The sequence below is a fragment of the Nyctereutes procyonoides genome, unplaced genomic scaffold (assembly GCF_905146905.1).
Source record: "Nyctereutes procyonoides isolate TBG_1078 unplaced genomic scaffold, NYPRO_anot_genome, whole genome shotgun sequence".
In the NCBI taxonomy this organism is placed as follows: Eukaryota; Metazoa; Chordata; class Mammalia; order Carnivora; family Canidae; genus Nyctereutes; species Nyctereutes procyonoides.
In genome coordinates, this window is record NW_026575030.1 from 4,251,910 (window position 1) to 4,513,038 (window position 261,129).

The 261,129-nt window shown below is 37.0% G+C and overlaps 1 pseudogene; it reads left to right on the top strand.

The window, feature by feature from the left end:
* The first annotated feature begins 51,948 nt into the window (after positions 1-51,948).
* On the top strand, positions 51,949-243,487 carry LOC129503999 (nucleophosmin-like; annotated as a pseudogene).
* The last annotated feature ends 17,642 nt before the right edge of the window (positions 243,488-261,129 follow it).

Sequence of the window (261,129 nt, forward strand, 5' to 3'; positions counted from 1 at the left end):
TTTTGGCATGAACCTGTTTTCAGCTCTTTTTCCATGAGAAGGTACTGGTATTAAATATATATGCATATCTATATAAATATATGGGTATGGGGGAATGGATGGAGAATATATTTGAAGATGATTTAATACACCTACTATAGACCTTAAAAATAATTTCAGTCTGGCAAACCAATATATAGAATAGTTGTCTTCTGGTGGCACAATTTTCAAACAAAATTTACTAAAGGAGTTATAAGAATGCATTCTGGAATGTTGATGCATTAGCCAGATACTCCTCTTCTTCTAATTTTGTCTAATTAGACAGGATAATTAGTTTCTTACTCACTAGATACCTTAGCCCAGATGAGAAACACGCCAATATCTCTGAGGCCCTACAGATCTAAATAGTTGGGAATACCACTTTTCTTTTAACTCCGTAAGCATTTATGAAGTACCAACTGGGTATCAAATGACTACTGAAGACCTGATGATGATTCAGATATGATCCTAAGAAGGAAGATATAAAAGAGGCAGAGTCATCATACAGGCAGGCCATGCTGGTCCCATTATAGCTGTACCCTCAATAGTGATGTTGATCCTTGTATTTGTCTTTGTGTGCAGCCCCACTTTGTGTATGTGTGTGTCTGATTCAAATTTGATTCTCTCCTCAGCAAATCCCAGATTCAATCCCAAACAATTAAGAGGCCAGAAAATAAACAAAATGTTCTCCTCTCTTGGCAGAGGTAGGTACATGAGGTGCGGGAACCAATGAATATTTGAGAACCAGCTTCCTGGGGGGGAAATATGAATGCATACATGCACATAAGCCTATTATAAATATTACTGATATGAAGAAAGTGTTGCACACAATTTAAATCCTTTATTATAAATTTTATGTAGCTCATTGCTCTTCCAAGAATGCCCACAGTGGTTTTTTGCTGAACTCTTATATCTATGGCCAAGTAACTATTGCAACTGACAAAAAAAGTGTAGTTCCTACCTGAAGAGCAACTAATGTTTTGTCCATGTTGATATGTAAAATGAAGGAAAAACAAAGATGTATGTCAGGCTTTTCCTTATTCATCATGATAGAACATCTTTGCTCAGCTGGATAATAATCTTCAATTTTTTTTCAAATCTCTATTTTTTTTTTTTGTATCATTCATAATGCAACATTTAGAAACCATGTATTTTAAGTTTAATCTATATTACTAACATTTTCTCAACCATTGTCTTAAGTCTAGATGATCATTGAGACATCAAGAAAGCCATGATTTGTGGTGTTTGTCAGTTTCCAGTGTGTAACTATTTCTATCCTGCTTGGTTTCAAGCTACAAACAGGATATCAGCGAACATAGAGATGGGAGGAGATTCACAGTAGTACATTACTTTTTCTATTTTGACCTTACATATGAAATAAACATAAAGAAATTCAAAGATATATATATATTTATATTTATTTATCTTATCTTTGTAAAATGTAATAAAATAACTAGGAAGTGATAAACTTGAAACATTTATTGATTGTGTTTAATATAATTTAGTAGTAATTTTATAAAAGTTACCTTTTTAATAATAACTAGGTTTAACAATTGGCTCTCAAAACTCCTTGAAATTTAAGGATCAGCTCTTATGAGCCTGTATGGGCCAGCTCTAGCACACCACTGTGCCTCTGTGCATGTGACCACTGCTAACGGTAGAGTGAACCATAAAGAAAAAAGTAGTCATTTCTATTGAAGTCATCAGTAAATAAGTCCTGAAGGATGAATGAGTGTCAGGCAACATGGGGACATGCAGTGAGGAGTGTCCCAGGCAGAGAAGCAGAATGCCAGTGGTGGGAGGCATACATCAGGACCTGCCCTAGCCTCTTCTGATTAGTATGAGGTGAGGTCTACAGAGGCCAGATCTGAGTAGTCTGAATTTCCTTCTGTTGTGATTGACAGCCTTTAAGGAGCTTTACAGACAGTATGATGTTTTAGATTTACATTTTGGAGTAGCTGTCACAGTGGAAGTGTGGAAGATGGAATAGAGGCAGAGTCATCATGCAGGAAGGCCATGCTGGTCCCATTATAGCTGCACCCTCAATGCTGATGTTGATCCTTGTACTTGTCTTTGGTCAGCAGCCCCACCTTTGTGTGTGTGCATGTCTGACTCAAATTTGATTCTCTCTTCAGCAAATCCCAGGTTCAATCCCAAACAATTAAGAGATTTTTTAAAAAGATTTTATTTATTCATGAGATACAGAGACAGAGGCAGAGACACAGGCAGAGGGAGAAGCAGGCTCCATCGGGCAGGGAGCCTGATGTGGGACTCAATCCTGGGTCTCCAGGATCATGCCCCAGGCTAAAGGCTGGCACCCAACTGCTGAGCCACTGAGGCTGCCCCAATTAAGAGATTTTTTTTTTTTTTTTACCCACCTATCCATACTGTGGAGGCTCAAAATGCTCCCAACCTCTCCCTTATTTATCTGTGTTAACTTTATGGAGTGATGACCAAAGACGGGTTGGTAACTGGAACTTCACCATATTTATAAATTAGGAGGAGAATTCAAATCAGGCTGTCATTAGGAAAACTGATACTCGAGTCTTTAAACATATTTGCCTCAGTGATGATAGTAATGTAGGCAGGCAGTGTTAAGAAACTTGGAAATTTTAGGTTTTTAAAATTATTTAAGATGTATGTAGCATAAATGTATACTAATCTTTTATAATTGGATGGATTTTCTTTTCAAAGAATGCCAGCCCCTGCAATTTTTGAAAATTTGTTTTTAATTTACTTTTAGAAAGTTGAAATTAGAGATGAAAGACTTGTGACTTTGTGTGACAAAAAGGAGTGTAAGGGGCTCTGCCTCTGGGGTGCTTTCCAGATTATGACTTGAGGCTGCTGGGTCCTTACTTGTGTTCTAGACATCTGCCCTTTCTTGTTTGCCTCTTGTTTTCCCTTTAGTTTATGAAGGAATATATGACATTGGCATGTGGGGAAACTGGTTGGACACCTAAATTTATTTGAGGGAAGCCAACATTTCTATACAGTTTTGGTGCCTAGGTAATAGAATGAAAGCAAGAAGATAAAGATTGAGCTTTTTATTTGAAAATGACTGAATCTAGTCTTCAGTCTTAATAAAGCTCTGCTTCCCAATTGCAGGATTTTATGAGGAATATGGTTATAGAGCTGCAGCCATCATGTTCAGAGTTCAGACAAACAAACCTTACCAAAAAGCTGTCAACAAAAGGAAGGAAAATAGCAACCCCCCCATCAACAAAAACACAAAAACACACCAAAAAATTTGGCTACATATTCATGCTGAAAAATAAAAAAAAAAACATTGAAATTAGGACAACAGTGAGATGTCTTATATGCTGTTTAATATATGAAATTGATGGTTCAGTAAAATATACATTCTCCTACCCTGCTTTTGTGGTAAACTTTTGTACAAAACAAATCAATGGTTTAAAATGCTTATGCATGTTGGAAATGTATGGGATTCTAGATTCTGTGTTCAAAATTACTATATAATATTGCTCCTTTGGCAAATTACTAAATATTTTTGGTCTTATTTTTCTGATTGGTTTATTTATAATTTTATTTTTCCAATATGCTAGTGATAAGGCTCTTCCAGATGATACGAAATGAAAATGACCCTTTTTTTGTAATGTTGCTTTTAGTAATGAAAATTTCATCAGCACTTAAACATTTATTCACCCTTTGGATTCCTAAAACCATTTGAGGCAGCTTAGAACAAAACCAAGGATACTTAAACAGTAAATGTAAGGGTAAAAAATCAGGAACAACAAAAATTAAATTTTAGTAAGTATAGATCATGAGAGGAATATTAGAACACTGATACAGAAACTATGAGGAGCTCTATAGATGGAACAGTAGAACTACAAAATTTGTCCACTTGGGCTTGAAAATCAAAAGGCAGAAGCCTTGACCCGTTTCAGCTAGTTGAGTTGCCTTTCACAAGAGACACTATGTGGGGCTGTAATATATGATGCACACGTGATGACTCACAAGCCACAGCAGCTTGAGTTACATACACTGAGTTTCTGGGGCTGATTTTCTTGGAGCGTCCATCTCTTGGGGTCAAAGGAACTTGTTTTAGTCCTTCTCAGCCAAGTCTTTCTCTGAATTCCAGTGCTCATCATACTCATTGTCTTTTGCTGTAGCCTAGGAAACAAGGGGAACTAGTTTTGCAGCTACAGGGAGACTGGAGCAAAGGGCCAGTGAGAGAAGCAGTTGTCTCCTTTCCTAGCTGCCTCCCTCCCTGACTTTGTTGCATGCCCGCTTGTAACAGAGTTCTGCTGGGGTACCAAATGCCTTTGCCTCACCACCCTGTCAAGATCTTCTTCTCACTGCAGTAGTGAATAAGCAGAAAGTTGCTGTGTTTTGAGTGTATTAGGAGGAGCTGGAGCTACCCAAAAGCTTATCTTAGCACAGACACCTGGAATAGGTGCAGAGGCAGGGCTTACAAATCTACTGCAGAAGGATAAAAGGAACACGTAGTTTGTTGCTGAAAGTCTTTGGAGGACACAGAGTACTAGATTAATCTGTTCATCCTTCAGCCAAATATCTAAAATGTCCTTATAGCCGTCTCCCATTTTCCAGTAATCTGCTGTCACCACTTGGACCCTCTCTGTCTCTTTGGGTTGCACTCAGTCTCTCTCTCTGCTTTAGTGTTTCGGCTCTGTGGTACTTTATCTCTCGTTTTTTCTCCACCAGTATCTTTTGCCAGTCTGACTGACTCTCTCTTTCTCCTATCCCCCAGCTGATCTCCTCTTTGCCATCTCTTTCCAGATCATTCCCTCTTTGTATCTTCTCTATGCTTTCTTAGGCAAATCTGGCCACTCTGGGCTTTCATAATCTGGTTAGGGAGAGAAAGAATGATTACAAACATTACTCTTTTTTTCCCCTTTTACACATCAAATTTCATTTTTCAGTCTACCTAAAATCAAACTTCCAGATGAATTCTCCACTTCTATCCTTCTGGTGATTGAATAAACAACAGATAGTATATGTATAGACCAAATATTGAGGAAGGAGAAGAGTCTATTTGAAATGTCAATTTTTTAAAAAAAGTATCCATAAAAGTTTTCCTATGGGACATATCAACTGCCCTCACCCCCACTCCAGTTGGGAGCCTGACATTTATTTCTAGTCATCAGAAAACTGACAAAAAGCCCATTGTCAGTTGTACTTTCTGAGGACAGATGTCTCCAGACTTATGCAAAATGGCCCAGAAATTGTAGAAAAGAAAGGTTCACGGAGCCTATGAAAAGGTCGCTGAAATAATTGGTACCTCAAGAAAAGTATTTTTTACCTAAGTATATTCTGTCCTGATTAATCTTGGTTATTTTAATGATAAATGGCTTTGATTTTTGATAATATTTTTTTGTCATCACCAGAGGGTGAAAAGCCAACCCATGTGCTCTGAGGTAGAGGATGGGGAGGAGTAAGCTATTTACTTAGTGACCTTTCAGTAGTCACAGATGAGGCAGCTTCTAGATGCTGGGGCATGCATCCCAAATGAGTCTCAAGCAAAGTAGTTCTGTGTAGAGCAGAGACCGTAGCCTCAATAAATAGCTTTTCTCTGACCCAGGAAGAGTCAAATATGCTACCACACAGACCTAGAGAGATGGATGACCTGCATGTCCCCCCACATGATTCTCGATCATTATCTTACTTTCAACTAGATTGTGATAAGAGGAGATATAATCAGTGATTCGTAGGCCCAGAATGTTTGCCAAGGGTTGCTATTAGTAGGAAATCAATTTAGAAATGTCATTTGAGGATGAAGCTCCTTGGTATTCACAAAGCCAAAAGGCAAAGCACTATGAGCCCTTCAGAAAAAGCTCCTGAGTCACCCAATTTCACCTGAATTTGGGGGGCATACATCCAAAAATCACTCGTGAATCAAATCCAACTGAAAATATGCAGCCTTTTTTTAGCTACTGCTTTCTCACGGAGCTATTTCTTGAAAACTGTGGAGAAATTTGTACTTTTTATTGGACCCATTTACATGAATTATGTACATTTTTATATATATTTCATATTTATCCTCTATCCTACAAGCTGTTTCATAGTTCAACCCTTCATCCTTGTGTATAGTCGTGGTGGCATTGTATCAGTTTTCACTTTTTGGTTGTCTAAAAGAAATGAGAATTTCCAGGGTCTTTGAAAAGAAAAAAACTAGATACCCTTTAGTCTATATTTTTAGAGCCTTGGATGGTGGCTAAATCTACTATATCAACCACAAGTAAACATAAGTATTTATGCATTGATAGTTCAGTGATAAAAACACATGGATTTCTTTGCCTGTAGGTGTATCATGGACCCTTTCAGTATTTTCCTTGTATTTTTTTTTTGTGTGTTAATTTTGTAGCAATACAAATAATAAGGGCTGTAACTTATTGAATGTTCAGTACCTGACAGGAACTATGTTATACATTTTCACAAATAATTTCATTTCTTTACAATTATCTACAAAGAAGTATTATTTTCAGTTACCTTTTCTCTTTTAAAATTAAAAAAAATGTGATTGAGAGATGTTAAATAACTTTCTAAAGTCACAAAATCAGGAAGTCATGATTTGATGCGGGTTTGCCAAACTACTAATTTGGGCCTGTTAGCCATTTTTTTCTGCTATTGTTACACTATACTTTTCTTAAATCTGCTAATTGGGGGTACCTAGGTGGCTCAATCAGTTAAGCATGACTTCAGCTCAGGCCATGTTCCCACACAAGGTCCTGGCATTGAGTCCCACATCCTGCTCCTTACTCAGCAGGGAGCCTGCTTTTCCTTCTCCCTCTGCCTACAGCTCCCCCTGCTTGTGCCCTCTCTCTCTTTCTGTCAAATAAATAAAATAAATATTTTTTAAAAATCTGTTAATCATATTAGTTCAATGAAGTGAACATTTGCTGCAGGCAGTCATTGTTCTGATCACTGTGGTTACAAGATGAATATAACCCAAATGAGTCTGCATTTGGGATTACTTAGGGCCCTAAATACACAGAGCTCATATTCTAGGAGGCAGGTCAGAAGAGCAAACAAATGAATTTAATACAGAGTAGCACAGGTAATAACACAAGTGGTAATAGCACAGTAGCACAGGTAATAACACACACCACTAGTTAACTAGAGAAGGCTCAGATCAAGGAAAGATTGACTACATTATGGTGTTCCAGAATGTTCAGTGGGTTGGCCTGGCAAAGAGTGAGGGCAGTGGCATTCTGGAGAGAGGGAAAAGCATGTGCAGTGGCATCTAGTGGTGAAATAGCATAGAGCAAAAACCAAGAATAATGGTTTTGTTTGATTGTAATGAGTGTGTAGGGGGGAATGAGGCTAGAAGGTGACTGGGTAACAAAAAAGATAGAAGCTTATAATCCAATCTTACAAGTGTGCATTTGTTCCTTTAGGTCATAGAGACCCATGAGAGGAATTTTAAGCAGAGAAATGATGAGAACAAGTCATATTTAGAGTAATTATAGGGCAGCTATATTTTTTTCCCCAAGAAAATAATTCAGTAGTTTGTTTTGTTTTACGGGTGAGAACATTTGCAGTAGAGTTTTCTTTTATCTCACTTGATGGCTCATCAGATGTTAGGAATAAAAAGTTCTGGCTGGATTAAAAATTATGGTGAAGGTCTTCTGTCTATCACATAGATAAGTTTTGTGTTCAACATTCTAATTACAGAAATTTGCCCCCCTCCTCCAAGAACACCACTTCCCTTGAGGCTGTCTTGGCTCAGTCTCCATCCTCTGGCACTACAGTTATTTTCAACCCAGAGGAAAAGATTCATATTCTCCAGGAAACCATATATTTTATCTTCTCTCTTTTTTTTTTTTTTAACTTTTTTTTTTTTGTTTTAAATTTTTATTTATTTATGATAGTCACACAGAGAGAAAGAGGCAGAGACACAGGCAGAGGGAGAAACAGGCTCCATGCACCGGGAGCCCGATGTGGGATTTGATCCCGGGTCTCCAGGATCGCGCGGTGGGCCAAAGGCAGGCGCCAAACCGCCGCGCCACCCAGGGATCCCATATTTTATCTTCTCTTGATAAGATTTGTGACACTCATGTTAATCTACTTTTCTCTCCAGTGTCTCTGTGACCTGTTTCTCAGTTACTATGCCATGGTTGCAGAAACTTTCATGGTTTGGAAGTTGTCCTGTCACCCTCCTTTTCACCCGAGTGCCCCCCATGATTTTCAGCCACTTCAATATCTTTGTGGTCAACCCAAATGATACAATATTATGAGAGTTTATAGAATAAAAAGTATGCTTCTGACTTTGGAAATAAGGGAAAAGTTTCAATAAAGACATGTCATGTTACTCTGCTTTTCCATATGTAAATGAAACTGTAATGTTCAAACATTGGGGTCTAGGGAGATTTTCTGGATGGAAGAAACAGCATCAGCAGTAACACAAGGTGAAATTAATGACAGAGGCACAGAACCCTATGTTACTGGATCATAAATGATGTAAAAAGGGGCAGTGTGATATTGGGCTAAGAGAGCTAACTTGTTTCTTCACTGTTGAAGACCTTGTGTTGGTATCAGGAAGAGGAGCCTGAGTTTCATTTGGTTGGCAGTAGGGGGAGGTGAAGATGTTTGAGAAGTAATAAAAGATCAAACTATACTTTAAGAAATGATTAAGTCATTGTTCTTTAGGACAGGAAAGGTATGGAGAGAGGGAGAAGATAGATTGCAAACTGCTCTTAATCCTTTTGTTTATAGACCAGTGTATGAATAAGATTTTCCCGGCATAGGGAGCATATGGTACAAGGAGTACAGTATCTATAAACACATCTTGAGGAAGGCTAACACTTTACTCCCAAATGGCCTGGGATGAGTACTCCAATGAACTTGAGAAGGAGTGGCTGGAGAAGAAAGAGGGAAATGAGAATACTTTGTATGTGAAAAGGAGCAAATGAGATCAGTTTTAGGTAGAAAAAAGTGTTAAATACGGAAGGTTAATTAAGATCTGGGCTAGAACATAACCATTCACATTAGTAACACAGGAGCCATTAATGTTGTTAGGTACTTACTTGCTTATTTGTTTGCACTTTGGTTGAGGGCAGCTTCAGGTTAAATTTAGTTGAAGGTAGCGTTGCAAAGTGGGGCAGGCGTGAGAAGAATTTTGTAATAAGAACTGGTAAATAGTTGAAGGTAGATATATGTTTAATACTGATTGTCAACTAATTATGAGTTGACTTCTCTGAACCTTAGTTTCTTTACAATGGGCAAGGAAATCAAAACCAATGAGTTTGTAGGTAGTATAAATTAGATTGTAAGTGAATTATTGTATGAAAAGAACTTCACCTGTTCTTGACCCAAGTACTCAAACATGGTGATAATTGCAGTATTTGAATTTGGAAAATGACAAAATATTGGAGGAAGGAGTAACAGCTGTAAAAATAACTTTATAGTTTTGATTGAGGATAAAGGTATCAGTAAGAGAAATGGGAAGTCGAAAGACGATATGGCTTAAAAGAGAAAAGAATGAGTTAGATTGGTGATTTTTCCCTTTTTAAAAATTGAGATAAAATACGCCTGCATTAAATGCACAGACATTTTTTTAAAGACTTTATTTATTTATTTATTTATTTATTTATTTATTTATTATTTATGGAACAGAGAGAGAAAAGCAGAGACATAGGCAGAGGGAGAACCAGGCTTCCCACAAGAAGCCCGATGTGGGACTCGATCCTGGATCCTGGGATCATGCCCTGAGCCAAAGGCAAATGCTCAACTGCTGAGCCACTCAGGTATCCCAATGCACAGATGTTTTGAAGTTTAATGAATTTTGACAAATGCTTACATCTATGTAATTCAAAGCCCTTTAAATATATAGATTAATTCTACTAAAGAAAATTTCCTCATTATTTCTTTGCAGCCAGTCCTCCTTTAACCAAGCCCAAAAGCAGCAACTGTGTGATTTCTATAACCACAGATTAGTTTTTCCTATTCTAAAATGTCGTGTATTCTTTTTTTTTATTTATTTTTAGAGAGTGGGGGATGGGTCAGAGAGAGAGGGAGGGAGAGAATATCAATCTCAGGACCCTGAGATCATAACCTGAGCTGAAACTGAGAGTTGGACACTCAACTCACTGAGTCACCCAAGTATCCCTTTATTCTAAAATTTATGAAGTCAGACAGTATATCATTTTTCTGTCTCTGGCTTCTTTCCAAATAATGTTTTTGGCCTTTATTTATGTGGTTATATGTGCTGGTAGTTTGGATTTTTTAATTGTTAGATTTGAGTATGTTGAATATGCTAGTTTTTTGTTTTAAATTCTATATGTGTTCATGAACACTTTTTTTGGGTTCCCAGTTTCAGACTATTATAAATAAAGCTTCTATAAACATTTTTAAAGATTAATTAATTTATTTTAGAGAGAGAGAGTATCTGTGATTGGGAGAGGAGCAGAGGAGGAATCGGAAGCTGATTCCCTGCTGAGCATGGCACCTGTTGTGGATCTCAGAGTCCTGAGATCATGACAGAGCTGAAATCAAGTGTTGGATTCTTAACTGACTGAGCCACCCAGGCACCCCTCCATAAACATTTTTGTACAGATCATGCTATGTAAGAAATATTTACATACCCAAGTCATGTAGAAACTTCCTTATGCTTTTTTTTTTCCTAGAAGTTTATAGTTTAGTTTTTATGTTTAGGTCTGTAATTCATTTAGATTTAACTATTTTGTGCAGTTACAGTTGAGTGTAGAAGTTTTTTTTTTTTCTATAATGATAGAATGTGTTTTGGTGTAGTAGTATCTGAAAAGACTGTTCTTTCGCAATTGAATTGTTCTAAGAATTCTCTTTCTCTCTCTTTTTGTCTCTTTTAAGGAAGCTGACGATGGTGCATTGAGGTGTGGTTTTCTTTACCCTTTTAGGGTAAAAGCTTCCTTTTATTGAGCTTCCTTTAATGAATGACTTTTATTTTATTTATTTTTTAAGATAGATTATTTATTTATTTATTTATTTATTTATTTATTTATTTATTTATTTATGAGAGGGAGAGAGAGAGAGAGAGAGAGAGAGAGAGAGAGAGAGAGAGGCAGAGACACAGGCAGAGGGAGAAGCAGGCTCCACCCCGGGAGCCCAACGTGGGACGTGATTCTGGGACTCCAGGATCGCGCCCTGGGCTGAAGGGGGCGCCAAACCGCGGAGCCACCCAGGGATCCCCTAATGAGTGATTTTTAAAGAAAAATTTAGGAAAACTTCTACCATTTCCTCAAATTTTTGTTTCTTTGTCAATTTCTTTCTCCATCTTCTGAGATTTCAATCACACATTTGTTAGACTCTGCAAGGTTGTCCCACTGGTTACTTAGCTTCTGTCCATTTTTAAAACCTTTTTCCTGTCTTTGTATCAATTTATAATTTTTAGTTCTCTTTCTTAAAGTTTATTGATAGTTTCTTCTCCAGTATCTAGTCATGTTAAGCCAATAAGATATTTTTACATCTTAGATATTATGCTTTTATTTCTAGAATTTACATCAGATTCATTTATGTAGATTCCATTAATTTTCTGAGAACTCCTATCTGTTCTTTTATTATGTTTACCTTTTCCAAAATCCTTGAACATATTCATAATAGCTATTTCAATCCCCTACTAATTCCAGTCTGTGTGATTTCTTTGGACCTATTGTCATTGGGTAGTTATCTGTTGGTTATGAAAAATTAAATATATTCTTCTAAAACATCCCTACTTCCATTATTCTAAATGTAAATTAAATCTAAAGGATTTAATTGTCATAGGAATTATGACATAAATATTGTCATAATTTGACTTGAAATAATCCAAAGTAAATTTGCTATTCCTCAGAATTATTAATTTATTCCAGTTTAGTGTTTAATATAACAGTAATCTTTATAGACTATATTAGTATAGAATAGAAACTTCAGCTATTATGCAGGGGAATGGAAAAATATGATTACACAATAATAAAAAGCAAAGATTTCTGATTATTTGGATTTGAACTCTGTTTTAGCATCTTATTAAACTGATAGTGCTAAAATTAAAAGAGTGGTACTACATTGACTAAATGTTACTTTGACAGAATTTGTTGCACTTATATGCTCAGAAGTGGAATAATAGAAGGGTATGTGAGTGGCTCAGTTGGTTAAGCATCCAACACTTGATTTCAGCTCAGATCATGATCTCGGGTTGTGAGATAGACTTGTATTAGCCTCTCTGATGGGCATGGAGCCTGCCTAAGATTCTCTCTCTTCCTCTCCCTCTGCTCTTCCACACCCTGCTTACACACTCTTCCTTTCTCTCTCTTGCTCAAATAAATAAATAATTTCAAAAATTTTTTTAAATTACAAATTTTTTAAAAAGTAGAATAATGGAAGTAGGAATGTTTTAGAAGAATGTATACAGGGATAGACACCTAAGCAAAGAAGATGAAATACTCTTCTCTGTTCTCTTTGTCTTCCAATTTACCTTTTTGACATTAGAAGACTTTGTTTTGCAGTAAAGAACTCAGATTTTCTTTATAGAACCTGTTGGGAACTTTTTCAGAGCAATTAATCACCATGGAGGAACCTAGCCATTCTTATTCTAGCATTTATTTATTAATTCATTCGTATTTGCTAGATAGTTGGTATGTGCTTGCCATTCTAATAGACATTGTGATAGATAGAGACAGATATGATTCCTACCCTTCTGGAGTTTAGAGATTAACTAATATACACTTTCATGCTGTTAATTTGACAGTTACGTAGCTGCCACCAAGTACCCTAATGAATCACCTTTGGTTCCCGATTCCTAGACCAGAGGTCCTGACAGATGCACCTATCTCTTATACTTTATATTCTGTAACTTTGCAATCCACAGTTTTGTTTTTTGTTTTTACAGTAGAGAATGAGGATGGAAATAGGATTCTGTCGATATCATAGTACTCTGGATGTAGCATTACAATTGTTTTATCTTTCTGTTTTAAAATGATTGGGGAGAAGGGTGGCTCTTATCAGTGTATGATATTCCATACATATAATACTGTAGATTCCATTTCAAGTTTTAATGATAGTATAAGCAGTATATTGAAAGACAGCCAATAACATCCATCTCTTTAAATAAGTATGCTGCAGGGCTGAAATAACTTTGACTTTATTGCTTTTAAACTTCATGAAGCCCGGGTTAAGCTCTTGGCTATGTTACATCTGAGAAATACAGACCTCATTTCACCTGTTCCACACTACAGCTGCAGTTTTATTTGGAAAATTGATGAGGGCATTAAATTCTGAACTCATGTTGATTCTAATGTAAATAAATGACATCATTACTTCATAGTTGGGAGTGCCACTAATCCAGACCTTAAAATTAAGGGTTATCCTGTTGATTGGGGGAAAATTAAGGCAATCAACTTTCAAGGCTTTAATAAATGAGATTGAGCACTTAAAAATCATTTTCAGCTTGGCTTTAAAAGTAGATGACTAGAAAATCAATAGCAATAATACATGCTTATGGAGTATGGGCTACATTTATATATATTTATAGTATGGGCTATATTTATTTTTAAGGATGTATTTTCTGTGGTTTGAGCTGAGTGTATTAATATGGGGCTTAAGAGTATATTTTAATAGACATTGTATGTTTTGGTCATAGTTTTAAGTAGAGACCTGAAAAGTTGAATTAAAAAAAAAAAAGATGATACAGGCTCAGTACACCTAATGTAAATTCATGAAATTAAGGCTCTTCTAGGAAGCTTGAGGTATAGAGGACTCAGTGCTATGCCTATATATAATACATATGTGTGTGTTTATCTGTGTGTGTGAGTATGTGGTGTTAGTGGATGTATGTGTATGTGTGGTATGTATGTGTACGTGTGGTGTGTGTGTATACATGTGATGTGTGTATGAGAGACTGCATGTGTATTTATGTGAGTATATGTATATATATGTATGTGGTGTGTGTGTGTGCATGTAGTGTATGAGCACATGGTTTATGTATGTATATGATGTGTAAGGGTTATTAAATTTAAAATACTAATGGATTGATGTCAGAAACTAAGCTCCTGTTCAGACAGGATACACATTATTTCTCTACTTACCCCCTCCACTACCACCACCATTATCATTCCAGATCATATTTTTGAGTCTTATTCTGTACCAGAGAGATGCTGTGTTGAGTGCTATGTAGCATGATGTAGGCTCTCAGTAAATGTTTGGGAACTAAGCTTTGTGTTATTACATACTGTGCGTCTAGTAGTGATCTGAACAAAATCAGTACTTGGGATGTGTTCTGAATTGTTAACAACGAAAGGCAAATGTATACTCTCATACACATTTGAGGAAATTTATTGCTCAATTCATAGATATATAGAGTCATGTATGGAAAAATAATTTGTAAAGTCATTTTATGGGGCACCTGGGTAGCTCAGTTGATGAAGCGTTCAACTCTTGGTTTTGGTTCAAGTCGTGAGATTGAGTCTCAAGTCAGGTTCTGAGCTCAGCATAAAGTCTGCTTGAGATCCTCTCCCTCTCCCTCTGCCCCTCTCCTCCACTGCATGTGTTCCTTCTCTAGAATAAAAAATAAATAAAATCCTTAAAGTCATTTTATATATCAGTATATGCTCAGGAACACAAACCTGGCCACTCCAAGACGATGGTTTTGGTTGTTTTTATTGTTGTTGCTATTACATTTGGGACATATTTGTAAGGTACTTCAGAAACAATAGAAGAAATTTAGATTTGCATACATATGAGTTTGGAGTTGATTCAAATAAAACTTTCAACACTAATCTGATGCATATTTAATGAGTTACATAATTATTAGAGCATTTCATTATAAACATAAAAAAAGTGTCAGAATACTATGTCCTAGATAATCCTCATTGTCTGTCTTGCCATCCCTACTATTGGGGCCTCAGAGCAGCCACAGGAGTCCTCCTGAGCCAGACAAATCTCTGCTGTAAGTATAACCATAAGCCATACTCCTAATAAAAATGATTCCCATATGTTTCAAGTTTATTGCATACTAGATCCTATACCACATACTTAACATTCATATCTCATTTTATTTTAATAAAAACCCGGGGAGATAGCTGTGATTTCAGATGACCAATCATTGAGACTGAAGACCTGAAAATGAAGGCTATTTAATAGAATGGAAAGAACATGTGATTTGGAATCAGATACACTCACTTTCAAGACATGATTCAACACTTACTGTGTGATCTTGGGAAAATTAGTTAACCTTTCTGCATCTCAGGTCCTTAAACCATACTAAAAGATTACTATGGCTCTCTGTTACGATTATTTTTTAAACTGTATGTGTAAAGCCCCAAACATAATACTTAGGACATAGAAGAGCTTTTGCAGGTATTGGTCCCTTCCTTCCTCTATTCTTGGGACCCACTTCTGTAAATGCAATTACTGTTAATCTAAGCAGTATTTGTTCTGGCTTCAGTGAGGAAAAGGGGACCCAGGACCAATGATTTTCCATATTAGCTAGAGGACATAGGTGGGAGCAGGGGCCCGTGCATTTTCCTTATCCTCCTGTCCTCCCAGCAGAACCTCAATTGTCCTTATGGCTTCATAGGAGTAGGGGAAAGCTCTCCAGGTAGACACAGCCCTGTTGGACACAGGATACTGAGCAAATGACCTCCAAATATGAAGAAAAAAGTGTGTTGGAGGTCCTAAAGACCACCTCCAGGTTTGATGATTCACTAGAAGGATATGAAGCAATTAACAAAGGGAAAGGCACAAGGAGCCAAGTCCAGAGAAAATTAGGCATGAGCTTCCTCGAGTTCTCCCTCAGTGGAGTCAGGCAGGATGTGCTAAATTAACCTCAGCAAGTTGTGATGACACGTGAGATATGTCTTCAAGGGAGGCTCATTAGAGACTAAATGCAGAGGGAATTTATTTGGAGCTGTTCACACAAGCACCCTCTGCCTGGACTGTATCAGAACTGCAGTAATTTTAAAGAAAAGCAGGTGTTGAACACAAACCATGTTATTTGCATAAAGTCTAGATGCAGTTAGACATTCTTGTCAGGAAATGGTGGTGACCCTCTGGCCATTCAGATTCCTAGACTACAGCTAAGGGCAACTTTGCAGGTAAGCGCTTGTAAAGATAGCACATTCGAGCCTGCTCAGGTTATATTAACTCTTGCTAGCATAGTTTCAGGCTATTGTTAATTCTTACGTGCATCAAAAGGCACTCTTTACTTTAAGACACGATATTATGCCAAGACATAGTAATTGGAGAGCAGGGTATGGATGGGTTTTTGTTCCTACCTATCTCTCTGGTTGTATGCTTTTGTGTAATGAACAACTTGCTCAAGCTAACATGGCTGCCCTGCCTTCTAGGAGAGTCTTACATTGAAGAGCATACTATGTGACTTATGCTATAGTGGATACTAATTCTTTCTTCACTCTCTAATCCTTTAAATATTGATTGATTTAGCTTTTCTCACAACCAAATTTGCCTTCTTCGGAGTAGTTCTTTGCACATATAGGTTTGATGCATGTTTTACAGAAGCTTTGGATGAGTTCTGCATTAGTTTCTGTCCATTTGGTGCTGATTAGAAAACTTAAATAAGATACCTAATTTATCTTATACTTGAAATTCTGTAGCCTTTCAGTGACTATTATTTGTGTGTGTCTCTCTATTTTTGTTTTGTTTTACTTCGGTAAGCAGCTCTATGAGGTAATTAGGACTGTGTCTAGGTATTTGAGACTCAGTGTAGTTAAGTAATCATATAATGGAAATTTGCTGGAAAGACTTGGACCCAAACATGATTTTCTATTTCTCGAATGAGCATCCTTCTTGTACAATCAACTTAAAGTCATAAAAGTCAGTTCATGGAAAGAGTCATAATAGTTAGGGAGTCTCGGTCCAATTACAGACAGTCCTTGCATTTATGACCCCTGTAGCAATAGCAAGCCCAAAGGGGTTATAATCAAGGGGGTCATTGCCATGGCAGGGTTTCAGAGGCCTGAGCTAGATTAGTCAGGATGGCCAACTACCCTAGGGTGATTGGAAACTAACCACTTCTAATGACAATTGCAAGCCAGTAAAATGATCAAGACCCAAGAAAATGTATCTACTCATCAAATCAAAATTCATGAATAAGGAGAGATGTAAAATAACTCAAGGGATGATGGGGTGGACATATTCAGCAATGAAGCAGCAAAGCAGGGACAGAGTCAAACACAAGACAGAAGTCCAATTATTTTGCCAAGAACTGGGCTTGAATCTGCACTTTTCATATCTAAGTGTAGCCTATTATACCGCAAATTTTCCTCTTGTTTAGGTATAAGTTGCCTAGTAAGTGGGTGTCTTGTATGTTTTGAAGCAACTGTTAAGAATAAGGCTTAACTCATTTAGTTCATTCACTCTCTCCCAAATGTTGAAATAACCATTTGGGCAGCAGAGTTAGTTTTATAGAGACATCCCACTATAAAAGATATTTAGTATTCGATAAAGCTTGCAGTCCTTTACTTTAATGTTGTGTCTTAATATATTGATTCAGGTCTCATTGGATATTTGAGACATAGGTTCCATGATATATGCACTTAATAAACCTTTAAATAATGAAACAGGGTATACTTGAAGAGCCAACTGTCATTGGTTCTGTTTTATGCCTGTACTTTTATAAGTTTGATGACTAGGACCCAGACTGGATGCTGGCAACATTGTGGAGTTAGCAAAGGTCTTTCTAGCCCTCTCATGAATTCACTTTTTCACCACCCTTGCCACATGTAAATTCTTTCTTTAGCTGCCTGAGGCTGTCATGGTAGGAGAGGCCAGCAAAGATAGGTATAAAAGAGAGGGTTAGAGGAGGCAGTGGGGATGACAAATAACTTATAGCTTGAGAAATAAAAATTAGGACTTATGATGATGACAATTTAACATTTATTGAATTCCATGTGTAACACATTTCTATGAAATATCCATTTTATCTCCACATTAACGCTAAGATATAAATATTATGTGTGTTAGCTTAAGGTTATCCAGAATGTAGAGTTTGGGAGATTTTATGGACCATTACTTTAATTCAGAAGACAACTCTAGGGATATGAGTGAGGGTACAAGAAAATGAAGTAGAGAAGGAGGAAGAGACAAGATGAAGATGCTTTATCAAGGTGGCCATGGCCAAACATTACAGACTGCTTGATCAACAGTATAGTATCTCTAAGAAGCTAATTTGCATACAGAACTCTTGCTAGGGGGTGCAAAGGAGGTGAATTCATCCACAGCTTGTGTCTCCCTTGGCCCAAAATTATTCTCATAGCCTTAATGTTATCCCCCTGTGATCACCACAGGTGCCCATGCATGGGAGCCATGACAGTCATAGGAGGCCTCATGATGGAAGAAAGGTGAGAGGGGAGGCACTATTATCCTGTGCCCATATGAAGTTGGCCTGATCCCAGGTATGAGTGATCTAAGACAGGAGAAGCCAAGGGGACTTGAAGTGATGCAAAAGTGGTATCTAGTTCCTTGCTGTTTTCCCCATTTTTACAGGTGAAAAAAGACCTGAGGCTCAGAAAGAAAGCTACTCTGTCCATTTAAAAAAAAGTCAAAATCTAGTTAGTGACAGGAAGAAAAAATTAACACAGAATCTCAATTACTCTATCCAAAGATTCAATTTACTAATTACTGATATACTCACCTGGAACACTTTCAGAGATTAGCCCACAAGGTAACATAGACTAAAATTTTAGAGGTCAAAAAGGATTTTAGAAAAGCTTTGAATGAGAAACCTTTAACTAAGGTATTACAGGACAACAGAAAGTAAGAGGCATGTTCTTTTGCCTTTTTTTTTAAGAATTTATTTATTTATTCACAAGAGACAGAAAAAGAGAGAGAGAGAGAGACAGACAGACAGACATAGGCAGAAGGAGAAGCAGGCTCATTGGGAGAGCCTGAAGTAAGACTTGATCCCAGATTCAGGAATTTTGGCCCTGAGCCAAAGCAGACAACCACTGAGCCACCGAGGAGTCCCTAAGAGACATCTTCTTAAACTGGAAAACATTCAACCTGGACAACCACATTCTTTTATCCTGAATGCCTTTGCTGTCTTTGCCAGTCACACAGAATAGAGATTTGAGCCTCAGCTGGCATTCTTAAGTGTACTTGACCATATTCCTGAATAAAGGGAACGTGTGCTCACATTTGCTTGGTATCTGATTTGTGCCAGAAACTAGTATGTATTTTATTTGAACCACATTGTAAGGTAGATAATAGTATCTCCATTTTACAGATGATAAAACAGATTCAGATAGGGAAAAGAGGTACTCTTTTCCCACATTGGCCCTACCTTTTATATAACAGCTGTATATTTTGATTTTGGTTTATATTTGCCAGGTGGTAGACCCTGATTTGGCATTACAATAATTTAAGAAGCTTGTTAAAATTATACATCCCTGAGCCCCACCTTAAACCTGCTGCATTAGACTTTCTCTAGCTAGGAAAACAGCTATCTGTAATGTGACCTTTTTTTTCACAAGGGATCAGATTGGAAGCCGAGGTTAACAATCAAAAGGGCAGTCTGAGAACAGTGGATATGGCTTTAAACTGCAAGAAATAAAAATGTAATATTCAAAACAAGGGTTGGGACAGAGATTGTCCTACTCTTCTTCGTAAAAATCATATCAAAGTGTTTTACATTTGGAGCTCCTTAAGGGCCCAGTTAGGGAAGAATGACTGTGCTGGGGATTAAGGGCTGTGTCCGGGTTGACTCAGGCAAGTCAGACACAGCCCAAGAGCTGGCAGTTGGGAAAGCCTGGTAAGGGCAGTTTTCTCATTCTCTTTCAACCAATCAACCAACATGCAAACAAGTAAACAGCTTCTCCCAGCTGGGGCTCTGTGTTTTTGGCAGCAGAGAGTCAGCATAGGTTGTAGAACAGTCTGATCTTCCTGCCCTGCCGTGTCCCTGCCCAACCTCGCCAGCATACCTGTCTAGATCTGGGCTTTGCCTCTCCCTCCACTGCTGACTCTTAGCTCCCCGCAGCTGCCCATCCTCTCCCCTTCATACTCCCCTCCACAGGCTGTTTTTCAGCAGGGCAGCTATTTTCTGACATTTGGTGCTGAGCGATCATAATCAGATATAATTTCCCAACCCCACAATTGCACTCCCCGTGCGGCCTCAGGTACAATTATGAAGGCTGTCCCAGCACCCGCTGCCTACACTGTACTTAATGGGGAGGGATGGCTTCGCATTCTCCATTAAATGTTTTGAAAGGAAACCTGTAGGCATGACAAGGTTCAGACACCAAGACAAAATGGGAACTGGAGTGTCCTTGCTTTGATAGGCATGTACAAGTTTTAATTATCTACTCATCCATGCTTTAATTTTTTTCATTTTTCTATAAAAAGCAAAGAATGGTGACAACCTGATTTCATGTGCACACAGGGAATAAAACTGGTTGACAACATTGTCCATACTTCGGTCACTGGCACTTTTTCTTTCTTTCTTTTTCTTTCTTTCTTTCTTTTTTTCTTTCTTTTCTTTCTTTCTTTCTTTCTTTCTTTCTTTCTTTCTTTCTTTTCTTTTCTTCTTCCTTTCTTTCTTTTTTTCTTTCTTTTTTTCTTTCTTCCTTTCTTCCTCTTTCTTTTTTTTCCTTTTTCTTTTTATAGTGGTAGGAGGAAGGTTTTCTAGTAGGTTTTCTAGCTAGAAAACCTCTTAAGGAGGCTCCATGCCCAGTGCCAAGCAGACACAGGGCTTGATCTCACAACCCTGAGATCATAACCTGAGTTGAAATCAAGAGTCAGATACTTCACCAACTGAGCCATCCGGGTGCCCCTATTTTTTTCCTTTTTTTAAAAAATTTTTTTATTTATTTATGATAGTCACACAGGGAGAGAGAGGCAGAGACATAGGCAGAGGGAGAAGCAGGCTCCATGCACCGGGAGCCCGACATGGGATTCGATCCCGGGTCTCCAGGATCGCACCCTGGGCCAAAGGCAGGTGCCAAACCGCTGTGCCACCCAGGGATCCCCTATTTTTTTCCTTTTTAACATTGTTTTTCTCATTCTATGAAAAATAAATACAGATACAGAAATACATAGATAATCTAGGGCCCTATGGTTCAGATAAAAGTTCTGTTAATATTTTTATGTATTTTCATCTAATCTCTTATTCACATATGTACACAAGATAACAAATAAGGTCATATTATAGTAGTTTTATATTCTTATTTTTTGTTTTATATTACATTATGAAAAAATGCCATTGAATACACTTAGAAACAACTTTTCTGAAAGTTCTATAATATTTTATGGTCATATTCTCTTTTATGTCACTTTTTTTAACCATTGTTTGATATTTCAATCTCTCCTTATAAATCAATAACTCACCCAGGGTATTGATCATGTTCATCCTGTGTGTGGACACCCTTCATGACAGCACTGTGTAAGAAAATTTGCATAGGATTTGGGGACAGAAAACATCAGTTGAATCCTGGTTTTAGTTCTTAGCACTGAGAGTTTTCTCATCTTGTAAAATGGAGCACTTGTTACCTGCCTGGCTTATTTTTCTACCTTTTTTGCCTCTGCTTTCTAGTAAATACCAGTTGTGTCTCCTACTCTTTTCTTTTACATCCTTCTTTATGCTGCTTCTCTGATCTTCCAGTTGCATAGGTACTCACACATGGGTACTCACTCCTTTTTAGACTTTCTTTAATTGTCAAGGTGAAATCTGAACACTGTATCATTTCTCCCTCCACATGTTCTGCTTTTTCTTTGGCCCTTCCTTTGCCAGGCCTGGCATGAACTTTGCATCAGGGTACATTAATTGGCTGTGGTTCTTTAACCAATACTTCTCATGCTCTGCCTTTATGCTCTCCTCTTTTCTGGGGATCTTCTCCTCACATTCTCACCTCTCTTTTGTCCAGCTCTTCTGCATGCCTGAGAAGCCATCCCCAGCTTCAGCTCCCCTGGTGGGGGCAGGGCTAAGCCACCCTCCTTGATGATGCTAGAGCCTGAAACCATGTCACTCTAAGTGAGAGAGATGTTCTACTCAAACTTTTTGATTTTGGTAAATTTGGAATCATACATCATCATTTTCTTTCCTTTTTCATCACTATGCCTTTAGATATTTTTTCCAGCCATGCAGGTCACATGATTGGAGTTTTATTATGTGTCCATCTATCCTAAACCTGGTTAGTCTACAGTATCTATTGAGAGAGTATGAAGGAGTCTATGAAACCTATTCCCTAATGTTAGAAAAATGAAAAACAAAAAACTTGTACCACATGTCTCCAATAGGCAAAGTAGTTGTAGTTAAAAAAAAAAAAAAGCTAAATTCAATTCCTGGTTCAGTCTCTTATAAACTGGGTAGCCCTCAGTGAGGTCCTAAAATGTACAATCTATATCAGTTTACATAGAAATAATATTTGCTCTTAGAGTTGTGATGGTTAAATAAATGGCATATAGTTATCACTTAATAAATAGCTTTGATCATTAGAATATTCTTGGCTGTTATTTTTACAGAAGAATCACTTAAAAAGGTTCTGTTGAAATCTGGTTGGCACATGTTCAGCTCCCAGAAATAAAAATGAATGAAGTTTATAGTGGAGTAAATTTTTAGAGGCTTTGACATACCATTTTTTAAGCATTGAATCTATTCTATACATACATATTAACTTTTTTACATGACAGTGAAAATATTGGGAAAAGAGACTTATTAGATTAGAGGCATTAAATTAATGGAGGAGGCATAAATTTCTTTTTCTTTCTTTCTTTCTTTCTTTCTTTCTTTCTTTCTTTCTTTCTTTCTTTCTTTCTTTCTTTTTTCTTTTTCTTTCTTTCTTCTTTCTTTCTTTCTTCTTTCTTTCTTTCTTTCTTTCTTTCTTTCTTTCTTTCTTTCTTTATCTTTCTTTCAAATAAGATTATATTTCAACTTTTAGAAGGAGAAATTGAGGACTAAAGATGTTCTATTCATTGCCAGACCAGATTTGAGAGGCACAGGATTGGGATTAGAACCAATAGTCAAATTTTGCATCCCATACCTCACAAATTCCCTTGATCAGAATGCCTACACTGATCACTGGAACTTTCTGGATCTTTCAAAATTTTATTAATGTATCTAGAGTAAAAACAAATTTAAATTTAAATTCGTGTTACATATTGATCAAATTTGCCAAGAGTCTTCAAGTATTTCATTGTTATTATTAAATTATTGCTGTTCCTCCTAACCTACCCCCACACTACCACAGTTTCTAAAACTTGGTTTTATTCAAATAATTTTTTTTCACTGAAATGATTCCCAGGTGAATTTTTAAGCTATATGTCAAGCTCCCTTATGAATCTGTCTAAAATATCTAAGGAATAAATCCCAGAGCAGGAGGAACTTGTATTCATGCATCTAATTAACCTTTAATTGTCTATGTGACTGCCTTGCAGTTCAATAGTTGCTTGATTTTTTATTATCCATCTAATTAGTGTGGTTTAAGTGGCTTTTTATGTCAGATTTTATTATATCAGTTTGCCTACAGAATTTCAGGACACTCTGGGGAGTTCCAATATCATGGTAATGCTTAAGTACTATATATCTATTTTTTGTTTGTTAGATTTTTCTCTTCAGAAAAAAAGTGCTTTGACCAATTTTTCCCACTAGGGTGTATAAGTAGTCTATGAAATTTAAAAATGATGGCAAAAGCTTTTCTATTAATTGTGCATAAATTATCAACACAGCCAGTCAGCTCTAATTAATTGTTTTTCTACCCAATAAACCTGCAAAGTGACAGACTTGATATTCTGAAACAAAGGGGGATAGTGAAAGAAATCTCCCAAAATACTTCAATTCAGGGCAAGCTAACAAATATGCACATATTTATAGATCAGGCTCTATAGTCATGCAAATATAATTTGTTACTGAAATCTGTGGATTGCTGTTAATTGCATCTCTATAACGGGATAGCTAAGATTTAAAATAATCAATCACATGTATAAATCTATTCCCTACCACTGATCTTTTTTTTATTTTTGCATGTCATTTTAATTTCCAAATGAAGAGTAACCTTACCTTCAATCATATGATTTACATTTTCATTTGTTAGTGTTCTTATTCTACAAACATAGGAATTATTGAAAATTAACATGAATGCAATTTAATTCTGCCCATGTGGGGTAGGATGATTGTCTCTACTATTGACTATGATTATAGTTTCCCTTAGCCTCCCTAAAGTCTTGCTTTATTTTCTTGTCTCTTTGGCTTTAAAATAGAATAGGCAGTTTGACTTATTTCTAGATCTCTTTCTCTCTCTCTCTCTCTGTTTTAGAGAAGTATATAAGATATTTTTAACCATGTCTTCAATTTATCACTAATAGTGAAAATGTTTGGTGGTAATTGCCTTATGTACAGGAACAATGGTATGGGAAAGAATGAAAGCACTGGGGCATATTGTCCCATGTACAAAGTGTTGGGTTTTATTCCCGACTCTATCTTTGACTTATAGCTTAGCCTTGGGCAGTCCATGCTTCCTACCTTCTCATTGTCTTATTCTTTCCATCTGGGAAACAAAGATGATTGTTCTTATGGGCAGAAAAAAAGGGAGGATATGCCATAACTTTCTCTGAATGGAAATTATTTGCAAAATTCAGGGATTAATCTAAATAATTTAGCTCACATTTGTTGAGCATCTTCCATGCTGTAATAATTGTACTGGGTACCAGAGATACAAAGATAACTTTGACATTACATTGGTGCTCATCATCTGACAGAGGGTAGAAGAGGGGACTGAATTCAAACGTGTTTGAAACACTATCTGGAATCTCATGATAAATCCAAGTGAATTACATTTTAAGGGTAGTTTGTCTATTAAACTGAAAAATACAGTGAATAAAGAATTAGAAGTTCACCATTTGCAATGTTTTAATCCCTATGTGGAAGAACAGTACATTAATTTTCTTTGCCATGTGACTTTGTAGTGCCTCCCTTTAAAGTTGGCGGAGTGCACGTCTCTCTTCCATTGACCTGTTTTGGTGAGGTGATGTGCTTTACCCAATAGAATAAGGAGAGAAAAGTTGTGCTAGTTCTGAGCTGAGCCTTGTAGAGTCATGGGAAATTTCTGCCAGCCTGCTTAGATTTCCTACTCCTTGCCACAGAATGACTGTTTCTCAAGTGGCTGTTGCTCTTTAGCCATGTTAGAAACAAACAAATATGGAGCAGACTGAACTCCACCCAAAGCCTGGATTCCAGTCCAACCCAGGTGACCCCACTCAAGCCCAGGTGAATCTCAGACACTTAAAAGCACAGAGTAAATCTTAATATAAGCCTCAGAGATTTTGGAGTCATTTGTTATACAACATTCTCATGGTTAAGCAAAAAAAAAAATCTATTTAATAAACACCTTTTTGAAGCCCAAATGAAATTACTGACTGAAGAAATGGCCATTGATAAATGATAAAACTATCTGATGGAATATAAATGGAGAATTGAGTATTTACATGACTCTGTAGATCTACATGAATGTAGATTCAGTGAAGAAATCAAGCTTTCACTACCTTAACCTGTTGTTGATGGGACAATGGACACCATAATGCATCATATCAGGTTACACATAAACTTCTCAGCATGATCTATGAAGTATTTTTGCCAAAGTGATTAACTTGATTTAGTAAATCCTAGATCCAACTTTCCTTTTTGCAGTAAATACAGAGTATAGAGGTAAAAGTTCAACAGTACCTTGAGTTAACATCAGAATTCAGCACAGTGTATTCTACAGGACATTTGATTGGTGTTTTCAACACCTAATGTCTCAAAAAGAAAAAAAATAAGGCAGAAAAAATATAACAATTAAATATAGGGTGTGGTTCTAAATTGTATCCTGGTTTGAAAAATCCAGCTGTGGGGATCCCTGGGTGGCTCAGCAGTTTAGCGCCTGCCTTCAGCCTAGGGTGTGATCCTGGAGTCCCAGGATCAAATCCCTCGTCAGGCTCCCCGCATGGAGCCTGCTTCTCCCTCTGCCTGTATCTCTGCCTCTCTCTCCCTCTCTCTGTGTATCTCATGATAAATAAATAAAATCTTAAGGAAAAAAAAAAGAGAAAAATCCAGCTGTAAAAGACAATTGAGGCAGTTAGGGAAATTTAAATATGGACTGGCTATTAGATCTCATTCAGAAATTATTAATTTTGTTTTTATAATGGTACTTTAGTTAGGCAGAAAAATATTTCAACTTTTAGAGATGTATATTGAACTATTCAGAACTTGTAGCTCATTTGTAAATGATTTGAAATTACTTAAAAAACAGACGTACAATTATGGCAAAATGTCAACCTATCAAATTTGGTGGAAAAGATATAAGATGATTATGATTTTATTCTTTCTAAATTTCTGTATGTTTGATTTTTTTTCCTTTAATAAAAAGCTCATTGACAATGTACTTAGGACCCAGAGTAAAATCATTTAAGATGTCAGTCTATTCAATCTGGTCCTCAATTTACTGTTGTTTTAGTGTCCTCCATTTATTTTACTTGTTTAAAATCTGTTTGCAGAAGATATCAGTACCAAGTTTCATACTTGTTTTCACTTTGCCCAAGCAGTCAGTGGACATTTGTGTTTAAATACATTAGCACCCAATTAAAGATAATATAAAGAACTTTTAAAATTATTATTGGTTATTACATTAGCGAGTGTATATTGATCTTCTTTGTCCTTATTAGTGGAAGCATAGTCTATGTTTATGTGGCTTTTCATCCTACGAATTAGTTGGTCAAGCGGTGCCCACTAGAACCACTGGTGAAGCCAGTCAACCAGATGGTTTGAACTGTGCAATATCAGCCGCTACACCTGTTTGAGATTGCTTTGTGTCATATAACACAGAGAGCAAGGTAACAGGTTGTGCGTTTAAGTGCCTAATGGGTCTATACAATTTCTCTAGGTTTTGTTATGGGACAAATATGTTTTGATTGGGGTGCTTGGGTGGCTCAGTGAGTTGATGGGGAACTTGTTTTTGGCTAAGGTCATGATCTCATGGGTAGTGGTATCAAACCCTGCCTCTTCCCTTTCTTCAGGGCTCCATGCTCAGCAGGGAGTCTGCTGGAGCTTCTCTCCCTCTGTTCCTCCCCCCACTTGCATGTATGCACACACACTCCCTCTCAAATAAATAAATCTTAAAAAAGGAGAATTATGATGTAAATAGATATCAAGATACTCATAAATTTTGTTTCAGTAATAATAAGGTGACCATCACATTAATATCAACAAATCACTTATACCACTTTTTAAAATACTCTAATCAAGTATCTCATAATTAACAAGGTACTGGAATTGATTGACAAATATTGCAAATTCCTCAAATATAATTTCATAAAAAGGGAGTACATAGTAATTTTAATATAGTGATACATATTCAATCATTAATATCCAGTATACAGGTTTCTCTTTTCTTATAGCAACAGAAAGCTCAGAAAAGTGAGGCTTTCTTTAAAAAGATGAAAAGTAGTAGTTACTATCATATGGATATAATCCCTTTCAAAATATTAATAATGAAAATGGTGATGCAGTCATTCATTTTGATTGGCTGGGTCCCAGGAAACACCAGATACTCAGATTAGATTATTTATAATCTTCTCATTAATACCCTGCCACATCAATAAACTATTTCCTGTTCCTTTTTCACAGATGAGAAAACTAAAGTAGCCTGGAAAATACATTCTGAATGATTATTCATTAATACAAACCTAAGTGAAAATTTGAATTCAAGTCTCCTTGAATGTAAATGACACATTCTTTCCCTTACCCTTTCTTAAAAATATTTTTAAAAGGTAATGGGGAGGGGAGAGTTTCAAAAAAGTCTACATGATTGCATTATTATTATTTTAATTATCAATAGTCCTGGTGGGGATTAAAATATAATGAAACAAAATAACAGATCTTTAAGTTGGTGCCCTGTGGACAGAAGCTTTATATGGAAGGTTCCACTTTTTTTTTTAATTTATATTTATTTATGATAGTCACAGAGAGAGAGAGAGGGAGAGAGGCAGAGACATAGGCAGAGGGAGAAGCAGGCTCCATGCACCGGGAGCCCGACGTGGGACTCGATCCTGGATCTCCAGGATCACGCCCTGGGCCAAAGGCAGGCGCCAAACCACTGCGCCACCCAGGGATCCCGGAAGGTTCCACTTTTTATTTTTTGGTGACATTTGTAAATTTAACACCAGATAAATATAATCACTATAAAATAAAGTGATATATTAAATCAAATATCCTAAAAATTAAAGCCAAAAATAGCAGTCTTTATAAGTAGAACAAAAAGACAGGAGGTGTTTTTTTTTTCATGGCCTTGATAAAAGCCATAATTTCAAAATTATTTTGATGTATAGATTCAAGCTTGAGAACTCAAGATTAAGCATTATCAGGAATCATTGATACTGATTAGAAAGAAAATGTAACATGGAAGTATGGATCAGCACATTAGAAAGGAAATATTGGAATATTGGCAGGGATTTATTCCTTGTCAATAAGGCTGGATGAATGATTGAGACCTTGTAATTAGGAATGAGATAACCTAACAGCAGTTGTGAACAGTATGGATTATGATGAATAACCATAAGAAGGATTGGAGAACATGTGTAATGAGGGCAAAATTTAAGAAAAATGAAAGGAAGTAAAATCTTTTGTTGTGGTTTAGAAACATTTGAAAACATACAAGTATAGTTAACAGTAAGCACGGAAATATTTGACAGAAAGTCCAATGTTGTTTAAACAGTCTAAAAACAATAGTATAATTTCCAAAAGCCAGGTGAAAATGCAAACCTCAGAGTATTAACATTTTTCAAACATTAAATATTTGAATAATTTTGCTTCATCCATTGAAAATAATTCTATTTTATCTCTCCTCATTCCAACCTGCTTCCCTGAATAAATTGATCTACCAAAGAATGCTTTTATCAGGTTACTGCTAAGCTACAAGAAAAAAAAATGACAGTAGTTTCTCTATAGCACATCAGGTCTTTGCAAGAGAGGAATCTATTCTGATGTGCTTGTCAGTGTAAGATTCTCTTAAACCCCTTGTGAATACATTTTCTTCAGTTTCTACTTGCAGCCCCTCTGCATGGGGCTCTGATTAAAAGATCTACAGAGCAATTTCTATAAATATTATCTTTATCACTACATCCTCATCAACACCCTATCATTACTAGTGCTCTCTCTATTCCTCTTGCTACTAATACATGGCTATTGCTTACTTCTTCTATTTAAACCAGCTTTCTTCTTTCTTTTTCCATGTTAGCCCCAAAATTTTAGGACTATGCACCTGTTATTTTTAAAAGGTCCTAAAAATCTGTTTATGCTCAAGCCACAACTTCTACGGTATCATGTCGTATTAAATTTAGTGGTTGATATGCTCATCTTTTCCTATTAGACTATGAACTTTCAATGGTAGAAATTATGTTTTGTTAATTTTCCCTCCTTAATGCCCAGCCAATATTTAGGAAAGTGTGTTATATAAATGGACATGTCATCAACAATCATGTATAGGAAAAAATCCTGAAAATATGTGTTAGAAAGTAATCTCAAGTGCTCTCAAAGGTTTTTGGTGTGGTGAATAGAAAGCAACATTTATATATGGAGTATATGAGCAGGACTCATCCCCTAGATTTATGGGACCTTAGGTGGCATAGGGAGGAGGATCCACTTTGCAGGAACATTTGAAAATTAGTTACAACAAGAAATAAGGAAGAAACTTGAGGCAAAGAAAATAAAGGGTGGGGTTATATCATTTTCAGGGGATAACAGTGAGTGGACAGGATTATCTAAAGAGAAAGGGAGTTGAGGTGGCTGTTGGGATGATGTTTATGGGTTAATTATTGCCTTATTTAAAATAATCATTTTTCCTATTCAGAACATTAATTTAAGTGATTAGAATGGATGGACACTCTGATGGTTTAATTAAGGTTAAACAGGGAAATCTAGTATTTAAATGAGGGTGAAAAAATAAATTATTATAGAGTATTCTAAAAACCCTGTGCCTTCCACCTTCGCCCCAAGAACTACCTAGAAGTTATTTTTCCAATTGCTAATGCAAAAATCATTTGTTCTATCTGGTTTTATATGTCTGTGTTTTAAAGATTATATTCAGAAGGCTTCAGAGGAAAATACTAGACCAATTAATGGGCAAACTGAAACCTTCAGATTGTGCCCTGACCCTCATATCCACTGCAAAAGACCTCCTTTATCTATTCGTATGATGGACTCTTCACCCAGATGAACAAATATTCAGCACCTTTTTGACTTAGGTGATTTTCTCTTTCCTCTTTCTATAGCAGTCCACATGGTATCAACTTACTCATCTGTTATTGTGTTCCTATAGGTATTTCTGAATATCTTGGTCTGCTTTTGGCAGTAATTACATGATGTTTCCAAATATGGTGGTTTTGATAAAATGACAATCAGCAACTGAATTTTATTTTTAAGTCATTATTAAAATCCAAATTCCAGCCAAAACTTGAGTACATATAAGATACCCTTGTGGAGTTCTAAGAAAAGAAGTGAACCTGGTCCCAACTGTCATCTGACTTTCTCTCCACTGAGAATGAAACCAATGGAAATAAGATTGAAAATTAAACAAGAACCAGCATTGAATTCCCCCCCTGGATATTAAGCAAATGCCTTAATGTGTAGTATTCACTTTTCCCAAAATTAAGGTGACAGTTGTAATGCTTAAATTTTGAATTTCTCTAAATAAAACCTAATCCCATTTATACCTTATATATTCCCCAAATCACATAACAATAAATCTTATCTTTGCTAATGTTTATTGCTTTCCCAACTAAGTGGGAAGAGGCTCTTTATTTGCACCATCTTATTTAATATTCACATTCCCATTTGGGTCCCTCACTACAAATTCTATAAGGCTTAAAAAATTAAAAACTTAATTTGAGTAACTTCATACAGATTCTAAATGATGGAAATTGGGCTCAAATCCAGTTCTGTCTCCAAAGTCTAACCTCTTAATGTCTGTTTTATATATTAATGGATCATTAAGTATACATATTCTATTTTTTTCCAGATGCAGCTAATTCTACTGCATATGATAAAATTTATAGGAATTAGAAGAGATCTTCAAAAGGCTTTCACACCATCCTTAAAGTTTCAATAGGGTGGTACTAACTCTTCCTGTACTTCCTAAACTTTCCTCCACTCCCTACATACCTACATACATAAATACACAGAGGCCCATTCATTTCTTTTCTCAGTTAATCATCTTTTTTCTTTTCTTTTCTTTCTTTCTTTTCTTCTCTTTTCTTTTTTTCTTTTCTTTTCTTTCTAGAGGAGTGGGAGGGGGCATAGGGAGAGGGAGATACAGAATCTTTAGCAGGCTCCATGCCAAGGACAAAGCCTGACGCAGGGCTCAATCTCATGACTCTGAGATCATGACTAGAGCCAAAATCATGAGTTGGTCACTTAACCAACTGAGCCACACAGGCTCCGCCCTCATTTATTTATTGAATCTTGGGCAGCCTGGGTGGCTCAGTGATTTAGCACCGTCTTCAGCTCAGGGCCGGATCCTGGAGTCCTGGGATGGAGTCCTATGTCAGGCTCCCTGCGTGGAGCCTGATTCTCCCTGTACCTGTGTCTCTGACTCTCTCCCTCTCTCTCTTTCTGTCTCTGTGTGTCTCATGAATAAATAAATAAAATATTTAAAAAAAATAAATAAATCTTTCACTCGTACATCCTTTTATATGTGTAATCCAATATTCTCAGAATGTGATTTGATCCCACCATCAGTCCAAGGATGCAAAGGGCCTCTGTTCAGAGTTAGTGGTTAGGCCTGGGCTGGGTGCTAGGGCAGGGCACAAAGAAACGTTCTCAACCCATAAGGAGCTTAAAAACTAGTTGATAATACATTTGCACATTCAGCATATGGAGGCTATAGTTACTGTGTGCAATTAAGAGCTAAAGTGTGTAATGGACTCTAATACCAGTAGGACTTTAGCAAATACAGATGAAAAGACAGGAGTAGTGGAAGATGATTTCCTATATGAGATGAACCTATGCTTAGTCTTGAAGAACACTAGCTTTTATTGAATGCCTACTATTTGGTAAGCAATTTAGTAAATGGCAGATATTTGACTTATGCTTACTACTCATTTGATTTTCATAACGTAGGTATTATTGTCATTTCACATTTTACAGAGAAGGAGCCTGAAGTTGAAAAGGGAATTAATTGCCTGGATAAAATCACACTGTAAGTTTTTGAATTGGATATTGTGCCCATGTAATCTAAGTCTGTATTTACTGTTTTTTTTTTCTTTATCATACAATTGTCTCAAGGATTACTCTAGCTTCAGTAGGTTATATTTACTATTTCTTCCCCAGAACCCATTGCCTTTTAGTGACAGCTCTTCTATTTTTGATTTGAGAGATTATCCCACCCCCACTCTCAGTATGTGTCCTGGTAGTGCTGACATCTTTTCATTAATTCTAGGGCAGGGCATGTGACATAGGTCTGGACAATCAACAAAATCAGTTTCCAAGATCACAGTAATTAGTTCAGGTGGTATAAATGGCCATCTTTTTTCTTAAGAATTTAAGTTCTGAAAAAAAAAAAAAAAAAAAAAAAAGAATTTAAGTTCTGATGATAGAAGTTCATCATTTTTAGTTGCCATCTTGCTGCCAAAAGTGGAAAGTGTTTGAGAAGGATATTGTTAGAAATGAAAGCAAGGATCAAGCAAAGAGAAGAGAAAAATTTGGCCACCAGAATTTGCTTGCTTGGGCAGGTGTGGATTAACTTTTAATTCTTTCAACCAGTTGAGTTTTAAGTTATGCTGTATAAAACCAAATGAACCCAGACATTCATGGAAGGTGTTATGAGAATGGGACAGTTTGGATGTGGCAAGATGAAACAAGGTTTTAATAAGTAAAGTGGCATGTTTTAAGTAAAGGCATTCAGAATGTAAGTCTAAAATGAAGTAGAGGTGTTGAATAGGAGACTATAGGAGTCAAAACTGTTTCCATTAGCTTTCACATCTCACAGAAAAGGAGAATTTGACTGATCCAGGCTGCTGGCATACTGACATTTAAAAGAACACGGCAAAAATACATGAATATTAAAATGTACGGTAGAAGTAATATGCATCATATTAATAAATAGATAATAATAATAGAAATAATAAAATAATAATAATAAAATATAATAATAAAAAGAAAGACATAATTGTAGTCATATTATCACAAGTAGGAAATCTCTTGTGAAATATACTTACAGAAACAGCCAATATTTTGGGCACATTAAAACCTTCTCCAAAATGGTAGCTTCCAACAGCACCATAGTTCACTTTAAAAGACAAATATATTCTAAAAATAAAATAGATGAACTAGAAAACGTGTTATTTGTTTACATTGTATTCTGAGGTCAACACCAAGGTACATACCTAATTTCCTGCAATTTGAGGTATTTTTATAAAACTTATTTTCAATTGAGAGTTTGAGAAATACCAAATCTGGTCAGAATCTTTAATGACTTTATTCAATCAAAAAATGGCAGTGATTTTTTTTAATCTTTTGTAAAAAGCTTTACAGGAGCCAAAATAACCAAGCAAATAGTTCAAAGAAAGAGCTCCATAGCGCAAATAATTACTTGTGTTTTCTTCTGAGAAAGGTCAAAGTATCTGTCTATTCTAGTAGATGGATCTACATCACAGGAGTTAATTCAATCCAAACATTTTTGTTGCATTATCTAAAAACTGCTGTTGAGAAATAGCTTTTCTTTAAATAAATTATTTAAATTAGTGATTAAAATATCCAAACAGTCCAGCAGTTGCTGAGCAATTACTAGGTGCCTTATACATCATATTTAAAATATAAAAGCAAAATGGATTTAATCCATCAAGGAAGGAACTGGGTTTCCCCAGTTGTCAAATTTTGATGGTACTAATACTTACTGATTGTGGGATGAATAAGTTAGTTTAATATAGTTAAAAACACTTGAAATACTGACTGGTGCTTGATAAATATTCTATAAATGGTAGTTATTGTTACACTGTGAATAGATATATTCACAGAACTGGGAAAGCATTGAAAATGGAATGACTAATTCTATTTTGAGACTAGAAAAGTCTCCATAAGAAAGTATAATTTTAGGAGGATCATTTAGGATGAGTGGAAGTTTATTAAATGGAAAAATTGCCTCTCCAGGGAAAGACTGATGGGTCAAAATCCTGGAGCCATAGAAATGCTTGGTAAGTTCATGGAATGATGAGCAGATAATTGGGTATGAAGGGGTGCTTAAATTTTATCCTCTGGGGCATAGGAGGTAATTGATTTTTACAATTTTAATTGTTTACAAACTAGTGGTATAATATGGCTTGGTTTCAGAAATGCCTCTCGTTGTCATGTGAATAATAAACTGTAAGATACCTTCATTACGCTTAAAAATAATGATAATTTCTTAATACTTCCAAATATCCAATCTTTGATATTCAATGATTTTCAATTGGTTTGTTAGAATCATGATTTAAATAAGACATATTCTTCTTTATTGATCTCTAATGTCTTTATCTACTTATCTCTTTTTGTGTCTTTGCAATCGTTATTTTATTTTTGGATTTTTTAAGATACCAAGCGGTGTGTCCTGTAGTTTTTCACCTTATAGATTTTGCTTACTGTATCTTTCAGGTAGTCTGAAAGTCTTTCAGATCTTCTGGCCCCAATATTATCTTTCAGTTTTTGGTTAGATCAAGGAGTTGGATCAGATTTACAGATGCCTTTTTAGACAAGATTGTTTTATAGGCAGTGTTGTGTATGTTTATCAGGAGTTACATTTTGTTTCATCTTTTACTTTCTGATGTTATCAGTCATTGGTGACCACTATTTAAGACTTGCAAAATGGCAGTGGTATAATCCTATCATTCTTTATTTAAGCTGAGATACTGGTTGCCTTGAGATACAATAAGATGCTCAAAGCTTTTTATTTACCAGCTTTCAAAACCATGAGTAGATACCCTGATCATCTCCAAAGATAATCAATGAATTTTTAGAAAATATTATGAACGAATGGATTGAGAAACATTTGATGTGTTTCAAATCATTGTGCTTCCTAACCTTACTGAGGCTCAGATTTTCCCATCTTTGGGCATGGAGGCTAATTCATGTTAGCACTTGAATGTTTTTAGAAGTTTCTATACTGATGTATAAGGTACTGCAGGCTCTCTCATGTATGTCCTGCTGCAGCCCTGGAATTAGCCAGTTCTCCAAGAATTCCTGGTTCCTTTCAGTGGAAAATAGAATTTCTCTAGAGAGTAAGAGCTAGAAATTAAAAATGCTTATTGTTATTGGATTAGTCATTATTTTTATGTATTTTCGCTGACATAGCATAAGAGATTTTCTAAAAAGTTAAAAATGAGTTGGTCTTGATGACCAATTCATATTCAGGGCTATAGAATTTTAATGTGTTCTTACCAACTATTTTCTTACTCCCATGTCAAAAATCCTGGTTTTCAACAACACAAATATAATTACTCATTTGCTTTAACCCATTCTATGTATAAAATACACGCTAGAAAACTACTGCCAACAATATGATTACCCAACACAGTTTATAACTTATGATTTTCAAAGTTCATTTTGCCCTTAGGGTATATCTCATTATAGATGTACAGTGAAAACACACTGTGTTTTATTATCATTTAGAGTAATTCCCTCTCTATAACAGTGTGGCAAATTAGATAATAAGATAGGTTTTCCTTTTACTTTTAAAATTTATGGATTTCTTTTTAAATTTAAATTATGCTTTATAATTATGCAAACTGTGTATATGGCTTCAAAGTTAAATCTACAAAGTTTATTCAAAACACAGGCTACTGAGACATAAGATCTATTGTTTGAGCTGCCTCCTTTCACCAGGAGAATTTTGAGGGCAGTTGCTAGATGTGTATTTCTTTGAAATTTCTAGTTTAAGGAAGGGCTCAGGGGTCACTCATCTAGAAAACCAGATCTTATCTAGGAATGAAAGGAATTGGCTGGCACAACGAACCAGGGAAGAGGAGCAATGTAAAAACACTTCTGAGATTGCTTAGATCTCTCTGCTTATAGAAAAAGTACACTAAGTGTCAAGTAATGTTATGAAAAATTGGGAAATTAAATAAAATATCAGTCACAATTCCTTCTACCATTGTGATATTTTATGTATCTATTTTACAGAGTTGATGTTAAAAGATTGCCTTTAACTTGAGAGTCTGCGCTTCTATTTGACATTCTGTCATAAACATTTTCCATGTTGCAGTACATTCTTCCTATTATTTTAATGGCTACACACCATTCCATCTAGTAGATGGACCCTGATTTAATTAGGTGCTATATTGTTTTAAGACGTTTAGGCAGGTTCCAGGGGTTTTGCTGTTGTAATAATCTTGCAACGAATACATGATCATTTAAAAAAATAATCTAGGCCTTGCCTTCAGCTGTGACAGCAGTAGCAAGTAGTATTTTTGATTATATGCATGCATAATACTTTACCAGGTCTTGTTCATCAATTAGATGAAATATTTGCCAATTAGAATGCAAGGCAGAGCAAAAACATTATTATTTTCTATCAGCAGCCAAGAGAGCAGATGGAATCCAGTAGTATCTGAAACATTTGACCTGAAATTCCCCTCTGTGACCAAATCCCTCTTTTCAAGATAAACTTTCTATATATTTCTTTGCTCCATAGAAAATACGCTTTCATCATTCTCTCCTCTTAGAGATTATACTGTGTGCTACCTCACTAAAGCACCCATGTCAGACCAGTATGACTGACTCAATCCTGCTACAGATGTAGGTTTCCTTAACGGTGAACCAAACCTGGCAAATATGCTGCTAAAATCATCAGCCCCAGTGCTCAACGCCAAGGGAGATACATGGTCTTATGTAAAAAATTGTACAGCAGTCAAGAAGGAAAATAGATGGAATAAGCTGGGGCTCTTCTGGAGATGGCTGTAAGAGCACATGAAGAAGAAAATATGCAGTAATAGGGCTAGGAGGAGAGAAACTAGGAGACCCCAAGGTCCCTGGGTACAAGAGATGGAGTGTTGCAGGTTCTTTGATTAATCAGGCACTGCAATCTTTCTGGGTACCATCCTTAATTTAATTGAAGTCAGAGTCAGGAATTTGTGCAAACTTAGTGCTGTTAGGGTACAGGACTAGGAGTATCTTGGGAAAGGGGTTAGTGAACCATATGCAGAGCTTTGATGTAGAATGCCTATTAGATGATGAGCCGTGATGGTTTCAGAGAGTTCATTTTTAGATGGTTTCAAGGAGGTAGGGAACATCTTTACAGATGTTGCCATAGTTGGTTGAAGACCCCCTAGTGAAGAGAATTTTTTGGAAATATAAGTGAGTAGAGGCAGAGTATTAAACTTATTCATTAAACTTGTTAGCCATGTTTGTCCTTTAAACTCCAAATGTCATTTTTTAGAATTATAGGGAGTTATAATGCAAGTCTATGACAGGTGATGTGAATTTTTTTACAATGGGTCTTGAACTAGATTAAAGAAATATGATTTGAGGGGCACCTGCATGGCTCATTCGGTTGAACATCTGACTCTTGATTTCAGCTCAGGTCATGATCTCAGGGTCCTGGGAAAGACCCCTGAGTTGGGCTCCTAGCTCAGCAGGGAGTCTGATGGAGATGCCCTCTCTCCTTCTTTATCTACTCCTCCTCTCTTATTCTCACACAGACTCTCTCTCTCAAAGAAATCTTTTTTAAAAAAGAAATATGATTTGAGATAAGGTGAGGCCAATTTTTTCTGAATAGTGAAATTGTGGGTTTTGAGTGTTTTCTGCTTAATTCTCCCCAGATTAATTTCTTTGCAAACCAGAAAAGATGCCTACATTTTGAACTAGACATTCATATTATACAGGAGGCAATTTTTCAATAAAGATGATTCCTGCTGATATTTAAATGGGTAGGACCCTAGTCATATGAGTCATGAGACATGTCTAATTGTCTCATCATTTTATTGGAATATTATTTCATTTGAAATTTTACCAACTTCATTAAGACATGAAAACTAAGAGAGGAAGAGTAATTCAGCTAAAATAATTAGCTAGAATTTTTCATTTGTGAGGTCTTTTGCCAGCCTTAATCATTAACCTGGCCTTTAAGAACTTGTGCATTCTTATTGACAGCCTGACTCTCACCCTGAACTCTTAAATCTAACTGAAATTCTCCTTCCTTGATATAATATGTGCACTGCCTTTTCAACCATCTGAGCTGCTGGGGGAAATCGTTGTCCAAGAGGGTGGTAGTGACACTGAAATGTGTTAAGAAGTGTGTAAAGGACTACCCTTGACTAATCCGGGATGCTTAGGAAGAAATTTTGTCCTTCTCTGGAACCATCTCTTAACATCACATTTTGAAATACATGGAAAAATTTGAGAGACAAAGGGTGACGATTTGAGGTCTAATTTTCTTGTTTTTGTGTCAATTACAAAATTTCCTTTTTTTCCCAAGACCCCTAAGAAGGCCAAGTAAGAGGAAACCCAGGGTTTTTTTTAGGATCATGGTTTACAATTCTTTTATCATGACACAAGACAGATGGTAGCTCAAGTGCTGCCTCCTCCTGTGGGTTATTTTAAATAGCTCCTCAGGTGTTTTGGATGTGCAGCCAAATTTGAGAACAACTGGCTGGTGGAGAGATGACACAAGGGTCATAAGTCCTGACTCTGGAAATAGCAAACTATGTAAACTGAGACCTGAGTTTTAAACTTTAACAATTCTGAATAAATATATCCTCATTTCTAAGATAAAAGCTTTAGAATAAAAGATTGCTAATGTTTTTATTTCTTTCCCCCCTTTTTTTTTTTTTTACTAAAAATTCCTCTATTCTTGCCTTTACAATCAACTGTCAGCCTGCTTCTCTGCTTTTGCTGAATTATGTAACACTTTGTCCATGGCTCACTGGGCCAGATTAATTACATAAGAACTTTAAGATCTTCAGAATCCAAATGATAACATAACTGAAAGAAATGCTTATTGTAGGGACGCCTGGGTGGCTCAGTGGTTTAGAGCCTGCCTTCAGCCCAGAGCGTGATCTTGGAGTTTTGGGATTGAGTCCCACATCGGGCTCCCTGCACGGAGCCTGCTTCTCCCTCTGCCTGTGTCTTTGCCTCTCTCTCTCTCTGTCTCTCATGAATAAATGAATAAAAAATCTTTTAAAAATGCTTATTGTATAATTTTAATAATGGCTTTTAACAAAAGGTTCGTTAGGTTTTCAGCTAAAGGATTCTTATTAACCACTATGAAAATGGGCTTGGGTCACAAATAAATAATGTATAAAGAAATAACAATTGGTAATAACATTTGAAAAGAGGTCTAACCCAATTAATAAAACAAATATAATTGAAATAATAACAGTTTAGCTTTCTGTGTTGGATCTCATTGCATTGGCGAAAGTAAAAGAATGAAGATGCCCAAGGGTAGTGAGACAATGAAAATGTTGCATTGCAGGGCTGGTATCACCTGGCATAACCATACTGAAGCAAGTTTGGACAACATAAACCTAAATTCTTAAAAATGGACATATGCTGTGACACAGCATTTCTAGGAATTAGAATCAGAAAATAATCAAGTATTCAAAGATATTTATACAAGGGTGTTTATAGTAATATATATATTTTTAATATTCAAAATATAAAAACAACCCCAGTAGCCACCAATTAATAAATTTTGGAATATCCTTTCAAAAACTATGACATAGCCAGAAAAATAACAATGTGCATGTTACTTATATAAATATATGTTTGATATATAAGAAAGATTAAGTAAAACAATGCTCTAAATCATATATATATATATACACATACATACATATACATCTAAACATAGATAATTAGTAAAATTTGGAAGACTACAAATGAACACTTTAGCCAGAATTCTGTCAGAGATGATGCTACTTTCCCTCTTTTTTTCCCCTATAATTTATAATTGGGTTCTCAAATTTTAAAGCACATTATTAATTAAATTTTTAATAATTTAAAATTGCTCTAATTTAGACAAACATCATAGGAAAGTATACTGTTTCCAAATGTGCTTGGTGACCTCTTATGGGTTTATTTCCAACTCTTTGAAAGCCTCTAAAGGATGACTGGAAATACTAAGGCAGCATTTTCTAGTCTGTCCATTGTCCAGACCAATATGAACAAACCTGAAATAATTTCAAAGTTATAGGGCAAGCAGATCTGACCTGGAAAGGTCAGTTTATTAAGTGAAAGTATCCCTGCTCCTGCCCCGTCATCCCATTCCATTTTAATTTCATCATTTAAAATTAAATGGTAGGACAAATCCATTACTATGAAAAAAACATTATTAGGAATCTCTCTGTCTTGGGAATGGTTTAAACCCCAAGAGAATAGCTGCCAACCGTGCCCAGATACCAAAGAGAGGCACATGGTGACATCATCAAAGCAGGATTTGTCAATGAGGTGGCCCAACAACGGGTTTTGTAACCTTTAGGTTATCAACTACCTCTACTCTATTAAAAAAGATTTGAGGGGGATCCCTGGGTGGTGCAGCGGTTTGGCGCCTGCCTTTGGCCCAGGGTGGGATCGAATCCCACGTCGGGCTCCCGGTGCATGGAGCCTGCTTCTCCCTCTGCCTGTGTCTCTGCCTCTCTCTCTCTGTGTGACTATCATAAATAAATAAAAATTAAAAAAAAAAAAGATTTGAGGGACTGAGAGAATTTGCTATAGGTTAGAAGAGGGCTTTAGGAAAGTTTGATCAGATTACTGTGTGCTTTCCCCAACCTGTGCATGTGCCTCCCCTTCATGATATGAAGTCTAAAGAAAGATACTATACGTGGGACTATTCTGAATGCTTGATTTATGTTCCCTAGAGCTGGAATGCTGGTGCATTCATGTCCAGTTGATGCCTGAGAGAAAAGCTAAAAATTTTTGTGGCTGGCTAGTTGCTCTCATGCAGAGCAAAGATTTCCCACAGTGAAAACAAACTGCTAGACTGTCCCAAGTTTATCAGGACTTGATATATGTTCTCTGAGCATCAAATATGAGCAGGTTATAAGGGATGGAGACAGAGAAAAGGAGAACAGAGAAAAGAGAGGAAAGGAAAGGAGGTGGAGAGGGAAGGAGAGGTTGATTCTGGAATTATTTTAGAGGGGTTGAGAAAATTCCAATAGAAAGAGGGAGATATGTTGAATGACTAGTGCTGAGGGAAGAATGAAGAACCAGAGAGGTGCACTTGCCTGCAAGGAGAGGATTATAAGCAAGATAGTTGGGTTTCTGACAAGCCCGCACATGTTCCCCCTTGATAGTTAACTTTAAAAACTTGCCATGCTTAAAGATAACATCACACACACACATTGAAAGGGGATCTGTCCTCCATTGTCTCACCATAATCCTCTGTCTTGCCCCTTATCTCCATCCCGGATAGGACCATGAATGAGAGGGTTTGACCTGGGGAAATTAAACAGTAAGTATCTCCTCAGACTCTGCTTTTCCATGCATGAGCCTGGTCTGAGCTAGGGGAGGGGAGATGATTTCACATTAAAATGTGTTTGAAGTTTTGATTATCTCCAAGTGTTCCTGAACTGAGAGTACTCTTTGGGGCTAATGTTGCTGGAGGATTTTTATTACTTGACAATGACCAGAAAACTCAGAAAACAGGGTCTGCCTGAGTCCTCATACAGTGTCAGGAAAAAGACTAATGTTTTGCTGTATTTTTCCCTGTGTCTTCTCTCTCTTATTTCTCTTTTTCATTTTAAACTTTTTTAAACATTTTAAACTACTTTAAATTGCAGACATTCAAGGCACTTCACCTCTAAACACTTAACATGCTTTTCCTAAGAACAGGGACAATTGCTTCTAGGACCACATGACCATTATGAGGGCTAAGAAAATTATCAAATAATTTCATATCATCTGATATCCAGTACACATGCAGAATTTCCCAGATGTCCCACTAATATCTTCAGCTGCTAATTGATTATTTATTTAACTAGTACCCTACTTGGCATTACACATTTGTGGCCATTCTTCTTTAGTCTCATTTAGTCTTAATATTTCCTCTATTGCTTTTTGCAATACTGATTTTTTTGAAGGATCTAATACTATTTTCATTGGATATCTCACAGTCTGGATTTGGTTGATTGTTTCACCTTGCTTCATTCAACAGTTTCCTCTTTTCCTCTATTTCCTATAAGCTTAACTAAATTATCTTCAGGTTAAATGTTTCATCTCTCTCTCAAGGATAGTTCACAGATGATGCTGCTTATTTCCTATTATGTTATATAAGATTGTCCTTCTATTAGAGATTTTGAATTTAATCACTTGTCTAATATTGTGACTGCTCCATTGTGATGTTCTACTTTTATGTTTGTGATTATTAAGCAATTTTTGAATCCTGTTTCCCAACAATCACTTCTCAACTAATGGTGATACATTTTTTAACCAATTATAGTATCAAAGGTTTGCAAAACTGTAGATATCTTTTTCCTTTTACATTTTTTAACTTTTTTTTTGTTTAAAAAAGACTTCCTTTTCATTCTCTTTTTTTTCTTTTGTTTGAGCATTACTAAGGCCTTAGAAATTTTAATTTAAATTAATGGATAACAGTTAATTACTGTCATTATTTTTGCTGTTACATTTATTGAAAAATGACGGAGTGGGTGCTCCTTCAAGCTGTGTTCTCAATTTGTGACATGACTGCAGTAGCTACTTAATTGCTTCCTGTTCCAAGATCCCCTCATACTTTCCAAACCATTGGAATCAGTCATTTGAGTAAATAGCTCTGGTTCTTTTCCATGGGAAATGATCATTAGAAAGCAAAATCTAGGTTCTAGGTGTGCTTGTTGCTATTCAGATGCCATTGCTTATGGATCTTTTTGGTGGACAGAGGCAAGTGATACTTGAAAAAGAAATGAAGTACTTGGCATTGATATTTCCATTGCAAATGTAATGTTACAGATTTTTATTTATTTATTTAATTTAAATTCTTTTTATTGCACTGAAAATCTTGGCTCAACTTTTTTTGTGGATTTTAATTTATATTAATTGGTTATAATTTACTTCATCCAAATTGTGTGTGTTTTTATGTGTGTGTGTTTATTTAGTTTACTGACTGAAATTCAGTTATAACTTCTTGGCAATATCCCACTAAGAAAATACAGAAGTAGTACTGTGCTCAGCAGTTATTTGAAGCAATTCTTTAATCTGCATGACTTTGTTAACAATTAAATTCATTTGTTTCTGTGTTAAATTATAGGATCTGATATTTTTTATTTTTGACATGATTTCATTTTTTTTAAATATGCAAAATCTTCGCATGGCCCAAAGTTAAAACAACATAAGATGCATATTCAGAGAAAGCTTACTCTAATCCCTCTCATTCTCACCCTATTACCCATAGGGAGCCATTTCCTTTAGTTCCTTATTTGTCCATGCCTACTACCCCATCATGAATTGGTCACTGTGGCAGAGAAATTATTTGCACAAATATGATAGCCAAATAGTGACAGAGCCACGAATCAAACCAAGACAGTCAGCCTGCAGAGGTAGAGCATTGTGGTCCTTTGCAGCAGCCATGGTAAAGTAACACTGGAAAAAACAGGCTTTAAAATCAATAAGTTGTCAGTTACTGTCTGTTTGACTTTGGGCAAGTTCTTTAACTTCCTTGAACTTCATTTTTACAAGTTATGAATTAGAGATAATAATTCCAGCTTTGCAGAAATGTAACAAAGTTTAGAACTAATTTATGGAAAATTGTTATCGGGTTGCTGGGCACAGAGTAATTATTCAGTGTATGTTGTCCATTATAGCTAGCAAAATTACAGTGATACCAGTCATACAGAAGAGCAATGAAACATTTTACCGTTGAGTTGTCAATGAAATATTTTGTGATCTAATTGCATGTCAATTCCATTTAATAGAATTAAAGTTTCCTAAGAATTGGTGAATTTGGATTATTGGGCCAAAAACAAAACAAAGCAGAACAAAAAGCAAGCAGCCTGGATTTAGTAATTCATGATTTCAAAAAAGGTTAAAAGAATCTCAGAAGGTTGTGCTGATAAGGCTTCATTTTAAAAATCAAGGTTTTAATATGTTAGAGGAAAAGAAGGTTCACTATTACTAGAAGGACTATGGAAACAAAAACGTAATTTCTGGCTGAAGTGAATCTTATTTAAATTTTGGGTTAATTTTCTCATTGTTTTCCTTCTCTGTCTGTAATAGAAGATATTTTTATGTTTCCTATATTTTAAAGAACTTGCATCCTGTGTTTAACACAAAGAAAGTTTGAACCATGCAGAGGTGGAATTTAATTTGTATAAAATCCTCTTAATAGCATAGTCTAATTAAGATACCCATTAAATTCATGTAATGCTAATTTAATTTGGAGGCAAATGTAATTGAGCACTATTGGATTTCTTTTAACATGAAATTAACACAGTGGACATAAAATGGATGGGCTAATTGGATATTGTTATCAGAAATATTACATGAATGAACAATTATGACTGCCATCTTGATGGTAATCATTGATTTACAGAATGAAACATACTGAGCTTACTTGGTTTACTAGCATAATTTTTATAAGGCTAAATGAAAAAAAAAATGTCCGTGACTATTCTTTGTTTTTCTGAAGACAAAGGTCACCTAACAGGTTTTTTTTTTTTTTTTTTTTGATATTAGTAAATGTCTTGACCCTGCCTTAGAGAGTTTGTTATATTGCTGAACTTTATAACAGTAGATTGGCCATATTGATTTGCAATAAGGCAGCAAATTTAAAATTTTTTTACCTCAAGACTCTTTTATGTCCTTAAAAATTATCCAGGACCTCAAAGAACTTTCATTGATATGGATTTATATCTATGATGTTTATCATATGAGGAATTAAAATAAAAAAAAATTAAAATATTCTTTTGCTTTTTAAAAAATAACAAAGCCTAAGGTGCCTGGGTGACTCAGTTGGTTAAGCATCTGACCTGTGATTTCAGCTTAGGTCATGATCTTGGGGTCCTCCACATCCAACATGGGGTCTGCTTGGGACTCTCTCTCTCTCCTTCTCCCTCTGTCTCTCCCCACTTACACACTCTTCTTCTCTCTCAAAAAATAAATAAAAATAAAATAACAAAACCATTATATATTAATAAATAGCATATTTTAGCAAAACATAACTATATTTCTCAAAAAATACTGAAAAAAATGACATTACTTTATGTTTTTGCAAACTTCATAAAGGCTACCTTTCAGAGAGGACAACCAGTTTCTCCTAATTTTCTTGGCATGAAATATGTTGTGATATGTTGCCTTGGCTGAGGTATATATACAAAGAAAATACTGCCTCACATAGCTATGTAGTTGGAAAAGTGAGGAGTATGCCACTAGCCTTTTCCAATCATTTGTAGGTATTCTTCTGTAATGCAACACCCAAACTCTACAGGTGCTTGTTTCCTAAACAGCAGCTGCCATGTAGTATGTGAAACCCTATCAGGGAACTTTTCACACTTGTTACAGTTGGAAGGGGGTCTTTATACACACATGATTGTGTAAAATTATGTATCAGTCATGAAAAACATTGGTTCGTTGAGTTATGTAGAGCTTCCAAATGTTGACATATTTTATTATAAAATATAAGAAAATTACACTTGTTAATATCAGAGTTTTTTCATCAGAAAAGTCTGTAAGTATTTGGGAAGCTTGGATGCTTGGTTGGCTCAGTGGTTTGGTGCCTGTCTTTGGCCCAGGGCATGATCCTGGAGTCCCGGGATTGAGTCCCATGTCAGACTCCCTGCATGGAGCCTGCTTCTCCCTCTCCTTGCATCTCTGCCTCTCTCTCTCTATCTCTCTCTCTTACTGCATGTGTGTCTCTCATGAATAAATAAATAAATAAAATCTTTAAAAAATATTTGGGAAGCTGTCAGTATTGGGGTGGGAGATGCACATTTTCCTGAATTTGATTTTTTACTTCAAAACTGTTTTTTTCTTGAAGTGACAGATGCACTAATTTTTGAGAAAGTGCTAAATACTCAAGTATGAATAACTATAGTTTTTGATAATTCTTTCAAATAAGAATCATGTCAAATAATTTTAAAAAAAGGAGCCAGTTAATGTCGCGGCTCAAACGACTACACGTGTTTTTCCTTGAAATAACCACTGTGCTTCCGTATGCAGAATTGTGCCTACAAACTCCCTACCTCACTGACTATATTAAGAAGATAACTAAAGGAAAGGTTGTAAATAAATTTTAATAATTTTTACAGCTTCAACAAGCATTTTCAAATAAAACTAGCATTTCCCCCCTGCAAGTGAGTGGTCTTGAAAAATACAGTGGCGACTAGTACAGTGTGGTGCGCTGCTTTGAATCCTGCTAAGGCACCGGTAGTTTTACTCATGATTGTTTTTGCATCATTAGTACAAATGTCAATGCAGTGAAAAGGCTAAATGTCTTACAATTACTATGGAAATAGTTTTGACTATGAGGATTACTGAAAAATGTCTGTGGACTCCCCAGGGATCTATAAACCATGCTTTGAGAGCACAATGGTTTGGTCTCTGTCAGTCAAGATGTGCTGGAATCAGGGCACAGGTGACATTTACAAAGAAAGGTAGGCTCACTACTGTGAGGCTGTCTACACAGTGAGACTGTGGGCAGTCTAGGAATGTCCTTCTTGGCCCAGCCCATGTCATTTTCCTTCTCTTCACGCTAACTACAGATCAACTACTACCAAACAGATGAACAGATACAATAGAGAATATCTGAATGAAATATTTTTACCAGATCCTTTGGGGGAGGAGGGTGGATAAACTGCAACAGATTGCAAAATTTTAAAAATTTTAGAATAAATGAATGTTCCTGTGAGTTAATATTCAGATAAAGTCTGATCCAGTGTGTTAGCCTCAGCTCTTGGCTCTTGAGGACTGGTGGACCCTGGGGCTTCAAACTTTAAAACTTAGCACAGATGTTATAAATGTGGAGGTCCATCAACTTTGTTTCAAAGAGCTGTCTTGAGAAATGATATTGCTATTGATAATTATTTCCAGTTCCAGTATTCTAGGTGTCCAGGCCAGGATAGTGCAGTTGGGGATTTGTGTGAGAACACATCAAATGGTCTGGCTGCCTCTTAAGGACTGACTCTTCCATTCAAGGCAGAAGCAAAGTATTCTGGAGACATTAAAATGTATACCTCATTCAGACTTCTATTTCTATTTTCAAAATACTATTTAAATTACATATTGCCTAGGAACACCTGGGTGGCTTGGTCAGCTAAGCATGGGACTCTTGGTTTCAGCTCAGGTCATGATCTCAGGATCATGGGATCCAGCCCAGTCTGGGTATGGAGTCTGCTTGAGATTCTCTCTTTCACTATCCCTCTGCCCCTTCCCACTGCCTCATGTGTGCTCTATCAATAACTAACTAACTAACTCATTAACTAACTAACTAACTAACTAACTAACTAACTAACTACGTATTGCCTAGAAAGAACACAGATTTCTTGCCATATCTTTGAGAATTCGGGGATTAATATGAACTTTAGTAGAAAGAACAAAAACTTTTCTGGCCCAAAATACATACAAGGTTTCCTTGTGTTGCTTTTTTATACAATATTTGGGTTATAAAAGTCCACAAAGAGGACTTCACTTCAACTATTTGGAGCATGAGGGAAGTGAGAGTGAATAGAAAAATTTGGGAGGTTCAAATCATGCAGTGGTGGAACTTTTGCTATTGCTCATGCTTGCAAAGAAAACTAGAGATAAATATCTGGGAAGAACCATTAGTAAATTAATGTATATGATGTACTTTGCTTAAGTTCATTTTTTTAAAGAATATTATTTTTCTTTGACTAGTTTGGAAAGGACATTTGCTAAGACAGGGGTAAAATTGTGATTTCTTCTATCTTAAGATCCTCAAGCAAGCAGGTTTTATTTAAAATATTTAGCTTTGAAATAGAGGGCTAACCAAATGCATAATATTGATAATCATGTTTTTAAAATACTTTTTGTCACATAAGTGACAATTACTGGGTGAAAGGGAATTTTTATTTAGGGCAAGTTTCTTATACCATTGAAGGCTTCAAGAAGATCACCTGATCTGAGGCATCTGGGTGGCCCAGTTGGCTAAGCAGCTGACTCTTGATTTCTGCTTAGGTCATGATCTCAGGGACATGGGATCAAGCCCCATGTTGGGCTCTGCACTGGATGTGGAGCCCACTTAAGATTCTCTCTTCTCACTCTGGACTTCCCCCCTGCTCACTCTGTCAAAACAAAACAAAACAAAACAAAACAAAACAAAACAAAACACAATAGAAAAACCACCTCATCTGATCTATTACTTTTACTACTTCCTTCAACCCACAAAGGACTTAGTTTAGTATAATGCAGAACAGGCTGCTCAGTGAAATACCAGTGCCCAACAGCTCATAGAAACTGCACCAAATATTTTACTTCATAAAACAAGTCATTGGTTAACTTGTAAAAACATATTATAGGTTTAAGGCTTTTATTCTGTCTTGGGTTCTTCTAAAGATATCAGGTGAGTTTTTTCTTTCTTTTTTCAAATTATTACCCTATCATAGATTGTTTTCTTACTTGCAACATAATTATAAATCCCACATATTTCTCCTTGGGGGAAAATGAAATTTCAAATGTATTTCTACTGAAATCAGCTAACATCTGGAATGAAAACTTGCTGAAGGTACTATGTAATTCAGTCTGCCAAAGATTCCGAAATATTTTGGAAAGTCATGTCTTTCACTGTTCCTGAAGAAATTATGGAACTAATGAGATGACAGAGAAAAAATAGGACAAATAGACTATAGTCATCAGAACATTGATTTGTATAGAATGGTACACAAATTCTGCTGTTGTCTCTGCCATTAGCACATTGTGATCTTAAATGGATTTTGAAAAAGTAATGGACAAATGATTTCCTAAGTCAAGATTCTCTGAGGAGATGTGGAAGATTGGCAACTGGGCCTGATAGTGGCTCAGATGGCTGGGGGACTCATTCACTGAAACATGCTTTGGTGGGCTTTGGGAAGCTGGCTAGCGTCTGAAGTTCCAGGGAATGTCACATCCTATTTGACATTCTCTCTGACCTCAGAATGCCTTCTCTCATTCTAATATCTTATTTTCCTTGCCCATTTTATTAGATGCCAAGCTGATCTGTTTTTTTTTTACTTCTATTTTGTATGACTCAGAAGTAAATTACTTCAATCCTAGTGTATGCAACACTATCTCTGATTCTTGTGTAGTATAAATATACACAAGAGAAGAGGACACACCCAACCATGCCTTAATTCAGCAATCCAGCCTCATCTAAAGCCCTGATTGTAACTGTTATTTGCTGGACTCTCCTATCTCTATCCTTCCTATTTGTCACCATCAGGGGACCTCTTGCTCCCCTAGGGGACACCTAGGATAACTCCAGCTTGAAAATATTTCTACCAGTCAACCATATAGAGAATAAGGAGAAGAAGTGTCTTTGGGAATCCCTTGGCTCTATAAACTGGGTGTCTCTTTTCTTCCTCTTTTCTTCTTGGTGTGCCACAGGGAAGGGGAGCAGAAGACAAAGTATCAAGTCAACTTGGTCTTAGAATGAAGAGGAGTGAGGTGCCCCTCTGTCCTAATAATACTCCAGAAGAGCTAAGCATTGTAGGAGCCTCAAAGTGCAAGGATCTGTTTGACACTTTCTGTACCTCTGTCAGGGTTTCTTTCATTCTTTGGTTTTAATTTTCTGTCTGTCTTGGAGAGGTGAAAGACAGAAGAGATTAAGTACATTGTAAACCTCCACTACATTTTATGTAAGTCAACTCATTCAATTCTCTCAGGAAGCCGGGATGATGATTACTATTATCTCTATTTAACAATAACAAAATGGGGATGCCTGGGTGGCTCAGCAGTTGAGCATCTGCCTTTGGCTCAGGGCATGATCCTGGGGTCCTGGGATCAAGTCCTGCATTAGGCTCCTCTCAGGGAGCCTGCTTCTCCCTCTGCCTATGTCTCTGCCTCTCTCTGTCTCTGTCTCTCATGAATAAATAAATAAAATCTTTAAAAACAAAACAAACAATAACAAAATTGTGGCTCAGGGAAGGTAAGTCATATTCCCAAGATGTATTCCTAGTAAGTCTGTCTAAATTCAAATTTTGTTTTCATTTTTGTGTCCACATCATGTTGTTACCCAGTTATTATATTCATTTCTCATTCTCTTTTCAACTCAGACCTTCCTTTTTTTTTTTCCTGATAGGTCACTTTGTTCCTGTCACTGCTTTCAATATTCATGACCAGCAGTGTCCTTCCCAGCTATGTAAGGCAATGAAGATACTTTTCTTATGGGATTTTCCAGTAGAGAGATCGAGCATGAATGGCATTGCTCACAGAAGCTACCTCCAAAGGATCCAAATTTATGTTAATGGCAGATGAAATGACCTGGTGGGTGTTGCCAAAGTGGGTGCTACTTAAAATTGTTCTTAAAAATATTATTTTAAATTTTAAAATGATCTCAAGGTCTTGCTTTTTAACTTGAAGTCAATGCCATTTATATATTTTATAAGGTTCTGGCCACAACTAAAACCTATTTTAAACTGTTAGTATTCTCTAATGAGGAACTTTATAAAGTCCCAATAAAAGCCCACAATTCAGGAGTTAGAATAACTCAGTGAAATTAACCATGTAAATGCTCAATGAAGCAAATGATTAAAAAAGAATGGTTACAAACTAAAGATTAAAGTGGGTAAAATTATATTTTGTCTCTTTTGGTACTGCTTATAGGTCATAATTAAATCATAGTGGCTCAAAGGCACAAAACCAACTTCATCACTCACCAGGTATGGAAAATGTGGAAACAGATCCTATTTTTTTTTTTTTTTGCTTAAAAAATGCCTCAGTGCTTCATTCTTTAATATTTAGTTTCTTTGTTAAAAAAATTATTTATTTATTTGAGAGACAAAGAGAGAGGGAAGGGAGAGGGGCAGAGAGAGGGAGAATAGCAAGCAGCCTCCACACTGAATGTGGATCCAGATGCAGGGCTCTATCTTACAACCCCGAGATCATAACCTGAGCTGAAATCAAGAGTTGGATGCTTAACCAACTGAGCCACTCAAGTATCACTTTAATATTTACTTTCTTAATGACCACTGAATGTAGCTAATCTTTTTTATTTGGGGTAATTTTAAGCCTTTGCTTTGCTGACAATCACATACATAGGCCTGCACCCAGAACTGAAATACATTTGGAGTTGAAAGTCTTGCTATCAGGACACCTGGGTGGCTCAGCAGTTGAGCATCTCAGCCTTCGTCTCAGGATCCAATCCCAGGGTCCTGGGATCAAGTCCCACGTCAGGCTCCCTGCATGGAGCCTGCTTCTCCCCCTGCCTGTGTCTCTGCCTCTCTCTCAGTGTATCTCATGAGTAAATAAATAAAATATATATAAAAAGAAAATCCTGCTACCTTCTCCAATGAGGACAGTATTGGGGTATATAAGAAATAATCATATGTATGGCTTGAGATAAAAAAAAAATGCCTTCCAAATGTTTTTAGTTTACTGAGCTCCTTAACATGTAAGACCTCTTTTTTTCGTTGTTGTTGTTTTAATCATTCTCTGGTGTGAAAGGAAGCTAGGGAGAACCATCCCTGTTTTACTGGAGAGGATACTCAAAAAAGTGAAGTGACTTTCCCAAGTTCCTCAACTATAGATTTTTTTTTAATTTATGATAGTCACGAGAGAGAGAGGGAGAGAGAGAGAGAGAGAGAGAGAGAGAGAGAGAGAGAGAGGCGCAGAGACACAGGCAGAGGGAGAAGCAGGCTCCATGCACTGGGAGCCCGATGTGGGATTCGATCCCGGGTCTCCAGGATCGCGCCCTGGGCCAAAGGCAGGCGCCAAACCACTGCGCCCCCCAGGGATCCCTCAACTATAGATTTTGAAAGAACTGAGATTCAGATCCAGATGGGTTGACTTTAAAGACTAAGTTTTGTTTATCGAGATTGCAGTTCCCTCCCAGCTGAATTAAACAAGCAAAACTTAAACGAAGAACTAAGTAGGATTGTGTTTTCAAACACATCCTCTTTACATCATTAAGCAGCTACTAGATGCCAGCGTTGTTCCTGGCAGGCACTGCAGAGGCGGGAGTACAGACAGAGCACGTGCCCTCAGGCTGTAGGCATGTCATTGGCTCTGGAAGCCGCAGGAAAGGAAATGACTGCCTTGAGAGCAGCAGGAACAAATCACCAGGAGAGCACAGTGAGGAAGTAAAAGCCTCACTGTCAGGAATTCACCTAACCTAGAAAAACACCCTTCCTCACTTCCAGTGTGTTTCTTAACTAAACACCTGCTTAACGCAGATTGAAACCATCACACCTTTGTTGGACAGGTTGGTTTGTATGTGTGAAGCTGGAAACACCCCCAGGCTCATTGGATCACATATGGAAACACTTGCAATGAGGTCACCACGTTTTCATGTTCCCTGTTATCTCTCTCCCTTTCAGTGATGTCCTTGGACGTACAGATCACTGGCAGCCTCACGGGGGGATAGCACAATTCTTCCCGGAGTGTGAAGACAGAAGTTGCAGTATAAACTCAAGAGATTTCAGTCTAACCACACTCATTTGTGCAAACACCAACCTGCTTCTGGGACCCATGAAACCCATGGAATGTGCTTCTATAGTGTTCTAGTCACATTGTTGCTGAGTTGCCTGATGCACAGGGTCAAAGAAAGAAATGGGCAGTTGCCCTAAGGTGACAGACACGTGAGGAGAGGGGGCACCAGATGAGCACCCTGAAGGAAATGCTGCAACTCAGAATCTGATCGTCTAGTAGATTCTCTTGGGTCAGTCGAACCCTAGTTTCAATCCTGACTTCCTGCTCATCTTTATGAAGGGTTTTCCAGACTCCTTGGTGGTAGCCAGAGGCAAGAGGTCGCTCCAGGAAGCAAGCACACAGTCCCGAATTGACAAAAGCTATTAATTATCCTCTCTCCCATAAAGCAGCATCACCTAGTAGAACAAATGGGACGGCGTAGTTGCACACTTAGCTCATTCACTCTGGCCATATGTCAGTGTAGGAGAGGGTAGGATGCTCCCATTCTCATGGCTCTCTTGAGAAGCTTTTTTCTTAGTTGTGACCCAAGGTTTAGCTCCTGTGAGCTTCTTTCTTTATCTTCTGACTAAGCCTTCCAAAGGCCCGTGGCAAACCCTCCTCTAAGGCGAAGTAGACGAGACCATATGTTTATTCCTAACCTGATTACTATTTCCTTCATGGACCTGTGACTCTTCTCAGATAATATTATTACTTTGAGCAAGATTTACTGTAGTGAGAACAACCAGTAGTGGTTTCTGTAGTGCTGAGTAATAGGCAGATCCTCTGTTCTTCTTGGTTAAATTCCATCTGTCTGGTTTATTTTCCTTTTTTGTGGATGATCCATACTCTTTGCCTTTCTTCTCACTATTTTGCTTATATTTTACTAACCAAAGCCAGCTCTTCTAAACTTACTCATATAGTATGCTCTACTTATATCAGATACAGAATTTTTCACAGAATACATATGCACGTGATCATGTCTGTATATAGTTTTTAAGCAAATGTGCGTGTGTGTGATTTGCCACCAACTATACGTGTCTTTCTAAATATCTCCCTATAAAAGAGATTATTTTCTGCTGATTGTCACACTTCATAACTTGGAATCTCAAGTTCCCTGAAATGGGACTGGAGATTAATTCTCATTGCTGATAGGGCTAAGTCAGTGAATTACTATTTCTTGGCCACATCAAGGTTTCTGGGTGAAGGGCTCTGAAATTGGTATTTCCCAAAAGCTGTGGGGGTGGTTTTAATGTGAAGGCAGATTCTCAGTTTCAGCCTTCTAGAAGGGCTGTTGGTTTGACTCAGAGAAAGCTAGGCTCAAAAAACTGCCTGTCTTCCTCATTTAGTCAGTCAATATTTGTTGGCAACAATTATTCAGTAAGGAACTCAAATTAAATTCCCTGCCTAGTGTAGGGTGACAGTGGTAGCTTTGAAGGTAGAGGACATGCTACTGATTTTCATAATTTTAGATCTCCCTGATTGAGTGAATGGAAAAACAGGACAAGTGATTTCTGATTCTTAAGTATAAGCATACAAAGATACAAAGCTCCCCTCTCACTTTCTGTTTTCTCTTGGTGAAATGTACTTATCATAAATGCAAATTAAGGCCCTAACATGTGCAAACTCTTGTGGTAAAGTAGTCAAAACGAGATGCGGACTCTTCCTTGCTAAATTAAGAGGTATTAAAATTTTTTAAAAAAGATTTTATGTATTTGTTCATGAGAGACAGAGAGAGAGAGGCAGAGACACAGGTAGAGGGAGAAGCAGGCTCCATGCAGGCAGCCTGATGTGGGACTCGATCCCAGGACTCCAGGACCATGCCCTGGGCTGAAGGCAGGAGCTAAACCGCTGAGCCACCCAGGGATCCCCAAGAGGTATTGTAATTGTGATAAGTGACATGAAGGAGAAGTCCAGGACACTCATTTCATTTAAGAGGTGTACTAACCTGGCCTTGAATGTAGTAGTGTACATTCTTTTTTTCTTCTAAGTGAATTATTCCAAACTGTTTTTATTAAAAGCGCTACCCAGAGAGCTTATTTTTCCCTATATGATATACTTTTATTTGCTATCTACTTATTATTTTTATAGCTAAATCAAGTCTCCTGAGGTAAGCCCTAAAAAAAATGAATTAGCCTAATCCACAAGCCAAGATAGCTGAAGATCATATAAGGTGACAGGATGTGGATTTTTGAGGAATTTTTCATGGAAATCTATTTCTTGGGACTTTTGCTTTGCATCACTGGTTTTTGTTCAGGTTATATCATGATAACTGACAATATATCCTACCTCTCTTATAAGATGAATAACATATTTTGGGTCAATTTTTTCTCTCTGTAAAAGCCAATTAGGATGTTTCCAGGTTGATTTTGAGGTTGTCTTTGACTTTTGGGACACAGTGCTACAACTTTTTGGGTCTGAGTTCTATGTCTATGGCATAGGGACAGAAGGTTCTACCCTGTTGTGTGACTTTCTTGTTTATACACTGGTCTTCTTAATAAAGTTCACTGGGCCACCGCTCTTAATATAGATATTCCTTCCGTAACAGAATCTTTACTATTTCTAGCTTTTATGGCATCTGTGAAACAAATCAAAATTTCTTCTTAATTTTAAATCCAGGCCTTTTTAGAAAAACTGAAAAAAGAATTAAAGATTTTATTTATTTATTCATGAGAGAGGCAGAGACACAGGCAGAGGGTGAAGCAGGCTCCATGCAGGGAGCCTGATGTGGGACTCGATCCCGGTTCTCCAGGATCAGGCCCTGGGCTGAAGGCGGTGCTAAACCGCTGAGCCACCCAGGTGCCCTGAAAAAAAGAACTAAATGAGAATAAAAACATTAGTTTTGTATCCATTCAGAGTCAGTGGCATATCAAGCCAGCCCTTAGTGGCACATGACTCTCTAGTCACACCAAATGGGTTTCCCATCCTCCCTTCTTTTTGCAAATGGATGAGAAAAATTGGATGGAGAAAGCATTTACTTAAAATGAGAATCTAGAACTGAAGAGGGGGTCAAAATGGTGGGAATACATAAATGTTGAGAGACATTTCACCTGCTTTGCCTTAGTGATGGACCTCCTGAAGGCAAGCCATATGTGCAGGAGTCTTGGGTACTCCTGTCCTTGGATTCTCTCATCTGTCTCAGTGCTCCTGTAATTTGAAAGAGCCCCTCAAGAGTAAAGTAATCTAATGGGCTCTGCCTTAGACATGGCTCTATCTCCACATTATCAATCCCTAAATTCTCTTCCTAAGAGATAAATGAAGAAGGAGACAGCCCTAAAATACTATTCATTTCCAATTAAAATCTATCTATTTTTCAGGAGGTGTCAGGGAGATTCCCTTTCAGGGTTATGAGTCTGAATCTCTGAATGAGTCTTGCTGGGTCACCGAGGGAGTTTTCCTTTGTTATATGAAACTAAACTCTGACTCTCTGAAGACTTATGGCCCCTAGTTGTGTATGTATATGTGTGGTTGTTGGTTTTCCACTAGGGGGAAATTTCACAAAACTGATAGATGGTTAATGATAGAAGAGACCAGAGAGATTTTTATTCCAGTGTTTATTAAATTCATTTTGTCAGAGGACCCTGATCTAAAATTAAGTTTTAAGGTATATTAAACATGTAAAATAGATACCACCTGAGCTGGTCGAAGGGAAAGGTGAGATCTGGTTTCTTGATCTTTCTCTTTAACCTGTTCTCCTACCCTTTACTAAGTTATCCTTTCAGGTTTTTCCTTGAAATTGTCCCACCTTCCAGAAAGACATTTTAAATACCAGAGATTTAGTGAATGACTCATTTTATCAAGGAGAAAAGTGATATTTGAAGGAGGAGGGATCCTTGTCTATGGTCCTCTAGCCAGTTAGTTGCAGCTTGTGTTCTGCTACACTGTGTTCCTTGGCATGACATCATCTTTTAGTTTTTTTTAATTTTTTTATTTATTTATGATAGTCAGAGAGAGAGAGAGAGAGAGAGAGAGAGAGAGGCAGAGACACAGGCAGGCTCCATGCACCGGGAGCCCAACGTGGGATTCGATCCCGGGTCTCCAGGATCGCGCCGTGGGCCAAAGGCAGGCACTAAACTGCTGCGCCACCCAGGGATCCCACATCATCTTTTAATTATCTGTGGTTATTGCCTCACAATATATTCAATAGCATTCTGGGGCTCGCAAACTGAACATTATTTCCCCATCAGCAAGGGTAGCTGTGAATGAGAGGAAAGTTCATGGGAAGCTTATGGAATGGCTCCAGGTATCCATATTTCTATTTTTCCTCTGTTACAGCTTGACCTGTCTCAGGAGGCCCGTTTCCCATTGGCTGTCCCTCCAAGTAAGCAGAAGTTGAGTGTGTTTAATTTAGATTTTCTTCAGGTTCCTTGACTTGCAATCAGCACATCCTTGTACCCTCACTTCTCCAGCTGTTCTCTGTGCTGACCTAACCAAGACTGGAAAGTGCCAGAGCCATTTAGTGCCAGGGAATTTCCCCAATGTTCTTAAAGTGACTAATTTAATTAGAATTGTAAGGCATCAGATAATAACGATATCCTTTGGCTATGTTCTTAGTGGGTTGTACATCTGTAATGAAATCCATAAAGGACAATTGAAGTATATTTGGGAAGCAAATCTATCGAATTTCCTGTGCAGCAGGTAAAAATGTATAATGCTTTACCTTTTTTCTACCTTTAGAGACTTATGATGAGTCTGGTTGTAGGGTAAGGACATTAATAGGAAATTCCTGTTGCATCCTAAACTCACACAGTACTTCTCTAAGTAGAAACCCAATTCATTAGTCATCAGTCTTGTAAAACTGAGATATAATGTGGGCTGCTAATTGTATTAACTAAGATTAAATTTTTGTCTCTTTTCTTGTATTCTTGTTTTATTCTGGTGTCCTATCTGCTATCTCCCTGTTCTTCAATCTGGGAGTAATTTCCATGGTATCTATTTATTTTTTTATGGGGGGGGTGGGAACAAGAAGGCGGTTAATTTATTATAACTTCTCTTTCTCTAGTACATGCACAGTAAGCCTGGGTGCTAAGTGTTCCTGCTGATGTACACACATATATACACACACACAGTTGCTTTCCAGTGATGGCTGGGCTCCACAGAGAAGAAGACAGGCAGGGACATCAAATGCTATTCCCCTGCTCACAGATCCACTTCTCCAAACACAGTATCTCAGACACCTATGATGGCAGCAACATCTGCCAACATGTGTCCTTTGGACATCTTGTCCAAAACAGCCAGGTGGGCAAAAGCAAGAGCCTTAACTTTGCATTGATAAGGGCAACTGCTGCCATCAGACACCAGGCACACCCCAAACCCTCCCTTAGGATGCCATGGTTTTTCTGCATTGCCTTTCTGGTATTTCCTTATACTATCTTTCTAAGAATGTTTGTATAGCAGATAACCTTGGAAAATAGAAGTATTCTCCCCTCCAGGGCAGAGGGCAATATAATAATGGTAATGCACCCCTCAGGGTAAAAGTTGGACAGGTTTGTTTGTGGTACCCTTCATAGATTGGGTGTTTTATAATCTGAAGGCTCCTCAGCTCTGGCACAAATCTACTGTGTGCACAGCATCCCCTAGGCCCACCTCCACATGATCCCTACCCACTCTCCCCGTGGCAGCTGAGGGACAAGGGCAATTGATATGAGCACAAACCTCATGCTCCCTCCTGTGCTCTCATCAAGAGAGTCCTTTGTCTCTGATCCAGGAGTCTCATATTTTCTTTGAACACCTATGAAACTAGCAGGCTAATTTTGTGAATATGACTGGTAAATGTCAGACTCTTCACAGTTCTTGATACCTGGTTTCTTCCTTCTGGAATCTTGGTCTTAGATGTAGATCATCAATTCCTGAAGTACCATCTTCACCCCAGTATCTTTCCCCAGTTTCAGGGGTTCAGCCCATATTTCTAGTATCCCTTCCCGCTGGATTAACCCTTACAGTGTGGCTCCTTCCCTGTGTCACAATGAAACAGAAAATTCCTGTGAGTGTATTTCAATTTATATGCCAGTTCTAATTTCTTGATAGTGACAGCCTGGAGCTTATAACAGAAAGATTCAGATGTTATGTCTAAACTCAGGGCGAAAGGATTACATGATCTACAGGGCTAGGAAGGAGAAATGGTCGATATGTTTCAAGTCCAAAACCTGTGCATTAAGGCTCTGGTTTCAGGCATACCCAGTGCTAAATGATACAGAAAATTGATAACTAGACCGGTATGTCTACACTGATGAAATTAACTGTTTTTGATGATGGTGTAGCCACTGTTCATCCAAATAGATAACTCAGGTTGTGTATAGAAGATAAATTGGATCTGTTTACAGAGGATCTATCTATCATCCTGGTCCTGACTAGTCCATGGCCAAGCAATTAGGAACCTTTTAACTAGTGTTAAGGGTGGAAAAGCACAACTTGCAAAGGTATTAGTTTTATAAAGCCATTTCAATGTAATAAGTTTATAGAATGAGCTATTAATTTATGAAGTTTTCTTTAAAAGATTTTATTTATTCATGAGAGACACAGAGACACAGGCAGGAGAAGCAGGCCCCCTGTGGGGAGCTTGATGCAGGACTCGATCCCAGGCCCCGGGATCATGATCTGAGCCAAAGGCAGACGCTCAACCACTGAGCCACCCAGGTGCCCCAATTTATGAAGTTTTTTAAAAACTTTATTTACGAGAAACACAGAGAGGCAGCGACACAGGCAGAGAGAGAAGCAGGCTCTCTGCGGGGAGCCCAATGTAGGGCTCAGTTCCACAACCTCAGGATCACGCCCTGAGCCAAAGGCAGGTGCTTAACCACTGTCCCACGCAGGCATCCTTAATTTATGAAGTTTTAAAGTGATGATATTTCTCCCTATATTTCAACACCAGGAAAACTGGTAAATTTCCTGAACATTTGGCTTTTTTTTTTTTGAGATTTTATTTTTAAGTGATTTCCAGATCCAACCTGAGGCTTGAACTTAAAACTTCGAGATTAAGAGTCACACGCTCTACTGACTGAGCCAGCCATGACCCATGTGGCCTTTTTTTTTTTTTTAATGAAACTTTGTCAGTTACTATTAACCTATTTTTTGCTTTGACTGTTAGAAAGACCAGGAGGATATTTCTTTATTAACCAGTAGTGGTTCTCAAACTTGTTATACATTGGAAACCAGAGAAGCTTTAAAATTACTGATGTTTGGGTCCCACCCTCACAGATACTTACTTGGTAATGTAATGGATCCTGGGATTTTTTTTGTAAAGGTTACCAGATGATTATAATAGGCAGCAAAAATTTAAAAGAGACTATTTTATAAGATTTTGTGTTTAGCATTTTAGACTATCCAAAATTTAATTTTGGACTGCTATATTGTGGGGTTCTTACTGTAATTTTCCAACATTATTTATAAAATCCTTCATTTTTCTAAAACTGGTTCTGCTTTCCTTACTGATTTTTCAAGGATATTCTTACATATATAAATTCCACATGTGTGATTCTGTTTCTGAATTCTCTTTGCTATTCCATTGATTTTTTTTGACTATTGCTTAACCAATATCATTCTATTTTAATTGCTATATATCGGATATTATGATAGCTAGGAGGTTAAGTTCTGCCTCTTTGCACCACTTTTAAAAAAATGCTGTCAAGTTATTTTTCTTTTTCATAAAAAAATTAGAATAAGTTCATCATGTTCCACAATCTAGTATTTTAGGGCCATTCAGAATAAGACCCTATGAGCAAGGAAGTATGGCATTCTGATTGTCCAGGCCTGAGTTCGAAGCTCTAATCTTGAATTATCATCTAAGAATACATTACCTGAGATCCAGAAAGAGGGTTTTGGTAGGTAGCATGTGCTGTCAGGACTGTAGGGTAGGGAAAATTTGGAGTTCTGTTACTTAGAAGGGCAAAGATGGCTGTGAAGGATCAAAAAGGCATCAAGTGCCTACTACATTTTATTTTCTTTTTTATGGCATTGGGAATGAGCCCAGGATGTGATACTAAAAGGAAACTATAGTTGCAAATGAAGAATGCCATGCAGCCATCATTAAATTTGTTTTTCAACACTTCACTACTGTGGCAACCTTCGAGGTTGTGTTGTATCACAAAAATTTCCCTACTTTCAACTTTTTAGTTATTCAGAGCATCCCCTTAATTTACATTTAAACAAAGAAATTAGATGGATGAGGAATAAAGGAGGCCCTAAGAGTTGGGAGAATTCTATTAATTATAATCAGGACAGGAGTCTCTTAGAATTCAATTGCATTTTCAAGGTCATAATTCCTATCAGTCTGTCCTCTACAAAATCAGCTTCCCAGGTGAGCTCTGACCTTGCATTTTAAATGACTGCTTCGTGATCTCGGATTTGAGATTCTATTGAAGATGCCATGGCTTTTCCTGTCTCAGGGCCTTTGTACATGCTCTTTTCAATGCCTGAATATTTCTGTCCTCTTCCTTCCCTTTATTGAGCTAACTGCAACTCATTAAATAGTTTTCTGATATTTTTTTAGAGACACCTTAATTACTTAGACTGACATTCAAGTTTCTCTGTAGTCTGACTACTACCTGTTTATTTGTTTGGCCTATCTCCTAATAAACCAACCTAGACCTAAATGCCCTTTTCCCTTCTATTGTTTATGTCGTGTCACCTGCATAAATTTCCTCTTTCTACAGAAATCCTTCCACTTGGGAGTAATAGGTTAATTTGTTTTTGTGTTTGCTTTTGTGTTTTTGTTTTTTCTATTCACATGCACTTTGCTTGTGTTTAGTTACATTCTGACTAGAATTACAGGGCTCAGAAAGTATATGTCATGTTTTCATCTGTCTATAGTTCCAAGTGTTTTCTCCAAGTAAATTTTTGTTATTCCAGGGTAAAGACCAGATTTTATTTGTTTTCATGCCTTCCATAGAACTTTGAGCAAGTGGCAAGAGATATTTGATGGCAATGTTTCTCAAACTTTAAATCTCATCACAGTCACTTGGAAGGCTTGTAAAAACAGCTTGCTGGGCCCACCTCCAGAATTTCTGGTTTAGAAAACCAGGGATGGAGGCAGAGAATTTGCATTTCCAGCAAGTTTGGGTGATGCTGATGCTGCTAACTCAGGAACCACACTTTAAACTATTATCCTGTGACAGTGTTTTCAAATGTGGTTGATATGGTGTATATTAGAGTTTCCTTCTGACAGTTAAACAATGAATAAAAAAAAAAAGACTGTGCCTGAGCTTAATCCCAGACAAATTAGATTCAGGTTTCTGAGGAGTGGGGCTTTTCTAATAATAATAAAAAATCAACAACAGCCACAACTCAGGTGATTTTAATGTGCAGCTAGGGTTAAAATCCATTGCTCTACACAAATAGTGGATGAATAAGTGGAATTTAGAACAAGAAAACTTGCTTGCTATGAGGCCAGACCAAAGCAAGCATCATAACTTAATAAGCAGGTGTGAGTTAGAGAGTGCATCCATACCATACTGTGCTTACAGTTAAGATGCAGATAGTGAATGTGGGGTGGTATCTGAGGTGCTGCTAGTCTTACAGGTGTTTACAATCCAGGAAGCATAGCTATTAGGGAAGAATTTGGGCATCTGTGAACAAACATGGTCGAGGAAAGTGAAGGATGAGAAAGACAGGTAGACAGATGAGTCCCAGATGAGACTGGGAAAGTGAAACAAGACTAAAGGACACACATCCAATAATGCTTTCAGGATTCCAAAGTAGAAAGGAAGAGGGAGTGCTGAGAGATTCCCATGCATACGAAATTACTTGGAAGCCATAGGTTTAAGATTATAAGTGATTTTATGGAGAAAGCATCCAATTTCTCCAGACTGGACCAGACTAAGTATGTAATTTCTACCTCATTAAATAAGCAGGTTTGTTAGCAAAAAAGCAAATGAAGCTTCTAGAGACACATTGTAAGAGAGCCTTATTTATTCATAAGAGACACACACACACACACACAGAGAGAGAGAGAGAGAGAGAGAGAGAGAGAGAGAGGCAGAGACACAGGCAAAGGGAGAAGCAGGCTCCATGCAGGGAGCCCGACGTGGGACTCTATCCCAGGTCTCCAGGATCACACCCTGGGCTGCAAGCGGCGCTAAACCACTGCACCACTGGGGCTGCCCCAAAGGGATTTTCTTAAAGCCCATGAGCTTTCTCCAACTCCTTATTTGCCTTAGTTGAGAAGGTTATTTCCATTGCAAAGATAAGATTTTGCTTTATTCCCAGTAGTTGGCATTAAATTAGTCCCATAGAATGTGTTTGGAGACCAAGCTGATGAGCAGAGATTGTCTAAGTAGCAGGTGCATTAGATTCATTTAATCATTTAAACCACATGGCCTGCACATATTTCAGCTTCCTTAGTTGGGTTGACTTTTATTTGCCAAACACCTATTTGAAGGTGTGCTAAAGTGGATGTCTAATTGATGATACCTGTCAGATTTTATGTTCTATAAATGCCAAGTGCATTTTCCCCAAATATACTCTGCCCTGATCCATTTTTCCAAAGTAAGCATTTGAAAGAAATTTAATTCTTTAGAGATTCTAAGGAGGACCCACTTTCTCATAGATATTAGGGTGAAAAGGAGAATTACAATCTCCAGATTCAGCCTAAATCCATTGTATTCTGAAATCTTGTGAATACAGAGTACAAGGGAGGAAACCTCTGTGTCACCAGCCTAGAGCTCAGGCTGCTGCCTCTGGGTGTCTTCTCTCTTCTCTCTCATTAGAAGAGTGTGTGTGTGTGTGTGTGTGTGTGTGTGTGTGTGTGTGTGTGTGTATGTTGGTGCATTCTCTACCTGTGATGGCTTGCATGATGACCTCCCAAAAAATATGTCCACATTTGGAACCCATGAATATGACCTTATTTGGAAAGACTGCAGATGTAGTTTATTTAGGGACCGTGAGATGAGATCATCCTAGATTATGTTGTACATACTAAATCTAATACAAATTGCCCTTATAAGAGACAGAAGAGGAGAAGCCACAGAAGAGAAGGCCATGTGAAGATAGAGGCAGAGACTAGAGTGATACAGTCAAAGCCAAAGAATGACTGGCACCAAAAGCTGGAAGAGGCAAAGACCAGAATCTCCATAGAGCCTCTGGCAGAAGTTGGCCCTGTGGACACCTTGATTTAGGACTTCTGCTCTTCCCAATTGTGGCAATACCTTTCTATTGTTTTTAAGTCAACCAGTTTGTGGTAATCTGTCACAGAAGCCCTGGAAACTAATATACTTCCTAATAGCAGGGGTGTGAATCAGGGAAGGAAAGGGTAAAAAGAGAAACAAGTTCACTGGCCCTATGAAAGGTCATTTTGTTTTAACATTGTTTCCTCGCATCTGTCCTATACTCCAAAGGGGACTTCTGCTGACAACAGATTGTCAACAATGCTTCAATAAGACAGAGCCTTTCTTTATCTCTATCCTAACCTTAAAGCCAAATACAGCTTAGTAGGGCCTGAAGCCAAGGGGATTCTCTGTCATTGGTCAGTAGGGAGTTTTGAGTTTGTGTGTAGGGTTTAGCCAGTCTTCAGACCTCTGTGGACTAAATAAAGTGCTTGTGATTTAAAAGAACATTCTCTGTGGGGATGCCTGTATACCAGCTTCTCTGTGTAGTGAATAGTTACTTTTTCTATCATAAAATAGTCAGCTAGAAAGATGCTAAATCTCCTGGAGGAATCTATAGACTTCCAAGTCTATTTCCCATAGTCTGGTTGATGTTATTAGTGGTGACATAGTACCTCTTCTCACTGTTGTTCAGTCTCACTGTGGAATAATCAATATTTATCTCTCAAATATTTTTAGGGAATTAAAAAATAAATAAATGATTCTGATCTGGTCCATTTTTAACCTGCCCTTACCATCCCAACTGTCATTCCAACAAAGACTTACCACTTTTCTACATACAAATAAACTGTGTTTGATTAAAAATTTTAAATGTTCATGTGCCCACTTGGGTCCCCAGGTAGGTAAGCAGCCTAACTAGATTACAGATGAGCCACATGTGGTTAAATGACTCACCTAGTTATATAACATTTGACTCCTTTTATTGTCTTGAATATTCAGTGCTAAGATTTGGAATGTAGCTGCCACTGTGAATGATTTGTGATCACTTAAAAGTGAAGAGAGAAGCAAAGAGCAGGGATAAATTCTGTAAAGTGATGAAAACAGTCTGTGGAACCAGGAGCCCAAACTGTAGAGAGGACAATTCAGAAATCACGTCGCCTGCAAGTGTTGTAGCAGAATTTAAAGCAGACTATATATATTGATAGCCTCTGGGCCAGGTCTGACCTGCACATGTGCCTTTGAAAAATTTAACCAATATTTAAAAAATCAGGATTCATAAGAAAATGAATTTTTCTCTTGAAAAGTTGTGGATGCTATAGCAGTACTGAATTGCCAGGAACTGGGTTATGGAGGCCCTGAATTTGCTTGGCCAATCCTACTAAAGTCAGACGTAGTTAGAAGGGGAAAGGCTTATGGACTGCAGTGATTGGGTGAGACTTTGAACCAGTTCATAAGTGAAAACATCTTAAGGGGAGGGGATAATAGTGTGAGTCCTATTTTCTAAGGAGTGGATGTGGAATTAAAAAATTAATGTTAATTTTGGTTCCTTTTTCCCCAACTTCCCCGCTCTCTGAGCCATCCTCTAGTCACAAACTTGATGTTAGATGTTAGATAAGTGATTAATACTCTTGGATCTCTAGTGCCACATACACAAAGCAGGAATAATAATACCTACCTCGGGATGCCTGGGTGGCTCAATGGTTGAGCACCTGCCTTTGGCTCAGGTCCTGGGATTGAGTCCCACTTTGGGCTTCCCACGGGGAGCCTACTCCCTCTACCTATGCCTCTGCCTCTCTCTCTCTCTCTCTCTCTCTCTCTCTGTCTCTGTTTCATGAATAAATAAATAAAATCTTAAAGAAAAAAATACCTACCTCATAGGGTTTTTGTAAAGACTGAATAAGAGAATGTATGGTAAGCATATAACATGAATAGAACATAATCAGTACTTATATAGTAACCATTATTGTGCTGGTTATTATTCACAAAGTGATATTACTTGCCATTAATGGCTTTGGAAATGGAGGCTTCAAACAAAGAACAAGATGTTGAATGGCATAGGCAACCAGTACCTTTAGAAATAATAGGAAAGTTAGTTACTGCTATACTGCACTAGCCCTTGAAAAAAATGTGTAGTGTTTAAAGAAATTGCCTGCTAAACTTCTGTATGGCTTCAGTAAAAAAAATTATGTTCCATTTTCACAGCATGAAAGAAGCAGTTAAAGCAAGAAAAGTGCATTTAGAAGTTTGAAGAGTGCAAGTGTCTGATGGGTTGAGAAATGAGATTAACCCTTCATTGACTAGTGCTCCATTTTCTGTCAGAGTAAATTCTTTAGGAAAAAAGTGTTATGATGGTTCATGGGAGCAAAATAGTGACAGTGTCCTCTTGGTTGTTTTATTTCTCCCTGAGGTCCATTGTTTCGTCAAAAGAAGCTACCTTTCCTAGTCAATCTGCTTTTTGGTAAGATTTTTCTTAAAGTATGCAGTTGACATAATTAAGTGTGGTTTTGAGGTTACCTTGTATATTCCAAGGTGAGACCTCCATAGGATCTAATTATTTTTTTTTTCATTGAAAAGATGTTTCACAGACAGAAGCTATAGATCAAGACTCATTACAAAGGCATCTCATTATTTTTAATGAGCAATTCCATTATTTCTGACTCTGCTGAGAGCGGGACATAATTCTGTTAAGGAGAGAATCTTGTTAAAATTTCTTAGTCAGAAACATAGAGCTTCCAGTCAAATTCTGCAGTCCCAAATACTAAGTTTAAAGACATAATACTATATGTTTATGTGGGCTTCACAAAGGTGTGATGATATAGGGAGCATACTTCCTTTGAAGGAATAATTGGATATTGTGTGATTCAGTGTTATTTATAGGTCTTTGAAATTCTAAAAATGAGCAATTTTTAGCAAACATTCTTAGTATTTAAATTCATTGAACTAGTCAAAAATTAATCATCTGATAACTCAAAGATTTTGTCTGGAGTCTTAGAAATCCTTATTTTCTTCCTGACTTTTGGGATCTATCTCTTGTTAAAATTTAGATATGTAATAAGTTCCTCTAAAAATTTATGGAACAAGATCAGAAAGAAAGGGGGTCATATATTTTTTTAGGGCAGGGGAAAGAATGATTTACAAAAGAGAAGAAGATAAAACTGAACAGAGAAGGGAAAAATAATGTTCACATAAATTGCTTATCACTGATGCCCTGAAAGCGAACCATCTTGTAGTAAATACCTCCAATCTATTGTTCCCATAGCCTACAAAAGGAGAAAGGAACCCAAGTGTAATTCAACACTTGTTATGGTATTGTGCTTAGTGATAAGGGTATGTGGGAAATAAGCAAATATTTCTGTTTAAAATTATAGAGTGTGTTTGTACATGGATGTGAGTGGTGTGGGATGTGTGTGGTGCAGGAGACTCTATGAAGAAGAATAGTAGGAATGAGTAGATGAGAATGTAGTAATTAATTATAATTATAATAGAGAAGAAAGGCATACAAGCTGTCTCATGATAGCTTAATTCCATTTGTATTTTGCAAACAGAATGATGTCCTCCAAAGGTAAAGGTTTTAAAGACTTAAGTACAAAGGGTTATTCAGCCTAAGAGGTCAAACCAAGTTAAGAGAAAATAAAAACAAAAGCAAACCGAACAAAAAGAGCAAACAACAACAGAAACAAAGATAAAATCAAGTATATAAACATTGTTTTTACCTCAAACTCTTTGTGGAAAAACTTGGGAAACAAGACTCTGCTTATGGGAAGATTGTAAACCTGGACCTTTCAGGGATCCGAAGGGCCCATGGAGTTGGTACCAGGTCTCCAAACCAGGAAGGTTAATGTATAATTTCAGTTTCCTGGTAATTCTTCATAGGCCCAGACTTACACCTGTTAAGATCCAAAGATATAATAAAAATTTTATCAGAAAATTTGTAATATACACAATTCTATTTGTATTTCCAAGATCTTTCTTTATTTCCCTGTGGTCATTAATAGGCACTAGTGTTTTTTTGTTTTGTTTTGTTTTTTGTTTTTTTTCTTAAAGGATTTCTGTCAGCTTTAAACTTAACGTTGACCAGAAATTGGCATTTCCCCCCAAATGTTTTAAATCGAAACATTTCAGTGCACTTTTTCCTAACTGGTCATAATTTAATTTGATAACTTACACTATGGCCACATAAGTTATTAGTTGCTATTATTGGAGTTTTGTACACTTACTCAAATCAGCTTGCCAGACCTATATACACATTATTTTCAATGTTTTTTCTTTTCTCTATAATTTAAAGTCATAAACTAAAAATAATTGTTTCTTTAAACATAGTTTAAGAATAACCCATTGTGAGAAGAAAGGTATAATTATTATTCAACATATTATTTTTACCAAATAGCATGTTACTAAATTTGATAAATTTTTTTGTGCATGATAATGTGAGACCAACTCATTAAGTAATGCCTTGATCAGATGTATTAGCATGTGAAAAGTTTGTTCAGCTTGTTGGTGTTTTATGAAATTCAAGTACAATTTGATTCATGTGTAATCAGTTTGGGCTTAAAAACTCATACATTTATTTACTCTGTAAATATTATTTAAAGCTATGTTATGTGCAAGATGTTATATCATTGCTAAAGTTTACCAAGATGTATCAGGTTTCTTCCCCTAAAGAAATTACAGTCTATCATATTCATACATATACCCATACATGATGGCATTCAAAAATCACTCACAAAAAGTGGAAAAGATAAGCAGACTTTTACAACAAGAATAAAGGATGTATTGAACATCAATCTCCAGATGTATCCCATAGCTTGTCATGTATACCTTGTTTTTTTAAACCTGATATTGAGTGAAATTATTAAGCCTTCTAGAATATGGACAGTGATTTGTGTCAGACCTCTTGAAATGCCTCTGACCAGGGAATGTGTGTAGCTGGAGGGTCTCAGTGTCCCTTTCAGATAAACAGATATAAGAGATTATGGATAGTTCAAAACTCTCTAGTAAAGAAATATGTAAAACACAAAATTTAGCAGTGAATGACCCAATGAATCGTACTAAGGGTGATGGAAAGACCCACTTAACTGAAACTAGTGTCTGCTCTCTGCCATGGTTTGACATATTAGGGATGGTGCCTCATTTCTGAGTTTTAAAAATTCCCGGTCCAAATTGGGTTTGGTATCAGATCCGGATATTCTATTTTTCTTTTTTATGAGTTGGCTAAACATTGATGATTGGTTCAAAAACCAGTTATCCAAGAGCCCATCCACTGTCTCCTATAGCAGTGTTCCATTTATGAAAAGTAAAAGTCATATATTAGGAGCTCTGGCAGATTAAGTTTGGCCCCCAGCAAAGATATGCTGAAGTCCTAATCTCCAGTACTATAAATGCCTCTCTATTTGGAAACAGGAACTTTCCCGAGGCAATTAAGCAAAAATGAGATTACATTGGATTAGGGTGGACCCTAAATCTAATGATTAGTATCCTTATACGGAGAGAAAAACTTAGAGACACCTAAGTACACATATCCACAGGGAAGGAGTCCATGTGCAAATGGAAAAATGGAAGCAGTACAGCCAAAAGCCAAGCAACACCCAGGGCTGCCAGTGACCACTAGAGGTAGCTGGGAAAGAGCATGGAACAGATTTCTCCCTCAGAGCCTTCAGGAAAACATGACCTACCAATATCTTGGCTTCAAATTTCTAGAACCATGAGAGAGTAAGTTTCTCTTTTAGGTCACTCAGTTAGTGGTACTTTGTTACAGCAACTCTAGGTAACTGATACAGGAGTGAAGAAAAAGGAGAAGGACATGAGTAGGTTATGCCATGTTTCTTGCCTGACCACTATCTTCAGGAGATGGACATTTATGCTAAGAGGTTTCAAATCAAATGTGCTTAATATTAACATCTACATGTGTTCTCTGGAGAAAATCATGATACTGTATTTTATTTTATTTTATTTTATTTTATTTTATTATTTTATTTTATTTTATTATTTTGTTGTTATTTATTTATTTATTTGTTTGTTTATTTATTTAAATAATTATATTTTTTTCACTGACCTCTGCTTAGATACTCTGGAAAGGGAGATTTGTGTGAATACTGTCTTACTAAAAATCAAGGACCCTGCAGTGACCCACTGTCACCTGCAACTCTGATCCTGGGTTTGAGACAAGGTACCTTGGCTAGATCTTGGACATGAGATCTAGAAAGATTTACTCAATATCTATTGTGGCTTGGCCAAGTGTTTCTTAGTGCAAAGGACTTGGAGACAGTAGACTCTAATTTTATTCCTAACTTTGTAACTTTTTGGAAAGTGCCCTTGTTCTTGCTGAGGAAACTTTCCAGACCGCATCAGTAACAGGAGGGTTTATGTAGGAGGTCCCTTTCAGTTTTCTGATTCAATGACTTAGTAGGTGAATAATTTCCTTAAAGTCACTCGTAAAGAATCTGAGATATGCAACTAGAATTTACAGTTTACTCACCTACAAGTTTAGGCTTTCAAATAATTTTAATTAGCTCTTGTTGAATTATGAAGTTTATTTTATTTCTGTTTTGTTATAAATGAACTGCAACTCTCACTCTTAGATGATTTTGCTAAGAATAAAGGGAAAGGCAGTAATTTGAATTTCAGATTTCTATCCCATCAAATATGAAATGAATATTTAAAGATGAACAATAAAATTAGGCCACATTTTTGAAAAATATTTCTGCTTGCTAAAGTCAGAATTATACAGCCACGACCTTTAAATAAAATACAGAGTTTCAGATAAATGCAATACTTGTAGATTATAGTTTCTGGAGAATTCTGCCCAAAGTGATATATGCCCATTCATCTTTCCTTTCAAAGAAAAAAAAATCTTTAAGTCAGATGAGTGTTCTAGAATGCTAAAATAATATGAGTGGCTCCACTCTTCCATGTTAATATGGATTTCCCCCAAAGGTTTATAATCTTTGATGTCCAGTCATGCTTGACTTGGCATTTAAAAATTCTCCAGTAGATTTGCATCAGAATATGATTAACTGCTAGGCACTCTGGAAAGAACATGGGGCTGCTTGTTTTTGCTTTCTCTTTAGATCAGATGCTATACTGAGTGATGTATTACTGACAGTATCAAGGTAAATGGAGTTTCCCATGGAAAATTTGATTTTGTTTGAGATATCATAATGTATTATAATATGTTAGTTGACAAATCGGGGCATACGTGTTAATGTCATGAAAGCATCAGTGAAAAATAAACCAAATTTTATAACATGATTGTATGGGGTGATTATCACATGATTTGATGGTAAAAGAGAGAGGCAGTGTCCCTGGAAGGATTCAGACAATATAAGTCAACACATAGCATTTCTCCATCTTTAGTTATCTTCTCACATCTCACCTCACCCACATTCTTTAGCTAAATAACTCATGGCTCCCTGTTTCTTTCTCTTTTTTTTAAAGATTTATTTATTTATTTATGATAGACAGAGAGAGAGAGAGAGGCAGAGAACAGGAGGAGGGAGAAGCAGGCTCCATGCCGGGAGTCTGACGTGGGACTCGATCCTGGGACTCCAGGATCGCGCCCTGGGCCAAAGGCAGGTGCCAAACCGTTGAGCCACCCAGGGATCCCTTCCCTGTTTCTTTTATGCATATATTTTATTCTGCTGCCCAAATGTAGTGCAAATCCATCTTTAACTGATACAATAAAAGCACAAGAGAGATACAGGGCATTTTTAACTCAGTATGGACTCCTTGGCATTTGGATGCTCAATAGTGTCATGTACTTTACAAAAATGTAGACAATGGTAAGATTTTTGCTATGTGTGTTCCAGCAACACTGTGAAAACATCTCTTTCTCAATGAAATAATGACACAGTAATGAAGATTCTTGCTGCATAATGAGCCCAGGGGCTAACAAAGGAGCTTAGTCATTAAAAGCTTGGGCTCTCCAGAACCACACTACCTGGATTTACTCAGCGCTGCTACTTACTAGCTGTGTGACCTTGAACAGTTTACTTAATCTCTCTGCAGATTGCACACCATAAAAAGTAGAATGGGAACGATAAAAGGATCTTCCTCTGAGGACTGAGTTAATACATGTAAAGCCCTTAGAAGAATATCCTTAACATTATAAGTACTTGATAAATCATAGTTGTTATTATTAATGAGTTTAAATATAGGTAAGAGAAGTAATCCGGGGGAATGAGCATAAGTGTGTATCATCTGCAAACATCCCAAGGAGCAATTACATAAAATTCTACAGTTCAATCTTTCAGTTTGGTTATTTTAAACTTAGGGTACCAACTTTGAGATTCTCATTGTGTTTGGCCAACCCAGAGCATGTTAAACTGAATTTTGATTCTCTATATTCTTTGCATCCATAGCTAGCTCTTTCAGAGCTGGTCTGTGGAACTCAGGCAGCACATGGAAGTGAAATTCTAAACTTCTTTACTTCCCTCTCACTGAAGAAGCACAAGAAGCACATGGATAAATGTAAAGCTAGCAGAAGGGTCAAAACAGCTCTGACAGACTCAAAAGTATAACTGAGTAGGGACTGATCATCTTATTGGCAGCATTTGTCATCCCAGCTACAATCAGAAGAATGAAAAGGAACAGCAGCTCAGGGCGGACAAAGGATGCTATAGAGGGGGTCTGGACTCCCCTGACGTAGAGACTTCCTCCAAATTTATAAGAATATATTTCATGACATAGTAGTCAAGAGAAAACACAGGCTGAATAATGTGTCTGAATGCTGTGACATATTTTGCCCTGTTGGATGTAGACTTATAAGTAGGCTCCACAGACGAGAGAAACCAGTACAAAGTTAAGAAGGTGGATGTCCTGCTGTTTGAGATAGGACAAAGGTCTGTCTTTCATGAGCCCCCACTTAACCGCCTCACCAAGTGCAGCTTCTCTATATCCCCGTCCTTCCACCCCTTCCACCCACAGTATCTCAGCCAAAAGGGATATGAGCTATTATATTCCTGTATACGTTTTCTTCTCCATCATTTTTTTTTTTTTTGCTTATGATGCTGCCCACAAGTGCTATAAGAGATATAATGCAAGACTCTTCCTTAAATGCAAAATGCTGTCAGTTAACACTTCCTTGCTTCTAAGCAAAGGTAGAAGGACCCCATGGCTTCTTCACATTTATCAAAGATAGAAAGGCAGATGTCTTTTGGAATGCCAGGACTAAACTTGTGTAAGACAGTCCTTACACAAAATTTTTATCACCTTATCACCTGATGAGGGAAATTCATTTGGAATCTGTACGGATACCAGGGACACTGGCATTCTTAGTGTGCTGCAATTCCTAGAAATACAAGCTTTGTGAGGCCAAGAACATGTGCTTATTCCAGTGGACTTGAACAGACTAATATACTGGAGAAGCAGTGGAATTCAGCTGCCCTCACTCACATCAGTATTGCATTCTGTTCATTCAGTAATATATTTTTAAACTTGGGGGCAAGTGGAGTATGGGGGAGTTATTTTTGCTTTAGCAGCCCAAGTAGAATAGTAAACTCATGGTTCTGGCCTTCTGAGACTCTACATATCCCTAAACTTGAACAGAATTGGAGTTCGTAATATATAGCTGATCAGGTCAGAACCAGTATTACATTTAAATGAAAACTCAGCATTTGTAGGCTTGTACAACACTAAGTTTTAGTATAAATATGATACTAGTTTTTGTGACTTATCTTCAGGATTTAGAGTTTAACTCATCACCAAGCACTTCGTCTGTATTATAACTATCTCACTTGTGTTTCTGTCTCCAATGCATAGCCTAATTGTAGACACCTATTAGGCATTTAGCTTTTTTTTTTTTACAGGGGAATGAATGAATATATGAATATAAAATTAATATTCTATTTTATATAAACATTCCAGTGAGCAGATTACAAGTGTAAAAAGCAGAAAAAGCTAAATACATTGTAATTTTCTATCATATTCTATTTCTAAAGTGGGCATAATTTGGCTGTTTTGAAAAAGAACACCAGGGAAGAAAATGAGATGTCATTTCCTTTTAGCAGAGGTGGCAACTGCTTTTTTTTTATTTTATTTTATTTTATTTTATTTTATTTTATTTTATTTTATTTATTTTATTACTTTTTAAAAAGATTTTATGTATTTATTCATGAGAGACACAGAGAGAGGAGAAGCAGAGACACAGGCAGAGGGAGAAGCAGACTCCATGCAGGGAGCCCGATGTGGGACTCGATCCGGGTCTCCAGGATCACACCCTGGTCTGAAGGCAGAGCTAAACCGCTGAGCCACCTGGGCCGCCCATATTTATTACTTTTGAGTATAAAAACATGAATATCTAAACCTACTAGTAGGAACTATATGGTGAGTGTTCATCAAAGACCCAGAGTCTTCTAGTTTTGACTATAAGAGGAGAATTTAGTGTCTAGTCTCTCTGCTGCACTCAGATATATTAGAATTAAGTAAGTGAGCATGTTTTTAATGTTGAAAGCTACATTGTACAGCTGTGGAAGGGAGACAGAACTAGAGAGAGCCAGATATGAAAGTACCTTGTAGTTTATGTGGGAGTCTCCTTATCCCCCAACCATGAAACTGTAGCTAGGGAGAGATGGCTATATAACATATATTTAGAGAGATATATAACATATCTATGCAACTAACTTGGCCTCATCATGGAAAATAGGTATATGATATAGTAAATAAAAAGTAAAAGACTAAATTTTGTATGTGCTTTCATTATAACTACAAAAAATTTTACTCATGACTAGTGATTTTTTTTTCATTTTTTCAAGCACCGTCCTACACAGACATTAGAAAACATTTTTATAAAGAGCCAGAGAGCAATCTGTTTTGAGGACAAGAAGCCTTGTAGCATGAAAGTAGCCATAGACATTATATCAGTACATGAACATGTTCAGGGACTGCACAAAATAAGAAAAGGCTATATTTGGTCTAATGGCCACAGTTAGACCACCCATGTTTTCCTCTTTTGACAGATGTTTACTTATCAGACAAATGTTACATACCAGGTGTTGTGTTACATACTGGGATACAAAGGCAAATAAAATCTGATCCTTATGTTCAACTGTATCCAAGTCCAACCTTATAGTCCATTGCCTTATTTTTAAAGTCATCCATGAATTAATTTTCTCTGTATCTTGTTGACATCCTTCTAGCTGATATAACCTGAAGGATAGGCTGGCTCCTTCTTTCAACATGCTTTGAGAGTCTAGGGAAGGAACAAATGCAAATGAGTAAGGAAATTTTGAGCCTATGTGAATAATAATTCTTCACTGAATATAAATTACCTTCAAAGTATGTGGTTACTACTATTGCTCAGCTCTGCAAAGGAAGAACAGAACTCAGTGTTAATGTTGAAATTTGCCTTCAAAGACAATGGAGTCAGTGAACTACAGAATCCTTGCTATCCTTATGGAATATTCATGCTTGGCAAATCCCACTCTGTGTACTATTATTGCTCATAGAGTGCTCAGGGAATATTGAGTAAATGCTGCTAGAGAGGAGATAAGACTTCAGAAAAGAAGAGTGCAAATAGAAACGTACATTTTTACAAAGGACTAAATTGTATGAGTGCTAATAAGAATGCAATCTAAGTTTAATCAGGAGTACCTTGTAGAAGTGGGATAAGTACAAATCTAAAACATTCTGATGGCTTTGCCAGAGGATGTTCTACATGCTAAACTTGGGCAAAAATTCTTATCAAATAATGTTGTGAGTTTTTAAAATATTGAATAAGTATACACTGATTATCTTTTGTGCCCAGTAGTCAGTGACTTCTTGAGGTTTGAGGGAATGAAATATTACTTTTTGCCCGATGGGAGGTGGTCCAGTCGGGATTTAACATTCTCACATAGAATGTTGGTCATGAGCTTGCTTTTCACCACATGGAGATTTTGTTAGCTTTCCAGGTCAGATGAGTCTAAGTAGCAGAAGAAAAACCACCCCAAAATCCTTTCCATCCCACATGAAATCATGCCTTAAAACTGAACAGTATATTATAGAGACATTTGCACTCAGAGACACAGCTTGTTCTCAGAAGGCAAATTAAGTTTAAAGTTCTTTCAAAGTGATAAAGAGCAGGTTAAGCCTGCTGGTCCCATGATGTTTTAAAGCTATGCACATTTTTCTCCTGCTTAAGGATTTACAAAGTGTTCACCATCTTGTATCCTTATAACATTGATAAGTTTATCTTTGGCAAAAGACTCTATGCATTCAGTGCTCATCACTCTGTTGCATTATTTTGAAGGACCATTAGAGAGAATGCACATCTGGGCTGCATCACAACTTCCCAGGCTTGTGACCATGGGATTGCTGCCAGCCTCTTATTTTCTTTATTTCTAATAGTGGATAAAAGTAGTATTTACTTGGATCCTGGGTGGCACAGTCAGTTAAGCATCAGATTCTTGATTTCAGCTCAGGATATAATCTTGGGGTCAAAAGATCAAGCCCTGGTTAGGGCTCCCTGCTCAGCAGGAAGTCTGCTTGAGATCCTCTCCTCTCCCTCTGCCCCTCCCCCCCCCCACTGGCTCTCTCTCTCAAATAAATCTTTTTTTTTTTTTTAAGGTAGCATATACTTTATTGGGCTGCTAGAGTAAAGGTAGGTAAAACACTTGAAGTACCTGACAGATAACATCTTTTCATAGAAATTAGGAACTATTACTTAGAATACCAATAAAAATATATTTATGATTAGCAAAAGTTCAAGCAACAATTCAGTCCTTGTGCTTATTATTCTGAAATTGATTTCTAAACTTTTCCTGAATTATCAGCATGCTAATAAGACATTGGACATAACTAACAGTCCTGGAGGAAAAACTTGGACATTTTTCTTCTTTTAAAACTTATTTTGTCATTTGGCATGGTCTGACACTAATGATTTTTAGGTTGGAGGGAGAATTCTTCACATAGTATGTAGCCATATCATTCATCAACCAAATAGAGTCATTTGTAAAAGTAAAAAGGTTATTAAAACAATTAAATTCCATAATTTTTAGAATATTTATTGACTAATACAATGGATTTATTGATTTTGTAGATCTATCTGATAATTATATTCAAAAACTATTTTCATAAATAAAATTCTTTCTAAAAATAAAATGCAGATGCTTAACTGACTGAGCTCCTCAGAGCTCCCATTTTCAAACTTTAATCAAATTCTTATTTATATCTGTTTCATACCATATTGCTAGTATGTTTCTGAAGAATGTATATTCATTCGCACTATGGTCTTATTTAACTTATTTTTTCAAGGGCACCTGGGTGGCTCAGTCAGTTAAGCATGTGCCTTCAGCTCAGGTCATGATCTCAGGGTTCTGGGATTGAGCCCCACATCTGGCCCTCTGTTCAGGGGCAAGTCTGCTTCTTCTTCCCCTGTTTCTGTGATCTTTCTTGCTCTCTCAAATAAATAAATAAAATCTTAAATAAATTACGTTTCATAAAAATATGAAATCTTCAAAAATATATAATTTTCAAAGTTGCATTTTGTGGCTAATACATTTGAAATTATTAATATCTTCTATTGACTATCTTTGTAGACCATAATATATTTAATTAAGAATGTACTTTTTTTTTACATATGCTAAACTCACTCCTAGTTGTGAATCAGTTTTTTAAGATAGATCTCTCTGTGTATGTATTCTTTTTGGTTCTATTTCTCTAGAAAATCCTACTACAAACATAACAAACTTTTTAAAGCTCTATTTTTTAAAAGATTCTATTTATTCATGAGAGACACACAGAGAGGCAGAGACATAGGCAGAGGGAGAAGCAGGCTCCCTGTGGGGAGCCCAATGAGGGACTCGATCCCAGGACCCACAGATCACAACCTAAGCTGAAGGCTGACACTCAATCACTGAGCTGCCCAGGTGCCCCTAAAGCTCTACTTTATTTTATTTTTGGAAAAAGATTTTATTATTTTTTTAAATTATTTATTCATGAGAGACACAGAAAGAGAGAGAGAGAGAGAGAGAGAGAGAGAGAGAGAGAGAGAGAGAGACTAACAGGCAGAGGGAGAAGCAGGCTCCATGCAAGGAGCCTGATGTGGGACTCGATTCTGGGACTCCAGGATCACACCCTGGGCCAAAGGCAGGCACTAAATCACTGAGCCACTCAGGGATTCCCTAAAGCCCTACTTTAATTCTATGAATTGAAAGAAGAAAAATGGAACCATTATAGGAATTAATTTTCTGTGTGATGAGTCTAGCAATACTGATATAAAATTAGACTCATTTAATTATTCAGAGTTCTTCTGTTATTCAGGTCAATAAATTAATAGCTATCATTTTATATTTTATTCTTGCGCATGAAAAGTTGTAATTAAAAGTGAGCAAGGCTAATTTAGAAGAATAGTAATTTGATCTAAATAAAAAGTCATGTTGCATAGAATGTTATATAAATATGTCTTTTGTTGCTACATGTATTAAATCCTTATTTTTCTAGTATAGTCGTCTTAAATTATAACATTTGGAGGCCATGGAAGTGCTTTTGAAAAAGACTTGAGTCCTCCAGTTTTAATATGATCAGTGATGTTGCTACAATTCCTGTGATTGAAGTGAATAATGACATTTTGTTAGTGTTACATTATCAACTTTCTTGAGAAGCAGAAATCTGATTTTTATTTTTTACTTTGCAATAAACCATTTTAGGGGCAATAAGTGAAAAAAGGTACACATTTAATGAAGATTTAAAGATAAGATTTCTGCTTCTCAAGAAAGTTGCTAATGTAACACTAACAAAGTAAGTTATAATTTTATTCCACAAAACAAGGAAACAACCGTTGTGGAAAGAGACATCAGAATACTCTCTCACTTGCTAAGGCAGGGCTTCTTGGCTTCTATTCTCCACTCAAATTTTACATGTGCATGTCCAGTATTTGCCCATGGCCTTCCTGACTAACATCTTAGTGGCTTGAACTTCTCGAGACCATAGAACTGTCTATGGCCATGAGGAAAGTAGATGGTGCACCAAGTGAGTCCTCAGAGGACAGCATCAAATTCTTCTCCGCACTCCACAAGAGATTTGAAGCATCTCCCAGTGTGCTTCATTTTATCAGCAAGAACCTAGTAACTATGCCTTATTTAAAGCATTAAGCTTAAGTTATATTGCATTTGAAAAGCTTTGGGAAAAGAAGTACAAATTGATGTTTGTCTGTAAAATTAACCACCAGTTGAAGCAAGAACTCTATTCCGTGAACCTAAATCTCTCATGCACCAAGAGAGAACACAGCAGAAACTCACAGTACAAAATGGAGAACTCCCAATCCTAAACCAGCTCATTTGAATTCAAACTATTTAATAAATAGCACTGTTTAAAAATTCTGGAACAAATGTCAAATCAGACATTAAGGCAACACATGTAAATTGGACCTGTCCAAACCAAGACACATAGTTAGCCTGTGTATGTGTCACCACTGTCAGACCATCTGAATTACTGCCACTCATAGATGATTTATCGGATTCACATGTAAAATATTTGTCAATTTGACTACTTTCCAATTTAATTATCTCAACTTTCATTTCCATAATAATTATGCTCATCATATATGTTCTTGAAATATCCTTAATGCTTTTATAGTTGTTAGATAGCATAAGAATAACAACATGAGTTAAATACTTCAAAATTAAACCCATATTCAACAAAATGTGATGCTTGCTCATAATTCCTACCACCTATTGTTGGTATGGACAGACCTAATGTATTTTCCTATGGAGGATACCTTTTTCCCACATGTGTGAAAGTAAATAAGAGGTCACTAGAAGAGAAGCTTCTAGTTTTAATGCTACTGAGTAAATTATCCAAAAAATTCAACCCATATGAAATGACATAAGAGGAAGATTGAAAAAATTTGACCCATCAGAGTAATGCCCAATTATAAATCCATGCCCCAAAGCTGAAATCCAGAGCCTTTAATAGTAGGAAAAATATTTGCTGACCTTTTGTTTTTGTATTGAATGACCATTCCTCTCTTCTCTGATAGAAATCCTATTATGTTTCAAGTTTCAGAAGTCATGCCTTTTCGTTACCTTACTCTCTCCTCTGTGTTTTTATTCCAGCTTGTAGCTACATTTCCTGAATCATCATCATGTTTTCTTTTAAATACTTGCTTATTTTTCTATATTGTATAAGGCTCTGTCTAGGACAAAGCTAAGTCTTATTCCTTGTATTTAAACATCCACTTAGTGTGATTTAAAACAGAGTAAATAGCTCAAGACATGTTTGTTGAAAGTCATCAAGATTGCATCCATTTTCTGGTCATAACTGTCCTACTACTCACCTAAATGATTACCATTTAAAAATTCAGGTTGATTTATAATACTGAAAATTTTGTGGACTCCAGTATGACAGTTGGATTTCTAATAACTATACTTGAGACAAAAATGGCATCAAAATCTATTCTGATTGCCGTAATGCTTTTAAATAAACATAGAGGGAAGCAGAATTTGTGTAATTTCTCAAAACCAGCAATACACATATGTTTATGACCAGTTGTTCAGCCTATAGAAATTGGTGTGCATATGTATTTCTAACAGCCTGATAATAAATATGTTACTCCTGAAGAGGGCTTTGGTATTGTGGATGGGAAGATGATTTTATATAAATACATAAGTTACATCTTTCTGTAGAAACTTTGTCTCATATTACAGTGTCAGATTCAGTGTTGAGCTGTTGGCACTATAATAATGAATAACAATTTTCACATGAAAGATTTTATAAAAATCCTTTCATTCTTCAGCTTACTACCCACACAAGAGAACAATTTGGTTCAAGTACTTAAAATGACATATCTAGTGGCACCTGGGTGGTTCAGTCAGTTGAGGGACTGACTCTTGTTTTTGGCTCAGGTCATGATCTCAGGGTCTGGGGATCGAGCCCCATGTCGTTCTCTGCACTCAGTGGGGGTCTACTGAAGATTCTTTCTCTCTTCCTCTGCTTCTCTCCCCCCTCACACACATTCTGTCTCTGTCCCTCTCAATCAATCAAATCTTAAAAAATAACATATTTAAAAATAGTAATTTGTCATGAGGCTTTCTTTAAGCCATCGATGTTTTTGGCTCATGAAACTGGCTTTCTCACATAAAAAGGACCATTTTTTTAAAATTATGAAGAACATAGTGTGTTTCAGGGAGAAACCATGTTTAAAGCATCTCCTTTTGTCAATGTCATTAGGCTTACCTAATCAGAGCTTTCATTCAATGTCTGCAAAATTTAGAGTGTCTCTAAGCACAAAATCTATGTATGCCAATATACAGAACACGTGGTGTTTCTATTTCAAGGAAAAAATTGTGTTTACCCTATTACCTGTCATCATAATACCCGTCGGAATTGTTGTTGTAAGTCATTCATCATCTTAGAAGTAAATAATTTTCTTGATGTGTTGTAGGAAAAATACATCAATACAGAGAATGATGATGGTGTGATTATAGTAATTATCACATGTAACATGGGTAGTTACTACTATTTACTTCTGTTCTAATTCATTATAGAGCTAGTAAAAGTCACACTAAGGAGGATATCCAAGGTGAAATAACATTAAGGAATTTTTGTTCACTGGAATGAAATGAATAAAAGGCTTTGAAGTAGATTTGATTTACAGTTTTTTTCTGGCTAAACTCTAGGGCAAATTTTAATTAGCTATATTATGATTTTGAGAGGAATTAAAATAACTTTCAACTGGAAACAGTATTATTATACATAGTCATCTAAAAGATGAGAAAGTCAAGAAGATAATAGATATTAAAATGTTCTATTATTCCAAAAGTTAACATTTGTGTTGTTGATTATAGTTTTCTTTACTAGATCCTGTATTATCCACAGGCAGAAATCACTTTATTATTATTTTTCTTGTAATGCCAAACAAAGTGGTATATGGAATATATTGGCATATGGGAAGTGATCATGTGTGCTGAGTCTCATACTGGTGTGAGAGATCTGATTGTTAGATTTTCAGGAATTGTACAGACTGGTGTTGTCTTGGTAGCTTGACATCAGGCATGGTGGGAATATTTATAACATAGAATTAGTCAAGAAGAAGGCTTTTCCTCAGAGAGCAGATTATTAAACATTTACTGGCATACCACCAGAAAGCTTTCAATAAATGGTAAATGAACAAAGAATGAGTGATTGGTTTTAAAAATAGTGATGATCTACAATAATACAAAGAAATACAAACTACTCATGAAATAAACACACAGCATTAAATAAGATAAAATATTTGGAATTTGGTGTCATATAGGCTTCCCATTCTAATGTGGACTCTAGCGCTGACTAGTTGTATATTCTTGTGCAAGAAATTTAGACTCTTTGAGGTGGAAGTCTCTTCCACCATGTGAGGATACAAGGAAAAGTCTGCAACCTGGAGTAGGGTCCTCACTCAACCATGTGGCACCTCAATCTTGGACTTCCAGCCCAAAGAACTGTTTTGAACTAAAAGCCAACAAAGATTAAGTGGATAATGATAAAAATGAACACCCATTTTTTTTAACACCCATTTTCTTTAAAAACAATTAGATTAGGAGTTTGTACAAAGGCTGAATTGCATATTTTTGACGCAGAGGCACTGAATTATGAAGGCAATCCTAGTTACATACCACTGGCAACTTTGAAAATGTCTGTACAGCTTGTGGTTTCCCTCAGGCTTTGAAGTAATACCCTGTGTTCTTATGTATGGTTTGGGGTCTGTGCATATTAGTGGACAGTGCTTAGTGACTGTAGGCGAAGATACAAAGTAATGTGAAATCCCTAAGTATATATGGAAAGTGATCTGCTCCTGGAAGTGGTAGCAAGTTTCCACGGGGAAAAAAATAAAACTTGCAGCTGATAAAGATGATGATGATGATGATGATGGTGATGATGAAGAAGAAGAAAAAGAAAGAAGAAGAAAGAAGAAGAAAGAAAAAAGAAGAAAGAAGTAGTAGTAGTAGTAGTAGTAGTAGTAGTAGTAGGGGCAGCCTAGGTGGCTCAGCGGTTTAGCGCCTCTTCAGCCTGATCCTGGAGGGCCTGATCCTGGAGACCCGGGATTGAGTCCCACATCCGGCTCCCTGAATGGAGCCTGCTTCTCCCTCTGCCTATGTCTCTGCCTTTCTCTCTCTCTCTCTCTCTCTCTCTCTCTCCCTCTCAAATAAATAAATAAATAAACAAATAAATAAATAAATAAATCTTAAAAAAAAAGAAGAAGGAAGAGGAGGAAGAGAAGGAGAAGAAGAAGATAATAATGATGATGGTGATTTTGATGATGAGGAAGCAAAAGAAAAGCTTCAGTAAGTAAATGTAAGTGTAATACTCCAGCCAAAAATAGACAAAAGTCAAACCAGAATGCAAAAGACTCAAAACCATTAACAGTAAGATCAAAAGGTAAGGAATCCCTCAAAAAAAAAAAAAAAAAAAAAAAAAAAAACAAAAAAAAACAGAAAAAATCTCCTAAGACACCAAAAGAACCTAGTTCTGTTGAAGACATTAAAGCGAAAATGCAAGTAAATATAGAAAAAAGGTGGCTCTCTTCCTAACTTGGAAGCCAAATTCATCAATTATGTGAAGAGCCGCTTCTGGATGACTGACCCAGGAGGCTATCCAAGATCGCTGGCAGTGAAGGAAGTCTCTTAAAGGCAATATTTTAAATAGTTTGCTAAAATTTTCCATCTTATTTCATTTCTGTAATGGATAATATATGGCTGTCCTTTTTATAATACAGAGTGTGAACTTTCCCTACTATGTCTGATAAATATTGTCCAGGTCCCATTGCTAAAAATGTGTTGTCCAAAATGTCTGTTTAATTTTTAAGAATGGAATTTTACCTTTAACTGGTTTTAAATATATGTGGAATGTCATAAGAGCAATGGTGGTCAGATAAACGGAAATGGTAGGGAGACAAAAAAATATATATGTGAAATAAACTCAGTATTCTAATGAAATAAAAAAAAACTCTTTGAAGTAACTTGCTCAATGGTGTGTATGAGAGAGAGAGAGAGAGAGAGAGAGAGAGAGAGAAATGGAGGTAATAATGTTCACCATATAGGAATATAATGGAGACTACTTACAATTTATGAGATTGAATCATAGGGAATATATTTTGTTATACGTCACAAACATGTCACTTATTTGACATGGCTTGACTTTTATAGTAGATGTGCAATAAATGTTGGAAGAGAGACAAAAGGGAAGAGAAATAAAGGAGTTTAGGAAGAAAGAAACAAGAATATAGAAGCTTCAGAATTTTATTCAAGAATTTTTTCCACTGGGATCCCTGGGTGGCGCAGCGGTTTGGCGCCTGCCTTTGGCCCAGGGCGCGATCCTGGAGACCCGGGATCGAATCCCACGTCGGGCTCCCGGTGCATGGAGCCTGCTTCTCTCTCTGCCTGTGTCTCTGCCTCTCTCTCTCTCTCTCTCTCTCTGTGACTATCATAAATAAATAAAAAAAAAATTAAAAAAAAAAAAGAATTTTTTCCACTATGTCCATACACATCCTGCCCAACCATCCAGTTCAGTAATATAATCAGAGACTTACACAATCAGACTGTGATGTTCTCACAGTCTGGCTTAAGGTATTGAAGCCCCTGGAGCTTCCTTCTGCACTGGGCAATATACGTCTAAATATGTGATGTGTATTAGTATATTGTAATCTTTTGATAATGGTAGTCAATTTAGACTATATTTTGGGGACTAAGTTAAGAAACACTATGTAGCTAGCTAACTCATTTTAAAAAGTAATATATGTCTTTTTTTGATGAAAAAATTCCTATCCGTACTGAATTTTAAAATAGCTGTATATCTAGAAAACACATGTAAATATTAATTAGAACATAAATCAGATCATGCTGTGCATCCTGTTCTGCAGAATGTGTTTCAAACTAACAAATATGCCATGGCTATCTTTCCACTGAATGCAGAGAGAACTTTTTTATCTTTTATTTTTATATGATGTTCCATGGTATGGATGATTCAAAGAAGACTAAATTTGGCTTTCATGAACAATGCAGCAATAAGCATTTGTATATGCATGTATATATGTTTTTACATGTTATTTTCATACATGGGTAGTTATTAATATATGATGAAGCCTTAGAGTTGGAAGTGCTTCAAATTTGGCTAAATATGACTAAATTGTTCTCCGAGGAGGTTGTGCTAATTTATATTTTCTCGAAAATGGCATTTTTTCTCCATATATTAAAAAACATAAATCATCTCTGGAATATTTTCAGGAGTTGAAAGAACCCTTTAAATTGGTATTAATTGGTTATTACTAAGGCTGATCACCTCCATGTGTATTTATTTCTTTTTAATTTTTTCTGCCCACTTTCTCTTCATATTTTTGGCTTATCTTTCTGTTGGATTGTAAGGCATCTTTTTAAAAAATATATTTGTCTGTCAGTATGTTCCAAATAATGTTTACATTTTTGTTTTTCCTTAACTTTCTCTGTGGTACTTTTTACTATGTCAACATTTTAAAATTTTATGTCATGAAGTCTGACAGTATTTTTTTTAAAGATTTATGTCACACACACATCCCTATCAATCCTTCCATTTTCCAATAGTTTATACATATTTTTATACTTAAATCTTAGATCTCTAGGGAATTTATTTTCATGAAATGATTAAGCATCGGTTGGTTCCTTATTACCTAATGACTATAAGTTATCCCAAGGACACTTATTGAATTATCCACTTTTCCTTGTCCATTTGAATTACTTGTTTTCCAAGGGAGAGAGGTAAGACAGCAGAGGAGTAGGGTGACCAGAAACTTGCCTCCTCCCTCAAATAACAACTAGATAAATATCAAATCATTCTGAAGACCCAAGAAATCAGTTGAAATACTTCCTTTCCTATATTTGGATTGTCAATGTATCTTGGGTATAGACTTCCAAAAATTATTTTCCAGTGGTTATTCTAGTCTAGCAACTACAATATCCTATTGTAATTTTGTTTGTTTTATTATATATTTTAATATTATCTAGGACAAATTCCTTTTCATCACTTTGTGTGTGTGTGTGTATGTGTGTGTAATTTACCTGGCTAGACCTGACATTTTCTTTTTCTAGATAAATTTTTAAATATTTTGACACATTGCAAATTGAAAGACACAGATGCACACACATTGGAATTTTCATTGAGCTTATGCCTAATGTGATATAACATGAATTTCTGTATTTCTCTATTTATTTAAGCTTTTCTTCTTGCTTTTGCAGGTATTTTTGCAAAAGTATTTTCAAGATTTTTTTTTTTTGCTCTTGTTATTGGGAATGGGATTTTTTAAAATTTAAATTCAATTGGCCAACATATAGTAAGTACATCATTAGTTTCAGATATAGAGCTCAATAATTCATCATTTGCATATAACACCCAGTGCTCATTACATCAGGTTCCCTCCTAAATGACCATCACCCAGTTACCCCATACCCCCCACCTCCCCTCCAGCAATCCTCAGCTTGTTTCCTGTAGATAAGAGTCTCTCAGGGTTTGTTCCCTCTCTCTTTCTTTCCATTCTGTTTTCCCTCCTTTCCCCTATGATCCTCTGCAATGTTTCTTATATTCCACATATGAGTGAAACTAATACAGGAGAGCTAGTTTCTTGTCTAATGGAGTTGAAGAATGAATCTCATGGATAAAGGAGAGTGAGTAAAGTGATAGAAGTTTATTAAAGATACAGAGAAAACTCTCAGAAGTGAGAGAGGTCCCAACAGGGTTGCAACTGAGGGCTTTTTGGCTGTCCTTTTATTGAGAACCTAGCGAGGGACCCCACGGCCTTGAGATTCTGGTGCAGTCTTGGTTTGAGCAGGGACTATTGATAATACCCTCAATGACTTATTTCTTTGTGGTCTGGTGAATTTCTGTGATTACTTGGTAGCCATTAAAGGAAGGTACTCCCTAACATTTTGGAGCTAAGGAGCCAGGTTTATTTATTTTTTTCCTGTTTTTGCTGTCTTATCTCTGTTTCCTTGGGATGGGTAGGAGCCTGAATCTTGGCCTTTTGGTTTCCTTCAGGTTTAGGGGAATCCACGGATCTACGGGAGCCAACTTTGGGCCTTTCCCTTATCTTTCCCTGCCTAGCCCCACCTGCCTCTAACTCATTCCTACATAAAAACCATATGATAATTGTCTTTCTTTGATGGACTTATTTCACTCAGCATAATACCCTCTAGTTCTATCCATGTCAATGTAAATGGTAAGTATTCATCCTTTCTGATGGCTGAGTAATATCCACTGTATATATATATATATATATGTATGTGTGTGTGTGTATATATATATATATATACACACACACACATACCACATCTTCTTCTTTCTCCATTCATGTGTTGATGGAAATCCTGGCTCCTTCCATAGTTTGACTATCCATGTGGGATATTTTTTTAAATTGCATTTTCTAAACTGTTATTTGTGCACAATAAAGGTAGGGGATTTTGTATATTTGCTTTTAGCTTTGGCACTATTTTGAAATTCTTCACCATTTCTAATGCCTTTTTTTGGTAGTTTCTCCTGGGTTTTCTATTTTTTCTACGGTTTTCCATATATTACATATTGAGTACTGACCCTCTGTTTTTAGTCTAATGTCATTGGCAAGCAATTCCAAAAAATGACAAGAAAAGAAAGTATTTTTTACCTTAAACCTGACTTTGTTGGCAAGGCTTTTAGAATTTCACCAGTTAACAGGATTTGTATGGGCTGGTGAGATGTGTTACACGTGTTTATCAAGGTACATGCTCCATCAGCTCCTTGTTTCTTACAGTATTTTAAAAAAATTATTACACATTTATTACAACTTCCCATGTGCTTTTCCCCCTACTATTTTTATTATTTATTTATTTTTAAAGATTTTATTTATTTATTCATGAGACACACACACAGAGAGGCAGAGACACAGGCAGAGGGAGAAGCAGGCTCCCTGTGAGGAGCTCAGTGTGGGACTCAATCCCAGGACCCTGGGATCAGGACCTGAGCTGAAGGCAGACACTCAACCACTGAGCCACCCAGATGACCCACTCCCACTATTTTTAGAGAGCAGTAACCATATTTCTAATCAAATTCAGAATGTAACTGTGTTACATTTCACTGATAATTTAATAGACTAGTAAAATTGATTTGGTATCTTATTTAGAATTTTTGTTTAGATACTCATAAGTAGGAGATATTTGTAATTTTCTTTCTCAGTCCTATCTTTTTTCCTAATAGTACTATTATGATTATGTAAGAAAGGACTGGAAATATTTCTCTCAGTTTATATCAGTGGTTCCCAACCCTGGCTGTACATTAGAATTTTAAAAACCATAAAGATTAAAAAATTACTGGGGTCGGGGCCCCACCCCAGATCACTTGCATGGACTGGAGTATCAGAATTTCAGTGTAATGTAGTCTCAGATTTCTTCTCTTTTTATCTTTTGTTAAATATGCGTGCCACATTACTCATTCTTTCCAGCTGAGCAGAATAAGGGAGTCAGCATGCATCTGTCATCAAACCAAGCATTCATCCATTTTTCTCTGGAGCAAAACTAGAAGTTTCTCAGGGTATTGGCCATTTGAAACTTTCACTAGGTGTTCATGACCCTTCTGTAAATAGAACAGCTAATGACATTAAAGTATTAAGTCTTCAGTGTGATAGCAGGTTATGCTTAGTATCTGATTTTGAACCTATTATTTTCCCCACCACCTCTTTGTCCATCACAACTCACTTTTCCTATGTTCCTCTACCAACTTCTCTCTTCCTTAGAGTGAAATTGGTCTTCCATGCTTTAGATTCATTCTCCCCTCTCCATAATAATAAATTTGTCCTCCAAGAGTCTCTTTCTCCCTGTCCTTACATTCTATTTCTCTATTTATATTGCAAACGTCCCTCTTCTGCCAACTGTGACTGTACCATGTTGTTCACTATGCCTCAGAATTCATCTCTTGAAGGCAACCTCCCCACCCAATCTTAACTTGCTCTTTTGCTCCCAAGTTAAGCTTCAGGTTCTGTATGGATGCCCCCCCCCCTTTTATTTTGGATAGTTACAGGGAAACCAATCTCTTTGATAACTTTCACAATATTTTTCATTCTTGAATAAGTCTATCATCTGCTTAAGAACTGACTTCCAGGGCAGCCCAGGTGGCTCAGCAGTTTGGCGCCGCCTTCAGCCCAGGGCGTGATCCTGGAGACCCGGGATCAAGTCCCACATCAGCCTCCCTGCATGGAGCCTGCTTCTCCCTTTGCCTGTGTCTCTGCCTCTCTCTGTCTCTGTGTCTCTCATGAATAAATAAATAAAATCTTAAAAAAAAAATAACTTCCAATCAGTAGAGGGTAGGGGGGTGGGGGGGACAGGGTAAATGGATGATGAATATTAAGGAAGGTATGTGATGTAATGAGTACTAGGTATTAAGACTGATGAATCACTGACCTCTACCACTGAAACAAATAATACATTATATGTTAATTAATCAGATTTAAATAAAAATATTCTCTTGGAAAAATCGTAACCAAATAAACTGACCGTTCTTAACATCCCTCTGCAAGATTATAAATCTCTAGGACCATTCATTAATTTGTGTGTTCACATACCCACGCATTCTAACATTCTCCACCAAACTCACATCCTGTTTTTCTCATTCTAAATTTGGTTACTATTTGCCTCTAAGAGACCAATGTTGTATTCTCAGTCACTTTACTGGCAATGTGATTTCTCTCTGGCCTGACACACTTTCTCTGTGCTTTCTCACACTGAGAGATTCCTGATTTCCTAACCCTATGTATCTTGTGTAAGGATTTGAATAAAACACTCCCCATTCCTACACGTAATTCATCCGTCAACTTTATATTAAAAAATTCTGTTCATCTGGGACTTTTATCATCTGCTTACAACTCCTTACCTCTCCTCTCTATACTGCCACCTACCAAACTCCCAGGCATCTCTCCCCTCAATTCATTAAATATTTTAGCTTCCAGATGATTACCCTCATTCACACCAAGCCCTGCCACCACCCTGTTTGATACCTTATCACTGAACCCACCCACTCAGTCTGACCTCTGAAACAATGATCTCCGCTTTATTTCAGACAAATCACCCTCATCAATGACTCCACATTCAAATCTTCTTTCTGGTGTAACAGATACATAATTCTAAAATTTTACATTTAGACATTCTACTTCTTATCCTCTCATCTCTCTACTGAATTATGTATTTGTCTCTGTTATTTGTTTTGCTTTTTCATATCAGTTGCATAAGTCCTACAGCTTCTGTTTCCAAAACTTGTCCTGCATCCAGTTATGTCTTGCCCCCTTGGCCACGATCATAGCCATTCTGGCCACCATTTTACCTCACCTCAACTTCTGCAGTAGTCTCCGACTTGTCTCCCAGCTTGATTTTTGCTCCTCTGCTTTCGTTAGATACTACATCAGATCCTATCACAACCTTTTTATAACCCTCCATGGGCTACCTGTTGCAAATAGGATAATATCTGCACTCTTCAAAAGCTCTATACAATCTGTTCCCTACCGACCTCTTAGATCCTATTTCCTATCACTCCCCTTTAATCACTGTACTCTGGTAACAGGGATCTTTCTCTCTTCTTCCTTTGAAGGGGCCAAGCTTAGTCCTGCCTCAGGCTTTTGTACTTTTTTTTTCCTCCTGCCTGAAACATTTCTCTCAGATCTTTGCTTTGCTGCCTCTTCTGCATTATTTAGATTTTAGCTCAGATGCATCCTTCTCAGAGGATTCTGTTAAAGTACTCATCAACTACTCTCTTTCCAGTAGTTTTTGTTTTCCTGCATAGTTTTAGTCTTATGAAAACGTATGTTTTTCTCTCACTTACATATTTAGTTTACATATTTATCTCTCTGCCTTCCATCAGAACATAAGGTCAATAAGAATAGAAATCTTTTCTCTGTCTCTTTTGTCACTGCATCCTCAGCCTTAGAAGAATGCCCAGATTGTAGAAAATTCCCATTAAATGTCTGCTTAAAAAATGCATGAGAGAAAAACACTTCTTTCACCCCACCTGTTGCCCCTCTCTACTGCGCTCCCTTATTCATTTTGGACTTTGGGGCTCTTTGTTTTATTCCTGTCCTAGATAGGATTCTCTCAACTATGACTACATTTGTACCCATCTGCCAAATCTGCAAGATCAGTCTAGGATTTTGTTATCTCCTGCCTGCATCTACCCTGCAAAGCACTGTTGGGGAAAGTCACATGGCCGTACACCTACTGCTCTGTGTTCCTGACCTTACATTGTCATCATTGCCTTGCATCTCCATCTCCTTCCTGTTATTCTTTCCACCTGCGATGAGGGAAGACATGTCCTCTCTTTTTACGTAAGGATGATACCTTCACTCCTTTCTGAATCTCATTTCCCCAGACTCCTCAGAGCCCTGCACCATTAGGTATCTCCTTTCTTGGGATCAGTTGCTCCCTCTCTACTTGCTACTCTTCATAAGCACTTGAACTTGTTTAGATCTCTGTCATCACTCGTCCTTATATTTTCAGGAATGAATTGCTGTCCACTTTCATTTTCTCCCCATGCTTCCCTATCGTGCACACAGTAGGTGCCCCACAGCACAATGTTGATAATATAGTTCCCCTGTGTAGAGAAACCTTTGGTGTGCCATCTATTGCAGGAGGTCCACACCCTTTGTCCTGGCCTCCACTTACTACACACATACATCCTTCCTTCCTTCTATTCTTTCTCCTTTCACTACCTAACATTCCCTTACCTTCTATTCACTTACTCAACAAAGGCTACTTAAGTGCCTGTCATGAAGTTAATACTCAAATTGGAAATTAACTATCTTCTAATATATACATTCTCTTGGCAAAAAAAAAAAAAGTCAAACACTATAATTATGACATATCCTTTCGGGTCCCTACCTCTAGGCTATCCTCTTAAGAGGTATTACTTAGGGCAGCCTGGGTGGCTCAGCAGTTTAGCGCCGCCTTCGGCCTAGTGCCTGATCCTGGAGATCTGGGGTCCAGTCCCACATCGGGCTCCCTGCATGGAGCCTGCTTCTCCCTCTGCCTGTGTCTCTGCTACTCTCTGTGTGTCTCTCATGAATAAATCAATAAAAAATTTTTTTAAAGGTATTACTTATTATCAATTAGTGTGAATCTTTTCAAATACCTACTCACAGAAATTACATAGTATGATTTGTGTTTTTGTTTTCCTCTTACTTTGTTTTAATTTTTGCATAAATTGAATTATTATGCAAGAATTTCAGCACCTTGTCTCTTTCACTATGTAGTAAATCTTGGAGAATCTGTAATATTAGTATACATATAAATCTAATCATTTCAACAGCTACAAAGCATTCAACAATATAATATTTAGTTCATTAGCTTAGCTTATTTAGCTACTCCATTAGTGGGCATTCAAGTTATTTTTCTTTATTACTTATTTATTTATTTTGCTATGTAGTTTGCTGACAAAGTGAACATTGCCACTTCTAGCTCTTGGACATATGTCCTATGATTTTCTAGGGTGGATATGTAGAAATATAATTTCAGTGATGAAGGGTATATAGAATTTAAAATTTGCAGGTGCTACCAAATTGCCTTCCATATTGTCTATATTAATTTGTATTTTCACCATCACAATATGAGAATTGACTATTCTTGTACATTCTTACTTGCCAAAATTTGTTTTAATAAATTTGTAAATTCACCATTCTGGTAAGTAAAAACAAATAAAAGAAAGGTGTCTTTTTTAAAGTTTCGCATGTTAAGGTTACTGGAAAAGTTGAATATCTTTGCATATTTTATTGGTGATTTTTATTTCATATACTATAATAAAACTATATCCTTTGCCTTTTGAAATTGAACAATTTTGCTCATAAAAATTTTACTTTTTAAGATAATCTTATTATAGATGCTGATACTTTCAGCTATCTCTCAGTTTAATTTTAGCATTATTGTTTTGTCAGTCACATTTATCTATATTTTCTAATATGGAAAATGCTTCTGAATTTTAAGTCTTTGTCTATTTTTAAAGGTATACATATATAAATTTTTTGTTATTTTATACTCATAATTATTTTAATCCTCACAACAGTATTGTGAGGCGGGCACTTTTATTATTTGCAGGATCATATGGTAGTTCTGTTTTTAATTTTTTGAGGAATCTCCATAGTGTTTTTTTTCATTGCAGCTGTGAAATTTACATTCCCTTCAACATGAACAAGAGTTCTCTTTCTCTACATCCTTACCAACACTTAACATATCTCTTTTTATATGTCATTCTAACAGATATGAGGTGACATCTCCTTGTGGTTTTGATTTGCATTTCCCTGGGGATTAGGGATATTGAGAATCTTTTTATGTGCCTTTTGACCATCTGTGTGTCTTCTTTGGAAAATGTCAATTCAGATCCTCTGCCTCTTTTTAATGGGATTATTAGTCATTTTGCTGTTGAATTATATGAGTTCTTTATATGTTTTAGATATTAACTCCATATCTGATACATGATTTACAAATATTTTCTTTCACTCCAAAGACTGTCTCTTAATTTTATTGATTGTTTCTTTTGCTGTACAGAAGCTTCTTAGTTTTGCATGGTCCCATTTGTTTAATTCTGCTTTTGTCATCTGTGCTTTTGGTGCCATATCCAAACCATTATCAAGGAGATTTTCTCTATGTTTTCTCTAATTGTACATTTAAATCTTTAATCTATTTCTTTTTTTAAAAAAATATTTTACTTGATTATTCATGAGAGACATAGAGAGAGGCAGAGACACAAGCAGAGGGAGAAGCAGGCTCCTTGTGTGGAACCCGATGTGGGACTCGATCCCAGGACCCTGGGATCATACCCTGAGCCGAAGGCAGACACTTAAGCACTGAGCCACCCCGGCATCCGTCTTTAATCTTTTTCAAGTTAATTTTTTTGAGTGGTTTAAGAGAGGAGTCCAGTTTTTTTTTCTTTTGTATGGGGATATCCAGTGTCCCAACACCATTTATTGAAAAAGACTATCATTTCCTCATTGAGTGTTCTTGACTTTCTTGTCAAATATTAGTTTACCATATGTATGTGGATATATTACTGGTGTCTTGATTCTGTTCTATTGTACCGTGTGTCTCTTTTCATGCCAATTACTGTACTGTTTCTATTAGTATAGTTTTGTAATATATCTTGAAATCAGAAATTGTGGTGTTCCCTGCTTTGTTCTTCTTTATCCAGATTTCTTGGCTACTTAGGGTCTTTTGCAATTCCATGCAGAATTTAGGATTTTTTTCTGTGAAAAATGCTATTGGGATTTTAATAGGAATTGCACTGAATCTGTTGATCACTTTGAGTAGCATGTAAAATTTATACATTTTAATTCTTCTGATCCATGGTGTGGGATGGCTCTTCATTTATCTATGTCTTCTTTATGTCCTTTTTTTAAAGGTTTTTATTTATTCATGAGCCTGATGTGGGACTCGATCCCAGGACTCTGAGATCACAACCTGAGCCAAAGGCAAGTGCTCATCCACTGAGCCACTCAGGCATCCCTTCTTTATGTTTTAAATGCCTTATAGTTTCAGGATACAGATCTTTCACTTCCTTGGTTAAATACATTCCTTAGTATTTTACAGTTTTTGACTATTGTATTTTTTTCTCTCTCTTTTTCAGATAGTTTGTTGTTAGTGGTAATCATGAAACTGGTATTTGTATAAAGGTTTTGTATCTTGAAAATTTAATGAATTCATCTATTCTAACAGATATATGACAGTTTTTTTTTAAGATTTATTCATTTATTTTAGAGAGAGCAAGGGGAGTGACAAAAGAAGAGAGGGAGAGAGAATCTCAAGCAGACTTCCGACTGAGCACAGAGCCCTATGCAGGGCTCAATTTCATGACCCTGGGATCATGGCTGGAGCTAAAACCAAGAGTGGGATGCTCAACCAACTGAGCCACCCAGGCTCCCCTATGATGGAGTCTTTAGTGTTATCTTTATATAAGATCATATTATATGCAAACAGAGACAATTTTGCTCTCTTTTTCCTATTTAGATGTCTTTTATTTCTTTTTCCTGTCCAGTTGCTCTGGTTAGAACTTCTAGAACTATGTTGAATAGGAGAGATGAGAGTGGTTACCCTTGTCTTGTCCCTGATTTTAGAGGAAAACTTCCAATGTTTTACTGTTAAGTACATTGCTATGTGTGGGTTTGTCATTTATGAGGTATGTTCCTCCTTTTTATGAATTTAAATTCAGTTAATTCACATATAGCGTATTATTAGTTTCAGAGGTAGAGTTCAGTGATTCATCAGTGCTCATTATATCCCATGCCTTCTTTAATATACATCACCCAGTAACTCTGTCCCTCCCACCTCCCTTCCCTCCAGCAACCCTCAGTTTGTTTGTTTCCTATGATTAAGAGTCTCTTATGGTTTGTCTCATTCCCTGCTTGCTTCTTGTTTTATTTTTATCCTTCTCCTATGGTCATCTGTTTTGTTTCTTAAATTCTACATATGAATGAAATCATATGATAATTGTCTTTCTATAATTACCTTATTTTACTTAGCAGAATACCCCCTAGTTCCATCCACATCATTGCAACTGGCAAGATTTCTTTTTTTTTTTTTTTGATGGCCGTATTCCATACGGAATGGAATTGTGTATATATATATATATATATATATATATATATATATATACACACACATCTTTATCCATTCATCTGGACTCTTTCCATAGTTTGTCTGTTGTGGACATTGCTGCCATAAAAATTGGGGTACAGGTGTTCCCTTTGGATCGCTACATTTGTATCTTTGGGGTAAATACCTAGTAGAGTAGTGTAATTGCTGGGTTGTAACATAGCGCTATTTTCAACTTTTTGAGGAGCCTCCATACTATTTTCCAGAATGGCTGCACCACCTTACATTCCCACCAACAGTGTAAAAGTGTTCCTTTCTCTGCACATCCTCACCAACATCTGTCGTTTACTGACTTATTAATTTTAGCTTTTCTGACTGATTTGAGGTGATATCTCATTGTGGTTTTAATTTTTATTTCCCTAATGCCAAATGATGTTAAGCATTTTTTCATGTGTCTGTTGGTGAAATGTCTGTTCATGTCTTCTGCCCATTTCCTCATTGGATTATTTGTTCTTTGGGTATTAATTTGGTAAGCTCCTTATAGATTTTGGATACTAGCCCTTTATCTGATAAGACATTTGCGAATGGGGTATGTTCCTTCTAAATTCAATGTGTTGAGAGCTTTTATCATGATAGGATATTAAATATTGTCAAATTTTTTTCTACATCTACTGAGGAGCTCAAATGATTTTTATCACTCATTCTATTAACGTGTTATGTCATGTTTATTTATTGGTGTATATTGAATGATTTTTGAATCTCAGTAATAAATCACACTTGGTTATGGTTTATGATCTTAGTAATGTGTTGTTGAATTCGGATTACTAGTATTTCCTGAGAATATTTGAGTCTATAGTCATCAAGGATATTGGCCTGTAGTTTTCTTCGCTTGTAGATCCTTACCTGGCTTTGGTATTAGGGTAATGTTGGCCCTATAAAATGAAGTTAGAAGTGCTCTATCCTCTTCAATACTTTGGAGGAGTTGAAGAAAGTTGGGCATGAGTTTAAGTACTTGGTAGAATCCATTGGTGAAACTATCCGGTCCTGACTTTCTTTTTGGGAAGTTTTTGTAAACTGCTTCAATCTCCTTAGTTATCATTGATCTGTTCATATTTTATATTTCTTCAAGATTCAGTCTTAGAGGTTGTATATTTCTAGGAATTTATCCATTTCTTTTTTTTTTTAGATTTTTATTTATTCATGAGACAGAGAAAGAGAGAGAGAGAGAGGAGAGAGAGAGAGAGAGAGAGAGAGAGAGAGAGAGAGAGAGAGGCAGAGACATGGGCAGAGGGAGAAGCAGGCTCCATGCAGGGAGCCTGACGTGGGACTCCATCCCGAGTCTCCAGGATCGGGCCCTGGGCTGAATGGGGCGCTAAGCCGCTGAGCCACCTGAGCTGCCCTATCGATTTCTTTTAGGTTTATTTTTCATAATTGCTCGTTGTAACATCTCATAATTCTTTGTATTTCAGTAGTGTTAGTTATAGCTCCTCCTTCATTTCTGATTTTATTTACCTGAATCCTCTCTTTTCTTTTCTTGGTTGGTCCAGCCAAAGATTAGTCAATTTTGTTTGCTTTCCCTAAAACAAAAACAAAAATCCAACTCTTTGTTTCATTGATTTTTTTTTCTGTTGTCTTTTTAGTCTCTACTTCATTTGTTTTGGCTCTAATCTCTATTATTTCCTCTCTTGTGCTGCCTTGGGACTTAGATTATTATTTTTTCCTATATTTTAAGGTGTAAAGTTAGGTTATTTTTTCAGCTCTTCTTCTTTTTTTTTTTTTCTAAATGTACGTGCTTATCATTATAAGTAATTGTGATAAATGATGGCTGGGGGAGCTTGAGTTAAGTATAGGGCCCTTCAGGATCTCTGGTGTTGCAGATGGGATTGTCTCCTGCTGAGCCCTGGGTTAGCAGGTCTACTGTCAGACTTTGGCTTTGAGGGGGCTAGGGACAAGTATAGGATGCTTTCAGGATCTCCAGTGTCACAGGTGGGAGTATTGCCTATCAAGTTTCTGTACTCATAGGGCTGTTCACTGACTGGCTGAGATAGTCTGGAACTCAGTTATAGGTCCCTTTCAGAATCTGTGATCTGGCTGTATTTGACAGCCTAACCTCTAGAGGCTCCCAGGCTGTGGCAAAGAGAGGACCTGAAGCTGGTTCATGGACCACTTCAGCACCTATAGTTGGGACCAAGTTTTGCATGCCTATTACCTAACACACACATGCGTGGGTAACTCCTCCCAGGTCCCTTGGCATATAGTGCTAGTGACAGGACAAAGACAAATGGGGCTGTAGCCAAGTTCTTATGGGTATAGAACTGTTTCTGGGTATGGAGCTGGGACTTCTGTTGGCATGTCAGCCACCTGGGGGCAAGCCTGCCTTCTCAAAATGTCTCTCTTCAGTCTTGAAATTCACTGAGTTTTCACAGTCTCCTACCAGGCTCCCCAAACCCCAGGAAGGCATTTGTATCTGTGGATAAATGCCACATTATTGTTGTTTACAGGCTATGAAAAAGGGGGACATCTTACTTGGTCACTTGCCTGACATCACTCTACCTTTGGTATTTTTGGGTGTGGTAAGTGAAAAGCATTCAAAATTAAATTTATTTTCCAAAGAGATATGTTATCATTTCAATACATTTATAGAAAATTACATCTGTGCATTTTCTTTTATTGGGATTGTGAGTAATGTTTAAAAACAGATGAAAAAAAGGGCTTGGAAGAAAAACAAGGTTAATGGAAATGATATGATTATCATATTTTCTTTCTGGAACACAAGTTTCCTCTATGTGTCTTTTTCTTCCTTCCTAACTCTCTCTCCCACTCTGCCTACAAAGAAGTGTTTGATAGATAAATTAGGTAACTGTTCTTTGCATGACTGAATTGTTTGTGTTGATATTCAGCAATTGCATATTTATGTCAACACTTTCCGATTATGTTCCATTTGTAAAATTTGAAATCACAAGCTCCATCCCAGCTTCAGTAGATAACAGATGAAATATGAGGCAAAGAAATGGGGAGGATGTCATGCTGATTGCTTTCTGGAAGACTCAATTTGTAAGCTAGTGAGAACCTATATCTTTCCCAGTTGACCTCTCTTGTTACACTTTTTGAACTCTTTTTCTTCTAACACAAAAATTATCATGGGGGTTTGTGGGAGGTTGTTTGATTCTTGGAACTGCATATGTTACTTTGTGTCATTTATAGCAGCCCTCTGCAAATAATTTATTAGTTCTTATTGCTAAATGTCCCATGAAATACTTACCAGTCCATACTCATAAAAATATTGAGACCTTTCCTCCACATGCAGATTCTTTCTTAATTACATTTATTTCTGGTACTGGGATATTCCCAACAGTGATGTCAAAAAGAATGTTATCAGCCCTTCCCTGTGTTCTAAGGTCCTCCCAGCTCCAACAACATCTTTCTATTGTATTACCTGCTGTTCAGTGAATTATTAGCCATCTGCTACCAGCTTAGTACTGTGATTTAAGTATTGTATCAGGCGGGTACAAAGGGTAAGAAGATAGATGTAACACTCTCTTTCTCAGTAGGCCACTTAATTTGCTTGACATATTACACCTTGTAAGTTCCTATGTCTGTCAACAGACCCTCTCTACCTCCAACCCAGCCTGCAAGTCTGAGGTGTGTTGTTGATTTTAAATCTTTCCCCCTTCCATAGCTCCACAGTATCTAGGATGGGCAAAAAGTTTCTAATTCACATATTCAGATCCTTAGGTAATGGTAACTGACAGTGGTAGGGAGAACCTAAGACCATGCATTTGCTACTCAGAACTCATCCAACAGGGAAGATTTAATGACTGATTTGGTTTCTGTTTTTTTTTTTTGTTATTTTTTCCTAGTGCCATATAAAAAACATTGCTTCACATACATACATTTTCCTAATCTGTGGAATAAAATCATTTAGTTATAGCAGATTTTGATCATATTTTTAAAATCTGCATTAAAAACAAGTTCATTAGTGGATTTATTGCATAACCATACTAGAATCTATGAGTACTCAAATTTGAATTTCTTAAATCACAGTTATATTCCACTGTAACATGTCAAGAAACAAGGGATCTCGATGAATTAATTAGACTTGTAAGCTGAGAACAGGTGTCTTGCTTGAGTTTGAACTTGAACTTGGAAGTCTTTTATTTTATTTTGCTAATAATTGAAGTTTTTCATGGAATATGTTAAGAAATCTGAAAAGTATGGAAGGAAATTTTAAATGGAAGTAAAATAACTTTCATAATCCTATTTGACTCACTACATTATTGACATTATTCCATACATTGTTATATTTTTGTCACATATATGTTTTATAGTACAATTAAAATCATACTGAATAAGTAGTGTATAGTCTATTCATTTTACCTATCATAACATAGGAATTCTCTGATATTTGTAAACTCTTCATAACATTATTTTTTATGGATTCAGAATATTCAATTAACTGAATGTGTTTACTTCACTGAAGCATTCCTAATACAGTACATTTTTGTTGATTTCCCATTTTTACCACAATCAACAATGAGCCAGTGAATGACATAATATATTTTAGATTATTTTATTTTACTGCAAGTTAAAGTTCAGAGCAAAGGAAAAAGTATTTTAAGATATTACTAAAAAACTTCTTTTAAAATAAACAAATGAATGTTACAAGATACATCTTGTACAGTCTAGCTTGTCAACTTTGTTATTTTCTTAAATAAACCAGTCATGTGGGTGTTGGCAACAAAGATTCCATCCTAGCAGGTGATAGATTTTTAAATGGCTTTGTGCTGACAATGATTCCGGGCTTTGGATATCTCTTGTTGTGATAGGTACTATGGAGGAGATAAAAATACAGAAAAGTTTTCATTTTCGAGGAAAGTAAAATGCATCAGATCTCAGACCACAAGTTGCATAGTGTGCTTATTGAAGTTTTCATCTAGAAAAGATGGAGCTAAAAATTTTGAAAACAATTAATTTTACTTTATATACTATAAACTTTAGATTGTTATAGCAACTATGTATGCTTATTGGAAACCAGCAAAAAATAAATTCATCCTATCAGCATATTTTTCTGAATTTAAAGTAGGTGTAACACTTCACTCTGGACAACTCTCACAGCATATTCATTAGAAGGATCCCTTTTATTTTTTTAATAAATTAATTTTTATTGGTGTTCAATTTACCAACATACAGAATAACACCCAGTGCTCATCCCATCAAGTGTCCCCCTCAGTGCCCATCACCCATTCACCCCCACCCCCCGCCCTCCTCCCCTTCCACCACCCCTAGTTCGTTTCCCAGAGTTAGAAGTCTTTATGTTCTGTGTCCCTCTCTGATATTTCCCACTCATTTCTTCTCCCTTCCCTTATATTCCCTTTCACTATTATTCATATTCCCCAAATGAATGAGAACATACACTGTTTGTCCTTCTCCGATTGACTTACTTCACTCAGCATAATACCCTCCAGTTCCATCCACGTTGAAGCAAATGGTGGGTATTTGTCCTTTCTAATGGCTGAGTAATATTCCATTGTATACATAAACCACATCTTCCTTATCCATTCATCTTTCGATGGACACCGAGGCTCCTTCCACAGTTTGGCTATTGTGGACATGGCTGCTAGAAACATCGGGGTGCAGGTGTCCCGGCGTTTCATTGCATCTGAATCTTTGGGGTAAATCCCTAACAGTGCAATTGCTGGGTCGAAGGGCAGGTCTATTTTTAACTCTTTGAGGAACCTCCACACAGTTTTCCAGAGTGGCTGCACCAGTTCACATTCCCACCAACAGTGTAAGAGGGTTCCCTTTTCTCCGCATCCTCTCCAACATTTGTTGTTTCCTGCCTTGTTAATTTTCCCCATTCTCACTGGTGTGAGGTGGTATCTCATTGTGGTTTTGATTTGTATTTCCTGATGGCAAGTGATGCAGAGCATTTTCTCATGTGCATGTTGGCCATGTCTATGTCTTCCTCTGTGAGATTTCTCTTCATGTCCTTTGCCCATTTCATGATTGGATTGTTTGTTTCTTTGCTGTTGAGTTTAATAACTTCTTTATAGATTTTGGAAACTAGCCCTTTATCTGATATGTTATTTGCAAATATCTTCTCCCATTCTGTAGGTTGTCTTTGAGTTTTGTTGACTGTATCCTTTGCTGTGCAAAAGCTTCTTATCTTGATGAAGTCCCAATAGTTCATTTTTGCTTTTGTTTCTTTTGCTTTCGTGGATGTATCTTGCAAGAAGTTACTGTGGCCAAGTTCAAAAAGGGTGTTGCCTGTGTTCTCCTCTAGGATTTTGATGGAATCTTGTCTCACATTTAGATCTTTCATCCATTTTGAGTTTATCTTTGTGTATGGTGCAAGAGAGTGGTCTAGTTTCATTCTTCTGCATGTGGATGTCCAATTTTCCCAGCACCATTTATTGAAGAGACTGTCTTTCTTCCAGTGGATCGTCTTTCCTCCTTTATCGAATATTAGTTGACCATAAAGTTCAGGGTCCATTTCTGGGTTCTCTATTCTGTTCCATTGATCTATGTGTCTGTTTTTGTGCCAGTACCACACTGTCTTGATGACCACAGCTTTGTAGTACAACCTGAAATCTGGCATTGTGATGCCCCCAGCTATGGTTTTCTTTTTTAAAATTCCCCTGGCTATTCGGGGTCTTTTCTGATTCCACACAAATCTTAAAATAATTTGTTCTAACTCTCTGAAGAAAGTCCATGGTATTTTGATAGGGATTGCATTAAACGTGTAAATTGCCCTGGGTAACATTGACATTTTCACAATATTAATTCTGCCAATCCATGAGCATGGAATATTTTTCCATCTCTTTGTGTCTTCCTCAATTTCTTTCAGAAGTGTTCTATAGTTTTTAGGGTATAGATCCTTTACCTCTTTGGTTAGGTTTATTCCTAGGTATCTTATGCTTTTGGGTGCAATTGTAAATGGGATTGACTCCTTAATTTCTCTTTCTTCAGTCTCATTGTTAGTGTATAGAAATGCCATTGATTTCTGGGCATTGATTTTGTATCCTGCCACGCTACCAAATTGCTGTATGAGTTCTAGCAATCTTGGGGTGGAGGCTTTTGGGTTTTCTATGTAGAGTATCATGTCATCGGCGAAGAGGGAGAGTTTGACTTCTTCTTTGCCAATTTGAATGCCTTTAATGTCTTTTTGTTGTCTGATTGCTGAGGCTAGGACTTCCAATACTATGTTGAATAGCAGTGGTGAGAGTGGACATCCCTGTCTTGTTCCTGATCTTAGGGGAAAGGCTCCCAGTGCTTCCCCATTGAGAATGATATTTGCTGTGGGCTTTTCATAGATGGCTTTTAAGATGTCGAGGAAAGTTCCCTCTATCCCTACACTCTGAAGAGTTTTGATCAGGAATGGATGCTGTATTTTGTCAAATGCTTTCTCTGCATCTAATGAGAGGATCATATGGTTCTTGGTTTTTCTCTTGCTGATATGATGAATCACATTGATTGTTTTACGAGTGTTGAACCAGCCTTGTGTCCCGGGGATAAATCCTACTTGGTCATGGTGAATAATTTTCTTAATGTGTTGTTGGATCCTATTGGCTAGTATCTTGTTGAGAATTTTTGCATCCATGTTCATCAGGGATATTGGTCTGTAATTCTCCTTTTTGGTGGGGTCTTTGTCTGGTTTTGGAATTAAGGTGATGCTGGCCTCATAGAATGAATTTGGAAGTACTCCATCTCTTTCTATCTTTCCAAACAGCTTTAGTAGAATAGGTATGATTTCTTCTTTAAACGTTTGATAGAATTCCCCTGGGAAGCCATCTGGCCCTGGACTCTTGTGTCTTGGGAGGTTTTTGATGACTTCTTCAATTTCCTCCCTGGTTATTGGCCTGTTCAGGTTTTCTATTTCTTCCTGTTCCAGTTTTGGTAGTTTGTGGCTTTCCAGGAATGCGTCCATTTCTTCTAGATTGCCTAATTTATTGGCGTAGAGCTGTTCATAATATGTTTTTAAAATCGTTTGTATTTCCTTGGTGTTGGTAGTGATCTCTCCTTTCTCATTCATGATTTTATTAATTTGAGTCTTCTCTCTCTTCTTTTTAATAAGGTTGGCTAATGGTTTATCTATCTTATTAATTCTTTCAAAGAACCAACTCCTGGTTCTATTGATCTGTTCCACAGTTCTTCTGGTCTCAATTTCGTTGAGTTCTGCTCGAATTTTAATTAACTCTCTTCTTCTGCTGGGCGTCGGGTCGATTTGCTGCTTCTTCTCTAGCTCCTTTATGTGTAAGGTTAGCTTTTGTATTTGAGTTCTTTCCAGTTTTTGAATGGATGCTTGTATTGCGATGTATTTCCCCCTCAGGACTGCTTTTGCTGCATCCCAAAGATTTTGAACGTTGTATCTTCATTCTCATTAGTTTCCATGAATCTTTTTAATTCTTCCTTAATTTCCTGGTTGACCCTTTTATCTTTTAGCAGGATGGTCCTTAACCTCCACGTGTTTGAGGTCCTTCCAAACTTCTTCTTGTGATTGAGTTCTAATTTCAAGGCGTTATGGTCTGAGAATATGCAGGGGACGATCCCAATCTTTTGGTATCGGTTCAGACCCGATTTGTGACCCAGTATGTGGTCTATTCTGGAGAAAGTTCCATGTGCACTTGAGAAGAATGTGTATTCAGTTGAGTTTGGATGTAAAGTTCTGTAGATATCTGTGAAATCCATCTGGTCCAGTGTATCATTTAAAGCTCTCGTTTCTTTGGAGATGTTGTGCTTAGAAGACCTATCGAGGTCTGTAGAGAAGAGCTAGATTGAAGTCACCAAGTATAAGTGTATTATTATCTAAGTATTTCTTCACTTTGGTTAATAATTCGTTTAAGTATTTGGCAGCTCCCACATTCGGGGCATATATATTGAGGATTGTTAAGTCCTCTTGTTGGATAGATCCTTTAAGTATGAGATAGTGTCCCTCTTCGTCTCTCACTACAGTCTTCAGGGTAAATTTTAGTTTATCTGATATAAGGATGGCTACCCCTGCTTTCTTTTGAGAACCATTTGAATGGTAAATGGTTCTCCAACCTTTTATTTTCAGGTTGTAGGTGTCCTTCTGTCTAAAATGAGTCTCTTGTAGACAGCAAATAGATGGGTCCTGCTTTTTTATCCAGTCTGAAACCCTGCGCCTTTTGATGGGGTCATTGAGCCCGTTCACGTTCAGAGTTACTATTGACAGATATGAGTTTAGTGTCATCATGATATCTATTTAGTCCTTGTTTTTGTGGATTGTTCCACTGAACTTCTTCTTAAAGGGGAGTTTTAAGAGTCCCCCTTAAAATTTCTTGCAGAGCTGGTTTGGAGGTCACATATTCTTTCAGTTCCTGCCTGTCTTGGAAGCTCTTTATCTCTCCTTCCATTTTGAATGAGAGCCTTGCTGGATAAAGTATTCTTGGTTGCATGTTCTTCTCATTTAGGACCCTGAATATATCCTGCCAGCCCTTTCTGGCCTGCCAGGTCTCTGTGGAGAGGTCTGCTGTTACCCTAATATTCCTCCCCATGAAATCAGGGACTTCTTGTCTCTTGCTGCTTTAAGGATCTTCTCTTTATCTTTGGAATTTGCAAGCTTCACTATTAGATGTCGAGGTGTTGAACGGTTTTTATTGATTTTAGGGGGGGATCTCTCTATTTCCTGGATCTGAATGCCTGTTTCCCTTCCCAGATTGGGAAAGTTTTCAGCTAGGATTTGTTCAAATACATATTCTGGCCCTCTGGCCCTTTCGGCGCCCTCAGGAATCCCAATTAAACGTAGGTTTTTCTTCCTTAGGCTGTCATTTATTTCCCTTAATCTGTCTTCATGGTCTTTTAATTGTCTGTCTCTTTTTTCCTCAGTTTCCCTCTTTGCCATTAACTTGTCTTCTATGTCACTCACTCGTTCTTCCACCTCGTTAACCCTCGTCGTTAGGACTTCTAGTTTGGATTGCATCTCATTCAATTGATTTTTAATTTCTGCCTGATTGGATCTAAATTCTGCAGTCATGAAGTCTCGTGAGTCCTTAATGCTTTTTTCTAGAGCCACCAGTAGCTGTATAATAGTGCTTCTGAATTGGCTTTCTGACATTGAAGTGTAATCCAGATTTTGTAACTCTGTGGGAGAGAGGGCTGTTTCTGATTCTTTCTTTTGAGGTGAGGTTTTCCTTCTAGTCATTTTGCTCAGTGCAGAGTGGCCAAAAACAAGTTGTATTGGAACACGGGGGAGTATCACTGGTCCGTCCAGCTGGTCTTCTGGGGGAGGGGCCTGCTGTGCTGATTTCAGGTGTTAGCACTTGGGGGAGCTGCTCTGCCCCTGCCTGCTGCAGGGCTCAGCGGGGGTTGTTTACCCCGTGAGGCCCCAGGAGGAACAGCCGCAGTTGCTATGGCAACTCTGGAAGCCTGGATTCAGCCTCCGCAGGAACTACGGGGCTCGGGCTCTCGGTCTCCGTCCGCAGGGCCTGGAGGCTCCGGGGCGGGGCCGCTGATCTGCTCAGCTCGGGGCAGGAGCGTCCTTGCTGTCCTGGGCCCTCCCGGCCTCTGCCTGTCCCGGGGGAGGCCGGATCCTGGGCTGTGTCCCGGCGCCCTGTGCTCCGGGGCCTGCGCTGGTGGATTCGCGCTCCCGCCCCGCAGCCCCCTCCGCGGAGCCGCCGCCCGAGCCCCTCCGAGCTGCTCCGGCCCCGCCGTGCGCGCTGCAGCCCTTAGGGAGCTCGGCGCACTCTCCCGGGGCGCAGGTGTCTGTTAGTGTCCCCGGGAGCCCGAGGGCATCCCCGCCCTCCTGGGTCCTGCTCCACCTCCCTGCGGGCCCCTTTCCGCCCGGGAAGGTTGGTGCAGCTCCTGCTCCTCCGGGACGGGGCTCTCCTGTCCTGGGGACACTCGCCCCGGCCTCAGCCCGGCTCCTCGCGGGGCCCCTCCCCCTCGGAGGCCTTTTGTTCCTTTATTTCTTTTTCCCCGTCTTCCTACCTTGATAGAAGCGCGAACTCTTCTCACTGTAGCGTTCCAGCTGGTCTCTCTTTACATCTCAGGCCGAATTCGTAGATTTTCAGGGTGATTTGAAGGTTATTTAGGTAATTTGGTGGGGACAGGTGACTTGGGGACCCTACTCTTCCGCCATCTTGCCCCTCCTCCCAGAAGGATCCCTTTTAGGGCAGCCCGGGTGGCTCAGCAGTTTAGCTCCTGCCTTCGGCCAAGGGCCTGATCCTGGAGTCCTGAGATCGAGTCCCACGTTGGGCTCTCGGCATGGAGCCTGCTCCTCCCTCTGCCTGTCTCTGCCACTCTCTGTGTGTCTGTCATGGATAAATAAAATAAAATCTTTACAAAAAAAATAAAAAGAAGCGTCCTTTTTTAGAATGTTTTTAGTACATCAGTTTTCCCAAGCATCTCACCTAATCTTTTGAAATTCAAAAAATTCTCTTCTGAACTGTCTTTTTATGACCCTCCCACATCAATTTCCTGATCTCTTCCTATTAAATCATCTAGCTCTGTTGGAAAGTCATTTGCCAATGGCTTTGCATGTGGTTCTTCATAATCACTTTTCTGAAATTCTGGATCATTTGCAGAAGTGAGGTTCCATAATTTGACCCAATTTCTCTTGTATTTTTAAACATTTGATATATTTTTTGAATACAAAATGGAAAGAGATAACTGTCAGTGGTAAGGAGAACTGTTTGGGGATTGATTTGATAAATTGTCACTTATTTAGCAAATGTTTTAGTATTATGAGTCCTAACCAGTATCATAACTTTAGGCTTGAGACTAATGTATGTTTGAATATAAAGAGCCACATGTGGGGATCCCTGGGTGGCTCAGTGGTTTAGCGCCTGCCTTTGGCCCAGGGAGTGATCCTGGAGACCTGGGATTGAGTCCCACATCCGGCTCCCTGCATGGAGCCTGCTTCTCCCTCTGCCTGTGTCTCTGCCTCTCTCTCTCTCTATGTCTTTCATGAATAAATAAATAGAAAGAAAGAAAGAAAGAAAGAAAGAAAGAAAGAAAGAAAGAAAAAGAAATATATATATATATGTATATATATATATATATATATATATATATATATATATATATATGAGCCACATGCGTGTGATCCTAAGGCACAGTCTGTCTTTCTAACCTAGTGTCAAAGTTTACAATTCACCATCAGGGGTGGACAACTTGATGGAGATATTCTTCATACTAACCATGAGGCTTAGCTCTATTGAAAACAATATCCTCACTTAGTTCCCCTCCTTTCCCTTATGATCTCTTTCATTATTTCATATATTCCACATATGAGTGAAATCATATGATGATTGTCCTCCGATTGACTTATTTTATTCAGCATAATACCCTTCAGTTCCTTCCACATCAAAGCAAATGGTGGGTATTCATCTTTTCTGATAGCTGAGTAATATTAGAGAGGGAGACAAACCATGAGAGACACTTAACTCTGGGAAACAAAAGGTTACTGAAGGGGAGGTGAGTGGGGGTGGGGGTTGGGGTAACTGGGTGATGGGAACTGAGGAGGGCACGTGATAGGATGAGCACTGTGTGTTATACTATATGTTGGCAAATTGAATTTAAATTTTAAAAATGTAATAAAATAAAAATCTTAAAAGAAATGCACATTAGAACAATATGAATATGATACCATTTTCAACTATTAAAAATAAAATAAAATATCAACAAACAAAAAAGAAGAAAAGAAAACGATATTCTTAACCTTGACTTTACATTAGAATTGCCTGGGGAGCTTTTAAAAAATGCCAATGCTCAACCCACACTCAAATAAATTAACTTAGAAGTTTTGAGGGTAGGAACAAGCCATTAATATTTTTTAAGCATCTTTTTAAGAGAGAAAACATGAGTATGTATTTCCTATCTTCTGATTCTTAATCCCTAAGAATTCTGATTAACCATATTTGGGGAATTTGGTACCAGAGAATTTGCACTTTTAATTGATCCCTGTGTGACTGTGATATAGGTTGTCTTGGAGAATTCTTTGAAACAATACTGATCTGCACAGACAAGGGATGGTACATAAAGAGGTAGATTAATCTTATCCTATGGAATGGCAATACTCTATAATTTCAATTTTTACTTTTATTTTCCAGTTAGTATCATCAAACATTTTTAACTCTTCATAAGACATTGGCTGCTTCTGCAGATAACAACTAAAGCTATTTAACATGCCAACTTTACCGTTTTTTTTAAAGAGTTTTATTTATTCATTTTTTTAAATTTTATTTGCTTATGATAGTCACAGAGAGAGAGAGAGAGAGAGAGAGGCAGAGACACAGGCAGAGGGAGAAGCAGGCTCCATGCACCGGGAGCCCGACGTGGGATTCGATCCCGGGTCTCCAGGATCGCGCCCTGGGCCAAAGGCAGGCGCTAAACCGCTGCGCCATCCAGGGATCCCGAGTTTTATTTATTCATGAGAGAGGCAGAGACATAGGCAGTGAGAGAAGCAGGCCCCTGTGGGGAGCCTAATACAGGACTCGATCCCAGGACCCTGGGAATATGCCCTGAGCCTAAGGCAGACGCTCAAATACTGAGGTACCCAGGTGCCCTGCAACTTTATGTTTTATGGCAAGCACTACTGATTATAAAAGATTTCAGTTCAACTAGTCAAATATTGGTGTACTGACATTTTATATATAATTATGCACATACACACCATTATAATCATAACTCATGAAACAATTACCATTAAAAGCATCTCTATGTCAGGCACTCTATAAGTTCATTGTGTATCCAAAGGATCTAAGGATCTTACTGAAATTCCTGTTAAATTTCTAATTCATATGATGAAATGAAGCCTAAGATTTGGCATTCCCAGCAAGCTTGCAGGTTTTGCCAATGCTGTTAAATCGGACCAAAATTTGAGTAAGGCTCCAGGCTATCTATATGTATATATCTCTTTCATGGAAATAGATCCTCCAGGATGGATCATTCTCTTGAAATTGATGCATCATAATCTTCCCTTTAATTAAAAAAATTGAAAAATGTATTTCACTACTACGTACTCAGGACCTTCCATGGACAGAACATTTTAAATATCAAACATTAAACATATGACTTTGTTTATTATACCCATTTAACTGAGGCTCAGAGAGAAAAAGTACTTTCCCCAAGGCTACACAGTTTGAATTAGCAGGACCAGATTTTATACACATCTTCCCCTGGTCCCAGTCTGAAGCTTAGAATCTTAGAGTCTGTTATCTAACTAAATAGTGTTATCTTGTTCTGAATTATCTGCCCCTACCACCTCCTTAGCCTGACTTTTCAACTTGTATTTTTTGTAATGATCAAAGATGAGTGTTTGACTTTATCCTATGCTAAATATTGCACATCGAAGATAACTGTCTAGGCAAGATTATTAATTATTACCATCATTCTGGAATATATAAGCAAAAAACAAAATATGGAGTTGTTATTGCACATTTGGATTGGACTTCCCTTCTGTATTTAAGTCCTTTTATAGTTACTGGATTTGAACTTCTTGCAGAGAAAATGACAATTAAGGTCTGTCTTTATTTTTGGATGAATAAGGTCAAGGAAATAAATGATCAATTATTTGAGGGTTGAAATGGATCTTATAGTGTAATTTCTAATGGGAAAAAAACTAACATTTATTGATCTCCTATTCTGCACTGAGTATTATGCTGGTGACCACATGTTTAGATTATTCCAATGAATCATCACAAACCATTAAGATAGTGTCTGCATTGTACAGATGAAGAAACTGAAAATCAAGGGTTAAAAACCTGCCTGCAGTTAAGAGCTGCTAAATGATGATGTCGATGTTTGTCTCCTTAGTGAATCAATACAGTTAAAGGAGTATAGTGTTTGTTTCTATATAAACTGCAGATAACAGTCTGGAATACATTAGATGATTTGTAATATATTGTGCTAAAATAGATCTGTTTTCATTTCGGAGCAAATGAAAGCATGTTTAATCTGATGATCACTGCAATAACTCCAGCCTGATTGAGATTCATGAGAGTGGTTATTTATGTGAGGAAGATAAAGTAACATCTTGCAAAAGGCACACCCAAACACCAATATTTTTACATGTGATTTATAAAGTGAAAGCTTCCTCAAATAAAAGATATGGAGTGTTTCACTTCTTGTATTTTAGCATTTGTAATAAACTTTACCATGATAAATGAATCACATTATATTGAGTAGGTTTTTGTTGTAGTCAGTTATCATTTTACTTTGTAAGCCCTTATGCTTTAGAGTGAGAATTAAACAAATGGGTTAATTACAATGATAGGGAATACTTTTTCACTTCCAACTAGGAGCTATGAAGATTTAAAAGAAAAAAAAAAACTAGACATTGTTTTCACACTAACCCTTTATTACGATAGGAGTTACTTGTACAGCTATGGGAAAAGTTTGGAACTATACTATCCCTGGATTCCCCTACTTCACCACCTAAAGATGTGGTGGTTAACCAACGTCTGGACGTGTGCTGGCGAATGGTTCCTTCTCCTCATTTCTCTTCCCCCTGCTTTTATTTCATTTCTGCTCATGGATTGTGATTATTATTTACAGAAGTTCTCTACTGTATAAGCCCTGAGGGCAGCATCTTTTTTTATTATTTGAAACTTCAGGCATCACACAATGATGCACGCTAATATGCTCAGTAAATATTGGTGGAATTAATAACTACTAAATAACCATGCATAAAATTGATTAAACATTACTAGCAAACTTTCTATAATTTGGACTAGACAGTGGTAACATGGTAATTCCTTTTTCTCATCCACTTTTGCTCTCAAATTTATCATCATGATGATATGATTCCTGAGGGAATTAACTCTGCAGGATAAAAGTAGTCACTTAGGCAGTTCCTTACATTTTAATTTGGATTAGGCACGTAGATGCATCTCTTTAAAAGAAGTCTTTTCCCAGCAGGTTATTTCTGACTAGAAACTCATTTGTGTCCTCAATTTGAGACCTTCATTTCACTTTAGAGCACAGGTTTTCTGAGTAGCAGTGGTCATAGTAATATTGTACACAGGGCTGGAATGTGGTTTCCAACAAGATCTGATTACACCCCAATGGTTCATGAAACTCTAATGAAGGGCAGTTGTTTCAAAGCATTTTATTTGTGAACGCTTCAAATGAGAATTGTAAATTTTATTTGTTTGGAGCAGAGATTGAAATACAGAGAGGCGGAGCTGAGATCTGTTGTTGCAATGTGAAAAAAACATCTTGGCTGTCAGTGCAGAGAACACTTCCAGAGAGAACCATAAATGGTCTGTGGAATTACTCCTTTCTACCTGGTATGATAGAGTAATTGTTCTCTAAAAAGCCCTGTTGTTATTGTAATGGCACTAGGTGCTCTTCTTTAGACTTTTCTTGTTTATATTATAGTATTTATTTAGAACTAAATATTAGAGAACTCATGGGCAATGAGGCAATCCAGGATGTGAGTTGCCTATGCATTTTGCCCAATTAATTCTCTAGAAAGCTGAAAAAAATTAAAATTAAAAAACAAAAAAGTTCTGTTATGTACTGGGAAGAACTTGGATTTTGAAGCTAGAGATCTGTAATCAAATCATAGCTTACCAACATACTAGTTGTATGTCAGTTGGTAATTTTTATAAACCATATGAACCTCTTTTTGCTTATCTGTAAATTGGAAATAATAGTTTACTAAGTGGTTGTGACTATATACATACATATACATACGCACTCCAAAAGGAACCTACCCATACCTGACACATTGAAATATTAGTAAATATGACTTACTCTTCTATGGCAAAGCACTGTATGTCATTGGTGGTAATAGTATTAAGGAGTATTTACTGCAACTCTGTTAAAATTAGATTGGAAATAAAACTCTAGGTGTTCCTACTTAGGAAATCGTTTTGCATCGTTTTAATGAAGATATACTCAATTTTGACAGCTATAAGTGATTAGGAATTCCTGATGCATTATGGCACTTAGACTATAGGTTAGGGTCAACAAACTATAAAGGACACAATAATAAGTATTTTAGACTTTGTGAATCATATGTTCTTGTTTGCAACTGCTCAATTCTGCTGTTACACTAGCATGAAAGTAACCACAGACAATATATAAATAAATGAGCATAGCTTTACTCCAATGACAGTTTATTTACAAAAGACAGGTGGTTGACCTTATCTGGCACATGACCCCTGCAATATATCATAGGTGGTATAATTTGTGACTGTAGATTATTAGGTAGTATTGCAGACATGAAAACACTACTTAATACTGGATTGATGAAGGGATGTGTGTGCAAGTGTATGTATGTATATGTATATTTTATTTCTAAGTTTTTGAAAGTCTTCCAATGATTAGGACAACAGGAGGAATTTAGATAATGCATCATAAATTACTTCTTGGAGATGCATCTGCAAGAATATATTTTTAAAAATTTTACCTTAGTACTCTCCAGCTGATAGTAAGAATGCTTCACACTCTAATATTGTGCAGTCCGAATTTTTTTTTAAGAACTAAAAAGGTACATCTCTTTCTGTTATCATGTTTGTCATGGAGCAAGAGATGGAGTCTCAGTGTAGATAACCCCTAGCCAAGTAAGCTCAACATACTGAAATATGTTGACAAAGTGTAGGATATAGGAAATGATTCCGCAGGTCATGACAGGATTCTCCACAGGTATTTTTGAAAAATAAACACCTGTCCTATTTAAAATAAAATGCAGTTGATGGAAATCAATTTGCCCACTCAACTAGGACACATCTCTCGGTACATCTGTACTTTATATTTTCACAGAACTGTCTCCTGAGGTTTATATCTTCTAGGACATCTTCTAAATACTGTAACATCAGGGTCCAGGCAGCAAAAGCATCTACATATAAAATAGAGGATATATACATTTGTATATTTATATATATACATATGTGTATACATATATATATACACACACACACACACATAAAACATGCACGTTTTAATAAGAACTTTCAATATTTCTGCCATTGATGTCTCTTCTGGGAAATTCATGCAACATTTTTTCATAGTTTTCATAATTTCATGATCACTCCAGCCCATGGTTACTTTTCTGACCTTTTGGATCTCCTGTGTGTTAACCATCAAAACCATCTCATCCAGTTTTATACACCTGGGTCCTGTGTTATAAAAGCTTTGTGAGAAGATTGCAATAATGGGTTCTCTCACCACTCTGGTTCCACATTATCCACTCTGTCTTAGAAATATAATTTTATTCTTTAAATCCTTACTTTTTAAGAACTCAGTATTTTGCCTTTCTTTCTAAAAAGCTAATTATGTATTTCTTCAGTCCTTACAATAAGTGGTCAATTGGATAAAAATGTGTGTCCAAACATTAGCGCAAACCTGTAGTTTACAGGTCATATAAATACAGTGAAACAATTCTTCTAAAGCATAGAGTACAAAATCATGAAGTACCAATACATATTGTCCTAAAAAATTAAGCAGATTGACTTTTAAAAAGATTTTATTTATTTATTTGAGAGAACATAAGCATGGGGGAGAGGGAAAAGCAGACTGCCACTGAGCAGGGATCCCAACCTGGAATTCGATCCCGGGTCTTTGACCTAAACCAAAGATAGACACTCAACCGACTGAGCTGCTCAGCTACCCACAAATTGATTTTTTTTTTAAATCTGTTAAATCCATTCTTTTAAAAGCTATTTACATAGGCAATTCAAACTTACATTTGGAAGCCATTTGGTGTACAACATTTTCCTTAAACTAAATTATACAGTAGACACTGTACTGGATTCCAGAGAAGCAAATATGACTACAACAGGGCCCAGCATGAGAGGAACTTTCTTGGAGAGCAGATGAATTTTGACTGCTACATGGTAGAGTCTCCTCATATAAGAAGCCATTCCATGGTTTCCAAATCTAAGACTCCATCTCTTTCTATATTATTCTGTGCTTACATCATAATATTTGTCTTGAATTAAGCTGTTTTTCTCCCCAATGCCCATCCATATTGTGCCCCAATTATTCTAATCTTATCCATTTTGTTAGCCCTAGCTTAAATCTTACTTTTTCTCAGGAGTCTTTTTCTATTGTTCAGTCATATCAGCCAACCGCGTTGAATTCTTTGAATTGGCCTAATGCAGCTTTGTAGAAAACACGATCCGACTGCCTAGTGCATAGTCCATTACAGTTCAATGTATGGATCAGTCCCTGTTCCCAATGGTTCTCTTGATTCATTTTGATTCCTATACACCAAAAGTCTGGCACGTAGTAAGAACTCTTTCATTCTATAATCACTTTCAGATCTCATTTGCTTTCTTTTTTATGAACATGATAAAATCTTCTCCTCTGGATCTTGATATTTTCTGCTCTTAAAGCAGTACTTATGTATTTCATAGGGACCAGATAGACTCATCAGGTGACACAAGGAACAGAAGAACAATTGTTTTTCATTAGTTCCCCCAGTAAGATATAGTTCAGAGATGCTTATTGCTTTAACTGCATTCCTGATTTCTGAAATGCCCTTTAAAAGAATCACCTCCAGTGGCAAAATGGAGGCTCTGTGTGGGCCTCTCTCTTCTGCAACAGCAGGGGATATGTGTGCATTAACAACAACAACAAATGCTCTGAAAGAATATATTTTATGAAGCCTGTGCTAGATCAGAGTAGACTGAGCATGACTCAGTGTTAGGGTTTTAAAATTGCTTTGGAAAGAAGATAGCCTGTTTTTATTTCTTTGTCATCTAACATTGTTATCATGAGAAACAATTAATTTGCTTTATTTTATGTTCCTGTTATAATCTCTGTTGTGAGACAGAGCTGTGGCATTTTGCCATAATCATAAGAACAGATAAACAGCACTACAGTGCCTAGGGAAGATTACATTATTTCCAACTATAGGCAGCCTGAGAAATGTAGCAATGAGTTGACCTGGTTTTTGGCCAGTGACAGAGTTTGGGAGAGATGATTTAAAACATTTATCCATCACCCAGTCCAATTTCTTCAGTGGAAGTGCTGAAAACTAAGGCGCAAGTCCTAGGCCCTGTTGTACTCATTTCCAGGATGGCATAATTGACATTTCCTAGAAGAGTCAGCAGGACACTTAGGTTATTAGTTCCTTCTCCCTTTGTCTTTCTCTCTCTTGCTCTCTCCCCTTTTCTTTCTCTAAAGAGTAAGACACCTTTAGACCTATTCTCCATCTAGCCAAATCTAAATCATCCAGCAAGACTTCAGATTGGCATTCATCTCCCCAGGATTCAGTGCCAGTGGGAGTTTGGAAACATGGTTTTAGAGACTCATTCAACCCTGAGATTCTGTGGTTCATGATATTTTAGTTAACCTTGGATCTCTCCAATTTTTTCTTTTAAAATTTCATAAAACTTCCAGGATGCAGTAGCCTCTCTCAACTATTTTGCTCTAAAATACTGTTTTCTTGTACTTTGGATAAGCCCATAGTTCCAGGTGTTTACCCAGCAGTCAATTCTAAATTACAATGGTCAGTTTGTTGTCATTGTTATTTATTGTTATTATTATCGTTCTGCTTTTGAAAGAATTGGATATGCCCTTAAAATTAGGAATACTACCCCCCCCCACACACACACACTTTAAAGTAAAAGTCTATATAAAATTTAAGTTTTAAGGGAAATTTTAGCTTTCCTTATAATACCATGTTCCCAGGAAGTATTTGTACTACTTGTGGAACCTCATGAAGTATGAAGAATATGCACACATCATGCCCTACCCCTGTTTAACCTGTGTCAAAACCACCTTTGGATTACATACACCTAATATTCTGGTTCTTTAACTGGGGTTTCCTTTGGGACCTACAGGGTCCTGTATGTCTAAAGATTTGTTTATCAGTATAATAGCTAGCATTTACCAAATATGTTTAAGGACTAAACATGTTGATAAGCACACATATATATTCTTTCTCCTTGAACCCTTTAGACACTCCTTCCTGAGGTACAGTAGTTTTTTTTTTCCATTTGGCAGAAGAAGAAACTGAGATTAGGAGCTGTGAAGCAACTTCCTCAGTGTAAGATAAATTCTTCCTGCTTTATGTTCTTTTTATTTATTTTCTTGAGTTTATTCGACAAATATTTATTTAGCACCTATTTTGTAGCGGGTACTGCGCTTAACCCTAGGCATATAGGGGTAGGCAAGAACAGAAGTGATCTCTGTTGTTGTGGAGCTATTTCATAAGTAGGTGATGGAAATAGAATCCTTATCCAGGTCCATCCTACTCTAAGGATGAACTCTTCAACATTCAGTGTGTCTTTTAAAAAGCATTTTTGTTTCTTCCTGCATCACAATTAAGAATGTAATAGGGCAGTGAGTATGAGTGAACTTCTAACGTGATCTCTGGTTGATGGACTCCTTCCTACTCTTTGATGAGAATGAAGCTCTTCTATCTTAGGCTCGCTGCCTCTGCTACCTTGGCCTGCAGAAAGGCCCGAATACTGGCCCATTGGAGTGGTGACATCCTGCCTTTGAATATTTATGCTCCTGGACCTCACAGATTTTTTCACTTCCTGAAGTCCTCCCTTACTATGTTCACACCTGCTGCCTAGGTAAGAGCTGACCAGTGCGACTATTTCTACACCACACCCCAGACCTCCTCTGGACTCCCTGGGGAAGGAGAATCCTTATCTCAGCACCCTGGAAACTATTAAGAACATTTGAAGCAGGGAAGATTTTTCTTAGACTATTTCTAGTTTGTGTTGGCTTTAATGCATTTTATTTTTCAGGTGACCCTAAGCAGGGTCCTGCAGGAGTTAAAAGTCAAGTGGGCCTTCCTGACAGTTACAGAGAGAGAGAGAGAGAGAGAGAGAGAGAGAGAGAGAGAGATCTGTGAGGAGCTTTCTCTTTCACCCTCTGACCATTTTATGAGAAATGGAGGTTCAAGGAATTGATTTTACTCTACCACTACTTCACTGTGGCTTTCAATGTGACATATTCATATGGTGTTCAAAGGTTGGAAAGAAGTGGATCCTGGAGTACAGAGAGAAATATAAAAGACAGAGGCAAAAGCAAAGACAAAAGGGGAAAAACAGGATGAGGTCAGCACATGAAAGTGTTTTCTTTCTCCCCTCCTGGGCTGCTTTCACAATGCTGCCACACCAGGGTGGCTGTCTTCCTTAGTACTTTGCTAAAGGGCTCTGATTGGGTAGGAAACTTGACTGCACTAGAGGACATCAAACATCCAGGAATCCTTTGGTCTTACCCAGGTGCCAGCAGCTGGTTCTTGTGCTTCTGTTCTCCTGTTCGCCACATTTTGCTGGTGGAGTCCAGTTTGCTTTAGATACTCAGTTACCTCTTTCACAAAGGAAAGAGGGTGTTGGATAGAAAATGACCATCCTTTTCAGTAGGTGAAACAAAGAGGAACTGCCCTGTCTTCCATCATGAGAAACTTGTGCCGGCATATTGGATTCATGTGCATAAGTCTAGTTTTTTATTGATTTCTGTTATGTTATTAGCATACTTGATGTGCTTGTAAAATTGAGCAGGCTCAGGAAGCCCATAGAGACCCATTAAGTGATCATGGCTGATTGTGTTTGAATTCTTAACTGGTGAACATCTCCTAACAAAGTAGTGTACCTATCAAGGTGAGCAAGAGTTTCCCACTGACTGAATCAAATGGACATACTTTGTTTCTGTTTTTACATGAATTCTCTGCATTGTCTGACTCAGGTCATTAATTTCTCTTCTCAGATACCCTATTTTCCTTCTTCTGAATCTCTGGTTATACTTTCTCTGACTCTTGGATTCCTCATCCTCTGTTTACTTTTGAAATATTATTATTTGTCAGATTCCTTCTTCGCTTCACCTGGTTGATCTCCTCACTCTGCCTACTTGCCTGTTGATTTCCCTACTCCCATAATTCATATGATAATAGCAAGATTTGCATGTTAAGTCATTCACCGTGCTGCAGTAGCTTTACTTATTTGGCTCCTGACTCGAGAATCACCACCTGGTCTCTGCTCCTCTTTTGTCTCAGTTTTGACAACAATTAAATAATTAACTTTTGGCTATAGGAAAACATAGACCTAAGACCTGCTTTTACCAGAAAGGAGACTTCTCTTTTTTGACTGTAACTAATGGCCTTCATTTCTCTGGTTGGACCATGAACCAACTCCCCTGAACTCCAGAACTGACTATCAGCTTGTTAGGATTTCCCATTTGGTATTCTATTGTCAAAGACACAAAACTGAACTTGCCTTTTCTTTACCCAATGCCAGCCATCATTCCTAGATACCTGTGTTCAGTGAGTATTACCATTATCTACATGGTTGCTCAAAGAAATGTATTGAAGTCTTTTCTGACTTGTTTCTTCTTCTTAGACTTCTTACATCCAATTATTCTGTCTAATTGGTTTACTGACTATGGCTCTGTCCTCTCCATCAATCACTTAAATTTAGACTCCACCATTCTTTGTCTATATAACCATAGAAGTCAAATATATATCTGGTCTTCTTGTTTATACTGTTGCCTTCTTCCAGTGCATTATTCCCACTGCTGCCAAATTTGTTTTTCTAAAGTGTAAATGTAGCCTGGTTCTCCCTTACTTGTGTTCTCTCCTATTGTACCCCTTCTTGACTCTTGTTGCCACCCAGTTCACTCCATCTTCTTCCTTAGTGCTATTTGCAGTTTCCAGGAAAGGACATGGATATATGTCTCTCCCACTTAGAATAAATATGCCCTGCTCTTCTTTATTTCAACATCCCCTTCTCATTTTCAGAAGACACGATGTGCAGGGAAAAGACATGCCCTCTAAGCATAGTCTCAGACCTTACTTCTCGAAGAAGAAATAATTTAAAAAGTACATGAAAGCAAAAGAAAATGAGAACACAACAAATGGTCCAAAATCTGTGAGACACAGTGAAAGCCATTCTAAGAGGGAAATATACAGTGATACAGGTCTACCTCAAGAAACAAGAGAAAACTCAAATTACAATCTAACTTTACACCTAAAGGAATTAGAAAAAAAAAAAATAAAACAAAGCCTAAGGTGAGTAGAAGGAAAGAGAAGTGCAGAGCAGAAATAAATGACATAGGGACTTAAAAAAATCAGATACCAAGAGCTCTTTCTTTGAAAAGATAAACAAAATTGGTAAGCCCTTAGCCAGACTCATCAAGAAAAAAAAAGAAAAAAGAACCTAAATAAATAAAATCAGAAATGAGAGAGAAGTAACAACTGATACCACAGAAATACATAGGATTATAAAAGTTACTTATCAGTTCTAAAACTGCTGAGCCAAGTGACTTTGGAAAATAACCTAGTTTTCCTGAGTATCAATGTCCTTATCTGTTTTGCAGACAAAAATAGTGAAAGTTACTCTAAAAGGCCATAAGGATTGAGATACACTTGTAATGTACTTTATTGCTTAGACTTCTTTAAGCCTCAACAACTAGCAGACCAAAACAAGAAATGGTAATTTATTAGTCACACTCAATGGTACCTCACAAAATCAAAGAAAAGAATGCCAACAGGAGGATAGACCTATAGATTTAAAGAGCTAAAAATTAGAGCATCATAACCCCAGGATTTACTTGGGTAAATCCTTCCATGTTTATCTCTGTTTCTAAGTTGCTTTTAGGGCTGAATTTAATTCACTCTCTTATTCATATCAGGAATCATTTATTGTATAAATATTATTGGCCTATTACTATGATAGGGTGTTGTGATAGAAATATTAAAAACACAATACTCAGACTCAAGGTGCTTATAATTTAGTGGGTGGGACAGAGTGAAATGAACAAATGGAGTAAACAGATAATGTATAGTGATGGCTGTACACACAGGCACTAGTAGAGTCCTGAGAAATCTATGTCGCCAAGCAAAAGGAGATCTTAGAAGTCTTCATGTTAGAGGTTATAATTGATCCATAATGTGAAAATCTAGTAGGAATTAGTCAAGTGGATAAGAAAGTGGATACAGCACAGGAAAAGTTGCAGAGTCATAGTACATTAAAAGAACTACATGTGATTCTACAGAATCAGAGCAATGATTCTTTATTTTTACTACCTAGATGCACCTAAGGATTAGAACATATTCCTTTATTCCTTTTTGCTGTCCTGTGCAATGACTCAGACAGTGATGATTCATCCAAAGAGGTGAAGGCCATACCCTCTTGCAGGGAATGTGACAAAAACATCAAGCCTGTGCTTGGTTGGAAAAATCTTCTGGAAGATTCTTTGTGCTAAGAAATAGTTTTTTCCCCTTCTGCTTGAGAATCACTAGGCTAAATGGTTGGATTAGTGTAGAAATCTGGTAGAAAAGGGAGACTATGATGAGCTTCTCTTGTATTCTGGACATACAGGGGTAAACAAGCTCTAGTCTGTGTGGAATCCACAATCCAGGTGAACTGGTAAGCACATATTAGAATATATGATTCATGACAGAGAAGGGCACAGGGTTCTGTGGGTCAGAAAGAAAGAATTAGGTAGACTTCATAAGAGAAATAATGTCTGAGCTTTTTAATAAAGGATGCTATATTAATAGTTACCATTATCAATAAAAGTAAATAAATAGAATTATAGGAGTACATATATTTGTATGTATTCTTAGCTACCTCAGAAACCTGGATGGTAGTACTGGTTCACCAAGGACATATTTTGTGGGGTGCCTGCATGGCTCAGTGGTTAAGCATCTGCCTTTAGCTCAGGTCATGATCCTGGGGTCCCTGGATTGAGTCCCACATCAAGCTCCGCTCAGGGAGCCTGCTTCTCCCTCTGCCTACGTCTCTGCCTTTCTCTCTCTGTGTCTCTCAGGAATAAGCAAATAAGATCTTTTTAAAAAGAACATATTTTGGTAAATTAAACCCAGAGTATCCTTGCTGAAAAAGCTGTAGGCATCTACTCAATTGTTGTCTTATCCAGGTTGGTTTGCTAAAATATGTAGGTATAAGAGATTCAGGTTTGAAAAAATTCTAGGGATGATAAGAAAGTTATTTAGGAGTCTGATGAGAAGGAAAAGGGAAAAGGAGGTTCTACTAGGAATAAAGGGTCAGGTCTAGGATTTTTGGAAGTTTCTAAGATTAAATTTGTTTTCCTTATAACCTTGACTTGAGACAACTTTATCCTTGGCTAAAAATGAAAGCAGTGACTGAAAGGAAATTTTATTGAAATATTATCAGCTCAGAGTGTCTATGTTTGAGTTAGATCATCTAATTATCTCTAGTAGAGAGCAGCTGTGAGAGATTCTGAATAAATCAATTATATAATGGCGATGGGGTAGAAAGCAAGCTTGGACTGGGTGGAGGAACAAGGAAGTCCTGGTTGGCTTCATATAGCAAAGTAACATCAAATATCTGGGGACCTTGATAAAGACAAATAAATTGGACAAAATTTACCTTCATCTGTAGTTTTCCAGAGAATTGACACTAAGGCATGGATATCGGTAATTGGATGTGGAAAATATGTGCATGTGTGTGCATGTATAGCTATGTGTGTGTATGTTTATAGAGAAATGGGGAACAGTGAGCAATCAGAAAGGACAAAAATGTTTCAGGTATCCATTTTTTTTCTAATGCTGGAGGTTATGGATCACATTGGAAGCCCTTAATAACAAGCGGGAAGAGTTAAATTAGATTCATAATCCATGATATTGATTTTAACACCTTATGGGTTCAATTATCCTGCAGCATGGTGAAATTTAGAATTTTATTTTGATTTTTGTTTTGCATTATTTACACCTCAGTATTTGGGTAGACTTATTTGGGGGGGGGGAGATAGACTTATTTTCTATTGTCTTCTTAAAATGTAAAATATTCCTATAACATTTTTGTAATAAGATGACCTTTGTGTGGAGGCATCTGCTTTTAAGTGTGGGATGTCATTAACAGTCCAGGGAACTACTCATTCCTGGTTCAACCCGGTGTTTGTTTGTTTGGTTGGTTTTGTCTTTTAAATTCCTGAGTTGTGGGCAACCCCGGGTGGCTCAGTGGTTTAGCACTGCCTTTGGCCCAGGGCATGATCCTGGAGACCCGGGATCGAGTCCCACGTCGGGCTCCCTGCATGGAGCCTGCTTCTCCCTCTGCCTCTCTCTTTCTCTCTCTTTCTCTCTCTCTCTGTCCTTCATGAATAAAAATAAATAAAATAAATAAAATAAAATATATTCCTGAGTTGTCTATTTTTTTCAGAAGGCATATTATAATTTACATGAAAAACTGATTTTTTTTGCATAATAGATAACATATAAAGAAAGATATTGTCCACATTATTTAGAGATTCTCTGTGTATTTGTGTTTCTCTGTGTGTGTCTGTATATGATGGATCAAGGAAAAGCATATTCTAGAATAAGAGTTTAGTAATATGTGGTATATATTTTATTTTATATATATATAATATATATATATATATATTATCTTCCTCTTAGTGCCGAATCCAATAAAGAAATATCAAGAATATTTCAGATGGTAGAACATACATTTTAGAGTAAGATAGAGACTCAAATCTTAGCATTGCCACTTACAATCTTTGTAACCTTGGAAAAATTACCTAAATTTCTTTGAACTCAGCTTTTTATTTTTTAAAATTAAAAAAATAAAAGTGTCCTCCTCATAGGAATGTTGTGAGGATTAAAGAAATTATGAGTGTAAAATACGGCATAGGGTCAAGCACATGGAAACACCTCAAGAGATTTTATTTCACTGATTTAAGATACATGTTCTCCCCATCCCCCACATTTTAATATCTTTATGAAGAAAATATGTCTTACCATTTATGGTATCTTATACTTAATCTTATAGTTGATGAAACAGAGATTATTAAATATATGATTAATAGTTGAAACATAGCATTTAGTTTAAAAATGTTAGAAATCAACATTATGGAATCAGATACCAACTATCCGATGATATAGTTTGCATGAAGAATAAAAATGAGAAATTTGCAAATTAGGTTGGAATTAATATACATTCTATTTTGAGATTATTCAATTATTTATTCCATAAATATTCCTTTGTTGAATTGACAACCATGTACCAGATTCAGTGTAGGTAAAAAAATCTAAAAATGATATTCATCTTTAAAGGTCTAACAGATGTCTCATGAAAGACAGCATAGTAAGTACATTATCAGACATAAGTACCTAAGGTGAGGGGTACCTAGGCTTAGTTGGTTAAGTGTCTGCCTTTGGCTCAGCTCATGATCCCAGGGTGCTGGGATTGAGCCCTGAGTTTAGCTCCCTGCTCAGAGGGGAGCCTGCTTATCTCTCTCCCTCTGCCACTTCCCCTGCTTGTGCTCTCTCTTTCTCTCTCTCTCTCTGTCAAATAGATAAATAAAATCTTAAAAAAAAAAAGTACCTAAGCTAAGAGTTTATACATAAAAAGGATCTAGGGGTGCCTGGGTATCTCAGTCAGTTAAGCATCCAACTCTTGGTTTCAGCTCAGGTTATGATCTCATGGGTCATGAGATAGAGCTCTGCATCAGGCTCCATACTCAAGCAGGGAGTCTGCTTGAAATTCTCTCCCTCCCTCTATTTGTGTTTTCTCTTTCCCTCTCTCTAAAATAAATAAATAAATAAATCTTAAAACCAAACCAAAACAAAACAGGGGACCTAATCCATAGGAGAGGAGAGGGCAAGAAAAGGCACAATGGGAGATATAATTCCTGAACTGTCTCAACAGGCTAGTAGAGTGAGCCAGACAACAGTTGAAAGAATTTGTGTTCTAGGAAGAGGAAACATTAAAAGCGGCTTGGGACACAGAGAGAGAATGGTCTTTCTGGCTCAGGAAATGACATAATGCTTAATTTGGATGAAATATTTGAGGAAGGAATGAAAACTCCTAGCTAGAAAGATAAGAAGGGTGGGCTCATAGAGGACCATGCATTGTCATGGTGATGGGCTTGGACTTTCTCATGAGTAAAATGTAAATACTCTGTAATAGTTAGATGTGCAGGGAAGGTATCATTACAGCACTATTCTATATTTCCAAAATATTCCTCAGAATGAATTACAGTGGACTAGATGGAGACTTGTAGTTAGGAATTTACTTTGATAGTTCTCAATAATGATACTAGAGATGTTCTAGAATGGGTGGATTTGAGAGATCACTAAGGTGGTAAAATCTATGAGACTAAGTGATTGATTAGATGTGAAACAGAGATAGAAACTAATTTTGAATGAGCAGTTCTCAGTTCTTTGGACTGGTTCACACACCATTTGTATAACCCACAGTGCCTAATACAGTGCTGGATCCATGACTAGTGCTTGGTAAATAATCATAGGTTGTCGATCACCTATCCCTCTGGAAACTCTTAGTGTATTTCATAGACAGCTGACCATAGTGAATTAATATGTAATTATCAAGAGGAAAAAAAATATATCCCTGAGTCAACATTTTAGAAATGTTCAATTGCTTTAAGTGGATTTTCACATTGTCTTTCTCCATAACAACATGGTGACTTGGAATATAACATGACACCAAGAAATAGCAAAATAAAAAGGATCTCTGAAGCAGTTCCTTTTATCTTGCCTTATTCTTAACAGCGTTTCTCTGGTCTAATTCTTTTATGGTTCCAGGGAGAATTACATTTCAAATTCTATAATTGCACAGGAGAATTGGAGTCTTGTAAAAATTTAGAGTACTCTGTTCAAAGGCAATTTTTATTATCAACTGAACCTATGCAGCAGCCAGAGACATTGTTTAGAGCATCATTAAAAGAACCCTTTTTAATATGACTGCTTTCTCTTGAAAAAATGTAGCACACTCTTATTTAATATTACTATAATACTACAATTGACTATATATTTGTTGAAAGTCTCATAGTATGGTATTTAGGGTATTGAACCAGCACAAAATATACATGAACTTTATCAGTTTTCATTTTCCCTTTACAAACCAAGAACAATATTAAATGACATTTTATGACATTTGATAGGTATTTAAAATTTGTTATTGCGGCTGTTCAGTGAACCATAAAATACAAGTGTAACAGGCTGGCTGTGCTTCCATTAGGAGAAATGCGAGCAAGAATCACTGAAATCAGCATCCTACAATATGTGCCCATTTTCCATCAACGTCTTGCTCCTGACCCTCTGCCAAATTCATTATCTCCTCTGTGGCCAAATTTGTCCATATGAAAAATTAGGAGAGAAAAAAGAATAAATTAATGCTTGCCTCTCAAATGATCTGAAACCCAGGAATGGAAAATCTTAGGTGATTTTAAAAGACCCGTTTTTAAACTGGTTGCCCTTATTTGTTTGAACATACTACGGTGTTCTGTGGAAGAGTAGCTGAGAGACTGATGTAATAGTCCTTTTCACACCTTCCATCCATAAAGATAGTTCTTTTATTTGCAGCTGAAGCTATTATACCTAGAGCCTATGGTTGTTTGGTGCTTTTAACGATGGAAATTTTAAAACAGAAACAGCGAGTAAAATGTGAATATGTCCTCTGGGATATTATTTTATTACTGCATGTCCCTTATCATTTAGCAAACTAGATACAGTATGAAAAATTCAGTCAAACAGTTTTGTGGTTGGTTGGCAAAAAATCAAATAACAGGTACTAAAAAAAATAATGCTTAGCTAACTAATAAGCAGTGTGTGTGTGTGTGTGTGTGTGTGTGTGTGTGTGTTTGCGCATGTGTGCATGCATGTACCATAAGCCAAGTTGGAGAGGTGAGCCAAAAAAGTCAGCAGAGAAGAGGCAAAAAGCTTTGGTTTGAAAAAGAAACATGCTGTCATGAAGGAACAATGAACTTTGAGAATGTCAAACTTGGGTTTGGATTATGGTATTTTTAGCATGTTATTAATTCATGAACATTAATTTCTTCAGGGAAAAATACATGGTCATACTAATACCTCACAGAGTTTTAAGGATCAAGTAATATAATGAAAGTCAAGCACATGTAAAGATACTTGTCATATTGTTGGAACTCAGAAAACAACATTCATATTATCTTTTAATTATGGGAGCTGATTACAAAATAAAAGCTACCTAGAATACAGTATGAAGATATTATGTCCCGTCTTTCCCAACCACCTCTTCAGGTAATGGGTCAGATCCTTGGTTATGTGTCTTTAAAGTGAATATATTTGAACTGCCTTTGCCTAGATAGAACCTCTGGGTTATAACTGATGTGTAGAAAAGCCACCAGAGATGACCCTTCCAAGCTGCCTTATTGGGCCTAAACTAGTCAACCCTTGTAGAGACTCAGGCACATTATCAGTAACTGCTCAACTGAGTGGTGTTGAGTTGAAGATATTGATCAGAAAAGGAATCTAATGCATCAGAAAAAGGAAAGATAATAAGATTAGTAGAAATAAAACAAAGTGAGTTTATGGTAAGTTATGCAGGTAGAAGAGCTCACATTCTAATTAAGACTTCAAAGAGACTAGTAGAAGTGAATCAGCAGCTATTTTACTGGAAGTCCAACGTCAATATATACCTCTTTGCTCTCTATCAACTGGAAATCACATTCTTGCCCCCTCAGGAGAGGCAGTGGTAGATCTCTTCAAAATATACTTCTATCTTAATAGAAATATAGTACCATCTTACAGATTTTGGCTTGATTTTTACGTTGCCACTATTGTTCAGATATTTATAATTTCACTGTGACTTGTTTCACCATTTATGGAGTTGATTTCTTTCATATACTATGTGTTTTATGTCCTGTCTGTCATATTTCAGATTCTTATAAATGTCCTCTTCTGGAAGATCATATCCTAGGTGAGGACATCTGAATTTCATGCTGAAATTGAAAGCAGGGCATTTTTAAAATGAGGATAGGTGTATTGTGTTTCTAAAGTACTCAATTACAGCCTAGCAGAGTGAGGTAAACTTTGTGACTCTGCTCTTAATCGTTAACATAATCATCATAAGCCTAATGATCAGATATAAAACACTGATAGTTACCATTTGGCTTTACCAGTTCTGATGGTGCCCAGGAGCCCACCAAATCTTTCTCTGGCAAAATTGGATGTTTTTCCTGAAAAATGAAAGTAAGCAGGTGAGCAACAGCCATAGACAATTATCTTATTCTGTGCAAAGTTCTGAATGTTGTAGGTTCTAAATTCAGTCAAAATCTCTCACCTTAGCCTGGATGTGGGCCCTCAGTCCACATTTGAGCCTTGTTTCTTTTCCCTGAAGATTTTATCACTATTCCTTTTGAGTTCAGTCTACCATGATGGTCTTAAGCATCTTATCAAAGCTTCATCATTAATGGTTTCACAAAGCCTTAGTCTGTTTGAGTATTTAACTTAATTGATGTCAAACTGTCCCCTCTTTCGGTTAATGCACACTTCTGGGATTCTCTGCTTTCTTTTCTGAATAACCAATTAACCGATTTTTTAAAATGTCTTTCAAAAAAAATAAAAATAAAATGTCTTTCATAATTTAGCTTTAAGTTTCCATTATTTTTTAAAAGCTATTACACTTCACTATTCCTTTTTTTTCCCCTGTTTATTTTACAGTTAGGAATTCTCAATGCTAGAGAATTTTTTTAGAATATAGGCCTAATGATAGTATATTTATAGTTCAAACAAAGCCCCTTTATACGCTGTCTTTTATTTATATTTATTTAATTTGATCACAAAAATGTAATAAAATACAAAGTTGGAAAATACAAAATACCAAAATAGAGAAAGAAAGAATTTAGTCATTCTTTATTTCATATCTCAAGAACAGATCACTTCACATTTTTAACTGCATTTGAGATATGCCATTTGTATTATAATTTAGATGACTTCGTAATTACAACTCTGCTTTTTATTGACTACTTTGGCACAATTGAAAGTTCACAATTATGCATCTTGTGAAGATTGATTTTTTTACTCCACCATGGTTTTCAGAAAATACGGACACATCCTTCATGTGTATTTTGATATGTTTGGAAGAAAAACATCTGCTAGAGATTTCCATTTCCCCTTCTATCACAGGGTCATGGGAATTGGGCCAGGGATGCATGGGCCTATGTAGTAGGACTTCTGAACCCATTGAGAGTATATGGTTGTTACACTTCTAGAAGGCACTTGGTTATCCCCACTTTCTAGTGACCATATTTCCATATATTCCCCTCTCTATTATTACATTAAATCTGTCTCTCTCTAGGAGAAGCCAGCTATTATATCATAAAAAGAAGCCCTAAGGTAAAGGACTAAGGTCTTGTGCCAAGAGCTATCTGAATGAACTATCCTGGAAGTAGATCCTTCAGGATCTGAAATGAATTAAAGCAAGAGGATCATAGCATGTTGTATAAGCGAGGGATGTCTTCCAGAGTGATAATTCTCCCTCCTATGATAAATTTTCTGATTTTTTCTTATGTTTATGATTTAATGTTATACTACCTTAAAATATAAGTTCCATTGGTCAGGAATAGGGAATTCCTATATTTAAATGCTCTCATGATGTGGTCAGTAATCCTAACTCTTACTTGCCAGATACTGTACTTTTTTGTAGACAAGTAGCTTATCATTTTTTAAATAAGTGGATAAGCTGGACCTTATTATTCACTTTAATAATATGATCCTATTATTCCTCTAAGTAGGAGGAGGTGAAAGTACAAACCATTAAGTGGTGATAATTTCTAAAAGAGCCTACAAAATTGTCTCATAGATGTACTCATACCCAGAAGATCCTTCTATATGCATGTTGGTGGTACTATGAAGGAATGGCTCATGGTATAGGAAGATGGAAGGAGGGAGGAAGGGAGGGAGGGGAGGAGGGAAGGAAGGAAGATAAATATTTCACAAGAACAAATAATGATAAGTTAATTCCCAGACACAAGAATAAAATGTCAGATTTTGGAGATTTCTACTTGATCATTTCTAGATGATCATAAGTTGATCATCTACTTGATCAACTTAGCAAAGTTCTTCCATTGTGATCTTTGAAAAACACAAATATGACTGTTATATATCTCCTTAAACTGCTTCAGTAGCTCCCCAACATGTAATGAAAGTATTTCTAGTTTGAACTTATGAATTCTTACAAGTTTCATGGCATTTTTTGGATTCTGTGTAACATTAAAAACACTATTATGGTAGAATGTTTTTCTCCCTATCCCCATATCCCTATGAGAGAATTTTTTGCCTTCCTCTGGGATTCTTGGTTCATATATAAGTATGAAGAAGAAAACTTTTAGTATTTGGTGGGTGAGCAAATAGGCAGAGATTAACAACATTGTAAACCCTAGGGTTGTAGATTTTTTTAATTGAGATATAATGGACATATAAAATTGTGTAGATTCAAGGTATGCAATGTGTTGGTTTGATACATTTCCATATTACAATATGATTACTATAGTAGTGTTAGCTAATACTTTTATCATGTTACATAATTATCATTTGTGTTTTGAGAACAATTAAGATCTAGTCTCTTAGCAACTTTGAGGTTTATAATGCAGTATTGTTGACTATAATCACTATGTCGTGAATAGATCTCTAGTGCTTACTTACTAGTTGCAAGTTTACAGGGTTGTGTTTTAAAAGGATGTTAGTATTAGCAGGAGGAAGGTTTGTTTATTAAGGTAAACAAGTGAAACAACTGAGTAAAGACAGGACATAAAGGCCTCCTAATATTTTCCCAATTCCATCAAGGCAAATATGATTAAGTGCTGAGAATTGAGATCATGCAGTGTGGGCAGAATGGACTGACCAAGAGAGAGAATGACAAGGAAGAATACAAAATAAGTACAGTGTTGAGTTCTGTATGGACAAATAGGAGACTATATATCTTTTTTTTTTTTTTTTTTTGCAGTGTATGGTTTAGGAAACTGTTGGATACAACCAATCAAAATCTAATTCAGTTTCATTTAACCACATAAGAGACTTAATGGCTACCATGAAAAGGGCCCAGTGATGGGTGGGCATCAGGAATGTATTGATTCTGTGGCTCAAAAGTATCAGTAAAAGCTGTGTTTCTTTCCACCTCCTCATTTTGCCTCCCATGGTACTAGCTTAATTCTAAAGCCTGGCTCCCCATCACGGTCACAGTATATGCCAGGCATTTACCCCTGGAGATACTATGTCCTTAACCATAAATGAAAAGAGAGAAATTGTGCAATTTGCTTCTGGAAGCCCTCCCAGAAAAACAAGGATGCTTATTTCCCAGAAGCCTTCAGCAAACCTTTTCAGTAAATCACTTGGTCAAACATGTCTCATGCCCTCCCCTGAATCAATAACTGTGGCTAAAGTGTAGGATTTTGATTTTTATCTTAAGGTGGAGCCACATGTCTTACCCCTAGATCCTAAAGATTCAGTCACTTTCTCTCAAAGTATTTTTATGTTATATGGAGGAGTTGGAGCTATTGGAATGAAAACTGGGCAACTCTCCCAGAAAAAAGAAACAAATAAAAACCAATTAGTATTGAAGAACTAGTCACCACACCCATTACTATTTCATCCTGTTGAGATTCCATGTGCTTATCTAATAGACTAATTTGTTTTTCATGGCTGTAGACTCTACTTCCCACTTTTTCCAGTGCTAAGGATATTTTATAGAAAATGTGTGTGTGTGTTTCCCCAAAGAGAGGGTGCCTAACATCCACTGAAATTTGAAATAAACTTGTAAGTCCAAAATATCATGGATCACTAAAATTTAGGTGAAGTCCCTAGATAAGGTGGTTATTTCTTCTCTTGTAGTGTCTCCTCAACTTATTTCTGTACCTCCAAAACAAAAAGAATTCCAACCTTCTCCTTGGCCTTAAAGGTGGGCCATTTCATGGCCTCAGGTTCTGTAAACACGTCATTTCCTCTTCCACCTCTTCTGGCTGGTAAACCTTCACTCTGCCTTCAAGACTAACTTCAAGGGACATCCGGTGGCTCCGTGGTTGAGCATCTGACTTTGGTTCAGGGCGTGATCCTGGGGTCTTGGGATTGAGTCCCACGTTGGGCTCCCCATGGGGGGGCTGCTTCTCCCTCTGCCTGTGTCTCTGCCTTTTTTGTCTCTCATGTATAAATAAACAAAATCTTAAAAAAAAAAAAGACTAACTTCAAGTACAACCTCTCTAGTTGAGCTTTTCTTTATTGCTCTCTGTTTGTGAACAGAGTTGATTCATCTCTTCTGTACCCTAAATGCCCTGTAACAATAAGTGCTTACTTTACTGCATCGGTGTTCTGTTTGTATGCCTCACTCCTTAGACCATGAGGAATTAAAACCCAGATTTTTGTCTTTCCTAATGTCTTTTACATTAGCCTTCTTATCTGTTAAACCCTGTTTAGTGAACACACAACCATTAGTAGGTTTAGTTGTCAGTGAAGCAACAGTCAAGAATGTATGAGAACTTTGTTATGATGCAATATTGTCAACTTGAGAGAGCTTTTTCTCACTCTTCAGTTACAATTTAGGTGCCTCCAGGGCAATGTGGCAAAAATAGGTCTTTAGATAAATGATGTGATTCTGTTTAGGATTTTGGGAATTCATATATTATGCCCCTTAATCTAGATAACAGATAAGAATCTTAAAAGTTATTTGTTGAGTGCTTTTAAATATTGGGCACTTTGCTAAGTGCCCTATAAACATTATTTCACTTTATCTTTACAAAAACCTCAGGAGGTGGATTTTATCATTATTGTTTCCATTTTATCAGCGAGAATGTTTAGGTTTACAAAGAGCATGTAATTTACCCACTATCATACTCTCTATAGCTAGAGGAGACAGGATTTTAATTCAGGTCTCTCTAATTAAGTTAAATCCTTGAGATCAGTTCCAGATCATGCTTTAAGGCTCTCTGTGTAACAGGCAGAGCACTAGATATTTTATTATGAAATTAAAAAAAAATTCTTACCACAATCCTGAAATGTAGGAATTACTATCCTCATTTTAAATGTGAGAAATTCAGATTTGGAAAAGATTTAAAAATTTGCCAAAAAGACATAATCTGTAATTGTTAGAGCCACTCTTGAATGGTTAGTGTGTTCTCTACTCCTGTGTGCAGGCATGCATTTTTAAGTAAAAACCCAGGGAAACAGAGTGCTAGCTACATCATAGGAATTGTTTCTGTTGTGTGTGTCTGGAAAGTTGAGGCAGTTATGGAAAGAAGTCCATGCCTTGTAGTAATTCATAGCACTGCCAAGATGGTGAAATCTAGTATTTTAAAATCTAAAAGTTGGAATGACTCTTTGAGGTTATCTAAGAAAATAATGTGAAAAGTTAAATAGCAATGAACATTTTAAATAGCAATTCGGCAAAAGCCTAGAGGGATATCTTGGGTTAGAAGGTGATTAATGTTTCTATTGTACAAATAGCTATAAAGACAGGCACCTGGGGGAGGGGGATTTGATTCTAAGCCTCACTTCCTTTTAGGAGGCCCTTCCTCCGAAAGTCTATGAGTGACTTGACTGTGGTGTAATATAACCATCAACTTCTTTGTCAGTCAACCCCACTCATCTTTAAGTTACTTGAGGGTAAGTAAGAATCATATATTGTAGTTTGTTCCCAGAACTTGACCCCATTTGTGGTCCTTGGTAGTTTGTCAGTGAAAATTTATTGCACCAGTCAAGTATCATTCCAACTGTAGGAGCAAAGTCAGAGAAACCATCACGGAGGACACAGGTTTTGAAGTGAGGAAAGGATTTTGATAGGTTAGGATGATGTGGGAGGGTCCTTCAACAGGGGGAAATGATGTGAGCCATGTCATGGTGTCAGGAAAGAATCACAGTGAATACTCTCTCTTCCCAGCATCTTCCTGGTCCAGAGGCAGTGAGAAGTCATCGCTACCTGTGGATAGAGCATTAGCACCAGAGGTATCACAAATGAGAGAGAAAACTGTAGATTCTAGAAGATCTCATCACAGCTCAAAGGTTGTGATACAGGAGTGCTAGGTTCTTTTCTCACTGAGACAAAGAATGAATCTTGCGGACAAAGGAGAGTGAGTAAAGTGATAGACGTTTATTAAGAGGATACAGAGAAAGCTCTCAGAAGTAAGAGTGGTCCCGACAGGGTTGCCACTGAGGGCTTGCAGTGGCAGTCTTTCATTGAGAACTGACTGGGAAACTTGTAGCCTTGAGATTCTTAGGCTGTCTTGATTTGAGTAGTAACTGGTGATAACATCTTTAACGGCTTACTTCTTCTTTGGGGTCTGGTTATTCTTTGTTGGCCATAGATGACATAGTGTCATAAAAAGACGCCCTCCCTGCTGACACCTAAGGCAGGGTGGTCTGGCTTATTCCTTTATCTCTGGTTTAGTTACATCTTGGCATTTTTGAGATCTCTGTGAGCCTGGTTACATGCCCCCACCCCTCTAATCTATCCCTCCCTACCTAACCCCACCTGTCCTTTACTCAGTTGCTATGAGGCACCCTGGAGGTACCCTGCAGGAATAATCAAGACTTGTGCTCTTTTCTGAGATGACAATTATTTTATTTTGTGATAGTAGAGAAGTTATTTTGCTTCTCTGAGCTTCCGCGTAGAAAATAGTAAAGTAGGTATTGTTAACTAGTTCAAGATGTTTGACCTTGATCTTGAAATGATTAACTCCTACTCTGTTTCCTCATATGCTTGCCTCCTTCTCCCTGGCCCATGAGGCCACTTAAAGACAAATGTCCATTTTATTTGTTTTTTTTTTTTTTAAAGACATTTTCTTTTTTTTTTAATTTTTTTTTAATTTGTTTATGATAGTTACAGAGAGAGAGAGAGAGGCAGAGACACAGGCAGAGGGAGAAGCAGACTCCATGCACCGGGAGCCCGACGTGGGATTCGATCCCGGGTCTCCAGGATTGCGCCCTGGGCCAAAGGCAGGCGCCAAACCGCTGTGCCACCCAGGGATCCCTGTCCATTTTATTTGTAGCTGGAGCCATGACCTTACATTTCCTTGTCATATTAAACATTGATGGTGTGGCCTGCTCATGTGTGAGTCACAGGACCTCCTCTGGCATATAAGAGGCCTAAGCAGACTGCCTCATCCCTTAGTTCCTTGATCCCAATCTGAAATTTTCCTCCTTCTTAATAGCAGGATGTAGCTCCAAGATGGGTGGCAGCCCCAGATCAACTAGGTGCACCAGAGCTTGAACCTCCTTGTGTCCTGCAAGCCTTGTTGGGACTCTTACCACTCTAAATGGGCAGGCAGATGGCCTGCCAGGGAGGATGTGTTTGTGGCGGTGTGGTACTCTTGCACCATGTAATGAGCCTTACAATGACAGACCACCTCCAAGATGTGATACAAGTTGTGGAGACAAGTCACCAGGGTTGGGGTCAAGTCTTGATCCCTATGGGAGGTGACAAACTTTTCATACAACCAGGTGCATGGTCAGAAAGGAAAGAAGTAAATACAAAGGAAGCCCCTGATAGATATTGTGCCAAGAAGACAAAGTCTTTCTCTTTGTGTTCTTGTCACCATAATCTCTACTCCTTTTGTTCCTTGAGCAATGTGGGGTTCATCTTGTCTTTGAGCTAATTCAGGTCTCTCTACACAGGGGCAAGTACAGTGAGTAAGGTGGGAAAGGTAGGTGGCAGAGAGATGAGCTTATTCTGGAGGTTGGATGTATCATCTATGTGAAATCACTTTTAAAAAATGCTAAGTAGTAAGATGATTATTGGAGTTAGAGGATTTTGTTGATATGGAGGTTTTACATTAAATAATTATCCTTTCCCCCCTCCACCACCAAAAGCATATCTAAATTTCTTTCTTCTTAAGAGCTATGTTCCTAATTCTGGAGAATCAAACAAACAAACCATTAAAAAATAAAATCGATAAAACAAACAAAAAAAACAGAAAATCATAAATAGGTACACAGAGCTATTAAACACACATTAGATCACAATTGTGATTTTACAATACATCTTAATAAAAAAAAGGTAAATTACTTTTCATTTTCACAGACATAAGTTTGCCTCTAGGCTTGCCCAAGCTGATTGATATACTTGTTTGAATATGATTTCCATTTACCTTTATATTAAAATGAATGGAAGTGAAAAGGTCAAGTTTATTTAGAAAATTGTTAGCTATCCTTGGGAAAAAAATAATTCAGCATGTGTGATTTTAATCAATTTTCATTCGTTGTTAAAGTTCACACAAAGTTTAGCTTGATGTCCATGGGAAATGAAAATGGTGACTGGTTTTATAAGTATAATAAATATACCTGAATCTAAAGTCCTCTAGACAATATTGCTAATAAAGCGTATTTGTCTGGTTCCATAAAATAGAAATGTTTAAATTAGAAGAGCTGCTTGCTTAGATGCTAGGTTAATAGGAGCATTTTCAATTCTCAATCTTTATTATTTACAATGCCAAGAGGGAAAATTGACCTGAAAACGGTGTCTGGGCTATAAATCAGAGTAGTTACGCAGTGTCTAGGGAACAGCCACAGGGGGAAGGACCTGGAGGTGGGAGACCCCAAAGCAGGAATTTGGACCTTGTGTCTGTTACTATCCCAGAGTGGGGTTACAACCCAAGTTTTTCAAGCCCCCCCCAACAGTGCTTGGGGCCATGGGGGCAGCTGGAGATGGTGTGATGAGGTTTAGGAATAGGGTAACCCTCAGAATGATGTATTAGAGTAAGCAATTCAGGCCCATAAATACAAGACAGACAAAGATGGATTAGATACTGAACTGTAATTGTGCAGGTATAAGGTGCCAAGGATGGAGAGGATCAGTGTGGCCTGGAACAGTAGAAGGGTTAGGGGAGGAAGTAAATCTCAATGTGAGTTGTACAGTAAAAGGAAGATTTGGACCGGCTCTTATAGCTGGAAAAATCATTCAATGCCTGGAAAACATGGCCTTAAGTAGAGAGGTGTAGGGATAAACATGTGGTGTAATGGAGCTCTGTAGATACTAGCTTAATCTGCAATGGGCAGCGTGTTTGTATGTGTTGGGTAGTTTGATTGGCTGGGGCAAACTGTACCTGAATAAATAAGCCAAACAAATAGGGACTATCTCAAAGCAGGATGCTGATTGACTTCAACTTTTGGCAGGGTCAATATGACTAAATCTTTTGGAGTATTATTGTCTGTGTTTGTCAGTAAATGGTAATATTCTTTTATAAATAAGTTTTAAAATCCCCTCTTTCCCTTTTAGGTAAGTGGATGGGGGTGCATATGGTGGATTATAAACATAATATGGCTGCAAGATGAAGAAGTATAGTAAAAAAAAAAAAAAAGCAGGAGGAGGGGTGTTACATGCTGAAGTATATCCTTCTCCAAATCCATATGTTGAAACACTAAGCATCACTGTGAATGGACTTGGAGATAGAGTCTGTAAGGAGGTAATTAGGATTCATGAGCTCAGAATGGTGGAGTCTTAATCCAATAGGACTGGTGCCCTTAGAAGAAGAAGCAGAGACAGCAGTAGTACACATAGTAAGAGAAAAGGCCATGTAAAGACAGAGAAGGTCTTCACAGCCAAGAAGAGGAAGGAAAAAAACCAGGAAACAGGAAACAGGAACAAAACCCTGCCACCACCTTGATCTTAGACCTCCAGAATTATGAGATAATAAGTTTCTGTTTAAACCACCTAGTCTGTGGTATTTTGCCAAAGCAGCCCAAACACGCAAATATGAGGGGTTATAGTCAAATAGCAATTACAAAATGACAGAAAATCAAAAGGCAAATTGAGCCACATCCCTTTGAAGACTGTGGCTTTATCAGCAGAACAGGAAATATTTAAATCCTGACCTAGTCTTTCTTCCCAGTACCTTTTAAATAGCTTTGTTATGTTTAGTGCACTATAAACATATGTTAAATTCATCATGTTGGGGAGGATATTCTAAACCTCATTTTGTTATGACTTTCTGAGAATAAAGTACCAGAATAAATACGGAAGAATTTTGTTCTGGCTTAACTTTCCTATAAACAATTCATAACTCAATTCTCTCTTTTCATTTTACTTTCCTTGATCATCATAAAGGCTATCATTTGGCAAAAGGAAATGGAAAACGACATATCTTGTTATGTTTATAATAAGAAAATTCTGGCTAACTCTGAGAATGACACACTTAAAAAAACCCAGGAATCATAAAGGCCTACAATTCAACAATGACTTAGTAACTACTGTATTTTAAGCAGAAAAGAAAAAAAAGAAAAAGAAAAAGAGATGACAAGAGAGAGATAAGAGGGAACACTAGGTAGGATACTTGTAGTGGCAAGCGATAAAATATCTAATACAAACAGACTTAAGTAATAAAGGTTCTTATGCTCGAAGAGCATATGCCAACTCTATTTCTGTTATTCTCTTCAGTCCACGTATGACTTTTATCCTTAGCCTGGCTTCTCTCATGGTAGCAAAGTATCTATATCGGTTCCAAGGCTGCACATGAATATCCTATGCAAAGAGGAAGGAGAGAGACCTTACCTAATCTCTGTTAGGTCAGTTTATGGACTGGTCCACTGACACACAGGTTATGTTTTAAACTTTGAGAAGATTAGCCTCATAAGATTCCTAGCATCTTAACTGTCAGTGAAAGTTCTAGGTCACTGAAAGAGATGCCTGACCATAGCTTTGGAGGCTAGAGTTTTTTAAGAAAAAATCTGGACACAGTGCTCAATTTGGTTTGGAAATATACAGGAGTGTGTGTACTGGAGGGTGTGTCCTCCAAGGCATTAAATTGTAAAGGGAGACAGTAGGATCTTGTGTTAGTTCCTAAGGCTGCTGTAACTAATTACCATAAACTTGATGGCTTAAAATATCAGAAATTGTTTCGCTCACAGTTCCATAGACCATGATTTAAAAGTCAAGGTGTTGGCAGGGTTGGTTCCTTCTGGATGTTCTGAGGGTAAATCTTTTCCGTGTCTTTCTTGTAGCATTTGGTAGCTGTTGGTAACCCAGATTCACTTGGCATTCTGCTTTGGGTCTCTGGGTCTTCCCCTTTTCTGTCTTTTATTCAAACACTTACTGTTGGATTTAGGACCCATTTTCAATCTGAGATAATATCATTTAAAGCTCCTTTAACCTAATTATATCTGCAAAGACCCTATTTCTATCAGGTTACATTCACAGATGTAATGGAGGTTAGTACTTGTATATATATCTCCGTCCACTATTCAAATCACTATACACATCTTGAAGGAAATCATCATCAGCTTGATAGTTGAGGTGGTAGGTGAGCAGAGATTCTGGGCACATCCTGACACTATGCCTAATATTCTAGAAAGGAGAGGATATGGTTTATAGTAGTGGTCTCCCAAGTGGGGAGAAGTGAGAATATCTTGGAACTCCTATTTATAACTTTGTTCATCTAAGGAAATTAGAAAGGAATGGAGATTTTCTCATACTGAATATATAGATTGGTACCATGACCTGCCCCAGTTCTATTGATCACATGGTTATGTGCCTGGCATGGTATAGGTGGCACCCTGAATAGGAAGGGGGGACGCTGATAGTCATGTTTTAATTCATCTACCTCTTTTCCATGTACTGTAACCCATTGCTGTTTACAGGAGCCCCATTAAGTAGAGTTGTTAATATTTTTTACTTTTAACTAAGATGACCCTCACCTAATGAATAAGTACCTTAAAATATTGCCACTACTTGAAGATAGTACTAATAATGCTTGAGTAAATAGAATAAATAAGAAGAGCTTATTCTTCTACTCTTAGCATGGACTCAACACCCAAAAAGGAGATAAAATTATGGTAATCTAATCAGATCTAAAAAGCAATTAGCTAATAAAATTCTAAATCTTTAGGCAGGAACTATTTGTATCATGTATTTATATCCACTGCTGCTAGTTGTGACCCTCATTTTAGGTCTATGATGTGTCTTAAGACAATAGTTATGTAAATGTACGTATTTTGAGACTGTGAGCTCAATGTTTCATTGCTAAAACAATACAATTTATATAGTTTGGTTGCTACTCATTTAACAAAAATAATGCACTGCTTGAGATCCAGTAGTTCTTCTTGAGAACCTCTCTGAAAAAGAATGGGTCATGAAGGCATGGTGAGTCTTTTGGTTGGCCGGAAGACAGAACCATAGGTCGGCAGCCCAGGGAGGTCAGAAATTAAATGCTCAGCTTAATGCACTCTGTGTTGCCTAAGGCCAAACAGAGCCAAGGCCAAAGCAGTGGATTCATAGACCCTGCTTGTGATAATTCCCTGTGTCCACCTCGAACATTTCTCTTTCCCCATTGTTTCTTTTTTTTTAAATTTTTATTTATTTATGATAGTCACACAGAAAGAGAGACAGAGAAAGAGAGAGAGAGAGAGAGAGAGAGAGAGGCAGAGACACAGGCAGAGGGAGAAGCAGGCTCCATGCACCGAGAGCCCGATGTGGGATTCGATCCCGGGTCTCCAGGATCGCGCCCTGGGCCAAAGGCAGGCGCTAAACCGCTGCGCCACCCAGGGATCCCTTCTATCCCCATTGTCGACACTTAAAGACCCTCTTGCTGCAGAAAACTGAGAATCTCACTCTTCAAGGAAGCAGTGTCCCTGAGGACCAATATCTTTAGTTGCATTGCAAGTATGGCTCAGTTGAATAGCTGTGCAGTTGTGGTGAAAGAAGGGAGAGGGGGAATGAAAGGCAAGAAAATAGAAGAGGGAGATTTGAAACTAATGCTGTATTGGGTGAGAATTCTAAGCAGCATTCCTCTCTAACTCATTTAGTGAGCAAATATTTGCTGAGTGGCCCCTGTGTGTAGGTCTAGGGAGATGTATATAAACAAGAAGCATGTGGTTTCCCAAGCCTCATGGAGCTTATAGTCATTGTCGCTGTATTTCTTTTTAGTTACCCCCTCGCCTTTTCTTTTTTCTGGTCCAGACATGTTACCCTTAGGTTCATTTTTTCCTCTTTGTCTGCTCTGCCCCGTATCATAAGAAGGGCTATTCCCCAGATGGTTTTGTCAGTTTCTTTACAACGGGGTCAACCAAGATGAGGCATTGGTGGGAAACAGAAATGGAGAAACCAGGGTACTTTCTCTTCTCTAAGCTTTAGTGGCAGCTCAGCACTGGCTGCTTCTCCTCTCATGATCCACCTTTTGTATCAGGACCATCCTAATTCTTTATGCTCTACTAACATGGCCTTTTTTCTCTTTAGCTTGTCAGGTTTTTTTAAAAAGATGTATTTATTTATTTTAGAGAAAGAGAGAACAAGCAGGCAGAGAGGCAGAGAGAGAGGAAGATCAGCAGATTCCCTACTGAGCACAGAGCCCAACATGGGGCTTGATCCCAGGAGACTGAAATCATGACCTGAGCCAAAATCAAGATTCGGGCACTTAACAGACTGAGCCACCCAGGTGCCCCTTGTCAATTTCTTAATTATCTACGAAAACAATATCCTGCCTTGAATTTCTTCATTTAAATACAAGTACTAGTTTCTATTTCTCTGGTTGGGCCCTGATTAATACACTAAATGAGAAGTAAAGAGGTGATCATTATTGAAATATTATACTTTACCACTTAGTTGCATAGTGCTTTGCTTCTGCCTATGATTTTAGTTTCAGTCAAGATTTTTTTTTCTATACACTTTTTCCTTTTTGCCTTAGGAAATTGCCAAGAACAAATTTTATTTTCAATATCCTAAAGGGATATTATAAGAAAAGAGATGGAGTTGATTGATAAAGCAAAATCCAGATTTATAATTGGTGAATCACAGATCAATCTATAAGATGGCATCAGGTCCTAATAAGAATTTTTTCCCTCATTTCCTCTTTGCAGAGAGATCCCTGCAAGCACATTATCCTTAATAGGAAATTTTTATTTATTATCTTTTAAAGGTTTGGAAAGATGAAGAGTTTTAAGGGAAAATTGAGAAGATGAGATTAGGAAAGGATTTCATGCAGGGAAAGATATATAAAGTAAACCCTAGTACGGTCTTTGCATATGCAAATGAAGCATCTGACCTATTTTCAGGAGGCCACATTCTCTTGAGGTTTTCCAGTAATGGAGAAGGTTTTATAGATAAATTCATTCTCTCTCCTGTCTAATCTACCCTTTGGTATGTAGCAATAACGAAAAGAGAAGACTACAGTGTGGGGCTTAGTAAAGAACAGGAGTTGTCAAACTGTTATGGCCTGTGGGCCAAATCTAGACCATATCTTGTTCTTGTAAATAAAATTTTATTAGCACATAGCCACACTCATTCGTTTGCTTATTGTCTATAGCTGCTTTCATGCTACAAAGGTAGAGTTAAGTAGTTACAATATAGGCAGTGTGGCCTGCAAAGCCAGAATGTCTGTTTATGAAAAGTTTGCCAGTCTTTTCTGTAGAATACATTGCTCGTTCTTATGAAGGTCATTTTCGCCTTTTGTCTTTTGAGATAAAATACTCATGAAATACCAACTAGTGCCACATAATGTCTAGGTGTTATGCTGAATAAAAGCATAGATAACAAATAGTGTACTGAAACATACCTCGCCCAGCTCCTTCCCATAAGACGTCCAAGTCATCCCAGCAACGAACGCCCCAGGCTGGTTCAGTCCTTCCTACTTCATAACTCAGCTTTTTTCTCTCTTCCTTTTTATAAATTATTTTTAAATTTTCCTTTTTAAGTATAGTTGACAGGCAGTGTTATATTAGTTTCAGGTGTACAACATAGTGATTTGACATGTTTATACATTATGCTATGTTCATTGGTCTCTCCGAGGTACCTTGATGGCCTCACTGCTGGTTTGTCTATCTCTCTTCTTCATATTTCATTTCAGTCTCTGAGGCCCCTCTTTTTCCAAACAAGATTTTAACTTAATAAAGAGACCTTAGATATTGAAGAAGAAGGAGGAGAAGGTTAGGAGAGAAGGGGAGGGAGGAGAAGGAAGAGAAATAATGTAGTTAAGGAATTCAATACGTAGTAGAGATACACACAACGACTGTTCCATAAGATAAAGAAATTGCTTCCAGGGATGTCTCAGTGGTTGAATGTCTGCCTTTGGCTCAGGTGGTGATCCTGGGGTCCTGAGATTGAGTCCCGCATCAGGCTTCCCTCAGAGAGCCTGCTTCTCCCTCTGCCTTATGTCTCTGTCTCTCTATATGCGTCTCTCATGAATAAATAAATAAAATCTTAAAAAAAATTGCTTCCAACCAAGGTGGAGCCCACATATCAGGGATATGGATTTTACTTTCTTTTTAAATGAGGAAGGCTCAAGGCCTCTTAGGCATATAGAGAAAAAAAAGGACTGGACACTGTTATTTGTGCTTTCAGTTCACCTTATTGGACCTCACATACTTCCAAGGAAAGCAGGGTGTAAAACAAAGATTAAAATTAGGTGAAAACATTTTTGTATTATTATCAATTCATTTTGTCATTTACTCATCAAGTTTTGAATGTCCTCTCTTCCAGGCATTGTACTATGTGCTGGAAAAAGACAATAATAAACATGGCAGGAAATAGTCCTGCCCCCAGGAGATTATATTGTAGTGGGTAGGTATTATATACACCCCGCTTCAGCACCCTGGCAAAGAATTCCATAGGAATCCATTGGAAGCTTTAGGGGAATCTTCAAATCAAGACACAAGGATATGCACAGTAGTGTTGATTCAGGAGAGTTGGAAAGCATGGATTCAGGATTCAAACTGCCTGGATTGCATTAGGTTGCTCTTTATCAGCTGTGTGACTTTGAGGAAGTTACTGAGCACCTCTGTGTCTTAGATTCCACATATCTAATGTGGGGATGATGATAGTATCTAGCATAAGAATGTCATAAGGGTAAAATAAAGGGTGGTTTGAAAAGTGTTTAGATTGGTGGGTGCCTGGCACATAATTAGTGCCTTGTGGTATTTATTAATAGAAGAACCAGACTGATCTCTGCTTTTACCTTAAAAGTGCCCACATTTAAAAAAAAAAATCTTTTGGGATATCTCTGATTGGATTAGTGAACAAGTCTGAGAAGAGTGAAATGTTTTGCTTTTTTTTTTTATATTTTTCAAAAAAAGCACCTGAGGGCTAGAAAATCAAGCTAGCATAAAGTTATAATTTAATTAGCATGCTATGCTTTCTTGACTTGATTTTGAATAATTCACTCCATATATGCAGGACTGCTTTTTTTTTCAAGGTCCCAAAATGTTTTCTTTGAAAATACACAGTTTTCCATTGAGTCATGAAGAATAGCAAAACCGAATTATAATCATCATTGTCATCTAACATTTACTGAATGGCTCCTGCATACTAGTTTTACAAATTGATCTAACATATTTACTAACTGTTTTTATTACTCAGAAAAATTCCATAAAGCTAAAAGTTGTGTCCCCATTTATCAAGTGAGTAAGCTCATGTGGGCAGATAGCTAAGGTGATACTCCCAAGTCACATGGAGGAATGAGACAATGTAAGGACTCTGTCCCAGGAAAACTTGTCTCCAAAATACATGGTCTTTCCTCCCTGTTATGTGGTATGGTCTCAAGGGTACAGGAACCTGTAGGTTAACATTTAAAATACTTGCATCTTTTAATAATAGGATATTGTAAGTCAACTTATTTTTTTCTGTCATTTATCAATCATAAAAACATTACATATTTATGAGAGAAGTTTTGAGAAATTTAGAAAACCATGAGGAAGATGTATATCAACCATAATCCCACACATTAGAAATATCTGATATTAATATTTTTTTATTCTTTTAAGCTTTTCTCTTTTTTTTCAGTTTTTTAAATAATAAATTTATTTTTTATTGGTGTTCAATTTGCCAACATACAGAATAACACCCAGTGCTCATCCCATCAAGTGCCCCCCCTCAGTGCCTGTCACCCAGTCACCCCCACCCCCCCGCCCTCCTCCCCTTCCACCACCCCTAGTTCATTTCCCAGAGTTAGGAGTCTTCATGTTCTGTCTCCCTTTCTGATATTTCCTACCCATTTCTTCTCCCTTCCCTTCTATTCCCTTTCACTTTTATTTATATTCCCCAAATGAATGAGACCATATAATGTTTGTCCTTCTCCCATTGACTTATTTCACTCAGCATAATACCCTCCAGTTCCATCCACGTTGAAACAAATGGTGGGTATTTGTCGTTTCTAATAGCTGAGTAATATTCCATTGTATACATAACACGTTTCTAAATGTTTCCTTACTACATCTTAATTCAGATTTTTTATTAGACATGTCATTAAGAGTTTTTGTGCCGTTTTTAATCTAAAAACATTATTTCAATATTTGCATTGTGTATTTTTATATCTATACCAAAATAACATTTAACTAGATATTTTGAGTGCTCTCATTTTTTATAATTATGAATAGTTTTGTAATAAAATGTTGATGCATTTTTGACCCTCTTATTATTTATAAGATAAATTCTTATAAGTAGAATGGCTGCATTGAAGGGTTAAATTATTTTAAGACTATTGGTATGTATAGACAAATTGCATTCCAGAAAGACCATAATTAAGTCCATGCTAATTCATCTAGTGCCCTATTTGAACATAGAAGCATCTATATAGTTTTCCCACATTAGTCATCAGGAACTTTATATTTTCAGGCTATACTTGGCACTAGACTGAACAATACAAAATTCTTTAAGACACATAATGCTACCCCGCTTCTAAAGATGAATAATGCAAGACAAAATCATTCAAAATATCATCCCTTTGCTCAGTATTTGTTGAGTGCCCATCATTTTCAAGAAGAAAAATAATAAGGTTAGATGCTAAATGTACAAACTGTAAGTTTTGTGTGTTTCTGATTGTGTGTGTGTGTGTGTGTGTGTGTGTGTGTGTGTTGAGGAGAGGTGCTGATGTGGAGCATTCCTAGGAATTTCCTAAAATCTTCTAAAATCTATGGATGTGACAACCATTCCTAGTATAATAATAGTCACCAGCAGTAAAGTAGTAGCTAAGTTTCTTTTGGGGGAAAAATAATCTAATTACAAAATACAGAAATTAATTTTAAAGCAATATTTCACTTATATGCTCTATTAAATTACTACTTATACTGGGGAAGTAGATGATCGATTTCTGGATCATGTAGCCTTGATACCCTAGTCGGAGCTGATGATACCAGAGATGGACCTTTGACTTCATGATGCCCAAAGTAGGCACAGAGGGAAGCAGAGAAGACCAGAGAGTAATTCAGGCATATTGATGGTTGAGCATCAGAGCAAGGCCAAAACAATGCCCTTGAGAATAAAGTAAGGAGCTTTCTGTGCCCAGAGGCCTTAGTTGGCTCCTTGAAGTTTCCCAAACTATGTAATAGCTTCTGTAAAGCTCAAGTCTATTTGGGGTTTGGTTCTTTTTCTGAGGATATTTTTAAGGTTTTCTTTGGGTTTCTGTGAGACCTAGATTATGGTAAATCTCTATTATTTGCAGAAGGTATTATCTCTATTATTTGATGCAACCCGAGTAAGCCTCTATTTCTTATTATAAAGCTTAAACTAATAAAGCAAAATGAATTCTGAGGGTCCTGAAATATTAAGCTTTTCCATACTCCATGTGCCATCAGCAATCATTAGGAAGACAGAACTAAGAAAGATAGAAAAAAAGTACAGCAACCAAGAATAAAAAAGAGAAAAATATTGATCTTATTCCATAATGGGAATGGTCTCCCCGGACAGATAAAAGTCATCTGTAAGACAGCCTTTCGATTTAAAAAATTATGAGTGTATTAATATTATAGTACATCTTCTAGCTTTTACCTATCTGAGTGTCTGAGAACCACGTAGAGATCTGACAACAGAAAAAAGGATATAGACTGTAAATCTTTCTCTTATCTGTGAGCAAAAAATATGGGCTCTGTAAAAGATACTGATCCCACTTGAAATTAAGAGAGTAATTAAGCAACCAAAATAATGGTACAATTGAAAAGAAAATGCCCTCTGGTGCAAAATTCTCAGTAATTCAATTTTTATTGACATAAATAATCTTCCCCAACTCTCTTTTGAAGTGATGTATAATGTCTTAATGGCCATGTTGTCAGTGGGAGGAAAATTAAAGCTTTATTCATTGAAAAGGTTAGAATAAGAAAGGATCTTCCTCCTTGGTTGAAAGTGCAAAATAAAATTTCAGTATCGATATAAGATATTCTTTTCCATATTTCTTTGAAATAACGTTGAATGTTTCATGAAAGACAAATATCTTATTCTGCCAACAAAATTTTTAAGACCTTTATGAATAATCTGAAAAATGTTAAAACGTAGGTATTAGTAGCTTTATATTGAAACTACTAATATAAAAAATGCATGTTAAAAATTAAAATGAAAGTTGATTATTAGAGCAAGGCTATTGTCATTAAGAATGCAACTAATCAGAATTATTTATTCAGCAATTGCTTTATTGTGATGTAAAAGCATTGAACACACAGAGACACAGGTTGGTATGTATATATGTATGTGTATATATGTATGTGTGTATACATTTATATAAGGCTGGTATATTCATTGATGCATGATTATTAACATATCACTAAGTATCCATATATATCACTAAGTGCTCAATACATACAATGAATTTAAGAGAGTATTCCATCTTACAGTATGATCATAGATATGATAAATATGAATGATAAAAATAGAAAATAATGCAAGATGCTACAGAGTAGCCAAATCAATGTGGTAGATGTCTGATTTTCATACTAGACTGAAGATATCAAAAACAGTGTGCTAATATTAGCAAAATTTCTAGTGAAAGTATCTTTTTAAAAAGATATAAAAGCACTTAAGGCTCTAAGTTAAAATTTGCTCTTATCACTCAGTTGATCTCCAAAAAGCTTAAGGAAAGAAATCGGAGTTACAACTAGCTTGCTTAGAATTTTACACCAAAGTGTGTTTGACACAAGAACCAATGTTTTGGTTGTGTGTCATTTGGTGAATGAAATTTGGTGCTCTTTTCTATAAACAGCAGGTATGGTCAACAGAGACATGGGGCTAGAACATGCTCTGGTAACACATTCGATCATTTCCTTCTTAACCTTCTATTCTAAACCCCAAACCAAGGATCATGAAATCCTAGGTTGTCTTTTCTTATTCACCTAAGCTTTATCCTTACACCAAACTCTATATGGGAAATACGACTCACTAAAATACATAATATATACAGCGATAGATATGGACCACACCTCAGTTATGTAGCAATTTCAGCTACCTGGGACATCCCTCTTCTTGAACATTCTGGTTGAGCAATGTCTTTCTTTATAAAAATAAAACTGTCATCTTGATTACATCCTAAGCTAGTTTATCTTTCTTATTTCAAATATAATGGGTTGAAGAGGATGATTCAGAAGGTCTCTAAAAATCATAGTATTTTAGAAGTATAAAGATCTACTCTTTGGAGAAGAGTAGTAACTGGCCTCATTTATCCCATTTTATGAGTGACTCAACTAAAGAAACCTGTCTAAAATAATGACTATGATATTTATTAAAATATAAGACAAACACACATTTGAAAACACAACAACCACTAGCCATGTGAGAAGTCAAGAAGAGATTTGGGACGGAGTCCTGCCTGCTAGGTCTCTATGACCGTGCTTGGAAGCTCATCCAATCACCCACACTGTTAATTTTCCTGGCAGCACCACAAGCAATTACATCTTAACTTATTTTTATATTCTTAGCTTACTAAGATTTCTTTAAAAATTTTCATTAAGAGACCATTTGCAATGAGAAGCTATTGTATATGAGGTAGACAGCATGCCGCGTACTGCGGGAAGCCCTCAAAGGCAATAGAAAGTGCTTAATCTTTCAGAGTAAATCTGAGAAATTTCAAAGACTATTTTGTGATTGATCTATGCGTCATAAAAGACTATCACTTAGGCAGAGAACATCTGTCAAAAGTGTCTTGCGGTATTCCAGAAAGGCTATTTAACTTAATTTTTAGAAACACATAATTTAATCAAAGAAAAATAAATAAGAGTAAGAGTTGCAGCAAATAGGAAATAAAGATGAAACCTTGCTATTGTTTAATTATACCATCAGTTCTAAAGGGGCTGAAGAAATTAAGATCCTAAGTTTGGAGAATAAAAAACGACTTTCCTTGAAGAAGCTTTACAGACCCACAAAGGACAAAATCATTTATGAGATTTGTTAGATTGTATATGTGGAGATGTTTTAGACTTTTAAATGTTGCTACTGAAATTTAAGTAATAACCTATTTAATTAATTGTGTCATTATTTAGCTCAGAAATCCCATGTTTTTCCTCTACTACTACCTTCCTTCTCCAAAAGCTGTTATTATATTGATGGTGAATTTTATATTAAATGGTAATATCGCATTACAGAAAATAGTCATTGATGATAAAGATGAAACTAGAAATTCAGTGTTCCAAATTTCAAATCCAATAAATTGCTGAAGACTTATATGTCTACTCTTTTGTCGTGCTCCTGTCTTTTGCAAAATACCTTATGTAAATATCTTAAATCTCTGATGAGACACATTGTAAGAGACCATTGGTATTTTCTTTTCGGGAAAATGTTGATATTTATCTAAGTGAATGAGTCCCTATTCTGACACACAGAGCTAGAGCTTGAGAAATCATCAATCTCTTTCCCTGCTTCTGAAAAGGACAACATCATCTCAGAATATATTGTTACCTAAAATCTAAAAAAAATGAAAGCCAGGGGTTTTCAAATATTAATTTATGCACCAAAATTGTATCATTACTTCTTGATTTCCCTTTTGTCATTCACATCGTATACCTCTCTTCTACACTGTTCAATACGGTATCCACTAGCCACATGTGGCTGTTTGCTTTTAATTTAAATGAAAATAAAAATTCAGTTTTTCTGTTGCACTGGCTGCATTTGAACTGCTCAATAGTCACACGTGGCCAGAGGCCACTTTATTAGACAGATATTGACTCTATCACCACAGAAAGTTCTACTGGACAGTGCTGCAGTTTCATGAAAAAAGAAACTCTATTCGAGGATTCTTGGATGTTATTTAAAATGAACATGGAGGAAAATGATCTTGTCTCTGGTTGTAATTAGAAGATGTAGACATTTGCATGTTAAATTTGTAAGGTGAACTAGTCATAGAATTTTATAGCTGTAAGGACCCTAGGAGGTTATTTAATACAGTTACTTTTATTTTACTGTTGTGGAAACTGAGGTGCAGAGAGGTTAAGTGTTTTGTATAATGTCACATAGGATTTTGTGACAAAGTTTAATCCTCAGTATTGATAGTGACGCACATTTGCGACTTTTAAAATAAGGATATAAGAGTAATCCTTGCATTGAAACCAGATAGGGTTCTCACTTGAGAAGATTTAAACTGCTCAATGTGTTCCAAGAGATCAAATTCAAAGTTCCAATATGAGAACTTATTATTTTTATCCAGTCACTCTAACTTCTAGTTTTTGGTCCACTCAATCAGGAATATCTCTAAATGTGCCCTAAAACACTTTATTCAGCTTTGGCAAAAACACTTTACTTTTGTGGGGTGTCTATTTAGCTCATCATGTAGCTGGTTGAGGGTTGAGGGTCTAGACTAAAAGGTAATGAGGAGAGGCTCAGTTCCAGCCTACTCATTATGCCTATACTTTCCTCATTCGGCTTGATCCTGAGGTGGCAGGCAATTTTTCATTTAAATCTCACATTGACATTTACTGGCATTGTGACTCAGGCCATTTGGTCTACTATAACAAAATACCACAGGGTGGGTGTCTTATAAACAACAGAAATTTATTGCTCACAGTTCTGGAGGCTGGAAGATCCAAGATCAGCATGTAAGCATTGTTGGGTTAGGGCTCTCTTCTCCGTCACAGACTTCTCCTTGTATCCTCAGGGATAAAGGGGATTAGAGAACTATTTGAGATCTCTTTTATAAGACCACTGATTCCATTCTTGGGGACTCCACAATTATTCATACCATCACTTCTGGGGGGGGGGTAGGATTTTAACATGGGAATTTGGTGGTAGTAGGGGGAAACATTTAGACCACAATACTGACTGGCACAATATTAAGCCATATCCATTGCAATCTGCCTGCACACCCCACTTTCTGCAGAAAGCTTCCCTGCCCTTGCTCCTGCTGAGTCTGAGTGCCCATGTCCACTGCTTCTCAACTTCTTTAACCAGGACACAGGTGCATAGGTTTGTCCATAGTTGGGAGCAGCTGATCCATATATGGTCTGGTGACATGGGACTTACAAGGCCTGGTTCATTAAAATTAGCCAGATATCCAGTATTTTGAAATTTGCATCTAGGATGTTTAGAGACAAAGCCAGTTAGTAGTGAGGGGAATGGCTGTAACTTAAGGTTGCCAAGATGCACAGAGGACTGGTGAATGATTCTGAGATATTTGCAAGCAGAAATGATAAAGAGTTCAGAAACTAAAAGCAGAAAACAGTGGGCAGTGGCAGAAGGTGGAGGACAGGCATATAGAAAGAGAAATAGAAGTTGAACGTTGCTCGCAGAAGACAGGGTGGCCCTTGAGTGAGTGCCAACAAATTCTGAATCAGGCCCAATTCCAGTCTGTCAAAAGTGTTGTTTCCTGATGACATTTCCTATCCTAGTCTCCATTAGCCCTGAGTCTCTTTGGTATAATTTCTCTCTTTAGTTTTTATTTTTTTCACTTGAGGTGATCTATTAACTCTGTAATTTGCAACCAAAATGTACTTATCTAAACTGGGGCTGATAATACCAATCTCAGTAACTTGTTGCAAGGATTAAAAGGGAAAGTAACGATGACATCTCCTGGAAACTCAGTAATTCTTTTTTTTTTTTTTAAGATAGTCAATTATATTTGGAAGGAACAAAGTTCAGTCAAACAGGTTATTTTCTTAAAATTGAGGAAAAAATTGTTTAGAGTCCAGATAATATTAGAGTTTTCTGAAATTTTCAATTAGCCTTCCCCAATTTCCAGCATCTATTGAAGTGAGAGATAGTTCCCAGAAGCCATGTACTATTAGAAAGAGGCCATCAGGAAGCCTGAGTTTTGGACTACTGCTATGGTAGAGATTAATGATACCCATCCATATCTGATTCTTCTCTACTTTCTGGAAACATGAAATACTGCATTTTCCAGACCTTTGCACAAGACCATGTTACTAGTTCTCACAATAGACTATGAGCAGAATTTACAAATGCTATTTCTGAGCTAGGGGCATGACTACCCCTGGCAACCCATCAGCTCTCTCTTCATCTAGCCCAGTGATTCTAGAAGGATACATATAGGGAGGATGAACTCACAAGATGGGAACTGCAGAAGTCTATAAAATGATGTCTTAGAAGAAAGTCATGTCTTAAAAGAGCACTGCCCTGGTGAGCTGCCCAAATGACAACAGTTTGTATAAGTAAGAAATATTTGCAAAGGTTAAGCCACTGAGATGTTGGGGTTTGTATGTTATACAGCATAACCTGTCCTGTCCTGATTATGCTAATTCTCAATGCCTGGAGGAAGAAGTCACTGCTTTTCCCTATGTTCCAAAATCATGCATATAATAGAAGTTAGACTAGATTGCCTCCAATGGCTCTTCTAGGGCATACTTTCATTCTCTAGTTCTTCTCTAAGGTCTGCCCTACTTTTCTTGCAGATTTACTGAGAAGATGCTTTGAAAAGTAGCAAGGGCCTTACCAATACATTCTTATAAACAAAAGATGTTGCTGTCAAAGCTGACAGCTTCCAAAAGAAATCTTGCTATTTCTGAATTAAGCATTTGGAATGACATCAATTTTAATTTTTAATTTGGCTATGTGCAAGTTTTTATCTTTTTCAGTGGGAAGGTTTGAATAGACTTTTTCGTCTTGTTTTGCCAGTATTTGAAAGCACAGTTTTGAGAGTGCAGACAACCATAACTGACTGAACGAGTATGTTAGCTCTTTTGTGGCTCTTCTTTACTTGCTTTTCCCTATCACTCAGTTGTGAACCTTACCTCTGGTGTCCTTGGCTAGTACTCTGATTCTGTAGGTCAACCCTGACCAAAGCAGGAGCTGTAGAATAGCCTCCTATTTGATCTTCCTGCCTCTAGGCCTGCCTCGCTTAGATCCATCTTCCACATAATCTCCGTGATTCAAAGGCCACATCTAATGATGCAACTGCTCCTTCCATTGCTCTACATCTTCTGCAGAAGAAAGTCTGAGCTCTTCCCCATGGCTTCTAAAGTATTTGATGTGATGGTGAGGTTGATAAAGGTGGCTAATATTTCCTGAGCATTACCATGTGCTAGATCCACCGCACTCGAAGTAAATTATTTAATCCCTTAAGATAGTCTTCTGGAATAGATATTATTATCATCCCTCTTTTAAGGAAAAAGAAAATGCTTTCAAGATTTGTTTGCTTGGTTAGTAAGTGTTAGGGAATAAATTTGATCAGGGTCAATCATTCCCCAGAGCACTCGCTCATAACCTCTAAAATACACTTCCTTGACTCCTCTAGACCAAAATGACAGGTAAGAATAAAAGCTTCTTTTTATCTTGTAAGAGGTCCAGTGCATAATCAAACAGAAGTGGCTTCAGCAAAAGTCTTGCAATTCATTTGAGAAAAACTAAAGTAGTCAGCCAAGCGTCTCAGATGAACCAGTGATTCCTTAAATCAATGTTAGGTCCCAAGGCAAGTGGTAGTGGGGGGTGGTTTGTGCTTTGAAATACTCACTTCCTCAACATTTCATACAATTCACACTTTGATCTGTTATAGGATGACACTTTCAATGCCTCTTTTATAATAGGCCAAATACAAGTTTCCAAAAGCCACTAGGGAATAAACTTTTTAAATTAGACTTGACAAAGGTGGCCTTCTAATTAGTTCTTCTGTTTCATGTTTTTCTCCATTTTTGTCTATACTGAAATATTTTTTGTGACTATTGGATATTTTTACTTTGCTTTAATTTTTGTGCTAAATAATAGAAATACAAAATAAATGTACTGAATATATATATATTCCAATCACAGAAATCATCAGATTTGTCAGTAGCAATGCTTTAGCTCCAACTGGACACCTTTTAAGATTGAAGCAGGTCAGCTGGCTTTTGAATTGTGTAGGAAAAAGGAAAACTCGAGAATATCCTTGTTTCTGGAAATGTTTTATGAACAGATGTGATTAAAAACCGAAGTGTGATTGGGATTCTCTAATATTATTAACCCCTGGGAATGGAAAACTTTCTTTCAATATACACATAAATGGTTTGAATCACACAGTCAATATCTTCACGTGTGTTTTCATAAAGATGTTATTTCTTAGAGCTGAGGACATATATGGTTTTCTAGGTTTTCTGCATGGAAAAGGAAGGGATTCAAATGCTTGAACCCTTGTTTTTCTAGCATCGTTTTTTTTTTTTTTTTTTTTTTTTTTTTTTTACTTAACAGTCTCATTCAGAGGAACTATTTTTCTTTTTTGACAGCAACACTGCACTGTTGGCCTGGTGCTTGATTTCTAGGGAGCCAGTAGGCAGAGGCCACTCTGGGGGAGACTGAGCAAGAATTTGAGGAGCAGGTGGATGGCTGGGAGAGCTGGTGGAAGGGAGCCTGTGAGGAATGCTATGGCAGCAAATAGAAGTTTAGTCTGCCTCTGGTGACAAGGTCTTCAGAGACTCTTCCTCCAGGCTGGGTTTGCAGCTGGGAACATCAATCTCCCTCCTGACTACTAGGGCTTATTAGCATTCTAAGTATCGCTTTCAATTAAATTTCTCGAATGCTCATTTAGTTTCTAGTTAATAAGGCAGGATTGGATGTCATGTATGATCCAGCAGGTTATTTTTAAAGGATAAAAATAAAAGGAGCCCTGTGATATGTTAAATGGCAGGACTGGCTCCTCTGTAAACATGGTACCCAAACCACTGGCCACTGTTGGCCTTGCAAATGGACACAGGGCATTTTGAAAGTTATTTTTCCCTAATGGCTGATTTCAAATATTCACTCCTAGGAAAACCAACACATTGTTCCCTGATGGCTGCACAAATCCAATCAGCTTTTTTAGCCCAAATTATTCAAGGTTTGTATAGTAAAGGAGTCCTACAAGTAGGGAACAGAGGTAGTTCTAAAGTGGTGCTGCAGATAGGATCTGTCAGGCCCTGAACACCTTTTTTTTTTTTTGAGGTGATAATGATAATAATGCAAACAATTGCAGTGAGAGAGACTATTTACTAAGTGTCTTCTATCTCTCTGTTAGTGTAGTCAGCATTCACTTAATTTTCATATAATCCTGTGAGGCAGGACTCATATCCAATGTCAGATGGTAAAACTGAGGCACAGAGCTTAATTTGCTCATGATCAAGAACTATTTTGTACTAATAGAGAAAAGGCAATTGTACAAATGAGAGTCAGGCTTTTAACATTGGTCTTGTCCTTTTACTCTTCTCCATCTTCTTAAAGTCTGAAAACATAGTGTGGAACAGTCTTTCCATAGACTTACTGGCTGACAGTCTACTCAGGAGGAAGGATGATTGAGTGTGAGGCAGAGAAAAGGATCATGGTGCCCTCATCGTGTCAGAAGAGTTGTGAGGAGAAGATGTAGAAAATCATCACTTTCCCCTCAAGACCATGTGTGTATGTCCTACCTGTACTCCGAACTCAGGGCAGTGGAGGATTGAATGCTCTAGGGCTCTGTAATCAAAACCTACTCTGAGCTCCAACTGTGCCTTTTTTCTAGTTTTGTGAATCCAGAAGAGTGGCCTTATTCTGAACTCAGGCTGTTTTCAAAGGCATGGCTTTCTGCCATCAGGTTAGAAACCTTGAACCTTGGTCACAGGGGTAGAAACATGAACTGGGCTTGGTCATTCCCAACCTTGGATTCCTTTGGACAAAGAAATGGCCCAGAGGTGGTGTTTGTACTTCTGTGAGCCAGGCCTGTCCAGATTGTATTTGGAACGAATCCCAGTTCTGGCACTAAATACTCATGACCTTGAGGGAACATTGACCTTTCTCTATGAGGCAAAAATCATGGGATTTGATTATATTAATTCTCTACTTCCAACAAGTTCTAGTAATTTATTATTCCCTAAAAGGAAAATAAACTGAGAGCTTTCCGTTCAATATTTTTGGGTCCTATAAAATATCAGAGATAGAGATAGGGGGTGTTTTGAGGAAAAATCTGTTAGGTAGCTATGAATAGCTAAAATAAAGGTATTTTTTAAAGTGAGTTTTATAAAAAGACTGTACACTGGGGTTTGATGCCTCTTTTGAAATAGTCTTTGAAAACCAACCCACTCACAAGAAACTTTGTAATCTTTGGTATGTTTTTTGGCACATGACTCCAGACCCATGTAGGGAAGGAGGTTTCACTGGAACAGAGTTTATAAAAGGCTAAGAGGCTATGATTATAGCACAAGAGCTTTGTATAGAAATGTGTAAACAGGAAACAATAAGTGGCATTTGAAATAAGAGACCCAAGGGAGAAAAAGAATTCATGAAGAAAAGATGTTAAAATAAATACTTGCTGAGTACGTAATACATTCAACAAAAAGCTAAACTTTTAAATTTACATTTTCAATAGAAAATCAGAAGGTGGCAGTACTGCTTACTGAATAGACTCATATGACAGCTCCATGGAAACCTATAGAGAGAATAAGCCATTTTGTAGATTATGAGCAGCAGCTAGAAGTTTATCACTAAGAATGAAATGATTCTCAGTAAAATTCATCCCTAAAACTTCTGAGTTTTACCTGTGGGTGGGGCACACTAACCCAGTTATGGATGGCTTTCACTTCCAGGATGCAATGAACCCAGGACGCACTGAAGCTTACCAGAACTAAGAGTGAGACTGGCCCTTTTCTGGTCTTTGGCCACATTTATTGCCATGAGAACTAAAAGGTAATGGCCTAATGTGGGTCAGTCCCCAGAACTGCAGCATCAGAGTTACCTGGGATTTTTTTTTTTAAGAAATGTTGGTTCCAGAAAAAAAGAAAAAGAAAGAAAGAAAAAGAAAGAAAAGAAAAAAAGAAATGTTGGTCCCAGCCCTACCTCAGAATTACTGGTCAGAAGTTCTAGGCGAGGGTCAATAAATCTGGGTATTCCAAGCTTTTCAGGTAATTGTGGTACACACTCATCTTTGAGAACTAGAGGTATAGGTGTTGAGACAGCTATTGTTATCTACACTTCAAAATGTGGAACAAATCTTCAAATAATACCCTGTAGGAGGATTTACCAATTCCATGGTCTTCTTTATAGCTTAAAGCTATAAAAGTACTTGAGGAGCCAGGGTGAACAAAGAAGGGGAACATGAAAGAAAGCAATCCCTTAAATATGGACCAGAATAATCAGTGAGAAATAAAGTAGTATTTCCCCCCCATCATCATTTGAATTTCTGCCTTCTTGCCAATACCATAGAAATCTTCAGGAAAATAGCTTTATTTTAAAGTAATTTCTCTTTCAGCAAGGTTTACAACTTATACAAAGAGAAAGGAAGCTTTGCAAATGATTTTTAATTGTTCTCAGATAGAATAGATGCATAATAAAAATATAATGGAGGCTAACTGTTCCAATGGGAAAAGAAAGGAAGGAAACAAAAGCTGGAGGTGAAAAGTCAATCACACTTAAAAAGCATAAAGACTTGAAAGAAGTAATTTTGCCACTTTATTGGGCATTGACTAAAGTCTAGTCCAGAAAAATTTCTGTTTTATTAATTAATTGTGCGGTTTTACAGTGGATGGTAGATAATGGGACCATTATTCCATGGAATAAAATAACATGACCACAAAGAGCAAAACCGCAGACAAACACTGACCCTTCTCAGAGCACCTCAAGGAAAGGGAGTCCCTTGGTGTGGCCACACATTTTGAATTCCATCTTAATTTAGTGGATTTGTAAAGTTCATTTTGGCATGGCATCCAGACTTGATCAGTACCTCAGAGATGATCTTTTTATATTTTATTTATTTCTTTTTTAAAAAGATTTTTATTTATTTATCAATGAGAGACACAGAAAGAGAGGCAGAGACATAGGCAGAGGGAGAAGCAGGCTCCCCGCAGGGAGCCCCATGTGGGACTCAATACCAGAAGCCTAGGATCACAACTTGAGCCAAAGGCAGATGCTCATCTACTGAGCCACCCAGGTGCCCCTATTTATTTCTATTCTTACTTGTAGAATTTTTAAAGTAAACTCTGTGCCCAACGTGGGGTTCAGACTCATGACCCCAAGATCAAGAGTCACATGTTCTACTGATTGAGCCAGTCAGGTGTCCTTTTTCTTTTTTCTTTCTTTTTTTAGATTTAGAGATGACTTCTTTTTAACCAAGCCACGAGAGACTCCTCTCAATATTTCTTACCATGTCAGGGTTTTTGGTTTCTGGTTTTTGGTTTTTCAGTTTGCTATGAGCAGCAGAGGTAAAGGGCCAGCCTGAGAGTCTGTTAGCTGATGCACACATAGTCTTTTTGGTGAATCTAAATGGAGAGTCAAATTAAAATTAGAAATGTGTTTGATGAACATAATATTAGATCACAAGAAATTAAAGGAGGATTTTAATATCCTTAATGCATCCATCTCTGCTGTGAGCATAGACTTGTCAAACGAACCTGCTATTTAGGTTCATAAGTCATGGCATCATTACCCCTGGACAGTATAATTACCCATATCTCTCTGACTGATTTGTCCATATTGTGTCCTAAACTCCCCTCTCCTACCCAATTAACATTTTCTTTTTTGAGGTTTGCTAAAATTATTTATTAGGATTTAGTTAAGTGCCATCGAATTTCCAAGAATGCATTGGTCCTGAGCAATATATTTTGTCCCGATGAGCAGTTCTGTAGTGCTACTCTTCCTCAGTTACAGCTATCATGGTTGAGTGGCCCTCAGTACTAGAACCTTGGAATGCCGGAAGGCTTAGTTCTAGAACTTCTGAGTTTATACTCCAATTGAGAAAACAGACCATGTAACAGGCAGCTGTTGGTCAGTAGCATGGGACATGCACTGAGAAGGGAAGTAGTGGGTAATGGTTCATAGGAGGGACAGTTGACCTTAGTACTGAAGTCAAGGAATACTCCCTTCAAGAAGCAGTGTTTAAGCTGAGTCCAAGGCTCAGGAAATTGGAGAAAGAGGGGGCATTCTAGTCCAAGTCAGTGACAGATGAGAGCGGAGAATCCCCAAAGGAAACAGAATGCAACAAATTTGATGGATCAGATAAATTAATATGGCTCCAGAACCAAGTAGAGGGAATGAGGAGAGTAAAATGGCAGAAGATTGTGTTGGAGATGTAAGCTGGGGCCAAATCAAGAAGGAGTTTGTTAATGTTGCTAAGGAGTGTGTTATTTATGTTAATATGATGATGAACCGATTAATGGCTTTTCAGCAGAAAAGTGACTCAATATAATTTGCATTTTAGAAGGTCCATTCTGGCTACAGAATATACTGTGGATTGAACAGGGCAATGCTTGAGGGAAGAACACCTTAACTTTTCTTGTTTTGTTTGTTTTTCTATATAATTTTATATGATAGCTAATAATGACAGCTAATAGTTTACTCTTAGTATATGCCAAGCATTTTACACAAATTTCATTTAGTCTTTATAATAATGTTCTAATGTAGGCTATATTAATATCATATTAATACATTGATTGCAGAGGTAAGAAAAATTTCTGTTAGGAAGTTTAAATAACTTGCTCAGGTCCACAACCAGTAAGTGTTACAGTCAAGATATGAAGTCTATCCACTGTATCACTGCCTCTATGAAAGAGGAGAAGACAATGTGAATTAAGCAGAGGCAGAAGGAAAAGCAGAGACCACACATTTGACAGGCACTAGAAAGGGCAGGTCTTAGTGATTGTTTGAAGACAGAGATTGTAGGGTGGAGTAAGGGAAATGGTATGGAGTCTTAAGGTTGGCTAGGAGTCACTACAAATTTTGCTCTTGATTTCAGTTGCACACTCTATATCTTTGGACAGATTTTCCACATGTTTTCTGGACCCATCTCTTCACAGCAAACCTCTCCAGCATTCGCCATTCTTCTTCAGACACTGTGTTATTCCATCTCTCCTCATCAGTCAGTAGTTGATTACATTTCCTACTTGTTTTGGTGTCTTTGGTTAAGACTGGTGAAGGCATTCTCATTTTTTTCCAAGTCCAAATAAATTAACCGGTTCTTTACCAAAATAGTTAGGACATAATGTAAAGAACTGGAAATCAATGAAAACAAGATCTCTTCCTTTCCTACTCATAACGTCAAACAATGGCTCCTATTTCCAGCCCTGGTTTCTCAGCCTTTTGCTAGAGAAGTTTTGGGTTTTTGTTTCAAATGCCTGAGCTGATAAGACTTCCGGCTTCAGGAGGTACAGATAAGGAGAAAAAAAGTTCATCCACAGTAGAGCCTTGTAGATATGACTCAGTCAGTCTTTTCTCCAGAAATGGCAGGAGGCTCTCTGACCCTCTTCTTTATATTTTAGATGTTGGTAGTGATGCCATCCACTATCAACTTTTATTTTCTCATTCAGGGCCAGAAAGGCTAGATTTTGCTGTATTCAACTAGAATTACCCTAGAGAAGCAAACATAATCATTCCAAAGAAAGATTCAGTTGCTTTCATTTCCTTCCAAAGAAAGAATTTAACATAAATCATGTCTTGAGATAAAATGGACAAGGCCTTGGTACCACACTTTAGTAACATTGGTTTGTTAAGCCAATTGCTTCCCGGAGGCAGGAAGAATTATCATAGGAAAATGTCTAAGAAGGTCTCCTAAAATACTATACCTCTGAATTCTTGCTCTTACTTGGAACAGGTGGAAATACTTATCTTTGGGGCATGGTATATACATTACTTACTTTGCAACACCTATCATAACAAATTACCACAGGATGGGTGGCTTAAGCTGCAGAAATTTATGGTCTCACAGTTCTGGAGACTGGAAGATCAAGGTCAATGGATCAGCAGGTCTGGTTTCTTCTGGACTCCTCTCCTTGGCCAGCAGGTGGCGATCTTCTCCCGGTGTCCTCACCTGGCATTCTCTGTACATGCCCATCCCTGGTATCTCCTCTTTTTATAGACACCAGTCGGATTGAATTAGGGTATTCTATTAACACCCCATTTTAACTTAATTGCCTCTTTCAAGGCCCAAGATCTATACAGAGTCATATTTGGGGATCCTAGGGGCCCGGGCTTCGACAGAGGAATTTTGGAGGAGACACAATTCTGTCCATAAAAGCACATCCTTGTATTTACTTTTACTGTTATCCAAAAATAACAACAACAAAAGAAAGAGAGTTCTGGCCCAGAAAAATATAGAACTATTATAATAATGGCACCCAGTTTTTATAGCGTTTCCCTGCTTAGACCAGAGAGTTTTCAGTGCTTACAAAAAGGCAGAAGTGAATATTTTCTGCTGGGTTAGTCCTATTTTGGTTTCCTTAAAATAAGCGAGGGTTCAGAAGTTTCAAGAGTCCAGGTAATATAAAAATCTTTCAACAGTTTCACTCTCCTTTCTCTATTTTAAGAGATAGTAAACATACTGATTGTTATCCAGATTGGTTCCATCCCTCTCCTTTTGAGATTTTTTTTTTTAATGTGCAAGCAAATCGACTTTTCATAAGAGTGACAGAGGATTTTGCTTATAACCAGGCATCACCATCAATGGGGGGAAATACCCTGGCCTTTTCATAAGCTTCCAAGGTAACTTCCTAGAGGAACTCTGCAGGCAGTTGAGGTACCAAACAAAAACCTGAATTTGTGAGAAAAAAGCACACAATTCTTGCTTATAAATTTACAGTTGTTAATTAATTTTTTCTAAGATAGATACACAGTCATTGACTAGCACAATTATTAGGAGCCTTTGGAACTTCAAAGGATAATTTCTCAAGGTTCACTCTAAATCTATAGCCACCTCCCAAAATCTCTCTAGGTCTTCTGATATTCATATTTTCTCCCTATTTGAGTTGGAAGGTGGATTTCAGGTCCTATCCAAACCTATTTTAACTATTCTCAGGACTCACCTTCTTCTATTTCCTCTGGATTTTGCATTTTCATCTGCCCCATTTTAGGCACTATCACACAGCTCCCTCTATCCTGATTTCCTCCTCCTAAACTGCAAGCATGCTCATGCCTCCTCACAATTACATAATATGAAGATAAATTGACTTATATGTCTGGTTAAAGTCTAAATTTCTCACGTACAAAATTTGTCATTTGTCCTGTCTCCCCACTGCCTAGCACGATTCCTAGCTTACGCTTTCTTTTTGGTAAACAATTGATGAATGAATGAATAAATCAGTGAACATCTATGCAGGGCAAACCCAGGCAAACGTTTGCAGAGTTAGTTGAAGATATTTTAATGATGCCAAGTAATTGGATGCCATTTAGAAAAAATAACATTAAATGTTTTATTTCATGAAAGACAAAGTTCATTAAAATCAGAAAATTTTAATTATTTAGATGATTCAAATTCTGAAAAGAGCCAGTACTGATAACTTGGGTCAAGATTATTTTTCCCTTCATTTTACTTGGTCAGAATCAAGGACTTAAATTACTTGCAAAAAATGACCTAACTTACTGTTTGCTTTTGGCTATGTGCTACATGGTACAAACTGAGAAAATAAAGCCTAAACATTTTAGTGCAATATATCTGTATTTCTGATCACTTAGATTTTTGTCACGGTTTAGAAACAGGCCATGAGAGACTCTCCCAGAATTTTCAGGATTATTTTTAACGATAACCCTAGGGTGGATAACTATCTACTGAGTCAATCCTTCGATCAATAAGTGTTTGCTGAGCTCTTGCTAAATGCACACTGTGTTAAGCATTACAAAGAACGTGGTAACTTGTATGAATGTACCTTCCATAACTGTCAGCATCTACATGGATTAACAAAAACAACAGATGTGGAATAAATAGGAAACAGTAGAAAAGATATAGTTATGGTCTTTAGGAATTGCTACGACCTTAAAAAATAAAGCAAGAGACTTTTGTGATTTTCTGCTTGTAGCAGGACTAGGTTAGGTGTCTGTACTATGCTTCAATTTAGTTGTTACCAACTTATTTAATTCAACTTATCGGAACTTAATAGTACAAGTCTCCATAAAGCAGGAAAAATTCACTAAGACTCTGTCTTCACCTGAGCTCAATGGAGGGTCTTGAGCTGTGGCCTGAACTTGTGTCTGCCTGAAGGTGTCTCCTCCATCAGTCTGGTCCCAGAAGACATCTTTCAGTTTACTACACAGTTTAAAAGCAGGAGGCAGTGGACTGTGAAAAGGCTAACATTTCTGCAGGAGAGAAATCTGCCTGACAGATAAACATCCCTCTAGCCTTTCCTAAGCCCTATTTGTAAAGAAAGCTTGATGGAAAGGGAAATCTGTAAAACGTCAAGGAGAAACAGTAGAGCGTTAGAATCAATAGGAGGCATCCTTATTCCCATCTTAGGAAATCCAGAGATCTGTGTGTTCTTATTTCAGAAGGCTGGCATCCAAGAATGTCACATGGTGACTTGTAATTACCAGAGCCCCGAAGGACAGCATAGGGCATTGCGAAAAGCATGAGACTGGGAATCAAGTGACGTGGGTTATATTCTCAGCCCTGTCAAGGACTAGCGATGTGACCTTGGGCAAGACACTTAAGCCGTGACTGTGTGATGCAGATCGTTTTACCCACCTGACTAAACTTTTGTAAGAATAGAATGAGATCAAGTATGTAAAAGCGCTCCACACAGTGCTTGGCACAAGCACATACTTAAGAATTGAAACTATAGTTAAAGCTAAAGACCTCTTCCATGCATGAGCATGCTGCCTGGGTGGGTGGTTGCAGGAAGACTAGGAAGTTCTTCCCAGCAGCTCCCCCTCTCATTGCTATGGTACACTCCCTGGTACGCTCCCAGGGCATAGAAGTTCTCAGCTGATTCTTAAATATTTTAAGAAGGGACCTACTGTTTCACCCCACATGGAGAAGATTAAGAATAGGAAACAGTGTGGCCATACAGCACAAGGTTAAAAGGTAAAACTCCAACTACAGGTTCTGTGCTAGAATCTAGAATCCCTGTTCAGCTACTGCTTAGCTGTATGGATTTACAACTGAGTTTTTTTTTTTTAACCTCAGTTTCCCTATCTGTAAAATGAAAAAGGATAGAAATGTGGGGTAGAACATGAAAACTGGACTAAGGTGGAAAAGGAGAAGGAAAGGTAACTGCGTACTGAGCCTGCCTGGCTCAGTGGATGTTCTCTCTGCCCATGAGACACACAGCCTTGAATTGACCTCAACAATTCAATTGACCTTGAAGGTCCTGGGATGCACAGACTCATTAGTGCTTGTGATAATTGTCCTGGAATCTCTCCGCTCTTCCTTTCCCTCTCTTCTTCTAAGTCTGTTCTTCCTTCTATATATATGAGGTGCTCAGGGTGCCTTATAGAAGCCCAGGAGCTCACCCCTGCATCTCTCACTTATCCTAATACAAGACAGGGATCTCCCAGAGTACCCATCGTTGGAAGCACAGCCTCCCCTCCTACCCATCTCCAGTTTATCTTCCCTCTTTCCTAGTGTGAGGTGATGCTATCTCAGGTGGCCAGCAGGGTGGAAACACCAAAGTAACAATCCTTCATCAGCATCTGACAAATGGTTGCCACGATAGAAGGTTCTCACATGTTAGGAAAATAAACATTAATCAAAATGAAGGATTTTTTTTCACAGAAAAAATTCTTTGAAGGAATTTTTTCACAGAAAAAATTCTTTGGAAGATTTTGGTGAAGGAGTCTTTCTTTCCCAACATCGCTTTCACTACCTTGTCCGTTTGTTTCTAAGTCCTTTTAGGAATGGGGCAAGTCATCATTCATTCAACCGATGCATTTGATTAATCCTATGAATGACAATTGAAAGTCAAGGCAAATCTCTTCTTAAGATGATAACACAGTAGACATCCGTCAGTTTTGCCTGCCAGAAATTTAAATTTATCTAGTGACGACTTTAGGTTGTCCTTTGGGGAACTTCTTCCAGTGCATTAGGTCCTGTTAAGACTGTCAAACTGAGGGCCCTGCATTCCTGGGATAGATGGTGGGAAGTGCAAGCTCAAACAGAGCATCTCTTCTCAAAAATATAGCCCAAATGGCACCAGGTTATTCATTCATCATGAATGTTTAAATGCATATCTGTTCTTGCTGCCTGCCTTTTCAGAGATACCATGTTACTATCTTTTCTATGATTAGGTTGTTCAACAGTTCTTCTGATTCTATGGGCTACCTCTTGCCTTCTCATAAATCTATTTTTCCTTCTAAGAGAGAGTGCATTTATACTGCCTACAGCCAAGTAAAGGAAAATACAGCATATACTGAAAGCATGATATTAGAGGAAGAGACAGACTATGGCAAAGGTCCTGCCATAAATTACTTAGAACCTTTATCAAAGGAGTGATCAGATTGTCTTCCAAAATTTTGTACTAGATCAGTTGTTTAAATGTGGGATCCATTTCCTTCATGGACTGGTTCAGCACATACTATACTTGCACTATAGACTTCATGACACTATAGAATCTAATTATCTTGCATAATTTGAATTTGGGAAATTTGTTGAGTTCCAAATTAAAAAGTTAATTTGACAAAGAACACTTGGATACAAGTTACTTTATATATCATTGCATTTCTATCATTACAATAATTCTATAGGATAATTTTACCTTCATTTTATGTTATAAAGAACTTGAAACTCAAATGGGCAAGAATTATTGAGCTTATAAATAAAGGATTTGGATAAGAATCTAGTTTTCCTAGACTGTAAAGCCTGTACTCCTCTATACCACAGAAGCTACTTCCCAGGCATCAGTAACCTTTCCCCCTCCCCAATCCTAGCACAATAGAGTAGTATCTGGTTATCAGAAGGAATAAGAATAACCTTCATGTTTTTCCCATAATTATTCTTCTCATCCAAGGTGATTTCTGGGCTGTAGCAAAGGCTAGGAGAGACATAAAACATAAAGGTAGAGAGCAGGATTGGTATTGAAGGCAGTAAGAGAGAGTGTTAAGGGGGAAGGAGTTATAAAAACTAGAGTTTCTTAAGATTCCTAGGGGATAGTCTACCCTCTTTCTGTCTCTCATGTTGGCCTATAGGGGCAGGAAGAAAGGGAGGAAAGGAGTCTAACCTCTTGTTATATGTTAGATTGTATCCCCCCACACACAAACACACTCGCCTCCTGCCAAAAAAAAAAAAAAGGTATGTTGAAATACCCATTCCCCCTATGTGTGACTGAGATCCTGCAGATGAAGACAAGTTCAGGTAAGGTCATTAGGGTATGCCCTAATCAAAGCCTAGCACTCTTATGGGAGGAGGGGGAACATCACTGAAAAAAGACATAGGATGGAGATAGTCATGTGAAGACAGAGATGGTAGTGATGCTGCCACAAGCCAAGGGACACCTGGAGCCACCAGGAAGTGGAAGAGGCAAAGAAGATCATCCCTGAGAGGCTTGAGAGAGGACATTGTCTTGCCAACATGTTGATTTTGACATCTATATACCACAATTTTGAGAGAATAAAAAGTTCTTGTTCCTGTTGTTGTTTTTAGCCCACCGGTCTGTGCTCCTTTGTTATAGCAACCCTAGGAAACTGATAATACGCTTCTCATCAGCATCCCATTCTTACCCACTTTTCATTTTGGACTCTTCTCTGCACCTGATGAAGAGTTAAGGGAGAGTCTGAGACATAAGCAGCCCAAGGCCAAAGGAAAAGAAAGAAAAGAGATTTGGCCACCACCAAAAGGAAAGATTATTTTAGCCACAGAAGGAATATTTGGAATCCACTTACCCAGTCCAATGTGCACAAATCAAGGCCAAGGGGATTTTTTAAGGTTTTTTATTTATTTATTCATGAGAGACACAGAGAGAGAGGCAGAAACACAGGCAGAGGGAGAAGCAGGCTCCTCACAGGGAGCCTGATGTGGGACTCGATCCCAGATCCTGGGATCACACCCTGAGTGGAAGGCAGATGCTTAACTGCTGAGCCACCCAGGTGTTCCATGGGATTTTTTTTAACTTGCTCTTGGGGTCTCTATGCCAAGTCATGATACATCATATATAGGTAAATTAATATTGCCCAAAAAACTTAGCAGATTTAGAAACACGGCAAAACCTAACTTATGCTTGTAGATGGCTTCTAGGATACTTATGAGGGATTTCCCATCCCTCTCCCAGAAGTGAACAATACTATATCTGAGTATATATTCTCTCTCTCTCTCTCTCTCTCTCTCTCTCTATATATATATATATATATATATATATATATATATATATATAGTATATACATATATATGTACACTATGTACACATATTATACTATATATACACATACTATACTATATATAATACTATACTATATTAGATGAATAGGGAGGACTTTTGCTTTAATATAAAGTACTTTAACATTAAAAAATTCATATCCAAACCTGCAGATTAGAAGAAAATGGAAAAAAATCATTTAACTTATAAAGTTAATAGAAGTAAAGGCAGGTAAGATGAGGTTTTTAATCTTGAAAAAAAGTATTTTTTTCATAGATGTTTATTGTTAAGCTGCAACATACATTTTTTAATACAACAAAAAATTAAACAAGTGAAAAATAATAAACTGAACAATAAATAAACCCTCAAAACAAAATATATTCTATTGGAAATATGTTAAGATGAATACAGGGTTTCATTACCATCTTATTGCTATTTTCTTATGTGTTACTGGCCTATATACCCCATATTTTCTGTAGTCATGCAGGTGTGAATGGGAGCTACTTTAGTAATAAGGAGAACATTGTAGAACAGATTACATTTCAAGAAAAATTCTATTCCTTCGGGGTTTTGTTTTTGAACAAATGTATCCAATATCAGATACATTATAATTCTGACCAAGGAGAGGTCATTAAGGCATAGATACATTTATTCCAGATACTTTAGGTGAAAAAAAAACAAGATATATTTCAAAGTACATAAAATGTATATCCTATAAAAATGCATTGAGAGATGGTCCAGTGAAGAACCTAAGGGCTCAGGTTCCCAAGCCAAGCTGTTGAGTTTGGATATTAGTTCTATAATCTAGTAGCTGTGTGAACTCTCTGTGCCTGCTTCCTCATCCATAAAATAAACATTATACAATCCACTTGGTTTGCTCAACTGGAAAATATGTGGTTGTAAGGATTAAATGATTTAATATTTATCAATATGTAAACCATGACATTTTATAGTGCTATATAGAAGGTGCTTGGTAAGTATTAGCTTTTGATGTCTTCTCTGAGTAGGGTTGCTGGTCCATGTCTTGTTTCTTGTGGTGATGGGTTCTTGTTCTTGTCCTCGTGTAGTTTAAGAAGAAATATGTATTCTAAGTAAGACACAAGGTTTTAGATTATAGATGCTAGAAAGGATACGTCTGACTGAGGAAAACCTAAGATACTTCCTGGAGTCAGTGGCATTTGAATTCATCTTGCAGCAAACTGAGATTTATCCAAGTTGAGGATCCATGGCGGGATTAGCATAACCAAAGCACAGAACAGTGTAAAGATTCTGGGTTGGCTGGGTGCAGGATATATAGGATCATTGACTGGATATGCAATAGCTAGAAAGGTCTGATGGCAGTCATGCCTTGCTAAGGAGCCTGAACATTATTTGAGGAGCAACGGGGATTCATAGATGATGCCTGAACAAAGAGTGACAAGATTATAGCTTCAATTGTGAAAAAAAAAAGAAAGAAAGAAATGAAAAAATCAGTATATCTAAGTAGACTAGACTGGAGGCATGGTAGGTTACGGAAGGAAAGACCAATTTAGAAGCTATTTCCAACAATCAAATAAGAGACAAAATCAGTGAAAACTGAAATATAGTTGAACTTGTCACTGGAAGGAGTCATGATTTGCAGGTATCAGAGGTAGGAATGACCTAAGACTGGTACATGATAATCAGAAAGGGGCTAATTCTAAGCAGGAGCAGGAGAATATGTAAAATGAAGAGAACGATTGTTACTAAAAAATTAATTTGAAATAGAAGCAATTATCCAGAGAATGCATGCTAAGAAAAGATTTTTCATATAGAGGAGGGTGGGCAAAAGATTTTTCATATAGAGGAGGGTGGGCCTTACTGGCCAAATCCTGCCTGCTGCCTGTTTCTGTAAAATTATACTGCAACAGTTACTCTCATCAGTTTATATTTTGTCTAATGGCTGCTCTTGTGCTGCAAGGGCAGACTTGAGTAGCTCAATCCTAGGCCCACAAAAAAACTAAAATACTCACTTTCTGGACCTTTACAGAAAACATATTCTGGACCCCTGATCAGGAATATGATATTAAGGTAAATTTCAGAAATTGAATTAGTTCACGGAATCAAATTGCTATCCCTTTTTAGGCTATATTGGAAATCGCTTTTGAAATTTCAGAGACTTTAATTAGGAGCTTGGGAACTCGCATTTTTAAAAGAAATACTTGGAGGGAGGCTATGTCTGCTTCACACCATCATTTTGTACTTTGTTGATGACAAGTGGACACATAAACCTATGTAATGACAGATTTTTTTGTTCCACTACACTAGAGAGAAAAATAAAAGGAATGCATTACCAGATTATTTTAATTCAGTTTAAAATTTTTAAAGGAAGTTTTTAATCAAACCTGAACTCTAGTCTATGTAGGTAAATGCATATGGAGCATAAGGAAATTAATGGCATGGTGACTGCCCTTTAGGAATTTCTTAATCTCCATAAGCAAATGTCCATGTATGAAAAACATGAATATAGTATAAGGCAATATTGACTATGTCAAGGGTGAGGTAATGTGAGAGTTAATTTTCATTTCTTGACTTCTTTTCTTTGTTCCTTAGAATTAGAGACAAAGACAAGTGTCCACAGCAACTAGAGAATGTTTAGAAAATCAGGACATTTTATTATTTTATTTTATTTTATTTTTAAGATTTTATTTATCTATTTGAGATAGATCAAGAACAAGAGAGCATAAGTAGGGGGAGCTGCAGAGAGAGAGGGAGAAGGAGACTCCCTGCTGAACATGGAGCCTGATGTGGGGCTCACTCCCAGGACCCTGAGATCATGACCTGATCTGAAAGCAGACACTTCACCAACCGAGCTACCCAGGTGCCCCTAAAAATAGGGCACTTTAAATACAAGTCCTGATGTGTGGTTTCTCTTGAAATACCAGAAGAGCTGGCAACACTAGGCTTACTGATGGACCAATTTAGGAGCCCCCTAGAGCTCAGTGATAGCACCCCTTCATGTGGGAAATAGGCTCTCTGTTCACACAATTCCTATCATTCCTTCTTGTGTCATGCTGTGCCAACTTTATTTATTTATACAGTAGCCCGCTTACCCCTTACCTGTAGGATATGTACTCTAAGACTCACAGTGGATGCCTGAAACCACAAATAGTACCAAACCCTATATATGTATACTATTTTTCCCCTCTATATACATACCTAGGATAAAGTTTACTTTATAAATTAGGCACAGAAAGAGATTAGCAACAGTAATAAAACTGATCAATTGTAACAATAAACTCTAATAAAAGTTATGTGAAAGTGGTCTGTCAAAATCTTGTACCATATTCACCCTTCTTGTGATGCTGTGAGGTGATAAAATGCCTACGTGAAGAGACGGAGTTAAGGGAATGACATGGGCATTCCATCGTGACATAGCCTTAGGCTACTATCAACTTCCTGATGATACACCCGGAGGATCACCTGCTTCTAGACTGTGGTTGATGGATATAAGTGAAAGCCCAGAAAGTGAAGTTGCGGATAAGGGGGAATTAACAATAAGCCATTGGACTTTCAAAGCACTTGACTTGCAACCCTCAATTTCGAAGCACTGTAGGCTTCATATTGGTGACCAACAGGAGAGAAGAGAGACCCTGATGACGTGCCTGCTGTCAGTTCTTTGACTACTTCTGTGTCATCTTGCTTGCATTTTCATTTTATTGTTTCTTTATCTGGCCCTTGTTTTCCAACAGCAGGAAACTGACCAAAGAAAATTGGAGAACTGCCTCTCTTCCCCACACTCCATTTCTTTTCTCTTTCCCTCTCTCTCATCCTATTTTCTCTTATTCTGATCCTTTACCCAAATGTCTGTGAAATGCCAATAAAAATAACTATAGTGACACATAGCTCAATAGATGTCCCAGGGGTTCAAAGAGCAGAGTCCTCTTTGGCTTCCTCCACTGGCTTCTATTTCTGCTGAGCCAATTGCATTTAATTCACTCATTCATTTGCTCTGACCCCATTATCAGTCTTTTTTTTCCCTTCCTGCCTCTGCTCCTAGGGCAGAAAAATCAATATATATTTTAACAATTTTAAAAGGGAATTTAAAAATAAGTCAAAGAAATGAGGGAACTAAGCCCCAAATGGGTAAGTGACCTTTCCATAGCTACCAAATTTAGGCATGAACAATTTCTCCTCAGGAGAAAGCAGTCTGCAGGATGGGACTTGATGTGTCTGGAGCCAAGGCTGGTTGCAGAGAAGAGGAGAAGGGGTTCCAGAGGGCTGTGAGGAGGTGGGCTGGAGAAAAAATACTAGAGAAAGTGTCCAGAGCATCTGCCCTCCTTTGTATTTGATGAGCAAATCTCAAGGGAGCCAAGAGAGCCATTGTGGTTTAGAATTTTGGATAAGGAATCACAGAAAATTATTACAGGCATTTTCTGGGGACATAATGAAAATGAAAATGGGAATAAATATCATAAGGACCAAGGTGCAGTTATCCTTCTCCAGCTCCCTCATGTTCCTTCATCATTTAAGCATAAAATGGGTAAAAATCAGAAAAGCAAAGCTTAACTCACCAATGGAACATTGTCCCTGCAACTCAAGTTGAAACATAAAGGGGACTTCCTAGGCTCATCGCAACATATACCTGTTTATATACATACCCGTGTCTAATATTCTCAGTGAGGCTACACTGTTACATCACAGGGTTCTGAGTGATTTGCTGTGCCATCTGGGAGTGAAGGTTAAGTGAAGGACTGTTGCCTCTTTCTCTCAAGCACCCAAAATATAAATAACAGAGGGATGGAGGGAGAGTGGTTAAAACCATCCTTTCTCATCCCCAGTCCTGGGCATTTAGATGTTAGTCACGCACAGTATTATTCTTTTAGGATGAATCTTACCTGATAACTTTTCTTTCTTTTTTTTTAAGATTTATTTATTTATGATGGACATAGAGAAAGAGAGAGAGGCAGAGACACAGGAGGAGGGAGAAGCAGGCTTCATGCAGGGAGCCCGACGCGGGACTCGATCCCGGGACTCCAGGATCACGCCCTGGGCCAAAGGCAGGCACCAAACCGTTGAGCCACCCAGGGATCCCCATTACCTGGTAACTTTTCTTTAAGAATAATGAACTGGGGCACTTGGGTGGCTCAGTGGTTGAGCAACTGCCTTTGGCTCAGGTTGTGATCCTTGGGTCCTGGGGTCAGGTCCCACATTGGGCTCCTTACAGGGAGCCTGCTTCTCCTTCTGCCTATGTCTCTGCCTCTCTTTCTGTGTCTCTCATTAAAAAATAAATAAAATATTTTTAAAAAAGAACAATGGACTATGTTCTTCACTAGCAAAAAGAAGTCTTTAGTCTGCCTTTGTTTTTATCAGTTGTTTATCCTTTGTAAAGGTAATAAATATGAGGTATTTTACTTAAGGGCTGGCAAAAAAAATGAGACACAAATACTGTACTTTTTTGCATGTGAATCTACCAGAGTCATGTACAATGTAGATTTTTCATCACTTAGCTGTATTCAGTTGTGCTGATATAGAAACATTTGTCACATACAGCCCACGCCAACCTTAGCATGTAGGCAAATATGTAGCATTTTTAAGTTATAAAGTATATGGAACTGCATATAGTTTATGAGTATGTTTTAATAAGTGGTTCTAAGGAGAAAACCTGTAAAACTATTGCTAGGCCATGAAACAATATTTTTTTCAAGAAGATGGACCTCTTCATGAATTTGCATTATGCAGTAATGCTGTCTTGTCTGAATCATTCCAAATGTAGAGCAGGAACTTCTGAGCTCTGTGTGTTTCTAGTATTGCTCTTAATGACTACTGTTTACCTTGGTTATTTCACTGTTACCAACATTTTTGCTTTGACTTTGCGTTTCTACTACACCTTTGCTAGGGAAACTTTTTCCCCCTGCTCAAACATTTTTTTTTTTTCATTTAGCTAATGCATTTCCTCGAGAACTTGTTCTAAACCAGTGCTATGAAACTGTGGCCCATCAGTGAGTAGCTGTAAACAGTTAGTTACTGGCCTGCTATGAAATTGAGTATAGAGTTTGTGAGTAAGCTCTTAAAATATTTATGGCATTTTGTCAAAGAAATTTTATGACTCTTGAATCTAGTAATAAAAAATGGGCCTTGTATTTTGTATGTTATTTTTATTTCATTTTTCTAGAAATTCATTTTTATACTATTTTATGAAAGTATATATCTATGAAAAATTGGAAGTAAAACAAAATGAAACAAGCAAAAATCTGGCCCTGCACCAGGACAGTTTGGGAACCACTGCTATAAAGTAACAGAAAATGCTCGCAGAATGCTTTTTTACTTAGTACAGCCTTTGAGAAACAGGTACCTTGAGTGTCTGGAATTCTCCAATTAAGATGGTGAGAATTTTCCAATCTGAGCAGAAAGCCTTGGCATGCAAACCATGTCTTTTTTAAAGACTCAACTTCCAGAAAGAATGGACTACTCTATTTGTTTATAACCAGTATCTTTGGTACCTGTGACCACCAACCCATCAGTAGTGGTTAAGAATGACAAGGTTAATATTGATATATAAACAAAAAGATTCATCCTATCACTGGTTTTCATAGTAAAAATATTAAAAACACAAAAACACTAAAAAACCAAAGGATTAAGTATTCTAAATTATGGTGCATATAATGAATGCACATGCCTAATATTCAAAACTGCTTGTGATAAAAGAATTTTTTTTTGTCATGGATACTTTAAATAATATTGTGCTAGGGAAAACATTTCAGATGCAAAGGAATAAATTTAGTATGACAAATTTTGGTAAAGAAAACATGTGTAGAGACACACATACATAAAAAATAGTCTCAATAATTATCCTGCGGTGGTAGAGTTGTTATTCTTTAGTTTTTTTTTTTCCCTTTATGCTTTCTCATGTTTTGTATCACATATGCTTTCGGGGAAAAAATTGCTTAAATATATGAAGGAAATTGGGTGAGAAATATATGAAATATATGAAAGAAATTGGGTGGGTAGACCAGCTGGGAAAATTTGTAATAAAAAAATAGTGGGACTATTTAGAAAGATCAAAAGTCAAGTAGTCCAAGACAAAGATGTGATGAAGCAAAGTTTGTAGGAAGTTAAGTGGAGAAGAGGAGGGTAATTTGTGCAATGACACCAGAATTTTGAAAGCTGTTTTAAAAAAAATGGTAACTGGGTTTCACTTCATAAATGAGTATTTTGTAGGGAGGGACAGGGATCAATATATTTTTTAAAGATTTATTTATTTTATTATTTTAGAGAGAGAGAGAGAGAGAGAGAGCGGAGCATACATGTACACTGAGGTGGTGGAGAGAAGAGAGGGGGAGCGAGAACCCTTACTGAACTTGGGGCTCATTCCAAGGACCCCGAGATCGTGACCTGAGCAGAAATCAAGAGTTGAATGCTCAGTCACCCAGGTTTCCCAGGCATCAAAATTCTTAATACTTCTCCAAGGGATCCCAATACCTGCTGGGCTTCAGAGCTAGAAGTGCAGATGTGAGTTCAACTTCTCTACCAAATCTACCACCAATAGTAGCTGGCTGGCTCTCAGGAACAGAGGCTGCATTGTTCCAAAGCACATGACTAAAAGGAGAAGGAAGGGATTTCCTGCTCACAAAAGCACTTTCTCCCCCAATCACTGGTGGCATGAGGCTGTGGATGATTTGTGTGTAATTACAAGTCTTGGAAACCCAGTTAAAATAACCTAAGCGTTCTGAATATTAAGAGCTAATTCTTTAATGAGATAAAGCTATGATCTGGAAGTTGAATGGAGTGATTGCTTTGGGGTACACAGAACTGCATCTAAGTCAATCCTCTTGAAAATGTTAATTAGCACCAAACAGAGAACAATGGAAGACGTTTGCATTCTTCCTTGGAGACCAAGATTGGGACAAGTCATTTTGCATGTGAGCAGAATGTGGAAATGGCAAAGAGATTTAAATAACAAATTTTAATAGGTTTCATCCCACTGGGAGAGACACTTTTGACTGTCTATGACCTATACCAATTATCAAGATCCTCCCCACTGGCTGACCATGATTTTAATAACTAATCAAACTCAGCCTGCAGGTTCTGTGAAATGCCAAATTTGTACAAGCACTTTTGCTAGTTACAAAGCTAGTACTTGCTACCTGACCTTTTTACGATTTCTCCAACTACTTATTCACCCTCCAGCCACCTGTTTAAATGCTCAGTGTTGATTTGATCCTTATTGATCCCAGGCTGCTACCTGTTTGGGCCGAGAAATGACCTTCTGTGGACGTCCAGGGGGGCCTACCCTCATGTGAGAAGAATTCCAAAAAGAAGCTTGGTTGGAATTTTAGTGCAGATCTAAAAAGGTGGCTAGTGCAGGTTTCTGTCTTGGAATTAGGTACAGGAAGTCCCTGGCAGTGGTCTAGGCCTAAGAGAGTTGCACGTTGTGATTAACCAGTTGAGTTAGCCTGAGGCCATGAGAGCATCCAGACTGAAACAGATGCCTCAGACGCTTAGATCTCCACACAGCATTTCCTCCATCCTTAGATAGTACCTTCCATGTTTGTAGTTTGGGATTAAAAACCTCATTAAAATCCGATTCACTCCTATTCCTTGACTCGGCATTAGCATCCTTGACTCACACCAGTGCTTCTAAAACTTTAATGTGCTCACCAGTCACCTGGGGATTTTGTGAAAATGCAGATTATGAATAGGTCAGTAGGTCTGGCATGAGGCCTGAGATCTGAATTTCTAACATGCTCCCAGGTTATGCCTCTGTTCTTGTGCCAGACCACACTATGAGCAGTGAGGCCCCCACAGGGGCTCTCACACATTAGTGTGTGCATTACAGGCTTGCTCAAACTCCGACTGCTGGATCCTCTTCCCATTTGTGAGTCAGCTGTCTGGGACAGGGCCAGGAACTTGCATTTCTAATAAGTGTCCAAATGATACTAACAGTTGGGGTCCACACTTTGACAACCACTGCCTTAGACTGCTCCCAACTGAATTCAGCTGTAAATTCTCAGAAGGACAGGTTGCCTCCCCTCCTCCTGACCAAGTGCTCCCCCCCCCCTTCTGGGAGTTTTTTCAGGGATGACAATGGAAAGATAATAATCTTCTTACTCTTCAGCTATCTGTAAAATGGAAAGGGCTTTAAAGCCTCCCAACCTTTTAGACACCGAAATGCTACAGCAATAGAGAAGAACGAGAAAACAAAACAAAGTACAATAAAATCAGGCAACCACTCTGATCAAAGCTTGGAAGAAAGAACTGATAGATGGCATGTCTCTCTCTAGCCACCATCATTTCTCAATCTGTACCATCAGAGCCTGCTCAGCAATCATCCTATACCGACTTGCACCCAATCGCAGACTCATGCTCCTCCTCCAGCTGGGAAGAAAAAAATGCCACTCTTGCCTATTGTCATATAGCCAAAAGCGTCACAACTCAAGATCCTGTCCATAGCAGAGCTTCTGGAGGGGGGTTAAAGCACAGATTGTTGTCTGGGATGGGGCCAGAGCACTTGTATTTCTACATGGTTCCCAGGGGCTACTAATGCTGTTCTTCCCAGACTAAGAGAACCATCACTTTAAGAGATCAAATTATTATTATTTTTAAAAAGATTTAATTTATTTATTCATGAGAGACACACAGAGGGAGGCAGAAACACAGGCAGAGGGAGAAGCAGGCTCCATTCAGGGAGCCCGACGTGGGACTCGATCCCAAGACCTGGGATCATGCCCTGAGCCAAAGGCAGATGCTCCACTGCTGAGCCACCCAGGCGTCCCTTAAGGGATCAAATTAAAGGACACCCCTGTTTCACTTGCTTCAGTTTTTTTCTACCAATTCATAAAAGACAGAAAAGGAAATGAAAATGTTACTTTTGCTGATGAAGTTGATGGTGGTGAATGTGACAGTAAGTCAGCTCTGCTGTCCTTGAGGCTGAGCCCCAGAACTTGATAGACGAGTGCACCCTTCACAGGCAGCACTGAACCCCACACACCTCCCCTTATGAGCACCTGCCCCTAGGAGACTGCTGGGGTGAGGAAGCAGGGCAGAAGGCATGCCCCTGCAGGCAGCTAGCTCCTGAAGGGAATGACGAGAAAAAGAGCTGAGGAAATCCATTTCCTTCTGTCAAGCCTATCAGGTGAATTACTCATCACTCCCAAATAAAGCACATTTTGTGAAGGAATAGAAAGAGACCAGGAATGATGGACTAATGGATGTCCTTCTCCTGGAAAGTGGGTGATTTATTAGGAGCCCCCCCCAAAATAAAACTATGTCTCAAGCTTGTCACCCCACTCTCACCTCAGATACCAGGTTAACGTTCTCTTCCCCAACCTTGGGAGGTTTAATTAGTGACTAATTTGAGCTCAAATGCTATGCTTTTTTAGTCCAGTTACTTAATCTCTCAAGCCTCAGTTTTACATCTACACAATGGGGATAGTAAGATAAATCACCGGATCCGTTGTGAAATGGAAACAAGATTCCGCTTTATATCTAGGAAAGACTATGAATTTTCTTTCTCTTCCTTCCTTCATCCTTTAGCCTTGTGTCTTAATGCAATGAAATATTCCATATTATGCTTGACCTTGAAGGACTTGTCATCTTGGGGAATAGGGCACAAATATGATCATGTTAAATATGTATTGTTGTGGTAAAAAGAAATTAGTACAAAGGCTAAAGGAAATGATGTGAAATGTCTAACAGAAGGCTTAGTACTTAGGTAGTTTCTCAGTTCAAGATTTTCTTTTTTTTTTTTTTTCAGTTCAAACTCCAAGATGGGGAAGGGAGCTAAATCCTGTAGCCCTTCAACTAGAGCATCATGGCTTTGGCTGGCTCCAGGAAGGAAGGCAGGCTCTTAGTGGCAGGACAGGAGAAGGACATTGTAGGGATGTTGTAAGGATGGAGAGCAACATGGGCAGAGGCTTAGCACAGAGCTTCAAGGGGCCTGAGAGGTGGCCAGGCTTGGTTGGGGTGGCCATTCATTCTGTTCACAACCAATTCCACTTCTGAGCCAATCACTAGATTTAGCAGTTCCCCAGCTCTAGTCTTTTATATTCATTGCTTTATTCAAGTTGCCAGCATTGAGAGCACAAGTAGCAGTAATTTCTCTGCCTTTCATGTGTGATGTTTCGATTGATTTGAAAGTCAGGACAACCCTCAAAGTCTGGGGAGCAAGTGGTCCATTGTCTGCTTGAGCAGAGTTATTTTTCTTTCTTTAAGTCATTGATTCTCAACCTTGGCTGCACATTAACATCACCTGGAGGCATTAAAAATAGTAGAAATCCCCTGGCTCCACCCCAAACCAATGAAATTCAAATCTCAGAGTGGAGCCTAGCTTCTGTATTTGTTTTAAAAGTTCCTCCAGATAATTGTAATTTGTAGCATGGGTTAGGAAAGTCTGCTTGAGGCCAAGGTAGCCTGCTCCCATGTGTAAAGGTGACATTTCTATCATTGATTTTTTCTCAGGAATGATTATGAAACAATTAACAACAATTAACCAGACTCTGAGTATCCTATTGATGAGAACAACACCTGCATGAGATTATGAAATAAAATAGCAAATGAAAACATGTTTTTTTTTCAAATATAAACTGGGGTTTGATTTGCATGCAAAATAAATAGTCTTGCAAACAAAGTGACTATTTAAAAAGTTAAATATCATGTTAGTGAATTGCAAAAAAAAGAAAAGAAAGATGGGATACATTAACAACTTGGTGAAAACATCAATGTGACTGTTTCAGTTTGGAGTCTGTCATTGAATGCAGATTTATCTTTTTTTTAATGATCTAACAGAAATACTTATTTCTGTTGATAAGGTGCCAAGTTGTTTATATAAACATACTGGTAAAATATTTTATTTAGCAGGACTGGGAAATGAATCTCTATTGGCATTCATACTCTGTTTTTTTCTCCTTCATTCCTTCATTCATTCCAAAAATATTTATTGAACCCTCTCCTTTGGGTACCCAGCACTGGACTAGGAAACAGGTTACCATGTTTGTGATTAGCATGGATTAGGTTTTTGACCTCTTGATCTTTGCAATCTAATGAAAGAAAGACAGTAAATAAGCAAACAAATGGAAGATTGTATTAAGTGCAATGAAGAAAACAAGACGTCCTGATTGGGGAAAACTGTGTGTGCGTGCGTGCGTGTGTGTGTGTGTGTGTGTGTATGCATGTTGGGGAATCTACTGAGATAGAATCTCCTCCCTTCTGAGCCAAGACTGCAGGGTGAGTAGTACCAGTTGTCAGACAAGGGGTTGCAAGGCACAGGCAGCAGAGGCAGGGGAAAGCAGAGTGTCCAGAGCTCTGAAAGGAATATATCCCACAACAGAGAGTTGTCACAGCCTGCATTCTTTACTATTTCTTTTATTTTTCAGACTGTATTCTTTACTTCTTTTATGGGCCTCTCTCCTCATTGTAATATCAATTGAAGTCAATATTTATTGCATAGTTGCCAAGCAGTAGGAGTTAAAATAGGCCCTAAAGATGCAAAGCAGAAAGAAAGAGACCTGTGGTAGGAGGAAGAATGTAAAAAAGGTATTACCTACCTGAAGAGAGGTATTACACACCTGAAGGTGTGTTGGTTCAGAAAAAGGCAAAGAAAAGTTACTACTTAGGGATCTGAAGAATGAAACAGGAACTCATCCATGAGAAGGATTCTGGGAGATCAGAGTCATGATCCCAGGATGTTTGGTAGGCAACAGTTGAGGTTGGAGGGGAGAAACACATGCATGTAATAGAAAAAAAATGTATTTACACCTAGAAAGAGAATTTGAGAACCATCTCAGTTCAGTCCTCCATATTTGTCACCCAATATGGGTGCTTTGAAAATAGTTCAGAGTTAGAGCTGACTTTGCAGTGAGCTCTGAGAGTGATGCATATGAGAGTGACCCAAGGAGCATCATCCAAGCCCTGGAGTCTAAGCTCCACCGCTGACAATAAATCCAAATTTCTATGAGATAGGGCCAGAGAATGACAACTGGGAATTAAAAACAAATTTAAGAAAGATTATAAATCACCATCCCTGCCCTCACAGGGCTTCAGTCTTCATAAAATGTCAACGCAAAATGATAAAATGGCAAGAACAAAATGTCTCCCTCAAGCTATTCTTTCTTTGACTCCTTCCATCCCTAATTGTGAGACATTCAGAAATTTCTAAGAATTTTCTCATGATGTCATTTTTTTTCTTTTTGCCTAAAACATCACCTTTTTTATTCCTGACTAGGAAAATCTGACTCCTCATTTAAGAATAAGTTCCAGTATTCTCTCTTAAGAGGAACATGTATTCATACTTCTAGGAAAAAATCACTGTTCCTTGGCAAAAGAGAATGTGGAAAGTTCTGTTGAAGTATTTCTCATGTTGGTCATCATGTGAATACTTTACATACCAGATTGTAAACTTCTCAAAGGCTTAGTTATATTAGAATGCACAGCACCTGGCCTATAACGATTGTCTTGAATACATGGAGGAGGGAAAGAGGGAAGAAGGAAGCAAGTGAATCAGAATGAGTATAGTTTGCACACTGGGGTGACTTTGGCAGTCAGAACTGTGCAGGTACCAGAGACTTCAGGGCAAAGGGCATAAAAAGGGAAAATAGATATGCCAGAAAGAGTTTGATAATGTGCTTTCAACATTTTTAACTTATTTTTAGATCTTTTTAGCTTTAGAATGATTTCTTCAAATAATTTCTTATTAAGTGATCCAACATATAATAGAATTTGATAGTTCTCAGAGTATGACCCTCAGACCAATAGTATCTTGGAACTTGTTAGAAATGCACATTTTCACAACCTGGCTTAGATCTCCTGAATCAGCAGACCTGGGGATGGGACTCAGCTTTCTGCTCTTAAAAGTTTTTCCAGGTATTGTTGATGTGTGGTCAGGCTTCAGAACAGTGGAATTACTTTGACTGAAATATTGTTGGCCAATAGCTGACAGTCCCCAAGCCCTATTCAGTTCATACACCCATTTAGGTTTTGCAGGGACCCTTTCCGTAGGGTTTCAAAGTTCTTACAGAATCTAAAATCTAATCAGCTGGCCTTGCAGGTTTGGGTCCTCTTCTGTGTTAAACACAATCCTCAGTTGGCCTGACTCCAGAGCTCTGATGGTTCTCTGCATGTGTACTTCAAAGAGGAGTTATTTCTATTGATCAGCTTTAGAGCCAGACTTTTGCCAATTCACACAACTACATATCTAATAATTACCAGAACTCTTGCCTGAAAAAAATCAGTGAAAGCAGTTGCCATTTTGATATGTGCAGTCAGTTCAACACTGTACACTTTCTACCAAACAATGGCTTCATAATATTGTAAACTCCGTACCTGGCCATCCGCACTTCTGCAAGTGCCATAGACATAGCATATGCTGAACAGATCCCCAAGCTACCATTCCAGTGAATCACATATTAGCCAGTTGAAGTCCTTATTCCAAGATGCAGTCTAATCTGAGGGTTTTTTCCTCCTCTACTTAAGAATTCATAGCTGTGTTAATATAGCATCCCTCCTCATTACATGGCTTCTGAGTAAGTTATATAGTAATGATGAATGATAAATCAGATGGCCAAGCCTATATTACTCATGACATTTTAATAGTATTAATCTGGGATAGCTTTTAATTGTCCATTCTACAGTCTTTAATGCTAAAGAGATATAGATGTTTCCATTATTCTAATTGTATTTCAAATAAATGTATGGGCTCACATTTTCCCTCTAACCCTGTAAAAAAATAAGGCTAAATTAGAGATGTCTCTGTGCATGAAAAATGAATTATTTTATAGCAAAACCTTGATTAATCACACTGGAAAATAGCAGGAACCTCAATTAACTGTACATTGTCTGCACTTGGCTTGTCAGAAAATGACATAAAGGATAGGAAAATAAAGTTTCATCATGAATTCAAAAAAAAAATTTTAAAAAAGCGTTCAAAGCAACCTCTTTTGTCTTTCATATCCTGTAATCTAGTTAAGTGAAAATTGATGTTCGGATAACCTTGTGGTCCAGTAAGATTTTCAGTTATAAAACAAAAAGTCGATTATTTTCAAAGGCTCCATTTGCAAGACAAGAAATGGACTAATGCATTTTCAAAGGAGTTTCACCAGGACTATTGAGACAAATTGGGTTAATTTCGAAGTTATCGAAAAGACCACTTTCCAAGTGTTCTACTTAATCAAACTTTTATTACAGTAACTGCATATATTGATCACATTTAGGAGAAAGATAGAATCACCCAGAAAAGTAAAACTTCCAGATAATTAATGCCTTCCATACTAAGCTCCAAAATATTTGTAAACTAGCCATTTTAGTCATGGTCAAGCTGTCTGTGACTTGATTAGACAGGAAAATGACTGTCTTAAATATTCCTGATGGCATTGGTATCATTCATAAGAGAAGAGTTAATACAGTAGTAACAGGACTATAAAACATTTTTATACGACAGAGAGCAAAACTCACTCTACCTCTTTGTTTCTATAGTTCCAGACTGTGATCTGTAAATCTTAAAAGACAAAACAAAACAAAAAACAAAACAACCAAAACACCTTTTTAGTTTTATCTATAGCTTCTCTTCCTGCTATCTCTGAGTGCCACTACAGTCTGGAACAAGATTTTCTGCAAAGTTATTCGGATCCTAGGCTGAAAGTAGCTCTGTCTATCCTGCTTCACAACTAGAAGGTTGTGGGGACAAGGCAGGCAATTTGGACCAGAAAAACAGAGCACAGGAGATTTATAAGTGTTTAGGCAGTAATAGGTCAGAGGCCAGGAAAATAAGTTGAGATCAAGAGTGCAAAATGAGATTTATAAAGGCTGTGCAATAGACAGTACCTGAGGAATTGCCAACAGGAGGGTCAGAATAAAACACAAAGTCAAAGTGCCAGGCAAATAGTTAGCAACTAAGAGATTTATGGAAATTGAATCAGATCGAAGAATTTCAAAAGGAGAACCAATATTTGGAATCAGGTATAAGGAAGGGATACCAACAGAGAGGCAATTGATAGGTCTTAGCTTTAACATTATTTTAAAAATCCTACATCCACCTACTTCCCTCCATCTGCACTATCATCACCATATTCTGATCTATCGTATCTCTTCTGAGCTATCCTATCTCTTACATTAACTCTACTGCTTTGAAGTCTTTTTAATTGGTCTTCTCCTTCAAGAGATTCTGTTGTTGGCTCACTCAGGTCCTCTTTACCAGGCAGGGCTGCTAATGGTGGGAAGTTGCATCCTTCCCTGAAAACTTGTCCTTAGCTTATAGGGAAGTAGCTGGGAGCTTATAGGGAAACTCTCCTCTCCAAAGGTATCCTGCAGCCAGCATCCAACTCAGACTACATGCAAAAAGCCAGCTGCCTTGCCTGGAGGTGAGATAAATCGGTGGTGCTACTTACCTTAGCTCCAGAGTTCCCTGTGGGAAAAAGTTGAGTGATACTAGTGGGTAGCTAAACCAGGTCTTCATTGAGCTCCTAATCTGGCCATATTACAGTTCTCTCAATTCCTTACTGGTTGTCTTGGGAGCTTACTCACGTCCTACTTACTTGTATCCCTTCTTTTCAGGCCCTGCTTCTGGGAAACCTGATTTAAGGAAGATACACTGAGCACACCAGTAAATCTAATTATTTAACTTAGGATAATAATGTGATTTTCCAAAATTGTATTTTTAATCTCATTCAAGAGAGGGGAAAAATCCATATCATTAAAATGAGTGAAATTTGTATTAAAAAGGAAAAAAGAGACACAACTCAATTTCTGACTTTGTAGAGATTAAATATTGCTTCTTACAGGATGTATTTGGAAAATCTTTAAGAACTTTCTGAAAGTGAACAAATACAACTCAGAGAAAATGAAGGTACTTTAGAAACAAAAAGGATTTTTTTTTAAAGAAGTAAAGCAGAGGAACTAACAGTTCTTGTTGGCTATTTTGACTTTTTATCGGGTTTATCACAATCATAAACTTTGTCACAATATTTGTTTTTTTGTCATTTTCTTAAACATTGAGACTCATATGACTTAAGTGACATGCTCAAGATCATATAACTAGATGTCTTAAGTTGTCCTTTAAACCAAGTTATCTGATTCTGAGCCCTTTGTATAATTCCTCCAAATGTATATTTCAAAGAGTGTTCTAAAGAGCACTGACTGGGGAAAATGCTTAGGAAAAAAAAAAGAAAGAAGAAGGTAATTTTAGTGATTTACATGAATTTGGAAAATACTACATATTATATCCCTGTGGGAGATAATTTTCTCTACACCTCTCATATTTTCACACAGCCTTCTGAGCAAAAGCAAGAATATTTATATAAAGAGAAATTCAAGAGAATACAGTAGAAATGCTTCACTTGCCTTCCTGGAGAGATTTGCTTATATTTCTGGTTAATAAATGTAATGTCCTTTTCTTTTTTTTTAATTTAAATTCAATTAGCCAACATATAGTATATCATTAGTTTCAGACGTAGGGTTCAATAATTCATCAGTTGCACATAACACCCAGTGTTCATCACATCCCGTGCCCTCTTTAATGCCCATCACCTAATTACCCCATCCTCTACCCACCTCCCCTCCTGCAACCCTCAGTTTGTTTCCTATAGTTAAGAATCTCTTATGGGTTGTCTCCCCCTCTGATTACTTCCCATTCAGTTTTCCCTCCCTTCCTCTTTGATTCTCTGCACTATTTCTTACATTCCACATATGAGTGAAACTATATGGTAATTGCCTTTCTGTGATTGACTTATTTTGCTCAGCATAATACCCTCCAGTTCTATCCAAATCGATGTAAATGCTGAATATTCATCCTTTCTAATGGCCAAGTAATATTCCATTGTATATATGCACCACATCTTCCTTATCCATTCATCTGTCGATTGTCAATAAGGTCCATTTCTATAAAGGAGGAAAGATGGGTTTACTAGAAGTTCTCTTATAAGATTGGGGATTTCCTGAACTTGGTGTTTCTCTGATGTAACACAGATAGCTAGACCATCATTCACCGCCCTCATGGAACTTGGGAGGCAAGAGGGACCCAAGAAAGCATAGAGCTCATGTTGCTCGGAGTGATGGAAATAATAAATGGTTTAAATCCATTGTCTCCTTATTAGCCAAATCTGTGGAAGTCTGAAAGCCAGCTTCCCACCATGCCACTGTTTAGGAACTGTATAACCACTGGATGTAACTCCTCCAAGGGATTCAAAACTCAAAGGGAGTGCTCTAAGAAATCTTCTAATAAGGAAACATATTTCTCTTTTTCCTAATGTGACTAGTTCTCCTCTATTGCACATTGATGCAGAATTACAGCCACACAGTGATGGAAAAGCATTTAGCAGTGCCAGTTTGGGGGCTTAGAAATAGCATTATGCTAGCTGGTATTTTCTCTGTCTTACTTAAAGATTGATTCTTCCTTTTGTAAGTGCAAACAGAAGAATTCAAGAAATAGACGCTACACCTCCTCTGATTCACTGCTTTTATTTGCTTTTCCTGTATCAATCCCCTTCCTAGTTTTAATTACATGGCTTGGTACATTCTTGAAGTCAGGATAAATTCCTAAGAGAGATTTTCTCCTCTTAAACGGCAGCTTTGGAAGAAGCCCTAAACATTAGATCAAGAATCTACCTGGATGTCTCTGCTTCTACATCTCTTCTTCTGCTTATTGTAATTGCTGTGCAGTACTATCTAACCTCTCAAAGAGAATCTGGCTTTCTTCTCCCTCCTGTTGCATTCCTCAGTATAATGGTAAACAACTGAGAAGCTGAGATAATGTGATGTGGACTCTTCTCAATGCTCGTCTGAGAATTCTGCAAGAAGAACTACCAAGTAATAAAAAAGAACTCAGCTGGAAATATACATTGCAAAAATAAATTGGAAGATGGCTTTAAATGCTTTTGAGTGGTCCCAAGGAACATAAAAGGAAGCAGAATACAGAAAATGATAAACAAAACTTTCAGGGCTGACTCAATAAGTAGCTCTTAAAATAGCTGTGAGTTTCCCTACTAACACCCAGCAGGCTGCCAATAACTAGACAGACAAATCGAACAATTAGATGTTATGAGGCAGCATCAGAACAGATCCATAACGTAACATCCTGAGTGGAGCCTTAACCATTGTCTGAATAAAAATGGTGCCAGGCACAAGAGATTATTTCTGACCTGCACAAAATAGTGGAAAAACTCCTATGAAATACATTCCTTTATTGAGCACCTCCGATGTGTCTGATGGTCTGATTTGTACCAAGGGTGCTGAAATGAGAGACACAGATTTTTTCCAAATCCAGAGGAGGAAATAGACGAGTAAAATAGTTAATTAATATGGTTTGGTAAGCATTAGGAAAGCAATGCATATATGTGTTGTTGGAAGATCAGGAAAAAGGCATTCTACCCACATGTGGAATATATGAAGAGGCTGGGTCCTGAATGAGTCTTCCTGGATTGATAGAGATTTTTTCAGCTAAAAAATCAGAGAATAGACCTTCCAGGAGGATATAATGACATGTTTAAGGCATCAGGCTGTGAAAGAGTTTGTGCTTTTGGAGATACTGCAGGCCACTCTGGCTGAAGTAGTGAAAACAAATGAGGAAAGATGGAAAAATGAATCTGGAGATTAGAAGGAGGCAAAATCATGAAAGGTCTTTTGTGTGCTGCTAAGTGACTTGGGATTCCATCCCAAGAGTTAAGAAACCACAGATATGATTTAGTCACAGGCAGGTATCACTCTGATGACCTTCAGGGGGCGCTAACATGATTTAGCTGAACAACCCACTCAGAATTTATAGATCCGTATACATTTCTGATAAAATAAATTCTTAAGTTGATTAAACTTTTTTTTAAATATAGTGTTTCTATATCCTGATCTAATTTGTATTTTTCTCCTTAAATTTTTTTCCAGAAGTGAAAATAATAGTTTATGTGCTTTACAAAGGTTAAAAACACTAACAAAACTTCATGCTCAGTTATATATGGTAAGTTCAAATCAAGACAAATTTGAGAGTGTTAATAAAGACTCCTGAAAGCCAAAGAAAGTATCTTGTTTAATTGGCACGTTTATAATGCCACGTATCCCAGTGGCAATGGGAATGAGGGTGAAATCTGGCAGCAAATACCTTAGGATTTGGCATATGTGTGGACTCTAGCCTATGCCAACTAATGAATTTCAGCCAAGTCTGAGGATGGCAGCCCGGGCACCTCCTTCCTTCCTTCATCCTTCTCTTCCTGTGTATTATTCTTCAGGTGTCTCATCCTTGTCACTACTCTGATAAGATCTTGGATCCTGGCTATTCTTTCCTTTATATTGTTTTCACACACCTGGCTTTTTGCAGAAAGACATTTTAAAATCTGGAACACTCCACAGAGCACATCAAATACTAAAAACTGTGTTTTGTGGGCTCAAAGGCTGCTTCTTTATTAAACTACTTTTGGTAAATACTGCTTAAATAGTTACTTGGATGCCTTGAACTGTAGAGCTAAATGGTATTGTGGTGAACATCAAAAAATGGAATGGTAGTTTATTTAATCTGAAAAACTGCATATTTTTCTATTATTTATACTGCAGTGCTTGACATATCTCACTGTGTTTTTCATTTCCTTGCAATTGCCAGCCTCCTAAATTGCTATTTTTTTTATCATGTTTCTATTACATTCAGATTTCTTTCTAGTCAAGTTATTCTGAGGGGGAAAAAAAACAAAGCAGTTTGATCCGAATTTTACTGGCATTAAGATTCAACCATGCAATTAAAAAAAAAAAAAACCTCAAAGTTTATGCCTAGTGAGAAATTAGAATTCTTTCATACTTTTTATAGGACCAAATTTCCTTGAGTCTATGGCATTGCTTTACCTTTGCCATACAACTATTATTTATGGGGTTAGTAAATTAAAAGTGCTGACATTTCTGTTTACGATTAGAGTTTTTTTTTTTTTTAAATTGATGATATTTGTCCCCATGAAGGCCAATAGTCCATCAAAATTACCAAAAGAAATTTGAAGAAGATGAGTTCATAGTATTTGTTTTGGTTTAAAGAGTATTGTTGCCACAGATGAATAACATTTTGATGTATTAAGAAAGGGATCAACAGTTAAATAAGCCACCAATTACACTGAGTAGGAAAGTATTTAAATCCTCCACCTATCTATGTGATGCTTTTTGCTTAAATTTTCGATTTATGTGTGTAATTCTAGAGAAGATAAGACTTCATTATACTGAGTGCAACAAGAATATTGGAAGAAAAAATGTTATCTGCTGTGACCTTGAGAGGTTAGGCTTTTGTAATATAACAAATACATTGTCTAGACTGCAGAGGTACGACTCTAGCTTTTGAATGAACACGGTTTCAAATGATTTGTCTGTATTGGGTCAGTCATTTCAATCAGGAATCACCAACTCTATATATTCAGAAGATTAGCTGCCTGTAACATGTCACATTTTTCTTTTTTTTTTCTTTTGATTTTTATTGTTTCATAGGTAGGTTAACCTTTGACCATCATCAACTTTTAAAAATTATACTTTACAGTTTTGATCTATTTTTACCAGATAGTAACTGCAGTAATGTGGTGGTAAAATCATATATATACATGTGTTGGGGAGTATGTATAAAATTTTGATGTGAAAAGTACCATAGCTTCACTCAGTGTTTTGAAGGGAAATTTTCTAAGAGCCATCTGTTTGAATATCATCCTGATATATCCCAAAGAGGTTATGAATTGAGTAATTTATCTACAGTTTTCATTATTCATTCCTTTGTTCATCCATTAAGTGAGCATTATTTGACTACCAAAGCACTACTAAGGGGCAATCACAAATATAAGAAATGGAGCCCAGGACGTATGCCTCTGGCAATATGACAGAAAAGATGCTTAGAAAGACCCTCCCACTACAGAATAAAAATCTTAGGTCAATTGCAACAAAGATTTTACTAAGTTCCTAAAATTTTATGAAAGGAATTCTCCGATGAGCTGGACACACTCATGACAACAATAATTAGCTAAAACTTAAAAAAAAATGTTAAGTTTAGAAACCCAGTTTACTTTGGAGCATTCATGCTTGTAAGTGCTGACTGAAATTGGAAACTAACAAGGGGGACGGTTGTCTCACTAAAATGCTGGAAGTGAAACTGAGACTCTTGTATTTGATTCAGACCCTGAAGGAAGGCTAAAGGGATCTCACATCAGAAGCAAACTCTGGCTGTCAGCATGAGCAGTTCAAATCCTATCTAGAGGAAATCTTCATTTTTGGCTCTTAGGAATCATACACATTAAATTCAACTAAATGTGAGCCTATAACAAAAATCAAAGTAATAAACATATGAGATATAAACCACCACCAAGTGAGCATCTGCAGAAATAATAAACATATCTAGATTTCCAAGGACTTAAACTAAAAATATTAAATATAGAATATAAAATAATATATATGAAATAGTTAAAGAAACAACAGCTGACACAAAAATAAGCATGGAATGAGAAATTACTGTAAATAATTAAACAGATATGGAAAATATTTAAATAGAACTCTCAGAAATCATCATCACTGAAATTAAAAACTCTATTGATCATTACACACCTATTAGAACAGCAGAAATTTAAAAAACAGTGATGATACTAAATGCTTACAAGGATGCAGAGCCACTGTGTTTCTCACACATTTCTGGTGAGAGTTTAAAATGATACAGGGGCTCTGGAAAATTGTTCATCATCTTATGAAATTAAATATGCAATTGTCATTTGACCCAGAAATGACATTCTTGGACATTTATCCAATGAAATGAAAACTTATGTTCACACAAATAACTGCATACAAATGTTCAGAGAAGTTTCGGTGGAAACAACCCAAGTCCTTCAGTAGGTGAGTGGTAGAATGGGTTTTAGTACATTCACACAAAGAAACTGTCCAACAGGTGTTCTAAAAGATACTATGGAAGGAGAAGAATGATTCAGTAAAGACACCAGAGTTAAAGAAAGCGAATAGAGAAATTGGTAAGTACGTAAGTAAATATAACATGCATTATAAGCCAAAAGGGGCTGATCGATCAGTGTTAAAGTGTTTTTAAAGTACTTACATCACTTGGAGTCAGAGCAGTTAACATATTGATTGACTTTAGACGTTAAAAAGTCCGTATGATAAACCCTCAGGATTATGCACTGTCTTGATCTGCTTGGTACCATAACAAAATACCACAAGCTACATTCTTTAAACAACAGACATTTGTTTTCTCACAGTCCTGGAGGCTACACGTCCATGATCAGCATGCCAACATGGTAATTTTCTGACAAAGGGTTGCTTTCTGGCTTACAGATAACTGCCTTATTGCTGTGTCCTCACATGGTGGAGAGAGAAAGAGTAAGCTCTCCAATGTCTCTTTTTATAACGACACTAGTTCCATCATGAAGGATTAAAAAAAAAAAAACTTCCATGGGTGAGATAAAAACAACTAAAATAATTTTGTAAGCTGAAAAACTAAAAGACTGGAAGAAAATAAACAAAAAAGAAGATAAAGAATATGAAAGTAATGTTAAAAGACTTGGATGATGGATGAATTGGTCTAACAGAAGTCTAATTGGTGGCCCAGACAAGTGACACCCTTATGACTTTATGACCTCATCTAACCCTAACTGCTTCCCCAAAGCCCCATCTCCAAATACAATCACATTGGAGGTTAGGACTTCAACATATGATTTATGGAGGGAACATAAAAATTCAGTCCGTAACATCTGCTAAAAGAATAGAATAAGGAGAGAAAATGATTCACATCATAAGGATGAATCAGGAAATACAAAACACTGAAAAAATACAAAATAAAAAAGTATCAATAGCACAGTGTTTCTTTAATCTTTAAGCTGTCCTTGGGAAGCATTTTTAATCATCAAAGTATTGCTTATGTGAGTGACAGATAACAAATTGAGAAAGTAGTAACATCACTTTAGGGTAAAGGGAAAAGATAGCTTGGAGACTAGAGCCTGTAGAATGGGTTGAATTTGAATAGGATAGGCATTATATGAACTGTCCAGAGCTGATTCTTGGCATCTGATTAACTGGCCTGCATTAGTCTTCTCTTACTGCCATATAAAATCACCACAAACTTGGCAGCTTAAGCAACACGAATATGTTATCTTGTAGTTTCAGAGATCAGAAGTCACTGGGCTAAAATCAAGCTATCAGTAGGGCTGTGTTATATTCTAAAGGCTCAAGGGGAAGAATTCATGTCCTGCTTTTTAGTGTTGACAATTCAGTTCCTTGCAGCTTTTTGGGCCCATGTTCCATTATCCTGCTGGCTATAAAGTGAGAACCACTCCTGCCTTCCAGGGGCCGCTGCACTGTTGGGCTCTTGGCCTTTTCTTCCAACAACAAAGGCAGATGTTTGAGTCCTTTCCAATCATGTTTCTCTGACAGGACTAGGAAAGCTTCTGTAATTGTAACACTTCATGTTATTAGACTAGACCCATCTGGATAATCTGGGATACTTTCCCTATCTCAAGGTTCCTCAACTTAATCACATCTACAAAGACTCTTTTCCAACATAACATATTTTTGAGGACTTAGTATGCAGACCTCCTTGGGAGCTACCAACCACAGAAAGATCTGGAAGAAACAGGAGGTCTAATTTAAAGGGCATAGGATAATGAAGGACTCCAAAAAAGGCAAGATCGTGATACATTTTGGTATTTGAAAAAAAGTTCACTGTATTTGAATCAGATCATTGGTATTAAGAATTTCATTTTTTTCATAAGGGCAACAGGAAGTCTCTGACATACTTGAATGCATCAAGAGCAAGACCAAACCAAGAGTTCCATGTTACAGCTCTTTCCTCCTCACCTAGAGAATGGATTGAGAGGGAGAAATCCAAAGGACAGAGTTAAGAAATCGGATTTTTGAAGACTTAGAGTAAATTAAACTAGAGAGAGGACTATATGAAGAGGGAAAAAGTGTGACAGAATAAAATGCAAGTCTGAATCTGAAAATTTGGGTTGCATTAGTGCTTGTTTTGCAGTGAGGTGCTGCTTGTTACATACTCAGGAATACTGTGAGCTTATTTTTAAACTGTTGACAATTTGAAAGCAACTCTGTTAGGAGAATTTACACCAGGAAATTTTCTAACACTCTGTCAATTTGGCATTCTCTCTCTCTCTCTCTCTCTCTCTCTCTCTCTCTCCTCCCTCCCTTCCTCCCAGAGACAGATTCTTAGCATGCCAAAGATAGAGTGATATTGAAAAAAGCCTAATCTATTAAGCAGGAAAACTAATATTGGATCAAGACCCAAATAAGATGGTGTGCATAAGGAAGCAAGATCAACAGAATTGCTAAACTGTTTTGATGTTTTTGCAGTCAGAGAAAAGTAGTATTACCGTTAGGATCCTATGAACAGAACTTGGGTAAAATTTTAAGTCATGGATAATTTTCAGTAGCTCACCCATGTTCTTATTACCAGACTGTGATCCATTTGGATAATTACAAACAGAAATATAAATACCCATGTTAAAGAATGTGGTTCCTCACATGGAAACATATACAAATGCATACATGAGCACACACACACAGAGTTAAGGCAACTTGCAAACTTCTCTTGATCTTCCAACTTTCTTGACTTAAAAGACTAGAAAAGAGAGACACATTAAAATTAAAATGTCATTGCTATTATAATGAGCTGATTGGAAAATAGACTTTAAGGGATCCCTGGGTGGCTCAGCGGTTTGGTGCATGCCTTCGGCCCAGGGCGTGATCCTGAAATTCCAGGATCGAGTCCCATGTCAGCCTCCATGATGGGGCCTGCCTTCTGCCTGTGTCTCTGTCTCTGTCTCTGTCTCTCTCTCTCTCTCTCTCTGTGTGTGTCTCTCATGAATAAATGAATAAAATCTTAAAAAAAAAGGAAAATAGACTTTAGATCTTTGGACAAAGGAGTTAGCCCATTCTGCTCTTGAATAGACCAAAACAACAACCTCATCTCATTATAGGCAATACTGGAAAACTATAATCCTTTCCAACATGAGCAACATTCCTTCCTTCAAAGCCAGCAAATCAGAGGAGAATCATTCCTCCTTCCCTGGGAGAACAGTGAGTGAGGAGGAGGAGAGGGACAGAGTGTGACTTTAGTGCAGTGGTTAAGTGACAGTTGGCCATGGGGCACCATCATGGGAAAAAGGGAGAATTTATATTACAGAAGGAAAAAAATCCCAACAATACTATTATATTATTATTTGTATTTACTTTTAGGGATGATATTAATTTTTATATTCACATAAGAAGCTATATACATGCTACTAGTAATGATTCAACTGCATGGAACATGAGAGAGACATGAGAAACTATACTCCCATAGCAGTGGTAAGAGTATGAATTGATCAAACTTTCACAAAAGAAAAATAGTAGTTTATTTTACAACCAAAAATATGCTTTTCCCCTTGCTTTAGCAATCATACCTGAGGGAGTTTAATTTACATTAAATAGCAAATAAATATTAAAGGAAGACACAATACTTGCAAGTTTATGTAATTGGAAGAGGGAGAGAGCACATGGACTATAAAAGATAGAAAAATCTTCTATATAAAGTATGACTTTGGCCTTGAATAGCAATGCCATTCTTCAGCTCTGAATTTCTTTTATAATCCAGGTCCTGCTTACAGCCATTTTGCTGTTTTTCTTTCATCTGCAGGTCATTTCTCCACAAAGAATAATCAGGATTTCCAGGAACTACACACATATTCAAAAATTCTGAAAAAAAAAAGTTCTGTCTCTGCTTTATCTTCTTGATAGCCTTTCACAAGAAATAGTTACAAAATCAAATGAAAAAAAAATGAATGCAATAAGAGAAGATGTTTTAGTGTCAGATATCCTAGAGAACTTTGGATATCAATGTTATGTTTAATTTATGTAGTAGTCTAAACACTTACCCACTATGTTGTGATTATGGCTGGTAAGTGCCATTCTTCAGAGCTAATTCATTTAGAATATGTTGAGAAAAAATTCTGTGGGCAGAAATAACTAAGGATAATTGAACTATTGAACTTTTTGTCAGAGAACTAGCTTTACATATCTCATGTAATAACCAAGAGGAAGCTGACAATTTGTTACATCCTGCACTTGTTTCTGGGAAGTTTATGGTTGCATAGGACATTGGTCCAATTGTAGTGGTGTGGTCAATACCTGCTAATGCTCAGACAGGCACCAGACTTTCTCAGAAGTCAGTCCTTCCTCACCTGGACTGCTTCCTCACAGTCACATCACCTGAATAATCCTCAGTGTTTTGCCTATCTGGCTAATCATTGACCAGCAGCCAGAGTTACCAGAGAGAGTCCATCCTCATAAGAATAAGTCACTTGAGAAAGATGAAGTCAGTGTGTGGCTTCTTCTTAAAAGAATGTGATAGATTTTGTGAAGATAATATCTTGGATACAAAAAAGGAGTAATATTTCTGAAAGGATCTCCTTTTATCTTTAGTAATAGCTTCCATATGTCAATAGAGGAAAGGAGACTGGGTCCTAGCACATGGGGAAACTCACTTGTTCGATGCCACTTGACCTCCTAAGTTGAACTAGAAAACACAGAATGCGAATTTTATCCATAGGACACTTCCAAGAATTACATATTTTTCCATAGTCATGCTTAATCTGATTTAAGGCTAATAAAATATTAAACATTTCCAGCTTTTAAAAATATGTAAGTCCCATGGTCTGAACATGTAGGAAGCACATATAAATACTTGAGTTTTTTTTTTTCCCCCAAGGAAGCAGATTACCTCTTATAACACCCTTCATACTCAGGCCAGTATAGTAGGGTCAAGTATAGGTATCAAGTAAGATTGACTATTAAAGAAAGCTCTTCGTTCTAGAGTCTAAATGATCTCTCCAGGTAGAATTATTTTTTCCCTAACTCTGGCATTATATCAGGATTACTCTAATATTCTTTGTTGGGATATGAAATCATCTTTTGGAGCAGAAGAACATAAAATTATTTTTTATAACATGTTGCCCCAAATCTTTGTCTCATTTATTCTATTTTCCTTAAAATGAAAAATAAAACATATATTTCACTTAGGCTTTATCATAATAGTGGGATACCTATATCATGACTGATAAACAATTATGACATCCTTATTCACAGTATGGGAGGTTTTTCTATAAATATTCTACCTTGTGGGTTCATATTCCCTATCTCAATGTGCATTTTTAAAGTTTTTATCTTATGCCTTGTTTTCAGGGGAAGCAAGCATTGTTGATGCAATCTCATTTTAACAAGCATGGTGGACCAGAGTGTTAGGGTGATCTCACGGTGGCCAATTACTAATTTTCCTTAAGAGTTTTCTTGAGCATCTGTTGAGCTGACGTTAAGATGCTAGCACCAAGTGGTTCTAACCCAATGGTCTTTCTATGTATGCTCCAACATGTCAGTATTTACTAAATATGAGCAGATACCTAACGAATTTTGCCTAGCATTATCCCAAAAGTATCAACTTCTTTATATATGAGATCAAAATCTAGCTTAGAGAGAGCAAGCCACTTAAACTCTCTAAGCCTTCATTTTCCTTTCCATAAAAAAGGAATAACAACACATATCTCATGAGTATTAGTAATAATTAAATTAGAACATATGGTTCACAAAAAGCCAGACAAAAAGGCTATATACTATATGTTTATTTTGTGTGACATCACTGAAAAGGGAAAACTTCAGGTACAAAACAGATGGATGGTTGCCAGTGATTGGAAGTAGATAGGAGGTCAGCTAGAAAGGGGCACAAAGAAAATTTGAGGGGTGATATATACTTGTCCAACTCAATTGTTGTGGCAGTTATATAGCTGTACATATTTATCAAACCTCATCATGAACTTTCACTTTATGTAAATTAGTGAAATAACTCAACAAACCTGATTTTTTAAATGAACATATGTAATGAGTTTCACACATAATGCAGGATCAATAAACATTAGTTCTTTCCACACCCTTTCCCCAAAGGAGCTAAGCATAACAAGTCTTAAATTAATGTCCTTTATCTTGCAAGGTATAATTGGAAACCAAAGCAAGCATTTTCATTCTTAGCACATTTCTCAGGTCTTTGCATTTCTATAAAGAAGCAATGCAGATGCGTGATCTGATTCTAGGAATCTGAACTTACTAAAGTCCCTTGAAAATCACTACAAAAGCCTAGATCTAAAAACATTCTGAAATCCATATACAATCAACTCATGGAGTGATCCACATAGATAAAATCTCTATACTTTATTGCTTTTTCCTTAGTCATCTGCCACTACACACACACACACACACACACACACACACACAAACACACACAAATAATCAAAAAGTGAATATCAGTAACCCAATGGCTAAGAAGCATCAACTGTTTATATTTATTTGTATTTATTCATTCAACATCCCCACTAATGGCTCTTAATCTGTACCCAGGGATGATTACGTAGAATTTCTGTCCTCAAAAAGTTCATGATTTAAAATGATCAAAAGTCAGTTATGGTGAAATTGGCACTCCTATGTGAGCCTGAACAGTTTTTAGGCAAGCAAATGTTCTTCATGTACTGCATTCTATAACCAACCTATGCATAACAGTAAGTGGGGCCCCGAGGCTTTGTTTTTTATTACTATGTTTGATAAGTGCACCACACTTGAACTTCTGAAGAGAAAAAAAATAATAAGACACACTTGGCTACTAGAGAAATAAATAGAATAAAGAGACAGGAAGTTTTGGGTGACTCTGCTGGAGTCAAATAATTTGATTTAAAGGAAAAAAAAATCTATATCCTAACACTAGCTTGAAAGTTTTACTAAAAAATTAAAGAAACTTCTACAAAAATGTTGAAGTTAACTGTGAGGCGGAAATTACTATATCATGATTGCAAACGATGGTATATGCTCTGTAAATGCATTGGGATGTTCATTGATGGGCTGATAATGAATAAACAGTAGTGACTAAAATCAGTGGGCCAGGGCTTTGCCAGAATTTGTTTAAAATATAGGAGGAGACCTATAAGAGTTAATTGCTTATCCTAAAGCATGCAATTTCTTTGATCTGACACTAACCTATATCTCAACTTCATCTTCTACTCATTATGGGCCAGAGCCTGTCTTAAACTCTTTGTATCATTTAATTCTTTCAGCAATCACTTGTAGTAGTTATTAATATTATTCCCATTTTAGGGATGAGAAATCTGAACTACCAGAGAGAGGTAAGTGATTTACTTAAGTTGATACAACCAGTAAATAGTAGAGATGGAATTTGAACTCATCCAGTCTGGGTCATGATCCTCACCCTTGACTCTAGAATTGACAATGATATGATAGGAGGTTAGATAGAGATACAACTAGAGGGCAGATACTATGTATGCATCATCTTATTTAGTACTGATACTAACTCTTTAATTTACTTACTATTATTAACACAATTTTATACATGTAATGAAATGTCCAAGGAAAGATTAGTAGTAATTGGCACATACCAGGAGAATCTACCTCTAAAATTTAAACCAGTATATCGCTCAAGTTGAGATGTGCCAATGTAGATATCCAAAAATCCCTTCAAGCCCTGAAATTCACTGATTTTAAATGGGAGTTTCTGATTTCTGTAGCTGGTAGGGGGTAGACTCATATTGAAGACAAGTTTAGAAATATCCTAAAGCCATAGACAGAAATTCAAGGATCAGCATTTCTATCCCACTTCTGGGCATTATGGAAATTCTCCCTTATTCTTATCAGCTTCCCTATAATCTTGCTTGAGCTGAGCTTAAAGTGAGTGGATTTCAGCCCGAAGGAATATTCTAGCAGGCTGGAGGAGCCTCGTAAATTTTCATTCTCTAAGCAATGTTAGCATGGAGTCTTAGAACTCATTACCTCTGAGTATATGGCATCAGTAATTACAGAGGTGAAGCCAGAAAACAGAGAATATTCACATTTCCAACAATTAAAAGCACTCTTTGTTTAACCATTTGAATTACAATCTAAACACCTATCATTAGTTCAATACAATTCATAAATATTGGGTGCCTCCAATAGATCATACACTGTTCTAGGCTTTCACAATAAAAATAAGAAGCTGTCCTAGATCTCAAGGAACTATCATTTCAATTGACAGAGATATCTAAGTAAATAAATTCATATTCTTGGTAATACATATAGAGAGACACATGAGAACTACCCTGAAGGAGAGAAGGTTCACTGTGAAAGGATGCACAAAACTGGAGAGAATGGGAGTGGGGGAAGGGGTTGGCAATATCTTCCCAGAAGAGCTCGCAAATGAGATGGGTTTTGAAGACATGATGTGAAGACATACTGATTTTAGGTAAAGCTATACATATAGATACAGAAACAAAGTTTCAGAGGAAAAAAATAGGTGCACATATATCTTAGTTGTCATGGAGTTTATTTAACTGAGTGAACAACCAGACAACAATTAAGACACAAACAGGGCAGCCTGCTTCTCCCTCTGCCTGTCTCTCTCTCTCTCTCTGTCTCTCATGAATGACTTTTGCTGCTCAAAGAAGGAAAAGACCCACACTCATCCTCAAGGTTGCAGAGCTTCAAGTACTGGTCAAAGAAAACTTCTCTGACCTTTATTCCCCAAATATTTGATTATTCTTTCCCTTATGACGTCTCTGTTTCTAGTACATATTTTGATTATATCAGCTGTTCCCCAACATTATATCTTTCTTAAAAATTGAATGCCTGTCTTCCTTACCATGCCATAAGCAGCTTGGAAGCTGGCACTGAATCTGAATTAACATTGCCAGGGATATGATGGAATTGGCATGTATAAGCACAGGAAAACTGAGTGTTCATAAGAATTTTGTGACCCATTTGCTTGAAATAATCTGTAGTGGGAGTAGTTACACCATGCAAATTGGCAAATACTACAAGTTAGAACCATTTTTGTCATTGTTGTTTTCTAGAGTTTCAGTTTACCAGATAGCAATAACCATATTTCCTAGGTCTTGCTCATTATCGCAAACAGGAAGATGTTCAGAAATGTTTGTTGGATAATAAAGCAAATGATTAGAACAGATCTAAAGTAATACATCCAAGTTTTTATTGATTTAAGTCAAATAAAGTTAGTGAAAAATATAAGAATAATTAGTAGAAAATTAAGTGAGTAGAGAAACCTCTATGGGCTCTGTGGGTTTTGAAAAAGGATTTTAAATTTTCAGAGAGTATATAGAGTGATAATTATAGAAGACATTGTGGTAGATAAAAATTCTATTGGAGAATCAGTTTTCATATAAATTTAAGAAGAATTTTACAAATATTAAATATTATATGTGAAAGTATTTTATAAAATGTATAGCATATATACTGTAGTTGCTCTCATAGGATGAAAAATGGTTGATGAGGGCTTTATGTATGAATGTTTATATGTATGCTAAGATGTTCTTTACTTCAGAAACAAAGGGTATATACTAAGAGTGAGTAAATTTTATTGTTTCTGATGACCATATTCTCATTTATTTCTTGAAATTCTTCTTAATATATCAAAGAGGAAAAGACCAAAAAATCAAATCTATTTCCAAAGGCTCATCTAATCTAAAGTATCATCTAAATCAGATATAGAAAAAAAAAGAAAAAAATCAGATACGGGTGACATTCAAGGTACAATTTATTCTGAGACAAATTGTTCTCTAGTTGTGAACCTGAGAAATCAAGCAAGTTATGTATTTCCAAAATATGATGGGGGAGGGGCAGGCATAGGATACTAACCCAAAAGGAGAAAAAAAAATGGGAAAATTGAGAGGAGTTGCGGGTCCTAGGTAAGTTCAAAACTTAAGAGTGAGCAAAATTTAAGGTTCTAGAGTAATTCTTTTTGGCTTGCTACTCTGAATTGCAGACCCACTGGGGTGACAACCTCATCCCCCAACTTGGTAGGGGATGTGCTTCTTCCCAAACAGTGCATCTAGTCAAACTCCTCTCTTGCTGCTGATGAAGTAAGTGACTTAATATCAGAGATTGAAATGGAACAATTACCAATTTCCAAAACTTTTTCTAGAAGAAATTTAACTTAGAATAATATATCCAAATGCAATCCTCAAAAAAAATGATCTAAATAACTGCTATAGATTGAAATACATAACTTGCTTGATTTCTCAGGTTCACAGCTAGAACCTATGGGACTTCACGCAGCATTCTGCCTTGGGCCTCGAGGTTCTGTGGGGCTGGTATCCTGCACTTGTGACTTTCTGGTGTGAGGTCACAGCACTGCAGCTGTCCTTTAAAACCCAGGTGGAGGCAGTCATACCCCTGGGGCCTGTGCACTCCAGGTAGATGTGTGTGGCAGCCCTGATGATCTCTGAATTACCTGTAGGGTCATTTTTCCATTATCTTGAAGAATAATTCCTAGCCTCTACTGAGAAGGTTTGTCCACACTAATCTCCTTATCTAATGGTCTTCTGGCCAGACCCTGAGTGTTCTCACTTTTTGCAATGTGGATAGGCTAAGAATTTTCCAAATCTTTAAGTCCTGCTTCCTTTTTGCTTAACAATTCCAACTTTAAGTCTTTTCTCTTTTCTAGTATTATATAAGCAATCAGGAGCCAAGACTCTATTTCAAGATTTTGCTTAGCAATTTCTCCAGCTAAATACCTGATTTCAGTGAAAGTTCTACCTGCTATAAAACACTAGAACACAAATACAATTCAACCAAGTTCTTTGCCATTTTGTAACAAGGATTGCTTCACCTCCATTTCTAATATATTCTTCCTTTCTCTCTGAGACCTTGTCACAATGGCTCTTACCATCCATATTTCTACAAATTTTTGTTCATGATTATGGAGGTATTCTTTAAGAAGATGGAAGCTTTCTTTACATTTCTTCTCTTTTCTTTCTGAACTCTCTTCAGAATCACCTTTGAAGTTCCCTTCACAACAATGTAGACTTTTTCTAGAATGCACCTCAAGTGCCACCAGCTTCTATCCATTATCTGATTCCAAAGCAGCTTCCACACTTTTAGACATTTGTTACAGCAACATTCCACTTCGTGGTACCAATTTCTGTCTTAGTCTGTTCAGGCTGTATAACAAAAATATCACAGACCAGGTGACTTAAACAACAAATATTTATTTCTCATGGTTCTGGGAAGTCCACACTCAAAGTATGAGCAGCTTTGTGTCTGGTGAGGGCCCACTTCCTGGATCATAGATAACTGCCCATTTTCTGACCATGTCCTCATGCAGAGAAGGGGAAAAGGAACCCTGGGTACTATTTCATAAGGGCACTTATCCTAGTGATGAGGACTCCACTCTCACAACATAGTAACCACCTCCCAAAGGTCCCACCTCCAAGTAACATCATGTTGAGTAGTAGGTATGAATTTTTCAGGGAGACACATTCAATCTATAGCAGTTATTTAGATCATCTTTTTTTTGAGGATTGCATTTGGATATATTATTCTAAGTTATGTTTCTTCTAGAAGAAGTTTTGGAAATTGGTAATTGTTCCATTTCAATCTCTAATATTAAGTCACTTTCTTCATCAGCAGCAAAAGAGGAGTTTGACTAGATGCATTGTCTGGGAAGAAGCAGCCACTTCAGAAATGCTAAATGTCTTGCACTGAAATCCATTATGACAGAGCTTGAGAAATAAATGTAAAATAGTATTTAAATCATCACCTCAAAACTGCAATCAGTAATAAATATGAAGCCAAAGCAGCAAATATTTAAATGACAACTTTATATCTCTTTAAATGCAATATAATGTCCTGGCTGTATCATAATGTCATCATTATGAACAGAAATGCCTTGATCTGCAGTACCAAGATATTTTACAGTAACTTTTTCCACTGATGTACCCAAAAAACTCCATGCCCTTTAAGTAGACTCATACTCACCCATGGTTTGGTGATAGGTTCTGCCCAGAAACTTGTAAGGTAGTGATAGTAAAGCATAAACTTTAGGGTCAAAATCTGAAGATATTAAGTTGAATATTTTTGTCTTTTATTAGTTACTTAACATTTCCTGGTTTCAGATTCAGTACCTTTAAAATGGGAATAATGATGTTCATCCTGAACATGTCTGAGAATGAAATAATCAAATAAACTATATTACCTTTAAGATGTGAATTCAGTGAAATAAGTCAGTCAGAGAAGGACAAACATTATATGGTCTCATTCATTTGGGGAATATAAAAAGTAGTGAAGGGGAATGGGGGGAAGGGAGAAAAAATGAGTGGGAGATATCAGAGAGGGAGACAGAGCATGGAAGACTCCTAACTCTGGGAAACGCACTAGGGGTGGTGGAAGGGGAGGTGGGCAGGAGGTGGGGGTGACTGGGTGATGGGAACTGAGGTGGACACTTGATGGGATGAGCATTGGGTGTTATTCTATATGTTGGCAAATTGAACACCAATAAAAAATAAATTTAAATTAAAAAAAGAAAAAGCTATGAATTCAGTAAGATATTATTGATATCACCATTATCTAATCTTCATCATCATAATCATCATCATTTAAGTAATGTTAAGGGACACCATTTTTAACAGTAGACTCAGTCTTATCATAATTGATTTTTAAGATGTAAGCTGCTAAAGTATATATATATATATTTTTTTTTGCTAAAGTATATTACATAAGAAAAAATGAATTATTAAAATGCTGGTGTCAAAAAGATAAATACAATTGACATTTGTCATGATTGGGATGTTTACTTCCTAATGTGATTTGATCATATAATAATCTTCAAAAATATCTACTGGGTCATATAACGATAGTTGTAGTGGATAAATCTATAGCAACTCCATGTTTTGATGGCTTAATAGAATAAGGGTTTATTTCCTTATCATGTTATTGTTGATTTAAGTTAGATGGGGAGGAAGGCTGGTTTTTCTCCACACAATTATTTAGGGTTACAGGCTTATTCTATCTAATGGCTTTGCAAAGCTCTAGAGTCTTGGAGTGTCCCATTGGACCTGTATTAATCAAACTAGGAGATGAAAAGAGAAATCATGGAAGATGGCATAAAAGAGTGGAGGAGCCAGGCCTGGAAGTGGTATGCACCAATTTCATGCATTTTCTATTGGTTTGAACTCGTCCCATGGCAGCACCAAATCCCCAAAGGACTGGAATACAGAGTCCACCTATATGTTCAGGTGGAAGATATAATGGAAGTTTGGGTCTTGCCATCAGCCTCTGCCACAGGTTTCTGACATTTTAAAACAAATCATGGATTTAACTGAATGAAAGACAATGAACAATTTAATAGTGTCACAGTCATTTGTGGTACTTATAAAAATAATGTGTGATCTCTTCTCCCCTTTCTTATACATCTAAAAATTAGAAGCACTTTGATACTAGTCTTCTAATTAGTATATACCTCTGGGGAACTTCTAGATAAAAGACTTAGTTTTCTCTCCTGAATGTGCATGTGGAGACTAAATGCTCTTCATGTGACTGAGGAACTCTTTGTTTCATAAAGATTAAGATAAGTACGCACAAGAAAAAACATTTAGGCAACCAGAACCTTCTGAAGATCTCTCTCTAGATACAGATAGATAGGGGTATAGATGTTCCAGTAGAACTTTTAGTGTTAACAAAATGACAGCTTTTCCTCTGGGAGTTAGCTTAGGTCCAAAGCAGCTTCTCTTCAAAGTTATATCATATCTAGGTATCAGACGTCTCCCAGTTTCTTGGGAGGGCCTTTCTGCCTTTTTATCTTACAAAACTTGAATTCATGACTGAATCCTTTCAAACATACTACTAATTTTTTGATAGGCTCCCATCTAGTATCAGTTTATACTTTATAACCTGTCCTAAGTCTCAACCTGGCCTTACATCCCACTTGATTTTGTGGCCTGTTTATAACATGCTCTGACCTGTGATAACCCCCTTACCATTTCATGGCATCAGGGTTGCGCAAAACTGCACTAGAATCATCTGATATCATTTAGGAATTTTGTCAGTATTGTTACTTCATCACATGGAATTTAGCTATTCACACTTTTGTGACCATGGTTGTCAAGAATTCCAAAACTGTTTCTCTCAGGATAATATGAGAAAGAAGAAGGAAGTTAGGTAGGAAGGAAAAAATGAAAAAAAAAAAAAAAAGAAAGTGTAGAAGGAAGGAAAAAAGGAAAGAAAAGAAAGGATAGAAGGAAGGAAAAAAGGAAAGAAAGGGAAGGATAGGGATCCCTGGGTGGCGCAGCAGTTTGGCGCCTGCCTTTGGCCCAGGGCGCGATCCTGGAGACTCGGGATCGAATCCCACATAGGGCTCCCTGTATGGAGCCTGCTTCTCCCTCTGCCTAGTCTCTGCCTCTCTCTCTCTCTCTCTCTGTGATGACTATCATAAATAAATGAAAATTAAAAAAAAGAACTTAAAAAAAAAAGAAAAAAGAAAGGGAAGGATAGAAGGAAGGAAAAAGCAAAGATCTGCCCTGCCTAATTCACAGGATCAAATGCAGATGATACTGTAGTGATAATGTAGGAGGTTTTTGTCCCTTAACTCCATCAACCATTTTTATACCTCTGCTATGAGGAAACAAAATAAGTGGCAAAGTTTCATAATTCATTTTTCCCATTGAACATTATTTATATGTTAACTATATATTCCTTGGAAATCTAAAAGACTTATAATTAGTCAAAGTAAGCACCAATCTAAGGGCCAATCTAATTCCAGAAGTTTGAGTTTGTAATTATTTAATACCTTAGGGTACAGGAGACAATTTGGATTTAAGATATATACTAAAAGACAGTATGTTTATATACTAAAACTTAGCCAGTTGTTATCCTTAAATTCCATTAAATTCTCAGTGTTTACTTGTTACCTTAGCACATCATTAAATTATAAATACACTTATTTAGATGCCACAGTCCTCAAGAAGATGCTTTGGTGTTTGAAGGGTATTATTATTTTCATTATTAGAAATTTTGTTAAACTGTATTCAAGTAAGATGTCTTAAATGCCTACACGATTGGTTGATTTATCGACATAAAAAAAGGATATTTTAAATTAATATAATTCCTGGTTAAATTATTTGAATGCATTATTATTTTGACTTGTTATGAATGATAATTTTGCACATGTTGAAGACAGATACAAGATGAGACACTCCTTAAGTCAAGAACATTACAGTACTATCGGGAAGATTATTCTATTGAGTACTACCATTTGTCAGTTACTAAGAATACAGTGGTGAATGAAACACTGAATTTACATGCGCTTGTATGGTCTCTCCTACTAAGATAAAAGTTTCAGAAGGCAAGGAATGTGTTTCACATCTTTTTTTTTTTTCCTTTTGTAACCACTCTAAGATTCTCAAGAAATGCTATGTGTTTGTAGCCAACAGAAAATAGTTGAATAAAATTAAAAAAACAAATGAATAAACATGAAATAACTTTTTATCGAGAGGGATATCAATACCAAAAAAAAATGCCATTCACCCAGTGAAATGTCTCTACATATACAGTTCAGGAGAAAAATGTTCTGGTTTTTCTAAATCTTCTTGATACATGGCTGTTATCAGTTTGCCATATAGATGATTGGAAAAGCTCACAGAGGCGAGTTGCTTTTAGCTGTGAATCTTCAAATACTTGAATGTTTCCAAATGAATTCAAAGTGCTGTTAGAAATGTCAGTAAGTGATTATCCATGGGCTGTGGGACTCATGGCTTAATATTTATTTATGCATTTATTCATTTATTTTTGTGCAAAGGGAAACAGGTATACCCACTCTTTGTGACACATGGTGGAAGCATATGAAAAGATTCATTGGTAGCAATTTCAGAGCAGATGATACAGAAACTCATATTGTTTTTCCATCAAGAAATATGCTGGAACCGGCAGAGCTTGGTATACTGTGAAAAGCATCCTGGAAGAGAGAAACCCACCACTGTGGTCTTCTACATATATAGAAAAAAGGAAGCAGGAACATCTAGTAAATTCATGACTGAATCCTTTCGAACATACTGATGGAAGCATCCTGACAAAGAAAATGACCTTTTAAAAAAGGGTCAAATCTGGTTAGCTCAGTCAGTAGTATCTGTCTTTCTGTCGATTTATCTCAGATCTGCAGAGCCAACTTCTTGCTCACCTGTTGAAAGGGAAAAGGGGATGAATGTCTAAGGCCACCCACGTTTGTGTCCTTGCATGTGTGCATCTTCCAAATTCTCCATAATCCTCATGTATCATTTTCTTAATAAGAAAATATAATGATTTTTGTTTTTAAAAGGCACATTAAATCTTGTATAATACTTTTTGTTCTTCGGATCCTTTTCACAAATGTATCATCTCATTTTATCTTTAGAACAACCTTTTAAAAGTAGCCTTAAACAAGTCTTATCCTGATTCATAGATGAGTAAAGTAAAAGAATTAAAGTGGCTCGAAGTCACTCAGTTCTTCAGAGTCAGCTCTGGAAGCTGAACCTAAGCCTACTAACTTAAAATTGTATGTGTATGTGTGTCCTACATTTTCCTTGGAAATCTTTGTTCTGATTATGAGAATTACTAGTATTCTGTTTTTTCCTTTAGATTTTGTAGATGAGGAGATATGAAGTTTAAGGTGTGTGTGTGTGTGTGTGTAACTATACCACAATTCCTTATATTTACATTTGATTCTGGCAAAAAGTCAGAGAAAGAAAACTCCTTAATATTAGAATATTGAGTCTATAGAGTCTAAAGTCACCCATTTGAGTATGGAAGAAAAACAAGAATCATACGGACTGCTTCCGAGGGGACCCGGGAATCAAATGGTCAATGGAGTGTAGCTGTCATCAAGACCAGTTTAACTTCTCTTTTTATTTTATTGTCACATTTACAGATTTAGAGTGTTCAGAGCCATGAGTAAACACATTATGCAACAGTAAGTAATTAAGTGCATAGTGACTATAGTAGCATTTTATGTTAACTGCATCCTTAAAATAAATGTTACCATATCCCAGCTTTTCTTGGGAATAATTTCAGTGATTTCAATTAGCTTCTTTCAGTAATTTCTCACGATGCACCCCAAATGGTGGAATGGAAAAAACAGAGCAAGAACCAGTGGACATCAGCTTGAATACACCCCTGAGCTTTCTGGTTGTAAGAAGAGGGAGAGCCAGTACTTTACCCCTGTCATTTCTATGATGTGGGGTCTTTAAAATGATCAAATGAGACAACATTGGTGAATATGCTAATCCAAGAGGATGAACCATTTCCTTTACAAGGAAAATTAAAATACAGATTGGAAACAAAAGGATCTATGAGAAAAAAATCATTAAAATTAAAAGCGAGTTTAGTAAGGATTTAAAGAAATTTAATGATGTAATATAAAAACTAAATTAAAGCACCTAAAAGTAAACAAGATTTGAAAAGACCCTTAACTCGGTTATTGGGAGTGTAAAATTACATCCAAGCAAAAATGCTAAAAGCAAAGTTAATTGAAAAGGGAGAAGGTGCTTAAACAGAAAAAGCTAGACAACAGTGATAAAACATATCCAAACAACAGCAAAAATAAGCATTTCAGAAGGAAAGTCTATACCAAAAAACATTATAGTTAAAGTACAAAGGCAATTGTTTTTGTTCTTTCATTTATCTAACAATACTGACTAAAAGTAGTTGTGACAAGAGTGAGTGAAAGCTATCTGCTTGCTCTCATGAAATTTACTTTATAAGAGATAGGAAACAGATATTAAACTAATAATAAGACATATGCATAGCTAAACACATGTACATAAAATATATGCATCGGGCACTGCTTTTGTGCCACTTCAAATACCCCCATGTTCCCTCTTACCAGCTGGGAGAAGATTGGTACCAGTTGCTCTTAGGTGCAAACCTGCAGCACATCTCACTTGCACACGCACAAGCCCAGTGCAGGGCAATTTATATCCCTTAGGGCCATCTTTGCAAAAAAGTGGTCTGGTGCTGTTGTGGAATTTCCAAGAAATGCCATACTAAGCTTCTCGGCAGGCGCCCTTGGATCAAGAGCCTCTTGTAGTGATGGCCAACCAGATAATGTAGCATTACTTGGCTTTCTTTCCTATCCTTTTGAATCTCTCTTCTATCACTCATTTTACAGATAAGAATTATCAAGGTTCAAAGAGGTTATGTAATTTGCTCAAGGTCACCTTGTTTGTAAGCAGAAACAATACTTGTCTTGAGTGCCTTGCTTCAGAACTTGAGCCAATTAAAAAATGTTTTCTTCTTCTATCTACCCCTAAATAGGCTTTCCTTTCTCCCTCCCCTCCTATAATGTCAAGACATTTGTGCCCCTTCTGATGTGAAGATATCAGTAGTGATTGCTTATTATAACCTTTTCAAGTATATTCATATGGGAACATGTCACTCTAGAAGGCAGAAATTTAATCCAAAGGAGCTAATTTCCAATGGTAGAACTCCAGGCATCTGTATTCCTGAAATTGGTCAAGTCTTTCCTTCCCTCAAATTCATAATCACGGTATGTAGATGGCCACTCAGGTAGTTCCACATAGGTACCTGTATAAAGCCTCCCTGGTAATAAAAATTAAGAATAATAGTCACTTCACTCCCATCTTGGGTTGGTTTCAAGTACATCGATAGAACAACTTCTAGAACTGTCATATTTTAGGGAAAATTGCAGAAAGCAGTGTTTCCAGTCATTTGCTAACTGAGCCAGAAATTATAATGGCATGCCAAATTAGACTGAGCTGTAAAAGGAAGATATTCACATTATTCTTCTCTGCCCTTACAATATGCATAAGAAGCTGAAAAGCCAGTAATTTTTTGGGGGGAGGGGTGGTTAGTAAACTTTTTTTCATGTCTTTCCCACTCTAGGAGATATATTTTTTACTTCAATTATTTTCCCTTGCTTCCAATCACTTGCAGCTCCAATAACTTGGTGACCCTCTAGAGAAAGTGGGATTGGACTCCTTTCTGGTCACTGAATGATTGAAGGAAGTATACAGCTGAACTCTTTACCCACACCTCATCCCCCCTCCTGTTGTATTTTTGAGTTGTTTTATAAAGCTCTTAAAAATAGAGAGCATGCTATTCATTTGGCAGAGGTGATGGAAATGGGGCATGTTGTGTTTGTTTGCTTTTCCCTTGATGTTTCCCCTTGACGAAGTTGCTGTCTGGTCTGATGTGAGAAACAATGTCTCTCACTATGGAGGTGTTATTATGTACGTTGCTGGCAGCCCTGCCCATGACTAAATCCTACTGTCTCCTGCTGGGAGGGTGAAACCCAAGTGACCTTCTGTTTTCTGGCATGGAAAGGGCCCCTTTCATGCAGGCAAGCAGGCGGTAACCAAGAGAAGAATGTTAGAACCATCTTTGAGCCACATGAATGCACAGATGTGGCCAGTTCCTTAAATTAGAAGACCTGAAACACACATCCCAACTTATGAGCATTTGTGTTCCCAAATCACGACACTTGAACTCAAAAGTATTTATTCATCCCCAGAATTTACTCAAAGGACAATTAATAGGATGCTGAGAGTCCAACAATGAATAAAATGGAATCCTATCCTTAAGAAACTACAGTCTAAGGAGCTAAAGAACGTGTAAACTGGATTTGAGAATTCAGAATATATTTTGCTTTATTAATACCATTAGGTTTGGGGTTTTAACATATTAACCTATCAAAGTTGCCTTAAATCATAAAGAAATTAATCTGCTAAGGAGATTTGAGTCTAAATTCCATATTCTGGCAGGAATAAAAAGATGCAAGAAGGTGATCCCATTTTCTTTTCCTGCATTCAAGGCCAATAAGCAAGATGTAAAATGATAGTTTTAGAACACGAAGTCCCAATTTCATTTCCGACTACCTCCTTCCTTTTTTCCTATGCTAATACACTTGCCCCAGAACTTCTATTTGGAGAACGAGACCAGAGTCTTCATGATGTAAAATTGCTATTCTCCTTCTTTCCACCAAGGCCTCCAGTTTTCATAAAGTTGCTAATCTCAGTTGTGAATTAGGGGAAAAATAAACTGATTAAGCTAAATCACTATAATATAAATGATAGATGAAAACTTATTCTCCTGGAGATATTAGCATTTAAGTGTAAATTGTGCTTCATTTAGCTTTTTACCTCAGTGATTCTAAAACTTGTGTTGGAGGCATCACACCCCTTTGTAAGGAAACACATTTTCAAAGACTTCTGAAAATACATCTATACACCCTCAAGGATAAGAAGATAATGGTTGGAGAAGCATTGTTCTACTTCAGTGAATCTCAAGGCAGAAAAGTGGGGAGCAAGGAGGAAGATGTCTGCCAAGATGATGGGGACTGTGGAAATTGTGCCAGCATGTATTTTGAAAAGATTTAAGCAATATTGAAGTATAACCTCATGTTTAGAAAACAAAGGTATAATTTCTATAATCCAGTAGTATACAGCAAACTTTTATTTTAAAAACATCATAGAGAATATGTTAAAAAAATGTCATTCTCAGGTAAGGAAATGTCTCTTTAGGGGTTAATTCCAGAACCTCCAGATGTTTGATTATATCCAAAATGGCATAAGCCAGTGTTGAACACCCATCTGGTTACTGGTAGCTTAGTTCATATCAAAGTGAAGTAAAATAGAAAAGCCCAGATGAACCAAACAGATTTGCATAAGAAAGCCACCTGGACCAGCTCTGGGACTCTAGAAAGTTGGGATCCATGGGGTTCATAGCTTCTCCTTTCAACCATTGTAACCACATTAAAGAAACAATTCAGGGGACGCTTGGGTGGCTCAATGGTTGAGCATCTGCCTTTGGCTCAGGATGTGATGCTGGAGTCTCGGGATCAAGTCCCACATTAGGCTCTCTGCATGGAACCTGCTTCTCCCTCTACCTGTGTCTCTGTCTTCTCTCTCTCTCTCTCTCTCTCTGTCTCGCATGAATAAATAAATAAAATATTTAAAAAGAAAAAAAGAAACAATTCAGAGCACTCTCTTTTGGCCGTGGCATTTATTCAACAGTATCCTGAGTATCTATGTGCCAGATATAGTTCTAGGCACTGAAGATACATCCTATTCTTTCTCCTGGGCTTCAGAGACAAAGAGGAGAGTCTGATGGTGTTAGGTACTATGAGAAAAAGTAAGTATAAACAACTGATATAATAGGAAATGAGTACGAGTAAAGGGATTATTTTCATTTGCCTGGTGGCTGGGGAACTCTCAGGGGCTGACACTTGAGCCCAGGTTGAAGGACAAGAACATAGCCCTGCAAATAGGAGACAGAGTTCTAGGTAGAGGGGACAAGTACAAAAGCATAGGGGCAGGAACGAGTTTGGCCTGTAGGAACAAAAAGAAAGCCAGTGTGAATGACGGAAAATTACATTAGTGTAACAGGCAAAACCTGAAGCTTTGTATCCCCCAAAGCAATCTCATTTTTATTCCAGATGCCATGGAAAGACATGGGCAGGATTTTAGTAGCAAGCACTACTATTTATGAATGGCTCCTTATAATTAATTAAATGCTCACACATCAGTGACTGCTCAAATATTTTGTGGATTCCTTGAGAGCACACATGCTAGAAGACCAGGATTATCTTACTATTTTAGAAAGTGGTGAAGCTAGTGGAAAACTCAGCTTTACTGTTAGGGCCACTGTCATCAAGGCATGCTTTGCATGCTTGAGCTACTTTGTGCATGAGTCTCTAAGACTTCTGAGACTGAAAACTCTTTCTACCTATTTAGCATGCATGTTGCAGTTTCTCTGAACTATCTTGTGGGCTACCCACTTTACTGTGATCTTCTTTTGGAGTATTTTAATGGATTTTAGAAGAGTGTTAAATCTCTGCTTTGTAGAGTCTTATTCCTATCCTCAAATTATCTTAATTCATTACCTTCTTGCTATGATAGTTTAATTGAGTGTAGGATATAAAGCTAATTTATTTCACATTTTTGCTCTTAATAGTTTTCACTTTCTTTATTGAAAAAGTAATTACTGAATTCTAATACAATAACTGGAAATTACTTTTTCTAATAACACATATTATCACGTCACCATCTGCAGAAAATACTTTGAAGTACCCCCAACTTTGGGTCACTGGAAATGAGCTTAAAATTGTTAATGTGGGAAAATTGCTAATGGGTTATCTCAATGCTGTCTTCTTTATTTATTTTGAAATTACAATTTGCCATGTTCATTGAGAAAAAAATGATAAAATATAGAAAAGAAAAAGTAAATACATATAGCACTCAGATATAAGAACAATCGGCATTTGGTTGATAGTCTTCAATATATGTTTTCTGGGTACATATAAACAGATATAGATGCATAAAGACATTTTAATAGTGTTCTGGTATTCTTTTATTCATTTGTACTCTTAATTATTAAATTGAGTCATACAAAGTACCGTTTTCTTAAGCCATAGATCATCAAATGCCAATTATTTCAATATGGTTCAATGTAATATACAATTTATATATTTTAAAATATTTATTTTTGACTTTTCGATATCTTGAGAAATGCCATTTATCCATGATCCTGTGTTTATCTAAATTTTATTTGCACACTTGCCTAATAATTTCTTTAGGATCAGTTCTCTGTAGTTGAACTGGTGGGCATGAAAAGAGCATACACATTTCTAATGTATGTGACATATATTTCCAAATTTCCTTTAAACTTATCTGTGTACCAGCAATATATGAGGTTGCTCCTATCCTCAGCAATATTATTATTCTTTTATTAGCATTTTTTTTAAGAGGGAGAGGGAGAGAGAATCTTTGGAAACTTAATCTGCTATCGGGCTTGATCTCATGACCCTAAGGTCATGACCTAAGCAGAAATCAAGAGTCGGATGCTTAACAAACTGAGCCACCCAGATATCTCTTTTATTGTCAATCTGGTAGATAGAGACAACAAAAACCTTTTCTTTTGCATTTCCTTGACTTACTAATCAAAAGGGTTCACCATTTTTCTTAATATTTTTTCACCATAAGGATCTTTCCATAGGCTGCCATGGATCCATGTACTTTGTTCCTTTAGCAAAGCATTTCCAGGCAGGTCATCTCCAAGGATAAGAAAGCGGACTAAGAAGGTGCCATGGGACAATGAGATAAACTGTGGGGATTGGAAGGGGTTCATCATTACATCGTTGGTAAATTAGCTGTGGTTTAAGGGTCACTAAAAATCAACCAGCCCACAATATAGATTTCACCAGGCTCTTTTCTAAAAGCCTCTTGGTGACTTTCTGGAATCAGAATCTTCACCATGTTAAGACATAAAGACATCTGGGTTAAGAGCCATCAGACATAAGTATATGAGAATAATTTATCTAAAAAACCATAAGCATCGGTAATCCTCTACCTGAAGTTAGGATACTCTTTTACAAGAGTAACAGAGGAATACATTCTTGCCTGACTAAAGCTTTATAAGCTTTATAGGGAAGAAAGACAAGGGAGAGTAAAAGTAATTGTTGACTGAGCAACACGAGAAAAAGCTGACACGTTGGGATTTACTCCCATGATCCCATCTACAGATCAGCCTCTCAGTTCCTGTCACATAGTCCAGACAGTAACCGAGGACAGGCGGTAAATGAGCAATTGTAGAACTGCTGGGGACTTTGTTACTCAGTGAGGTCCGTGGATCAGCAGCATAGCACCACCTGAAAGCTGGTGAGCAGTTCAGAATGGACATGCCCCGAACCTGCCAATTCAGAATCTGCATTTTCACAAGATCCTCAGGGCATTCTTATGCATCTTAAAGTGCGAGAAGCCCTAATTTTAGAGATAAATCTTGTAGAACCTGGTGGTAGGTGAGATATGGGAAGTGAGAGAGACTGTGGGAAAGGAGACCATCGAGCTTCAGTCTTCCTGACAAGTAAAGGTATTGTTGAAAACACCAGTGGCTGGAGATGAGAGGTGAGCTAATGGTCCAAGGTGGTATGATGGACAGCAGGTGAGCCTGTGGTTTCTGCATCACTCTTTGTGATGCAGAATTCTCGAGGTGGACAAGTGTGCATGGGTAGAATTCGTTTATCTCTGATATATTGAGAAATGTTTACATAATTTTCTTGGCATCATTAAATGAAAGGATGCATTTCAAGTGCTTACACGATGCCTGGCACATGGCATGTGGAGAGCCAACTTTACCTATCATTATGGTTATTATCATTGTCAGGATCTTTGTTGCTTGTCAAGTAACTGGATTATTAAAGGAAACTATACATATAAAAAAACAATATTGTGCTGATAAGGGCGTGGTATGATTATATAGGCCACCTTAATTACTAAGGAAAGAAAAAAGGAGAAGAAAAAAGAAAAGAAAAAGTTGTCACTTTTAAAAAGCTCAGCAACTGAATATCCCCACATCAGCACTTAGTGGATATGCTTGCAATTAAAGCCATGGTGTGGAATTCCTGATTACTCAGCTTTTGCAAATTGAAGGGATAATAAATAACACAGGAAGGAAAATGGTTACTTCTTCAAAGATGTATAGAAACAAACATCTAATTTTCATGTTATGCTTGTTTAATTAGGTAATTTACTGTAACATATTTATCAGACAAGAGTATAGATAACAGGAGGCTCTTTCTCCTTATATCATTTTATGAGTATTAATTTATACTGCACGAAAGGACTTGCTGATTCTCACATAATGATGCTGGTGATTGAAATTTATAGACAAAAGACATAAGCATGAGTATAGACTATAAAAGGACAAAAACACAGAGGAGAAAAAATGTATTTGAGAAAAATAGAGAGTTACATAAAATGAGAGAACACATTGTTTTAGTATAGCAGCCGATTATTGTCCTCAGAGTAAAGAAACCAGACTCAAGTGTGAGGTCACACCGAACAGCAGAGAAGTCTGGTAAGTGTAATCTAGCCACTCTGGGATTCCTTTACTCCATCCCTGAATAGAGAAACGGCGTCAGGTCACACCTCAGAAACAGTGGAGCAATCCAACGTTGTCCTGTCTTATTTTCGGGTCAGAGCAACTTTAATCTGCCTCATCCACTGAACCAGCTCTGTGAATGTGATCAAATTGACAGCTTTGCATATGAATAAATAAATGAATGCTAGACTCCAAAAAGAGTAAATAGTGCTAATAATATTTTCTGGAAAACTGCTAGAAGGTTGCTGTCAGTAAGGAAGTGAGTAAGTATAGTTTTGGGCCTCCCCCATCTTTTGCTGCTGATTTTTACTTTTTACTTAGACTTCCAAATGAGAGTTTGTTTGAAAATAAATTTCCTCAGGGAAAAGAAAGATTGAAAACTACAGTGTGTATTTCAGTGTCTTATGTGAGAAAATACTCTAGGTCTTCAACTCTCCTGAACATGCCTACTATCTGTCCTCATTGAGGAGAAGCAGTTGACTCTAGATTACTGAATGGGCATTGCAGATTAGGTTAATGATCAATGCACATGGTCAACAGAAAATAAAGGACAGCAGTCAAATGGAGGAAAACACTCAAAACTTAGTACAACATTTAAATATATTTATGTGACAGATATATAAACCATAAAGTACAGAAGGTTTAAGTGTTACAACTATTATTTAGAAAGTTAGAAATGAAGAGGTCAAATGAAAAAAAAAAAAAAAAAAAAAGAAAACAATCTAATAAAATGCTAAATTTAGGCTTTCTAAACACATCATCGAATTAATATTTTCACTTTTCATCTAGCATTTGATGACAGTCATGTCTTCAAATTACCATGCCTTTATTGATCTCTTTATGAGTTGTAAGTACCAATAAAAGAAATCAACAATTTTAAATTGACATACCCTCTCCGTGACATTTTGAATTAATTGGTAATTGAGATCTATTCTTGGTTTATATTTTGTTTTCATTAGATTCTATGAACGAAGAGCAATGATTATAATTTGTGAACAAGTAAACCAATCCAATCTTTAGGATGTTGCTTCAATATGAGAATACAATGCATGGAGCACAATTTGAATTTGATGTATATTAGTGATAACACAGGGCTTGTAATGGTCAGGTTACCTATAAATAAGTCATCACTCAGCACCGTGCCCACTTTGAAAAGTTACACATGATCAAATTGATTAGGAAACCACCAAATTTCCCATTACAGTTGTCATGGATACACAAAATCAGATGTTTCCCAACATGAAATAGGTAAACTTGTTGTGCAAAAAAACAATTAACATAGCAAGCTTGTATCTGCTTAGGCTTGCTTGAAATGTTGACTCTTGGCTGTCACCTGGGAACAAGGATTTTGAGAGGGTTATTCCCTGGTAAAATGGCTCCCTGTACCTACAATGTTTCTGCAAACAATATGCGTATGCTGAACACCTACTTCCTTTTGGGGTGCCTAGAATTTTGGTAGATGCTATGCAGAGGGTGCCTATGACCAGCCCCCTGTGAAAGCCCCAGAAACTGTGTCTCTAATGAGTTTCCCTGGTTGACAACATTTAACATATTTGTCATAACTCCCATGTGACTCCACTGGGAGAAGATTCAGAAACTTGCACCTAATTTCCTCTGGGCTTTATCCATGTATTTTTATTTTTGTTGATTTTCTTCATATCCTTTCACTGTAATAAATCACAGCTGTAGGTATGACTAGAGTCTTGTGAATCTTCTCAGCCTATTGTCAACTCCCAATGCAACTATATTATTCTGTATTCATTTAAAGAACAGATATTAATCAGTTACCTATTATATATGTTGAGCTCAGTTGGGCTATGGCAATACAGCAGTGTTAAAAAGAGATACTGCCCCAGTAAAAACTTGAAAATGTCACAAATTATTTCAGGCAGAATGCTGGGATATCCTACATGTTGATTACTTGGATCCCTTGTGCTTAGTCTGACCACCTACAAATTATAGTCAAATTAACAAGATGATTTCTAAAATACTCCTTCATTTGAGGCATGCATGGGCTCAAGTTTTTACTTCTGATACCATGCTAATTCCTTCCTTTTTCATCCCTTTGGTACCAATTCATTATGGCCAAACTATGTAATTTTTCCTGGATTGTTTTGTAATTATTCTCCAGTGTATCATGCAGGTACATTCATTCTCTCTAAGTTGAAAGCAAGCACAGTGTATTTTTTCTTTATCTTTTTTATCCTAAGGTGGTTTATTCCAGTGTCCTACAGATAAAGTGTGCTTCAAAAACATTTAATAGTTTTTAATATTTCCAATGTGCTCAAGCTATCATTGCATTTCTACTTTTGAGCTTTACTTTTAACCTCATAACGTTTAACCACAGGTCCATATTCTTTTACTTTTGGGTTTTTCAAAAAAACAGTGACTGAAGGGTAACATTTCCCCCTGGGATTCTAAGTTAACCATGACAGGTCATTCCAATCTTTGTCCAGCTATGGCTTTTGGTCCAGAACCTGAGCCATCACCAATCCATGCATTCTTAACAAAGCACAATGCTCAGGGAACTTGTCATTTCAATCACACAGCCATGAAGGAGCACCACAGACATTTGGCTCTAATGAGACAGAGTTCACAGATGCAACCACTTTCACACAGATTTCACAGAACGGAGCAGTTCAGAGAAAGGAAAGGTCTTCTGTTCTGCTGTTGTTCCTTGTCTGTGTCCCCCATGATCCAGAAATAATAATAGCCCGAGAAGCCAAGAGACTGCAGTGAGTGGCTGGTTGGTGGGGGCATGAGCAAAGTGAAGGTCTGGAGAGGAAACTTTTAGTCACTTGTCAAAATGATTTAGACAAGTTCTGTACCCAAACTAATGGGTAACTGTGTGTCTTTGTCAATAATTCGGAAGTCTATTTCTCTACTATGGTAATCAATCCCCAAACAAAAGGTTAAGATTTCAGGTACTGCCTCCTTTTCTAGTAATTCCATGTCATTGGATGAGAGACGAGAGAAGCGTTATCTTAGAATAGGACATATAGATCAATCACTGCTTTATTGGGCTACATTTATAAACACATTCTCAGTCCTAAGTCAAAATTACAGTTTCTAATTACTTTTTTATTGGCATCATTAAACATTGTTTGGCCTCAGAATGATGAAATGGATTAATTATATGTCAAAGAATGATAGTACAGGTTCTAAGTATATTGCCTGAGGCATACATCACTATTAATAATCTGGAGTTGTATGGTAGACATTCATATTTTTGTTCCTATGTTACTATCGGAGTGTTATGTATGCCATTCAGTGACATATCTTTTACTGGCCTGGTATTGATTTGAAAATTTCAAAAAAATATATATTTTTACAAATTGCCCCAGTATTGTTGGATTTAATGAAAATTTGATTCAAAATTGTTAAAATATAGAGCTTTCTTCTCTTGGATGAAGAAACTTTTATCAAAAATTGTAGTGGACCACTAAAAGCATGATAAAGAATTGTGGCCTTATTGTGACTGAAGTCCTTTGCTCCTCTGTTAAGTATAATGTACTGTTCTAAATTTGCAAATGGACCATGATATGTGCATTGCAGACATTTTATATACATACCCCAACATGAGCATTTTGCACCCTGAATTTAGGAAAAGTATTGACAATTATAAACATAATTGTGTTTATATTTCCTGTGTAAAAGTGATAGATTTCTTTACGAATTTTTTTTTTTACAACTTTTTATAATCCAGCAGTTTGGCCAACCCGATTTAAATTGGAATACTTTGGCCAGGTAAAAGCAATACCTATTTCAATATGTAGCATTAGCTTGGGGAGGTCACCTTCTGAATGCTAGTAACCCTTTTCTTGGCTAGATGCTGTAGTGGTAGCAGGACTAGGAAAAGTCTTAGCTGCCTTAATCATAGAACCCTATTTAATGAGATGCACAGTTAACCAGTCTGGATACCTAACAGTATGAGACAGAGCTAGAAATGAAAAGCAAGTCAAGATTTTTTTAAAGATTTTATTTATTTATTCCTGAGACACACACACACACACACACACACACAGAGAGAGAGAGAGAGAGAGGCAGAGACATAGCAGAGGAGAAACAGGCTCCATGCAGGGAGCCTGAGGCGGGACTCGATCCTGAGACACACACACACACACACACACACACACAGAGAGAGAGAGAGAGAGAGAGAGAGAGAGAGAGGGGCAGAGACATAGGCAGAGGGAGAAACAGGCTCCATGCAGGGAGCCTGAGGCGGGACTCGATCCCAGGACTCCAGGATGAGGCCCTGGGCTGAAGGCAGGCGCTAAACTGCTGAGCCACCCAGGGATCCCCCAAGATTACTTTGCTTTGACCCCCTCTCCCCCCAGTATGCCCACAAGAACACCAAACCAGCAATGGAGCCCGGAGCTTCCCTACTTCTTAATTAGTTTTAGCTTTCATGATTAATATTCCACTAGGGACCCAGTAGCCTCCATCCTCTGTCCATAGGTTGCAAGGCCAGAGAGCTATTTCTGAGTCCACTAGCTGATGTTTAGAAGTTCTCCTTTTATGGGTCCTGGCCTCTTATTTGCCCCAATTATCTTGTGAGGCAGGCAGTGTCATGCCAAAAACTTAGGGACTTGAGCATCAGAGTTTCTGGGTTTCAGTATTAGTTCTACTCTTTCCCCCCTGAGTGATCTCAACATTCCTAGGTAATGCTGGGACATTCAAAAGAATACCTATGCCAAAAATACGAAAGGAATCCAGAAATACATAAATAAATAAATACCTAAAAGAAAGTATGATAGTCTGTCAAAGAGACACAGGAACCAACTTCTACAAGCTCCCAAAGAGCAAAGCTGGAACAATATGAGCAACAGAATTAATAACATCACACTAGATTAGAATCCAAACTATAAAATAAATATACATGAGTTCATTTTGATATAAACAATTGTTGGATAAATAAATATGTGGGAGAAAAGTGGCAAATCATCCTTACAGGAGGATTCCACACAACAACATAGGTAAATATTGTTCCCTCCAGGAAGTGGAGTGTAATTCCCATGCCTCAGTTCTCATTGAGTGAGACCTGGATTTAGTGTCTCACATCCTAAAAATATAGTAGAAGGAGAAAGGGAGAGTTTTATAGTGAAAAATGGAGGCAGATACTACTGTAACCAAAATAATCAAAGTTAACATCACCAGTATAAGTCATGTTGATATCATGTACTCCCTAACATAATGTGAGGAAGAGAGCACTTCTCCTTTGTGACTGACATTCTTCCCTCCAAACTCATAACCTAAGCTAATCAGAAGAAAACATCAGATAAATCCAAATTCACAGTCTATAAAACATCTGACCATACTCTTCAATCTGTCAAAATCTTGAAAGGCAAAGCAAGGCTAAGATATTGTCATAGACCAGGGGAATCTAAGGAGACATGATGACAAAATGCAGTGTGGCATTCTGGATGGGATCCTAGAACAGAGAAAAACAATAGTAATTAGTGACCCACTAATGAAACATGAATAAAGTTTGAAATTTAGTTAATGTATCAACATTGTTGTCATCGTTTTGACAAAGGTATTAAAAATGTTAACATTAGGTGGGGCGCCTGGGTTGTGCAGTGAAGTATCCGGCTCTTGGTTTCAGCTCAGGTCATGATCTTGGGGTCATGAGACTGAGCTCTCAGGCTCTGCGCTCAGCTTGAAGTCGGCTTGAGACTCTTTCTCCCTCTCCCTCTGCCCCTCCTACTCGTGCTCTCTCTCTCTCTCTCTCTCTAAAATAAGTAAGTCTTTAAAAATAAAATGTTAGGGGATCCCTGGGTGGCTCAGTGGTTTAGCGCCTGCCTTTGGCCCACGGTGTGATCCTGGAGTCCTGGGATCGAGTCCCATATCGGGCTCCCTGCATGGAGCCTGCTTCTCCCTCTGCCTCTCTTTCTCTCTATGTCTCTCATGAATAAATAAATAAATAATTAAAAAAATAAAATGCTAACATCAGGGAAATTTGGTGGTTGTTATACAGGAAATCTCTGGACAATTTTTACAACTTTTCTGTAAATCTAAAATTATTCCAAAATAAAATGTTTATTGAAGTGGAAGAAAAAAAAAGAAAAGAAAGGAATGGGAGGAGAATAAAAAGGGGTTTGTGTGTCAGAAAAAAAATCATTTGTTTTATTCTCCTTTCTTCTAATCCCATACTGAGAATAAGGGCTCTCAGATGCCAACTACAGACTGTGTGGCTTCCTTAACATAAAGGTCAATACTAAGAAAAGCTACATGGTGGTGTTGGAAGTCAGGATGTCTGTCACCCTTGAAGGGGCAATTGTGACCAAGCGTGGGCCTGAGGGAACTACCAGGGTTCTGAAAGTTTCTTGTTTCTTGCTCTGGGTGCTAGTTACATGGATATGCTCACTTGGTGAAAAATCATCTAATCGGACAATTAAGATTTGTTCATTTTTCTGTTTTTGTATTATACTCAAATTTTTAGTATATTCCTTTTTTATATGAAAAAAATAAATGCCAGAAGGGAATAAAGCGCAAGTTTAGAGTTCACTTAAGAATTGGGTCATCCATCACCTTTAAGTTTGAGATTGTATTCTACTAACTGCATTAAAACTAACTCCAACCTCTTCTCAGGGCGATCTATAATACAGCCCGCACATGCTGCCCTTCAAATGCTAGCAGCAGACGGAATTCACAGTGGGGCTACCTCATTCACTGGATCATACCATAACTCTTTGGGAGCAGACGATCCATTCTGATCTCAGAAAGCAGCAGAGCACAGGATTGAGACCAGATGGACTCACAGAAGTAAAGACATGGTTCCTGATAACTTTGTGCTAAGTCTATCTGCATGGATCCGTTTGTTTTCTTTCAAGCCTCAGTTATTTTTAAATTCTTTATCTCTGGCTGGGAAAAAGAAAAGTCATTTCCCCCTTTTGGAGCAATTCATTTGGAGAATGGGGTACTCATTTTTTCACATGACTTGAAGTTTTCTGAGGTTTGTCCATAAGCAGTGTCAGGCAACCAGGAAATATTGCTGTGGCACAGGGAAAAATATGGAAGGAGTTTTTGACTCAAAGGCACTACTCAGAACAGACTCTTCCGTAAGAAATACCTATTAAGTAGCTTTAAAATAAATTGGAAAAAGAAGTAGAAAAAAAGTATGTGCAGGGGAGGGCAGGGCAAGTGAATGAAGAGTCAGCAAATGAGCAGGTTTCCATTTGAAATTTAAATTGGCAGCTGGCACTATTTGAATCATTCTGCATTTAATATAATTTGAATGGGGTAGATGATAGTGTTGCATTTTGAAGAGGCAAAGCAAAACCTTGAATATGAGGAACGTACAAACCTCTGATACTCTGCTTTGCTCAATTTGACACACTTCCCTTCACTAGCTTAGAAGAAAATGAGCTGTAGGTATTTTAGTTGTTTATTCCTCATCAGCACAATGCACAAACGATGTAAGAGCAAGATTCAAACCACATGCTATGTGGCTGTAAACTATTAAGTGAAATTATTGAAACAAGAGGCAAAAACGATACTTTGGGCTTGTGATAGACTGAAAGGGCAATATCTAAAATGTGGACATTAAACTGGGTTTAAAAGATAGTCATTATATAAACTGATAAATCACTGAAATCTTTGAAACTAATAATACACTTATATGTTAATTAATTGAATTTAAATTTAAAGAAACTTTATTAAAAAGTCATTAATAATAAAGTGATCGTACTAGTAAAGGTTAATCAGATAGGAATGATCTAAAGAAAGGAAAAGTTAATATCAGAAATACATAAAATTGGGGTGCGTGGGTGGCTCAATTGGTTAAGCATCTCCCTTCGGTTCAGGTCATGATCCTGGGGTCCTGAGATCTAGCTCAATGGGGACCCTGCTTCTCCCTCTCCCTCTGGTGCTCCCCCTGCTTGTGCTTGCTCTCTCTCTGTCAAATAAATAAATAAAATTATGCTGAGTGAAGTAAGTCTATCGGAGGACAATCATCGTATGGTTTTACTTATATGTGGGATATAAGAAATAGTGAAAGGGATTATAAGGGAAAGGAGGGTAACTGAGTGGGAAAAATTAAAGAGGGAGACAAACCATGAGAGACTCCTAACTCTGGGTGATGAAAAAAGAGCTGCGGAAGGGGAGATGGGTGAGGTTTGGGGTAACTGAGTGATGGGCACTGAGGAGGGCACTTGATGGGATGAGCACTGGGTGTTATACTATATTTTGGCAAATCGAACTTCAATAAAAACAATGAAAGATAAAATCTTTGGAAAAAGAAGTATGTAAAATTAATTTTCATAGATCCAAGAGAACGTACTTTATTTCACCCAACTACTGATTTTGTACATTTATTTCAATTAACATTTTAAATACACACATCCCCAAAATACAAACCCTTCAAATACAAGGAATAGTAAAATTAGGCTGGAAAATAAGTCAGAAAACAAAAGGATGAAAGGAGAAGAATTTTATAAGCAAGACATTCCAACAGGCATATGGAACACATGGTGTCTTAGACACATGCTATGCATTTTATTGTCTCACATATTAGAGAAGGGAACTAATAGTTATTGTTCCTCTAGAGAGAAGAGGCACTTGCCTGTTTTATCACATTTTACCCTCATGACACTGAAAAGCATGTGTTACTATTTCAGGTTTATCTGTGAAATAACTTAAGCTTGGAAGAGTGAGTAATTTTAGGACCATTAAAATCAGAACCCTGGCCTTTGTGAGCCTGAAAGCTACTGCTTTTGTACAACACTTTCTGGACTTTCTGTTTTCCTTAGTGATTACCTATGAATACACACATAATAGAAAAATACCTCAGGGGAATCTTAATACTTATTTAGAGCACGAGGAACAAAATGGGGATGTTTTCAATTATATTATTTTCCTGAACTGGCCTGTAATGAGACAGAAAATAAACAAATAAGTGATACTTGACACTAGGGCATGTGCCTAGTGATCCTAAAAGAGTGAGCAAGAAGTCTGGTTGGGACCCCAACTCTCCCTCAGGGGCATCGCTATGATGCAAAGAGAAGCAAATCTTAAAGTCAGCCTGTTTGTGGTTTGGTGTCTAACTCTACACAACTATTTATGTGATTTTTGCACACAACCAACCCCAACCCAGAGAGAATGTACACCACTAGGGTTCATTGTGAGTATGAAATAGGTGATACACGTAAAGACTTGAATATAGATGCATTAGATGTCATTCCGTCTTCATTTTGTACACTTGCTTTGAAGAGCAGAATGAAGGACACTGACAACCAAGGGCTGGGTTTATTTGTGCTGCCCATGGCAAAGAGATATACAGAATCCAAACAATTATTCAGCATCATGTGGATCAAGCATAGAAATATTTGTTCTATTTTTTTTCCAGATTCTTGGATTCATGTACATAAATTTACTTGTTGCTTAAGGACCAAAAACTGAAATGTTCAAAGTGGAGTTGCTTATTCAAGTGGATCCAGTTCACCAGTTCCCAAATTTCTACTTTTCTGTGAGAATGAGATCTTTCTGGGAATTAGCTCTCAGTATCCACAGTTCACTCAATTTCCCTAATTCTGGGTGTTAATACTGTGTTAGAAATAGGACGGCAAATAAGCTCAATAATTGGCCGGTATACCTCACTTCTCACTTAAAGTGTCAGCCTGGAGAAGACAAATATTTTATGTAAATTCAACAAGAAGTAAAAGAATATAAATTATCAAGTAACCAATATCTTAAATACATAAGCTGAGAATATAATCAGGCTTGAGGGTTCCAGGAAAGGTGTTTACACAGTGGTGCATAATTTAAAAGGAGAGGGCAAGTATAAATATAGGTAATAAGGAATGAAAGTATTTAAACTTTTAAAATATTTAAATGCAGTTTGATTACATCCCAAAACAACTTTTTTGCCCTGTCATCTGGCATGACTAAATATAGCCTTGTGTTCCAGTAGATCAGAGATGGATGTACTCAATGGATAATTAGCCTCTTGTATTAAAAATAAAATGTATAAATACCACCTCATTAGTGGGATTGTATCCTGTTACCTGCTCTCTTCATGATCTGGAATGATCCATGGGACTGATGTCCAGAATGGAATATCCAAGGCTGGATTTCAAGACTACTGGGTGTTATGTTATGGGTCAGTAATGAAAAGTGATGGCTCTTGGATTTTAGATCAGTGAACTCTGAAAGGAAATAAGGGAAATGAAAAGACCCTGGTATTGGGAGATTTACTCTCTCTCTCTCTTTTTTTTAAACTTTCTGTATATTTTTCTTAACTTTTCTTGCATTTCAAACCATTGTGTTCTCACCAAGGAGATAACGATGAGTACTTGAGTTAGTTGTTTTCTTTCAAGTGAGTCCATAATTCTATCAAAGGCAAATGGTAATGCCATAATCCAGTTATTTTAAGGATCACCTGTGACTGGGTTCAGATATGCATACATTAACATAAATGCACAAAGTCTGATAGTTCTTAACCATTGAGGAATTTAACATTTCCCCAGAGTTTCCAGGAATCACCAAGAATATGTCCAATCAGTATATTGTTCATGTCCCAATCTTTCTTTGAGTTTCCTGAGAACTCAAGGGCACTGCTTTTGAAGTACCAAGCATTCTACTTCCTTCTATCTTGGGCATAGAAGTGCTTTTGGGTACCACTCTGGTGCTAAGGGGTACCAACACGGTATTCTGCACTGTGGGCCAATGGGAATGAGGTCTGGGCACCTCCTCCCATTAACAGGATTATTCCTGATTACACACCCCCTGATGGAGAAAATCTAATGTGAGCAAACTCCTTTAGTCCTCACTCTAGCCTTTCTCTCATCACTATGTTCTACATCCAAAATCAACATAATATTATGTGCAAAGGATACTTCCATCAGAAAAATCTTAGCCATTCAATACTGCTTAAGTTATGCTATTCTTAAGTCACAGTGATTTAGCACCAATATGTGTGTGTATATATCTCTACATACATATATATTATTTTTCTTCTGAAAGATATCTCAGGTGGTATAATCACTTCCCATCTCAAATTCTACTGAGATGGACAGTAGAATGGACAGTTCTTTTTAATGGACAGTTATTACTTGACCTGAGAGTGACACATATCACTTTCACTTACAATATGGCTGTAGCTGTCACATGACTTTACTTAAAAGAGGAGTGAGGTCCAGGAAGTACTGATTTACCAGGTGCCCCAGTGAAGGAGAACTGGAAAGATACGATGAACAGCACCACCAATTTGTATTTGGGTTCAAAACCAGTCTGAGTGAGGATCACTGTAAGCCTGTTGCCTGTATTATTCACCACAATTTCATTTTCCTTCTCCAAATCTCTACCGGGGCACCTCTATACCACACCACTCCTTCTTTAGGAAATAAACAGAATCACCCATCCATCTCAGGAAGTCAGGTAATGCAAAAAAAAAGACATCTTCACAGCTTCCTTACTCTCTAGGGTCACTAATCTAATTTAGACTCCGGTAGCAGCTGAGTATAACATAGTCTTGTTTCTGAAAGATGTTTACATTACAAGCTACCTTAAAAGCTATTTTACTCTCACAAAAACATTTAAGACCAAAGTAAGTCTTTTTGATGTTATGAAGCTAAATCACAGAAGTTTCCTTAAACCTACCCAGATAGTTAATGGTAAAGTTTAGTTTATAATTTTCGAGCTCAGGTCTAACTATTCTTTTCTTTGTGGACCATTTAAATTCCTTCTCAAAAAAAATGGAATAAGTGGAATTATACTCTAGAGGCTATAGAGAATTTCTTTTTTTTCATTTTAGTTATATTTCTTTTCGTAATAACTGGGAATGATGGGTGAAAATCTGAGTAGAAGAATTTGTTCTTAAATCTTAATTATCATAAAGGTATTAACTGCTGGATAATCTTAGTAAGTGGTCATCAGATTTTTAATTTTACATATTCACTAATCCCAAAAGCATAAATCAGGAAAACTAGGCATATTACAATAAAATCAAATGCTAGTTGGTGATACTAAAGTGCATAATAATCTCAGTTAATACTGTCACAATCCAACCAATTACTCAAGTAAAACATTTATAATCCTTCCTGACTCTTCTCTTTTCTGTACTCTCCTATCGCCACCTAATCCAGCAGGAAATCCTATGATAGCTCTTATTTCAAAATATATTGAAACCAACCTGGTTTCACCAACTGCACAGCTAGTCCCAGCCGCCAGCGTCATTCTCATGAAGCAGAAAAACAGCCTTGTAACTTATTTTCCTGATTCCCTGCTTGCTTACTGGAGTCGTCTTTCAACCAGAAGCCAGAATTATCTTTTTTAAAAAATATTTTTTTTATTATGTAACATAATTCACATGTAGAAAAGTGTTTAAAGCATAAGCATAGGGCTTAGCCAATTATTATAAGGTGAACACTCATGTGGTTACCAATTTAAATAAGAAATGGAAAATTATCGGGATGCCTGTGTGGCTCAGGGGATGCCTGTGTGGCTCAGCAGGTTTAGTGCCTGCCTTCAGCCCAGGGTGTGATCCTGGAGTCCCAGGATCAAGTCCCACATCAGGCTCCCTGTGTGGAGCCTGCTTCTCCCTCTGCCTATGTCTCTGCTTCTCTCTCTCTCTCTCTCTCTGTCTCTCATGAATAAATAAATAAAAATCTTAAAAAAAAAGAAAGAAAATTATCTATACCAGGAAGCATTAGTGTTAGGTATCCCTAATCAAGGTGTCCCTGATCAAAACCATTTTTCTCCCCCCTTACATGTAGTATTTTATCCTGAATTTTATGGTAACCATTTCCCTTATTTGTTTTATACGCACCCTCAAACAATATAAATTTTCTTACTTCTTTTTAAATTTTATACAAAAGGATTAAAATTATTATTATTATTGTCTAGCTTATTTTGATAAATTTATCTATTTGTTCATGTGTTTCTATGGTTTTGTTGATGTTGTTCCAGTTCGCATAACAAGCCACTCCCATTGGCACTCAAAAGTAGCATAAAATGAACAACTGTTTTCTTCTGCTCATAGATTTTGGGGGTCAGCAATTCAAATAAATCACAGCTTAGAGACTTGTCTCTGTCATGCAGTATTGTGGCGTAACTGGAAAGACTCTAATGTCTAGGGATTGGAATTATCTGGAGGCTTCTTCATTCACATGTCTGACAGCTGGGCCAAGATGACTCAGTGTCCTCTCCATATGGCTTGGGCGTCCTTACAGCATGGCAGTGTCAGGGTAGACACTTGAGAAGTGGCACCTCAGGACTTGAGAAGTGATTGTTTTAGCAGATTTGGGTAGAAATATATAGCCTTTAATGGCCTAGACTCTGAAGACATGTGGCATTTCCACCAAAAAGTCAGATTTGCCACAGCCCAACTAGATTCAAAGGGATCTTGGATCCCAAAGGGTACGTTGACCCCACCTCTCGACTAGAGAGGCTGTATTTTAAATAACATGATAGCACTCCATTGTATGAATATACTATAATTTATCTACACTTTTCATTTTTAAAAATTGTCTTCTTTGGGGGTGCCTGGTTCTCTCAGTTTGTTGAGCGTCTGCCTTCAGCTCATGTCATGATCTCAGGGTCCCAGGATCGAGCACCAGGTTGGGTACCCTGCTCAGTGAGGGGGTCTGCTTCCCCTTCTCCCTCTGCCCTTCCCCACTGCTTATGCTTACTCTCTCTCTCTCTCTCTGTTAAAGAAGATAATTTCATATTTTTAAAGATTTTATTTATTTATCAAATAATAGCAATATTAGGAGAAAACTATATTGTGAATCAGAATTTCATCACCTTAACTAAATAAGTATTTTCACTAGTCTGTAATCCCCTTTAGAGGTTTGTCCATATAACTGAATAATCTTACCTACATGTTATCATAGTTTTCTACTCGGGGCTTTTCACAGAACATTATAACATTGAACACGTTTTTGCTGCTTTTTGTCTATTTTTTTTTAATTTGATTCATGTATCTTTTGTTTATTTTTTATTGAAGTATAGTTGGCATACAATGTTATATTATTTTCAGGTATATTGCATAGTAATTGGACAATTCTATCTATACATTAACGCTGTGCTCACCATGATTATTTACCCTCTGTCACCATACAGCATTATCACAATATTTTATTACCATATTCCCTAAGCTGTACCTTTCATCCTCATGACTTATTTATAAGTATCTCTTCTATTCTTAATAGATATTAGGATTGTTTCTATTTTGGACATCTATGAACAATGTCCCTATAAACATTCCTGTGTATGTCCCTATACACATTAGCATGCATTTCTAGGAGAAACATACTTAAGAGTAGAATTGCTGGGTCTTCTCTATGAAATATTCAGTTTTACCAGATACTGTCTATGTGTTTATCAAAGTGATTGTATTAATTTACATTGATCCCAGGCATAGATATAAGAAAACCTTTGCTAACATAAAGTGATCTCTTTAAATATAATGCTTTTTGCTTTAATGCTCCATAGAGATTCCAATAGCACTTGCTATAAAAAATTAAATCCTTTCCCATGGCTTACAAGGGCCCATATGACCTGGTTTATGCAAACTTTTGTGACCTCCTGGCACATCACCTTGCCATAAAGCTCCAGCCCTACTACCCTTCCTTCCAGTCCTAATATAAAATACACTTGTCCCCTAAATAGGACTATTGCACCTCAGTTTCCCCTGCTTGAAAAGCTTATATCCCCCAATTCAAATATCTGTTCCTTACCTGAGTACCATTCTAAACTGTGTCCCACTCCCCACTCCTGGTCTCTCTCCTCCATGCTCTTCTTTTATCATCAGATCACATAAAATTATCTTATTTATGTGCTTATTTATTTGTTTTTTATATAACACCAATAGGCTCCACAGTGACTTAAAATGTGTAAAAGACTATTTTTCAAACTAATGCATTATTGTTATAAACAATAAATAATTGAGCAAACTCGCCTAGGTGTTTGAAAATAGAAGCTATGTTTTATATTCTTCTCATGTATTTCTTTACACCTATTACCATGCTTAAGACAGGTAAACATTCAATAGTATTAATAATTTGAATAATTTGATCAAAAATGATGTTGAAATCGTATCATGTAGATTGGCTCTTGAAAGTTTGAGTTGATTACTATTGAGTCTGAGATGTCAGTAGGAACTATGGCCATCCTTGAGTTTGAAAAAGTAGTTTGAAAAATAAAACCCACTTGACTGCTATCATTATCAATTTTCTCCATTTAATATTTTCAGGTTTTTTTGTTGTCTCTCCCCCACCCTTTGATAGATAATGCTCAGGCCTCTGCTGCAGGCTATTAGGATGCTAAATTTGACTCTAATATTTTTGAAACTGTGATAAAAGTAGCAGATGCTAGAAAAACTGTCTTTTCAACATAGCAAGCAGCTCTTTGTTTAGCAATATGTGGAGACTTAAAAAAGATTTTGGTGCAAAGTGTCCCTTTTCGTGTGACCATCACGTGAATGGGTCAGTTAATTATGTGAATTTAAAATTTCTGCAATGAAAGCAGCTGGGAAGCTGCATATGAAGAAGTTGCACTGCTCTGGAGAAAGACATAAACGGCCAGTTCAGTTGAAGGCAGTCACAGCTCAGCTGAGGGTGATTCCTTCAGCATGTGATTTTTCAAGCTTTAGCTGCATCAGGTTTGTTAAAAGACTGATTGCTGGGCCCCTCACCCAGAGTTTACTCAATAGATCAAAGGCAAGTGGAGCCTGAGAATTAGCCTATCTAACCAGTTCCCAGGTGATGTGCATGCTGCTGGTCTGTGTGTTTTACTCACGCTGTTTCCAGACAAGCTGTTCTTTCCCACCTCCACCCCCCACCCTGAAGTCTCTGAATTCATGCTCTCTGATTTTACCCTGGGGTTCCAAAGACCTAGACACAAATACTCAGTTTTACCCCCAGCTCCACCTTCTTTTGGAATGTGACTCTCTTATTTCTGAATGATCAGTAGATATTTCTAGCTGGATGAGATTTTGTCAGTTCAGACTCATTGACCTTGGGCACATCTTCTCAAATCCAGCTCCATCTCATCCTCCCATATTTTGGTAAATCACATGCCCTTGTTTCTCCTGTTATCCAGATTTAAATATTTTCCACCTGTTTTACTTCCTCTCAATCTTTGCTTTTGGGTTACTTGATTATCATAAATATGAAGAGTGATTTCTATCTAGAGTAACAGTTACTGATGACAGATAAATTTATCATTGTGGACAAAACCTCTACATCAGCTCTTTCTGAATTCTGGTACACAGACAAGTCTCGGTGGGCTGAACAAGAACCTCCTGGAGGAGATTACAAGTAAAACAAGGAGTTCCCAGTTTGGCAGTTTTGAATCAGAAATCCTGAGGATGGTGCCAAGAATCAGCATTTTGAAAGAGTAGTCCTTGAACCAACCTTTGCAATCCACTGATTTAGATGGTGATCTGAGGTATTTCAATGCTGCTTGCTCAAGTCTGGGGTAATCCAAGCCTTTTTCAACCCTATGTACTGAGTTGAGAGTCATATTTTCCAGCAATATCAGTATTTCCAACTTTTCTTTATCCAACATTCCCTTGGTGTGTGTGCAAATAGACGTTAGTTTTATGTTGCTGCATTGATGTTATTTTCTTTATTCCCTGCTGATACCCACTTTGGAACTCTGCATGCAAAAAACATGGATAATGATGTGACACAGAGAAGGGTCCTCACCTTGAGTTTCCCTCTGAGCCTTTTTTGCTAGCATTCTTTAAGTTTGCCATAGCAGTTTATTCACACAATTGATCTTATCTTTCCTGTCAATGAAACCAGCCCAGAGGTTTTCCCCAGAAGACCTTTCTGATAACACAGAGGCACAACAGAAAGGGCATCATGTTAAAAATAGAATAGATAATATTTTCCCAGCAACATGATTGCCCCCACCTGCTATGTCTTTCTCATCCCTGGGTTTCTCCTTTGGGAGCATTTTTTTCCCGAGATTTTTTCTAAGGCAGAGCCAAAGGGAAGGGAAACAAACTAATGTTCTGAGGCTTATCGTGAATTCTGTGGCACAGAAGAAGCTGGGAGGACATTCCTCACCTCTCCTCCCTGAGCAACAACCACCACAACAAAATGGCATTTTGTATTCAGATTTCAGTTGACTAGAGTGGGGAAAATAGAAACTCTACAAATTACGCAATTTCGTTATTAAACTGCAACATTGCAAGAAGCCTAAATATATACGGTGAAGGAGGAGGTATGTCAGGGAATGAATGACTGGAACAATTGGGGTGTTGTTTAGAACCCTCATTGTCCCATCTCTGAGCGCAGTGTTCTTAGTCCTTATCTTCTTTCCACCAATGCTACTACTGCCCCCACCTCCACCATCACCACTGCCACCACCTTCCATTTTTATCACTGCCCCCTGTCCTTATCACCTCCACCATAGCAGTAACTTCCCATCCCAGTGCCACCACCATCACCCCCCTTACTGTGCCAGCCACAACTTGCCAGTACCCTCTGCTCACTTCCCATTCTCCTTTCTGAGGAAAAAAAAATCTCATTAATACTATAGTTTAAAGGACAGATGGGGCTTGATCCATGTGCTCTCTCTACAACAGAGATCAGTTGTTGTTGTTGTTGTTGTTGTTTTTTCTGGACTCACATGAGTGGTTCATATTCCCCATTTTTCATAGGGCAAGGCTTTTAAGAACAGAATCTCTCAATAGAAGAGCATGTTTGGGGCCTGATGTCTCTGCCTTCCAACTCCCATGGGAACTGTTCCAGACTCCACTCAGCTTTGCCCTGGGTTGCTCTCCACAGGTTTCCAAAGTGAAATCAGACCTCTTGTTTTATTTTATATTTTATTTTATTTTTATTTTTATTTTATTTTTATTTTTTTTATTTTTTTTTTTTAGACCTCTTGTTTAAAATAAAACCTAAGCCTCTGTGGAAGAGCAGCGTCAAAGAATGCTGCTTGGAGGTAGCACCTGCTTTTAATTTTTAAGAATTTTATAGAGAAGTATGTAAATCTACATACTCTGTGGGATTGTTGTTTGCAGGAACCATTAGTTAGCACCAAGGGATATTTGAAGTTAGGAGTCCTCAAGACCTTGATTTGCCGTATTTTAATGACTCCAGTATTTTCTCAAACTGACTGCATCTTTTTCTAAGGAATAATAACTCAAATATTTAAAAAAAATGCAGCATCATTGTCTTTGTTTTCCATCTCCACATCATCCTCTACTCCTACTTCCACTTCCACAGTCTGTAGGATTTTTGTCTTGTTTTATTTCTGTTGTACATATTCCAAGATAATAAACTGGATGATTGTCACAAAATGAAAACATTCGCAGCTCTGTTCTCACAAATATACAGTTTGGGGCTTATAGAGGCCAGTTCTCCAGTTTACAGAATAAAGTGATACATGCTTGGCTAAGGCCCCAGGGTAGCATGTGATCTGTGTTATTCTATGTTGAGTGGTTCTGTGGTTACCCTGATCATCAGCATTGAGTTGCATACATGCAGTGTGCAGCATGCAGCAGGTTACCCATGCACAATTAAGTCTCAGGAAGGCTGAATTCCATACAGGGCACTGCTCTTCTGAGTTTTCCTTATGACATGTGTCATAGTCACAATTCAAATGGTCTATAGAGTGATCACAAGTATCCCTGAAAAAATCTTTAACTGTGGCCTCCTTAAAGCAAACAAAAAGATGTGTTGATAGACACACAAAGTGTTTGAGATGGACAAACACTCCAGGTGGAAAATGGTGTACAATTTACTACAAATAATCCTGTACGAAAAGAATGCACATGGGGCACCTGGGTGGCTCAATTTGTTAAGCATCCAACTCTTTTTTTTTTTTTAAGATTTGATGTATTCATGAGAGACACAGAGAGAGGCAGAGACACAGGCAGAGGGAGAAGCAGGCTCCATGCAGGGAGCCTGATGTGGGACTTGATTCCAGGACCCTGGGATCACAACCTGAGCCAAAGGCAGATGCTCAGTGCTAAGCCACCCAGGCATCCCAAGTGTCCAACTCTTCTTGTTCAGATCCTACTAAAAAAAAAAGGCAAAATAAAACACATAATCAAAGGAAGGAATTATGCAACCTAACATAGACCTATTTGATTTTAAATTCCAACCAAATCACAAGCTAGATATGGGAACTCTGATGATTGGGCTTCCCAGATTTTCATTTTCTTAATCTGCAAAATGGGAATAAGAATACCTAAATTATACACAATATTTGCAAAATGATTGGATCTATACAGAGTAAGCACTTAGTAAGTTGTGTCTCCACAGTCTTTGGGTTCTGTTCTGAGTCTTTAGCTTCTCTTCAACAATACTGTTCCTACAAAAATAAGTCTGATATTGATGACTAGTATCTATTATACTGTTATGATCTATGTTATAAGTTTTTTTGCTTCAAAGCCCTTCTGCTTTATTCTAGTATTAAGTCTTGTGAAAAGTATGTCTGAATGGTACTAGGACACTCCAAGTCTCAAATCTAAGAATTTATCGTCACCAGTGTATTTGGCAGAAGCATCATGTCTATAGGACTCACATTCTCCACTATAAAGCTCCTGGTTGGGAGGGAGAGAGAACCACTTTCAGTGGGGAGAGGTTTTTTTGGCTGGAAATGGAAACTGAATATGGAGTCCTCATCAGGAATATGTCTCTTATCACCCCTAGTGTGTATTGCTATTAAATATTTCCCTAGGATTGGTAGCTGGGGAAAAGGGAGTCATGTTTAATAACTTCATGCTAAATATTGTGTGGCCTACACTGGCATACACGCATAAACACACACATACAACTAAGCTGGCCATTCATTCAATAACTATTTATTCTAAAACTCTGCTTTTATCTTATTTTGGTTAATCAGATGATCAATATTTATTGAGTGCTTTTGTGATTCATTATTTTAGTAGACCTAAATTCATTTCATCATTCACCTAGATTCATTATTTTAGTATCCATCCTATGATGGGTAAAGACAAGTATTAGGGTGCATTCCTTGCTTTTTAAAAGCTTACAGAGTCCTGGAGGCAGCAGAACAGAATCATTTGATACTAATCAAGGACAGATAATGGTTTGGAATGGTGATGATTTCCAGTGATGTGAGCTTTCAGAGGATGTCAGTGTGTTAGTTAATATGTTATTCTCTTTGGAAAAGAGAATTAATGAATTAATGATGTTTAGAGTCTTTGTTCAAATTGGGAAATTGGGTGAGGATTATTTACTTATTTTCAATTTTTTAAATTTCGTAATTCCATTATAGCTAACACACAGTTCTGTATTAGTTTCAAGGGTACAATATAGTGATTCAACAATTGTATATATTACTCAGTGCTCATCATGATAAATGTACTCGTAATCTCTTGTCTAATTCACTCACTTCTCTGCCTCTGCTCTGGTAACCAACAGTTTATTCTCTATAGTTAAGTCTGCTTTTTGGTTTCTCATTTTTTCCTATGTTCTTTGTTTTGTTTCCTAAATTCCACATATGAGTGAAATCATGTGGTATTTGTTTTTCTCTGACTGACTTATTTCACTTAACATTATACTTCTAAATCTAACCATGTTGTTGCAAATCACAGGATTTCATTCTATTTTATCACTGAGTAATGTTCCATTGTGTACCACTTCCTCTTTATCCATTCATCTATTGATGGACACAGGCTGCTTCCATAATTTGGCTATTATAAATAATGTTGCAATATACATAGGGTTCATATATCTTTTCAAATTAGTGTTTTTGTATTCTTTGGGTAAATATTCAGTAGTAGCATTACTAGATCATATGGTATTTCTATTTTTAATTTTTTGAGGAGCCTCCATACTCTTTTCCACAGCGGCTTCACTAGCTGGCTTCCTACCCACAGTGCACAAGTGCCCTTTTCCTTCACATCCTTATCAACACTTGTTTCTTGTGTTTTTGATTTTAGCCATTCTAACAGGTATGAGATGACAACTCTTTGTAGTTTTGATTAGCATTTTGCTGATGATTAACAATGTTGAGCATCTTTTCATGGGCCTCTTGGCCATCTGTATGTCTTCTTTGGAGAAATGTCTGTTCATGTCTTCTACCCATTTTTAATTGGATTATTTGGGATTTTTTTTTTTTTTGGTGTTGAGTTATACAAGCTCTTTATATATTTTGAATATTAAACCTTTATCAGATATTCCATTTGCATATATCTTCTCCCATTTGATAGGTTGTCTTTTAGCTCTGTTGACTGTTTTCTTTGCTGTACAGAAGATTTTTAATTCAAGGTAGTACTGATAGTTTATTTTTGCTTGTTTCCCTTTGCCTCAGGAGATATATCTAGAAAAATATTGCTACAGCTAATATCAGAGAAATTACTGATTGTGCTCTCTTCTAGGATTTTTATGGTTTCAGTTTTCACATTGAAGTCCTTAATCTATTTTGAATTTATTTTTGTGTATGGTGTAAAAAAGTGGTCCAGTTTTATTATTTTGCATTTAGCTGTCCAGTTTTCTCAACTATTTGTTGAAGAGATCTTTTCGCATCGGATATTCTTATTTCCTTTATCAAAGATTAATTGACCATATAATTGTGGGTTTATTTCTGGGCTCTCTGTTCTTTTGATCTATGTATCTATTTTTGTGCCAGTACCATACTGTTTTGATTACTACAGCTTTATAGTATATCTTGATACTCAGGATTGTGATATCTCCAGTTTTCATCTTTTTCAGGATTGCTTGGCTACTTGAGGTCTTTTATAGCTCCATGCAAATCTTAAGATTCTTTGTTCTAGTTCTGTGAAAAATGCTGTTGGTATTTTGAAGGGAATTGCATTAAATCTACAGATTACTTTGTGTAGTATGGATATTTTAATAATATTTATTCTTCCAATTCATGAACATGTAATATCTTTCCATTTGTGTCATTTTTAATTTTTTTCATCAGTGTTTTATAGTTTTCAGAGTATAGGTCTTTCACCTCTTTGTTCAATTTATTCCTAGGTATTTTGTTATTTTTGGTGCAATTACAAACAACATTGTTTTCTTAATTTCTCGTTCTGCTTTTTCATTATTAGTGTCTAGAAATGCAATGAATTTCTATATACTGATTTCGTATCCTGTAACCTTAACTGAATTCATTGATCAGTTCTAGTAGTGTTTTGGTGGAGTCTTTAGGGTATTCTATATATGGTATCATGTCATCTTCAAACAGTGGAAATTTATTTCTTCCTAATCAATTTGGGTCCCTTTTATTCCTTGTCTGACTGCTGTGGCTAGGACTTCCAGTATACTATGTTGAATAAAAGTGGTGAGAGTGGACATCCTTGTCTTGTTCCTGATTTTAAGAGAAAAGCTCTCATTTTTTCCCCATTGAGGATGATAGTATCTGTGGGTTTTTTATATATGGCCTTTATGTTGAGGTATGTTCCCTCGAATGCTATTTTGCTGATGGTTTTTATCATGAATGGATATTGTACTTTGTCAAATGCTTTTTCTGTATCTATAAAAATGATCATATGGTTTCTATCCTTTCTCTTGTTGATGTGATGAATCATGTTGATTGATTTGTGAATATTGATCTACCTTGCATACCAGGAATAAATCCCACTTGATCGTGATGAATGATTTTTTTAAATGTTTTGTTGGATTCAGTTTGCTAATATTTCATTGAGGATTTTTTCATCTATGTTCATCAGAGCTAGTGGCCTGTAGTTCTATTTTTCTGTAGTATTTTTATCTCATTTTGGTGTCAGGTTAATGCCCTCATAGAATGAATTTGGAAGGATTCCTTACTCTTCTATTTTTCAGAGTACTTTAAGAAGAACAGTTATTCACTCTTCTTTAAGTCTTTAACAGGATTCTGGGTGAGGGTTTTTTATTCATCCTCTGTTTACGTTCTATCTCTTAACCTTACTTGATCTCCAGTTTTATTTTTCTTTTCTCTAGAGCAGCACTGTACAATACCATAAATCTAATATTCAATTTAATTTTTTCTAACAACCACATTTTTAAAAAGTAAAAATAAGGATGAAGCAATTATATCTTATTTCAGCCAACATATTCAAATATTATCATTTCAACATGTCACACTAATACATTTTAAGTGTTCATTAATCACAAGTGGCTAGTGGTCACTATATTTATTTGATACAGAAGCTCTAGAGTCTAATAACCACTGGATGACATCAGGGAGATCTGGGCATCACCATGTCTCCTGTTAGAAAGAACACTGACTTCCTTCATAGATGTTCCACTTTCTTCTCCCTCTCTTTTTTTTTTAAGAAATATTTATTATTTATTTATTTATTTATTTATTTATTTATTTATTTCAGAGAGAAAGAAAGAGAGAGATTATGCATAAGTAGGGGGAGGGGCAGAGGATAAGAGAGGGGAAATGGACTCCTCACTGAGCAAGGAGGCTGCCGTGGGGCTCCATCTCAGGACCCTGAGATCATGATCTGAACTGAAACCAAGAGTCAGAAATCTAATGGACTGAGCTACCCAGATGCTCTAGAGGTTTCACTTTCTAGCGATTAGAAGTACATTCTCCTGCCAAACACATCTTCTTCTGTTTGTCTACAGTGGCCCAGGTGAGAATCCTGTCTTAGTTCTCAGCTCTTCCTTTCTTCCTCCAGTTGCTGTTGCTGTTGTCCAGGGAAAGATGAGGGCAGAGCCACACTTTAGAGGAGTTAGCCCAGGTTTTGTGGACTTGGAGTTTGGGCACAGAACATCCCAAGGGACCTGGATGGTATTTAATTAGGATCACAGAGAAGGGGGAAAGAGAAAGGCAGTGGCAAACCTGAACAGAAGGACCCTCCTGCCCTTCTGCTTTCTCTCACTTCAGTACTCCATTAATATGATCTGCCAAATCCTGCTTCCCCACATGAGGATGGTGCTGGCAGGTGGTGGGGTCAGAGAGTCAAGAGAAGAGAAAGAGCCTGATTTGAACATTTTCAATTTTAACATATAATTCTACTTACATTTTGCATACAAGTTCTGAGTCCAGAAAAGCTCTATTTTGGTGCTTGATCTGGAATTATTTGTATCTAAGAAATTTACTTCAAAAGCATAGCCTCAGCATCTAAAGTTTGCCAAGGTCTAAGCCAAGGGATGAGGATTTAATTAAAGGTAGGATCTGGTCCTTATTCTCAAGGTTCTCTGTCACGCACTAGACAGGAAGTTTGTGGGTGTCATCAAATTAAAACTTTCTGAAAACATTTATTCCTTCATTGAAGGTATCTTTAGTCAGAAGGACTATAGCTATTCTTGCCTTGTCTTATTTTTATTTGAATGCCATGCACTCCTTTAATTACTCTTCAGAAAAGTTAGTGTCTAAGTGAACGAAGTAAATAGGAACAATTATTCTATAACCTAGGTAGAGTTGCTAAATGGTTAACCTTCTGATGGTGGAATTTCAAGCATGACTAAACACACAGAAGATGCATTCAGAAGAACATACTATCCTTCTACTCTCTCAATTATATTTTTACTGTCTGTGAGAGCAATTGAGGTGTGCAGGCTGGTGCAGCAGGAACTGGCAATTAGAAGTAAAATGTCGTATTTCTCATGAAGTCACCAGCCTCTTGGATTTGAGAAGGTCCCAACGCAGCCACTTGCCTTTTGATCTCTGACTTAAACTCATTTAGCCTTTATTTTTCTCACCTCTAAAATGAAACCAATTATTTTATCTAACTAGATATGTATTAGGAAGAAATGAGATAAAAATCTGTATATGAAATACATCTCCTAGATTTTGGTATTTCAAAAGTAAATACAGATTATTTCACCCTCAAAATAAAACCCAAAGTGTCTTCATTCCCCATGTAGAATGAAATCCAGTCTGTTTATCATGATTTTGACCATGGTTTTGTTAATAAAACAGGATAATGTGTACCCTATGCTGCTCAATCTAATGTCAAGTGGTGGCTTTGCAGTGGATACTGAAGGCCCTAGTAAAATGAGGCAGCCTTTTTCTTCTCTGCCCTCTTCAAGAATAATTTTTGTAAGACAGACAAAAATTCGATACATAGTGATAGTGGCACGTCAGATGGTGTTTTGACATGCAACTAAGGGCGCATGCAAAAGGTTTAATCAAAGAGAATTTAAAGGAGCGATGAGAGTACTATGTACAGAAATGAGCACAAGCCTAAAGAAACCATCTGGGAAATGTGAGGCACTCAAGGACTCATAACAGTCAGAAGTCATTCCAACTCTTTAGCCAGAAGGAATTAGAGAGGAAAATTATATTACCAGAGTCCAGTGAGACTGGATCCTGAAGTCGAAGCCAGCCAACAGAAACTCTGGCCATGGAGAAGTGTGGTTCTTATATACAAGTACCTCAGCAGGCCAACCTTTCTGTCATTTCCACTCTGCTAAACCCAACGGAAGTCAGAGGGCATGAGAGCCGCCGTCTGCAGTCTACAGAAGTCAGGCTTCCTGGGTACCAAGTTAAGACAGAGAATAGATCTGGCACTGAGAGCTGGGGAGAGCAGAAGAAAAAGAGCTAGCACAGTAGGTAAGGTAGGTAAACTACATGATAAGAGATTACATTTTAGAAATCTGCATTGATTCTGTGGATTTTATTTACTCTGCAGTATGGGAATGAAATAGAAAATACAGGATCAAAGAAGTTTTATGGGTATGTATTTTTAACACTTAAAGAAGTAGGTCAGAATAGTTCCAGGATTACTGGCAGAGTTTGCCTAACTCAAGCCAATCCATTTGAAGGCTACAGTTTTGAAGGATTAGAAAATACCTTTCCACTCTGATGCCTGGAGAAGAAATATCCAGAACTAAGTATAATCTTTTGCCTGGGAAAAAGAAACCAGAGTAAAATCCTTCATCACCAGAACAACACTGAATCTTCATTATTGCTGAAAACAGAAAAGAGAGAACTTACACGTTTCTGGTAATGAGGGATAATCACTTGAAAGCAATATACACTGCCCCCTTCCCTTTTTTTTTTTTACTATTATCAAGCAAAATAAAATCTCTTTTTGTCTGCCAAAACAAAAATTATAAAACCAGATCCTGAAACCAGCATACTAGGACTGTGATCTCCAACAGAAGGCCACTTTGCTTTAACATCTACTAGAATTAACACAAATTAGATGCTAATCCACCTAGCATCCACAGGTTATATGCTTGCCTAGAGGATAAATATTGTGCTATTCCTATGAGTCTTTTCTACCATATGCAGCCTTCCTTCGCACTCGTTATTATTTCATTGCTATTTCTTAATAAGTGAAAGTATAATCTTTTGCATCTTTTACACCACAATTCTTCAAGCAACTGTATTTTAAACTCTTGTTGTGAAATGATAAATTTGATTATCCCAAATTACTAGTTGCTTTTTTAATTGACTTGTGATATGTGACCTAACCTTCTTGCAAAATCTTGGTCCCAGTGGCTGCTGGAAGGAAGGAAGGGAAGTGCTGGTTATTTCCTTAGCAGATTTCAGAGCACGATTCTTTTATTATACTAAGATATTTATCTCTCATGATGTTCAGAGTTGTCTTCACATGATCCAAGCAACTTATTTTATAGTGCTTTCATCATAGATGTTATTAAGCCCTTTCTTAAGGAGAAATTTAGAAGAAAGTGGAATTTGTATGAAATATTTTTAATAGCTGTCTATTTGAAATTGAAGTTGGTTTCACTGTTATGCTGGCTTAGCTGCTAACTAACTTTGTGACCTTAGACTAGCCACTTACCCTCTGTAGTCCTCAGTTTTCTCTTCTATAAAATGAGAGGGATGGGTTAAGAGGTCCCGAAAGCCCTTTATAATTCTAACAGACTGTGATTATGAGTCTATGTTATCCCTGGAAATATCATGAAAAATAAAAATAAAACTGATTGAGTTGAAAATGGTCCAACAATTACAAAGAAATATTTGACATTGTAATCATGAACTCACATCAGTTAGTCTTTTGGCTCTTTAATTTGGGAAGCAGATGCTTGATTGCTTGTTTAAAGACTGTGTAAAAAGCCCAGCCTAGCCTTTCGAAAGCTCAAAATATTCTTAAGCAGGGATGTCAATTACATAATTTTCTAGACCTGACAGTTTGGTTGAAATTAACCCACAGCACATTTGAAAGCCTTTTTCTTTTGTGAGCATCTAGAGTATTTCCTATTGCTCTCCTCCTGGGGATCCATTTGTTATCAAAACCAGAAGCACAGTATGGCATCCAAATTGAAGTTCAGTGTCAGCTGAGGTTACTTTTCTACATTTCCCAGAAAAGGAACAACTATTGTCATAGGAGAGGATTGATGTGTGGCCATTTGGGGTCCTTAGTATAATCTTTTCTTTAAGAATGAGGGATTGGAATGTTAATGCATTCAATAATCTATGAATTATAAAGGTAGCTATACTGCTTTGACCTTTTCATCGTTTGGTATTTTGATTGAGTGGCCATTCTGAGTCCCTTCTTTTTAACAGCTCTATTACTCTGTAGGAAAAAGGAAGGCTAGCCAGGTTTTGAAAATACATTCATCTTGAAGCAAGAGTAGTAGGATTAAGTTTCAATGTGCCAGAGACAGTGCTGAGTGTTTTCAGAACTTTCTCATGTAATACTAAGAATGTCACTTAGGAGAGTATTATCAGATGAAGGCACTGAATGAAGCACCAAGAAGTGGCCACAGTACCTGAAAGGTAAAATGGAAAGACAGACAGCAATAATTTCAGGACTGTGTGATGCCAAGGTCTATGCTTTTCCAGAATATGTCAGTCTTTAAGTTTTGAAAGTTGTTGAGTATATATATATATCATACTCAGTAAACCGAAGTAAACATCCTAAAATCTCATCTTATTCTAGACTGAACTTTTAACATTGGCATCTCTTAAGAACCTATAAGTGCCAAGTACTCTTCTGTGGCTGGTAGAGTGATGAACAGGACCAAAATCCCTACAGCCTAGGAGTTTAGCTCAGGGGTAGGAGAACACAAACACATAAGGAATGCTGAGGTACCCAGCGACAACAATTTAGGGCACTGATACCTAATCCCTCTGCTCAGATCTTAATGGATAGGGGAATAAAATAATGTTATGGGAGGCTACTGATAAATGAGAGTGGATGAGGGGCTACCCAGTAGGAAGAATATTTCTGGACAGCAAGTTGAAATGCTGTGACCAGAAGAAAAGGAAGAAGAAATACCACATTTTCTTTCTTGTCCTCGCTTGTCCTGACAGTGCCTTCCAATAGCTAAAACCAACCAGAGAGCAGCCATTAGAAAAAACAGTCTGTAAAGGACACCCTTTAGGGACTCAGAGCAAACAAACAACATGGAAAGTGGAATAGGAGAAGCATGTGGGATCACCAAGACTGCTTTTCAAAGCAAAATAATAAGGTGGCTCAAAGATAAACTCATATCTCCATTTCTTTCAAAACATAGTAACTCAAAAAAAAAAAAACCAAAAAAAAAACATAGTAACTACCTATAGTTTTTAACTGATGTCATTTCTCAGCTTCTTCACCCCAAAAACCTCTCTGGAGTTTTAGCTAGAGCAACCTTACATGTGGAACACTGAGGGGATAAAATAGTACTAGGGATAATGGGATGAACTCAAATCAATCTGCGCTTATGACCTAGGTGTTAAGAGTGAGAAATGCAAGAAATATTGTCTTTCCTCATTTAGTTGTAGAGATTCTAATCCTACACTCTTCTTCAATTACTGAGATAACAGCATATAACTGATGATGAATTCGCAGATAACATTGGGGCTGTGTGCCTTTGAAAGATTGAGAGAAAGACTCTTGATATTGATGGCCCATCAGAACTGAAGATGAGATTTCAAAATGACAGTGGTAATGAGGATTCTTTATTGGCTCCTGCCTTGATTCAGTTCTATACAAGGCAAAGAAATAAATACATGATTCCCTTGAGTAAAGTTCAGGCAAAAGCTGATTCTGTGACATTTTTAGATTGCTTTCAGAGTCGATGCATTCAGCAAGTTTTAGTCTTCTAGGATATTTTAGCCTGCAGTTTTATGTTAGTTTATTTTTTTATTTTAAGAATTAATTATTATAAATAAGCTACCTAGAATACTGGTCAATAAAAGGATGATAATGAATTATATTATTTATTGCTAGGAAGACTCTGGAAATATTAATAGTTTAAAAAGTGAACCATTATGTGAGGAACCTTGACTTTTAGCACTCATAAGCCCAAGTGCCAGAAAAATATGTAAAAAGGCTTGTGTAATAAAATTTCAGAAAACCAGGGGAAAATAGCCTTATAAAAGAGCTCTATATTCTCTCTCATAGACATGCTATTGTAGATAAAGGAGAGTTGTGTTCCAATAATAAGGATAGTGAAATCTTGGTTAAACCTTCTGGAGTGATATTCTCTAGCAAATAGTCCTGAGAGTAGGTTTTGCTTTGATTTACTCAATATGTGTTCATTGAGAATCTTCTCTATGCTATTAACTCAATGCTGTAGAAGGTATAAAAGTTATCATCAGATCAACAGTAGACCTATAAAGAGGAATGCAGTTATCAAGAACTTCAAAAAAGTGTACTTTCTGCTGTGAGCCTTAGTAACCTCATCTATTGGCATGAAATCTATCAGGAGGCTTCCCAGTAGGTTTCAAGAGTGACTATATGTCTCCCCATCCAAAGCATTTATCAAGGAATATAATTAGTTTTACATTTAATATCTGAGACTCCCTCACAAGCAGAAAATGTCATGAAAGAGGAAAGTACTGGGAGCTAGGAAGAGGATGATTTTTTTTTTTTAAAGTTGGAAGGGATACATTTAGCCTGCTTTGCCTTTGATATGAATTATATGCCTGCAACTTCTATTTCCTTTGTGTTCGTGTGCTGGCTGACTCATTGGCCAGCTGGGATTAGGGTGACCACCCAACCAGCTATACTTATTTCACACTAGGTTGTCCTAGGATTTTTCTTGGATTATGAAATATTTTCTAAACATAAACAAGTTATCTCTTCTACTTTTTCCCTAAAACATTACTTTCTTATCAGGTTTAGCATAAACAAAAGATACACTTAGTTATATGTTGCCTAAAAGGATGATTCATTGAAGCATATTGTGAATTTTATGTTCTCTCTACCCAAAACATGGACCTAGGATTTGAGATGATTAGATATATGCAGTTTAATATGTTTTTTATCTTTTTTTTCATAGGGAGTGACTCTGAAGGAATAGATGTTCACTTCAGTGACGCTGAAGTATGTAGTGACAAGTATGAGCAGTTTATATATGGTGGTGCATAGCTGAAACAATGGATGGTGAAGGAGGTTAAAGAGAAAGAAGGAAGGAAGGAAGGAAGGAAGGAAGGAAGGAAGGAAGGAAGGAAGGAAGGAAGGAAGGAAGAAAAGTTGTGATTCTTTCTATTGGTAAGGAAAGGAGATGATTTATAATGTAGCAAAGAAGTTATCATGGTGTTTCTATTATCTATGGAGCTGTTTTTGGCTTCAATTTCAAAGTTAATCTTTCTCCCCAAAGAAGCAGGTTACAAAATGCCTTTCAATTGCTGCAGTGATGCAGACAAACTCAGAATATTTAGAAATGAGCAGATCAAAATTCTGTCTTTAAAAACAGAAAAAACATTTTCAATTAATTAATATCTGCTCTCCAGCATTTTGCAGCATATGGAAGGGGTAGAGTGAAACTTTGCACTGATTAATTAAGAGAGGTTGCAAAAGCCATAGAAACTGTAACTGAAACTTAGTGTTTAAAGTCTGAATTTTGTAAAATTACAGACAAGAGACAGAGAAGTCTAAGTGGCAATATGTAATGGAATATGAACAGAAATGTCCCAGGAAAGTAAATTGAAAGAACCCTGATAATGGAATAAATGAATTAGGTGTGGTTAATATATAGTAAAAATAATTTATTTATGGTGTTAGTGAATGATGTTTCAGAGCAGTTTATAGGCATGGAGAATGTTAAAATAGAAGTAAATATGTAGAAGCACCCATACTTAATAAACTAGAAGTGTTTTTCCTAAAAGCTTCCAGGAATAAGTGCTTTTGTATATATACTTTGGGAAATGTTTTTATAGGATGCATATCTGACCCAGGTAAACTCTAACTGTAAGCATTATGGTTCCTCAAAGGGATGGGCTAGATAAATGGCGTGCCTTCCAGATATGTATTTGAACATGTTTAATTCACATGATGAGCAAGTATAATAATGTTGAATGTGCTCTAAAAATAGAAACCTGATCTTCATTGAACTTATCTAAACAAAAGATTATAAAAGAATAAAAATAAGGGTTCAGTCATCACAAGTGGAATCATGGAAAGATTGCAGAGAATAGAAAGGTGACCAGGACGTGGTAATCTGTAGAGGTGTGTGATCATTAATGTGGAGTTAGACCACCCTAACCATAGCCAATGCCAGTCAGGTAATAGGAGATGTTTCATGGGAAATGATTCAGTAATGTTTCAATCGTTGAATCTCCGTGTAAAAGAAAAGCAATTGTAGATAGTAATTTGTCCATGAATGTATTAAAGAAGTTGGGGTACTGCCTTGGTGATTCTGACTAGTGGGGACAAGGCCACAGTTACAGTTCTACATTATAATTATGGCTAAAGTCCTTCAGCTGATTAACAATTGTCTATATCCAGGAAATATATTTACTATACCTGACTCCTCAAACCACTTTGTTGGTCTACTTTGTTGTTAATTTAATTTTTTTGGTGTGTATGTGTATGCTCTTATGTGCTTGCAAGTGTTTAATTCTTTAAGGTCTCTTAGCACATCAAATTTGTTTGTTTTGTTTGTTTTTGTAAAAAGATACACAGTTATCTAGCTGGCACTGGGGAGGGGTTCCAAGAACAAACACATCTTACAATTCTGTAAGCACTCAAAGCACTCAACATTTTGTTTTCTAGTGAGTCTTTTCTGCCTTTCAAAGGTGAGCATGCAACTTTATTTTCCCTCTTTCTGGCAATCTGTTTTCTTTCTTTCTTTCTTTCTTTCTTTCTTTCTTTCTTTCTTTCTTTCTTTCTTTCTTTCTTTTCTTTTAAATAAATTAATTTTTATTGGTGTTCAATTTACCAACATACAGAATAACACCCAGTGCTCATCCCGTCAAGTGTCCCCCTCAGTGCCCGTCACCCATTCACCCCCACCTCCCGCCCTCCTCCCTTCCACTACCCTTAGTTCATTTCCCAGAGTTAGAAGTCTTTATGCTCTGTCTCCCTTTCTGATATTTCCTACACATTTCTTCTCCCTTCCCTTATATTCCCTTTCACTATTATCATATTCCCCAAATGAATGAGAACATACACTGTTTGTCTTTCTCCGATTGACTTACTTCACTCAGCATAATACCCTTCAGTTCCATCAAATATGATTTTTTTTAACCTTGAGTTTCACCATTTTCTTATTTTGCAACAACAAAAAGCAGATTTTTATTCACACATGCAGTGGCTGGTTTTTTTTTTTCACTTTGTAGAAAAAAGCTGCACTTACTTATTTATTCATCTTTTTTTATTGTCACAGTCAAAATGAAATTTGCTTTTCCTGTATACTTTGACATTTCAATGCCGATGTGCTATTTCTGGAAAAAAAAGTGGCAGTATTCTGTACGCAATACTTTTAGAGACACAAGAGAGAAAGCATGAAGACTAGAGCAAGTTTCATCCTTTGATAGTGGTTGGATATTCTGAGAAGACTAGTTGTATGAGAAAGAGGGACAAAACATAATTTTTTAAAAGATTTTATTTATTTATGGGAGAGAGAGAGACAGAGAGAGAGAGAGGCAGAGACACAGGCAGAGGGAGAAGCAGGTGCAGGGAACCCGATGTGGGACTCGATCCCTTGACTCCAGGATCACACCCTGAGTCGAAGGCAGATACTCAACTGCTGAGCCACCCAGGCGTCCCAAAAAACATAAATTTATATGTAATTGTATGACTTCACATAAGGTTCATTATAATCAACTTATTTTTATTAGCACTTCTTTCTGTTATTGTTACTTATAGAAACTTGTAGTGATATAAGTGATTCCACTCTGGACCTTTTGTCTTGTTTTAAACTACAAATAAATATAAATATACATATATATACACATATATGTGTATATACATATACATATATATATAAAACCCTTATGCTAAGTCCCACATCACCAAAACAAGACTTAATTATAGTGTTGGCTTTCCCAGAAATGGAGTCTTAAACCCTGTCATTCAGGAGTCGCCTAATTAGCACTACTGAAGTCATCTACCTGTGAGCCCTCTGCCCTCCCCTAAAGGAAAGTAATTTTACAATAACCAACCCCATTTTTTTTTGCCTAGTATAACTTCCTCTCTCCTGTTCTCTTCTGTCTATAAATGTCTTTCATTCTGTATAGGTCCTCGGATCTCTATTCTATCTGCTAGATTGAATGCTGCCTGACTCAAATAGATTTTTGTTCAAATAAGCTCTTTTTTTAATTTTTTTTTCATTTATGATAGTCACACACACACAGAGAAAGAGGCAGAGACACAGGCAGAGGGAGAAGCAGGCTCCATGCACCGGGAGCCCGACGTGGGATTCGATCCCGGGTCTCCAGGATCGCGCCCTGGGCCAAAGGCAGGCGCCAAACCGCTGCACCACCCAGGGATCCCCCAAATAAGCTCTTAAAAATGTTAATATGCCTCAGTTTGTCTTTTAACTATATATGTATATATTTATACGTATTAAACTATATATAGTTATATATACACCATGAATGTATGTATTTAATTATTCCACTATGAGTGCCTGTATCTCTGCCTGCCTCTCTCTCTCTCTCTCTCTCTCTCTCTCTCTCATGTTTTCTCCTCTGTGATCTCTTCACCCTAGTTGGTCTCTCCTACCTCTAGTTGAGTTTCTGCAGCCATCTCAGAATTTTCTTTATAAATGCTAACAGGACTATATAAGTTCCCATGTTATAAGCCTTTATTACTTTTTCTTGCCCAGAAGATCATGCCAAACTCCCTGACATGGTATTTGTATGTGTTATACTATGGCCATCAATTAGTGTCTCTTACACTATTTCCCATTACTTTTTTCTATTTGCACCTCCCAGAGAGTCCATGTGCCTCTCAGCCTCTCTTTTGTTTGGTCATGCTTTTCTCTGCCTAGAACATCCTCCTTTCCTTCTTTTGGCTGAAAAATTCCTATTTACCTTTCAGGACTCAAGTAAAATGTCACATTCTATTTGGTCACCCACTATAAAATATTGTAATCTCTTAACTTTTCTTTTCCTATTTCTATACCACTTGCTACAGTGACTTACTTACTTAAACATGCCTGTTCCCCTTCTGGTTATACCCAGCACACATAATGCCTGGCATATAGTTCATTCTTTGAAATTGAGGCAGATCTAATAACCTTTTATTTGTTAAAACCACTTCCATCTTTTTTTTAAAGATTTTATTTATTTATTTATGAGAGAGGCAGAGACAGAGGCAGAGGTAGAAGCAGGCTCCCTACTGGGAGCCTGATTCAGGACTAGATCCCAGGACCCTGAGATCACAATCTGAGCCAAAGGCAGATGCTCAGGGGATCCCTGGGTGTCGCAGCGGTTTGGCGCCTGCCTTTGGCCCAGGGCGCGATCCTGGAGACCCGGGATCGAATCCCACATCGGGCTCCCGGTGCATGGAGCCTGCTTCTCCCTCTGCCTGTTTCTCTGCCTCTCTCTCTCTCTCTCTCTCTCTCTCTCTCTCTCTCTCTCTCTGTGACTATCATAAATAAATAAGTTAAAAAAAAAGGCAGATGCTCAACCACTGAGCCAACCAGGTACCCCATAAAACTACTTCTATCTTTTGTCAATTTCTTCATGCTGATGGATATCTTTTTCAGTATCTCTGCCACAGGGAGAGAAAAATTTATACATAGTTTCTTTATTAGGCCTGTTAGAGACTTATTTTTGCTATATTAACATAGAAGCAAACTCAAACAACTTGTTAAATTAGATAAGCAACTAATTTTACATTCACTCTTTAGATTGCATTAACTAGACTGATTAGTCACTTAAAAAAAGGTTTTATTTATTTATGTGTTTGAAAGAGAGGGAGAGAGAGCAGGAAGGGGCACAGTGAGAGAGAGAGAGAGAGAGAGAGAGAGGGATGAACACACCCTGCTGTGCACAAAGCCCAACATGGAGCCTGACAAGGGCTCAATCCTACCACCAAAATTATGACCTGAGCCAAAACCAAGAGATAGAAGCTCCACTGATGGAGCCACCCAGGTGCCCCAATCACTTTTAAATTTATAGTCAGTTCATGATTTAAAAAAAAATCAACAAAAATTCCTCAAGCCTTTTATTTAGTGTTAGGTGATCTGCATAGCTTTAAATGAAAAGTTTCAGTTTCAACCTACAGTGGAAAATCTAGATTATGCAGAGATTTTTTTTTTTGCTCTATTTTCCAAGGGCATCAGAAATCTTTTGTTAAAAAAGTAGATGATATGGTGATAAAAGCACATTTTATGTGATAGAAGAAATGATGAAATAAGAAAGTACTAATGCTATCATCATAGCACTCCATTGTCTCCACTTTCTCAACTTTTTATACTAAAAGTTCTTCAGTAGAATATACCTTTAAAAATAGTTCTCCTTCTAATAGGTTCATGTACTTGTGTCCCATATTTCACTATAGGGGATGTTTGTAATATATTTTTGGAATGAGAAACAGGTCAAATATCCAGCAGTTCAACATTTCACATTTATGAACAGAGCCACCAAATTGAAAATTAGCTTCGGGTGTTTCATAACCTGGGACCAACTCAGAAATAAAGGCCTTTGGAAGGCACATAATAATGACCCAATTTACAGAGACCATGTTTATTTTTTGTGGCAAAGAGGAGGTATCTATCTAAGTTTTAATTACAGGCATTGAGTGTCTCTAGCAAAAACTGTCAGTTCCATGGGGTGTTAACATGAAAGATCATTTGGGAAAGCTGGATTTGCAGAAAAGGAGAGAAAAAGAGAAATTAGATGTATAGAGTTAGATATTCTGCACATAATTTGCAAAACCTTAAGCTCATCAAAAGGAGAGATCGAAATTTGATTTAATGGCATTGGAATTAAGTTGCAGAGGAGTACAATTTAGCTAAAATATCACATTGATACTTCAAATAGTTTATCAGCAAGAAGACTAAAGAAAAAAAAAGACTGGCTACATGTCCAGATAAGGTTTGCTTTTCTCTTTATCTTTCTTGAGGAAAAAAAAAAATCTCTAAATATACATAGGACTTTGGCCAAGGCAAAAAATAAGAGGTTATCTTGATGCCCTTTGTTCTGTCCCCCTTCCTCCTCTTTCTCTAAACATATATTCATATGCAACATATTCTTATCTTCTCCAAGTTAAAATTGTTTCAGAACCTTACTTGGACACATTTAAGTGATTGACATCTTTTGCTTAACTGTGCTTTCCATGATTTATTTCCCATTTTTTTCTGACTTTCCAGAACAGAGTCATTCCTCGGTTATGAAACACCAAAAGGAGTTCATGGGAGAATACTTTGAAAGAGCTTTTTATCTCACAATTGAAATTAAGTCACATAAATGCAGAACATAACTCTCATATCTTGCTCACAATAAAACTAAAAAAAAAAGAAAGAAAAGAAAAGAAAAACAACAACAGCAACAACAAAAACCCACACCACGTCATCCTATTGTTGCTGAAGGTTCTGGAAAGAGAGGCTGGAAAATATATTTCCAAGTGTTTACCACTTGTGAATGAAATCTAATCAATAATAACAAGAACCATTTCCTTTCGTCTGTGATTCTGCCCAAGAGTGACTTAGTTTTAGATAGCCAATCTTCACCATAAATTTACCCTTAACTGAGCAATACTATTTAGTGTTGATATAAAATCTTTCAGCAAATTTGTACAACCTTCATATATAACAGGGTAAATGGGCAAATATCACTGTTTCCTATTTATAGAGATATCTAGAAACTTGAGCAAATATTTGAAATCAAAATTACAATACAATGTATATATGGATAGATGAGTGGATAAACAGAGCAATCTAGCCCAGTTCTGAAATGCTGTGTCTATACACCTCTAGCAAACAAACAAATAAAACACACACACACATACACACACACACAAATAACATGAATTAAAGCTACCTAAGCATGTTTCTGGGAAATTTCAAGTGATCTAAATATTTATTATACTTGACTAACCATGATTGCCACGTGGAAGTGGTTAACCTTGAAAACAAAATTTATATACTGTGTGTACATATATAGTCCCTCCCCCAACTGCCACCTTACATAAGGCTTCATTTTCTGTAGTAGTTCAGTTCGCAGTGGTTAGCCATGGGCAGATATTCCTCCTTTTGATGAATCCTCAGAAGGTCAATGTAAACCTAATGCTACGTCACTACACCTGTGTCATTCACCTCACTTCATCTCATCAAGAAGGCATGTTATCATTTCACAACTTCACAAAAAGAAGAATGAGGAGCACTTGGGTGGTTCAGTCAGTTGAGCCACGGACTTTTGATTTTGGCTCAGGTCATGATCTCAGGGTTGTGGGACTGAGCCCCTTGTCAGGCTGCACACTCAGCAGGGAGTCAGCTTTGGATCCTCTCTCTCCCTCTCCTGCCCTTCCCCCTTGTTCTCTCTCAAATAAATAAATAAATAAATAAATATTTTTAAAAAGTTTAAAAAGAAGGATGAGTACAGTACAGTAAGATATTTTGACAGAGATTGATCACATTCCCCTTTTATTACAGTATATGGATGGCTATAATTGTTCAATTTATTATTTGTTATTATTGTTAATTCCTTACTGTACCTAATTTTTAAATTAAGCTTTATCATAGGTAGGTATGTATAGGGAAAATAACCTAGTATATATAGGGTTCAGTACTCTCTGTGGTTTCAGGCATCTAAGGGGTCTTGGAACACATACCCTGTGGAAAGGGGGTGGACATTGTACATACACATATATGTGTGTGCACACACACTCATACACATACACACTATGATTTATAATCTTAAGGAATATAATATTCTAATTGTGTTTCTGGTCAAAATAACTAAAATTCACATATTCAATACTGTAGAAACAAGGATGACTATTTTTTGGACTTGTCAGTGAAAATCTTGACATTTTTTTTCCTCCAGCTGGATTTTTCTATGGCATATTCATTTGGCATAATTTTCTGTAAATTTTGTAAAAACAACATATTAGCTACATGATTTACTAAGTCAACTGAAAGAAATTTTAGATATAATTTGTGGAAGAAATGATCTATGATGTGACTGTTATGTTTAAACATTTGCAATAAGTTGTTTACAAAAAATTATTGGAATTAATTAAGTTTTAAAAATATACCACTTGCCCACAATTTTTTACTTCTTTCAATTAAATTATCTAGACATTTCTCAGGTTTCACTGTAGATCTTTTCCTCAGTAAATAACCTTTTATTTTTTGTTTTTTATTTTTATTTATTTTATTTTATTTATTTTTGTTTTTTAAATATTTTATCTTTTATTTATTTCTTTGAGAGAAAGCAGCAGAGAACAAACAGGGGGAGGGACAGAGGCAGAGGGAGAAGCAGGCTCCCTGCTCAACCCAGTGAGGAGCTGAAACCCAGTGTCCTGGGATCATGACCTGAGCCAAAAGCAGGCCTTTAGCTGACTGAGCCACCCAGGTACCCCAGTAGATAATCTTTTATTTCATTAAATTCTTTCTCCTGAATAACAAAGATGTTTTGTTTTGATTTAGCCATAAGGCCCCCAACACAAAAATAAAATAAGGAAGGCTTGAAAGCAGTGAGCATAGTTCTTTCTCTTCCATACATATAGGTGGAGAGGATATAATATCATGGAATATATTGTGACATAATAACTTTGGGCACTGGTTTTTGGTTGCTTGTGTTATGCTCTCCAGAGTCAGGCAGCTGTAGGTTTGCCTCCTTACACTGCCAGTGATCTCCTTAGTCCTTAGTTTTCCTACCAGCAAATGTGACCACTGTTCTTTATCTCATTATGCTCCTATGAGTGATATATAAAATGAGCTGCTGCATATAACACCTTTAGCTTAAAGCAAGACATACAATAAATATTCAAAAAACGGTATCTATAGACAAAGCGACAAAAGGATAAGAATTGATGTGTTCAGAATCACAAATCCTCGTTTGCCCTAATGAAAGCCCACAGGCAAAACATTTCTGTGACACATGGTGATGCTTTTCCCTTATTAGTGACCCAAAGCCAATCTGTGAAAGCACAGTGACTGAGTCTGTAGAACTGCCACTAAGAGATGTATATGAATACATGCACGTATGTACGTATGTACACGTATACATATACCTTTTCTGATTTTTTTTGTCACATTACCTTCTAACCAAATCACATTAATGACAAAATAAGTATGTGCTTGCTTTTTTACTCATTTGTTTGGTTCCTGCCAGCATATTCGGGCTTTCTTAGCAACAGGCTGGTCTCTTGCTCCATAAATCTATGTAATCCAAACTGTCCTGGAGGGACTCAGGCATGTTCCCAGGTGAGGTCAAAATCTTGTTTCCTAGTCAGTAAGAGCAGATTTACTCTTAGTGAGCAGAGCTAGGAGCAGATTTATTTTACTTATTAAGAATAAAAGTAAACTCTAGAAATACTTGTGAAAATCCTTGTCAATCTGACAAATACAAATACCTCTCATGTCCCCAGTAGGCTATTAAACTCTAGGAAAAGAAATATGGCCCCTGTCACTGAATTTACAATTCCATCAGGGAGAGAGGAAAAAAGAAAAAAAAAGACTGTATCTACTTATTACTCAGTTGTCTGATGAAGTATATAACCAGAAAGTCTCTTACTTTGAATCCTGATAACTGAGAGAACCCTTTTGATTGAGTGACTAGTACTTATATTTTCTTTTGTCTTTGGTCTCCTTTGCGGGATTAAAAAGCAAAAAGATCTATCATTGTAGATTGTAGAGATTGTAGGTTTGGGTACTTGTGGGTAGTGATATCTTCATTCTTACCAACAAAGCCCTCCTTTCCATCCCCCCCTAACTTTCCCTTAAATCTCTAAAAGTCCCATCCAAGGTAACCTAAAATATTCCTTCCCCTCCAAAAGAATTTCCTGACTCCCACCTAGAAATAAGCGTTCTTCTCTGCTTTCCATGGCACCTCATGACACTGCTCTATTTGTGACTTGTGGTACGTTCCATTATAGTTCATCCACAATTATAGTTATAATTCTCCAGTTGTCCTTGAAGGCAAGGTTCTTATCTTATCCCAACAGCAGTTAGCAGATTCCTGAAGATAGCACATATTTTAAAAATATTTGTGAACCCATGAGTGCATTTCAATAATGAGTACTTCAATATGAAATATTAAATGCTTTAACTTAGCTTGTATAATGAAAGTCTCTTTTCTGTCCAAAGAAGTGCAGAGCTTGAAAAAAAAAAAAGTAGGCACAATATTGGAGCAGTAAGCAGCCATGTGTTAGATCAGGCTACTTTGTACTGTGGCAACAAACAGACTCCTAAATCTCAATGGCAATTAATATTTATTTTTCACATGATCTGCTGCTTATGTTATTGTAGGAGGCAATTTTACCAATAGTTATCATTCCATAAAATACTCATTATTTTCCTAGCCTCTGATATCAGTTTCTTCATCCCCCATTGGTCAACAATACTACCTATTTGCAGGCTTTGGATGTAATAGCGGCCCACCTATGGTATTAATTTATAAAATTAGCAGTGCTATGACAATCAATAGATGCTCAAATATCACTGGCATGACAAATTAAATGCTATTTTCTTATTCATGTAAGCCCAGTGTGAGTAGCCAGTAGCTCTCCTCTATCTTATGGCTATGCCATCCAAAAATGTATCCTTAAGGTTACCATCCTTAAGATGAGAGCTGAAATACCACGTGGAATACTTTCAAGGGCCACACCACTTCTTCCAAATTCATTGGCATGAACTTCAAGGAAAACTGGAGGAGCACATGGACACGTAGTAAGCAATAATAGCCCTTGGCACAAGATACTACAGTGGACTTTAAAAGTTCACTTAATTCTTGTGACAAAGCTGATTTTAAAAATTACTGAAAGCAGTTCCAGTTTCTCCCCAAGACTATGCCTTATGTCAGCCCAGCAGATGCTAAAGGTATATTTCAGGGGTTATCATGGAGTGTCCTTGCATGTGATCATAGCAAATTGCTTCTGGGTCTTGGAACCTGTCATATCCCATCAGTGTGGATTGCTTCCCCCTCCCCATACCCATCTCTCTGGGCTTGGGCTGACTGTGCCCTATCTTATACATTCTTAGCCCTTTCCTTATGTCTCCTCATTTAGATGCAGTTTTATAGTTTAACAAATATTTTGAGAATATTTTTGTTAATGTTAATTATATTTTAGAATTGGATTTTGTGTTTTTTTCAATGTAATGATAAATATTTTAATGCTTCAACATGATCTCAATTCTAATAACAGAATCCTAATAAGTATACTATTGAAAATCATCCTCATAATTAACAGAGATATTACTTCATTTCACTGCAATTTAATCATTGCTTGCCTTATCCTAGCAATTATATCTGGGATGGCAAAACTGTATAATCTGTATTGCCACATGGGGAATATCTAGATAAATGGTAATTAAATATATCCTATTAAAATACAGTGTGAGAGAGATGGATTTAAGTTGGAAAATTGCTTCTTTGTGACCTTAGAGAGTTTCTAGATTGATAATCAGATAAGTCTACAACAGATCCCATAGAAGGTAGTATGAATTTAAGTGAATGTATTGAGCTAAGCACGTATACCATTTCCATGAGTTACTCCTTATATCAAATTCTATTAGTGATCATCAATAAAAGATATTAAGATAATAATAATGAGGCCATTTGAAAAATAATTACTGCTCATGTGGAATGAAAACAGTACAATGGTGAAAATGAAATCTGTGAACTTAGGGATTTTTGTTAATTAACCAAAGATTTTCCTTTCATGGCTTTCAAAGAAATTCTTACGCTTATCAACTCTCATGCTTATTAACTTTCTTCTCGGGATCCCTGGGTGGCGCAGCAGTTTGGCGCCTGCCTTTGGCCCAGGGCGCGATCCTGGAGACCCGGGATCGAATCCCACATCGGGCTCCCGGTGCATGGAGCCTGCTTCTCCCTCTGCCTGTGTCTCTGCTTCTCTCTCTCTGTGACTATCATAAGTAAATAAAATTTAAAAAAAAAACTTTCTTCTCAAACTACTTTATTCTGCTGTTCTTTTACAGTTTTGTTCCAAAGATTGCCCCTTCTCTTCCTACTAGTTTTTGTTTTCTTCTCTCTGTACCTAGCTTGAGAGAACATCAATTTTAGGACTATGTAGGGGAGAAAAACATTTCCCTTTTCCCTTCTAGGTCTTGGTCTGTTCTAATAATTAAATTTGTATAAGATAGTCTAAAAGAAACAAAAAAATAATTTTGTACATACAGAGACCCCAAAGACTTTAGGCTTCATGATAGTCAAGCTTTAACTAAGTTGTATGCCATCCTGAGCTAAAGAGAAGGAGGTAGGGTTCTCAGGCTTCAAAAGGGACAAAGACAAGTCATTGTAAGAAGGGAAAAGCAAATATTTGATAAACAAATGTTTGTATCTCATGCAGATGCTTTTTTTTCTAGTATAAAAATTTATCTCTGGTATTAGCTCTCTTCCTGGTACAGGCCCTCTAAATTATTTTAGGTGGTTAAAGAAGTTCAAAAAAACAACAAAACTTTCTGAGTCTGTTAGGCCTTGATTGCCTTTAGCTCAAAATAATCTATAGGCCAATCTATAGGCCAAGTGGAATGTTTTGGGGTCACATATTCTGCTCCCCTCTCAACTGTGAGATTAAAAGGGAAATTTGCCCTTGTTTATGGCAAATATTTAAGAAGGAAAGATGAAAAATTCTAATCAATTTAGGAAACTAGAAGAGGATATAAGATTTTAAGAATTACCTTTAATGCTATTGAGTAGCTTTGTATACTCAGAACCCACAATAGTAAAAAAGAATCTGGGCAGTTTTATGCATGAAAGATGCAAGAGACAGCTGCTGGTCTATATGTCATTTTAGGAAATGTGGTAGTTCTCTCCAAGTTTATGTAAAGCTGAAGTAGAGTAATATTTCTACCACTATGAAAATCCTTCTAAGGCCTTCACATAAACCTGTTAAACAACAAACCAATATTCTTCTAAGTCAGTACCTAGTACTGGCTTTAATGAAATCCATTGAAAATATTAATAAAGCATATATAACCTGTGATCCCACCCTTGAAAAGTGGTTATGGATTGAATGGATGGAGAGAATTTTTTTGTTTGGTTTGGTCTGGCTTGGTTTGGCATACCCTAGAAGAGAAAAGTAGAATAGTTTTTGAAAGGAAGAAGTAGTACTATCACTAAAATGGGAACAGCAAGAAAACTCACTGCTCAAGAAGAGGTACACATTCAGGGGGCTACAGGAATTATATTCAACCAGTTGTCTTGGACAGGTTATTTTATTTGAAACACTGTGCTGGGAATCAAATTCAGAATTTTCTGGTTCTGTGACCCCAAGCTCTTTATTACTCTCCTTTAAAGCTAGCTCAGTAGATTTCAGATTTTGAAATGAATTCAAACTCCCCAAAACTTAAGAAATGTACTTCCTTTTCACCATTGAACATGGGGAAACAAATGGGAAGAAGAAGAAGAAGAAAAAAACCTCCTCTAAAATCCTATCATCCCAAACCGTCAGTTTAATGTAATAGATTTATTCAAGAGCAGTTGTCACTCTGTTTAGTTAGAGGTTGCCTATTGTTTTTCATCCTTTAACTGTATTTGATGCCAGCAGTCACAGACTATTTATGCTCTGTGGTTGTTTTTCCCTCACTAATCAACATAAGGGAGAGGAATTTTATTGTCGCACTATTAAACAGCTTCTTTGACAAGTTTGTGATTTTCCTGTGATTTTTCCTCAGCCTTGTAAGTGACTCATTTAATTATGACTAGAATCCTGGGCAGATGGAGTTTTTTTTATCCATATCTGCATCTGCTGCATGGGCATACAAAATCAGCCCTACAAATGAAAAAATATATATTAAATTAACAAGACTCTACCAGACTGGAAGTTGCCATGGATTGTTTATGTGCCATGTTTATCCCTATATCCAAAACTGAACCTAGCCCAGAATTACACAGTAGAGATTCAGTAATTAGTTTTAAGTATATATTTCATTTCTTAAAACCACACTGAATTTGAGCTATGTCTTGTTGTATACCAAGAAGGGAAAAGCAATAAAAACAATTATATAATGAAATAATACTTTTGATATTTGCCCCCTTTTAACTGTTTTTTGGGTGTGTTATCCAGATAACTAAGTATTATTGAGATTTGGGCAAGCTTTTGTTTGGCAAGTTGGTTCATTTGACCAGGTAAGTTTAGTAGCCACCATCCTTCCAAAAACCTGACACCAAGTAATACTAAGGAATATGGGCAATCCGTTGAGGTTACTTTTCCAGGTTTAGGGGTAGTTTGTAGTCTGAAACAGACCCCCCTTTTACAAAACTACCTGGAACATAATCCAGTTAATGACTGCTTCTAGGACATTGGGTTCAGCAAATGATAGTCATTTATTTCAAATGGGGGTTCAGTGTGAAAATCTGGGATGGATAATAAGTTGATATTTTTCATATGGAGCCAACAAGTTATGGATTGAAGTCTTTCCTAGAAAGACAGGTACTAGCTAGGGTTTATAGTCAACCTCCAGGATTGAAGAAAAATTAGAATATTAGATAAGTTAACAAATCTACCAAGGAATTAAGAATCAAAGTCAAAATTTAATCCTATGAACTGAAATGAATATGGACAAGAAAAACTATGAATTAGGACTACATGGAAATCTGGGAATTGTGGTGCCTCAGGTTGAGGTTCTGTCTGGCAGTAAAGGAGTCTTAGAATTAGAGAAGGCCTCCACACATGTTGGGGTGCACCAAATTAAAAGGAGTATGGCTTGACACTAAGACTGACTCAATGATGAGAAAAAAAACAGTTAAATAATTTATTTATCAGGCTTTGCTTATGAACTGGACTAGAATTAGGATGATCATATAATTTATTTTTCTTACTAGTTCACTTTTGAGCATGGAAGGAAGCACCTAAACAATTGTCATGACTACATACAAAAGTTTGTCTTGTGTTAAGCAGACTAGGATACCCTAACTGTAATAGAGTGGCTAGAAGGTGGTGGGAGTTGAGCTTCAAGTATTATTCTGGGAGGAGTGGAGATGACAGAAGTATGAGAAACTGTGTTAGCTTTGACAATCACATCTTCCTGTGTGTGAATGTCATTTGGTCTTTTTTCCCAGAAGGCATTAATGACCAGATTAGACTGGCGAGAGCCAGTGATACTCTGCCAGTGATGTTCTGGAGGCTTGTAGCATGCCCATGGAAGGGATGCTGAGAGGAAATTCTTCATGGCCACATTCTTTTTTTTTTTTAATTGCAATTTACTTTATTTTTATGTTGCTTAATTTTGTACACATTAAACATATCATACGTATACACCTGTTATACAAAAATCCAAGTAATTTAATATCTAAAAAAAGAAGAGGGAGATACTGCATTTGATTTATGGCCACATTCTTTAGAATTTCTGAATCAATCAGGAATTAGATGGCTGAGAGGAGTGAGTGAGCCTACAGGACAAGTGGAAATAGAGCAGTCAAGATGCAGGGTAATTTCCCAAGAAAGTAGCACATACAGATCCAGATACATGTAGATAGAGTTCTTCCCTTCCTCAAGAAAATATCTGAAGTGACTACTTAAGAACATGTTTTTTCATGTCTTAGGGACTCATATTTGGGACAATGACATTTGTGGATTTTCTGCCATGGCTAATCAATTCACGTCATTAGGTAAAAGTACCAATTTTATTTTGCTCTTTATTTGCTGGAAGATTCATAAAAGCTCAGTAACTTGATTTTCCAGGCAATGTGGAAGACTGCTAGAAAAAAAAAAAACCCTAGAAATACTGAATAAAATATCACAGACATCCTTAAATGCAGTTCTAAACTGCTAGAAATTTAGAAAAATCCCCAGTGGGGGGGGGGGGGGAGTAGAGACAATTGAAAACCTGAGGCACACAGTGACTGCTGAGTAGGCCTAGAGCAAGAAAAAGGAGACACTGGAAATGAGACACTGGTATGAAGACAGAGGGCCCTGAAAACGTGATATCCTCAGTATTAGAGTAGATTTGGAAAAAAAATATGCCCACTGTCAGGGAGATAAGAAGAATGTCTGGACTAGGATGGGAACAAGCAAACAAAAAGTTGTTTGAAGCTCATGCCATAAACATGCCCTCACGATATTTGTGCTTTTAAGTTACACCATTCCCTTAGTGTGGCTCTGAACTTAAAAGTAATCCCAGGATGGTAATATTCATGTGATTTCTTGGCCAAAACCAATACAAAACCTTTTTGGAGAAACAATGTCCATGTGGTTTTTAAGTAAATCTGCATATTACTCATGTTTTTATCATTGTTCCTCTGAAGAAATAAATATGCAGCCTCAGGGATATTTTATGAATTGCTATTTTAATTCTGGTTTGAATCCCTGTCCTTTTTCTTACAATGATGCATAATGTTTTTGACTCCATGCCTTCCTGTGCTCTGATTGTTCAACAAAATAAAGATAATTTAGGAGTGGACAGACTATGCAGGGCTTTCCTGAACAACAAAAAAAGTAATCTTCTCGTCTCCACTGCTTATTTTTAGAATGTGTCCTTAAATTTCAATGTTTGTCATTATTGTTGGTAAAGCTTATCTATACTGACCTTTACTATCCTTTCTAACATCTTAAAAGCTTCAATCATATCTCTGCTCTTCAATGTCTTTTCTTCAGCTATTGTAATCTCAGTTTTTCTAGCTCTCAAAAGTAATATAACCTCCTTTCCCATTTATCATTCTGGTCCCGTCAATCCCTTCAGCCTCCTCAATGTCTTTCCTGCAACATTATTCCTTTCCCTGCTGAGGGAGATTGTCTCCAATGGTAAGTCATTGAGTGTATTTAATCAGCCACCATTACACTGTCTGGCTTCCCAAGACATGTTTGTAGCCTATTTCATAAATTTATTGTTCTTAAAAGCAAACCTAATTTCGCAATGAAACTACCCAATCTCCTTTTCATCAAAAACCAGGGTAAAATATGTCTTTGGTGTAAACAGTTCTGTTCAGTCGCTGTGATCTAATTGGGATTAGTTTACACTGTGTGTTCTCTAAAATCATTTCTCTTGGGCTTCTTATTAGAGTGGCTATTGCTTTGATTCCTTCTTCAGTCCCCTTTTGTCCTCTATTTCTTCTCTATTTTATCTTTCCTTCACTTTTAAGTTGGGCACACCCCTATAACCTAAAGCAGACTTTAGGTTGCCCACTGCCCCAGGATACTGTACATTATGATCTTTGTGTGGTGTTTGTATGCTTTACATCTGTTCCATGGGACAACCCTGTAAAAGAGGCAGCTTGGTTACTAACACTCAAAAGATAAAGCTTCCTCAAAGGCTGAATACCTTTCCCAAGATTAGATAATAATTTACACAGGAGCCAAAATGAAAAGTCAGATCTTGCCCTTCTGAATTTGATAACCTGAAAACTGAAGATATTTTTGACATCTGAGTCTAGGCTAGTGGGATATCACAAGGTGCTTGATAAGGTTAAGATTCCATTTTTGCGACTACCAGAATAACTGGATTTGCATATATTTGCATAATCATGCCAAAGTCCCCAGTGCTCAGTACATAAGTTGAAATATAATGAAACTACTGAGGTCTACATGATTCTCCTAAAAACTGCCTTTGGGAGTGTTCCAGAACATTTCTCAATGCCTAAAATTAAAATAGTTCTATTTCTACTTTCTCTGTGATCCTTCTTCGTCAATCTTCCTCTTTTTCCTTCTAGGTT